Here is a 280064-nt window from a genome sequence, read left to right as displayed (position 1 = left end):
GCATAGACTACATTCAAAGTTCACTTGGCGCATCCTTGTGCGGGCGGCAAGGGGCAGCGGTAGGCGGTGCTGGGTGTTTGACTTGTGACAACTTTTCATAGCTTAAGAGCGCCGTGTCGAGGTCGCAGAGTCCTGACCAGGCAGGAGCAGGAGGCAGGAGGTAGGAAGCAGGGCAATGGCGGCAGCAAAAGAAGCAGAACAAGTGCAAAAACTGAAGGCATGCCACGATATACGACAGGCCATATAAAAACTATATGCATCAGCGTGCATGTGTGTGAGTGTGTGTGTGTGTGTGTGTGTGTGTTTGTGTGTATTTGATATTTCCTTTTATTGAAAATGCACTTTGGTGCCATGTAAACTTTGCAATCAAAGTCAACGGCAAACTGGCGACGCCGGTGCCAGAAGAACGAGACCGTAACCGAGACGGAGTCGGAGTCGGAGACGGAGACGGGAGACGGGGATGGGAATGGGAACGGAGACGGGTTCGGCTAAAAGGTTGGATCTGCTATTTGTATTGGGCCTGGGTTTGGGCTGAGTGCCACCTCTAACGATATAATGGCAACGAGCATGGCCAGACATTAGAAGCGGCTGCAACTGCAATTGTTGTTGTTGTTGTTGCTCGACAGCCTTTGGCAGTGGGCATGGGCAGGGGCAGGGGCAGAGGCATGGGCCGGGGCATGGACTATGCGAACTGAGTACAGGCACGGGCATAAATAGAGCTGGCTGACGCTGGCGGGGCATGTTCCTGGCCATCGGGCTGGTTTCGGTTTTTGGCCTGGCTTTTTCCTATTTTTAGTTTTTGCATTCCAAAACGGCGTCGCCAGTTGCCTCTACCTGTTCGTTCTCTCATGGATGTTCTCTGGCGGAATTCAGCAGTTTTGTAACTCGTTTTCGTTTTATGATTTCTGCCAGTAAACTGTACTGTGGCTGCTGCCTCTGCTGCTGCTCTGGCCACAGGCATTGGCTCTGTCCTTCCCCCTTACCCACTGTGTAGAGGAGGGGGGTCTGTAGTTGTCCTAGGCCCAACTAGATGCTTAACTGATGTGCTCCTCGTCCCGGCCCGGCCCGGCTCGACGCGGCCACTGTCAACCTTTGCTGCTTATTGCGATTGCCTCGATCAATGCCGGGATTTGTTATTGGTGGCCCCATGACTGCCAGAGAGTGCCTCCGGTGTCTCCGACCTGACTGTTAACCTGTCACTTGCGTGCAACTGTAAATGCAACTGGCACCACCCAATGTCCAGCACCACCAGCTCAGCAGCAGCAGCAGCACCACCACCACAATCCTCCTAAAACTCAAAACTCAATGAGTTGGCTTTTGTTCGGCGGGTGTTGGTTACCGATTTCCCGTTACTCCAATCCCTGCTCCCAGCTCCATGCTACCAGCTCCCTGCTCACAGCTCCTGTTGCTGGTGAGAAAATTGTGTTGTGTTGTGGCATTTTGGTTGCGAAGGGTCGCACACACACACACACACACACTTGTACAACTGTTGCTGCCACCCTTTTGGCCCCCGCAAGACCCTACACACAGCTGGCTGTTGGGTGCGTGGCGCATTAGCCTGTAACCAAAGCCAGACTCAGCTCCGGCCCAGCCATATTGCTGCTGTTGTTGTTGTTTGCATTTTACCTGCAACGTCGCTTCGCATAAAATGCAATGAACTCGCAATCGGGACTGTCAAGGATGTGTGTGTATGTATTTTGTGCTGCCCCTGCCCCTGCCCCGCAGTTCTGTCGCTGTCGTTGTGCATTTTTCCCTATTTTCCGTCTATTTGGTTTTATTTTAGCCCACACGACTCCCGCACGTCCAAACATCCTGCTGAATGCTGCTCCATGTTTGTCGTTGCTTCGCCTGCCACCAAATGCATTTCCATTTAACATGCCAGCATTCGGGTGCAATGCGTGGCAGGCTGGCATGGCCATGTAGCTGGGGCCTGGACAGGGTTTTCGTTTGGGGGGGAGGGGCTTTGTCTATTGCCCAGTCCGCCTTGTTTAGCCATTCGCCATTCCGTTTGCACAATCCGCATCCACTTGCTATTGAATTGTTTTTAACTGTGCAACAGTTTAGCTGACTAAAAATGCATGTAAATTTAAATAAATCAACTTATTTAAATAAACGTGTTTTGCTCAAATAAATTTAAATTGTTTTCATCTTTTATTTCTTCGTTGGTTTAAATATTAAGCGTGTGCACAATTTTGCTTGGCCAGTGTTGAGCAATTAGAAACGCAACATTGCCAGTGTTGGCAAATAAGATCGGAAATGCATAGTGTGGGTTAAACACTGAAACGCACATTTCTGTTGGGAAGTGTTGAAAAAGCACAACTATATTTAAAGGTGTTAATGAACTCATTGTGTTGGTGGTGGGCGATGTGATAGATAGGAAGCATTAAGTAGCGCAGTGTTGGTAAAGTAGTCAGTGTTGATTAAGTGCCAGTGTTGGTTAATACAATTGAAGTGGAATTTGATTCATGAAATAACAATATGATAGGCAGATACACTAATAAATTTATGAATATCTTTCAATTCTTTGGTATTTGTCGCTGACATCAAATTTGTCACACAACCCGACATTTACATGCAACTGTTACTTTTGTGGCTGTTGTAGCCGCCTTTTGGTTAAAAACTAAGCGAAACAATAATAAAATAATGTACAATTGTGGTTGTGTGTGTGTGTGTGTGTCTGTTGTGTGTAGACATTGGAAAGTTGCTGCTGTACGTACGAGCCGAGTTCGCATTGCCCGCTGAGCTTCTCCAGCGGCTGTCACCTCTATGCGGCTTTTACCCTGCCCCAACGTCCCCCCCCCCCCCCCCCCCTCCCAACAACTATACCCCTTCTCGTTTTGAGCAGCGCGGGCGGCTTTGGCGGCTGCCTTTGAGTGATGCTTTGGTTTCATAACTAACCGTTTTTTGTTTCTCAGCTCCCTCTGCCCCCTCCCCAACACCATCAGCCTGCCTCAGCCCAACCAGACCGTGTTGCAAGTGTAGGTAAAGGTAATGTTTACCATTTCCGCTTGTCGCTTTGCAGACGTCGGCGTGGGTACAATGAAATTTTGGACGTGGACGTGTACGTGGACGTGAACGTGAACCGAAAGACGTCGCTGGGTTTGACTCGTTTTTTCGTTGAATGTTTTTCTGCTTCTTCTTCTTTTTCTTCAGTTTTTGTTGGCTACGCGTTATATGAGATGCATGTCAACTTTTTGGTAGCTGCCAACGAAATTCATTTACCTAACGGTTTTTATTATATTTTTGCTGCTGCTGTTTTTTACTTTTTACCCAAATGCGTGCCAAGGAAATAGAAAGTACCTGGAGCATGAGGGCGATAATAAGAAAACAAGCTGCGAGAAATAAGACAACTGGAAATTGGATTCATATACATATTACCCAACTTTAATAATAAGAAAGAAGACAACTAAAAATTGGTTTGATATACATACATATTACCAACAACATATGCCCAACTTAGCCCAGGTCAAGTTTTACTCTTCCCATTTGAAACATTCCTCTCAAACATTTACCGCCGCTGAGATATTTTATATAGTTTACACAGTTATATATACTTTTTTTGTATATAAAAACATTAGTATAAGTTTGCAATCAATCAGATGTAAGGCAAAAAACTAGCACGAATCCGCTTTCCACGCATTTCCCACAGTTGCGGGTGGAAAAAGTAACTAACTTTTACGGCTGAAGCTGTGTATTGATCAGCAATCGATCAGTCTGGACATATACTCTTAAGTATAGAGAGGTCGGACTGGTTTTAGATAACTTGACTAAATTTAAATGTTTTTGTGTGTGTTTTAAGTATTATAGAAAGGTGCCTTGTGGCTCGAGGAGTGCCCGGAACTGGACATTCTACAATATTCTTTAAATGTTTGTAGACTTGTAATTTGACTGCAATATCTGAACCCATTTATGGCTTTAACTAAAGTGAGTTGCTTAAAGCAGATATAGAGCTGCAACAAATATGCCGACAATTTATTGCAGGCTGGTAACAACAACAACAGCAACAACACCAACAGCAACAGCAACAACAGCAACAACAATAACAATCACAAGACTTTTTGTGCTTTTGCTAATTGTATCAAATTTTCATTTTGATTTAGATACAGATTACGTACTAAGGCTTTGCTTGTTGCTGTTGTTATTAGAGCGAATGTTGCTGATGCCAGCGGCAGCAGCAGCAGCAGCAACCTGCAATCATTGCAGTCAGAGTTGGAGTCAGTTCGTCAGTGGACAGCAACAACAACAAAAACAACAACAACAGCAGCTCTGTTGGCCTCATTATGTTCAAACATATTTCATATGCCAAAGCAATAAGAACAATAGCAACAGCAACAACAACAAATAAGCAAAGCAACTTTGCTACGTTTTTTGTTGCTTGCAGTTGTTGTTGTTATAGTTGTTGTTGTTATAGTTGTTGTTGTTATAGTTGTTGCTTCCTCAGCAATCGCTTGGCTATTGCCGTTGTTGTTGCCCATGTTGTTGCCGTTGCCGTTGTTTTTGTTGTTGTTGTTGTTGTTGTCATAACTGTGTTTTGTTGTGCTCAGACTTTGGTTGCTGTTGCTGTCCGGTGAAAGTAATCATCAACAACATTAAGCGAGGTAAACAAACTACAAACTATACAAAAAAAAAAATAAAAGAAGAAATAAATAAATAGAAAAAGAGTTACACTCGCCAAAAGTCTATTTGAGCTGAGCGAGACTTTGACCGGGGCCCAGAATGGGCACCGGGCACCGGCCACCGTTCCGGAGTCGATAGACAAAACGGCAGCTCTGTGGCAGCTCGGCTGTGTGGCAGCTCTCTCCTCCCTTACATGCCCCGTTCCCTTGAGCAGTGGCAGCAGGAAGGTTGAAGAACCACAAAGAGATACGATTATGATGATTTCTAATTGAAAAACTCAGCGGCGCGCTCAAATGTGTCCAGACGAGGGAGAGAAAACGAAGACGTTGGGAGTACAAAGAAACAACGAGAAACAAAAAAAAAAAAAAAAAAAAATTAATAAAAATAAAAAGCAGAAAAAAATGAAACGAAATTTCATTAAAACGTTTGCACAAATAAAATAAGTGCTGCAAAAAGCAGAAAAAAGAGTAGCAGCAGCAGCAGCAACACCAACAGCAGCGGCAGCAGCAGCAGCAGCAGCAGCGGCAACAGCAACAGAAAAAGAAACTGAAACGAGGTCAACTGAGGTCAACACATTTTATGTACCGAACCCGAACTACTTCATACTCTACTAAATATTTGTATGACGCTGGCGACGACTGCGACGACGACGGCGACAGCAGCGACGCTGGCAGAGATTCAGATTCAGTTATGCAGTGTGTGTGTGTGTGTGTGTGTGTGTGTGTGTGTGTGTGAGTATTGGTGAATGGGCAGGGGGAACTGCAGTCAGCTTTGGGCTTGGAACTTCAAGTCGGCGACAGCGAAGCTCGTATGCATAAGCCAGCGGCGTGGCGGGCAGGGTTGCAGGTTGCGGGTTGCGAGCTGCATCAACTAAATCAAACAAAAGGCAAACAGCAAAAAAAAAAAAAAAAGAAAGAGAAAAAATGTGGAGCGACGGGGAGACGGGCTTGGGGCAACGCTCGCTGCGCTTCAATTGAGTTTTACATACATAGATTTCAGTTTTAGACTTGTACTTGTTGTTGTAGCTGTAGCTGTAGTTGTAGTTGTAGTTGATGTTGTTGTTGATTTGATTTCCAACTATTTGAGGGCAGCGACGGCGACAAAATGGACACCAACAACAGCAAAGCACAAAAAAACTCGTTCGCTGTGACGCGCATTGACTAACTGAATTGTGTTGTTGTTGCTGTTGCTGTTGCCAGTGTTGCTGCTGTTGCTGTTGCCAGTGTTGCTGCGGTGTCAGGGCAGGAGCAACAACAATATATTCGCCTCATGACTTGGCAAATGCGCTCGCCAACATTATCGTCTTGACCATCTCGTGAACTTCATTTGCAAACGTTGGAGCCACATTTGTGCGGCTTAAGCAGCAGGCGGTGTGGAGAGTAGGGTGGTGGTGGGTTGCTCAGCTGAGCTGAGCTGAGGTGAGGTAAGGTGAATGGAGCGGCTGCTGGGCAGCCAACATAATTCATTTGTATTGCTGCTGCTGCTGCTGCTGCTGCTGTTGGCACAGCAAGTGTTGCCAACTTTATGGCATTTACAAATACAATTACATTAGCAGCACAGTCGAGTTGTTGTTGTTGTTGTTCGCTTCTTTGGCATTAGGTTTGCCGTTACTTTTGCAATTGCTGTGAGTTGTGTGCGACGAGAGAGACAGAGAGAGAGAGAGAGAGAGAGAGATGAGTGCGCTCACAGTTAACTGTTGGCCAAGTGCGCAACTAATTTGCATTTTGTTGGGCTAAACGCAATTCAATGGCCAGCAGAAATAACAATTGGGATGCTTGAGCTGTTACGCTACAAGAGTTTCAGATACTATGCGGATGCTAAATACCTGGCCAAGAAGTGTAGCTTATTTGTAGAATGCTTACATAACAGTCGGAAACAATTGAACATGCTTCAAAACATGAAACAAGACAGCTTGAAGACGGATTCCATATGCCAAGGCTGAAGGTTGAATGTTAAACGAAAATCAGCTCGAGATAGGCTCAGATACTGGATAAAAATATTGATTCACAATAGATGCGGGGACTTGTTATGATCTCAACTAGTTCAAAGTTCAGATTTCATCCGCCAATCTGATACTGGATAGGCATATGTACATTATTAATGAGCAATATATACCCAACTGAAAAGTAAAGTAAGCTTAAGGAACATTAAATGTCAAGTATATGTAAATAAAATAAATTGAAATACTCGATTCCACGAGGAACCGAATCCAATTCTGTTTATGAACCAGATTCACAAACGGAACACAAAAGCGAGTCATTAGTTCCAGTCGTGAACCGAATCAGGTAATATATTTGTTACAGAGATTTCCCTCTTGTCCAGGACTTTATCGTAATATAGTATTACATTCACTTGAACCAATAAATTCTGTATTCTCTAATTTATGCACTCATTAAAGAGCAACTAAAGTTTAACTCCCAATTATCATTATTCAGTTATGGTAAATAGCTGTCCAATTTTCTATGGGCTTGCACCTAAAACCCACACAAATATCAGTTGTATGCCCATTCTGAATGGCACTTATGTCTCTCAGAAAGGGGTCCGAAACGACAGCTGATTCTCGAGCTCCACAACTGAACAATTATTGACACGTGCGCGCCTCCACAGAACGCAGAAGGCAGGACGAATGTCCTGAGCAGGAGCAGCAGCAGCGGGGACCTGGCCACAGATGCATTTCCGGCAACTTCAGCTGTTGATTCAGCCGTGTTTTTGTACCTTTTTGTTGCTTTGATCCTTAAGTCGGGACTGGCTTTCAGTGGAACTGAATTGCCTGCTGTTTGTTGTCGATATTATCTGCAATTAAATACTCAATGCACAGAGCCTGGCGCGCAGGACAAAACAAGTAAAAATTTCAATAACTAAAAACGCACATGTCCTGTCGGGACAGCACAGGACTGCGGCCATATTCATCATCATGATGATGATGATGTTCATGATGATGATGACGATGATGATGAGGCACAAGCAGATGTTACAGTGACTGGCACAAAAAACTGTTGGAGCGCGTCCTTTTCAACGTCCTGCGTACTTTGGCAGCCTACACGCTGTGTCGTCTGCCTCTGCGCCTGCGCAGTTTGTCCTTTCCACTTTTTTGTTTTGTTTTGGGGGGGGGCAAACGCAACACATGCCCCGAAAATTATCCCTTAAATGCCGCTTGTCAATTGGATGAAGCTTCCTGCGCAGTTTGCGGCTCATCAGCGTCAGCCACACGGCAACTCACAGCGATCTGAATACACTGCCACAAATGTTGCATGGCATTGCAAGCACAACTGTCAGAAGTTCTAGAGACATATCTCTAAGCTAAACGTGTACACTGGTTCGGTTCACGGTTCAAACCCATGCCATACATTAGGGTGCTGGTTCAAAAGCCTGGCTTCTCTATATGTTCGATTCAAGTGAGTCTCTCGTGCTGAGAAGAAGCAACCAGAACCATCCATTAAGTGCATTTCTCTAGGCTATAGATATGTTAAGGATTGAAGATTTCGTTGAGTGTATGTGCTTGTTGTGCAGCTATTAGCAACCCCTATGTCGTCAACACAAAAGACTGCACAGATACCGCAGAGGCTCTCTGCTAATTGGTTGCCCCTGACACGCGTCATGCTCTCAAAGGCGGGCAGCAACTGCAACTGCGAAAGGTGAAAATGTATATCACTCTTTCTCTTTTTCTCTCTTCCTCTCTCTCTTGCTCGCTTACTCTCTCTTTTGAGTAACTTGTGTGTTTTCTTTTGTTTGGCCCAGTTGGTGAAGCTACCTACGCAAGAACCGCTTCCTAGGCCCGCTTTATCTGTGTCTGGGCACAGCCTTTCCCAGTTGGCACCCAGTTTTCAGTTCCCAGTTTTCATTTGTTGTGTGTGTGTGTGTGTGTGTGTGTTGATTTTCCTAAGCGCTTCCAATCAACAGACACAGCAGACTGAAAGAAAGGTGCCACAAAGAGAAGAAAGCAATAGAATGGCATTTTTATGAATGGTTCGACTCATTCGCCGTTGTTCCATGAGTGGCAGGGAAAACTTTTCCGATTGCCGCGCACAAGCGCGGCATAACATGCGGCCAAACACTCGAGGTCACATGATTAGTGTCACATTAATGAGTCCATGCCGGCCGGTCATATAGTCCTTGACATCAGCTGCGGTTCCGTTTGTGGCGGCAACACGCACAGTTCAAAGCAAAAAGCGGCAAATATATATTGCATATTTTCATAATGAAATAATACGCAGGACTTGAAAGGAATACCGAAGGCGAAACGCAAGCAAAATTTGTACAGAATTCCGCACAACGAAGTTTAAATGCTCTTGGGCATATTTAAATTGAGTTCAAATTTGAATTGTCACATAATTCATGTGATGTGGTTTTTTAGAATATCAATAAATATGTTTATATATCGATAAAGATGTTTGTAGATGGTTTGTTAAACATAGTTCGTGGATTCTAAGAGATACATTCCCCAAACTGGGTAGGTTGGCTTCACATTTTGGATACCTCTTAAGATTCCACCCAAAATTGAACAAGGTTTCTTGCTTCGATCCAGGCTTATGTTCGTCTGTTCTTTTAGGTTCGGTTTTGGCCTGTTACCAGGCATAGCAAAAATGATTGACCCACTTGAGGCACCCTGTATTTATCCATAGCTTATTGAACCGTTGCAAACTGTATCGCAATGCGTTTATGCCCAATGCAAGCTCCTTTAAATACCAATAAGCTGCTTGAAATGTGGTTGCTGTGTGGTGCAGTGTCCAGGAAGCAGCCGTGACAGATGTTACCGCATCGAAGCGCATTGGCAGCTTGTCGAGTGGTTTCTCGGTCTGTCGATCGTCTGCCCACTCTCCCTCTCTCTCTCTCTCTCTCTCTCTCTCTCTCTCTCTCTGTCTCTCTTCATCTCTCCCATTCTCTTGGCGAGCTACCCCTTTTCTGTAGATGCACACGCCTTGGGGTGGGTTCTGCGGCAGTTGTCGTTGCTGCAACGGACTGACTATCGGCTTTCCCCAGAGCTAATCAATCGATGGCTATGAAAACCCAACCACAGCACGAGATAAAGTGGAAAGCAAAGAGCGTGGCCACCAAACAAGTTGGAAATCTCTTTTTCATTTTTCCGAATTGCATTGACGACGCATCATTAAAATATTTTCCATTGCCGTTGTTGTTGCTGCTGCTGCTGTTGTTGCTGCTGCTGCTGTTGTTTGGTGTTAAATCAAAAACCACTTGAACGAAATAAAATCTTTCTCACAGTCGGCGACGATGGCGCGAGAAAGAAAAGAATTGGGAATGGGCTTCGGAGCTGGGAAAAGGGGGCAGCGACGGGGCCAAACGAGGCAAACAAATTATGAGAACGAACAACGACCGAGTCTCGAAGAATGTCTGGTTTTGTTCTTCACATTGTTGTTGCTGTTAAATTGATGACAACAACATCAAAACGGACAAGCATGCGCTTCAAATGTATCTGCATAGGCTGAGATACTTCGGGCACCCAGAGTATCTTTTGCTGACCGTGACGATTTCTCGTGTACCTGGCGACGATTTCGAGCAAAAAAAAACCAACTCAAAGAAATAAAAGATATACACACAAAATAAATGCCACAATAAGTCAATAATCAAAAAGAGAACGACAGCCAGATGGATGAATGCGAGTTTAAATAAATACGTTTGTATTCAGATATATTTGTGCTCGTTCGGTTTGGCTCAGACTGGATGGTTGACTGGTTGGATAGATGGCTCGCTGGATCGCTGGACGGATGGTTGGAGCTCTGCTTATCATCATTATTCAAAGCTAGCCACCAACGCCGCCGACGTCGCCGCCATTGAAATAGAAAACTAATAATAATAACAAGAATGGCAAACAGAAACGAGAAAACCAAAACAAGTTATTTTTTTTTTTGTGGGCGACTCCGGCGAGTGCATGTGGAAAAAAGAAATATGTGCGTCTGTTTGTCTATCTGTGTGTGTGTGTGTGTGTGTGTGTGTGTGTGCGTTATGCTGTGAAAAAGAATTTCTAAAACTCATAAAACAACTGCGACGAGTTTTGATTTCGATTTTTAGCCCGCTCAGCCAGTTAGTTATTGCCAGTTGCCAGTTGCCAGTTGTAGATACCCAATCGGAACACACAGAACACATGTAAAAACGGGCAAAGAGAACAACAACAAGAACAACAACAAAAAAACATTTTAATTCACACTGTGGACCAACCTTTTGATGGCAACATCGGCCACCACCGGCTGACCCAGGCAAGAGACGGCGGCATGGGGCACTCAGAGCTCACAGCTCACAGCTCACAGCTCATGGCTCGTAACTCGTGGTTCGTCATCGTCAATATCAGGTTCGGTTTTGGGTCCAGGAAAGTGCTCAGTGGCAGTCAGTTGAGCCCACGCCCGCGTTATGATTTTGTGGCCATTTTATAACTAACAACATTCCATCGACGGCGCCGTCGTCGTCGTCGTCGTCGCTGTCGTTGTCAGGCCTACCACTTGCTCCGCTCTCGGCCCAAGTCCCACCAGTCGTCCCTGTACCCGCTCCCGTTCCCGTGCCCCGGGCCACACACGTCGATTGGACACTGATGATGAGGCACGGAGACACAACGACAGACACAACGACAGCCAGTCAGAGCCACTTTCAGAACCAGAACCAGAGACGCAGTCGGTGTCGGAGCCGGTGCCCTGCCCTGCCCAGAGGCATTCGATGCGATGGTGACAGAAGCGATGCGATGGATGCATCTGTATGTGGGCAGCATCGATAAGGCCCAGTTGCCCCAACTGTTAACCCATTAAAGTTCTGCTTAGCTCTCAAGAGAACTCAAAAACACTTTTAGAGTTGAAGAATGATTTTCAAATAACTTTGATACAACAGCTTGAACTGAACTGCTTTTACACATTTTTTTAGTTATAAACAAATTTATATATATATGTATATGTATATCTGTACTCACCCCAAACTTTACACAAGCATGCACAATTATAATTGACATCAATGAGATGAAGAGGAAAGTCCTGTAAGAAGAAAGAATGCAAAATAGTTCATATAAATTCATGAGAATCGCATAGAAAGGCAATCCTTAAAAATGCTATTAAAATCTATTAAGTGCGTATGCTTTGTTTTATAATGTTCAGTTTTGAATACTTTCCACATATAATCTTTGTTCACTCAGGGAAGGGTTCAATAAATTCCCTGTCTTATCTCTGTCTTATCAAAAATGACTTCAAAATTAAAGCAGATGCAAAGCAACAGTTTGACATGAACTTTCCGAGCTTAGCATTCGATTAAAGCACGTATTTAGGGCAGAACATTGATCATCAATCAGTCAATCAGTCAAAACAACTGTTCTCAATATCAGTCGAGTATTAATCAGAATCTTAAGTCAACCTCAAGGGGTTAATAAAAGAGTTTTGGCTTTTGCATTAGTTAAGCATGCGCTTCCACACTCAAGCCGAGCATTCTCAGCCCAGCGTCTATTTATTCTTTAGGGTTTGTGCATTGTTTTTTATGGCACGCCATTAAATGAAAGCAAATATGCGTGATCATAAAATGAATTATAATTAGGCAAATGATTGCCAACATTTATATTTGTTTGCCAGGCTTTCGCAAGCGCGTCGAGACAGAGATAAACGCTGGAAATTGATAAGCCTTTGGGCCTGACAGGAATATAAACATAAAGATCGTTCACATTATTATTTAAAAGGTTATCAATTTTGGTTTTTATCTGCATTTAATCTGATAAGAATTTAAATTAAATGGCAAACGCAGCGTATTTCTCTCGAACCCTATAAAACTCTTGAATTTTATCTGAACTTCCAGAAACTGCGAGCAGTTGTTAATTTCATTGAAATGTATCTAAAACTTTTGCTTGGAAATTAAATATGTACACACGCACGCACGTGTGTGTGTGTGTGTGTGTGTGTGTGTGTGATGCTTCCTCTTGCCAGCAATCACTAGCTAGTCGTATATTCGTGTATCTATTCTAAATGCTTATCAATTGTATTCGTAGGTAACTTTGGGGTTTCGCTCCCAAGTCTTGTGGCCAGGCACACAATACAACACAAAAACGAGCCACATGTTTTGTATAATTATCGTGGTTAGTGTCGAGACAGTGTTTTTATACCCTTGAAAAAATGTAAAAGGGTATAATGACGAAGGAGACATCTTTGACACCACAAAGTACATTTACATCTTTGCTCCGCATCAATAGTCGAGTTGATCTAGGGCTCTACCTATTGCCCATTCAGATCAAATTTGCTATTAATCATCGATAATTTGTTCCGTTTCCCTGAAATAGTATTGCAGAGTATATACAAATCTAGAATACTGTTTCTTCTGTTTCCTCCCAAGAGAGACGGCAACTTGGTGCTGGGTACAGGGTATCAGCTAGTCGTGCACTGCCGATTAGAGCGCTCTCAGTTGCTTTATTTTGTATATTTCTGTTTTTTTTTGTATTTTTATTTTTGTTCGTTCTGCTGATAAAAGCATTTTTATCAGTTCTTGTGTGTGAGGTTGCGTTTTTGTTTGCCTTTTAATTAAGTTGAACACAAAGTGAACAAAAATTCGTGGAATGCCAGACGAGTGGGACGACTGCGACGGCAATTTACAATTTACTATTGTTTGCCCTGCCAAATGACCTTGAAGTGCCCAACAACAACAATGGCAACAACTGCAAGTTTTGGCCATTTTGTTGGCCCAAAAAAATCAACTTTCTTTTGCCGCAGTTGAAAGTTGCGGCTAATTTCGAGATGCGGCCATTAAATGCAGCCGAGCCTAGGTAACAATTATAAGCCATGGTCCGCAAAAACAAAAGCAGCAGAAAAACAAAACAAAAAAAATAAAAAAACAAACAAAAAATGAAAGTAGACACAAATTTAGTTGCAAAAATTTCGTAATGGTCACCCTGGCGCCCCCGCCTGCCACACACAGCAGCCGCAGCAACTGCAACTGCAACTGCGGCAACGGCGACTGCAGACACAGCTAAGATCTGCCTGCTTTGGGCCATAAGCTGCTGCCCCAAAACCCACATGGGTAGGCCGAGTGGACAAATTGCATAGTGCTCTCTGCGCTCAGGAGCTGGCCAATCTTGGCCAAGATGCCGCATAATTAGGCATAATTTATGACTAGAGCAAATATGGCTGCCTGCATGAAGCATCAGTTGCAGTTGCAGTGGCAAGTAGCTGGCCAAGTGAAAGTGCCACAGCCTCTAAATCGGTATTCGGTGCATGCAAATTGCCCAATCAAGTGGCATATGTCAAAGGACAGCTAAGCTGCAATACACTGAGAGAATTTGATGGCCATGGAATTAGCTCAAATTGCAATTAAGCTAATATTTTTGCAACGTGTTTACTAAGATTATATGATGCATAATTCCAAGCCTAACTGTGGAAAATAGGTGAAAAGCGCTTGTATGCACAAGATTATTTCTTTCCACGCAATCGTTTACAAAATGCTACAATTCTACCTGGAACACTGAAGATCAAAAGTCGACTTGAAAGTTCTTTTTTGCCCTTAACCGATCGAATTTTAAATTATTTGCAAATAGCTTTCTATTAAATAGGAAAAGCCTGGCCTATGCAAATATATACACAAATAATAATAAAACTATACAACTAAATAAAAATATAATAATGTAATAAATAGACAAACTTAATTCAATTAATATCAACGGGTATTTTGCTGAGTGTATCAACTGGGCAACCGACGGCAGCATTGACCTGCATTAAGGGGCAACAACAACAACTACCACAACAACAATATCATCCATATCATCATCATCTTCATCATCATCATCATCATTGAGATCGTAATGATGGAGCTCATGATGAGATTGAACGACTGATGAGTGGAAAAGAATGCATTTACATTTGAGCTGTATCCACGCATTTGTATTTGTTGGCCGTCTGCGTGCATCTATTGGGCTCGTGTGTGGCAGTTGCATTAACTGCTAGATATATATGAAAAGCATTTCAAAGCTGCCGTCTATAACGCATTTGGGGTTTTATGGCCGTGGCCATAAAGCTAACGGTAAACGCATTTTTCCACGCCCCAATAATAGAAACTCTTCACCGATAGCAGCAGAATGTGTCGCCCAGTTGTGGAAGAGCTGCAGTCTCTCTGCCACAGGTAAGTACAACAATAAATCGCCGCTTAAAGAGCACAAACTGACAACTGGAGCTAAGTCTGAGACGCCCACGCAACGCGATTGCAACTTCATAACTCACTCAAATCAAACAGAGCAGAGAACTGAAGTCCAACTTAACCTCAGGCGTCGCTTTGAGTGTAAGTGTGTGCGTGTGTGTGAGAGCTTTAATATAGTAGTTGTATTTGTGCTCGTGCAATACTTTTGTGTGCATCTAGAAATTGTGCTCAATTTTCACGCAAAAGTCACAGATATGCACACACACACACACATACACACACACGCGCGCACACACAGACACACGCACACGCACATACGAGACAGAGACCGAGTTGCGGCGGGGCCTGGGTCTTATCAACACAGAAGCATCATCTAGCACAAGATGCTTTTATCTCTCTCTCAGTTTGAGTCGTTTCAGAACAGGCGCACAGCAAACGGCAGAGAGCACTCCACTCAGCAGCAGCGGCAGCGGCAGCTGCTCGGACTGCGGACTCGGACTCGGCCAGGGCGCAGGGTACACAGCAGCGAGTCGGACTCGTTGACGGGGGCTGAGTGCGCACAACTTGCCAAATATACACAATGGGCGAAATGTGCGAAAACCAACAGAGAACAGAGACAGGCAGCGGCAGCGGCAGAGGCAGAGGCAGAGGCAGCAGCAGCGACAGCGGCACAGAACTGGAAATGGAGGAGCTAAAGAAGACATGGAAAGCACACATACACACACACACACAGGAACACACACACTTATAAAACTACAGAGAACAAAAGCGACAGGAGCGAGGCAGCACAGCGGCGAGACGGCGAGGCAGCGCTTAGAACACAACCTGCGAGAATGTGAGCTCGGAGAGCGCAAATGAATCGAAATGAGGCGAAATGCAGTCGCAGTCGCAGCCAACAGTCAACAGCCAAGAGCCAGAGCCAGAGCCAGAGCCAGAGCCACAGCCAGAGCCACAGCCATATTCATAGTCGTAGTCATAACTATAGCCATGCCCATAGCTGGCACTTGGCAGCTTGAAAGCGATGCGCCGCCTGCCACTTGCTGCGCCCTTACGCGCCCCCTTCTCCCGGCTCGCCAGCTCTAACATGCTCAAAGCTCGCCTCTAATGGGTTCTGCTGGCGCACGTGTGGGCAAGGCGGGGACGGGGGAGAGGTGAAAAATAAGCGCAGTTTCTGTTTGCTTTTTGCATATAAAAAGAATATAAAGAATAATATGACAAAATATGAAAAACAAGAGAGTCAAAGACTGAACAGGGACAGATGAGGAAATGAGAGGAGGCGGAGACGGAGACGGAGTCAGAGAGGAGAGAAGAGGAGAGTGCTCTGTCCAGAGCAGAGGGTAGGGGCAGGCGGAAGAACCAGAAGCCGGGTAGTGTGTGCAGTGTTGATTGCACTTTGTGCGAGAATAAAACGCAAAATGCGCTTGTTTATACCCTACAATGTTTTTACGATACTATCGAATTTGCATCAGCTTGAGCAGCAAAATAGCATGAAAGCAAAGACATGATGTACAGGATTATTTAAGGGATCGGAATTCCAATATCCTTTCTTTACTTAGAATCCAATCTTGAACTTTATCAATATGTCTGTCAATTGTCAAATTAACATTGAAACACACATGAAATGAAAAATGTTCGCGTTTAACTTGCACTTATATTGAAAATTAGGTTCAATCCGAGAACTGTCAACTGTTGCCCTCGGTTTAGAAAATACTAGTATTTTAGCCCGAATCCCCGTTAATCGAATATTACAGTTAAGTTAGCAATCAAAACAAAAACTTACTGTGACTTAAACTCTTTAAAAGTCATCAGAGAAAAAGTGAAGAGTAATCGTGTTTCGTTGTGACCATATTTGTCACGCGTTGAGTGGGTGGACAATTGTGTTGAAGGTGGGGGGTATGCGGGTAGTTGGCGGGTGTCGTCGGGTGGCGTCAGGCCGGAGCACTGACAATGAAGCCATCATTGTTGGCTGCCTGTGCATCACATCAATTGCAACCCCCAATGGAGCTGAGTCGTTGCCCAGTCCACACACACAGCATGCACTTAACACAGTTTTACATGGCAACAGACACACGCACACATGTACATCTCTCTCTCTCCCTCTCTCTCTCTCTCTCTCTCTCTCTCTCTCTCTCTTTGCTTGGGTGTCTCTCTCACACAATCTTTGTCATTCACTGTTGCGCTCTCGCCACTTAGCTCTTGCCATCTGTCGCTCTCAGCGGCTTTGTGTCGCATGTTTTTGGGGCACTGAGAATATCGCTCATTTTCAATAAAAATAGCTTAAAATTCGAACAGGCGTTCAGAAACGGAAGCCCAGCGTATTCTCATATGCATGCATGTGTGTGTATGTGCATGTATGCCGAATGCTCGATGTTTGCTGGAAATGTTCTGAGCTCTGCGACTGCGACTGTGATGCGAGGCTGGGCTGCGTTTATTTTTGGGGCCAGGCAAATTTGTAGTGCGACCAGCGACAACTTATTGAAAATGCTGCTGAGCAAGACCTGAGCTCTGCTTATATTTAGACACAGCGTGATAGAGAACGGGACGTAGGGGGGTGCGGGGAAATGAGGTTTGTAAACGCCATTTTGATTGCAACAATGACGACAAGCAACATCTGTCGGCAGCCAAGAACCTGCCACCTACCGAGCAGGCAGGCAAGCAGCCCAGTCGAGAATGCAGAGAGACTGAGACGCAGCAGCAGCAGCAGCAGCAGCAGCAGCAGCAGATTGCAAATCGACCTGCAGTTTCTGCTGCTGCCCTGCTGCTTCGAGCGCCGCAGATGCAGATGCAGCAACGGCAACGGCGGCAGCAGCAGCAACAGCAGCAGCCAAGCAACCTTCGCATTTGCGTTTTACTTCCGGTTCGTGGCAACAGCCGGGCTGGCCTGGTGGGGCGCGGGTGGCGGTTGGTGGCATGTGGCATATACCCAGTCGAGTGGTTTGTTTGGCTGCTGCATTTTTGGAGCGCCCTGCTGCTGCCGCTGCTGCAAGTTTGCGGTCGTTGGCTTTAGCTTCGTCGCAGTTTTCGTTTCATTTTTGCAGTTTGTTCTGCGCTTACCACCCGCTGCCCACCCGCCCCTCAGCTGGGCTATCTGGTGTACTCACGGATGCTGTGGTCCGTGGGTGGCTCGGCTGGAGTGGCTGCAACTGTCTGAGCCGCGCATCCAACACCCCCTCCGGTCCGTCTACTTGTGCCGCCTCGTTTCATAACTGCGAAAGTGCTGATTGAGTTCCTGCTAGAACTTATCCCAACATTTCGCACCCAAGCCAGAGATGTGTGCGGGGAAAACATCATGAAATTGAGCTGAAAAGATTGCCAATGGGGCAACTTTAAGCTGCCTACTTGGACTTAGATTGCAGCCCAGCCAGCGCTTCTTTTGTGTGCAGCAGGAGCAGGATTGGTTGCTTCTTATGAAATTGATAATACTTTCTTCACTCTATTTCTCTGCCACTTCTATTCTCTGTAAGCAGCTCAGTGGACGAGTTGACAAGAAGGATGCTGATTCAAATGCTAGGCTAGTAAGTTGATTTACTATTCATGTGGAAACTTGTGTCTCTTTTAAGCTCTGGCTATTAGCTTGTGTCTATATTAATACCTATAAAATATGTTATCAGATATATAGCTGATCTGTCACACCTCTTGATGCCCACTAAAAGCTGCATCGATTTCCAACAGAGTTTTGCATAAATTTCAAAACGATATCGAACGACAGAGATCTGTTGAGATAATTAACAATTTGCTTAGTCAGCGCGGCAAAGTGCTTTGCATTGATATGCTGACAGTATCTGGACAGATCACTTGCCTCAATTTGTGGCCGACTGCAACTGCAACTGCAACTGCAGCGGTGATCTCTGATCTCTTATATTGAGCGCTTAACTTGGCTTTTACTAGTCATAATCGCAGCTGCTTGCAACTAACTTTTGGCTGTTGACAGTCGTAATTAGTTTTACTCTCGCTTCGGCTGCGCACATGTCGTATACGTGATATTTGGAAATGTCTTGCTTGGAAGTCAATTAAGTGAAATTGTGTACACACACTTTAGCTGTTGCTTTGGCCACAGATTGATTCTCACAACACTTGGACAACGTGGCGTATGCGCAATGTGTTGTTGTTGTTGTTGTTGTGCTTAGCCAGTTCTTTGGATAACCAAAAGCGGCGCGGCCAAACAACATAATTAAGTATTTATTTATTTACAATTTTGGGCAATGACAACGACAGCGACAACAACAGCAACAACAACAACAACCAGCAGCAGCGGCAGCAATTTGAATGCAACAGCAACAGCAACAACAACAACAACAACTTCAACTATTGACGTTACAGCAGCTTTGGCGTTTTTGTTGTTGTTGCCACAATTGCTCATTTTGCTGGCTGTTGCAACCTTGTGCTAAATTTTCCAAAACGTTGAACGCCGCTGCCGTCTCTGACACCAGCAGCAGGCGGCGGCGACTCTGTTGCAACAGCGGCCCAAGCCAGCGATAAATGTCAGTCAAGTGGCGTTGCCGGCCACACCCTCCCTCCACCCGCCACCCTCCGCCCTCCCTGACTGACGCATAACAAAAAAGAAATAAAGATGAAAAACGTTGACAAAGTCAACAATTTCCATTAGAGCGCATTATTGATGCTTATGAGTAAATGTATCTGTGAGATACTTGCGCCCCAGTCGCTGGCCGCCTTGTCGACTCGTCGTGAGACTCTGACACCCATTGCTCCGACGAGCAGCTGCAGCTCCAGAGTATAGCCAAAGATGACGCCAGCAAAGATCTATCCAAAGCTGTCGCATTTTGCGTGTCACATGAATTCGCGTCGAGGCTAATTAAAACAATTGCTCAAAAAAACAAAAAGAAGCTAAAAAACAATCAAAAAAAACTGACGAGCGGTAAAACGCTACATTCACAGCTGTTGTCTTTGGCCATTTGGAATTGGATTCAGATTCAGCTTCAGATTCAGCTTCAGATTCAGCTTCAGATTTGGGTTGATAGTTTGCACAATGCACTTGGCATATGAAAAGTCGCAATTAACGCGAGGAAAAACAAACTAAAAGGAAAATAAAATGAAACGTTACTCGCAGCGTTTGAAGAAATGCTAAGCAAAAAATTACACAAAACAAAAAAAAATATAAAATGAAGTTTGAAAACGTTGCGGTAGGAAATTACTTTAATTTGTTGCTCCCATTGTTGTTGTTGTTGCTGTTGCTGAAACTTGGCTAAATGAATGCCTGACTGACTAGCTGACTAGCTGACTAGCTGACTAGTTGACTGCCTGGCTGACTGACTGGCTGACTGGCGGCCACATGTTTTCACATGATTTCCACACGATGGACAGGTGAAAAGCAGGCCCAAGTCCAAGTCGAAGCTGCCAGAGCCAAGGCAGCAGAAAAATTCACTGGAGCAAGAAAAGAAAACGGTCCCAGGAGTGTGACGGTGTAAAGGCAGGGGCAGAAGGGGGGTGTCACAGGCTAGCCTCTTAGCCAGGTTAACAACTGACAGCCTGAAAGTCAAGCACAAGATTTGACGTTGTCTGGGTAAATTTTAAGCGACTGAACACAAACTGGCAGCGACAACAGCTGCGGGGAACTCCCCTCAACCTGCCACTCTCTCTCACCTCTCTCCCTCCCTCTCGCACGCCCTCGCTCTCTCACAGAGGTTTCTCACCTCGCCCAGCTCTCAATGCACTCAATTGAACTATTTTACCCAGTGCTCAGCCGCCTTAACAATTTCTATGCCAGCAGCTTTTCTTAATAGCATTTTGCACGTTTTAATTGTTTTATTAACTTTTTTTTTTTTGTTTTGAAATGCAAACAAGCGTAATTACAGGGTAGCATAATTATGACTGCAACGAACAGCAAATACTCTAGACACAAGCCTAAAACAGATTTAAAGATGTCTAAAGATTTTTTCCATTTGATTATTTGTTGTATTTTTTAGATTAGATGAATATAATCAAATTCATATTCGTGACATTCAACAATATGTGCACATTATGCGATGTGCCACGCCCACTGTCTGAGTTCTAGCCCAATTTGCCTGACCCCAATTGAGTTAATTGGTTTTGGGCCATGAGCAAAGGATGGACCCATGACTGGACCGACAAATACAAACAAAAAAAAGGGTAAGTAAGAACTTTGCCATCGCCTGTAACCGACTGCATTATACTCGCTCACAGTCCAAATAAACTGCCAGTTAAATTTAATGAAGCGGTATTCTGTTAAGCAACTAATATACTCGTCTTTGCTTGGTGGACGGGTAGAGAAAGGAAAAGGAAGAGTAGCTGAAAATCATACAAAAGGCGCATAAATTAGCAATGGTCTGTAATTTCGAAAGGGTCGTCAACAGCTCTATAAATGTATCTTGGAGGGCGCGAAGTCGCACCGCATAGCAAGTGTTTCAAGACGAGGGCGGGCCCAGGGCGAGGGGGCGTGGCGGGGGCTCAGTCACAGTCGGCGTGGCCGCGACGCATTCATTAGTTTAATATTAAAATAGTCATAATAAAAATTGTAGATAAAAGTCTGTTACTTGTGCGCCAAGTGAAACAATGTAAAACAGAAGCAGCAACACCAACAACAACAACGAGAACAAGAAGAAGAAGCAGAAGAAGAAGAACAACAACAACAACGAGAACGAGAACGAGAACAACTTAAACAGCAACAACAACAACAACTCAAACAAACTCGAAGCCGAGCAGCCAAGTACAAAGGGCCAAGATTTATGAACTGCACTCATCGAGGCGCGTGTGTGAATGTGAGTGTGCGACTGTGAGTGTGTGAATGTGAATGCGTCTCGTAGTCGTCTCGTATTCTTCCCTCCCTGCCCCCTACTTCCCTCTCAGCAACCACCTCCCGAACTCCACCCCGCACCAAAGTCACGCTCTAAGCGGAGCAATGAACTATTTACGAATATGTCTTGTACTACTCGCACTCGCACTCACACTCACTCTCGCCCTCACGCTTATTCACTTCAACTAGCACTCATTCTCGTAGGCGTGAATGTGAATGCGAGTGCCGGGGCGGGTATTTCTTGAGATAAGCATACGTGTAATAATACTTACTTATAAGCATGCATATTTATGCAGTCGACCACCCGATAAATGACCTTGAGGCGGAACCCGAGGGATTTACAAATTTACAAAAAAAAAGCGAAAAGTTATAAAGTTCTCAGGCGTATAGAGAAAATTGGCAGCGGAAAATGTAACGAATATGCTAATGAATATTAAGAATGGCATTTTTTGTAAAAGCTGCAGATAAACATTTATAATGACAACAATATCTGTTGTTAATATTTTTAGATCTTAAAAATAATATTTGTAATAATAGATAAATAAAATTTGGCACAACCGTATTAAATACTTTTTCAGAAAGATCTTTCAAAATAAGTTTGAAGCCCATCGGATGGTAAACAAATTTGTTTCACATAACCGATATTCCCACAAATGCGTGTGGAATTTCCCAAAACCCTGTCTAAGCGTGCACCTTCATCACATAAGTTAACTACAGCTAAAATTGTTGGTAGATCAATCTGTCAATTAGTTAATCAATCAGTCAGTCAGCCGGTCAGTTAATCAGTCAATCGGGACAAGCAGTTTTATATAGAAAGATTAGGATAAACAGATATTTCTTCGATAATTCAGATTTTTCTAGATTAATATAAAGATAGATATACAAAAGAAATATAGAGATTCAGATCTATAGCAAAGATCAGAGAATACTTCGCTGGTTCGATACAACAATAAATATCTAACTATATTAATTGATTCCTTTGCTTTCCTTTAAAGTCGAAGCTAGAACCAAGAAAGCGACCCTTTCACTCAGGTCTTAATTCATAAATATTTATTAATAGCAAAAATAATTAACCTTAAATGATACCTAAAATTATAATATTATATTATTTAACAACCTTTACGACATAAATTCTCTGCAGCTTAAGGTTTGTGTTTTATTTGTGATTCCTGGATATTTCATAATGCTTAATGCCCATCCATTTATCATAGAGTCGGAGCAGACCCAAGTTCACATTTAGCTGCGGACTCTTAAATAGTTTCTGTGGGTGCATATTATTAAATTTGATTCTCGCTCGCGCTCTATTTGTGTACAGTGCACCCTCGCTTGATGCGCACCCTCTGCTTGCCCCACAATGCTGGGCAAATGGACTCGTGCGACTTGTGGCAAGCATTGGCCTTAACGATAACAGCAGCAACAACAACATTAGCAATAACAATATCAAGAGGAACAGCCACAGCCTCCGTCTATGTCTGCGTCTCACTTCTGCCTCCTCCCTTCATCCTGCTCTTGGCTCATTGAGGGCTGTTAAATTTAGTGCCTCCACTTCAATTTTAATTACGGGCATTGTTGAATGCGCGACCGGCCCCGACCGGAGCAACTGCATCACCCCCAACAGCAACGGCAGCAGCAGCAGACTGACTCGCCTCCGCCCCCATTCTATCCCCGCCCTCTCCCTTCTTTCAAAAACAGATTTCAGTGTCGGGCCGCTTCCATTTCCATGGGCGTATCTGTTGCACACATGTTGGGGCCGTCGCCTCGGCTTGCCCCCGCTTCGTGCTACACGTTGCGATTCGTTTCTTTGTTTGGTAGACAATTTAACATATTTGGGAATTCATTGCACTTTCTTTTATTAATACGCACTCGAGAAGTGAGGAGAAGTGCACACAAGTTGAGCAGTCGAGCAGTTTCCCCCAACATTGTCTCACCCTCGGGCGGCCCTCTCTCTCTCTCTCTCTCTGTCTCTCGTGGTCTCTCGCTCTCGCTGGCATCTCCCATTTGTCTGGAACATGTGTAAGTGCGTGTTTCTCTGCCTCTCCCTGCCCGCGCGCACTCTCTTTCTCCCCTCCCGATATTGCCAAGTTTCGATACGTTGTAAACTTGAAGAGTTCTTTGGTGCTTTGGTTTTTCTCTCGCCTAAATTTAGTCGCATTCTTGACTATTTCGGGGGCCCCTTTCGCCGGGGCAACTGCGGGCTGCCGCTTTGCTTTTATTGCTCCAATTTTGGTATGCCATACAGCCAGCCATTGATAAATATAGACCCGAACTCGACTAGTCGACTATCCCCCAACCCATCACAAGATGTCAATGGAAATGGATCTGGAACTGAATCTGGAGCTGCGCGAATTGAAACTTATCTGTTAATCGGCACATCTGCTTGTCACATGAGCACTGCTCGAGGGCACCCAGCTCGGGGTGGGTATAGGAGATAGGGGCCGCTGTTTCGGCGGGTGGGGGGTGGCCTGAGTCACAGGCAGCTGCCACGTGTGCCGAGGCCGATGCCAGTTGCGAGGCCGTGTTTCGCCTTAAGTAGCTGCATTTAGCATTGACAGCCAGCGAGCAGGCAACAATATTTAATAGACGTGCAATTTTGCAATGCATACGCCCCCTCCCTCCCCACCTTCCCCTACCCCCTTCACAACCTTACAAATGTCATAAATTGCAAGCGAAATGAGCAGCGCGCGCCAAATCAAAGCGATGACAATAACAAATAGATGCATGCATGCGAGGGCTGACTGAACAGTTCGAATGGAACTGAGAGCTAAAAGATTCGAGCTAAATTTAAAATATTAACTTGAACCGAATCAGTTGTCCAACGCAACGACAAGACCTGAACGGAATCATATTCGTTTTGCTTAATATTTTTCTAACTTATTCTAGGCCAATCCCGTTTTAAGTCGAAAGACAAAACTCATAAAAATCAATTGAGTTTTTAAGTAATTAAACATTTCAATTTTATAGAAAAGAATATAAATTATAACAATTGGAGTTCATTCCATTAAATTATATAAAAATAGAACAAACAAAAATCTGGTTTCCTAGAATGAATCCTACATTTGAATCCTCAAGAATTATAGTTGAGCTTGGAGGCTTGGCTTCTGCTATTAAAGTGCCTCAAATTCAATGCTTAACAACACTTTTCTCTAACTCTTTAAATGCTCAAGCAGCCCGCGTCTATTGTTGTTAAATATTTCGCACAGTTTTGTTGACTGCCGCCGCCGCCGCCTCCACCAGCAGCAGCCGCAGTCAGAGCCTGTGGCACCGCAAAGCAGTTGCACAAATTGCGCAAATTGGTTTGCAGCAAATGTAAATATTTATTAAAATTGCGCAGATGCTAGGCGCAGTGCCCAAAACACCACCCAGCCCACCAACCACCCACCGACCACACATCTTGGAAGAATTGCACTCAAATAATCTAGCGATGAGGATGATGAAATAAGCCTCGGGCTCGTGATCAGACACACGTTCCAATGCGGATCACATCATGTGACCGTCAGCCGGGCAAGCCGGGCAATCGTGCAGCTCATAACTTGCCGTTGCAGCAGCCGCAGCCACTGCCCTTGTCCCGCCCCCTCGGCGGACCGACTGATCGACTATCGCGCGATGCAAAAATATTTATGCGTATGAGTAATCGAAACACGAAACTGACACAAAACATTGCCATCTTCGCGTTTGGCATTCGCTTTATTGTTATTTGAATACCCTTCTTCTAGCGGGTATTTTAACTATCTGAAGAAATTCGTTAAGAGCACAAGAAGATGAAATATATATATCTTCACTCAAACTAATATCAAGAGTCGAGTTGATCTCAGTTGATCAGGAAGCAGGCAGGATCTGAGCACAATATCGAAAGAGTTCACTCGAGATTTCGATCAAACTCGGCACTTGATTTACTATATCTATCTATAGGAAGAATCGATCGATTTAGAAGATATCTGAAATAGCTCAGCAGTTACGAGCTTTATGTCTACCCTAACTTATTAGCAGGAGCATAAGCCTTATGCTTAACAGTGTATTAAATCTTCGGCGTGCCGCATATATCATTTTGTTTTGTTTTATATTATTTTGGTTAATTTTTTTATTGTGTTTTTTTTTTCGCGAGACATTTGCTGGCCAGTTTTGGTATGCATGATTGTGATTTATGTGCAAGTTCGAAATTGGAATCGGAATGCTCATGATCCGGAAAGTTCCACACTTGTGTGTGACTGACGACAAATGGGCATTATTTATATATGCATTTATATTTATATATTTATATGTATATACTTTCCCAATTTTGTGCTCACACGACTGCTTGAAGTCAGAACAGAAATTTTTAAGTATTGGAAATTACCGGATTATTACTATTTACAAGTCCTGAATCTTTGCAGGCGAGTGCCAAGGACTTGAGAATACTCTGTTTATAGTGCACTGGGGAGAGTTCCCTTAAAACTGTAACTGCCACAGACAAAGACCTCCAAAATGTGGTTATAGGACTTATGATTTGTGGTAGGGAGGTTGTGGATAACTTTGCGAGATATTAGACTCAGACAAGACTCGGGAATCTTCTTCTAGTTTCCAAAGGGAGACGAACGTAAATTGCAGCAAGCCAATGTACCCAAGTTCACTTTCAGACAAAGTGTGTAAATCATTTTTTATTCGCCCTAAACAATCATTTTGTGATGGGTTTACGAGCTAAAACGTGTGAGTGGCTCGATCAGCCAGTGTCATCCATTGCAATGCGCACAATGGAGAGTAGCTTGGAATTTTCCCATTTGCTCTCCGCAGACCGCCGCCCGACCCCAACGCAGTCGCTTAAAGTCAATTTTCGATTCCCAAAAGTCTGACAGCAAGTCGAAATGTTGTCGTCGTCGTCGTCGTCGTCATTATCAGCGGCTGCTTGGCGTGAATTAAAACAAAGTCAATGTTGAAGACGCTTCAGCGATTTTCACATTAGATTAAATATTTTTTCAACTCTTTTAGTTTTGAGGTCAAACTGAAGAAAACGCCCCAGCCAGGCCAGCAGCAACATTTTTGTTGCTAATACAATAATTGCCGTTGCTGCTGCTGTTGTTGTTGCTGTTGTTGCTGCTGAGAAGCAGAAGAAGCTCTGCGGAAGCGGATGCAAAAAACAGAAAAAACAAGCGACATGCTGAAAGCTGAACATGAAGTGCCAGGGCGAGTGACGATCGCAAATAGATACGCCTGTCCAGCAGCAACAACAACAACAGCAACAACAACTTAAACAGCAACAACAACAGCAACAACGATAAAAATAATAACTGAAGCAGCTAATTTCTCAGCATAAGAGAAACGAAACAACGCAACAACCTTGCCAGAAGCCACAACAACAAATGAATTTCCATTGTCTTAAGTTTCAGGCTGCTCGAGTTGTTGTTGTTGTTGCTGCTGTCGTTTATATACCCTGTAAATGTGGAAAAAGGGTCTAGTGTTTTTAGGCAAACGTACGCTACAGGCAGGAGGAGGCACACCATTTATGTAGACCTTATCAAGACAACTAGCTGAGTTTGTTTCTCTATTCCTTTTCATATGTGTGTTATGTGTGTTCATATATAGTATACACAGATGCAGATTATTTCACGTTCTGCTCCTAATTCCCCGAAAATTGATGAAGAGGAAAAACCATGCACGAGAAGTCGCGTGCATGTGCGTGCGTTTGCATGTATAGGGGTACAGGGTATCTCCCAGCCGTGCACTCCCGACTAGAGCACACTTGTTATTGATGTTGTGGCTGCCGCTTGCTGCTGGCACCCCAAAGGCCAAGATCGTCGTCATATTAGCGTCCAAAAGTCAACGTCGCCTGTCGGCGGCTTTTCAAAAGCCAAACAACTGAAGAAATATGTAGAAATGTGTGCGTATACGGCGTATAATGTAAATTCCGCAAAGTGCGATGGACAAGCGAGTCTTGAAATTAAAATAGGGTCATTAAGCGGACGAGCGGTCGATCCGGCGAGCGGGGGGCAACAACTGAGTCAGAGGCGGGGCACAGGGCCACCGACAGAGGTGAGAGCCATCAGCTGCTGCCGCTGCTCGTCCCGGCTACACTCAAAAAAAAAAATGTTTGCTTTACAAATTTTGAAAAAAACGAGCTTAATATGACAAACGTAAGGCTTCTGAACTTCTTCCCATTCGAGAATATTTACTGAGAATAACTTTCTGATATTGGAAATATTTCCAATTTATGGCGATTTATTGAAACAGTTTCTTTCAGTGTATGCCCGGTAATTGCTCTCTGTGCGCCTCACTCTAGCCCTGCTTTACAGCACAATGCATTCGATCAACTCTGCTGGCCAGACGAATTTCTCAACAATTATTTTGAAATGTTTTTCAATCTACAACAACATCAACAACAACAACAACAACAACCACGTTGATACTGTTGCGACTTGGATTAGTTTTTCCATAAACAAAAGTGTGAAAAGCGATCAAACAACCGCTTGAAACCGACCCGAGGCAAATTTTATAATTATGATTGCTGCATTCAAGATTATTGTTGTTGTTGTTGCAGTTGTTGTTGTTGCAGTTGTTGTTGTTCTGCCTGTGTAGGTACGCTTCATTGGCCCGACATTGGGTTTATTGTATAACAATTATTGAGACAACACTTAAAAGTCAATAAGATTCAAAAAGGCGTTGATCAACAGACGTCTCAATGTTTTTTTTTCTGTGCACTGTTAAACAGCAACAACTTGGACGTATACGATCTATTGTTAGTATTATATAGCCTGGTTTATACTTGGCAACTATAAACAAATTGTGGCCTTTGCTGCGTACAACACTGAAGAGAAACAAATGGCAGCACCGGAACTTAAATACCCTGCTTAATATGAGGTTTAGAAATGGTCAAGATAGAACTTAATATAAGGTATCTGCAACAAAAAGGCGCACAGACAGACATACCTATAGGGATTCACCTATTGATACTGGTCATGAATATTAATATATATATATACAACTTGTTGGACTCATCTCTCTCCATGCATTATCCATTTATAATACCCTCTAGAAGAGCGTGAAAAGCCTAAGCCATTTGTGGCATTAAATATTTGAATTGTTAGTCTTAAATCTATAATTGATCTGTGTGCATTATTTATGCATAATTCAATGTGCAGCTTATCCCAAATAACTTTGGCATTATTCAAGCCATTACTCACGCGAAATACTGAGTAGTTTTTGGCTTTTTTTTTTTTAATCTTATTCGAATATTGCTGAAATTGTCCCCAATTTGACAATGGGCCGCGCGCTGTCGACTCGCGAAGGTGCGAAGCTGCCAAATGAGCAACACGAGGGCAACAAATTTGCAGATGTTGTTGTTGTTGCCGGTCGCATAAAAACCAGTAAGTGATTTCACAGCCACCGCCGCAAGAGAGTCGCAACCGGAGTCGCACGCCAAGACCGAGTTCGAGTCCGAGTCCGAGTCCGAGCCTGAGCTCAAGTTTGAGTCCGAGTCGAAGCTCGAATCGCCATGGAGCAAAAACTAACAAACGCTGTGCAAAATTTGTAACATATTCGGCAGCAAAATATTTAAGTTGTTCATGTTGTTGTTCGTGTGGTTGTTGCTGTTGTTCGATGCGTTGTTTTGGTTATTGTACATAAAGGCAAAGCGACGCGGCGTCGGTTCATTGAACCGTTCGGCGCTGACTCTGACTGACTTATTGAATGACTGAGTCTGAGCAACTGCAGCCCCAACAACAACAACAACAGCAACAGCAACAATAAGAGCTCCACTGTTGCTGCTGCTGCTGCTGCTGCTGCTGTTGCCATCGAAGGCTGCACAGATTATGTCACACATTTTGAGTATTTTGGGGGAGTGTAGAGAAGCAGGAGGTTGCACAGCTGCCGCTAGTGGCAGAGAGGAGGGTGGCAGAGGTGGACGGGGGCAATGTTGCACTCGTGGTAGCCATGTTACAACATCAATTGCGCGCGCCAAACAACAACAACAACAACAACAACAGCAACAACAGCAGCAGCAACTGCGACCCGCAACCAAAACCGAAACCTAAAAGAAATCGTATCTGAAAGATTGTGTTTGTATCTGTAGCCGGTTGCGCCGCAACTGCCGCAACTGTTTAGGCTAAATATCTGCGGCAAACAAAAAAACAGCGCTGAATCATTCGCAGGGGCGCTGAGCAGAGCTGCTTATTGAATTAGGTACTAGATTTAATTGGTTGCTGGCAAAAGAAAACAAAAAAACAAACTCTGCAACTCTTGACATTTGCAAATCTGCATACGAAAACCACATCAAAATGGGAAGTTGGCGTGGTTGAAACCCAGAAACTCCCAGAAAGAATTTGCAAGAGTTAAGGTATCACAAAACTATATATATATATACGTTTTGCTTATCATTTGAAATAGAAAGTGCGATAGATTCTCAAGCAACAATGTTGACAGAAACAAGTTGTTTACCTTGAAGTTCTTTCGAATACCTTTAACTTGGCAGACCTGAACTGTTAGTTGTTTATCTATATTAACTTCTTGAGGAAACAAATTTAGAAATATACGAAAATAAATCACTCTAATAAGAATATTTTAAATCGAAAATATAACTCATTCTTCACCCAACAAACCTTCTAAATTCCGATATAACTATCAATCTATCAATCAAATATCAAGTCAAAGATACATTTAGCTCCATATGAGGGATCTGTCGAAAAATGAGTTTTCGTTTGAAAAACTTATCTGTACTTCAAGATAATTCAAGCTTCGCCCAATATATCTTATGATATGATATTATGATGCATCTATATACATATCGATTGTACTATTAAGTTTTGGTTCTGCCTAGTCTTAAAGATACATTTCAAAGACAATTTCGGTGCTTGGAAAGTGCGCAACTGCATTTGCAATTGAAGCTGTCTGATTTGTAAACATTTGCACACTCAATTGCATAATGAGCTGGCAAGTTGACGACTCTTGTATGCGAACTCCGGCTCCGTCTTAAGCTGATAGTCCTCCGACTTCAACTCTGTTAGAGTGTGGAGGGTGGCGAGTGGGGAGCGGGTAGCGGGTAGCGGGGTTAGCTGCAATGGGTCGCATAAAATAAGTGAAAGTCAAATTGTATTGACGCATTGAGCGCATGAACAAATTAACTGCGCAATGAGCCGCAGACAGAGTGATAGACGGACAGACGAACGGACGGACGGACGGACGGACGGACAGACAGACTGGCACGCACATGTATCTATGTATCTGTATCTGTGCTGCTGTATCTGTATCTGCGCCTTTGTATCTTTGTTTTGGCATCTGAAAACCAAAGCAACAGCAGCAGCAGCAGCAGCCGCCGCAACGGCAACAGCTACACTTTTCGTGGGCCTTTTGCTATTTGGTTTTTGTTAAGCGAATTAATTTTGGGGAAAAAAAAAATTATTAAATGAGGCACAACAAATGGGCAACAAAAAGTGAAACAAGTTTTGTTTGTTTGTTTGTTTGTGGCACAGGCTTATGCAACGCTACAACAACAGCAACCACAAGCTTGCCCCAAAAATAATATAATGTGTGAATTGCGCAGAATATTCAGCGAGATGTTGAGTCACGGCAATTGAACCTTATCAGCGGAGGGTGCGATAAGCCCGATATGCTTTACGATAGAAATTCGGATGAGTAATTGCTCAAATGTTGCACAATGCAGCGCGCTATGATTGACAGACTTGTGGGGCAGCTAGTAGAAGGGGAGTGTGGGGCAGTTGCCAGCGCCAGACAAAAATGCAAATTGACAGGCAAACACCTCGAGCCGCTGCTCAGCGATAATAAAAGCGTGAGATGGAGCCAATTAGCTTATCAGCGTGACAAAATCGTATTCGAATACGAATTCGGCAGCTCGCAACTCGCAGCTCGCGGCTTGCGGCTCGCAGCTCGTTTTAAAATTCAAATGTGGCAGGTTGCAAGCTGAACGGGGCAACTTTGCTGCTGCGGCAGCTAAGTAAACAAAACGATTTGACTTTGAACACGAAGTCGGCGAACGCAGAGCAAAGTGCGCAGACCGCGGTCACAGCAGGTGTCGGTGTCGGTCTCAGCGATGTTGTTGTTGTTGCTGTTGTACGCCTGTGAGCGTGGCTGAACTTTCACAAATTAATAACACTTGAAATGGTAGCCAAGTGCAGAACATACTGGCAAGGCAAGTAGAGTCCGCGGCAGAGTTCAACAGCAGCCGGATTGAAGTCCAATCGGAGCGGCATTATAATTGAATTCGCAAGGCGAACGCAGCAACAGAGGAACGTTTCCAACAGCTGTGGAGGAAAGGCAGAGAACGCAATTTCCAAGAACTCGCCACAGTTGCAAACACACACAAACACATAGATACATAAATACATATGTTATATATACATTTGTAATACATATAAATAAAGCACTAAGCAAATGTAAATAAAGACTCGAACAGCAAGTGACGTGGCCTGGGGCAGGGTCCAGGGCTTGAAGTTGGGATATTTTTTTTCAAATGTGTCCGAAATTCCAACGGAATTGCGGATAACATGCAGCAGAGGCAGCTGCAACAGCAGCTTATCCAGAAAATTAGCGATCTGCCAGTTGAGCGAGAGATAAGACTGGTAAAACGGTGCGTATGATTGATATTTGACAGCGATTGAGATGGCATATGCTTATCTAGATTCTATATACTTTACAATCAAGTTTCTCTATACTTATGCTTGTTACATGCACTTGCGTAAAACTAATGTACCCCTTCGTATGAAATTCGAGCTTTTCAATTAATATGAACTTCGTTAAGAATTATAGCTTTGCGTAACCTATCTAATAAAGGGTTGCTTAATAGTCGATAAAATGGCTTTAGGCCTTTTCTATCTTAAACCGAGCGATCGAAACCCATTGAGCCAAGCATATGACGCACGACCGCAGTAAAACGAGAGTAATAAAAAAATAAACGTAGTCTCGATAAACGCGGCAAGTGCAAATGGATCCGGCAACGGGTTCGAGGTTCGTTATTTGGTCAATGGCCCGCCTAGAAAGGGGCGTAGTCAAAAAAAAAAAAAAAAAAAAAAAGCGCGGCTCAGCTGCGCATCGGGTCGCTACACCCAGACTCCAAGCGAGAAGCTCTGAGGGAGCGAGGGACGGAAGAAGGGAGGTAGGGACGAGCCCGACAGACTAAGTGGCTTCTCTTTTGGTTCTCTTTTCGGTTCTGGTTCTCGGGGGCAGTCCGCGTGCGCTGGTAATTTGTAAATTGGTTCATAATTCGGTTTCATCAGCGCAGCTCACCAAACACCCGCACCCGCATCCGCCCCCGGGCACGCATCGCTCTACAGTTACAGCTGAAGATCCAAGAATTTTAGCTAAAGTCATTTTGTGTATACACAACTTTTTGTGTTGTTTTCTTGCTGTGCTTATGTTTTTTTTTTGTTTTTTTTTTTTTGTTTTTGGAGACAGCGGCAATGCGTTCGTTGGCTTCTTTTGTTCGTCTGCGCTGTGTTCGTGGGGGAAAACAATCCAAAAGCTCACAAATGAAATGGGTACAATCAACTAACTGTAAATAGTTTTTATTTCAGCTTCTTCTTCTTCCTCCACTTCCATCAGTTTCTGTTGCTTTTTGTGTGCCAGTTTTGCTTATGAACGGACAGACAGAGAGGCCAGAGAGTGAGACCAATCGACAGACAGCAACAACGCGTTATAATTTTCTATTTTCTACAAGTTGCGATTGCCTCTGCTGCGGCTTGTTGTTCGCCTGCCGCCCCCTCGCCCACCGACGCCTCTGGACGCCCCTTGAGAATTGGTCTAAACATATTCAAAGTTGTTTCGATCGAACACCAAATCGCATTTGGCATATGCGAAATTTGCATATTTGCTCACTTGTTAATTAATAAACTTCGCTAAACGTAAACAAGTAGTTTGACGAGAGTGCACGACTAGCCGATGCCCTGTACTGAACAGGAGACATGGCAAAAGTATTTAAACAATTGAGAATATTTCTCTGCAGCTGCCCTTTTCATATTTCTATATATATATAACTACAATCCATGACAAAACACTCTTACAAAATGAGTCGTATACCCGCTTAACTTATGTTTATGTTTACAGGGTGTACGAATATTTCTCTTAAATGTATCGAATAAATCTCAAAGTGTTGACATTATCACATCTGTTAATTTAAGCGCATGTTTTGACAGTTTATTGCCACTAAAATTCTTGAATGCCAAAAGTTAAAGTTATTTTATTCTCTTAACAAAAAGGTGATAGCACAAATTATGGACAAATCAACATTTAAAATTTGATTTTGCACATTTATCTGGCTGATATAATGCTATTCACACAAGAGCATACTCGTAATTTACCTGAACTGACTTTGACATTTTGCGTGACAGCTGAGAGAACTAAATGATATCTATATATAGTCGTAGGTACCCTGCATACATACATATATGGGCACAAGACACACATTGCCAGGCGCACTCACAGAAACTCCAGTTAGAGCTATTATTATATATGTGCATAGGCAGCCTATGGTGATGGGGTGGAGTGGGGTGAGGTGGGGTTGTGGGGAGGGATACAGGTCGAGTGTTGGCTCGGCTAAACAAGGAGGTCAATGCATGAAGGTTAGCGGCAATTTGTGTCGACAACATCGTCAGATGCTGCAGCCGAAACAAAAGCAAAGCAACACCAAAAGCCAGCTTGAACCGTTGTTGTTCGTCAGATCGATGAAATGGCAACAACAACAACAACACCAAGAGGGAGAAGAGAGAGAAGAAGAAGAGCAACAACGACGACGACTACAGCAACAACAACAACAATAAGTCAATTGCATTGGCAATAATAAATAGAAGAGAAACTGCAGCAGAAAAAAACAGTTGTTTGTTGCTAACAAAAGCAAAGGAGAGACCAACCCTCTTCCCCGCCCCCCTCCCCCATCCAACGCCTATCCACACAAAACCCCGCCAGTCATAGCAGGCGTCCCCACACGTCCAGAGATCGGCAACAAGCTAAACAAAATGCTTCCTCATCGCCGCCGTTTGGCCTAGCGGATTTTCAATGGATGCGCATTGCCTGCTTGTGCAGGCAGAGAGCGTGAGAGAGAGAGAGGAGAGAGGAGAGGGGCAGGAAGGGAGCGGAGGCTAACCAGTTAGGCGTACGAATTGGGCGTGCGAGGAAGAGAGAGCTAGCACTGGCGCAAGCGAGACAGAGACGGAGACGCCGGTATCAGTTGACGGTCGATGCGTGGTGGAATGCTTCGCTGCGCGGATCCAGAAATTGGCAAACAATAAAAGCCGTCAAAAAGTGCAGCCAACATGGCAACAATAACAAATAGAAGCGAGCGTAAGCGAGAGCGAGAGCGAGAGAGCAGGCAGCAGAGCAACAAAAACAAAGCGCAGCAACATGAAGCGAATAGAAGAAAAGCGAATAGAAAAAAAACAACAGTTTGAAAAGTTGATTGTTTAGTTGAGGCATAACAAAAAAAAAAGAAAGAAAAAAACAAACTGTTGTTGGCTGACTCTAAAAAGTGGAGCGTCGATTGGAGCAGCCAGAGAAAATGCCTTGCCAGGGGGAGTGCTCGCGGGGAGGGGCGCGAGAGAGGCGTGCACAGAGCTGCAATTGCAGTTGCAAATGAACTGTGGGGCTAAGCGCCGACTGCGCATTCTGAGACTTATCTGAGTTCACATGAGCGAGCGAGCGAGCGAAAGAGAGAGAGAGAGAACGCGCAAGATCTTACCTGGTGAAAGATACATTTCAACTCTTGTCAAAAATGAAAATCCACTTCAAACTTGTGTGTGTGGCAAACAGACAAATGTGTTGGAAGAAAGCGCACAGGGAAAAATCAAATCTGTGGAAAGGGGTGCGCACGGAGCACAACTGCGCAGTCGCCGTTGACTGACTGACATTTTATGGCAGTTTTCTTCGTCTTCTTCTTATTTTTCGTTTTTTGTTTTTTTTTTTTTTTTTTTTTGACTGAAACGCAAAAGGCGCCTGAAGTGTAGCCTGACAAATGCATAAGACTTGACGCTGTCGCTGCAGCTGGAAGTTGGATGTTGGATGTTGGAAGTTGGAAGTTGGCAATTGCCAGTGGAAGCCGCAGGCTCTATCACAGCAAATATGCAGCGACGTCTCGCGGCCTGACGACAACAACAACAACAACAACAACAGCAACAACTACGAATGATGATGACGACAGCAACGACGACGTCGACGTTGACTTGTAGCAATTGAATTTTTGCACGTCGCCCATGAAGTTGTTTGTTTGCTTGGCATCATACCCCATTAACCCCCCCCAAACACCGCTCCACCCCTCCGCCCGCTGATCATTGTTGCTGTTGCACTTGGATGAAAAATAGTGGAAACAGTTAACGAAAAGGAGGAAAATGTTTGTGTGCCTGATTGTTTGTTGTTGTTGCTGCTGTTGTTGTTGTTGTTGTTGTTGCTGCGCGCATATTTATGTTTGCTTTGACTTACCGTTAGACGGTTATATGGCGGATTACATTTGGCACTGCTGGCAAATTATCTGTGCCGAGTATCTTTTTCCAGCTCGAAGTGAAGCAAAGTGCTTGATGCCTGTTGTTGTTGCTGGCCAGTTACAAGCTACAAGTTGATGCCTCATGGATAAGCCTTTGTGTGCAGCGAGTAGATTCTCAGGCCTAGCTACACAGAGAGAAAAATGTGAGCGCCTTTAGAATATTTACTCGAAAAAAAGTTCTTAGCTCTTTAATATGATCTTAATTGTTCTAAATGTCTAAGCCTTTTATGAAGCCAAGTTTGTCAAGCTGACTGAACGATCCAATCAGACTTTACGCATGCAAACTGCAATTGTATAAATCTAATTGGTTTTTAATTACAAAATTCTCTTTTAAGTTTCCAAGCTTTACTCTTAATTCCTTATATAACTTTTTAGAATATAATATAATGCTCTTCCTTCTTATTTTCACTATAATTCTGAATGAATTCTAATCAGATTTAGAGTGCATTATAATTATCTCAAATTTACTCCATTTAGCAGCTTCAATCTTTCATTATGGCATATTCTATTCTTTCGAATTGCATTTTCTTGCTAATTCAATCTGTTCAGAATTTATGACAAATTAATTGATTCGAGCTCAGCTACATTTCTCAACTTTATACATAATTCTCTATTAGATACATATTTTCTCCTGTTCTACAGCAGATATATATTACCTTTTTTCCCAGCCATTCACTTCGGGCCAGCTAATTGTTGATGTCTTTGGAGACCTCCTAGGGATTTGAGCATTGCTAATGATGATGTGCCATTGCCCTTGGGGCATTTTCTGTGTGAAATACTGCGACCCGTTGTTCAATTTACTGTTCAACTTTCAACTTGCCGGACTTTCGCAGCAAGTGACACACACACGCACACATACAGATAGACTCAATGGTAAGAAATAAAATCAAAACAAGAAAATTAAAAAAAAGGAAAGGAAAGGCCCCTCCGCATAGCTGCAGCTGCCCACCTGTCCTCCTGCCCAGCTGTCCCCCAACCCCCCAGCCGCCCAGCAGCCGCCATTTGACGCTCGTTTCGCACAACTTTCAAATGGCTGCGCGATCGTTGGGCTACGAAATTCGAGTATCGAGTATCGAGCATCGAGTATATTTGAGTATTAGTTGAGCATTTGAGTCGCTTTGTTTTGGCCAACTCGAACAGAGTCTTAAAGCTATTGGCGTTTGGCATAATTATTGTTGTATTTGTTGTTGCTGGTAATTGTTGGCGCTTTTTGCTTGACGGGGCGGCATCAGAAAAGAAGGTCGCACAAGGTGGTCCGAGCTGAGCCGAGTTAGTTTCGCGCTACCCTCACTGCGGGTACTTTGGCTTTTTGGTAGCTCTCAACAAAATTTGTGCCAATTGTCAAACAGATTCTGAATAAATGTATCTGTGAACTGGTTTCATATCTAGCTAGCAGTTCTCTTAGTATAGTCCTATACAAATTGTAGACGTGCCTTTAAATTTATATTTTGTAGTTCGTTTCTCTCTATTTAGCTGTCCGAAAATGTTTGATTGGCTGTTTTCGTCGGCGATCTTTGGTCTATTTTTCGCTTTGCTGCCATTGGTGTATATTTTCCGTAAGGCAATCCGGCTGCAGAAACAAAAGCAGAGTCTCAAACTAAGCGCATCTCTGCGAGATGCGCTGCGCACACGGCTCCAAGTGGAACCAGTCGAGGAATCGCCTGAAAAGCCACCGTCGCCAATACAGACTGGCTGTTTTATCGATGCCGAGCAGCTGCAGCTGATGAGGGGCACAGTGGATCTGATAACCTATCGGTTGTCCCTGATCGAGTCCAGCATCTACAAGGATCTCAATCCCAAGCCGCATCTGACCAACGAGGAGTACATCGCGGCAGCCCAGCAGATGAGGGACGTAGTGCGTCGTTTGAAGCGAATGCCTAAAATACCGATGCCAATGCCAGTATCGATACCAATGGAACTTATAGACAGAAGTATATCTGAGGGTTCTCTGCACACGGAAGGATAGATGATAGCACATGAAGTGGGCATACGCAATGGCTATGCCAATACCAAAAACAAAAACTTAATACGAACCTGTGTATAGACATGGAACACTGTTCCAACAACTAGCTTAATATACAATTAGGTGCAATTTTTAGTCTGTATATGGGCGGGCTATATATATATACATATAAACATACATATATGGATAATTATTAATATACCGCAAGGGGGTAAACAGGGCAGAGTAGGGCTAAGCTTTGGCGCCGTTTCGTTGCTTATAATTCTCAACGGGTTATGGGTTCGGAATAAGGGTCTAGCTGGGTTGTATATACTCTAGCTAACATGTTGAGGCCAAAATTGCTGCCCAATTGAATAAAAAGGAAATGAATAAAATAAATAAGCAGAGTCTGTTCAATCGGGAGGTTCTAGAGGTTCATTTTTGAAGAACCCTTATCATAAGATACCGCGCCCAACCTTATAGTTTTCGAGTTTAACCACATTAGATTGTATTTTCACATAAAACTACTACCCATATAGCTTTATGGAGAAATATTTTCATGAGTTTTAGTTTAAACAAATTTCTATTTTGCAAGACATCTTGACTATCCTAACATAAATGCAGAAACCGTATCGAAACGAACTACCATACTATAAAGCTCTTTAAGGAACAATCGATCCTTCTTAAGAGCATTCAATCTTCGGCGTGCCAATGACAGCTCTTTTTTGCCTATTGTATTTTCGTTTGATTTGTCTTTGAAATTAATGTGCCAGATTTGAAAACCTGTAACGTCAGCTGGCTACAGAGCTGGAGTCGCAGCCAGAGTCGTAGTCGGAGCGTATTGCCCGAAGAAACAGCTGAGGAATTGCAATCAAAGCGCTCTCTTTTCTTGACTGTGTCACGCCTCCCTGCCTCCACTCCTCCCCCCCTTGACTGCTTTACCTTGCTGCTGCTATTGATTTTCACCTGGAATCAATCCACCGTTTTGGCCATCTACAGTTCGCACAGCTATTCAGCTAGATCTGCTAACCATATGTATATAAAAGTTTGTGTATACATAAAAGCCATGCCCCGTTTTGTTGCCTGCTTTGCTCACATGCCCCATTGTTGTTGTTGCTGCTGCTGCTGCTGCTGCTGCACGTCGCTCACTTTGCCAATTTTTGTTGCCGTTTTTCGCTTTGGCATTGACGTATTGCTGGGAAGGGGGCGTCACACTCTGATATTTGTCGCTGTTTATTGCTAAGCAATTTTTTTGGCAATAGTTTTGCAGTCGCTTGGCTTCGCGTAGGCGCTCAGCGTTTTCTCTAGCTCTCTGGCCGTTTCTCTCGTATAATTGAATTTGTTGTAGTCGAGGCTGGCACAACAAAGCAGCGGCATTTGCATGCTGCGAGCACCTAATAAACTGAACTTTAAAGTTGCGCCATGGGGCACAGAAGTTGGTCAGAGAGCTGATCGGCGCAGTTGTCAATCAAAAAGTCAAATTCCAACTGTCCAAAATGCGCAATTTGTCTGCACAATTGAGACGGAAAGCGAATGTGACATCGAGCTGAGAATGCGACGAGAGGCCGCCAGCTAAAACACAAACACACAGACAACTCACATATTGCGCATACGCCGCGTGCGCCGACACATTTAATAACTACGCGACTTACGAGCTCTGGGCACGCGAATCAAATCGCATCGTAACGTATCGAAACGCCAATCGACTATCGACAATCGACTCAGGAATGCAGCCAGCGCGAACATGCGACAATTCACAATCACAATAACAACTAAAACAGCCGCTCTCATGGCTAAACGCTTGAATATTAACCCACTGCAATTAAAGAATGTTCCATAAATGAGTTGGAGAAACTTGAAATGTTGGGTTCACATTAGCAGTCGAGCTGCTTTCATTATTATATATATCTTGATCAAGGCAGTAAGCCGATTTGAAGTAACTTATTGAATACGAAAGTGAGAGAAGGAATCAGAAAGGGGAAAGAAAGAGTGAGGGGCAGAAAGAGTATGAGCAGCGTGTAAGACTGAGAACCTTGCTTAAATTCGTGAGAATCACAAAGAAGGGCGATATTTAAAAATACGATTATATTCAATTTGTCGAACTATATTTACATATATATCTTTCCCGTTATACTCCCCGGGTAAATTGAACCCCAAACTAATTATTATTATTTTCCATAGCCATGCTAGCTGAAGGTCTCTTTGCCTTTAAGCTTTTACTTCTATGTCAGCAAATAAATCTTGTCTTTAATCAGAGTTTGCTCTATTCAATTGGATCTTACAAGCCTAATGCTCACCAGAAAAATGACTGTCAAGAATATGCAATGACTATTTGTGCAAAGCAAATCTCAATGGGTTAATCGCATTGTGTGTTGACAATTGACAAAGCCAAACAAATGTTAAACAATAAGCAAATAATTTTTCACATGACATGCAAATTTAGGATCGGGCAGGCAATTGGACAGCCGGTTTAACCATTTGTGCAACATTTTGCCATTGGCCGAACGCATTTTGGCGATCAACTCTCAGCTGCCACGCCAGACGCTCAAACAACCACATCTACATGTAACACACAGCAGCAACAATCTCAGCAACAACAACCGCAGCAACAACAACAGCAGCAACAACAGCAATCAGCTATAGGTCTATATAAAGTTATACGATTTCTATGCTAATCGAATTGCAACGCAGACAACCGCGTAATGAGTTTGCCGTTTGCCGCTTGACTTACATGTGTTAACAGTTTCTGCTGCTTGAATACCCTGTAATTTCGAACTAATCAGCTCTTGCAGGGTGTCCGAGACTATGGCATATAAGCCTTCATCTTTTCACATTCACTTGCTGATGGTCAAAATACAGCACAGACCATAAGATCTAGAAGGTTGATATTTTGGACTGACGAATATGGTTTAAAGTTTCTTTGGACAAAAAGTCTTAAAGAGTTGAAGGCAATCGAGAGCTTCTTACAGAGCATCATTTAGTGCCATCATTGACACATTCACTTTTATTTATTGTTGCTAATGTTAGGTGTTAATAGGTCAACAGCATTGTGTGCTGTCTTTAAATGCCAACTGTTCCAAGTTTGAACCCTATATAAACTATAGCTTAGATCGTACTCATGACATAAGTACAAGTTTTCTGAGCTGTGCATATTTAGGGCCAAGCTATCGCAGCAAGTGAATCGTCGGCGGCAAATTGTTGCAACAGCTACGTGTCACGATCCCAGCGCCCAGAAATCACAGAGAGCACAAACTGGCAGACAGACAGACGGACTGAGAGACGGATAGACAGACAAATGAAACGTTTTGAAAAGCTGCCTCACATGTGAGCCAAAGGTGCAGAGTTATGGTTATGACTATATGCGCATATAGGTGCCAAAAAAAACAACCGGCAAGCTCGACTAAAACATGCCCTAGACTTAAATATTATACAACACGGAAGTCCAAAAGGGAAAAGTTGTTTGAATGGCATCAAATAATACGCTGGGTATTTACGCAACAGGGTCGTGTCTTAACTACAGGGTATGGCAACAACAATGGGCAGCAGCAATTGGTTAGAAATCGCCACAAATGAGCAGCGCGAAAAGCGACGACTGTCGAAATTGTTTGGCTATAAAACTAACCACAAAGTAGGAGCCCAGCTTGAGAATGGACAGACAACAGACTCGCGGCTCTGTCATATCGCAGACTTCATTCATATGGGAAACTGGGAGCCGTTCGGCTGGCACAGTTTGGTTGCCGCAGGTTGATGCCGATTGCCGCCGCCGAGCCCAGCAACATTTTGCGGCAATTGCAACTTTATTTTGCTCGTTGTTCGAGGCACAACAGCACAAAATATTTGAACGTCGTCAAAATGTCAGCGTGGCAAAATTTAATAAACAGCAACAGCAACAGACAGCGGCAACTTTTTAGCGACGCGTGTTGCCAACATGTTGCATAAAGTACAAAAAAAAAAAAATAAATAAAATAAAAAATTAATATATAAATGCAAAAAGCAAAAAAAAAACAAGGCGAACTGACAACGTAAATATGTTGCACGCGTCGCTGCTCCGATTTTTGTTGCATTTTTGCAGCACATTCCCAATTTGTGAGCCGCCCCAAAAAAGGATGCAGGGTGTGTGTGGCACACATACACACACAGACACACACACACATATTTGTCATGCCGGCGCACAAATTCCCACGTTTAGTTTTATTTTTCGCGTTTTTATAGTATTTCAGTTATTGTGCGTGTCTTGCGAAATATTGTTTAATTAAATTTATTCGCTTGAATGAAAATGCAAAAAGCCAAAACGATTTATCATTTGTATTTTAATTTTGTTGTTGCCATATTTAGTCAAATGTATTGGCAAAACAAATTGATTAATTGATTCCGTCCCCATCTGATCTCATTGAGAACTTTCCCAGCTCTAAAGGGGCCCGCATGATCGATGATGCGCTTCCGCGGTTGCACGCTGCGTATGCGCAATGTGCAAGGACGCGATATGGGTTCAAACCCAGCCCCAAAACCCCAACCGAATGCTGCGTAACTCGCGCGTTGGCTGCAATATTGATGTCAGGGCCAGTCGAAAGTGACGACGTTTGAACGCGAGCCCCGCTCAGGTCTGCCGCCGCCCCCCCCCCCCCCCCCCCCCCCCCCCCCCCCCCCCCCCTCTGACGAGCTTAGTTGAGCAAACACTCATTAATCATCTGCCCAACCGAACTGAACGAGTTCCTCAATGATCGCCGCAACTGCAGCTGAAACGGAGTCTGCGCCGGAGTCAGCTTCATTCAAGTGCTGTCCATGCGCCAAAAGTGATTGTTTTCGTATTACATAATCGCAAAAAAAAAAGCAACCTACAAGAAAGTAAAGCAACTGCGCAAGTCATAACGAATGCGTTGATACACTCTCCCAAAGTGGAACACGGAAACTAAATCCTCACAAGGTTCAAGATTTTACGAGTTTGTAAGAGCTTCGGAATTGCGATATGATTTGGCACCAGCAAGAATAATCGATAAGTTATAGCAAAGAGTATCGAATGTTCGAACCCTGCCCTCAACCAATCACAATTTTATTGTACGACTGGCAGTCCAGCCTATATGTTGGTGTTCCTTTAAAGCAGCTTGATCTTATTCCCTCTTTAAACATAGCCCAGCTACTCACATTAGCTGACCTCTCCGAGCTGCAATACGCATCTCGTCATGATTTTGGACCAATTGAATGACATAATCAAGCAAACCCAAACTTGAGCCCCAAACCCACTATCAAAACCGAACAAAAATCGTAACAATTCGTGCAAATGGAGCCACAACAATTGACTCTTTATGGATGTGACTACATAATCATCAAGAGCATCTCTCCGAGGGCGACGCTTTCGCTTTGCCAATGCCTGGTGGCCACTTGAGCGCCCAGTTGACAAACACTATGAGTTAGTTACAGACTCCGTTGACGTTGACGATGACGATGACGCCGCCGGCGCTTGTTGTTGTTGTTGTTGTTGTTGTTGGTGGTGGCTGCACTTGGCGCGTTTGTTTCCGGCGGCAGCTGGCGTTTAGGGGGCGGCTGGAGGTGTTGCGCCAAGGCCAGAGGAACGCATAATCACACGCTCTATAAAAGCTGTCGATTCACCTGGCAATGGCATCAGTTCAGCTCTTTAGCTCATTTCAAACAGATCCACGCTCAAAATGAAAGTCTTCCTCTGTTTGTTGGCGCTGGGCGCAGTTGCCAATGCGGGTTACATTGGCGGTGGCGGTGGCGGCGGCGGCGGTGGACACGGACATGGGCATGGCGACTCAGGACCTGCACCCGAGGTCAAAGTTATCAAAGTGATTCATGAATCGGCACCTTCCCAGGGCGGCTGGCAAGCTGGCGGCGGTGGTGGCGGAGCCGGTTGGCAAGCAGGCGGAGCTGGAGGCGGCGGTTGGTCAGCGGGAGGCGGCGGCGGATATGGTGGCGCCTCAGGCGGCGGCTATGGCGGCTCTCAAGGGCAAGAGGTCAAGATTATCAAGATTATCTCGCAGCAGTCTTCAGATGGTGGCTATGGAGCTGGCGCAGGTGGTGGCTGGTCAGCAGGTGGTGGCGGAGGCGGCGGCTCTGGCTGGTCCGCTGGCGGTTCAGGCTCTTCGGGCTGGTCATCTGGTGGTAACGATGCCACCACAGCTGTCAAAATCATCAAAATCATCTCGGAAAGCAGCTCAGATGCTGGCTCTGGTGATGCCTCTGGCTGGTCAGCAGGTGGTGCGGGCGGCGGCGGTTATTCCGCTGGTGGTGCAGGCGGCGGCGGTTGGTCTACTGGCGGTGCAGCTGGCGGCGGCTGGTCAGCGGGCGTTTCTTCAGGCGGCGGATGGTCATCGGGGGCTCCTGCCAGCGATGGCTGGTCCTCTCAAGGTGGCAACGGCGGCGGCTGGTCCTCGCAGGGCGGCGGCAGCTGGTAAAAAAGTTTCCACAATTCGTGATAAGCTCAAGTCTCATTCTGCCTCATCTCATGCTCATTTCATTAACTTGTTGTTTTTTGCTCGCCTTATTTGTTGAATAAAAGTCTTTATAATTTCCACAATCAATATTTTGCTTCAGCTGGTTGAGTGTCAGGATTGGGTGGAGACGCGAAAAATCGTCTCAAACTTTTCCATTTAGGGCACCACAAAAAGAAAAATGCATTTGAGAGTCGAAAACAAAAGAGAAAGAAAACTCCAAGTTCCCTCCCTTTCTCTGTATCTCTCTTACCCCATCTACAGCTCTGCTAGAAAAACCCACTTAAACGTAAAGTAATAAAATTCAAGCAACCAAAAAATTTCGAAAAAAGGCAAAATCCAAAAAAAAAGTGGGCGAAATAAAGCGAAGCAGGCAGAAAATAATAAAAGACTGCTCGGGCAGCAAAAAAAAAAAAAGCGTAGAAAAATAGAAATAAAATAAAAATAGAAATATGTAAAATATCACTTTGAGGCGGCGACGCGTCGCCAACCCACCGAGAACTGAGCCAGGCAGCCAAGGATATCAAGGATACCAAGGATACTCAGGCTTGCCACCGAAAAGGCCAAAAGTGCAAGAAAAAGCTTTTCCACTGCCGCACAGCGGGCCTCGGTGGGGGGGCGCAAGCGCGCGCGTTTTTCTTGTATAAAAATATTTTCCATATAAATCTAACAAAGAACGTGTTCGGGTTACTTGATTAGGCGCCCAAAGTGTGCAAATTGCCGGGTGCCGGGACAGAGGGGCGGGCGGGCAGGGTGTTGGCGACGTCAGACCGACAATGCGACGACGCCAACAAGAGTTACAACAGTAGCTACAATAAGTAGAGTGTCGAGTACTCCCGACTAAAGGATACCCTGTACCCAGCTGCGATAAATTGCAGTCTCAAGCATTCAAACTTGCTTCACACACGATTGTCATACTTTTTGCAGGTCTTAAATATGGCATTATAATGTACATAACAAATATCCTGTTAAATACACAATACTTAACGTTTTTACGGAAATTGGCGGATAATTACCTATCCATAAACACATTAGACAGAAAAAAGTGAAAGATGTAGAGACAGACAGACAGCTGGGCGGACGGGCAGCTGGACTTAGAGAGTTGGCTTTCTTCTACCTGTTACGAACAGCTGCTCAAAACAGGTGTAGCCCTTTCTGACAGGGTATAGCAGGCACGGAAAGTGGGCATATATACATATGCCCGACGACTTTTCGGTTTCCTTAACGCTTTCCAAATAAATACTTACATAGAAATAAAAAAGAGCTAAAAAGGAAGGCGCAGCAAATCCAATTTGTTGTTGTCGCGTCAGGCGTTGGCTCCACAAAATGTTGCTGCACGGGAGATGGAGGGGTCGGGCTAGAGGGGTAGCGGGGTAGCGGCTCATCAAGTTGGTTTCCATATTGATTTATTTGTTGATGGCCAGCAGGAAGTGCGCTGTGAGTGAATATTATTTTGGGACTATTGCGCAAATTTGATTTTGGATATTCTCGAGAAAATTGCTCCAATAAAAAAAAGCAATAATTAAATGGGCGATCGATGCCCGCCACAGATTCCATCCAGACATCAACTTGTTGCGCCGGATAAACAAACAGGGCGAACCGTAAATACCCCCACACACAGATTACTTAATATTCGCATTTCTATATATAAACATATAGTCGTACGATCCAAGAATCTGTTAAACAGCCACAGAAAAAAAAACACACACACACAATGGAAATGCCGAATTCGAAATTATTTTTGATGAGTTTATGGAAAATTTTCACCAAAAACTGAATTATTTCTGCGGTGCTTCTTTCAAATTTGTTATTATTTTAATTTTAATTTTGTTGATTGATGCTTTTGTTGTTGTTGCTGATGTTGTTTTTTTTTTTTTTTTTTGTTATTGCCCGTTGCACGTGCAGCGCCAGAAATGTGGAAAATTGCGTGTTTGCCAAACAACAACAAATACAAGAACGCCGTTAAGCCGAAGTTAAGTTGTTCGCGAGACTCCTTTCTGGGGCGCCTTATTGACACAGTATATCTCTCTGTGTATGTGTGTGTGTGTGCTCGAGTATGTGTGTGTGTATGTGTGCTGAGTGTGTTGACTGTGGGCGCGTGTGGAGCGGCAGCATCGACAACACACTCAATGAGGCAAATGCAAACAGTTTACGCGACCCTCGTTCCTGCTATACCCCGCGTGTCCTCCTGGCAACCAACCCCCGCGGCATGCGGCATGCGGCAACTCGAGGCACTTATTATTATGCAATTTAGATTTATCTGAGTTGACAGACAGATGAAAGAATTAATTTCGAGTGGTTTCACAGTCTAAAATTTATCTAAATTCAATTAATTGTTTGTCTTAAGGGACTGATCGATTGATGGGAAAACTGATTTAATTTCTGATTGATTGACCGACGGACAAACTTATAGACTGTCCAATTGACTGACCAACTGACTGACTGATTGAATGACTGAATTGATGAATTTACTATCTGCCTGACTGAAAGAAAAACATTAAATTGCTGAATAACTTACTTACTGACTGACTGACTGAGAGATTGACCAATTGACTGATTGGTAGATTGACAAACTAATTGACTGTCAGACTGGGTCACTTAGTGATTGATTGATTGACTGACAATTTACAGACTGACGGACATACTTATTGACTGACTGATTGATTAACTAACATACTTAATGATTGATACGCTTATTGAATGTCTTATTTATTTATTACTGGAAAACAGCTGCATGTACCTTTATTTTCCTTTTTAGAAACTTCACCAGCATTGTGGAAAAATACACAGCAACCGGTTGTTGCCAGCACAAACTCACCTTTGTAAAGTAAAATATACGTAAATTAATATTTCAGGGTGGATAAAGACATGCTTGAAACTCAATTAATAACTTGGCCCCTTTTATATATAATTTCAATAAAAATCAATTATAATTTTCTTAAAATTTTTTTTTATATTTCTGATTTACAAATTTAATTTGGCATCTTCACCGAGTTAAACTCCAATTTATTTATCTGTCCCAAAAACAAAATCTCCTCAATGGCCTTTTTGGCCAGCAGCTTGTTCCTGCCATCCAGCTTGCGATAGGTTATGGCCCAGCCCTCCGCAAAGATGTCAGCCTCATCACGTGAGCTGTGATTGAGATTGGGCGCAACCTGCGGCTGGAACTGTGTTGCAACGTTGATTGACGGCTCCACGGGCGGCGGCAAGTGATCCACGGGAGACTGGTTTACAGGTGACCCATTCGATACTGGTAACGCAGGCTCAAACTGAGCAAAAGTGAATGAATTTCAAATTAACATTTTAAATACAAATCTTTCAGAGATGATCTCACAGAAAACACTCACAACTTTGACTTCGGGTTCAGATATGTTTTCCATTTCTTCATCATCCTTTAGATCATTGTTGGAAAATTCATCGTCTGCCTGTGGATCTGGATCTGTTTCATTCCAGAATTTATCCGACACATCGGAAAGATGTGAGACACGGGTTATCCTGCTATCATCAGCACGCAAAAAGGACAATTCATTAAAGTACCACAAATGTGGCACGTAGACGTCATCCGTTTGGTGGGCAATTTGTTCGCTCTGCTCCACTTTGCGGAGCTCGCGTCTGAAACAAGTCCGAATGCCGTTGATCCTGCGCCGCATGACCTCCACAGTGGCCTTTGGGTCGATTTTCCGATAGCATTCCAATAATCTGTCATAGGCAGCCTTCTTCATGCGGTGGTTCTTATATACCTCGTCCGTGACCCGCCACAGCGCAGGTAGCTGACGGTAGGCATCGAAGAACTCAAGCCACAGGTCCGTTTGCGGTATGGCACTCATTTTAGTTTCACGGCTTGAAGCACACTAAAACTGCCATAGACCGCGAGAGCGCTATAAATGCGCTCATGTCCATGTTTGATGCTCTCTGCACCTTCAAACACACACTTCACACACACTAACAGCGCACGTGTTGCTGTTTGAGAGAGATGTTTGACGTGCAACATGACTGACCGAGCCGTTTTCACTGTGCAAGTTGTCAAACAGGCTCTAACCGGTTGCTGACGAACTTAAACAGGCATACAACCGTTTGACAACCAACATGTAGTTGGCAACAGTTGCCGCTGCTGTTGTTTGCTGCTGTTGTTGTTATTGGCGTCATATCGTCGTCGTCTGTAGCCGTACAGCCATTACGTCTGGTCGACGACACTGGCAGCGCCAGACGTGCGTCGCAGTCGACGCCATTAACGACGCGACGTACCCTCATCGATTTGGCGTCGTCGTCTTCGACTCTGCATGTTTGTCGCCAAGTACTCACAACACCAAGGCACACACACACACACACACACACACACTGACAAGTAAGGCAAAGAAAAAGTTGGCAAAATATGCACGAGACTAAAATGAGCGCAAAAGCACAAACAAAATATTATTACTAATTCATTTTGTTATTTTGTTCATTGCACCCTTTGCTTCTGTCGCGCTGTCGCCCACTAGCGACCCGTCGCCGCGACGCCGTCTTTCTCTTCTCTCTCTCTCTCTCTCTCGCTCACACTCTCGCCTTGCACTTTTGCATTGCATCAGCCCACACGCCATGCCTTGCGTCTCACTCTCCCTCAATCGCTTATTGCTTATTGCAATTCATTTGCGTGCGAGCTTTTTGTTGCATTTGTTTTGTTTTCGTTTATCGTTAAATGCTTTCAGGTACCCGCTTCGCGATTCTTGCGCTGCTGCGCTGCTGCTGCTGCGACTGTGGCTGCGGCTCATGTGCACATCAAGTCATAAGTAATTTATCATTATACTAATTTGAAGTGCGTCGACGCTGACGTTGACGGCGACAGCGACAGCGACAGCGACAGCGACAGCGGCGTCTGTCAATGCCAATCAGTTGTAAATGATATGGCTGACCGATTCTTGGGACTTTCCTTGCTGTTGTTGTGGTTGCTGTTGTTGTCAGGTGGTCGTTGGCGGTGCCAACTGCCAGACACCAAATTAACTACACTGCGATAAATTTGAGGGTGAAAGCCGGAAAGGAAATCGATTGCTTAAGCAAATGGTTCGTAAACAAATCAACTGACCAAAAAGTGTTGGCTAAAGGGGCACTTTTTATAACTGGCCTTAAATTGGATTCCTAATTGATTTACAAATCAATTTGTCAAGATGCTTGATATCATGTTTAATTTGGTGTGCAAGCTGTGACAACGCCTCTTATAATGTATGCATGTATGATGTATGCCTGTATGATGCATGTCTGTATGTATGTCTGTATGATGTATCAAGGAGCGAACCAGTTCAAGCCGGGAATCCCATTTTTTTATTTACCAGGATATTTTTCGGATAGTTCTTTATACGATTTGAAAGAATTTCTTTCAAATTGGGTTAATTTTAAGATTGTTTGTCAAAGAATTGTGTTTAAAGCTTTTCCCTCAATAACCTTCCTAGCATCCTCTTTTAACTGAAATCCTTCAGTTTTCAGATCCTGCCTAACCTATTCAGCGTATTTGGCAGACCCAACTTCAGTCTTATTACCATGCTCTAGCAGAAGTACGTAAAAATTTGGAGCTTGAGTAAAAATTTGTAAATTCGTCAACTGTCAGTGTGTTTACCAACACTGAAAATCTCTGCTGGCCTGGACGGCATGTATTTGTATAATTCCTTTAATTGCACTGTTCAAATTTGTTGAAAGATTCATAAAGTGCACACACACGCACACACTTAATCAGAGTCGCAAACACACACGCGCGCGCACACACACACGCACACACACACACTCAATTACTGTGCAAAACTGCCAACAGCTCAACAATAAAATGCGATTTCCTACCAACAATGTGCACACACACAAACACGCATACGCACATTGTAATCATTTTTTGGGTCTGGCTTGTGCTTTGTTTTGTATGTGGGTCATGTCCTTATGAAATATTCAAATGTCCCGAATTAAGCATTTATGCCATTTCCACTCTTTTATTGTTTGTCCGATTTTCCAGGCTATCCAAAGTTTTCCACCGCATCCCGCCAAGCCCCACACCCGCTCCACAACTATACTGAAAAACAAATTGTGAATGCGTCCAACTCCTGATTATGTGTGCGTGCGTGCGTGCGTCTGTGTATGTGTGTGTGTGTGTGTGTGTGTTTCAATTTCTTTATTGAAAATTTGACCAATTCGTTGGGAAGGTGCACACAAAATAGGTTTGCAAAAGTGGGCGTAACGTGGGCGTTACAACAAAAGCAACAACAGAGACAATAAAACAGAAACGCATAAAAGCAAATAAATTGGTTACATTTGGTTAACACACTCACACGCACACACAAACACACGTGGCATACAGAACACACACACACACACACACACACACACACACACTCGCAGTCACACATTTCGTAAATCCGCAACGGAAGTTGTGCTTTTAAATCGATTTTGATTGATTTTTCTCACTGACAGGAAAAATGCCTTTTGGGCAACACTCACAAAAGCCCGCATGTTGTGCGTGTGCCTGTGTGTGTGCGTGTGTGTGCCTGTGTGTGTGTGTGTATAAATAAAATCAAATTGTAAATAATCGAGTCGGAATCGTCGCCTGTTTGTATTTTGGCAGCCCTTTGGCGCTTTTCACTTGAAATCCGTTGGCAAAAAGAAATAAAGAAAAGAATAAACAAATATAACAACAGACCAAAAATAAAAAATAAATTATTTTCACTAAAATTATATTCAATATTTTAACTGTTGTTGTTGTCGTTGTTGCTGTTGTTGTTGTTGTTGTTGCTGGGCGTGTTTAACTTTGCTTCGCTCGCAGCTCGTTATTTATTTATATTTATCGAATGTGTGTGCATCGCTTTATTTCAATATCATAAAAAAGTGGACATTGGCCCAAAGAAAATAAACTAAAAGCCAGCACTTACATTTTTAATACAAAATCAATAAATATAAAAATATATATGTAGGTATGTGTATCTGTGTGTATCTGTGTATGTGTGTGTATATTAAAATATGTTGTCGCACACCCACTTGGAGCTATGTGTGTGTAATTTTTTATTTTTTTATTTTGTAAGGCACTTTTTATGGCTGCGGGCTCATAAAAAGCGCATAAAGTGGCTTTAACATGGCATAAAAAATGCACCCAAGAGTGCCAATAGTTGAGCCAGGGACAGGGGAACAGGGCATCGGGAGGGCTAGGGTCAGTTATCTCTCATTCTCCTACTCTGGATGCTTCGGGTGGTCAGAGGCGTGGCCTAAAGCGAGTAAGAACCCAAAAAACCATATGTGACAAAAGAGCACGTGTCAGTGTGTGAGGTGTGAGGGAAAGCGAAGGAGTTAGATAGACAGACAAGGGGAGAGATCGAGAGAGCGAGGCAAAGTGAAAAGAGCAGCTTTCTGCTAGATATTACATGTTACTGAAAATACATAATCTATATTTGCAATAAGCATATGGATATTCTTGCCACGCCAAAGATAAAATACCCTTCTTAACATTTCCCTTATGCTGTTATGTGAGAATATCTTCATAAGCAGAACATTTTCGCACACAATTCGTTCACTTGGTAGCTATATGATATAGTGGTCCGATCGGCCAGGTTCCTACATACACATGTTCTGTCTGTTGCAGAAAGACGGACCTATGCAGAGTTGCAAGAAGATATACTTAACGTCTCCTTCTATGCCTTACACATTTCATGACAAAATGCTGATGACTCCTATAAGAGTGTGCAAAATTAATAAACTCTTATTTAAACTATTCGTAGCAATCCTTTTGCATACATGTAAATCCACCCTTGGGCATTTTCGTGCGTACATCAGAGGCCAGAAGGTCTCATCAATTTTAAGCTTTTCCTGCTTCGACAACACCTTTTTCCTTTACAATTTCCTCTGCTTTTGGCGTAAGTCAAGCATCAGGGCATACAACAAAACACACATACATAATTTTCATGGCTGCATTAGGTCGTAATTAAAATATCACACCCATGCAAACAAATGCCAGACAAAGCTACCCCCCACACTTCACACACACACACACACTTCGTAATCTCTCTACGGTCTGGTTTGGCACCCTGTTTTGGCATCTTGTGCTCGACAAATAATCTTTAAACCCGCTTTTTGTTTTTAATAAAAAGGTCTTTACAAATATTTTAAGCCGCTCATCATTGCCTTATGCGCTATTCCTTCCATTTGCCGGCAACCTTTCGCCAAGACAAACCCAGTCCATGCCCAACCCAGGTCTCAATTGTCCCCATCCCTTGGGTCCAGGCCAGTTGCACGGTCCATAGTTGAATTCCACCCAGAACGGCCACGTCTGCAAATCAAAGAAGCGTATCGCGCACGTGTCTGAAATATGCATTAACACACCGCCGCCACCACCGACAGCACCACCCACACCATCACCCACTCAAACCAGCCACCCACAAGGAAGGGGCGCCCACTCGTGCTAGTCGCTGCCAGCGGCAGACAGTGGCCCGGTTCTGATCACACCCCGGGCCGGAGAGCATCCACCGAAAAATGATTTTATTTTTAATATTAATTGCAGCAATCGAGTGACCATGACAACAACAACCCTCGGGATCAGGCGAGACGACCCTGTCGACATCCCAAGCACCCCTCTTTCCCCAGGCGACGTTTCCGCCCAGCCGGATGTGGCAATTGAATTCCGAAAGCTCTACATAAAATGTACACAATATTTATTCCCCACAAGGCGAAAGAAAAAAACGATTTCAATTGTAAACCTATTTGAATTCTGAAAATGTCATCTGACACAATCCAGCTACTTGCAATCCTTCATGATTTCTCCTATGGCAAAGGGCAGTGTATTGGTCTTGATATAGTCCAGATGCCGCACCGCTTCAGTGAACTCGCCCATAGACAGAGGCGGCACCGGTTCGATGTCCTTGTATATTTTCGACTCGATCAGTATCAATTGAAAGTTAATCAGATCGACGGCTGACCTCATCTCGTCGACGTCAACATCGATTTTCTTGCTGCAATCATCAATCAGTTTCTTGGGAGGTGTGTCCGGGGCCTGTACAGCTGCCTCAATTTTCATTTTGTGCTCCTTGAGCAGCTTCTGCTTGCGTACCTTGAAAAGCTTCCGCAAGATATAAAATAATGGCAATATGATTAGCAACAGCCCGTATATCGTTGACTGGCCGAACCATTCAAGCATGTTGGCTTACTTTTACAAAATAAATACAGCTGGCTGGTTAAAACCTACAAAAACAGGCAGCCAACTATTCTTGACTGGAAGATCGACTGTTGATGCGTTGAGAAATAATTACACTAGCCTACTCTATAGAGTCGCATTTTTCGACTGAATCTTCCTTTAAAGCCTCGTAATTGCCAAGTTTGTTCAAGATTTCTTGAGAAACAAAACCGTTCCCTAAAAGAAATTTCTATTTGATCGATCATTCCTACAGACTATATATATATATATTAAATATAATCAATAAGCACATATCAAAGACTTCAAGGAATATATTCTGGGTTGGGAATATATTTTGGGCTAAGTAATGAGAATTCAATATGATATAAACGAATAACCCGCCGGCTACACTTGTTTCCTTTTGACACAATTCTGACTCCTCACATAACCCGTCGCCTGCTGACTGCCGCTTGCCGCTTGCCTTGGCTCCTGGTTTGCAGCCACTTGCCCCAGTCACTCGCTTCACAGTCAACCCCTTGCGCGACACGAAACCAAATCCCCGACCCGTGTCCGCAACGCAAATAAACGATAAAAGCGCAGTCGTTGCGAAGAACACTAACAATAAGTAGCGAGAGGCGATGGGCGAGAGACGACAGACGAGAGGCAAGATACGACAGACGAGAGCCGAAAGCCGACAGACGATAGACGAAAGGTGAGAGATGAGAGACGAAAGGCGACAGACGAGAGCCGAACGAACTGTCGCACTCGCTGACTTACTCACTTACTCGCTGTTGGGCCGGCTCGTCCGTCGTCTGCTCGTTGTTTGGTTCGACAAACGCGGGAGTTGCCTGGGCGCCCAGCAATGCCAGCAGCCGGAAATACAAAAATGCACAATGTGCGCAAAATGTGAGCGGCAAGCGAGGGGGCGGAGAGCGGCCGAGAGAGAGAGAGAGAGAGCGAGCGTGAAAATGAGAGCAAACATTTGAGTATGAGCGAGTGGGCGAGAGAGCTAAAGTTGAAAGTTAAATTGATTTGAGCTGGGCCGAAGGGTTGGCCCTGTGGGTGTGTGGGTGTTTGTGGGTGGTTGACGCTGGCTTTGGCTGACTTTCAGCATGTGGCAGCGGCTGCTTAGCATGTTTCCTGCCATTAGATGTTGCCACGTGCGCAGTGAGAGAGCGAGCGTAGCGCACACACACACACACACACACACTCACTCGCTGCTCTCTCTCTTCACTCGCTCGCCCGCGCCCTCTCTAGCGCTGTGTTAGCTGAAAATGAGGCGCAAATTTTGTGGCATGCAACAAAAAAAAAAAAAGGTTCAACAAATGGTTTGGCTCGCTACCAAAAACCGAAGCCGTAACCGAAACTCCGGCTAAGGCCGAAATCCCACCGCCCAAACACCACCCACTATTTAGTAATGACACAAAGTTGTAATGGGCTAGCTGTGCGTTGGCGGGGTGAGGATTGTGTGCATAAAAACGTGTGGCATCATTTTTCAGGCTCGACTTTACTGTGTGCGCTATGCAGGGGGCGGGTCGGGCAGGGTCGGTTCTGGGTGTTTTCTGGTTTTGGGCGCGCAGCAATTCGGCACACAGGACACAGGACGATGCTGCCTGCCCACTCTCTGCTGGCTCTAGTGCTGTCTCTGTCGCACGCACGTAAACAATCGCTTCAAAAATTATGTCAACGAGCTCTGTTGATTTTCCATTTTGCCAGCCTTTTAGCCTCCTTCCTGCTGCCACTTCTTATTGTTGTTGTTGTTGTTGTTGTTGTTGTTGTTTTTGTTGTTAATGCTGATGTTATTTGCCATTTGCTTTTGTTGTTGTTGTTGTTGTTAGCGCCGCCTGACGCTGGTTAATTACATTTTACAAAATTTGCTGTCAAGTAGTTAAGTTGGGTTAAGTCGAGCGCGCCTCGCTGTCGACGCCGCTGTCGACGTCGCAGCGGCTGCGAAGCGACTGTGTTGTTGGTAATTTAATATTCGATTTTATAATTTTTATACGCTGACCTTTTTGCATTTGTGGCATTTTCTTTTTAATTATTTATGTGCGGTTCTGCGAGAGGGCTAGCAGGAGAGGAGGGCGGGGGGCCTTGTTTTTGTTTTTATTCTTTACGCAGATTAAACGAAAATCGACATATTTAATTATGCAGACAGGTGCCTGTAATGCGGCATTGTACTGCCATGTTGGACTAGCCCCGGCGGATGGCAGGACTTAAGAGTGGGCGCCAAAGGATTAAATGGCTGATCCTGCAAATTAAAGGAACTAAAAGGAAACCAAGAAGCAGCTAAGGCTTAAGTACTCAGCGCTGCAAAAGTTGCATACATATCCCATATACCAGACTATATGTAATTCCGGAATAAATGAAAACTTTCATATACTTTTTAACTGCATGCCTGCCTGAGTGTGTGCTTGTGTGTGTGTGTGTGTGTGTGTGTGTGTGTGTGTGTGTGTGTGTGTGTGAGTGTGTGTTTGTGTCGGGGAGTAGGAAAATTCAACAAAAATATTTTTAAAAGCTCAAGTCAGCAACACAGACATTAAGCTAAAAATTGCACTCGAGCACAAATGCGCGAAAGAGATGCAATAATAACGTGAGAATGAGACGAAAAATCAGACCAAAAAGGACAAAGAAAAACTTGAAAAGGAAAAATAAAGAATATTATACAAAAAAATCATAGAGCACTGACAACAATAGCAAAGAGACGACTTCCTAATGCTCTATGTTCAGATTATAATAATTTCTATTCTAATTTTATGAAACATCTAATATTATAATACTCTATACTCAATGGTAAACACTATAAACTTCATTTTACAAGATTAATATCTTGTAGTTGATCAAAATAAAAAAGAAAATTAAATATATTTGAATATTTTTTAAGAGTTTACTAAGTTTATGGTTAAGCTGTATGGATATTCGGCTATGCCCGATGATCCTGTTGTGTAAGAGTATAGAAACTTTGAGAGCAAAAGACAAGCAACGAGACAAGCAGAAATAAAAATGAAAAGAAGGCAAAGAAATAATAAAAAAAAAAAGGAACGAAGAAAACTCTAGCGCAAAATGTTACGCTTGCATTTGAGCACAGGCAAAGGTGTAGGGGCTGATGGAGGGGCTAGGGGGAGGGCGGGGGTGGCGTGGTTCAGCTGAGGTGAGGTACGATGCGGTGGGCGCTGTTGTGGGTATTTGGGGAATTGGTTTGGTGTTGGTATCTGCCAGTTTGAGAGCATGTGGCTCCAACAATGACAGCAGTGAGGCGAGTTGTTGTTGCTGTCGCTGTTGTTGTTGTTGCTGTTGTTGTAGTAGGTGATGCTGCTGCAGCAACAGCCGGCGAAGGACGACAAAGATGAGAAGCAGGTGGGGCAGCAACGTTGAAGGATGTGGAGCAGCAGTACGATGAAGGCATTAAGCTGCTACAGACACACACACACACACAGGCACACCCACACACACACGCACACTTACACCCACGCAGATGGCAGACATTATGGGCAGCAGACGCGAAGGATGCGTTTGCCATGAAATACGCACACACAAACATACGCACACACACACACACTAGCACAGGCGGCACACTTTCACACGCACACACACACACACACACACACACATAAAGAACTTGGCAAGAAACTTGCGCGGCTTTTCACAACGGGCGGCAACTGGAGGGGGCGCCGGGACGCTTGGCATATCCATGCCAAAGCGATAGAAGAAAAAGCCAGTCAGACAGACGGACAGACAGGCACACACACACACATACACGCACACACACACATGCCAGGACAAAATGGCAACATAACTGTAGTGAAAATGTCAAGAGAGAGAAAAGATATTAAAACGTATTTGACTTCTGCGAGTTTGCGGATGAAGCAGAGACGGAGACGGGGCTGGATACGAGGACGGAGATGGAGGACATGAGCAGGATGTGCGCCAGTGTGGCACAATGAAAAATATATAAAGAAGCCGCATACACATACAGACACACACACACACACACAACATATACAACACACCCGCACACACACACACACACACATGCACACACAGTTTATGACAAAAATAATAAAAATGGCTCAAGAAACGAAGCAGCTGAAAAGCAAAACGAAAACAGCGCAAAAATATAAAGCAAAGTAAAATAAAAGTGTAGCAAAAAAGTAAGCAAAAAAAAAACGTACGAAATACAAGTATAAAAATGAATTTTAGATGACAGTCAAAGTGCTTGGGAGGGGGTGCAGTTGGTGGGCGGCGCTGTCTGCAGCGGGGGCGGTGCGGCGGTGCGGTCCGTAGGTTTGTCTTTGCAGTTAAGCAGACGAGTAAATGTTGTCCTTATTGTTGTTGCTGCCGCTGCCTTTGCCGCTCCTGACGAGGCTGTCGTGTCTGCTATTTTATGCCAAAGACGTCGCAAAAACTGTGCAACTGGGCGTTGGGCGGTGGGCGGGGCTGGGACTGGGGCTGGGACAGCAGCATTGCACAGCAGCAGCAGCAGCAGCAAAGGCAGCAGCAGAAAAAAGTGTAGAGAAGCGACAAAAAGTGGAAAGTTTTATGGGCAACAGCAGCAAAAATTGCAATATACCATAGCGAGGACTACGACGAGGACCCTCCTGACGTGGATTGGCCATGGGCGTTGGGTGCTCTTGTCTGGTGGGCAGCGGGCGTGCGGCGGGATTGGGCCGGGCTGTGCCGGGTGAGGTGATGAGGTTGCTGATGTTGATGGCGTTGGCACTGCCGAGCCACTGACAAACAGACCAACAGAAGGAGCAGCAGCAGGAGCAGCAGAACGAATGACAAAAAGACAGCGGCGTGCATAAGTTAGGTAAAGGGGGACTTAACTATAACAAACTCTACTCAAATGACTAATTCTTGGCTGATAATAATATATATAATATCTATATACTAGCTGGAATTACCCGGCATTGCCCGTGGCAGGTTTCTATCCCTATTAACTTAAGCCTATCTTTTCTCAGAACAGAAAACCCATGTTAATTCAATAAAGAATTTTCTAATGAAGGACACTACATTTTAGTATAAGTTTAAAGATTTAATATTTATGCTAATCATTAGATAAATAAAGCTTACAAAAGAGAGGATTCAATTAGAATAAGATCTATCAAGGAATTTTGGAGGAACACATCTAGAAGAAACTATTCTAAATAAAACCTGGGATAGTAACATAAATAATTACAATAATAGTAATAATATCAATAAAAATATCAAGAGCAAGCGAAAGTTCCAAAATACAAATATTGGAATCACATGAATGATAGATAATGCCAAGGCCTTTTACAGGTCCTTTGATTCCTCCTATGCAGTAAGCCAGCCAATAAAAACAGCTTTCTGCAACCCAAGCCGAAATAAATGAGGCTTATTTAACACATGCAGCTAAGTGGAGCGCTGAATGACATCCCTCTTCATAAGTCGATTAGCCTGCGCCCATGGCTTATGCTCTATATATACTCATACATATACTTATATATTGATACCAACAGCCAAGCCCCGCAGCCGCACATAAGCTCAGAGGCATGCACTGTGGCAAACACTTTCCCGTTTTCGCCTCGACCGACGCCACCCACAAATTGCTCTGGCCAAAAAGAAGCAGAAAGAAAAAAGACAAAATGATTTCGTTTCTTGGCACGAGTTGGGTAAACTTCGACAATGCTGATGGGAAACGTTAGCAGAACAACTTACAAATTAAGGCCTAAATAAGATGCCGTCATCCCAACACCAAGCTGCCAGTTCTCTGGGGAGCTGGCAACATATGTTTGTCAAAATCCCTCAATAAGTATATTTCCCAGCTCGAACAACAACAAAAAAAGAATAAATAAGAATACAGAAAAAGAATACAGCATAAAAATAAATCATACGCCTCATCAGAACGGGCCAATACCGTAGCCATTACTCAGCCGCAGTCCCCTCGCACATTGCCCCACCCGTCGCACAAGACCACCCAACCGCCCAACCACCATGCGCCTGGCGCTAATAAATGCTTATCGAAGACGCATAAAGCGAGTAAATTCGCAGCCATTAAACGAGCATAAAACTCAATGCCCGCTCGGGCCCCAGCAACAACACGGAGGGGCCGACAAATCAAAGTACAAGCAAAACAGCCCCACGACCCACCCCACCCCCGTTGCCCGCCTGGCAGACTGCCCCGCAGCTACCGCTTTGACACTCCCTAAGGCCGCAAGAGCTGTGAAATAAAACCAGGCAAGAGCCGACAACGGCTACAATGAAACCCAAAGCGGCTCCCAGGCGATTTTAATGCGGGTTTGGCGTTTCGAACCGAACGCAGAGCACCCAAAACCATCCAAAGCCACCCGAAAACCACCCAAACCACCCAACGTTGACAGCATACAAAGTAACTTAAATCGAAACAATAAAGCGGCAACTTTGTGCGAGCAAAAATGCAAAAGGAGGAAAGCATAAAAAAGGGGAGACAGGCGGGCTGAGGACTGAGCAGCGCATAAAACTTGCCAAAGATGGCGAGAAAAAAGACAAAAAAAAAAAAAAACAACAGAAAAAAAAAACGAAGGAAAACATGGAAAATGCGCAAATAAATGAATGAATAAAAGCGCACCAGCGCAGAGATGGGGGACAAAGAGCAAAGAGCTCCACTCAGAAGCTGCCACAAAGAAATTACAAAATTTGAAAGAGGAGCAAGCCAAAGCGAATGGAACTTCAGAGGAGCAGCCAAGGAGCTGCAGGATAACAGCTCGTTGGGGGAAAATATATATATATATATACATACATATATATATTAATAAATCTTGGCTACTGAACGCCAAACCAGATACTAGACACACGGCAGAGTGCTCGGGGGCGCCGCAAAGTGGCCGTGCAACATGGCGTATGCATAATATGCAAAAGCGCATGAAACAAAACGGCCAAAGTAGCTAAAGTTTCAATTTTGAAAAAGCAGTTTTCGAATTGAGAAAGGAAGTGTACGAAGTTTAGCGAAACTATGTGACCCTCTCTGCTCAGCCTTATATATTGGCAACAAGGCATTGCAGTAGATAGCGAGGTAGACTTTGCAGAATCCAACCCATCGATCTGCCATACTTGGTTCTTTATCAGATATATGTAAGTTAAAATGAATAATTAAAACAAAGCACACGACCAAAACGTTAATGCTTATTGTGTTAATATTAAGATGTTGTATTATAAGATGCTAAAAGAAATTAGCTTATATTAGAAAATGCAAAATAAGAGAAAAAGCGAAGCAATTGGTTCGCTTAAGCAAAAAAATGTTTTTATTCTTTGAAAATATTATGGCAATATCTGTTAGCTTCTGATATTGCGAAGAACATATTTTCAGTATTTTAATAACAACAATTAGTCAATATCAAAGAATTTCTGTATAACTAAAAACAATACACAACGATTTGAAAATCCAAAATGAACTTCATCAATTAGAAACATAAAATAGAACACTTGTACTTACAATAAATATAATATTAAGTAAACAATTTAGAATTCTGTTTTGCTGGGAAGTTAATCTATTAAATTAATCAAATAAAGCATAATTAAATGGATTATTATTGTTTCGCGAGAAAAGCTGCCCAAGTAACCCAGCTTCCTTATAACTAGGACACGGGTTTGTGTCACAGGTTGGTGTATAACTCGGCTTGGGCGCAGTCTAATAAGGCCAGTGCTGGTTGAGAGAGAAACATTCATAACTTATACCAATATAATACAACATAATAATTGGATAAACCGCGCGACTAACCTAAACTCACATTAGCTACCAGTTAAAAAGTTTACAGCATTTCTTTAGACCCAATCGCCTTTTCATTCTAGCATTCTTTTTGATTTCATTAGAGGCAATTGACTGAAACACACAACATTTCAATCAGCTTATCAAAGGCAATCGAATAAACCAATATAAATTTCGTCCATCTGTGACATTTTGCGGTAAGTGCAAGAATTCTCGCTATTTCGAGTGCTACAAATAATTGGTCGAAATTCGAATCTAATTGAAGCTGAATGGAAGCACTTGAGTTTGAATTGAATTGGTGGGCGATGCATTGGCTCAATACCCAAGCGCAATGACCACTAATCATAAGGATAACACCTAATCAACCGCAGAGCGGTTCAGCCGCATCATGTCCAGAAGGCCGCCCACAAAATCGAAACCGAGAGGTTTTCGGGCCAAATTAAATGAAACGTTGATAAGGCGCAAAAGGGCGCACTAAACGATTAAATCGAATGAGCGATCAAATGAGTAAGTGAGTGCGCGCCGAATGAATCGCCCTTTATTCATACTATATTCATTCCGGCCCGCACACACACTCGCACACACCCGCACACACCCGTCGACAGTCGCACCCTCTCTGACCCCGCGCCGTGGACGTGCCCGACTGACTTTCGGCACAAGTGCGCAGCGATGGCGAAAAGTGAATTTTCCGCCGTGCGGTTGTCAGGCACGCAGCGAGAATGACACTGGTGGGCGGTTGGGTTGGGAGGGAGGGCGGTGGCGTTGGTGGTGGTGCAGGAGGTGCAGCAGTGGGAAGGCAAACAAGTAAGAAATTGCTAGCTGAATAATTTCAACAGTGCGACGCAAACGGCAGCAGCAACGTTGACGTCAACGTCGACGCCGGCCGCAGAGCTATGAAGCAAAGCAAGGCAGCTTGGCAGAGCGACTGCACGAGTGTAAGTATGGGCAAAGTCAGCTTAAAGCGCGACAGAGAAGGAGAACGCGCAATCGAACCTAACGAGCGCAAGGCAAGGGCGCGAGCGAAGGTGAGGGCGAGGGCGAGGGCGAGCAGTCTGTGTTGGATTGAATGAATGTCGTGCATTTGCTCGTTGGTTCGGCACTCGTGTTCGGTTTGAGTGCGAGGTTCGGTCAGGCAGACAATGTTTTTCACGTGCCATTGCATGTGCGCACATACACACACACAGGCACATCAATTGGTGTGTGTGTGTGTGTGTGTTTGTGTACGCGCGTGAGAGAAACACGCGTGCTACTGCTGCTGAGCGCCTGATCTCCAGGCAGCGTGTTGCGTTCGTGTGTGACGTTCTGTGCGGCCAACTGATTGACGTTGACTGCGATGCCGGCGCCTCTGCTCTCGCCTATTTGTTGCCACTCGATGCCAAAGTGAGCGATGAGCGCCGAGCGAGAGAGTAGCGAGTAATTGTTGTTGCTGTCCTGTTTGGCTCTCTGTTTGCTTAACTGGACTTGATTAGGTTTTCGAGGTTAGATACATTACGAATTTTTCAGCGCACACACCGTGGGAGGCCGCGACACCCAACCACCCCCCAACCCCTTCGTCAAGCCAGTGGCTAGCACTTGTGCCTTTGGTGCGGCTCCTGCGAGGGCTGCTTATCGAATTGCTGACCAGAAATTCTTTGATTGTGTTGTAATTGTGTTATCCTTGTTGGAACGCCGGCTGTGGCAGACACTGCCACTGCCACTGCCATGGCTGGCACGGCTGCCGCTGTGGCACGTAGCACATAATTGTTACTATTAATATTTCATTGGGTGGTTGCTTCGGGACATTTATGGACTGTTTTTCCTTGCCTTTTTGGCTCGTCGCCGGGGCCGGGGGTGTGTGTTTAATTAATCGACTTGCTGGCTCTGAGTGCCAAATGTTCTTATTGTTTTTGCTCGCTAGTCAAAATATTTGACTTGTAGATGTGCCTCTAATTGAGTCCAGCCCCCGTCGACTCCACCAGTAGCCGCAGCAGCAGCAGCTCTGTCAATGAGTGTAAAAGTTTTTCCCGGCCAACTGTTGTTGTTCTTGTTGTTTTTCCCGCTCATGTTGTTGCCCTGTCTGGCGCTGCTTTCGCCCATCTGGCGTTAACTTCACGAAAATGATGTAAACCTAATTAAATTTCCAATAGCAAATGACGCTCGACCCGCCCACCAATCCAAGATTAGCTAAAGAAACTTTGACGACGGCACAGATAATTGCGGGATTGCGTCATGCAATTTTTCATTTACCGAGAATATTCTCAAATCTATCGAGTTTCTGGTATATTGTTGAATTATATACTTGGCAACAGGCAAGTGGAGGGCACTGTGGTATATAAAACGCGTCACCGAACTTGAAAAAATGTACTTAATTGGCTGGGATGTGATTCTAGGAATAATTATAATCATTATGTTTCGACCTTTCCTTTTAAGAAGGGACACTTATTGGCACGTGGGGGTTAATTAACTTATTTATAATTGCAAAGAAACATCCTTTATATTCCTTCTTGAGAGCACTGATTAAATACTTTAATATCTGTTTTTGAATTCCTGACTGACCGATGGCAGCTGTATTTGCCTCGGGCTAGGCTACAGTTAAGAGGGTATTAAAAGAGTTATACACTTATGTAGTTTGCTTCTACACATAATCCCATAATTATAATAATATAATATTTTTGATATTTATAGATAGCCGAACTATCAAAGAAGGCAAGATTCAGGCTTAAGTCCATGCTTATAATTAAAATAGTTACACAGAAAGTGTGATCTACTCTGCTCGCTTTAATTTTTTCATTCACGCTTGTAATTCTTAACAAGTTAAAGCTGATTGTATCGCTGACAGAACGGGAAGGTTCTTGACATTGCTAGAGAGCCTGCTTATATTGTGTTCATCACAACTTGTTGCTTTTGAATATATTAAACAATAACCAACATTGACCAGCTAAATGTAACTAAATTCTTAGTATATAAAAACTAAGACTAGTGATCAAGGTGGCACAGCTGCTGTCAACAAGGATTCACGGGAATGAAAATCAGTAACCAACAGAGCGGACGATAATTATCGAAATGACAAGCGAAGGGGACAATTGCCACTCCTGTCGACACACACACACACACCAATACACACCCACACATACGCAGAAGACAAAGATGCTGGGTCATCGTCGACTGTCGACTGTCGTCTGTCGACGGTCGTTATCCTCATTGTCAATATCGAGAAATTTTTACACCCACACACACTCACACACGCACGTAAGCGCAAATTGAATTATCCCCAACAAATAGAGCCTTGTAGCGTGGGTGTGTGTGTCCGCCCCAGTTAATGTTGTTGTTGCTGATGTTGTTGGTGTCAATTGGGTGTCTGTGCGTTGGCATGTTGTGCTTTCTGTTGTCTTAGATTGTCTTGTGCTGTGCTGTACTGTGTGTATCTGCGAAACGTCAAAGTATCTTAATTAAATTTCATCCCTTAGCCAAAACGTAAAAATGTACAGCAATTTCACGTTGCTCGACTGACTAATAGACAATTTACGCCCACACAGCGGCAACAACTGCAACAACAGCAACAACAACAACGGCAACAACGACAACAACGACAACAACGGCAACAAACTAGAAGTCAAGACACGACACAATACGAAACGTTGAATGAACTGTGCGACAAGGACACTCCCCACAAATGTCGGGATCCGTAGCCCCCTAACCATAACCCTAACCCATTGCCCAGAGACATGAGTGCACGAAATACAATTTCACAAACAGCTACAACAAATCCAAACACAAACACACGCACATGCCGTTTAGCAACACTGCCACTGCCGCTGACGCTGCCACTGCTGCTGGGCAGTGTGGGGCAATGCCAGCCAACACTGGCAGTCAACTGTTATACCATTAAATAAAGTTGGCAACACTTAATGCACAGCGACAACAAAACCAACAAATGCAAGGGCAACAGCAAAGGCAAGGGCAAAGGGTGTGTGGTGTGTGGACTGTGGACTGTGGAGTGTTGCTTCAGTTGTTTGGGGTCGGGTCTAAAGCGTTTACCGATTTGTTGCTAATATAAAGCAGGCAGCCAAACGGAGCCTTCACTTTGAGCTCTGACATGAAACTCTAGCAGAAACTAGAAAATATGTAATGCAACAACAACAAGAACTGTGGCACAAAAGTTTGGATTAAATGCGTTTATACGGTTGCCTTTATTGCAATAACAAACTAAAAAAAATATTGAAACAAACTTTTTTGTAAGTTTTCTGGCGATAAGCTGGCAGATTTTAAATAAATATAAAAGAATATTTCACTTGTTTTGTGGCAAAATTTAATACATATTATAATCGATATAAATTAATATATTTTAGAATTATTATGTTTACAGCAATACGTAGCAGCTTAAAAAAAGTGTCAACTCTAGTAGATATGTGGCAACTCTATAAAATAGCTTTCGTCTATTTACAGCACTTGTTTTGAGTATATTTTATCTTTATAGAGAGTTCCATAGCATGCAAGCAATAGCATATAAATATCAGGCAGGAAGGATCGATCAAATATTTAGCAAATGTGTGAAACCTTTCTATTTTTCAAATCTTAAGAGTTTTACTATTCTCCTAAAAAGTCGGAAACCCTTTGTCAGCTTAATAGATATATAATGGCGGGAATAAAGCCTTTGAATAAAGTCTTAATAAGCTATATTTTAAATAAGGAGCTGCCACCTAGCAAAAAGATCAGCAAAATTGCAAAAAGTGGCGTATAAACGAAATAATATTGCTGTAAATGTATGATATGTGTGTAAGCTGTGTGAGTGTGTGTTTGCTGTTGTGTGTGTGTGTAAGCTGTTTGTTTGCGTGTGTGTGTTTGTTAGCCATTTGTTTTTGTCGCTTGCCTCTGGCGTTCGTATAAACATGCCACGTTAGGCGACGTGCCAAGTTTCATGTGCAACTTCGTCTCCTAAACAACAAGTCACCCACTCCACCCACTCCATCCAGCCTACCCAACAACCAATCCACCCAAACCACCAATCCTCCGGTTCTATCCAACAATTTACTACATATGCAGCGACAACAAAGCGCATGAATTTGTTGCCAGTTTGTGCCACCCGCAGCTGCGATAGCCACTGCACCACCTCATAATACCCACCCATACACACACACACCCCCCCTCCCACTCTCCGTCACACACACACACACACACAAGAGTGCATGTCGCCGACTGTCCATGCACCGCAATTTGCGCGCAACAGCAACAGCAACAAAAGCAGCAGCAAACAGCAACTGTTGGGCGACGCGTGATATCCTTTACACAGACACACGACACGCCCACCACCCCAACGCCCCACCGCCCACATTTATCCCACCCGCGTGCAGTTTTGCTTATCCATAGGAAGCCGGCACTCACAGCTACCGTTCCGAATTGAATTAAACTCAAACTTTTACCAATTTACAAAAGCAACAGCAGGCAAAAGCAAAGAAAGTCTAACATCAACAGCAGGGGGCAGCGGGGGAAGGGGATGGCACGCGGATGTTGCAGGGTGGGGCGCAGGGGTGGCAAGTAGTGTGCGCCAAGCCAAGGAGCATAAATGACGGTAAGGAATGCTGGCAAAGTTTTTACCCAAAGCCAAGTCGAAGCTTATTTTCTGGTACGCCTTTTGCCTTTTTGTTCTTTTGCCCATTTTCATTTTGCGTCGAGACTTTTCTTGAGCCACTCCCCCCCTCCACCAACTTCACAAGCACCCATCAACCGCACCATCGCATAGATGTGCTGCACGCTCCACTATTTTTTATATTTTTCTTTTTTTTTTGCATTTTTCTTTTATTTCTGTACCCTAAGCACATATAAGTAAGTGGGTAAAAGCGGCAGTGATGGTTCTGTGTAATGCTTAGACAAAAGCCTTAAGGTATGTATATATTCTCGATCGGAACGACTCGCCGAGTGGTCTATATGTCTATATGTCAAAAGCTGGGAATTTGACATTTCAATGTAGATTCTTGTGCGGAAAACGCAGAACAAAGTCAGCTCTTGTTTTGATTGGTCTCAAATTTATAATACCCATAAATATCGATTTTGAGGCCTGGATTTTTTTTAGCATATCTCAAGGATGATAAGATGCTGCAAATTGGGTTGTATCCTCAAGCATAGTATAGTGTACGAGTACAGCATATAGTATGTATATATAGTATAGCATATATAAAATGATAAAAAGAACGAAAAGAGCATCAGAGTTTAAGCTAGAGCATTGCGCATTAATGTACACATATGTTAACATGCCATAAGCAAGCCCTGAAAATTGCATAAGGATCGAACTATAAGCACAGAAGTTCATCAAGAATTCATTTGTCATACAGAAATTGTGCCTGAGGGAAAAAAGAAGCAAAGCTCCAAACACATCTATATGCTGAGCTTGAGGTATCTGCTAGTCGAGCACTCCCGACTAGTGCACTCTTACTTGTTTTTATTTGTGTTTTTTCTTTTCTTTTTTTTTCGTTGTATTTTTGTATTTTTTCTCCTGCTGAAACACAATCTGCCCCGTAAAAGAGCTTAAACCCTGTCAAGCCACCCATTAAGAGCCAGGCGCACATTTTGCGTGTTGGCATACCAACACACAAGGACACACACACAGACAGAGACAGAGAGAGAGAGAGAGAGAGACACACAGCTATGCATAGCTGTAGCTGGATCCTTGCAAAGGACAACTATGACCGAGCTTTGGCCGCCTGGGACGCACAGACATGGCTAAGTTGTTTGTAGTTGCTGTTGCTGTTGCTGTTGGGGATTGTTGCTTTTTTCGGTTACTTTTGTTGGTTTTGTGCTGCTGCTGTTGTTGTTGCTGCTGCTGCTGCTGGAAATTATAGCATGTCCTTTCGACTAGCATTGCTATGGCTTTTGGCCACAGAACTGGGTGGGTTAGATGGCCACAGGCGAAGGCGCCATGCGGCAGTAGGTGGAGCAAATTGTTGTTGGCTCGCTTGCGCTTTGACTCGGCCTGGCTGCGGCTCTGTCTGTGGCCCTGTCCTGGACCCTGGCCGAAACGAGTAGCCTTGATGCCGACTGTGGCACAATGTTTGTCATCTGCTGAAATCTAATCGAATCGAGCAGCCAAAAAGCGTACAATTTGCGCAAATTTAGTAGCAAACAGAGAGAGGGAGAGGTAGGTATTGAAATTAAATGAAATGGCGATGGAAACCACGAAAATGTTGACGAATCTTGTTGGAATGAGTTGGGCTGACACCAGATGAGATGAGATGAGATGAGATGAGATTTGATAAACATAAGAAGATGACAGATGATGGAATGTGCGTTGCCTAATGCTAAGCCGAAGCAAAATTCTTGATTAAACGGTTTGTTATTCGGTAAGAATATTACTTATGTTCAGAGCGATTGTGAGGAGCATAATCAAAAATGAGGGAAAATAATGGAAAGTAATTTATTACAATAATTACAAAATAATCTAAGCTCATTTCATATTGCAAAATTATATTCAACAAAGGCTGCGAATAGGGTTTGAACTAGTAAACCGGTTCAAACTCGCAATTCCAAGTTATCTTTAGCTTAGAAATATAGAATATTTATCTTTTGAGGGAGTTCCAGAATAGATAACAAGTTTTAGATAACATTTCTACGCAGAGCTCACGTACATACATTTATTCTTAGGGAGCACAAACGTATTTAATTGCTATACACTGATGAATAAACATAATTAATAAGTTAATGATGTACTAAAATAAATATAAAAACAATAAATGGATACGATTAAGCACGAGTTTAACGCTTAAACGACTTCTCTGTGCACTCATCGACTATTTTTTAGCTCTAGTAGATCTAGATAGAGGAGTGTGGATTGAAGCATAATGCGCTGTCGTAATCAGCATTCTATCGACTGGCCAAAAATTAAATATACAAACAAGTGGCGATGAGTGGCACTCGGCTATCATCCACAAATGTTTTCCCCCAAAAGCATTTCCACTCACACTCACACACAGACACACACACACACACACCCAAAAAACGATGTATATATATATATATAATTTTCCAGGCATTTTGCTCACACTGCGCAACACCGCAAATGCCCAACTGGGTGGTCATCATTCTCGGCGACCAGGTCAGAGTCGGACCGTCAGTGGGGACAGCCAGACGGGCAGACAGACAGACAGAAGAGACGGACAGAAGGACAAAGAAAAAGTAGCTAAAACGAAAAGTTAATAGAGAAAGCAGAAGCGACAGCAACAGAATGTGGGGCCAAGGCAATGCCAACTATGGATGGAAATGTGCCAGAGTAGGGGGCCTGTTGGCAGCAGCCAAATGGACAGACGAGCAGACAGTCAAGGCGAAAACACACAAAAAGGTCGTACACACAAATACACTGATATAAAGCAGGACAACGGACATGGGACGTTGGATGTTGGACGACGGTCAGCCCCAAAGTTGAAAATGTACAAACAAATCGAGCAGACATGCGAGCAGTAACTGGGGTGGGCCGCTGCGGAGGGGAGTGTTGGGTAGGGGGGCGTCGCGTGTTGGGCAGTCGACGAGGACTTTGACGACGACAGACATCGAGAGCAACAAACAAACAAATAGACAAACAGACGTTGACCCAAAAGTTGAAGTGCAGATCTAAAAGCACCAACAGACAAACCAACCACCAGCCATGCCCCGAACCCATAACCCCAGATACCACCCAACCACCCCCCCCCCCTTCCTCCCCCTTCACACTCCTGCCCCTCTGCCATTCAGGCCACAATTTGCCTGGCAAGTCCAAAAAGTTTGATTTAAGCTGTGGAACTTTTGGGTGCGCTACTCGAGTATATCACGCATACGCACTGTGGCCATGATAGCTGCGAGTGCCTGTGTGTGTGTGTGAGTGAGTCTGTGTGTGGCTGCGTATTTGTTGAATTTAAACATTTTCCCAACTTTGGGCTGCTGCTAGCAAAAGCCAAAAGTTTTACCCAACAGCAACAACAACAACAACAACAACAACAACAAAACTTGGCCTCAAAAAAATAAAAAGAGTTTATTGCTGTCGGACCCGAAGCACGGCAGGAGTTGGTTAGGGTGGGGAGAGGGGATGCGAGGTGGGGCTGTGCTTGTGCAGCCATTGCCGCTGGCAGCATAATATTTTCTGCTAACGCAGTCACTTTTCATAAACTTTCACAAGCACAACAACAACCACAACAACAATGAAAACTCAAACAACAGCAACAACTTGTAGAAATGTTTGAAAAAGGCAGCCAGCAAAAAGGATTATAGAAAATTGCCAGCAATATGAGCAGAAAGTGTGGGCAGTGAGTTGGGGGGAGTTGTTAGATGTGGCGGGACAAGAGCTGGGCGTGTTGTGGGTTGTACGGGTGGGCGGCAGCTTTAAGGGACGCTCGTCTGCTCTGCGCATATTGTCAACGAGCAGCAGAACGAAAACGACAACGCATCAACGTCCTCGTCATTGTTATTACAGCCCTATGGCACACCCAAGCAGCTCACTCACACACCTACACACACCCACACACACACACACACACACGAAGAGACACACGCACACATATAGACATATACAGGATACCGACACCCACACCAAGGCACATGCCTAAAAGCCGTCAACACAATGTTTTCCTTGTAGCTGAGAAGCGCTCCCAACAATGCTGCACAGTGGGCAAAAAACTATTGTATGACAATTGTTTCAATTGAACAAAAACCTAGAAGCAGCCACTTGAATTTTAAGTATTCAAATGTGTTAACATTTTTATCCATTATATATTATATTTATAAAGAAAATTGTCATATTTGCAATAAAAATTAAATCAATTTAAAAGAAAATCTGACAAAATATTTATAAATTTTGAGCAGAAGTTAAAGCATAAGTTATTAATTTTCTACACTCATTTATTAGTGCTAAAATTGCTATACTCAAAAATAATCATTTGTGTTCCATGCATATGCATTTTCATGCATTTCGACCACTGTGCGCTGACAGCGAAGGTCGTTTAGCGTTGATGACTTGACGGCATCTGACAGAGACGCAAAGAGCAAGAGATTCAATGAGGGGGTTAGAGGGGGCGGCTGAAGCAGATTATGCCCTACGGACGCGGGCTGGGTGAGTGATAAAAGTGGGTGGCTTGGGCGGGTGGTTGGATGGTCTGTGGGTCGACTGCGCGTCGACTGGCGTCGGAAATTTTCAGGTTTTGATTGTGTAGTCATGTCAAAATAATAGTCAACTTACATGCCACAACCGAGTTGGCCAACCCCCAAAATGAAAAGCTCGTATTACGCGAGCGCAAAGGATGACGAAGCTGCCGTTGCTGCTGCTAAGTGGCTGGAACTCGTGAGTTCCTGTAAGTTCCTGTGAGTTCCTGTGGTTTCCTGCTCATTGCTTGTTTTTTTTATTTTGCCTTCTTCTTTTTGTTATAAGCACTTCCACCCAACGCATCCGCGCGCCTCATTTGCATGGCGTGTGGTACAAAATGAATTTGCGCATATTTGGCATATTATTTTACAGTTGGGGCAATATGCAGCCAAAGGACAAGCTCTTGACAAGCTGCTGCGATTTTGACGGGTAGCTTAAAACAGTATTGTATATATATATATATATATATGTATATATGTGTGTGTGCTGCACAGATCTCGAGAGCGCAAACCCAGCCCTGCCATTGTCATCCGCATTGCAACCCCTGGCTGGGCTGCCTCCTGCCCCTCACACTTTGCAACTCATGGCACATCCCTCAGTCGGCCCAATCGCTTTCATTGTATTTTCTTTTGTCATTGTGCCTTTTTTTTTTATATTTGTACGATTTTTCCTTTTGTATTTGTATAATTTTTTCTGTCGCCGTCTCGTACCCCTGCATAATATGCCGCCACCTTACAGTGGGCAACACAGAGCGAAAAGCGAATGCCCATTGTTTGCGCGACTCTGTTTTATTCTCCTGCAGCTCGGTGTCGCGTCATTTATGTTTCATTGGTGTTTTCTACTCTCGTTTGGGGTATTTTCATTTTGTGACTAAACGGGTAACAACTTTCACTCCATATAAACATATCTTCTCTCGATCGCAAACAACAGCCGAGTCCATATAGATATGTCCTTTCCGTTTGCCAGCTATTTTGACTAAAGTAGGCTTTCTTGCATTTGACTAATCCCTTAGAATATATCAGCAAGTCGAGCTACTATATTATCTGCAATCTATAGGTAGGTTAAAAAGTTTATCTAAGCCTAGTCTAGCAGGGTATTTGCACTTCGGTGTGCCGTAGATAGCCGCACTTTGTTGTTTCTTTATGCGCTGCTGTAACTTTTGGCCAGACTCAACCTCTTCGTGCTACCCAACTGCACACTTTGCCTCCTCTTACTCCTACTCCTGCGCCCTTGCCTCCTCTTTGCCACCCCCCCACCTTCACGTCATCATCTTCATCTTCAGCGTCGACTTCGGCGTCTGGGGCGTCTGCAATCCGTGCGTCCTCTGCCTGCCATTTTTATTGTTCTTTGCACAGAACTTCATTTTAGCCCACTTTTTGGGTGGTTTATTTTTATGGCTCCATATCATGCCCGCACCGCCCTCCACTCGGCCTTTTGGTGTCTCTCACGAGTCGTTGAGTTTTTGTGCTATTTGCTGGGCTCACACCCACCACAAAAGGATCGCCTGGCCGCATCCTTGGTGCTTTTTGGACTACCGTTTTTGTTCTTTCTCCTTCTCTTTGGCGTTGACTTTGATGAGATTTTTTGAGGTTAATCCCTTGTAGTGCCAGGACCAAACGCGTCAAGTCCAAGTTCTTGCCGTGGCTTTGTCTGCACGTACCATGTGCGTGTCTGCGTCTCTGTGTGTGTCTCTGTGTGATTGTGTGTGTGTGTGTGCTGGGGCGATTATTCTTGGCGTGGAGTGGAAAATTAGTAAATGTTGGAAACGCAGCGATTGTTCTTCTCCGCTCCTGTCAAGGACCCTGCAGCCGCGCTTGACTGGACAATGGTGCGGGCTGAAGGGCTATACGGTCAATGGGCGTGGCACGTACACCTTTTTTACCGTTTAACGTTCGCGTTTGCTTTGCTTTGTTGTTGGATTATACGAAAATTAATTTTGTTAGCTACCAACTGCTGCCGAGGTCAAGACCTGGCGCCGTGGCAGGGTCCTTGTTAATGGACGCTGCATTCGAGTCGTTTCACGGGGCTTTACTGTGGCAGCCAAAGCTACCGGAATTGACACCTTAAGCGACAAAGCAGCAACAGAAATCAAAAATTGCTGAATGCTCTGCTCAATAGTTTGGGGCAGGGTGTATTATCATACCCTGCAACCAATGAGCAGTCATAAAATGGGTATATGGGACTTTCACAAATGTATGTAACAGGCAGAAAAATATATATCCGAGCCGAATACAGTGCCTGTACTATGAATAGATTCGGAATATTTCACCTTTTTCGCCTGGCACATGTGTAGATAGCAGACTGTCTGTAACTGAAGCTAATTGAAGGGCATCTTCTAGTCTATCTTCTCATTTGAGTTTTTTCTCCATCAAAAGTTCAGTGAGTGTGTCGTTGTAAGTGCCGCATTACATCATACAAAAGTAATCAGCAATAAAAAAAAGTTGCGACCCACATTCAAAGGGAGTTTTCAAGCGTTCTCAGGAGCTGCATTTCGCGGGGAAAACTTTAACAGATTATAAAAAAAAAACGACGAGGGGTAGACAAGGGTTCACTGCGTTCAGCTCCTCCATCTAGTTGCACCGAAGCAGAAGAGCAGCGGAACTAATGCAGTTTTTCATTCTAAAGTCCTTAGCGGGCCAGACCCTTGAGTTAGCTCGTGTTACGCTGCGTATGCTTAATATGCGACTACCCACACACAGTCAGCTTTATATTTATGACACAGACTCGCAGCTCACACCCACACAGACATTAAATGCCAGATATCCTTTTAACACTTAAAGCGGTGAAAATATTAAAAACAAAAACCACAAAGCCAACAACAACAACAACGCACAACATTTTTATTGATAAACGCGCAGACATGCCAGCACGCGCACACACACTACACAAGCGGGGGCGTGGCATGTGTGTGTCCGTGTGTGTGTGTGTGTGTGTGTGCGTGTGTGTGTTTGTTTGTTGGTCGTGTCCATGTCGAACCACAGCGCAGCTCAGCACAAGTGTATAAAATTATGAAACAGCTCGCACCGTTCGCGTGGCGTCCCTTCTCGCCAAAACTTTCCACATCCACACCTAAGCCCCATCCCCACCCCCGCCCGACGCAGCACATATCATTGTGGGGCTAACTGCTGCACAGTGGTACGCAATCAAATGTTCGTTATAGTATATATTTAAATATAAATATATTTGAATATTGATTATTAAGACAATAACTAAATTTCTTCCCAACTCAGGGGTAATCATTAAGTTTTTATTTAAATTTATCGTACACCCTTTCGTATATATTGCCCCACTGTGCTCACTCATGTTCGTCCTTGCTCTAGCCCCCACACTACACATAGAGTACAAACACACACACTCACAACCAATTGCGCTTGTGCTGGGTGTGCGGTGCCTTCTGACATGGTTCCGGCTTGTTTGTTTGGTTTATTTTATGACCATAACCGAACACCCGCAGACCCTACCAACCACCCAACCACCCAACCACCCAACCACCCAACCACCCAACCGCCCAACCAAGCGCCCAATCGTCGGGCAACCAAACGGCCGACCAAAGCTGTCTGAGAGTCCAAACTATAATACACAGCCGTGCCTACTATGCAACATGGAGGACCAAGAGTTGCTGCAGGCGCTTTGAGTATTCAAGTGTATGTAAGTGTGTGTGTTTGTTTGTGTGTGTGAGTATCTGTTTGCTCGTGTGTTTCGCTGTGTGTCTGCGTTAGTTTAGTAGCTTTTGCCGCCTGTTTGACTCGGCTGAAATTTCAGCGCTCCACTGTGCGAGGTTGTTGCTGTTCTCTGTGCATTTGCCACGCATATAAATTGCGTTGCTGTTACAGTGTCCAAGCGTGTGTGTGTGTGTGCGTGTGTCTGTGTGCATGTCTGTGTATAGCATGTGTGTGCGTGTAGCTGCGCTTAGCCCGTTGCTGTGCCGTTTTGTAAGCCAAAACCGGCTTAAATGCCATTTGTATGCATTGAATGTTGCATGTGGCAGGGAGTTACCAACTAGGACGAGACGACACACCGAGTTGCCGCAGTCCGTGTGGCACAGTGGCCATGGTGGGCTAAACTATGGCATCTAGTCGCAGCATTCATCTTTCTCCTCTCTCTCTTTAGCTCTCTCTGTCCCTTTCTCACCCTCTCTCTCTCTCTCTCTATCTCTTTTTCTGTTTGTCTGTTATATTTGATTTTTTGGTTGTAAACTCTGCGCCACAATCCGATTTTTGATGGCAACTAAAATATGTTGCATATTATTTTCCATTTTGCATTTGCATATCCCTTTTATTTCAATTCATTTCAAATTTATTTTTTATACCCAACTCCACAACATGCCAAAAGTTGCGCTGTGTGTGCATATATTTTCTTTTATTTTTTGTGTACTCGTTCATGTTTTCTGTTTTTCCATTTTCCACGCTTTTTTTTTCCGTGTGGCAGTGTGTGTAAATGCAGGACATGTGGCATGGGTCATGGGCTGCAGCGACTGCAATGACCCAACAGTTGACCTCTCCTTGCATTCAACCCTGCTGCATTATTCTCGCAGTTTAGTTTATATTTTTACCAACTCGACATGTAAATACATCATATACTCACAAACACTCACACATGGTTGAATACAATTGAATATATTTACTCAACTACACAATGAATAAAATTGGAAAATTTTTACATGTTTTTAAAACCAAAAAAAAATCCACATTTAGTCAATAGATTGAGCAGCTAATTTATCCCTTGGGACATGGTGGCTCGGTGCACATCTCGTCGGCAACGAATGCAAGGCAGATGAGAAGAAAGAAAGCTTTTAACTGCATCTTGTTTGTAGATTGGTCTACTACTGATCTTTTCTCAGTCTCCGAGCTTATTTTATATGCAAAAAAAATGGTCGTGGCGTTACAAAAGTTCTAATTTGCTTTATTAATCGAATTATTCCCATTATAGCATAAAACGATTACGTGTTCTTATAGAGAAGAATCAAATTCCACAAGCCCGAACTGAAAATTCCAATATTTTTTATAGCCTTGAGCCGAACAACTGCTCTTGAACTAAGCCTAATAGTTAAGCTCATTGATTCGAATCGAAAACCGAAGGAAGTTATTTCTAGGTTCGAAACCCTTTTCTCTGCTTCCTAGTGTTAGGTAACATTCGTTGAGTGTGACCAATAATGGTCTTTAATTAACGTAAATAATTAAATCTGGTTCCACATCAATTTTTTAAACTTCCTATTCAGATATCAAGCGTTAACTCGAAAAGCTTAAGATTATAAGAAGTATGTTTTTAAACTATAAAAATACCAGCAAATCATCCGAGTTCTAGACTTATTGGCTAGTATATATATATGCATTATTATTTAAAGATAAATATATATAAAAAATCACTTACCCCAAAATTTCAAGATTCAAGATCATTTAATTATCATATAGGTGTCGTTGGAAGGCAGTCTTTTATATAGGTAGTTCTAAAAAAAAAATGTTATAAGATGAGAGTTGCGGGAGAGAGAGAGAGACAGGGAGAGGGATATACGAATTATAATGAGAGTAATATAATAATATGAACCTTGCGAAAATTAATTCTGACATGAATTCTTGAGAATCGCATAGTAAGGTCTCGCCCTTTTAAAATACGTGTTCTGCAAGTTACATGGCAGTTTTTTAGTTTAGTTTTCAGCTCTTAACTTTGAACCTTGCATAGATTATCAATCAGTCAGGCAGTCGAAATACTGCCGCATTCAACAAAATAATCTTTCCATGTCGAGAATTGAATAGTCCCAGGCTATGTTAAATTCAAGTAGTTAGCTAGGAAATGGACAGTTTTGCAAACTGGGTTGTGTTGAGGGGAAACGGTAACAGCCCCAATCGACAGCCCAAATTTAGTTGGTACGGCAAGAATATCCCCTGGAAAGGGTGAATTATTGTTATGATTAAACTATGAGTACGGGTGTATGGAGCGCGCAGCAACCCCCAGAAGGCCCGAAAACAATCCAATCCAATCTGTAGCTAACCCGTACCCGCAGCCGTGACCATCTTTAACCCAACACCAAGTCAAGCAAACCAATCTCATACGTCCCATCGACCATTGAACAAGAGCGGAGGAGGTTGGGGGTGAGCACACGTTTCCCGTTTGCCCGTTCCCCAATGCTACCCCACTTATTCTATATTTTACTTAATGCATTCCCTGCTTATCCTTATTTTTATTAGTGTTTCAATATTCTTTTTCACTTTGCTTGGTTGCGTTTTTCTCAGCCATCCTTTGGCCTGTCTGTCGATTCTCTCTGTGCGCTCTGCTGTTTGCCTTCGAGTCCTGGATTCAGTTCCTGCTCCTGTCCGGGGTTGGCTCGTTTCAGCCATTAAATGGACAAATGAGGGATATAAAACAATTCGCTTTGGCTTCCTTTTTTCGGTCTCGGTGCCGTCTCCGAGTCCTTTGCTGGCTACTCTTCTGCTATATATATATATATATATATATATATATATTTTTTTTTTGTTTTTTTTTTTCTTCTACCAAAGTATTTTATTATTATATGTATTTCCTTTTTCTTGTAGACCTTCTGGGTTGGTCACTTTATTTGTACCTATCCATTGACACGGGCATGGGCATGGGCAGGGGCATGCAAAGTGCTTGGTGTATCCTTTTGGGGCCATGTCCTGGCATGGGTTTGGCCGGGATTTATGCTCAGTTGTTGGGTGTTTCTATTTGCCTTTTGGGTGTGTTTGCTTACACGGCAAATGTCCGTTCGTCCCACTGTCGGTACGTCCTTTCGTGTGTCCTGTTTATGTAATCGCCCACATTAGTTCTCCAACGCCAACACAGCTCCGTTTGCCATGTGTTAGTCCTCGGTGTTGGTCTTACAACATTTGCACTCACTTTGGCGACGCCAATGGAGCACGGTGGCCAAAGATTTGAGCTGGCACCCAGCTCATTTATACTCGCAACTGGCAGCTTATTCGTATCCTTTTCATTTTTATTCAACTGCCAAGTAGAACAACCCGAAAAGTTACCTCAATGAACCGCAAGTAAATGGGCATCAAGGCTATGTACCTTAAGGCATCTAAATATTCCACAATAGCTAAGGAGATTTTAGATACATATATGTTCTCATTGTGAATACCAGAACACGCTTACATTTTGATCAGTATCCTTACCCATTCCCAAATCTCGAGGATTTAAAAAGGTAGATATACCAAATTAGATATTTTGCTCCCTTGTTGCAAAATATATATAAAGAACTTTTCATATTTTGCATATTTCCCACCCATTCGCCCCAAAACACATCAAACTCGTTCTACAGGGTATCTGCAGTTTGTGCACTATCGACACATCTTTCTATTTTACCCAATTCTTGGTAATATGCCTGCTCGCCCCTTTCTCTCTTCCTGTGTTTCCAGGGCCCACTCGATGGGTCACTTTCCGTTTACTATATTTTTCTTACTTTCGTATTTTTCGGTGTCCTTCGCATGGCGCATGGAAAATGAAATGAAAATAGAATGATACTCATTAATTTGATAAATCGCGGGCACAACTGAGTGCATATACCATATAATAGTATATGTTTGTGTGTATAGTCCCAGTCCTGTTTTATTATTGTACAGTCAACGCTTTTCCCGGTTGCTTTCGCTTTTCTTTCGCTTTTGTTGTTAATAATGCTCGCAGATTTTATAAATGACCACGTTGCAAATGGAAAAAAAAAGTTGACCTTTAGCGCGTGAAGAGGAAGTCGCCACCATTCACTGTTCTCTGTTATCCTGCCTTCCGCCTCCTACCTCCGCTCCCCCTCAACTTTGTCCTGCATCCTTCAGTCTTCGGAGATTGCTTTGTGTGCGTTGATTTTCTTTTCATCATCATCATCATCTTCATCAGCATCATGACTATTATGATTATCAGCAACAGCAGAAATTGTCTTGAATTTTTAAGTAATTTTTCTTGGTTTTCAACGCCCACTTCACAACATTTTGCAAGGCGTGTCCACTCCAGCCAACCCCTCACGACCCTCGTTGAGCTGAGCGCCTAAAACGTGAATTTGGCTTCGAATATTTTGGAGCAGAAGGCATTCAGTGTCGTCATGGCCATTTATTTGGAGACCCGAGCTTTTATTAGCACACATTTAATAGGGTCACGCGTGTATTTGTTACCCTCCCACTGACCACCCAACCAGCCATCCACTTTCGCCCCGTTTCCCGCCCACCTATACAACACCCAGCAGCGTAGGTGTTTTCGTTCGTTTACTTCTTGCTGCTTTTTTATTATTATTAATTTTCCAGCAAGTTACATGCACACAAAACAAAATAAAGGCAGGACAACAAGCAACAACAACGGAAGCAAGTTAGGCAGGGGTGGACAGGAGGGGCAGCAGCATGGGCAGGTAGGACAGCACGACAGCACGACAGCAACGCAATGCGAACGGACACTTAAATATGGAAAACTGAAACAGACGAAGAACCGAGAGCTTCTCCAAAATGAGGTCACTTTTTCTCAGGAGCTAAGCTGGGGTGAAAACGCGATAAATGGAAATATTTGCGGAATGACCTCTGGCCAGTAAATCAACTGAAAGCTAACAGAATACATTTATATATATGCGCGAAATAGGAATGTTGCTAGATTTAGATGCCAAATTGATCTAGACGGCGAACCTCCTTTCCCTTCCCTCTCCCCTCACTCACCCTTCTTCTTTCGATTAGTATACGCCATCTCAAAGACTTTCAAATCGATCGCAATAGTAATCGCATAATGTATTCAAAAGCACTCGAAGCTAGTGCTGATTATAGGGTATCTGTCAGTCGTTTACCCTCCCACTCGCTTATCTGCTGCTTTGTCGATTAAGTGGATCCGAGTTGAATGCATGGCACAGTTTTAAGTCAAAGTCGAAATGCCCTTGAAAACAGTTGTGGCCATCCGTAATGTCGGCTCCAGGCGCAAGAGCTCTAAAAACAAGCTAGACTTGAGACTCGCCCAACTGTGCATTAGCTACGTTGGCGAAGGCCGACGAAACTGGCAAGTGTTCCATTATGGATTATGGCAGTGTTGGAAAACTGTAAAAACAATGTCTGCACGAGCTTATTTGCATAGGGATCGCATTGCAGTACAAAGAATTTGGCGTACATTACGAAGAAATGTAATCGGAGAGGCGGCACAATATGACGTATACGCAATGTGCCGCCAGCCGGGTGCAGAGTATTGTTTATCATTTGATGCCAAGGCTTGAACAAGAGTTGGAAGCGCTTGAAAATATGTCCGCAGCGGCTGCTCTTGATGACGTAGTTGGTGGCCAACTGTAATAACTGCTACCTGGCACCAAAGCGATAGCCATATATAAATTATAAAATAATCACAAGCCATGGCCAACAGAGCTAGACAAAGAAGTCGCCCGATTAAGCCGTTTATGGCCAGTTGCCCATTTTCCAGCTAGCAGTTGTTAACGCGAACTCATCGCGTTAAGAGCTACTGCAAATCGCTGGCTCCTCAACAAACAACAGCAGCAGTAGCGGCAGCGGCAGCAGCAGACAACGTGGCGTATGCGTAACGCGTTCAAGTGCAAGTGCAGATTATGATGAATAGGCCCACAGCTGAGACACCAGCAGCAGCAGCAGCCACAGCATCGAAAAGCTCCAGCTCCAGCTCGAGCTCGAGCTCGAGCTCCAGTTCATCGAACGAGCCCTGTCTGTTCACCTTCGATGCACATCCATACTTCAGCTTCCCCATGGAACCCTACGCATCCTCCAAGTACGGCTCCCAAGTGCGCGAGCGCAAGATTGATCGTTGCCTCAAACAGCTGCAGGAAGCGCTCAAAGTTGGCAAGTAAGTGCACAAGTTTCTCGCCCTCTCTCTATAAATGCTTGCCGCTTGGCAAAGATGACACAATTCTGAATCATTCAAAAATCTATTCATTCATTTACTAATTTATACAGCCTTGTAGAGGGTATTATAATTTGGTCACGAAATGCTTTAAGTAATTTAGCCTCGTGATTGACAGTGGAGTCTGTCTGTTTCTAGTCTCTTAGAGTTTAGGCTCTCGATCGAATCGGAGATCTTTATCAAACAGCTGTCATAATTACAATCGGTCGAGAATTAGATTCTCTTTGTTTTTTAAAGTCTTTTTCTTAGTCAAGCTTGTCAAGCTTCTTACAAGTTAACAGAAGCTCTTCAGCATCGAATCATAATATCATATAGCTATATAGGAATGATGGGGCACAGATTAAGTTTTTCAAGATGACTTGGCCACATCTGGAGCAAACATTTATGAATGTCGGACAAGTTAAGAGTAAAGCTCGTCTACTTTTCAAGTTATGTTGCGAGTACGAGCCTAGCTAATATATCTGCTAAGTAACTAATTGATATTCCTGCCGAGCAAAGCCGCTCGTCCTTAAGTTTAAGTTTAGTTTTAAAGCGCCAATGAAACATCCTGTTTACATCCCTGGAGAGCTCTTAAAGGGTATCCATGGCGAATAAGCTAAACATAAGCCTAATGATATTGTCTTAGTTGATACGGTTTTTGTTGAATAATTAATTAATTGTTGCCATGTCAATTGCAAAATGCAGCAAAACAAGTGGCAAACAAATGAGCCAATAAATTATTTAAACAAAAACTTAATTTTTGGTTACGGCCAGCCAGGAAGTGCCAGATAACGAGCAGAGCTGGCAAAGAGCGAACGGATTAGGCCAGCTCAACGATGAAAATTTTGGCAATTGCCAAGTGAACACGCACACATACACACACACACACATGCAGACACACAGATACACAGATACCACAAGCAAAACCAAGTGAGCTGCTGTCTTGTGGCTGTTTCTGCTGCTGCTGCTGCCTTTGGCATTAGCATTTCGAGACTGTAACTAATCACAAATGATAACATTTGCATGTGTAGTCAACACACACACACATACATACTAGCAGGCACTGTACGTGTGTGTGTAGGTGTTTACTATGCATTTATGATTTTCGGCTATTTGCATACTTAAGTGTGCAGTTATTACCTTGTTATTCCGATATAAATAACAATGACGTTGGCATTTCACAAGCTGTTGCACAGACTGTAAATGAGTGTGCGTGTGTGCGAGTGTGTGCGTATTTCCTTTGGCTGCCCTCAACTGTCTGCCATTGGCAATTGCATAAAGCTGCTTCAATGGTCCGCACACTGAAAACATCTTGTGCATAATTAATTTCTGTTTATTTAATACGTTTTAATTCATTATTGATTTTAAGACATAATAATAAAACAACTCCAAATAAACAAAATTTCCAAATTTATGCATATCCACCCCCCCACACACACACACAGGTGCCCCTTAGCTTAACAACTTTATGCGGCTTGCCGTAGATATATTTGATTTTCAAAATTCCATTCAATTTGGCATATTTAAATAATCAAGTATACGTCATGTGGGCCGTGCATCAAAGCCTTAAGAGCACAGCATTTGTGCATGCCACGCATGCAACAACTGTCACACACATGTTTGTTGCACATACAAAAAGAATGCCATAAAAACAACAACGACAAAATCAAAACAAATAAAACAAATAGTCACATTGTGGCGTTAATCAGTGGCATTTAAAATGAAAACATTTAATCGCATTTGCATTAATTTGCCATATGCAAAATATGCGAAATGGGGCCACAAATACCAAAAACAAAGCAGCAAAAAAACAAAAAAGAAAATCGCTAAATAAATAAATTCAACAAGCGACAAATTAAATAATAAAGATTACACACACACACACACACACACACACACACACACACACACAGACACGCATACCTTTATATCTCATATTTTGATTGAATTATCACATTCTATGCAAATACATTAAATTATGTTTCTGTTTTTTGTTTTACAAACATGTACATGTATGTGTGTACATATTTCATTTTTCGCTTTAATTATTGTATTATAAATTTGTTGCACTTTTTGCCGCGCGCTGTTCACTTCAATTTGCAGCCGCAGAAGGGCTATAAAATGGCAGGCATGCCTGGGAGATACCCTGTAAACTGTTTTTGGCTGTTCAAATCAATGCAAGTCGAATATCTAAGAATAATCTTGCGATACTCTAATTCAGCTGCCAGATAAAACTGGCTCGCTTTTAAACTTTCCACATCCTTATTTCGTTCTAACCTGGTTTTCTATATCCTTTTTTGGGTTCAACCCTAGTTTTCTACATCCCTAGTTGGTTCAAATCTCATTTTCCACATCCTTATTGAGTTCAAATCTGGGTTTGTCATATGTTTTCTTTACACAAAATTGTCATCTCTCGTTCAGTAAGCCTTGAATCCATATGCCGGCCGCCTTTAATACTCTTAGGGTATTCAAAAAATGGCAGGCAAGTATATTTAATTAAGTCCTGGTTATGTTATATTTTATACAAAACACCAAACAAATTTGCACAACGGATAATGGTATCAAATTTACGCAGAGAGAAGTCAACGCTAATGCTTTTAGCATTTGAATATTTTTACATGATTCGGTTGATGGGTTTTTTTTACCACACTCGAAATAAGTTTTTAATGCAGTTTTTGTGGCTTGGCAGCGGCAACAGCATTAAAAATAGTTATTATTAACTATAAAATATATTTACGAGAGCAATTTGAATTTATTTAATGTGCAAGTAGTCGAGGATATGAATTAGTCAAAGCAATTGCACAAATCTTTACTCGAGCTGCTTAAACCTAAGATTCCATAGAGTGCTGCGCATAAAATTAATCGACTAATTGATGAGGCCCTGATCTCAATACGCAAAATAGCTCGACGAATTATCGTCGACAATGCAAACAAGTTGAAATTCAATTACGAAGACGCCAGACGAGAGGCGAAAGACACTGAGAGAAATAAACGTAGAGCAGAGCTGAAAACAAAAGCTAAATGCAAAGGGAATTGTGTCGTGAAGCGTGGGGCGCGGCGGCCGGGGCGGGGCGGGGCGGGCAGCAATAGCAAATATAAGTAAATAAATAAACCGAATAAACCGAATAAACTGAAAATTTATTGAAGAAATACGCGCGCAAAAAGCCAACGCCAGAGATGATGAAGCACTCGCTGAGCAGAAGAGCTGCTTGCCTGCCAGGGATTGGTGATTGCAAAGTGGGGGGCCGGGGGTATTCGTTGTTGGGTATTGGGTATTGGGTAGGGTATAGGAGGCAGCAGCTACGGCGACATCGCGATACGCGACCAAAATCGGCGCGATGTCGATAAAGTGACTTAAATCTCACACCCGCAAGCGGCGACGACGACAATGACGACAATACGCGATGGCAGCAATTAGAATAGAGTACAAATACGTGAGTGTGAGTGTGAGTACGAGTGTGAGTGTGAGTGTGAGTGCGAGTGTGAGTGTACTCATTGTGGAAACGGGCAAAGGCCCGTGCACAGACGCTCAAGGTTGGCCCAGTCCCAATCGCAGTCGCAGTGCCCGGCCTATGCCAACGTATCTGTATCTCTAGCTATGTATCTGTATCTGTAGCCGTAGCCGTATCTGTATCTGTATCTCTTTCTGTGTATCTGTAGCTGTGCGCATATACACAAACGAGACTTGTGACCATGTGCAGTGAGCGATTTCACAATATTTAATAAATAATTTCATAATTGTTTTGCTTTTGCGTAAAATTCAAATGAAAAGAGGCGCTGAATTTTTGTACAGACTGTACAGTGAAGCTGCTGGGGCATGGCCACAGACTGGGGGCAGTGCGGTGTGGCAAGGCACGCACTTTGCTATTGTTGTTGTCGCTGTTGTTGTTGCTGCTGTTGTTGTTGTTGTTGTTGGACGGTCGCTTCTTTTGGCTGCCCTCGTCTGCTTCTTTGTATAAGCACATAATTTAAATTTAGGTTTTTTTTTTCGTTGTGTGTACTCAATTAAAAGGCAAAATAACAACAACAGCAACAAAATGGAAAATTATTCCGAGAATCTTTTGGATTGCCCACCCGACAACAAACGCCACAATTAAAAGATTTCATTATTTTTTTTTTCTATTTTGTTTTCGTTTTTCTTTTGTTTCTTGCGCTGGTCAAAGACAAAACGGATAAGCGTCAATTGGGTGCTGCTTGAGGGGAGGAGGGGTAAAAAAAAAAGGGGGGGGGAGTTCTGTCAAAGCTAAGCGACCCCAAAGCACACGAAAAGCCACTAAACAGTCCTCGGGGCAAGCACAAATTCTAGACTTTTCATCATTAATGTCCATAATCTTGAACAGCTTTCGTTGACTTTAATTTTGTGCTAATCATTTAAACTAATCAGGGATATAAACAGGTGTATTTTTTAGGGTTTGTCAATATGGGATACTGAGTCTTCAAATGACTGACTGCTCAGTGAAATTTATGCTAATTGGAATCAAACATAGACCGATTGATTGACTAACTGACCGATTAGTAATATTTATAAATGACTGAAGAACTGCCTGACCAATTGATAGAGGTTATAGCTCGGAGAGTTCAGCCCATTATCGAGTGCCCCGCGCAAGGCCGGGTAATACGCGCTATGCGCTTAAACTGTAAGTGAATAATTCTGTAAGCAATTGCACATTAAGGAACTGTTGCTGGAACCCACAACCACTTTCCCAGCAATGTTTCTACGCACTTCTATTGCGTACTTATATATTATGAGAAATTTATGTTAATCTTAAGTATTTTTACTACACACTCACACACACACACACACACACACATATATATATGCAAGCTATATATATTCATTGGCCAATGCCACTTGTTGTTGTTTTATGTGTGCTTGATTGTTGTTGTTCAACACATTGTTGTTGCAATATGTACACTATATTATGGCCATTTTTATTTACAATTTTCGTTTACTTAACGCATTTAATTTGTTTCGCCCGCCCATCTCGTCCACATTTTTCTATCTCGGAACGAGCATTCTTTTGGGTTTCAGAAATATTTGTTGCCTGTGATGCGGCCCCCACAAACAAAAAAAAAAAAAAAACAAAAAAAAAACCAACAAGTAATTTGTTTATGAACATTTACTTGCACACGCTTCGTTTTATAATTTTTGTTCTCTTTCATTTTTGTTGTGTGTGTGTGTGTGTGTGTGTGCGTGTTTCTTTTTCTTAACTTAATTTAACTAGTTTGCATATGGCAAAACAGATATATATTTTTCTTGCTTTGATATGGAAAATATTTTACAAATAAATTAAAGCCATCTGGCATCAACGCATCGTTAGCCTGGCCAAGACAATAAATACAACACATAGGCTATACGAACTGAATATCGATGTGGGCACAATTGAATAAGTTTCAGTTGGGGAATGTCGTTTAGAGTACAGGATATGGAAAAGTCGTGATTAACGAGCAAGTCCCATGAAACATCGAAATCTGAAAACCCCTAAGTAAAGGCTGCTTCCGGCTTGACGGAGCTCTCGTTGTTGTTACTGTTGTTGTTGCTGTTTAATTTCAATTAAATTCCAGGCGCGTAATTTAGTTAATTAAGTCATTTCAATCAGCAAGACGTTGAGCTGGCCCAAGTGAGTGACAAGCCGGGAACAACAACAACAAGAGCAGCAGCAACAAATCAGACTTGTGAATTGACAAGCAAAAGAACAATAATAAAAACGCTTGCATACCATAAATTATAGAACAAATTATGCAAATCACAAGGCAAATAAACAAAAACCTCAAGACGCGACGGTGCAGGAGGTGGCCAAAGGCACCCGAGCCAAGAAAACCCAGTCGACGACTCGTCGCCAATTGGAATTAACTGCACTTGCCGGCAAACTCACGAAAAGGGGGAATGCAGAGGGCTTCAGCTGTGGGTGGGGCAGTGGCGGGGGTCGGAGAGGCCAGTGGCCGCAGAAAATCATAAACAAAACAGTTGAGGACAGACCGAGAACGAGAGAAGGAGAAAGAGAAAGACCGAGAGGGCGAAAGCGAGAGCGAGAGCGAGAGCGCGCATTAAAAGTAACTTGAATATTGGCTGTATGACACACGGCACGAGTGTGAGTGCATTGTGAATGCATTGTGAGTGCATTGTGAACATTGCATTGGCAACAGCTCAGGGTCAGTTCTTATATGCATGGCGTCACCCGCCATGAGGCCTACCAGCGCACAGTCGGAGGTCTCCACTTGCCCATGGTGCAAATTATGTGTTTATTATGTTAATTAATCGCTTTAATTAAAGATCAATACAGTTGACAGCAGACGGCGCGGGAGGAGGTAATCAGCTAATTGCATTAAAATGTGCAACAATCTGATAAGCAAAACTGATAGATTTGACAACATTAGGTCGAGCTTACGGTGCTATAATCAATAAATACTAGAATAGGTACAAGGAGAACCACTCGAAAGTCTAAAGCATGAACATCTGTAGCCTTAGTTGAAAAAGTGAAAATCGCATAGAGAGGCGAGTTTTGAAAGGGAAAGGGACAGAGAAAAAGCGGGTAAGAGGGCAAATGAAAGTGACAAATAGTTTAAGTGATGAATAAAATATAATCCAAGATCAAGTTAGAGAGACGACGTGACTTAATCTCTCTTCTATACGATTTACATGGATTAAAGCATCGGTTCAATATTCAGGGAAAACGAGGTAGAGAGAAACCAAATGAGAGAGACTGAGAGGCAGGGAAAAGGCGTGAAAACGGACGCCTCTAAGCAATCAAAAACTATGAGAATCGCAAAGAAGGGCGGGTTTTCCATGAATGTGTCATAAAAGTGTTAATGATCATGAAACTAATTCAAGTATGTAAACAGCCCTGATCCCTTGTGTACATGGGGTTGCTAAAAAATAGAAAGACTAATAGAATATGCCACTTACAAGCTGAAAAGTGTCATAAACGATGATATATAGAAGATCAGCACCGGATTGATATTAACTTATCGATAGGCTCAACCATATAATTGGCATATCAAATTCAGTTGGCCTGTTGCTGGATGAGAATCTATGGCATTTATTTAATGCCAAGCAGTTCATAAAGCGCAGCCAGTTCACAAAAATCCATAAATAATGGTGGAGGCTAACGGGAATCATATGCGTAACCCAGACACAGAGCCCGAAACGAACCGCATAAATGGCAATAAATGTGCACTTAAGGGTTAGAATTTACCCAACTCATGAGTGTATTTATTGTGCATGGACGGAGTGTGTTCCGAGTGATTCCGGGCTGCGTACTCGCGAGCAGATTGCGGGGCCCAGCGGGTGGTCAGCGAGAATACAACAGCCACAAAAATAAAAAAAAAAAAACAAAAATGAGAGAGAAAAAAAAAAGCGAAACACATTAGAAATACATAAATTCAAATGGCTGCTGACGGCTATTGTTGTTCCTGTCGTTAACGTTTGTTGTTGTTTATGTAAAACATGCAATTTCGATTTGGCATATAATTTTTTAATACTCGCACACGACCAGGCTGACCCCGCCCCTACGATCCGCCACCGTTTTGAGCCCACCCGCTGCCATTTCGGGTGACAAAAATGTCAAATGCGTAAATGTTAAGACAGCAGGAGCCACTGCCAGCCTGGGCCGTGGGTAGACACTAGGCGAGTGGGTAGACGTGGGCGGGGGTCAGGCTAATGCTGACGCAAGTCAAGCTCCGACTCATAGACACTCTATGCAGCTTCATATCCGTCTGCGTTGCCACCTCATGCGCCATACACAGACTGAGGCACAGACAACGACTCGGACGGGGACTCGGCCGTGTAGGTGAGGAAGGCGACGGCGGCGACGGGGGCGTCGAAGGCGTCATCTCTCAGACAGTGGCAGCTATTTTCTTGCCAAGCATTTTCATATTCATGAGGCAAAGCTTGACGCCTCCCTCTCCCCGCCCAACCAATGCTCGTTGCGTTCTCATTATCTCAGCTTGATTCTCAACATTTTTATGCGTCGAAAATGATGCGTTGTCTCTTCAAGATGGCTGCGGTAGAACGCGAGGGCTGTGGTGCGGGACACAGGCAGATACTAGATAGGTGGAGGCATATTTCACTGCACGTGTCAATTGAAATGAATGTCGCCAGGCGTCCCGCAGTCCGGCCCCTGCCCCTCGACAACAGCCACCCACCGCTTGGCAACAATACTTTGTATGACTAATCTTTGGCGTCGTCGCCGTCATGACAAGAAAAATGCCAGCAACATCAATAAAAATCTGAACCAAAAGCGACTCGACTCTCAAATACCCTATAAGGCCAAAGGACAGCTAGTTAGGTATTTGATCGCCTAATGCCCTGTATGCATGTCGTATGTCAGTTTAGGATATTAATTACTTGAAATTGACAGCTTGAAGGCATTACTGATTATTCGAGTGCACCGTTTTTGGAGTAGTACGTCGACAAATACCCTGTAAGTGCAGCTATGACCCAAAGATCTAGTCTAGTAACGTGTACTTAAACAAGTTGGAAATTTTAAGCGCAGTATGTAAAAGTTGTATACATAATATCATTTTATTAGCTACCTAATAGAATACTCAACCCTTTAGACTTTTCGTTTTGAATTGCATAGTCCATCATGCCGTTCGGGGCTGCTTTTCGCAGGGCAGCCCAATCAGAAACTCAAATAGACTTAAGCCATATGCGAATGGTTCGCCTTCAATAATGTCGATTGATTTTGCATGGATGCCACCGGTCAAACTGCAAGCCTGATGTGCTGAGGGGAGGCTACGGCTGGCTGAAGATGGGGCAGGTTCGGTCTGTGCAACTGCAACGGCAGCTACGACCACCACACCTTGGCACCACCGACACCACCAACACCATCATAACCACCACCACCGCCACCAAAACGAAATTGCGTCGCAATATGAGGGCAAATAAAGCCCTAAAGACACCCTTAAGCGCCCTCAAGTATTTACATTTGAATTTCACACAAATAAACTCGTCGCTCGATAGTCCTCATTCTAGTCCTGTGTGTGTGTGTCTGTATGCATAGTCCTGTTTGTAGTCCCGGCTCGGTTGCTGTTGCATCCCTTTTTGGCAAAATTAATAATAACAATAAATTGAAAATGGCAGCCGCAGTGGCAGTCGGCACTCGGCAATAGACTTGCAACCAGCAGTTCGTATCGAGCACTCTGCCCCTTACACAATTGTATTTGTATCTATCCTGCTGACTGCTGACTGTCGATTGTAATACTCCTTGAGCATGGCTAAGGGCGGGTATAAAGGTTGGTTGTAAGGCCAGAAGGCATCTCCAATACCAGCATGTGTATATAATCGATCAGTTTGACTCGATTTGGACGTGTCTCTATGATCTCTGAGGCTATGCACACTGGAGGCTCATATTGTCCGCGCAGTTATCGATATTTTCACACTGTTTGCACTAGATCGATAATTATCGCTTTCTAGTTTAGATTTTGAAGAGAGACCCCAATAATTGCCATTTATATTCCTATATATATAGACCCAACTTAGACTGTCTTTATTTAGCCCTTTAAATATCATAGAGATCGGACTGTAGGCACCGAAGTTATAAGAGAATGCATTTCCCAATAGTGCAAAAGAAGAAGAAGCATCGCTACATAAGTGTGTGTATGTTAATAAGTGTATGTATGTGTAAATAGTTGTAAGTGTAAGCATAGCGAGAAACAGCTGTTCCATCGCAGCTGGTTACAGGGTATTACATGCTCGCTCATTGTTGTTGTTGTTGTTGCTCGTGTTGCACGTTTGCTGCTGCTGCTGCTGCTGCTGCAGACCGAGTGTGTCAACATTTTTAGTGGCTGGTGGTTGACGGCTTTGCAATTGCAGTTACATTCAAATTGAGGGGCGGCAAAGCCCTGGCACCGTTTCCGTTGCCTCTGCTTGCCTCACCCCCCCCCCCCCCCCCCTTCACCACCTCATCTCCTCCCCCGTGCCACTTTGGCGTACATTCTGACGTTTGTCTATTTGACACTTTGTGCTTCAGTTATGCTTTTCATATTGATTTTCGTGCCTGCGTCTCTTGGTGCTCGCCTCGTGTTTGTGTATTGAATTTCAAATGAATCGATTAGCTCGTTGGTTGTGCGTGTGTGTGTTTGTGTGTGTGTTTCTGTGTGTGTGTGTGTGTGTTTTGTTTTTGTTGTGCCATGTCGTGTCGTTCTCTTTTCCGCTTCCATTTCCATGTTCGGTGTGTTCCATTCAGTTATTTTTGTTTGCTTTGCATTGCATTTAATTAACTTTTATGCGCTTTTTGTTTTCTGTTCACTTTTCAAGTATTTTAACTTACAGATACAATATCTTTCAGACTCGCGCGTGCCCCAAACGCTGCTTTATCTATGTGTGTGTGTGTGTTTTTTTTTTAATGTTATGCGATAGCTGGCCCTAGCTTCGATTTCAATCAGTGTGACATCATTTCGATTCGAATTACCCGTCGAGACATTCCACAGCCGCCGCGTAACTGAGCTGCCTAATTGCCAGCCTGCCACGCCCCCTAACTAGCACACAAACACACACAGACGAAAAACAATTAATTGCATTTGCAAACCCTTTTCGTGCAATTTCCTGACTGCTAAAACTCTATAAATCTGGGAATTCCCCGAGCTGACTTTCGACGCGCTTTTAATTTGTTTAGTCGCAAAATCGCTTCAAAATCGCGCCCAAATCACGCGCCGCAGGCTAAAAACATTCGTCAACACTTTATGTTGGCAGGATTTTCGGCAATTTTATTAGCATGTCCTGAAGGCAACAACACAAACACAAGACAGCCAGAGCTGGCAGTCATGTCGGGGTCTCAAGGATACACAGCCAGAGACAGGCGCACAGCAGCCGTGACGAGCTACGCAGCTCGGGTCAAAAGGACAGGAGCAGGAAACAGGGTACAGGGAACGGGGAGCGGGGAGCGGGGAACGGGAACTGAGCACAGGAACTGAGTGGTTTGACATTTGTGCTGACGCGCGAACGTGTGCACAGGATGAGAGCGCTGGATGCAGGATGAGGAGGAGCGACGGGGTGGTAGAGTACGAGCTGCAGAGGCTGCTTGTTGTTATCCTTGTTGTGTATTTGCTGTGCGGCAGGGTTGAACTTGCGCCGATAATCTCGATAATGAAGTGACTTTGCCTGCATGGTCATGCATCCTTCATATCCACACACACACACACTCGCACACACACACACACACACACTCGCACACACACACGTGGCTATATCCTTGCTTACTTCAACTTTGTATTTGTCTACGCTTTGATATCCGGTTCAGAGCCCGTCGCAGCGCCTTTTTTATACCCGACTTAAGTGGTGGGTTTTATTTTCCTTTTTCTTCTTTCATTTTTTTTTTTTTTTTTTGTATTTGTTCTGTATTTTTGCTTTTGTCGTCGAGACTTTTGACCATTTGCACGGAAATTGAATTTAAATTGGAAGTTTTTAACCCCAGCGTGCGATAATCTCGGCCCCAGCCTACCCGGCAAATTGTCGATAAATATACATAAGACCCAAGTACAAAACCCAAAAATGAAATATAAAGTAAAAAAAAAATAAAACGAAAAACGTAAAAAGAACCCCCCCTAGAAACAACAAAAGCCGTTGCGTATTTTTCAACAACAAAAGCGACGAAAATGTTCTTTTCAGATTCTATTAGCAAACAAATTCGTAGCACTCAACGCACCAAAATAGCTGCGGTTGAGACAGCCGGGGAAATCTGGCGGCTTGAGCCGAACTGATAAACATTACCAACACTGCGGTTACGCTGCCTGACAAAGGCGAAACAGAAAAAAAGGGCCCTTTACCAGCACTGATCGCCAGTGCTGATAATTGAGCGATCCTCCAAACAGTGTTTACGAGAACTAGTTTCAAATAGGGAAAGGGCTCTTGGCATAGGGTTCACTTGAAAACTGCGTAGCACAAATGACTTTTTACCGAGCGTATGTTTTTTTTCTTTAGAAATCATTTATAAACACAACACAATGAATACCCTGCAATTCGGAGATCTTATAAAGCCAGGAACTCTCACGATCACTGCTTAGAATCTAATCAAATTTTGGGTTACGATCAAGCAAAAGTTCAAAATTAAATTATTTTATTAAGAGATTCAGAACCAAGTTTGAAAATAAAGGCGATTCGAATCATAAATCGTAAATCTGATCAAAAAAGTTAAACAAAGTTAAGTTCTTTTAATTTCAAACTGGATTTAGGAATATCCTTAACAAATGTCACATGACGCGTCAAGTTTTGTAGTCAAACACTTGTGATATTATTTTTTGATTGTAGAGGGCACTTTGCAAGTCGTTGTGGCTTAAGCCATGGCTGCATATGTTCTCAGTCCGTTCGTGCGTTTCAGTTATTGCTTTTCATATTTTTGGCTTCGGTTTTTATTTTTATTTCAATTTTTTCCACTTTTTTGTTCGTTTTTTTTTTTGGTTTTTTTTGTTGTGTCGGCTTTTGCGTTTTGCGTGTTTAACCCTTTGAGGTTACATTTGGCGTGTGTTTTGGGATTTGCAACCCATCGCCTCCCCCTTCCCCCTTTCCCCTTCCCCTGCTACCCAACACTCGCACTCCTGCCTTTGGCTGACAGCAATGCCTTTGCCAGTTCTACGTGTTGTCTGCGAAAAGTGAGCAAAAATCTAAAAAAAAAAAAAATATACAAAAATAAAATAAAGAAAAAGGTTCGCATTTTGCGTTTACGCAGAGAAACAGCCCCGGCAAATAAAAAGGATTTCATAACAACAACAGGCGAAGCTGATGAAAAGTAAGAGCTCAAATAAAAATGCTCGCCCCATGAGCAAGTAAATACGAAACGATATGTATACATATGTACACATATATATATATATAGGTAGGTATATGGGCATGTGGGCACGATATAGTCATCGTATGGTTGGCATATTTAATCACAAACGATGACGCAGAAAAGTTCAAAGCAGCCCAGAGAATGGAAGGAATTATACCCCAAGTGGCAGCCCCAGCCCCAGCTAACAGGCAGCTACCTACCCTGATGCCCGATGCCCGATGCCCGATGCCCGATGTACACAGACTATACTCTAATATTGTCCTGGCGGGGTTACTTGGGCTTGGGCCGGGCCTGTGTGGGTGCCCAAGCTGGCAAAAGGTTCAATGTTTAACCCTTACACACAAGACACGATTTGTGAGTCATATGTATTTGTATTTGTATCTGTGTGTGTCTCGTCTTATTATTATTATGATTATGATTATTGTTTAGAGCTGAACTTTGAACTGGCATTAAAGGGTTGTGCTGAGTGCGGAGATCTTAGCTGCTGCAGTTGCTACCTAAAAACAGATGCAAAGTCTTTTAGCCGGAAGTCCTTCAGGTAGCGTACATCTCGTAAGGGAAGCAGCAAGCGCAACAGGATCAGCTCTGTCAATTCAGCTATTTTCTAGCTAGCATTTGGCTATTGACAGAGTGTGACAGACAGAAACAGTTGAAATTTGCAAGCGAACGCTATTCTATTCTATTCTATTTTTTAGTCGTTTCAAACACTGGCAATCTATTGTGAAGACACAGTTGGCAACACTGAAGCGGATGTGGACTCGAACCACAAAATGCCCACTATTATTTGAGCTATCTTAGCAGTTTTTAACACTGGTTTCAGCATGTGAACTAGAAAAACTGAATGCCCACTAAGCGTTGCAGCTACTTTCAGCTGTTGTTAACACTAGATTCAGGCATTTATGCTCAAGCGGCGTTTGACAACACTGAACCGGATGAGAAAAAGAACCACCAAATGCCCACTAAACAATGCCTGCGATAGATCTGCGTACAGCCAGCAACCAACGGGGTGGTGGTAGGAAGGCGGACCGAAACAAAACCCAAGGCGGAGGCTCGAGGAGCCACAATGGGAAGAACAACATTATCGGAGCATTATCAACGCACAATTATCGCATGTAAAGTGATATGGTGACTATGCGACTTGTTTCAGGCTTTTTGCTTTTGCAGTATTTTTGGCTTTCAATTGAAATCCTTGGCATTGTCCTTTGAGAACTGTTTGCCTCGATTCTATTGAAATTGGGAGCAAATTCTTTGGTTCGCTTCGCTGGTTGTCAACGACGTTGTTGTTGTTGTTGTTGTTGTTGTTGTTGTTGTCGGTGTTTTTGTTGTCTCTCTTTGTAGCTAGAGCATCTGGGCATCGTGGTCCTCGGGGCGTTGTGTTTGTGCACGCACTTTAGGCTGCGGTTTATTGGTTTGTAATAAGCTCTTTGAAGTGTTTAATTGAAGCTTTTGTTGTGCAATTAGGCGCTAAAGTGAAGAGCCTCTGCGAACAACTCAAGGTGTTGTCTATTGGTAATTGCTAGCGCTAAGTGGACGATGATGCGCTCTCACTCCCGATGACTCAAGGATGACTCTGTGTGTGAATGGCGCTAAATGAAATGAGCATGAATCCGAGGATGACTGACGAGGATGTAGCCAGCCAGTCAGTCACAAGTGTCTTGCTTTGATGTTGTTCACTTTGTTTGTTTTCATGAGCAAAATGGGCGTGGCTTAGGGCAGGGCAGAGAGTACTTAGTCATTATTATAGTTATTTAAAAGTCAAAATAATGTGGAGCGGTTTATAAAGTCAACAAAGAGCTAAATAAACGCGAGTACACTGCGTCAGCTAAGTTAATGACCCTTTGCAATTTGAATTGAATGTCAGTCTGGGGTTAAAACGTGAAATATAAGTGAAAATAAGGCTTCAGCTTAAATCTGGGTTAAAGGCGGATGGAAAACAGATTCACAAACAAAGCCTCAAGGGGATGAACCCAACGATCATGTTTTGAATATGCTTCTGCTTTGGTTCAGAATTTTTTGCGCTTCAGGTTAATTGGCTTAACCGAAACAACACCTAAGAATTTTACGAAAAATGTTAGATACTTATCAAATGAATTTAAACAAGAATCTTTGAAATGCGTTGATTGCCAATCAGTAAGTTAGTCAGTCAGTCAATCATTCAGTCAGTCGATAGAGATTCAGCTTAGAGATTAGATTTGGTTATATTTTCGTGTTATACAACACTTAAATAGATGGATGTGAACTGTGCTAAACCCATCGCTTATCGATAACTAGAAGTTAGTCAATCCATTATTGATTACTGATCGATAACACAAAGTAGAATGTTCAATGAAAACTTCGCTCCCAAGGAAATAATTCCGTATTTTTCCTTTACATTGAGTTACATTCACAGGCAGCAAATAGATTTTCCAGCATTTCTTGCAGAGCATCTCTCGACAGATCGCAAATGGAATTTCGGTTTGGTAAAATTGCTTGCATCAAAGTGTTGAATGTATCTGCATCCCTATCGGTGTATGTCTGTTTGTTTGTGAGTAGTACATGATTTCCTCTGTTCTTTGTTCTGGAAGATCATATTCCGTTCTCCTTGTTGTTGCTGTTGTTGTTTTTGATTTGCCTACTTGGCAGCATTGTCCTATTTCTGTCTGCGGCAACTGCAGCCGCAGCAAAATCAGATTTTGTGTTATTTTCCTCTGCTTGATGCACTGAGATACAAATGTATCTCAACATTTTATACACTGCAAGCGGCGTGTGCTGATGTGCAAGCGTCTCAACTAAATGTCTGACTGTCTGCCTGGCTGTGGTCTATGCGTGTGTGTGTGTTGTGTGTGTGTGTCTTATTATTTATCATAGCCGCATTTTTATTTTTGTGTATCTATGGAATGCAGCAGGCAGCCAGCCAGGCAGGCAGGCAAAAGCAAGGCAAAGGCAGAGGCAGAGGCAGGCAGCACTCGCAATCGGACTGCAACTGCGGACTGCTGGTATTCGAGTATCTTCTGGTGCTACTGCTGCTGCTTGACGGTCGTGTTTTGGTTAAAGATACACACACACATAGAGAGAGAGAGAGAGAGAGACTTGCTGCTGCGCTCAATGCAAGTCCATTGGCCGTGTATCTCACAACATGCAAACGCAAAAACGCCATTATCATTGACCGATAATGATCATAATGATAAGCATTGGCTCATGCTCATTATGTACGTTTTGTTGTTCATCTTGAGCATCATGATGATCATCGTGATGATCATCATGTGGCATCTGCGCTGAGCTGTTGTGTACTTGTGTATCTCGCTCTGTTTGTTGTTGTCTTCTACTTGATTGTGGCATAATTTCTCGCTCTGCTCCCCGCATACCCGCACACACCCTCTCTTCCGATCTACCCCGCCTCGCGCTCTCTCTCTCTTCCTCTGTCGCTGCTCTCCACTCCATGGCCCCAACATCGGGCAGCGCATAAATTTTTTATTTGTTTGGTATTCATCTTATTTCGTTTAATGTATTTTTATTTTCAGCTTTTGTACATATTTTTTTTCTGCCTCTGCTTCTTCTTTAGCTGTTGTTTTTATTTTATTATTTTTTTTTTTTCAATTTTTTTTTTTGTTCAGCTTGTTTGGTGTTTTTAAGGTAATTTTTTTGTCGAATCTCATCGTTGTTGTTGTTGTTGTTGTGCGTATAAGTATTTTGTGTGTGTTAATTTTGTTGTGCTCTTTTTGTTGTTGTTGTTGTTGTTGTTGTTGTAGTTGACGGGTTTGTTCAGTTCAGTTCAGTCATTCAACTATATAAAAAGCATTGTCGCTCGTTTGTTGTTGTTGTTGTTGTTGTTGTTCGTTTTTCGTTTATTATGCGTTTCGTTTCGATTTCATTTAAATACATATGTACATCAGATTGTTGTTGTTGTCGTTGTTGTAGTTGTTGTTGCTCTTTTGGAGAGTGTGTGGGCATGTGGCATCCACTTTGTTGTAAATGCTTTGCCTTCGTCATCCACAGGGCGGCTGCATGAATAATTATTGAGAGTGCGTGGAGCGAGGGCATGAGCTTGGAGGAAAGGAGGAAGTGATCCGAAGACAGTGCAACAATTCAACAAACACAATTGTCGTTTGTTAAACATGTTCATGTTTATTTGTTCCACACTCGTTTGCGTCTCTTTTATTCTTAGCATTTTTATGAATTAAAATAAATTATTTTTAGATGGTATTGACAAGGATCGCTCTGAGCAATGTTTGAAGAGTTTTAAAAGTCTATTTTGGGACGGAACCAACGAGAATTTTGAGCAAGATCTCAAATGGAAACCTAGAAATAAACGCTGTATTTATCTATGTACACTGACTAGTAGCTACAAATTGTTTACTTCCATTCCATTCCATAAAGATACAAATGTATCTATCAATAGCGAAGTTCAAGTGTGCTAGAGATCTTGCAGCTTCTCCCTATCTCGTTCTAGTGTACATCTAGGTACATCAAACCTTTGCCATATGCAAATATCTTCACACTCAACTAGCTTAAATAATTGAACTTGTAGCCAAACACGCTCATTAATAATTATACTTATCAATAGAGCACACCTTCAGTATTCAATTTACAAACCAAATTCCGATTCATTGCCATATCAATTTACCAGCACACAAAAATCCGTTTAAAAAGGAAACAACTACAACAAAACAAATGCAACAACAGCAGAGGAAATCTTCCACACACACACACACACACACACATTCATACAACAATTCATTCATCCCAAAAAGCCAGAACGTTGCCAGCTAGAGAGAAAGAGAGAAAGAGCGAGAGAGAGAGAGCCAGAGAATTCCTGCTGCTTCGCATTGAAACTCACTTCTTCAGCTGCAGTTGCCTCGCTTTTGGCCTCACTCGCCGTGTTTTTGTTGTGTTGTGATATTTATGTTTTCATCAAAAGGCAGCCAACAATCAAAATGCGCTGCACTTCGCTTCACCAGGCACACACACACACACGCACACACACACAGATACAGACACAAGCTACAGATACAGATACAGATACAGATACAAGCTACAGATACAGATACAGATACAACTACAAGGCGCACAGGTACATAAGACAGCCACATACTTGCATATGTACATACATATCTGTAGGTATGTACAAAAGCAACAACAACATCAACCGACAACAGAAGGCAACGCTTTAACCTCATATTTATCCAACAGATACTTATAGCGCAAAAAACGTTGACGACGACCGACGACGACGTCGACGACGACGACGACGACGGCGACGACGACAAAAACAAAGAAAACAAAACAAAAAAAAAACATAAGCAACAGCAAGAAATGAAGGCAGTCGTCGTATTGGCCAGCAACCACCTCCCCCCCTCCCCTCCCCTCCTCTCTCTCTCTTATCCGCCCACCAACCCGCTGTCCCCTAGCCCACCGTCCGCTCTCCCACTCAGTGGCTTTTGTATGGCAGCCGAAAAAGAAAAATTGTACAAAATGTTGTTGAGCATTTCTTCAGAGGCAAAAGAAAAGAAAACAAATTTCAATAAAATATTATTACGCTTACGTTTATCGAACAGGCCAGGCAGTCGGACTGGCAGGCAGGCAGAGAGGCAGCGAGGCAGAGAGGCGGCAGCGTGTATCTTACAGATACTCATAGCCAGAGACTCGCACAGGCCAAGTGTTCATTCGATAGTCGCCAAGCGTTATAAATAAACCATATCCATCAATTGCTTAACTCAAAACAGCGCTAAAAGATACAAAGATACGAGTCTCAATATGTGTGCGTGCGTGTGTGTGTGTGTGAGATACAGATACAGATACAACGAAACAGCAACAAGAACAACAGCTAAACGCCAAACGGCACCCAAATAAATACAACAACAACAACGCCAAGAAAATCGTCAGGCAGCTACGTTGACGTCGACGCCGCCGTCGACGCTGCCTCGAACTGATAAAATGTATGAAAGCAACAACAACAACAGAACGTACAAAAAGTACAAAATAAAGCGTACAAAAGAAAAAAATCTCAAAGTATCTGCCGACGCAAAGTCGACATCGCTGCCCCTGTAACTGAAACTGAGCGAACATCGAACATCGAACCACCGAACGCTGGCAGCGTCGCCGCGTCGCGTCGCGTCGCGTCGCCTTCTGCTGCTGCTGCTGCTGCTGCTGCTCGTTGATTTTCTTCTTTCGCAGCCTTTTTTTTCTGTTATGCTGCACAGACACACACACACACAGACATGCACACGCATGTACACAGAGTGTGAGTGAGTCGTGGCTGCTGCTTCTTTCACTTTGTATGGGCAGGCAGCCAAAGCACTCAGCATAATTTTTTGCACGCTCTTTTCTCCAACATCGCTCGCTGATTATTTTGCCAAACATCTGCGTGGCAGCAGCGACACTGACGTCGACAGCAGCAGCAGCAGCAACAGCAACAGAGATGCTCTCGGCTTGCACGTGGAAAGGTGTTTGCCTCGAACCCACCAACAACGGACGGCAACAAGAACAACAACAAGCATCGTCGCATCGTCAAGCAAAGTTCATCGTTTACTGCTGCTGCTGCTGCTGCCGCCGCTGCCACCTCTCTCCGCGCTTCTCACGAATTTTACTAGCAAACCCACCAGCCCACCCCACAGCAATAAAAACAACAGTTACACAGCAGCTCGCACTCTCTCTCTCTCTCTCGCCCATTCTCTCTCTTTGCCGAGGCAAAAATGCGCAACATATTTGTGACTGACCGACGCGACGTAGAGAGCGTCAGGCTGGCTGGCCGACTGTCCGACTCTCTGACTGGCATTGCCACCCACCACCCTGCGCCTGCTGCTGTTACCTCGGCCAGCGTCTGCGTCAGCGTCAGCGTCAGCGCTAGCGTTGTCTGCTTTTTCATTTTACTTTGCCATTTTTTTCACTACTATTTTCACGCTGCTGCTACCAACTGCAATTGTTGTTGTTGTTGTTGTTGTTGCCGCTCTTGCTACATAATTGATTTTAGTGCTGCGCTCTCTCAGTGCCGCTGCTGCTGCTGCAGTTGCTTGTTGTTGCTGCTGCTGGCAGTTACTTTTAGTGTAATCTCAACAGTTGCTGCTGCTGCAGTTGTTGTTGTTGTTGTTGTTGTTGTTGTTGCTGTCATTGCTTGGCCTGTGAGTGTTCTTCCAGCAGCAACTTCTTCCTCTCCTACACCTCCATGCCGCCTCCGCCCCTTCCTCTTCTTCCGCTTCGTCCTCCTTTGCCACCCATTGCCTCCTTCTTTAGCGCTTTCGTCGCTTGTTGGTGGCTCTGGGTTTGGTTTTGTGAAAACCAGATTTTTGTCGTTTTATGCATTAAATTGTTTTTACAGCCGCGTTTTATATACAGGGTGATGCAAACTAACACAAAATCTAACAGTGCAACCCGTTTAAAGTATAAACATTCAATTGTCTTCGAAGATAATTAAATTGTTATTATTAAAATTCATTATAGCTGATTCAAGTCACGTATAGATAAGCAATGGCATGTATATGGGCACCCTGTAATGCAGCCTGTATATTCTCATTTGTGTGCTATTTGAAAACCCAAATAAAAACTTGATGAAAGACATTTCGTTTGTTTTAAACCTGCCGAAAGCACCCTGTACATTTCCATTTAAGCCCTGTTTGACAAACTTTATAAGCACTAACACGCTGGGAGGCACCCTGTATGCCCGCTAAGACACCCCGTATACTGCAATCTGTGCCCTGTTTGACGAACCTAATCCAACTAAGCAATGTTTTAGCTGTGGTATGTGGCCGCCCTAAGCACCCTGTACGCGCCTCGGCTCGACTCGGCTCGCACAGTCATACAGTGACAGGAAGGCACAACAGGAACACACAGAGCACAACGCATAAGCAGCCCATGACACATACACAATGACAGAGGGGCGAACGAACAGGCCAACAACCAGCAGCAGCAGCAACAACAACAACAAAGCATTTACACAGATACGGATACAGATACTCGAACCTCCCTCGCCCGCACACGTGCATAAAGCCGACGACGGCCTACAACGCAATACACTTCCTTTTACACACACACACACACACACACACACAGACCCATACACACACACACACACACACACACAGCGAGAACCATAAGCATAACCCAATGAAGCTGCCATCATCGCACAACTGTCGACGTTTATTGTTGTTGCTGCTGCTGCTGCTGTAGTTGTTGTTGTTGTTGTTGTTGTTGTTGCTGCTGCTGTTCCTGCTGCCTGACACTCACGAAGACTTCCTGCGCCAGGACGGCTGCGTTTCCTTCTCGCATTGAAATTATGACAAGGACTGCCAAAAATCGACGGCAGCAGAGAGCAACAAAATTAAAAAGAAAAAAAAAAATACATACACCATGTTAAATAAAATAAAACATAATTTTATGCCAAAGCAACAAACACATTAACACTGCCAGCGGCAGCGACGCCGTCGTCGACGTCATCAATAAATCGCACGGCCAACCAAGCGAACGACCCAGCAATCCACCCAATCCACCCACCCAGCACACACAAAAGCTTACAGCCGCTCTCTCTCTCTCTCTCTCTCTCTCTCTCTCTCACTCACTCACTCTCTTCTCTGCCTCGCTGCCTCTCTTTCTCGCACACACTCTTTCTCTCTCTCGTTCTTACTCTGTGTGTTTGCCACCTCCAACAGCGGCGCTGCGCTCGTTTGTGTTTTGAAAATTTAATCTCGATATGGCAACAAATATGCTACAATTTCATTGAGATGAACACCCGATACGGCTACGCTGAAGCCGAAGGCGAGAGCTGAGCCGACAGCCGACAGCCGACAGCAGCCAGCCGACGGCAGTAACCGAAGCCGAGCAGTAGCCGAACCGAAGCTCGGCTGCTTGGGTATGCATTTAATTCGCAGTGAATTTCTCACGCTGTGCAGCTGCTGTTGCTCTCCCTTTGCTTTAGTGTATGTGTGTGTGTGTGTGTGTGTGTGTGCGAGAAGTGTAGTAAATACACTACTACATTTTTCTGTGCTAATTGAGTGATAAATTGGGAGTGGATTTTGGGCATGATTCGACTTTGCGGAGAGCGCGACGTGAGCGTGAGCGCGTGAAATGAGAGTAAATGTGAGAGAGCGTGCACATACTTTTGTGTACGTGCGTGTGTGTGTGGAGTGTTGTGTGCGGCAATTGATATGCTCAGATTAAATTGTTAAATGTTTTTTATTCGGGTAATTAAAGTATTTCAATTTTGCGGCCACTCGACGAAACGATTGGGCGAGCATGTGTGTTAGTGTGAGTGTGTGTGTGTGTGTGTGTGTGTTTGTATTTGTGTTTGTATTGTGTGTTTGTCTATTTGAGCATATGGCATGTTTATACATTTATGTATTTAATTTATTAACTAAGATCGCTAACAAATAGAAGCCATTTAAGCTCTGCAATTGTTAAATATAGTGTTAACGTTTAAGAAACAATTAATTTGCATTTAAGTAATGGACAGGCAACACTTAATTTGCATATGTAAGCCGCATATCGAGACTCGCAAAATTGCGCCCCTGGCTGCCGTAAATCATTCAAATATCAACCACAAATCACAACAATTAAGACAAATGTGCTGAAAAATCTACTTAACGCTACCCACATACACAGATATAAGCACACACACTCACGCACACACACACACAAATACAAGCGCACGCTCGCACTCCCAAACGCTTTCAAAACAAACCCAATAAATGTCAAGCAAAAAAGGTAGTAGATTCTACTACGCTTTGCGCTTATACGCTAAACGTAGCAATAAACGCACGCAAAGAAGTCAAACAAATTGACATACGTATAATTATTATTTTACTTAAGTGCTCGCGCGTCGTCGCCCCTTAACACTCAAATGAATACCAAACACAGCGACCTGAAATAAATCAAGCGCGCCAGCGAGCGAGCGAGCGAGCGAGAGAGAGAGAGAGAGAGAGAGAGCGAGCAACCGGAGAGCCGACAACTGTACCACGCGCAAATGCTCACAAACATGTTCGCAGCTCTCTCTCTCTCTCGTGTGTGCATGTGCATGTGTGTGTGTGTGTGGGTGCGAAGGTAGCGCCGCCATCGCAGCAGCGACAGCAACAGCAACAGCAGCAGCAGCAGCGGCCATCGCAGTCGACAGTTTCCCGTTCAGTCAGTTTCGAGTCGTGCCACGGTCAGCGTTGCCAGCCAGCTTCAGTTCCTTTCTGGCTGCCGTCGAATGTTGTCGTCGTTCGGTTAAAACACGCGCAAGCATCAAACGCGGCAAACGCAAACGTTACAAGAGAGATCACGTCTAAAATCGTTGGAATTTTTGCAAAACCCTCGATACGCTTTTTTTCAACAACAATTTTAACTGTGTAGTATTTGAACGTGTATTAAAACAACAAAACAAAACAAATTGCAGTTAAAGTGACATAAACACCTCTAGAACAAAAATTGTTGCTCAAGTGGAGCAAACAACAAATAAACAAACAAACAAACAACAACAAAAAGAGCACATTTTTTGGATTAAGTGCTCAAACAACAAAAAAGTTCCTGTTGCAAGCCCGCAAACAACAAGAAAAAAACAAAACAACAACAACAACAAACTACAGCAGCAGCAACAACAACAACAACAACAACTTGGATTACTACAACAACAGTATTATTTAACAAACAACTAGCACAAATATAATTGCAACAAGTGCAACAATAACAAAATTTTGAAAAAATTTGCTAAATAAAAATCAACAAGTTCTTACAAAAAAAAAAAAAAAAAAAGTGAATTAAACAGAAATTTTTGCTAGCAACCAAAAAGAAAACAAACTTGTGCAAAATCATAAACAACAACAACAACAACAAAAGAAACAGACAACAGAAATGTGAAAGCGTAACAACAACAACAAAACAAACAAAAAAGTTAAAAGAAAAAAACCAAAAACCAGATTAACAAAAAATCAAAAGTGAAAGAAAAAGTGCACGACACAAAGTTAAAAATATATCAAAATAAACTTTGCCAAAATGTCGCTGAACCTTTGAGCAAAAAATAATCATAATAATCAAAGAAAACACTTGAAAATTAAATAAACAACTTAACAACAACAACAACAACAAGAACAACCGCAACACACACCTTGGACCGTGTGTCTAGATGCCCATGTATTTGTTGATGCCATGCAATTGATTCTTGACAAAATTCCCATGTATTCCAAACAAACAACGAAGCGCAATTCCAAAAAGTAAGTTCACCAAAAAAAAATAAAAATAAAAAATAAATACCCGACTCCCAACACAAACCGAAGGAAAAAATAAAAACAATACAAGTTAACAGTTGAAACTAAATTCGATAGAGTTTTCCGCCGAAACAAGTGAAAAGTGAAATACAAGTGAAACAAGGAACTGCAACAACAAAACACAAAAGCGCTGATAAGGCGTGCAGCAACAACAACAACAACAACAGCAAGAAGAGGAAGAGCAAAGCAACTGCTTCTTCTTACGCTTCCAACGCGCAACTGTTCCCAAAAAGAGCAACAAGAACAACAACAACAAGAACAACAACAACAACAAGTGCAGCAGCCGCAACAACAATTCGCACAATAAAGCAAAACTTAGGTAAAATATCTAAAAATAAATTCCATTTGAAACAACAAAAATAAAAATACCAAAAAAAAAAAAAAAAAAAAACTTGAGCAAAAACAAAAATAACTTGAAACAAAAAAAAAATACCAAACGATTTTTTTCTCAATTTAGCTGAAAATAAATTTAAACAAAAAAAAATACAAACGTAGTGCATTTAAATAATTGCTCAATAAAATACATATATTTCATTATATAGAAACAAAAAAAAAAACATTTAATTGTTGTGCTTTGAAAGGAATGTGCTTTTGTTTTTAGATATTTTATGTAAATTTTGTAACACCTTTTGCTTTGTTTGTTGTAGAAATCATAAACAAAATTAGTTTTAAGCGCAAAACCAAAAACATATATTATTATTATCATAAATAACTTGACAATATTTGCCAAACAATTTATCAAAAATGTTTAAAAAAAAACGTTTGCAACGTTCAACGAAATTCGTAATTTAACTGTGTTTCTTCTCGCTGTTTCCTTTGCCTGAAAGCAAAACAAAAACCGTAAACACACGCACACACACACACACACACACATGCACATGCACACACATGCACGCACTCAACGTTTACATCAGCTGTGACAGCCGTTATGCGTGTATTTTCTATTGCTCTGCCCCTCTCTCGCTCTCTCTCTCTCTCTCCCACTCCCACTCTCGCAGCCTCTTTGCCGCGTCGCGCCTGCTGCTGCTGCTGCTATCGCTCTCAGGCTCACGCACAGCTGACCCATAATTGACTCACACACACACACACACACGCTCACCTCGGCTCGCACGTAGACCAAAGAGCAGCAGGCAGAGCAGCGCGTCTGCTTTCTCTCTCGCTCACTCGTGTGCGCTCGCTCGCTCTCCCTCTCTCTCTTGCACAGCCTTAGCAAACATTTGCCGTTAAGTGCACAATTTGTTGCGACCTACTGCTGCTGCTGTTGTTCTTCTTCTAGCTCTTCTTATTTCTTGGCGAGCATTTTCTTGGAGTTTTTCATTGAACTATTTTCGTAGAAAGAAGGCGCACACAACTTAGAAATTTTCCCAAGATGCGGCGATCCGCTTGCCTGCCTGCCAGCCCTTGCAACAATAGCAACAACAACAACAACAACAACGGAGCGACAATGTTTTTGCCCAAATTCAGTTTGTTGTATCTTTTGTAAAGAGCGGGGGGAGCCCGTGAAAAAGGTCACTCGACGAAGCATTACAAACTCGTCGCATCTGGGTTTGGGTCTGTCCCTCTTTCAGTATTGCCTCTACCTACGCCTTTCTCTGCGTCTGCCGTTTGCCGTTTTTCTCTCTCCTCTTCTTCTCACATGCCACGCATATTTTGCGGCACAACAATGGAATACACACACGCACACACACACGCTCATTTGTGTGCGGTTCGTTTGTAATTCATCATCGGAAAGAAAGGGTCTTACATAGATCTTAAAGTGCAAGCCGTATGCCGGCACAGGTAAAAACCTTAACCCATTTGTGGACACAGGTAGCGAAGAGAGGAAAATGGTAAAGGAAAAACTAGCCTGAAAACTGAAAAGTAGCACAAAAATAAATCACTTGACTAATTCGCCGGAATGCACTGGAACATTCTTGAGATACGCGAGAATTAGTTCGAAAATGTTGAGAAACCTTGCGGTTAAGCTTTATTACGATTAACACTCGAAGAATTCAGATTCAGATTTTGAGCTTCAAACTTTTGTCACGCACTTGATTTAAGCTTGTAAAATCTAGCACAAAATCTTACAAAACAATTAACACCCTGTTAATGGCGCACACACAGACACACACACACACACACCCTAATACACACCCGCCAGCAACAACAAACAAATATCGAAAGTAAAAAGAGACCAAGCAACATAACACTATGCGACACATCAATCAACCCTAAAGGCGACCAAAAATCAAAACCCATCAAAATCAAAAAAATTCAGAAGCAACCACCAGACGAGACGAACCCCAAAAATAAAAGGACGGACGGACGGGCAAAGTAGCCGTTTTTACCTCCGACTTCCTGTTCTCTAGGGCCTTTGGCAATTTTCACACGGGAAATAAAAATGCGATACAATAAGTAAATAGCAGAAAAACAAAACCTAAACGCGGAAAACCATTTGCAAATCGCAAAAAGTATACTTGTGTGTGTGCGTGTGTGTGTGCGAGTGTGTGTAAACAACCCCCCTGGGATAATGTTAGGTGCAACCGCACACAAACACACACACACACACACACACACAAACACAAGAGCGAAAGATCAAAGAGAGGCGTTTTGCGCGCTCACTCTCCCATTGCCACGCTCTCCCGCTCTCTCTCTCTCTCTGATTCTCATTAACCCCAAAAAAACAAACATTTGTTGGGTTTATTGCTTTATCGAGTCCACATGCACTTAGAAAAGTGCCTTTAATAAGTGAGACTCAATATTAATAAACCCATCAGCGTACGGGGGCTGAAGCCCGATCAACCCCTTGAGCACACACACACACATACAGTCGTGGCCATAACAATAGTTACACGTGTTAGGTAAACCACCCTTTGTCGGGGCCATGGCATTAAATACCCTCAACTGTCTGAAGGTCAACGCGCTTGTCTCGCATATCTAATTGCAATTCGGTTTTGATTGGGCGGGCATTAATGGGTTAAGAGTCTGACTTTTGACTCTGAGTCGATATCGTTGGCGAGAGATGTGCATTTGGTTTCATTTTGAATTTTGGGCCGCGTTATCGTGTTTACCTATACATAGATTCTTGTCCTCAAAACACCTTGAAGAAGTCACATGATAAAACCGCCCAAAAACAACCAACAACCACAACCAGCAACAACAAATCACATTTAACGACCCAATTAAAAGCACCACCGAGCATTGATATCAGCCCAAGCGAACCGAACCGAACAACCGAACACACACACTTCTAGTTAAATATATGCTTAAAACGGAAAAAACAATAACAACAACAACAACAACAACAACAAAAAGAAACCGAAACCAAACTTTTAACTTGTCAGCCATAGATAGCACTCCCAGTTCCAGTTTCAGTCCCAGTCCAAGTCCCTAGTTCCAGTCCCAGTTCCATTTTAAGTTCCATATCGTCGCCGAATACGCTACGCACAGAACAGAAATCAAAGGTAACCAACTCTTATCAGCGACAAGAACAACTACAACAAGCTACAGCAACAAATTATAGAGCAAAGTGTATGTTTTTTTCGTATACCTCGTAATCGTTTAAAACGGGGTGTGCCTGAACAAAACACTTACTATGACATTTCTTGGGGCCGAGGAATATAGAAGAAAGAATATATATGAATAGGAACTGTCTACCATTTCTCTGGGTTTACAACTGGATTTCTGGATCTTTATAAGGAATAAACCTGATTCGATATATCATAGTTTGATATTTCAAAAGCTCTGTATTCTGTTTCTCAGCGTTTATATCTGGATTTTTGATATGAGTCTACTTTAGACGCACATCTTTATCGCAGATTCAAACTGGAGTACAGGGTATTTGCAATCGGCATTAGCTGTGGCTATCGCTTCTAGTTGTTTGCGTTTTCTGTTGACAGACAGTGGAAATTTTCATTGCACTCCACGCCGAGCCCCGTCTTCAGCTGTGCTGAATGGAAACCCATTTTCAACTTGTAGCCATACTCGTCGGCCGACATATTTAGTATTTATTTATATTTTTTTGTGTTTTCGCCCAGGTATGCAGAAATTTTGGTTATCGCAGCTCTTATCATGGGCTTTCAGCACCGCCCACCCATACCAATAGCTGACGAATTGCTGGCCCAGTCTTCAATATGGCGAATGGCTGGGCTGTGGCAGAGATTGTCAACGTTTTTGTGAATGGAACTCGGCCGTGGCATGGGTATTTCTTTTTTTTGTTTCTTGTACAGCCAAGTATTTATTGCTGGCGATTACATTACGGCATCGAGTGCGAGAATCGGAATTCTGATTTACGGTCAGAAATGAATGAAAATTGCACAAAGAACTGTAAACCATGTGCGACAAGTCGATTAAGTTGCCATACAATAAAGATTGGAATTAAGCTAAAGACTTTACAGTCGAATTGACGTCAAATTGAATGAACATAATGAAACATATTCATTTTGATTTGTTTTTCATCTCTATACCCGCACAGTTGCTTTGTCAATTCGTTTAACTTCCGCATTGCGCCTCTCTTTGCGCTTCTCACAGCCACATAACTGTCTATGCGCCGCTCTTTGCGCTTCTCACAGTTGACTGCTGTCTAACTGTGCGCCGCTCTCGGCGCTTCTCAACATTTCTATTTAAATGTGCTTATCAGCTTGGTTTCCTCATGCCACAGTCTATCGCTGCTGCTTTAACTATTTTGTGGTTATGCTCAACAATTTGAGGTTATGGCACAATTTCGAGTTGTCATTTTTTTTTTTGTTTTGTTAAAAACAATTTTGGGCTTGTTTTGTTTGTTTTGTTGCACTATCAGATTGTTGCCGCTGCTTAGCTGTACGTCGGCAGACATTTTTGTTGCCTGAAACTGGTTTTCAAGTACGACGCGGGCGTCGGCGTCGGCAGCGGCCGCGGCAGCGACGTCGCCGTCATCGACGTCGATTTATGCGTTGAGTTTTTCGTCGTTTTATTTTGCGCTGTTGCAATTCTCGCTTTGTTTTATTTTAAAATGTGATTTATGTATATTGTTTATGTGTTTGCTGTTGTTGTTGTTTGTGCAAAATACTTGAGCAAAATTATTGCAGCTTCTTTTTAGTTGTTGTTGTTGATGTTGTTGCTGCTGCTGCCATTTGGCTTGTCGCTGACAGCCAGCCTTCGATTTATTTTTAATGTTTATGTGTGTCTAATTGTTTATGATTTTTTTTTTTTTTTTGTATTCTCATTTTGCGCTGGCTTTTGTTAAATACGAAAACTTGCCCCGTTTCGACATTTGCGCGGTTTTTTTCGGCCATTTCGATGGGACGATTGCATTTAATTGGCGATTAGATAAAAAGCAAAAACTACAAAATAACAAAATCTTGCTGTTGATGACGTTGACGTATTATCCAATTCGTTTAGAATTTTTCGTAAGCCACAAGGTTGCACACACACACACACACACACACACCTGCCCTGCAACTACAACAACTGCGAGCTGGCATAAATTTTGTTTCAGCAAAACTGACAGATAAGATAGGCAGCGTATAACTAGAAAAACAAAAAAAAAAAATAAAAACTAAACAAAAAGAGGAAAAACAGTCAAGTAAGGTGCGCAAAACTGTCGCTGATTGATAGGTGCAGGGGAGGGGCACGCCGCGGTCTGCACAGGCCGATGGTGTGTGAGGGGGTGAATGCGGGCGGGGGAGGTGCTGTGCTTGGGTCCAACCTGGAAATGAAACTAGACGGCACAGCCATGGCGGCTGTTGATTAGCGCGTGTTACAAGTCGCTTTTTATCGCGGCACGAGCAGACAGCAAACCATTTGGGGTTACATCACAAGGACAGCAGCAACAACAGCAACAACAACAACAACAACAATAACAAAAGCAACAACAACAACAATAACAACAACTAGCAGTAGCAACAAGAGCCAAGTGCAATTACAAAATTGCGAAATGCAGTTTTGTTTTATTTATGCGTTTGAACTCTATAATGCGATTCGCCTATACATATAAATATATAACTCTATATATATACATTCACATATATCACATATGGCATATGGCACAGTAAACATTGCCTAAAGCGAACAGGATTTGGCAGAGCTACAAATTAGAGTGAAAGGTCCTTGTTCTGAATCAACAAAATAAAAAGAATATCTAGTGAAATATGCAAACCCTTCACTTCAAATTTCTTATATAAATAATATTTAAATACACACTATAATATACAAATCTTTGATTTTAGTTTTGATATATTAATTAATAACTATATTCAACACAATTCAAGCACTTGACTTTGCTTTAATCTAAACGCATTAAAACTTCGTTTAGCTCCCGGAAGTATGCAGCATATTTTTAAAAATTTTTATAATATAAGCAAATGTTTATGTAATATTAACATAATTATAGCATATGTATACTTTGTCTGCTGGCGAATCAGAAATATATATATATATATTTATATGGAACACAATAGCAAACCCAATTAGAATATCGAATTCTTAGTCCAAGCGGACATAGTCCAAATTTCTCGCTGTGCATGTTTATGTATATGTATATATATGTACATCAAGTGAACGCTTAAATATGCTAATTAGTGCACACACACACACACACACTCACACACACACACTCGTGGACAGGCTATCATAGAAAGCAGCGCACATTGCGTATACGCAGCGTGCAACGGCAACATGAGCTGTGTATCTGCCAGCGCTTATTGTTGTTGATGTTGGCATAGTCTTTGTTTAAGCTGAAGTTGTTGTTGTTGTTGTTGCTGTTGTTGCTGTGGAGCCGTCTGCAGTTACAGGTGCCAAAACCGCGGGGGAATGGGGGCCACCAGCTGGACAAACCATTCAAATATTACTCATACCACATGTGATGCATGCGGCTAAATTTTGAACAAAGCCAACAGGCAAACAGAAACTTTTGCACACACACACACACACACACACACACACACACACACACACACACACACACACACACACACACACACACACACACACACACACACCAGAAACCGACAAAACATTTATAAAAATGAATTTAAAATCGACAGGAAAATGCAACAACGAGCAAAATTTAGAAGCAATATTTCACATAACATGTCCAGGACTGAGGCGGGGCTGCTGTGTCTGTGTGTGTGTGTGTGTGTGTGTGGAGTGTGTTTGGTTTGCTGCATGCCACAATATGAATATGTTTTGCCCTGCCTGACGTGGCAGCATATCAGTCAACGTGCCTCTGTGCCTCAGCAGCTTGTTTGGGCTGTTGCATTATTTGCATTCGATTTTTAATCAAAGTTGTGCGCCTTTTTTTTCACAATTCCAGCTTTTTTCGTTTTAATTTTTTTTTTTGTTTTTTGTTTCTGCCTTTGCAGTTCAATTTTTATTCGGTTGTCGAGTGGGTCGCGAAATTTACCCCAGTCAACCAAAAAAAAAACCCACACGGGCTGGTTGTTGGCTTGCGAGGGTTGCTGCTGTGTGCCCGGCCTGCGGTGGTTGCTGCGAGTCTATTATGCTGATTTATTTTGATTTTTATTGCAATTTATGATGAGCCGCTGTGGTGTGTGTGTGTGTGTGTGTGTCGAATCCATTGGCAAATAAATCATGAGACGATATTTATGCTTTGGACAAGAAACTTTATACGAAATATTCAACGCAGCGGGCGATTGGGCGCCAAAAGTAATTCACTCAAAATGAAACCATAAAAGGGAGCAGTTGTGCGAGTGTGTGCGAGTGTTGGGGGCGGCGTAGCAAAGGGGCATGGTTCTGTGTAACTTGAGGCGCCGTCAAGTTTTATGGCGTCTCCGCTCGGTGTCATGCTGTGTGTGTGTGTGTGTGTGTGTGTGTGCCCCAAAACTTTGCAGTCGATTTCAACTTAAAGTCCACATAAAAACTGCTGCATACCTGCAGGCGCCGCTGGCAAATTTCGAGAACAAAAAAAAAAAAAACAGGAAAGGAGCCACAAAGCAACAGCCAAGGCAACCGAAAGCAATCCTCAACAATGCGGCGCCGCAGTGACATGCGAATATTGCAAAATTTGCTGCCGCGCCACAAAAGGAAAAAAGCGAACTTCAACACGACAAAGTAGGCAAGCCGAATACTAAATGCTCTGCCAAAAATTTGGCAAATATGTGTGCATGCATGTCCATGTTGAAGCTTGTTTTGTCTGAGTTTGTTCAAGATATCTTGAGAGGCATTTTTATGATATAGCGCTCCGATCCGCTTGATCTTCTACCTGCAACAGAAAGTCGAAAGTATGCAAAATCTGCTTGAATACTGAGAGCCTAGTTTGCATGGCTATATCGATTCTACTGCTGATACTGCTCGTGCCCAATTTATAGCAACCCCAGGAAAGGGTATCTGGCGCACAAATTTCAGCAAAATGCAATTGCATAGACAGAGAAAGAGAGAGAGAGAGCACGGAGAGCCCGGCTTTGGGCTCCGCGACAGACATGGGCATTGGGCATGGCATACAATGCGATTCAGTTCAGTTCAGTTCAGTTTGGTTTTCGTGGCGGCTCAGCATTAAACACCCTTGAAAACAACTGTCAAACGCATTTCGAGAGGGTATCGAATGCAGCAGCAGCAGCAGCAGCAGCAGCAGCCGCAGCGAGGGGTAGGAGGCGGGGGTTGGGCATGGTTTATGAAATGTGGAACCAGTACGACGAGGTATTGTATGTAAGACTGATGGCACAGGAAACTCACTCACACCCTCTCTCTCTCTCTCTTTCATACTCCCCCTCTCTTACTCCCTCTCGCTTTGTTTCTGCTGACTGTCGTTCAACATTTTGCATTTACACCAAAAATACAGAGCATATCTCCAAATATATGTATGTTTGTGTGTGTGTGTGTGGGTGTGCCTCTCTGTGTTGGCTTTTTTAATTGCCTTACAGTTGTCCAGTGGCCGCCTCTGATGGCATTTCCTCTGTCGCACTTCTGTCATGTTTCATCCCGAAATTTATTGAATATTGCCCGAATGCAACCTGATGCCTGATCTCTCTCCAGTCTATTCATATCAAAACTTATGCATATTGCTGCAACATCCCCTCCCCCTCCCTCCCTCTGCCCATTCGTTGTTTCACGCACGTGTCTGACAATTTTGTACGGCTCTCTCTTCTGTTTTTTTCTATACATTCTGCTTTTTTACACGCGCCGCCAAATGTCGTCTATAAAAAGCACACGACATCCCAACCATAAGATAAAAAATAACGAAAATAATAAATAAAACTTTTGCACTTATTTTTCTTGGTTTTTGTTTCTCCCGCAAATCGTTTTTGCCGCAGATATTTGCCAATCATGAACTCGAGCCAGACACAATATACGACTACATATTGTGCAATATTGTGTGACCCCCCCCCCCCTCTCCCGTTCTCGCTGCCGCCCCTGCTCGCTGCCCCATCGACCACTAATTCATCTGAGCCCCAAACCCGTGAAGAACATATAAAAAACACATATTTCATTTGACTGCTGACATAATCAACCCTCCGCTCAGACAAGCCCCCAACCCCGCCATAAAACAAAAGAAAAAAAATATAACAAATTCGGATTTAATACTGAAAATTCGCTGAGCGTAAAAAAAAGTCAAAATTCCAAAAAAGGCGAAAAAAAACAAATATTTTTTTTAAACTGCGTCTCGGAAAACACGCAATGTTTTAGCTTTTTATATGAAATAAAAACAAAACAACAACACGGAAATCATTAAAAAAAAAAAAACAAATACTTTTTTATGACCGCCGCAAATTGAAGTGCGCGCAACTTACAATTAGCTAACGGTAAGAGAGCGAGCGAAAGAGAGGGCGAGAGCGGGGTCAGATCATGTACTGATTTCCATCTGTTTGTGGCCTCCTTTGTCTACCTTGCCTTCCCTTTTTTTTTTTGTTATATTTGGTTTTGTTTTTTTCGCGTTCATTTTATCTAATCAATAAAGAAATTTATATCTAATCAAAGTACAACAAACAAAAACTCAAATGCAGCAACAACAAGTGCCTAACGGCGTCATCAGACACACACACACACACGTACACAGCTTACCACTTGCTCTCTCTCCCACTCGCTCTCTCGCTTTCAGTCGCTCATCGCTCATGTAATGCAAATTGTTATTCACATAATGAGGCAAAACAGAACTTAACGAGAAACAAACTTGACGATTATATGACAAAACAATGTAGTTCCCCTGCCCCCCTACCGCAACCTTAGAACAACTAATGTGTATGTATGCCTCTCTGCATGTCTCTCAGCAGCTCAGCCAGCATGCAGCTAACGGGCCGCTCTCTTCTGCTGATTTGCCTTACACCTTGCACTTTTTGCGACCTCTCCCCACTCTCTCTCTCTCTCTTTCTGTCTCTTCCTCTTTCGCATGTAAAGTCTGTATGAAGGTTATGCTGTCTATAAGGCAGCAGCCAACACATTAACAGGAAATTGATCATAACTGTAACTCGATAGATAGATATGTAATTAGATAAAAACAACAACGAAGAGCACAAATTTAAACAGAATATTTTGAAATGCCCGAACTAAGCAAACAAATGCAACAAAAGCGAGTGTTTCGCGCGAACTCAATAAGCATAATTTAATGCACTTACCAAACAACAAGATAAATCTCAAGCAAGCACTTCATTGGAATTTCTCCGGTAGCAAACACGTTGCCATCTTATCTTCGTACACTTTTTATCTGTAAAGCAAGAAAGAATATTTAGTTTTTTATAAAGCAGCGTAGAAAGCGAACCATGTCTAATGCTTGACTAAGTAAAAATGCTCACCTCAAAAGAACCGGTTCACCAGATGAACCAATCTGGCAAATAATGCGCTTAGCGCAGTTTCTAATCAACATGCCCACCCTCCCTCGCACTCCACGCCTATTAGTCTGTCAATTTTGCAACTGTAATTTGGTCAGCCTTGAATTGTGTCACACAAAATCCTGTCCGACTGCGGCGACTTTTGCATGACCTGCTGACCCGCATTCGGAGCGCCTTGGGAGCACTTGCGTTTAGCTCTTGTTGTTGTAGTTGTTGTTTCGTGCCCCGCCACGCGCCCGACCGATTAGTTGAACTCAATGCAAATTTATCGTCACAGCCACAATCACAGATCCACTCGAATGCCGAACCGCACACCTCTCGGCAAGTACCCCCCGCGCGCGTAACTAGCGGCTCGCCGGCAAAGCGCTCGTCATGCGATTATCAGCCAATCGCTTAGTGTGCTATTTATTTACATTTGCCATTTTTGTTGTTGCGCGTGTATGTGCGTGTGTGTTCTGCTTTTCTTTTTTTTTTCTGCTCTTACTGTATTTTTTTTTTTTTTTTTTCGTATTTGCTTTTGTTGCGCGGCGGCCGCTGCTTTTTGTAGATGCGCAATTATTGTGAGCGTGTTACTTTATATTTCTGTATTGTTTTCTCTTTATTTATTTATTTTGCATTCTATTTTTTTTGTATTCTGTACTTTTCCGATTCGCATTGCGTTTTGTGTTTGTGTTCTCGATGCTTCATATGCTCAGTGCTGTTGTTGTTGCCTGGCAAATATGCTTAATTATTTTTACCTTAAAAGTCGCTCCATCAAAACGCGAATGCGAAAACAATTTCAACGAAACAAAACGCGACGAGACGCGACGCAACGCGAGAGACGCTGCGCAGCGCGGTTTAGGCAAAGCGGGCAATGAGGGCGGCGTGCAGGCCCTGAGCCCATTTGACATTTTAGGCTTTAAATGTCAAAGAGACGCGCAGAAGAAGAAAGACAGACAGAGAGAGAGAGAGAGAGCGCGAGAGCGAGGTAGTAGAAGAAGAAGCGCAACTGTGCGACAAGTGAAGCAAACAAAATGCAATTCGTATAAAACAACAACAGCTGCGAGTTAAATGAATGACAGTGTTTGACAATGATGAAATGTGCATGCTGATGACGAAGGAGACAGACGATCATGATCATGATAATGACGATCATTTTGATGTTGTTGTCGTTGTTGTTGTTGTTGTTGTTAACGTGAGCATAAAGCTGACCTCATCGATGAGGCAGAAAACTGCGCCCATTACAAACGACTTGACAATTGCAAACGTACCGCGTCTCAAGGCACGCTTCAACAAAAATTGACCAAAGAAACAACAAGTATTTACAGTGTATTAACTGACTCATAGCATACGATAAATACGCAGGCATATTTATAAACTTAAGCAGAATGCAATCATGCACACAGTGTTGAGAAGTGCAAGAAGTAATCAATGAGAACGAGTATTAATATTAATTTGCTTATCATTTGTAGCTAGATTGTAAATAATAATTGTGAATAGAACTTATTATCTGTTAACGGATCTTCAGTTTGTTCCTGTTTCCTGCTTCACTTCCCCTTGCCTGTCTGCCTGCCTGTCATTTTTTATTTGGTTTTACTATCAAAATTTTGTCAAATTTCTCGAAACTAATTGTAGTGAAATTGGCTTTCGCGTTGAGAGCTCGCCTTAATTGGAAAACTGAGCTTGTTTTTATTTTGATCTATTTTTTGCGAATATGTGGCGCCGGGAGGCTGCAACTGCGGCTGACACGCCCACTGCACTGTATCTGCCCCTGAATGGAATGATGAAAACTAATTCGTATTATTATGTTCGCTATGATTATTACAGAAAAAATGATGAAATGAACCAGCAGGCAGGCTCCTCAAGGGCGCCAGCCACAGGGGGCCAAATCTCACCGCCAGGTGGCAGCACCAACAGCAGCACAAGCATCGTGGATGCACAGCAACAGCAGCAGCAACATCAACAACAGCAGCAGCAGCAGCAACAACAACAACAACAACAACAGTACTACACGCAGCAGCAACAGCAGCAATATCAGCAGCAACAGCGCGAAAGTTTCTTGGCCTATCAGCAACAACACCAACAACAACAGCAACATCATCAGCAGCAGCAACATCATCATCAGCAGCAGCAACATCCACGCTCTGTGGGCGGCGGCGGCAACTTTATGCTAGGCAATGAGCTCGTCGGCGGCGACAGCCTGCGTAGCCTGAACAATACCTTCGGTCCCAACTCGGAGTTCACCTCGCTCGGCAGCAACAGCTCGGCCAGTTCACTGAGCGGCCTGAGCAACTCGAGCAGCCAAAGCGGACAGGCCCAGACGGGCGTCGGCGCTGCTTATCCTAATATGGTGGCAGCAGCAGCAGCAGCAGCAGCAGCAGCAGCCAGCCAGCAGCAACAGCAACAACAGCAGCAGCAACAACAGCAGCAACACATGTCCAATATGGACGCCATGAGCGGCTACAGTCAGGTAGCATACATATGCCTGGAGTTGCTTGAGACTCGCGTTAACACTTCGTTTCGAATCTTGCAGATGGGCGGCGGCATGCATCCGGTTGCCAATGGCGGCATGATGGGCAACGGCAATGGCCAATATATGAATGGAGGCGGCGGCCAGGCCGGCTACGCTGGCGGCCAGGGCGGCATGGGCATGGCCGGCATGGGCTATGGCAATGCGGCCGCACAAAGGCATCATCAGGTGAGTAGAATCGAATCCAATTGATGACTTCATCCAATGACTGCAGCTGCAGCACCAACTGTAGATCCCCCCACTCGCCCACTCCCCAACTCAGAGCCGGCTTATGGCCAGCTGTTGGCATTTCAAATTCATTTCGGACCATAAACAGATTGTTTTTAATGAACGCCTCCCCCATTTACGTACAAACGCGACACAAAAAAAAAAAGAAAGAAAAAAAGAGCAGAGGGAAAGGAACAGAACAGAACATCGCATCGAAATCTAAATTGAATTTCTGATGAATTTCTCAAAGACAATTTGGCGGTAAAGGGCGAAAGTCAGCTTGGTTAAAGCGTGAGGTTTTAGCTTTAAAAAAGCTGAAGGGGCTTTGTTGGCTTGGGAAATTTAGCTCTTAGCTTGGGATATTTTTTTTTGTAGTGTTGGCAAACGGGATATTTTGGGTTTTTCTTGCAAATAGAATAATCTCTTTTTGGGGTTACTTTTCAACACCTTTAAAAACTATTATAAAAGTATTTGAAAATAAAAAAAAGAGTTACAAAGGGAAATATTTACTAGCATTGCCCATAATGAGATTTGCTATTTAACAGATTGATTATAGAGCTATATCTAAACATTTTATATGCTCAGATCAGTTGGTCTGCTGGCAGCGGGCGCAGTTTAACGAGCGTTCGTAACATTGCCATAAAACCCTCCATGTAGGCAAGGTCATGCGAGAATATGGCAAACATGTGACAAAGGGTGGAACCAGGGGCAGGGAAGGGGGGGGGGGGTGGGCAGCACAATTACGCAAGCTGTGACGACTTAACGAACGGCAGGTAAATCTCGGATTGGATTTTATGGTCTCGGTACAGTTCGCAGTTCGGCTTGAAACGACGCGATTCGGCTCGGACTGGGGCTCGGGCTCGGGCTCGGTTGGATTCGGATTTGGCTCCATTTGGCTACTGAGCCGTTTGCGGCGCAGTTGGCGGCTTTGAATGCGCTTTCAATAACAAATTTAATTGTTTGCATGATGTGGGCAAAGTGCAGCAACTGGGCAAACGTTGCGGTAGGGAACTCTCCGGCTGCGGTTGGTTCCGGGGTAGCGGGCAGAGGGCTTTGGCTAATTACGGCCAAGCAGCTGTGTGACATATGAAAAACAACAACAACAACAACAACAACAACAGCGCGTTGGAGCAATTAGCAGCCACAATTGGCGTGCAAAGGCGACTCGCACGTGCCGCGAGCTTATCTATTTGGATTGGAGCTTAGCATGGAAATACTATAACAAAAACATGTCTCGTTTCAGATGACGCCCATGAACCAAATGCAGAACATGTCGATGGGACCCGGCGGCGGCATGGGCCAGCAAATGGCCGGCATGAATCCCATGGCCAAGATGCAGGGCATGGCCAATGGCGGCTATCCGCAACAGCAGCAGCAGCAGCAGCAGCAACTGTCGCAGCAGCAGCTGTCGCAGCAGCAGCAGCGCCGCATGGCGCCGTATCCACATCCGCAGATGCACATGGCACAGAAGCGCGCCGGCGCTGGCGTTGGCGGCGCCATGTATCCGAATCCTGCACAGCAACAGCAGCAGCCGCCGCAAATGTACGGCGGCCAGCAGATGCATCCGGGCGCCGCCGGCGGCGGTGTGCCAGGCGTGCCCCTGCCCATGCAAGCGGGCGCCGGCAATGGCTATGGACGTGCCGTTCCCATGGCCGGCGGCGGCGGCGGCGGCGGTGGCGCTGGCGCCTACGGACGCATATCAGCCGGCAATGGCATGGGTCCGAATGGCGGGCCGGTAATGGGCCCGGGCGGCGGACCCATGATGCCCATGGGCGTCGCTGGCATGGGACCCGGTCCCGGCTGCATGGGTCAGCAGCGTTTTGTGCCGCAAGCGGGCGGCGCTGGCGTTGGCTATGGCGCCGCTGCCGGCGCACATCAGGCCCAATTCTATCCCGGCGGCAGTGCTGGCGGCATGGGCGTGGGCGCTGGCCAAGGCGGCATGTGCCCGGCTGGACCGGGTTCCGTTGCCAGCACCGGCAATCCCTACCAGAATCAAGGGTAAGTCCACAACACGCTAACTCCCCCATTGAGGCAGTTGCTCATCATCGTTTTTAATTTGCAGTTTCCAGCAAAACTATCAGCACAGTCCAGTTCCTGGCAATCCGACGCCGCCGCTGACGCCCGCCTGCAGCGTGCCCTATGTCAGCCCCAATCCGGACATCAAGCCTCCCATGGACAGCAGTAAGTGTATTGGTTATAGACGTTAGTGGAGCAGATTCATTAACCAAATGCTTTTTTTGTGCAGGCGAAGAGATGAGACTGACATTCCCGGTGCGCGATGGCATCATTCTGCCACCGTTCCGCCTGCTCCACAATCTCTCGGTGAGCAATCATGTGTTCCATCTGAAGCAGAATGTCTACAACACGCTGATGTGCCGGTAAGTCCCCCCCAGCTGCGCTCTAATCCTGGCTAGAAATTAATGTCCATTTCTCGTACAGCACCGATCTGGAGTTGCAGCTGAAATGCTTCCATCAGGACGATCGCCAGATGAACACCAACTGGCCGCACACCGTTACCGTCTCCGCGAATGCCACCCCGCTCAATATCGAGCGCTCCGAGAAGAACAGCACAGCGCTGCGTCCGCTCTATCTGAAGGCTGTCTGCCAGCCGGGACGCAATACGCTGCAGCTGACCGCCAGTTCCTGTTGTTGTGTAAGTCTCCAGCTGGATACAGACCCATTCCGTGTGACCCGCTATAATCTTGTCTCTATTTCGCCTTCTTTTCGGCAGTCGCATCTGTTTGTGCTGCAACTAGTCCATCGGCCATCGGTGCGCCAGGTGCTGCAGACGCTGCATAAGCGGAATCTGTTGCCGCTGGAGCACAGCGTACAGAAGATCAAGCGCAACCTGAGCCTGCCCAGCGTCGGTGCGGACGGTGTGGTCACCAATGGCGGCAGTCCGGATGTTGCGCAACAGTGCGCCAAGATCTCATTGAAGTGTCCCATTACGAAGAGTCGAATACGCCTGCCGGCGCGCGGGCACGAGTGCAAGCATGTCCAATGCTTCGATCTGGAGGCTTATCTGATGATCAACAGCGAGCGCGGCTCCTGGCGCTGTCCGGAGTGCAGCAAGTCGGCCATAACCGATACCCTGGAAATCGATCAGTACATCTGGGCCATACTCAACACGCTGAGCACCTCCGACGTGGATGAGGTGATCATTGATTCGTCGGCCAATTGGCGCGCCTTGCAGCACAATGGCGGCATGCCCAATCCGCCGCAAGCGGGTGCACCGACAGGCGCTAATGTGGCGCCACCAAATGGCAGCTCTGCTGCCGCCGCCGCCGCCGCCGCCGCCGCCGCCAACAACGGAAACAACAACAACAACAACAACAACGGCAGCGGCAGCAGCAGCAGCAGCAGCAGCAACACCAGCGTCGGCAGCGTGGGCAGTGTGGGCAACGGGCTGCCCGCCATCAAGCAGGAGCTGTGCGATGACATTGCCAAAGTCATGTCACCCGGCTCCACACAGCTGCCCACATGGGACAACTCTCAGGCCATGAGTCCATACAATATGCACGACATGAATTCCATTGCCAACGGCAACATGATGGGCAACAACAATGCACCCAACGGCGCCCAGCTGTAAGTCATCTCAGAATACCATCTTTCTCTTATCGAACCAAAGCTAATCCTCATCCTTCTGCTCAGTGGCACTCGCAGCAGCTATGACAGCTTCAGTGGCAGCCACAGCGACGCCAACAGCCTGGCCAATAGCGACGGCGTCAACTCGCTGGATCAGCTCAATGCCATGGAGAAATCGCTGAGCGATCAGGTAAGCTTTCAAGCTCAACTCGATTGTATCTCAACATCAGCTAATCCTTGCCTGCTTCTGTTAGATGCCACACACGCCGCATACGCCTGGCGCCGCCAGCCATCCGATGACGCCCGGTGGCCCGCCCAGCGTTAGCTCGTCCCACAATGAGCCCATTAGCGGCGGCACGCCCAACGCCTCCAATGGTGGCAACAACAACAACAACAACAACAACAACAGCACCGGACACAATTCACCACAGACACCGGGCACGCCCAGCCGCAGTCTGGGCAGCAGCACCAGCATGTCCAACGCGGACAGCCAGCAGCAACAGTCGCAGCAGGAGCAGCTGCTCAACTCGCTCATGAGCAGCCAGACGCAGCTCAAGTTTGAGAGCGATTTGAGCGCTGAACTGCAGAACTTTGATCCCTCCGCGGCCGGGCTCGATAACAATGGGCACGATTTGAATGTAAGTAACGAGTTTTGAAAGTAACGAGTGCAATGTAACGAGTCAACGCGGCACGCTTCTTACAAAGCAACGAGTAGCTTATAAATAGGACTTAATCTAAATTTTCTTGTACTTACAGCTGTTGCAAGATATGGATCCAATGGAAATCCTGTCGTACCTGGATCCGCAGCCGGATTTGAATACGCCACCGTCCAGTGGCAGTAGCAATAACAATGCTAGCGACGATTTGCTGGCCACGTTATTCGACTAAGCAGTGTTGCGAAGTGGTTGTTAACGGCGCCGGTCCAGTGTTGCACAACGCCTGTGGTTGTAGTTTGAGATACGAAGCGAATGATTTGAGAAATTCCTTAACAAAAAAAAGAATGCAAACGAAAAACAAAAATTAAAAATGGCCTAAACCATATTTGTATATAGTATTATTAATTTTAATGAATATCGCAACAAAGCGAGTTGCGTAATTCAAAGAAAAAAAAAAACAAAAACATTTTCGTTTCCTCACACACATACACACACACACACAACAACAACAACAACAAACAACACAAAATCGTAGCAGAAAATGCAAAAATTTGAATATGCAGTGTTGAAAAACAATGAAATGTGATTTAAAAATTAATTAATTAAATTAATTGGCATTTAATTTAAAGCAAAAAGAAGAGAAAAAAAAAACAACAAAAATATATATAAAACAACAACAACAACAAACAGTCATTATACCATATAAATATTTCAGTTTTGAGAGCATAAAAAAAGAATTCCTTCAATGAAATTAACGAATTTAAATGTTTCATTTTCGCGTTTGGCCCAAACAAAATACAGAAAGTTTTCTATCATTTTTCTCATTTATCGAAAAATAATAATTATTTTCATGGAGCCGAAAGCGTTCTTCAAACATTTGATTTACATTTTCGTATGTGAAATGTTTCTTGTTTATTGTACAAAGTATTAAAAGAAAGTAAAACAAAAAACAAAAAACAACTATTAAAACACAGTAAATGATTACAAGAATGATAAAAATACAAGTAAAAAGGGAAACATGAGCAAACAAAAACAAAATCCCAACAATTTTATTACATTTATAAAATGAAAACATTTACATTTTAATTGTTGCATAATTTTAATTATTTTTTAAAGCCTATAAAATTAATTGATTTAGCGCCGTAAACAAAACAAAGCAAAAACAAAAACAAAAAAATACGCAGCAACAGAAAAAAGCATAAAGTTAAAATATTAAATATTAATTGTAAAATAAAAAAAAAACAAAAACAAAATAAACAGAATATACTTGTATCTTAAGGCAGGTTAGAGAGCGCAAACAAACTATTAAAAATTTAAATCAAATTTAACGCTAGAACTTAAATATAAAATATAATTAAATAAACATAAACTTGTATATATCGAAATGTATGTTACATGCGGCAACAACAAAACACAAACAAAAAAAAAAAAAAAAAAATTAATTAATATATATATATAAATAAAAAATACATATATAAAAGAGTATTGTTTAAAAACAATTTGAGTTTCGTATGCCTTATTTTCTTTGGTTCCTCTTATTTTATTTCCCTCATTTCAGTTTATGCTTTTGTGTTTTTTTTTTCTTTGTACGATGTGGTTAACATGGACCAATTTTTATACATAAATAATATATATCCACACTCACACACACACACCGAAAAGAAAAACAACTATATGATATAATTATAATTATAATTATGCATATAAAATGGAAACAAAATTGAAACGAAAACGAAAACGATTAAAAGAATTAACACAACATAGCAAAATTTTTAAGCGAATTAATTGCTTCTCGAGCTATTCAAAAGTCAAAGAAAAAAAAAAAAAAACGAAAAACAAAAAGCTTAAAACAATTATGCAAAATCTCGTCAATGTGGTAGTTAAATGAATCTCAACTTTTCTCAATGTTATATCAAACCATATGCTAAATTATTATATAATGCTTATCGTCGTACTCTTATTGAACAAAAAAAAAAAAAAAAAACAACAACATAAAACGAAAAAACACAAGGAGAAAAACAAAAACATAAAAAAAAAATCGTAGTGGTTTCATTGTAAAACAATATTTCATAAATTTACGAATAGCTTCGACATTTTTCTCGCTTCTACAAAAAAAAAAACAAAACGAAAAAAACCCCAAAAAAAAAAAACGCTAAAGAAAAACAAAATCTTAAAAAATACTATAAAAACAAAAATATATATAACTCGGCCACATTGTTTTTGCAGTGCACAGTTTTAACGGTAGTTTTTTAGCGAGCTGCCAGATCGGTTCGATTCGATTGGAGAGCATCGAAACCGTTATTGAACAATGCACTGCGAGAAATTGCGGTTAAGTAAAATTACGACAAACAAAATTGGAACCGGTTCGGGGTCAGTTAAGGCCATGGAATATGCGCAAATGTGATTTTATTCAAAATAAAATACACATAAAAACAAAAACGAAAACAAAAACAAAAAAACAAAAATAAATGATACAGAATTACAATTAATGACATTTTTATTGAATCGGCATTGGCTGAGTGTGAATGGAGCGTGTATATACGAGTATTTCCCTAACATAATATATATAATGGATATATATATATATATATATATATATATATATATATATATATATATATATATATATATATATATATATATATATATAAATATATATTATATATATATATATATATTTAATGGTAGCCTTTAAGTTGTAATTTTAAACGAAACAAAAGCAAATACACATTAAACAATATGAAATTAAAGGAGGATTGCTTTCGATTCAGGTTTTCAGTTCCAACGACTCTTCTTGGCACGCTTCGCATCCTGATTGCTGTTGCTGTTGCTGCCGCAGTTGGAGTTGGAGGAGCCACCGCCGCTTGGTGGTGGCGGCGGCGGCGCTGCAAAGACACCCGTCTCCGGCACCGTTTGCTCCCAGGTGCGATCGCTGGAAGCGCGAAATTGTGAGTTATATTGCGAACGGAAGGCCTGCCGCATGGCCGAATAGCGATCCGTTGCGGGTCCGGCGCCGGACTTGTTCAAATCGGCAACTGGACCTTTGCCAAGGCCAGCGGAGGAGCCGCCGCCACCTCCTCCGCCGCTTCCCTCATTGCCAGAGCGTTCGCGATAACCCAGGCCCATGAAATTGTTGGCGGGCTTTCGGCCTTTGCCCTGCTTGAAGCGCGAGCTGCGAAACCAGGAGCTCTTCATGGCCAGCTCCATGAGATCGTCGGGCACTGTTTGATCGGCGCCCTCCAGATTGCGCACAAGATGGCCAGCAAACTCCTTGTCCTTATCGGTGACCAGGGTATAGGCATTGCCCTTCTCGCCCGCACGGCCCGTGCGTCCAATGCGATGCGTGTGCGTGTCAATGTCCCGGGCAATGTCATAGTTGACCACGTTGCGTATGTGGGGTATGTCCAGGCCACGGGCGGCCACATCGGTGGCCACCAGAATGTCGCACTCCTTGCGCTTGAACTGGGTGATGACCTTGTTGCGGTCCGCCTGGTCCATGTCTCCGTGCAGCAGCAGACAGTTGTGCTCCTTGACAATCAAATTGTTGGCCACCGTCTCCGCGTCCGCCTTCTTGGTGACAAAGACCAGGACGGCGCCCTCGGAGAGGAATTTCACCAGATGGCACAACAGCCAGTTCCACTTCTGCAGCGGATTCGGAAAAACGTAAACATGCTGAGTGATGTCCTGATTGGCCTCGTTTAGATCGCCCTGAACAATGCGCACCGGATCGGTGAGAATGTCGCGGGCGAGGCGTTCGATGCGCTTCTTGAACGTGGCCGAGAAGAGCAGCGTCTGGCGATCTGGACGCACATGGTTGCATATGGAGCGCACCTGCGGCTCGAAGCCCATGTGGAACATGCGATCGGCTTCGTCGAGCACCAGAAATGTGACGCGCCTCAGGTTGGTGGCCTTCATTTTGACCATGTCAATCATGCGCCCGGGCGTGGCCACCACAATCTCACAGCCCTGCTCCAGCGCCTTGCTCTGCTCCCATTTGGAGCCGCCGCCATAGCAGCAGACCACATTTATGTTGTACACCTTGCCAAATTTCTTGGCCTCGTTGTAGATCTGTAGAGAGAGCTCACGCGTCGGCGCGAGGATCAGGCCAATGGGTCCATCACCCGGGCGCAGCTCGCGCTGATCCATCAGATGGGTGAGCAGCGGCCAGATAAACGCAGCCGTCTTGCCGGAGCCCGTCTTGGCAATGCCAATGATGTCACGCCCGGACAGAGCTGCGGGCACTGCCTGCGCCTGTATGGGCGTGGGCTGTGTGTACTCCGCCTTGCGCACGGACTTCAGCAGCTGTTCGTCGAAGCCAAAATGGCCGAAGGAGCTGACCGGTTTGGGTGGCAGGGCGCCGCTCACCTTGACGCCCAGCGTGCGACGCAGTTCGCGCACCTGCTCCTCGTCCAGCTGTGCGATGTCCTCGTGGGGCGTGTAAAAGTTACGCTCGAAGGGCTCGTAGTCAATCTCCGAGTGATAGATGGGCGGCAGTGGATCAATATCCTTCTTTTTGGGCGGTGCTATGGGATTGCCGTCCTCGTCGTATTCGATTTCCTGATCGGAGCCCTCGTCGCGCAGACCCGCATTGGGATTCTCCTCCATGTAGCGGTAGTAGCTCTCCTCATCGTCCTCGTCATCAATGTCGTGGCGCACGCCCTTCTTCTCCAGCGGCGCGACGCTTGCCTTTTGCTGCGGATCTGTCGCGCGCACCTTTTCCTTCTCCACCTGCTGTTTGATGCCAGCCATGAACTGCTCCAACGGATCCTCATCGGAGTCGGTGTCATCCTTGGCGTTCGGTATCGCGCCCGGCGATCCAGGCGCCGGTATATAAGCCTGCTCCGGCTGGGCCTTCTGCTGCTGCGGCTCATCATCGTCGTCAAAATAATCGTCGTCCATGTGCTGCTTGCGCTTGCCCACAAAATTTGTGGAGTTCGTGTACTGGCTAATCGACTCGAGCGTCGAGTAGCCGTGCTTCGATGTGCTCCCACTCGCTGTAGCACCAGATGCCAGACCGCCTCTGGCCTGGTTGAAGCTGAATCGAAATCCCCCGCCTCCACGGCTGTTGGTTAAAGCCGGCGGCGGGGGCACTGCACTCATGTTATTGCCGCCGCTGGGCTGCTTCTTGTAGGGGAAGCCGCCGCCTCCGATGCCGCGGTAGTTGCTCATGGCTGCGTTGGGCTCGAAATTCCTCTTGCTTTTTAAAACGAAGCACAAATCAATACAACATACGCGAGAATAGAATTTGCAAGATGCGCATTGTTGCCAACCTAATCAGAGTTGTCGTTGCCCAGCACTGAAACTAAGCGGTGTCCGGAAGGTAACGATATATCTACGATAGTTACGCTGCGATAGTTAAACGACGAACAAATCGAAATTTTCAACTGATCAGCAAGTTAACTTAGTGCTTCAGCATGTATTAAGCGTAATTTTTAAAATTAATTTGTGATCACGTTTTAGCGCAATGCCATACATTTTCAACATTCTATTTGACGCCAAGCAGTGCTGTCAAATACTGTTTGCTATCGATTATTGTTTCATCGGTTATCGATTGCGTCTTGTTGATATTTTGTCTGTTGGCAGCAACAGATGACAAAACGAAATGGTTGAACAGACTGCAAAGGATTATGCTAAAATTATACAAAGCGCGGATCTGGAAAAGGAGGTGCCTATAGTTCAATAACAATGCTTTCAATTGCTAACTAAAATGTCCATCAATGACAGATTAATCCGCTCTGCACCAACATAGACGACATGCTGGCCCGTCTAGACGAGTTTGAAACGGTTCTGGCCTCCGTAAGTCGCGGAAACATACACTAACACAACAAATGAATTGAATTAATTAATGTGTATTAGGTGCGCGCGGAGTCTAACAGTATCATGGCCAATCATGTGTGCAGCATTCTCAGCTTTGGCGAAAACTTTGGGGAGCTGCGCCAGCGAATCGACAACTTGGAACAGTTTGTGGCCACGGTGAACGAGAACCTGAACGAGGTAGAGCGATCCGTGGATGTGGCTGAGCAGGAGCTCAATATAGCCGACTACAGCATAAAGGGCTTGCTACTAAAACCATTAAGGGCCAGGCTAGCCGCCACAGATGCGTCTGCCACGCCGCCCAAAACTAATCTGGTCGAAGGCGAGTTCCAACCGGTGCCCATATTCAAATCGGACGAGTACTTTGGCAGCCGAGCTGATGAGACGATTGTCGGCGCATAACGCCTAACTAGATGTTTAGTCAATAATTAGCAGATGAGTTTTGTGAGCGTGTTAATATAATTGTACATTTTTAATTATTTGTTACGACTTCGATCTGTTTTCTTTTTCGTAACATGCTGAAGCAATTAACAGGAAAGTCGAGCTCGTGACTTAGGTCTTGATTTTCTCGCTCTCTTCAGAGCTGCTGCTGCTGCTGCTGCTGCTGCTGGGCTCGGCGGTGGTCTTGGGCTTGTTCAAAACCTCAGAAATGGGCACTGGATGATGAAGCAGTGGTCTAAGACTGGTGTTGCTGTCTTCCTCTGGCACGTGCGCATTCACGTCCTCCTGCTGAGGTTTTTCCTGTTCCTCATTTGGTGCAGCTGTGGTCGTCTTAGCCTGCGTGGGCACTGGAATGTCGCGCTGATGTCGCGCTGACTTGTTGTCAGCCGGCTCAATGAGTGGAATAAGGAATTCGGGTACGGCTGGCTCATCATGAGCTGGTTTTGCTGGTGACTCGCGCTTTGGTTTTGTGGATTCAGCCGGAACGAGCTCGGTTCCAATTGATTTCGCCGCCGGTTCGAGCAGCTCCTTCAAAATGGGCGGAATAGCGCGGACAGTAGCATTTCCAGTTTCCGTAATGTCAGCCGGTGCTGGAGCCGCCGTGCACACGGCGCACAGGGCCACAAATATCAGCTGCATGTACATTGGATAATGATATTAGGAAACGTTAGCGAAGAAAATCCAGCGGCTCTTACGAATTTTCTCATTCTCTGGCGGAAACTTGACTGTACTGAAAGGAAAGTTTTAGCGAACTGTTCGATTTGCTGCATTGTCGGCGCATTATATGGAAAGTCCGCGATGAGGCGGCGTAAACGGCACTCTAGTCGGGAAACTGGAGGGCTCCAGGTGTGGGCGTGGCCGTTAACCAGTTTGTAAATCAATTCACTAGTGATAATTGCCGCACTAGCTTTAGGCTGTGTTGCGGGCGAGTTTCTGTATCAACATTATTGTATGTATATTTAATTTGCCTCTTGATGTTTCAAATGACAGAGCGGGCTAATTGTAAGCTCTAAAGATCAGCGCAGCATCTTTTGACATATACAACATGTTACTCGGAATCTATACTAAATGCATGAATATTGAATGCGAATTAATCTTGGCTCAAGGTGGAGCCGGTCAGGTGAGTTGATTACATATTTTTATATGTCCGAATGCATATATTGACATGGCGCCATGCGGGGGCGGCTGAGGCGAGGGTCTGTGCGTAAGCTTTAACTAGATATTTAGTTAATAATTAGCAAATAGCTTTTTTGAGTGTGTTCATATTGTAAATTTTTATTTTATTTTTGACTTCGATTTGTTTTCTTCCTCATAACATGCTGAAGCAATTAACAGGAAAGTTGAGGTCGTGACTTAGGCCTTGGCTTCCTTGCTCTCCTTGCCCTCTTTAGAGCTAGACGCTGGTCTTGGGCTTGTTGAAAAGCTCCGAAACGGGCACCGGATGATGACGCAGTGGACTGTGAGGGGTGCTACTGATAGCAGCCGGCACTTGGGCATTCAAATCCTCCACTTGGGGCTTGTCCTTGTGCTCGATTGGGGCAGCTGTGGTCTTGATTTCTGTGGGCACAGGAATGTCGCGCTGATGACGCGAATGGCCATCATGCGGTCCAGCGGATATAGGAAGAATCAGGGGTTTAGCTGGGCCACCATGAGTGGGGGCATGCGCATCGTGCTGCTCAGCCCCATGTCCAGCCGGCTTTGGTGGTGAATCGCGTTTCGGTTTTCCAGATTCATGCTGTACGCGATCGTGTCCCAAAACGGCGGCTGGTGCGGCATCATGATGAGCATCGTGCTCATGTCCCGCTGGCTTCGATGGTGACTCGCGCTTGGGTTTTGTGGATTCGTGCTGTACGCGATCGTGTCCCAAAACGGCGGCTGGAGCGGCATCATGAGTGTGGGCATGCGCATCGTGCTGCTCAGCCTCATGTTCAGCTGGCTTCGATGGTGACTCGCGCTTCGACTTCTTGGGATCGTGTTGTGTAGCAGCGTGTGTCAAATCGCTTATTGGAGAATCATGATGGTGGGCAGGAGCATCATGCTGCTCAGCCTCATGTCCAGCTGGCTTTGGTGGGGACTCGCGCTTCGGTTTTGTGGATTCGTGCTGAATGGCCTCGTGTCCAGTTGGCTTATCTGTCTGGTCGCTGTGATGATTATGCTCCAGGAGCTCATGCGCCTGGATAGAATGCGGCTTGGCAGGAGCAGCTTCATCGCGCTTCTGACGATGCTTGACCTCGGGCTCACCCAGCAGCACAACCCTGTCGGCAGGCTTTGGATCAATTAGAACAGCCGGATTAATAGGGCTGGGACGAGCTAGTTCAGCTTCTTTAATATCAGCCGGAGCTGGAGCCGCCGTGCACACGGCGCACATGGCCACAAACATCAGCTGCATGTACAATGAATAATGTTATCAAAATATGTTAGCGAAGAGAATCCGGCGGGTCTTACGAATTGTCTCATTGTCCGGCGGAAGCTGATGACTGTACTGAAATGAAATTTTCAGCGAACTGTTGGAGTTGCTCGATTGCCGGCGCATTATATGTGGAAAGTTTGCGATGGGGCAGCGGATCTCTGGCCGGGAATAGTATGTAGCGATATGTTTGACATTGTTGTTAACCATTTCGTAAATTGATGATAATTATCGGACTAGCTTAACGCTGTTTACCCCGCGAGTTTCTATATCAATATTATTGTCTGTATATATTTGTTTTTCTTATTGATCTTTAAAATGATAATGCGAGCTAATTATATGCTGTAAAAATCACCGCAACATCTTTTGACATATGCCATTTATATTTCCTTCCACTCGCCATCTATACATATATGAATACGGAATATGGATTTGAATGTGCATTAAATGTGGCTCAAGGCGGAGCTGTGTGCGTCTGGTCAGGTGGGTCAGAATAAGCTAGCTTGGGAACCCGGTAAGTTAAGTTAGTCATCTATATTTAGCACCTTGTTGCGAAAAAGCTATCTGCGCACGTCTATGTGTCTGAAAATGGGTGCAAATACTGGGAAGGCTAATTAAAATGCACATAAATATAATTGTGAAACGTCTCTAATTGCGGGCTTTACGTAAGATGACACTTTTGCTTATATTAGCGCGAATTAATACGCTTTTGCTGGAAACTGTACTAGCTGCGCTTAATTGTAAATTCCTGATTGATTAATTGTGGCATTCAAATATAATTGCGGAAATTAAATTGAACAATTCAAATTGAGAAACGTTCCAGATGTGCCAGTGTGTGCACACAGTTTGCGGTTAAATGTTCGCTGGCAAAATGAGTTTATTTCGTGCACGTGTAGCGTGTACACACTGGCCGCCAATATCAAGCGTAGTAAAAAAATCTGCAGTTAAATAGCCTGTTAAATAAACAGGCAGAACAGCAAAGATGCCCACAGAAATCGAGAATTTAAATCCGAGCGTCTATAGCAAGATCAAGGAGCGTGCGATAACAGCCAACGAAGAGGATGAGAACATTGCCGATCCCTTTGACAAGCGAGAAATCTTTGGTAAGCAAATTAACACGCACAATACAATTATATTTTACTTATGATATGTGTGTATATGTATGCGTGCACCCAGCGCAGATCTTATACGAAACATCAATGATCCCGAGCATCCGTTAACGCTGGAGGAGCTGCACGTCGTCCAGGAGGAACTCATAACCATAAGCGACAAACAGAATTCGGTGCACATCAATTTTACTCCAACGATACCCCATTGCTCCATGGCCACGCTGATTGGTCTCTCCATACGGGTGAAGCTGCTGCGATCGCTGCCGCCCCGGTTTAAGGTCACCGTGGAGATAACGCCGGGCACGCACGCCTCCGAGATGGCCGTGAACAAACAGCTGGCGGATAAGGAACGCGTTGCCGCAGCGCTGGAGAACAAACACCTGGCCGAGGTCATCAACCAGTGTATTTCGGCAAAGGGTTAACCGACCCGTCGCATTATTATAATATCTGCTCAATGTGTCGTGTGTTGTTTTTGTTAATAGAAAATATATTCAATTTTAGCATACATAAACATATGCCGCAACTTATGGGATCGAGAAACTAAAGGGTACGGTTCTAACATTAACAACAAACGCTCATCGGCCAAGACGGACAGCACACGATGACTACTGCTCCTTGGAGGGTGGCTTTAGGCTTCCTGTAGGCGATGCCGCTCCTTGGACTGGAGGCTTGGTGGGATCGTATTTGTACGTCTTCACCAAGGGTCCTTTGCCGGCCTTGGCAAAGCGAATTTCATCCAATTGCTGTCGCTCCTCGATCTCCTTTGTGATCTTCATGTTGTCCCAAGCTGTAAGGAGCAAACGGATTTAGATTGTTTCCGTTTGTTCAACTGGCGGTTCAACTTACATTCCTTCATGCCGCCCACAAAGCCCTTCTTCTTGGCTGGCAGTGCACTGGGCGGATGGGTGACCATTTTTTCAATTTTAAAGTAATCCCGCACAGCGGGAATCCGCAACACTGCCACCTGGCCCAGCGAGATAAAGTTACTGCAAGCCCAGTACGTCAGAATGGCAGCGGGAAAGTTCATGGTGAAGGGAAAGATGACAATCGGCAGGGCGCGCAGAACATACTTCATGGTGTTCATGTTGGCAGCCGACAGGCGTGCGCTGTCCGTGCCCAGCTCAATGGTCAGATACAACGTGGCGCTGGTAATTACGGGTAACAGGTAGAATGGATCCGCCAGTGTCAGATCCGTGAACCAGAAGAGGCCACCGTCACGCATGGACTCCACGGGAGTGTTGGCCATCTGACGTAGGCCCATGAAGAAGGATAGGAAGAGCGGTGCTTGTGCCAACGGGACAATCATATTCTTTAGAGGATTAACGCCCTTTTCTTTCATAAACAGCATCATTTCCTGAGCATACCGCGCCGATTCAATGGCATTGCCCGATTGACGCGCCTCCGTCATCTTCAGCTGCAGCACCTGCATCTGTGGCATGTTGTTGCTCATCTTGGCGGAGTTGCGTTGCGCGAGAATGACCAGTGGAAAGATTAGGGTACGTACGACAATCGTACCGATTGCAATGGTGCCCCACCAAGGAATATCCCACGTGCAGTGCAGAAACTCCATACAGTTTTGTACCATGCCAACTGGCGACCAGCCGCCCAGGCCAATGGAGGCAAATGTTGGTTCGCCAGCCATGTCAATAGTTTCCATAAGACTTTCCGGGTCCGTGGAAATATTTTGAATGGCTGGTGGTATAGGCGCATCTGGGATAGCAGGCAGATCCACCAGCTCCTTGGCGGATTCCATATTGGGCGGCACGTCTGTCTTGGAGCTGGCATATCGCAGTCCGCCGGCTGCCGCCGACGAATAGAGTGGGATCAATGGTGACGGAGGCGCTAGCATGACACGGGTGGTCAGCTGATTGCTCCAGCTGCTGCTCAAGTGCATGTCTCGACTGCTGCCGCCTGTTGGAAACATCTGCAAAGGTGCCTCTATTCAATATGGGCTGCCATTTCATTCATAATAAACCGCGCTTTGCAGGTTATGTCATAAGGGGCTCCCCTGGTGACAGTCGCCGGCGGTCTCAACGGCGCCTTACCTGTGTGGCACCCTTGTTGGCTGTGGAGTTCATCGTCAGCGCCGCTTGAGTCGCTTTCCATAGTTGCATTCGCTTGGCCAACATCTTGCACTTTGCTTTAATTTATAAATGTAATAATTTGACGCATTCGCGTTCGTCGAGTAAAAAGAGATGGCAACTTCGTTCTCTCACAGATGGTCACTTCAAAACATCTGTTTTTTTTTTCTTTTTCTTTTTTGCCAGGGCTGGGTTATAATTGGCGTTTGGTCAATTTTAGGTGCACTTCTGCTGAGAATTCAATTTTGAAACTTTACAATTTGTCTAGTTTTTAAAATTTGTATGTATATTGAGTGTTAAGCCAGTAATCAAATGATTTTCATTTTAGCCGATTTCATACATTTTTTTTGTTGCTCCTTAAGTCCAGTGACACGATTGCTGCTTCGTAAATACTTAAATACCGTATATCGTATACCGTAAATACCGTATTTCGTATAACGTAAATACCGCAATTGGCGTCGGTTACTTTTCGTATTTCAAACTCACTTTCACAATTACGATTCAAAATAATAATTGTCTTCCGATATAGACAAAATGATATTTTCATGCTTTTAGCAGTTATTCATAAACAAAAAAAAGGTGCGTGAAATGAAAAAGAAAATTAACTTAAATACCCAAATCCAAAGTAAATGCCCGTTCTCTCTCATAACTCTAATAGCTTTTAGCCAAAACTTTAGCAATTTTCTGTACTCTATTAAATGTAGTATCTTCACTTTATGATAAATTCCCAACTTTTCAGTATTGAATTCATTATTCAGCTGACATTTGAACAATTTGAGTAAGGGGCAGGTGCAGAAATATACATTCATATATCTAAATGCATATACAGATCATCTATTTATTTATTGATCATAGTTAATCATACGCACGCTGCGAGAGCGCTGGTGGTGGTGCTGCTGCTGCTCGCTCTCTTTATGAACGTAAGCGAGGAACAGCGATCTCTCTTAACTTCAGTCGCTTTCAGATATTCGAGGCGAGCAGTCGTGGTGCGCACGCGTAGCACTTGCACACACACAAACACATACACACACGAATCGGGGGAAAAACAGCAAGAAGAAGCATACGAACTGAGCGAACAACGGGTAAATTTGAATTTCTATCTGAATTCAGTTAGTCGCGAGCGCTCCAACGAAACGGTAACGGTTACTGCGCTGTGGGCAAATCGAAATTGACAATTTGTTGGGTATTTTTCTCTTGACTGCGCTTACATTTTTTTGTTGTTGTTATTCGTTAGCCGCTGGAAACGCTGGCGGCGCAGCCAACAAAGTTCTTTGCGCGGCTGCTGGCGTCGTCGCCTGTCGCAGTTGCATTTTCAATAAACGCGTTTTCTTTTGGCACGTTGCGTGGGCGCCCCCTGCCATGCGTCTGTCTGCCGCACGTTGTTTGTGTGTGTGTGTTAGTGTTGGTTAATGTGTTTGTGTTGCTAATTAAAACAACAACAACTGCAACAACTGCAACTGCAATAACAACTAGAAACGAGAAACGATAACTTTGACGCAAGCCAAACAAAGTGCTATCGATAAATGCAATTAAGCTCATTCACAAATTGGAGCAGCAGCAACAACAACAACAAGTGCAACAGGTGTTGGGCGGCCAGTGTTATACAATTATTGTTTTTGGTAAGTTTCATTTTGAAAATCGTATAATAGATGTATTTATCAAAGTGCTATCAGCTCGCTGGGCCATAATAAATAAATAAATTCTTGTTTGCCTTCTTATTAGCGATCAGCATCTTGCATGCTTGCATAAGTCGCCAGTTGAATTAATATTTATTAGACCAGCGACGCGTTAAAACTAGATCAATTACGCGGAACAATAATTCTGATAAGAAAACTAGACACCCCCCCTGCACCCCCACCAACTCAACATTTACCACAGCCCGCAGTTCATTAAATGCTTAAGCTATGACAATCGAGTTTATGAGTAAGGCTATAGATTATGTGGGGCATACGGAAAACTTAATGTTCTTTCTTATCAATAAATATTGGAAAATTTTTAATTGTATTTCAATTTTTACAATTTTTGTGGCACACTTGCAACCAGCCTAAAATCTTTAATTAACGATAAAAGTGTGAAAAGATTTTGATAAGGTTTTCCTATTAGCCCATTTCCATTCACATGCCATAAATTCTCTCCACAAATCTGTCAGCAATAATTAGTAGCGATTCGTATTATATAGTAATTGTTATTGCGCAAATCGGCTGTAATCGCAAGACAAACAATTAATTAACGCGACAGCCGCGAGCTGTTTGGCAAACAAAATGCGAAACTCACGCCTCGCCCCGCAAGGTTTCGTTTCTCAAGATCGTATAAATTCGTTTATGGTTTGTTCCTGATACGCAACGCCCCGCAGCGCCATTAGAGGGCTGGGATCTATGCGCTTAGATCTTTGCCGATACAAATCAGATTTGCCAGCAACAACAACAACAACAACAAGTGGGACAGCTACCTGGCCGGGCGATTCCGCGAAGTGCTTGAGGCTTATGATATATTCCAGAGTTCCAGAGACATCGAAGCACCCGGAGGCAGCAAATCTCAACGCGCTGTGCTTCAAAGTGGCCCGGCTTAATTCCAATTGATTTCATGCTTTATGCGAGATTTTTATTCGCAGATTTTCTCTATTTTTTTTTTCCTTTTTTTTTTTGGCAAACCATTTAAAGTGTCAATTTGTGTTTATAAAACTAAAATTATTTATCAAGCCGCCGGCCATCGCAAGTGGGCAGCGTAAACAGTTAAAAAACACACGCACATGCGCAAACACATACATATATATATATATATATATATATATATAGTGTGTGTGTGTTGGGCAAATACTGAGTCCAAACGCGAGCACACACAAATAGATATTTCTGACTTGGCTGCAAAGTCAATTGCCAAATATGGCGAGCTTGTTTGTGTGCGGTTTAATGTCACACACACACAACACACACACACACACACACACTCTCTCAGTTGCACAAGTTTAACTCTCTGTCTGTCAATAGCTAAGTTTTTTTGAAAAAGGAAATTCAACTACTTGTTTCGCCAAAAGACAGCAGAAATAGTCACCAGAGCTTTGCCAGCTCCGATAAATACTCGTAGCTAGATCGCTTATAAATATCCAAAGCTCCATTCTCCTTCATTGTTGCTTGCATAAATATTGAGATTCGCTTGCGTTAGTTTTGGGCGCATAAATTTATTTGTTAATTGCTTTTTTTTGTATTCTTTCTTTCTGAAAACTCGCGCTCTATAAGGCCCGCAGAATGAGTGTGCATCTCGTCTTAACTGGGCTAAGAACTATTCAAACTATTTGGCATCAGAGCTAATTGTTCATTTTTTTATTTTTGTAATTGTAATGTTCGCTGACTAATTCGTGGAATTGTTGACTAATTCGTAGCCCAGAACGCATCTGAATACGCTTCTCAGTTAATGTATTTTACAAGCTACATTAGACGGAAAAGCCCAGTTTTCTAAGCAAATTATTAGAGTTCTTCGATTATATCTGACAAATCTTTAATCTTTAGAGCAAAAGCGAATCTCAGATAGTTCAATATTTCGATATAATAAGTATTTACCCCAGAATTCAATCTCGAATAAACTCAAACTGTTAAATAGCCAAATCCGAAATAAATCCCTTTCTCTCACATAACTCTCACGACTTAAGCTATTTTGTAGCCTGGCTTTTTATTTAACATCGTTTTTGTAGAGCTTTGTGTTGATTTTCTTTAAGCTTAATAAAGTTAGCAACTAAATGTGTTGCTCATTCATAAAGTTAATGATGGATGAATACAGTAATGAAATTTGTTTTCCAGCTTTTTTGTGGATGGCACTTCATTATGGCTGAGTATTATCAATTAAAATGGGTGTCAAAAACAGCACCCGCAAATGAATCACAAGACATCAATTGTCAATGCCTGACAGGTTTCACTGTACAGTGTACACATTATAGATAGTATTTAGCCTTGTTGAGGCTATTATAATGGGGACATCTTCGAAGAAAAAACGCATACATATATCTTGTCTAGGCAGCACATTTGTGTGTCAGAATAACCAATTCTATTCGAGCACAAGTTGATGTAGCTGCCATAAGAAATGTCTATATACAAATATGAGCGCAAATATCAACTACATATCGTATAGATATCTGTAACAAACCTTGTTAATCTGCAAGAGCGTGAGAGAAGTGTATTTAATATTCGGCGTGCCGCCTATTCTCGTTATAACTCCATTCGATATATGAATTTTTGCACTTGCTATTCCGAGCTGGCTGTAATATGCCTCATGGGTTGCCCACTGCTGCAGTCGGTTGGCGCGTTTGCTTTGTTTTACGTCAACAAACCAAATCGAGTATACGACTTAAAAAGAAAAGAAAAAATGGCAACAACAACAACAACAACAACATGGCAAATAAAAAAGCTGCCCCGCGTTTTACGCTGTCCAACCTACAACGAAGACGACGACGACGACGACGACGACGACGATGGCGACGTTCTTTGCATTGGCGGCAGCTGCTGCCGCTTAGAAACTAACCACATAGCAGCAGCAACAGCAACAACAACAACAACTTACAGCTAACAACTAACAACCAACAAGCTACAACAACAACCAACACAATTGCAGCGTCTCAGCCTCAGCCTCAGCCTCTGCCAGAAGCCAGCCGCTTATTTAATATGCAAATGAGCGCATAAAAGCAATTCATTGCAGGGGCAGGGCGCGCACTAGAAGAGAGAGAGAGAGAGAGAGAGAGAGGTAGCGGGGGAAGGGGGGGGCATAGTTATTTGTTAAACAATAAATAAAAAAATAGCAAATGCAAAAAAATAAACACACACACGTACAGAAGCTTAAGTATATAATTGTTATTCAGCTGCTGATGAGGAGGATGCGCTGTTGGCAACTGAATTGTTAGCTGATGTTCACTTTGTTGTTGCAGTTGTTGTTGTTGTTGTTGCATTTGTTTTTTTGCCAACTGCCCACGCAGCAATGTTTCGATGTGGCAATAAGCGATAATTATGCGAGCGCATACGCGGCGTATGAGTAATTTGTGTGTATGCAATTAGAAGTAAGCGCCGACGTCGACGCCGATTGCGGCGTGTGTTGCAGCGTGCAAATTGCAAGAATTAATCGTAAAACAACAACAACAACAACCACCAGCAAACCACAAAAAGTAATAACAAATGCGGCCAGCGAAAAAAAAACGCGCTGAAAAGAACATTTAAGAAATAAAAATCCAAGCAACTTGACAAAACGCTGTGGGTGTTGTGTGTAGTGCCCGTTCCTGTTGTTGTTGCTGTTGTTGTTGTTGCTGTTGTTGTTGTGGTGCCCACGTTTAAAATTAATAATAAAGTACGCAGCGCAAGCAACAACAACAACAACAATGCAAGAGTTGGCACTGAAACAGCAGCTGCGATGTCGCCTCGTTGTAAGAATTTTCGTTGTCAAGCTGATTGTTGTTGTTGCTCTTGTTGTTGTTGTTGTTGCTCTTGTTGTTGTTGCTCTTGTTGTTGTTGTTGTGCGCAGCATACAAAACATATTAAGGTTATTTTTTGGAGCAGTAGCTGCCACAAGTCGGGGGTGCGCTCTGGTTAATGCGCCCATCAAATTCCCATAAATCAGTTCATTTAAATATTTATCTGTGTGTGTGTGTGTGTGTCTCGTGCAACCAGTTGCAAGTGTCGCCTCGGTGAAAGGTGCAAATGCCCGTAAATAACAATTGAGCAGCAGCCACAAACTTAATTCATTTAGTTGTGCCACGGAAATGAAGAACAACTCGAAGCTAACTACGATTAACTAACCAACATGACTAAGCGCTAAAGTAAGGAGCTCTGCAGGGTTGCAAGCTAATAAGAAAGGGTATTCAAAAAAAGCATTAGCTGATTTGAACCAGCTACCTGCTATTGGGTTCCGTTCGTGAACCTGAAACGCGGAACATGAATATTCAATATTTATAAAATTCAAATATCATTTAGAACGCTCTACAACAAATATTCCAAGCTTTATATAAAAATCTACGAAAGAGCGTTATTTGAAAGATATATAATTCTTTCATAAACATTTCTTAATCTCAATCAAATCATTCTAGGCAAAATATATAGTTCGATTTTGGCTTCGTCTCTTTTCCACTTCGGTTATAGTTTCTCTGAATGATCAAAAATGATTCAGAATTTTAGCTGTGAACCGGTTTACTTCAAATCCGTTTTGCAGCCCTGGAAGTGCGCTTGATTTACGCAAATGAAATCATAATAGATCGTCAGCTGGGCCTGCCTTCTATGGCAAACGAGGTTCAACAGATTCTAATCGTACAACGCGTCGTATGCGTAATTCAAAAGCTGACCCATTGACGCCCACACAGAGCACGAAAACAGAGGCGGGCAATAGGAAATAGCCAAAAAGCCAAGACGTCAGCAGCTCACAAAGTTGTTTCAATTGTTGTCATGTCCATTTAAGCCTTGCCAATTTTGGCAACTTGTCGTGCTGGCCACTTGACGCAGCTGCTGCCGCCGGTGATGATGATTTGACGCCTTTCGGTGAAGCTTGAGAGGAGCATTCCGCCCATACAGCAAATTGTTTCCCATATTAATTTATCATTTAGAAACGATTATATGTTATATAAATGAAATTGCGCACCCAAAACAAATTAAACTAATAATAGGAAGCGCTTTTCACGCTTTGGTCATTGGCTAATTATTGACTTAGTCTTGTTGGGCTTTGTCCGATGCCGACATATGGCAAACATATATATATATATATAAGCATATATGTATATATATAAGCAGGTCGGGCAGCCTTGCAAATACTTTGCCTAACTAAATACACATTTAGTTTTGCACTTCCGCCATGCGGTTCGCTTTGGTTTTTGTTTTGTTTTCCAACTGCCAACTTTCTAGGCAGCTTTTGCCAATTTGTTTTCCATCAATTTCTAGGGCAGCTCTGGCCAGATTTGGCCATGGTGCCGTCTAGCGTTGATTGCCTTGGCCCGCCTTGTCAACAGGTGAAATTTTTATGCGCCCGCCTAATTTGTCTGACTTGCCATTTTGCATAATTTTTCAATATTCCACACACAGATTTGCATTCTCCACAAAGCACAACAAAAAAGAAAAAAGAACTCAAAACATATACAAGAAAAATAAATAATGCCTCAATCTTATGTCAAATCAGCGACGAAGGTTGCCCAGACAATTGAGCACAAATCGGTAAAAAAAAAGATTATTATTTAATGTTATTACCCTGTCGCATAGGCAAACAAATCAAAATATTAAAATAAAGTATTTGCAGTTGTCCATAAATAACTTCATTTAAGCATGCGGAGAGAACTATTCAAATAACTAAAAGATCCATAGTTAACCCTAATGATCAAAAGATTGTGATCTACTCGGATTTCGCTGGCATAAAATGGAAATGGTAAATTAACAGAAAGAGAGCTAACGAGTCACTGCTATAATAATATATGTATTTAAGAAATGTTGAAATAGAGAATTATGGAGAATAATAATTAAAATACTCGCTTACAAAGTGAGATGTAAATAAAAGCACATACATTTCAAAATAGAGTTCACATAAATAAAAGCACATATATAAAAGTACATTTCAAAATAGAGTTCATTCGTTTGTCAACACACAACTTAGAAATATACAACACTAAGTCAATGCATGGAAACCTGTTAACTCACTTGAATACATGAGAATCGCATAGTAGGGTGATATGTTGGACAGAACTATGCACAGAGATAAAGACTAATGATATTCATGTTTATCTTTAGCTTTGAAGAGATCACCTCATAATACAATGACGTTTTTTTAAATTCATTCTTTAAAATAGCTTAATAAATTAGATAGTTTTTTCTTGTATAAACTAGTTTGTGTTATTCACTTTGAAATATTTGAAATTCATCGAGTTCTCTTTCATACACATATTAATGAACTACTTTTTGATAATTTACCTAATCAATTTAAGCAGCTCACGTGAACGTTAAGTAGCTCATTATATTACATAAATATGTTTATGTCATCATAATAATGATATTATCTGCACTCTAATCAATACGAAAAAGATTTGAGATTTGAGAGTTTAGATCACAAGTGAAGAATTTTAATTGTCTGCTTCCCTGCTGTGGGCAATTTAAACCATTCACGTAGAAGTTGGCTCATTAAATTACATAATTATGTGCATGGCTACAGTTTATCTGCGAAATGATCAATACGAGAGAGCTCCAAAAAAAAAAAAAAAAAACAAAAATGATCGCTGTGCCATGCATAGCTAATTCAGCTGGTTCTTTATTGCCCAATTGCGAGGCTTTATGGCGTATAAATATTTATATGATTCGCTAGAGAGACAGAGGCACAATACGAGAGAGGAGAGGGGCGAGGGTTAGCTGCTGCAGCTGAGACACATGTCTCAAATTTGTGCTCAAGGTCGCGATCAGTCAAAAACTCAGTTCTTGGAAGATCAGCAGCAGGCGAAGCAGCAGCAACAACAAATGTTGTCTTTGCCTGCATTTGACGCATTATTAAATTTGTGGAGAATTTATGAGCTAGAGAAACGGAAATTCTCAGCTAATCGCCAGCCGGCGCTAGTTAAAGCGACTTGTGTTTACAATGCAAACCGATCACCAATTCTCGACAAACTCTCGAGTGCGCTCTTCGAGCGTTTGCGGCGGCGCCTTTGGGCCTGGGCCCGTTTGTCGTTGTCTGATTTGCGGTTAAGCTTGCGGCTTGGCTCTGGCTGCCTCGACTGTGTTCTGCTAAACCCCAAAAAAAAACGTATGAAAAAAATCGATCGTCTATTGATTTGCATCTATATATGTAGAGCCAGGCAAGGCACTTAAGCGGCGAACTTGTTTCACCTACATTATTTTCGTTTCCGCAGCTGCGTGTGCGGCTCCAAGTGCCATACGTATCTGTATCTGTGTATCTGTATCTTAGTTTTGTGCTCGCATACACTGCTCGAAAATGCGCACTCAAAGCATGCCAAAAGCGTACGGGCCACAGGTCCAAGGTTCGGGCTGCCAACTGAACTTTGATACCAGGGCCCAAAGTCTCTTTAATGTTCTGACGGATTAATGTTACAAAGCTGATCAAAAAACTTGCGCCTCATTAGAATTGTCATCGATCAATTAGCGATCGCCCCACACCGAATGCGGCGGCCCAGCTGTAGGGAACGAGGACAGTTCCAATGTCGCTGGCCGCTGCAACGGTACACAACAGAAAATAATAATAATAATTTATGCGAATTACAATAATTCAAAGTGCTGTTTAAATAATTCACAACAACAATTGTGTGCAAACAAAGCTCTTGTGGCTTTAAAAGTGCGTAAATTTGTTGCCGTTGTTGTTGATGTTATTACTTATTTGTTGTTTCCCCATAAATCGAGTGAGTGAGAAACAAAGCAGAAATTGGCAAAGCCAATGCCGTTTCGAGAGGTGTTCGTGCGTGCCTGGGATAAGTCTGGTCACAAGACGAACAACGACACCGACAACGACAACGACAACGACAACGACAACGACGACAACATTAACAACAACAACAACAACAACAACAACAACAACAACAACAACAGCAACTCATAAATTCATTTGTTCATTCATTAAGTCAAGCATTTGAACAAAGGGGCTGCTGCGGGTGTTGTGCGCAAGGCAAAAGGGTCTTCAAAGCCATAAAAACAGAACCGAAGGCTACATTTGCTGTGTCTTTAAACTTAGCAATAATTTTGTAGCTCCATTTAATTGTTTGTTAACACGAAAAGTTGCCAACTATGAATAAAACCAAACCATAAGAGACACACATCTGAAAATGGAAACACAGCTACTAGATGGATAAATATACGCTTCGCTTGCAATATGTAGGCAAAGGCACATTTAAAACAAACTTAGTCGCATTTATTTTTTATGTGCATCTTTAATTTATCGTTATCGTAAGTATCAGTAATTCGTATTTGTTTGAATATTCAAATAATTAGTCATTTAATTCCAATAGAACAACTTTTATGACTTGCAGAACAAGTTTTTCTTTCAATAAATTCTCACATTTTCACAATATCGATAAATATCGATTTTCAGAAATGGGCAGCCCTTTAAAATGATGGGAGATATATGAGAAGAAGAGAGAAGAGGTATTAACTTATTACAAAGAATTTACTTCTTATATACCTCACCTTTGGTATACATGCACTTTCTTATGCCAGAAGCAAGTCTCGAAAATATCAAAAAGATCGAAGTAGAAAAACCGGAGTTACGTAAGACTACATTAGCTAAACCTAGGGCGAGGCACGGAGAGTTTTGGTGAGCTCTATTATTGCATTATTTTTGAAAAGCAGCTCTCGTTTATCATGAAAATATAAAAAGATTGCATATCCATAAGCGTTAAGTCTATCTCCGCTGTGTTAATGGCTCCAAGTAATCCATTGACTGAGTCCAAAAGCATCTACAACTCCGCTAGAGCTATTGGTTGGGCATTTATGGGTCACGCTATCCAAAAACGGGCAGTTAAGCGACAGCTGCAGCTGACGTTAAGTGTTGAGTGTTCAGTTTGTTGTCTATGCGCAACACGTACGCGGATATCCGTGCTCAATCCGAATCCCAAATCCCCCCAATTGTAATTAAACACGCTAAGCGGGCGAGATGCCGTGTGTGGGGGGGTGGAGAGCGGGTATAGAGCGGTTGTGGGAGTCGTCACTAGCCGCAGGGCAAGTCGAGTTAACGGCGCCTATCAAGAGGCCCATCTATCGACTCGTATGTGCTTCATCAAATTGAAATTATGCACAGCTGATCGACAGACCGACAGCTAGACAGTTCGACAGTTGGTGCGGGAGATCACTCGCTTATGCAATGGGTCTGGGAATGGGAATGGAATTGGGAATCAACGGCGACGCTGCTGACAATTGTAGACGGCTAATAACTTTGACGAACAGTGAGCAAAGCCCAACCCTACAGATCACTGATCACTGATCACCGATCACTGATCACACTCTCTTGCTGGCTCTCAGCGAGATGCAAACACTTCCTCGAGCAAACAAGCAGCCAAGTTGTCTGTTTGGCCATGTAACAGCTACAAAAATAATTTACACAAATAAATCAAAGTCATAAAATCGCATGGAGCTGGAGCTCAAGCTGAAGCTGAAGCTGAAGCTGAAGCTGGAGCAGACGGACGAGATCGTCGACTGTTGATTGAAGATTTGAAGATCAGCAATTTGTTGAGAGTTGTTTTTGTTGCTGTTGTTGTAGCTCATTTTGCCATTTGCTATCGCATAAAAGAATTTAATGAAATTTAATGAAAAGTTACACGATCACAGACACGATCCGATCGTTTGTCTACACTTTGTTGCAATCGCTGCTGCCGCTGTTGCCGCTGCTGCGATATGAATATGAATTTGTCTCTAGGACATTTTCGCAATTAATTGAATTATCGTCGTGAATGGCAAAGGCAGCGTTGCGACCAAACGACGATTTGCTGGACGATGTGCAATCAAATGTTGATTAGCCACCGACGATCGCTGGAATCTTTGTGCAGTTTTTCTGCACAAGCGAACAATTGGCAGGTCGGACCCGGGCCCGAGCCCGGGCCCCCTTCGGCTGACTTATGCGCGGCACGTTTTATGGCATTTGGGCTGCAAGAATTCTCTTATGGTTTAGCATTTCATATGGCCAGCCAATCGATCGATCGATTGATCGTTGCTTGGGTGTGGCAGAGACACACACAAACAGAGATCGACAGACAATTGCGATTCACTTGCCACAGAGTGGCGGCAAGAGCTCGTGTTAAGGTTAAAGCAAAACTCGTCAAAGCTATTAAATTCAGCCACGCTCCATTAGATGCGGCGGCTGCGCAGTCAGCGTCATTTACGCCTAATTAAACAAATTATTGCATGTTTATGCAGCAAGTGCCAGTGCCAATTGTAAGCGTTTCGCCAGCGCGCATTGCGCATACGCCATGTGGCCCAGGAAATCTCACAATGAAATCTTAATTGTAAGACAATCGTCATATGCTAAGAAAACACATTGTTCATAAATAGCGCAAAACACCAACCAAAAGCCAAGCAACAAACAATGCAAACAACAAACAGCAACAAATTACAACAACAAAATGCAAAAAAAAAAATACAAATAAAAAGACTACAAAAATATTAAGTTACAAGTTGGCTTACAAGTTCACGAGCCAACAACAAACATGAATGGAAGATAAAATGCAATGCCTCGCCGAAACTTGAATGCCCTACGAAAAATAGCAGACAATTTCACAATTTATTAAATTGTTTAACAAATTAAAATAAAAATGTAATAGACATATGCAGGTTTTGTGCAGAGCTGTGAATCTAGGAACCATTACTGACTTTAAAAAATATAATTTATAATTTTTTTTTATCATCCCACTAACTCATTAATAAAGTTAGTTTTTGTCTAATGTTGCTTAGTATTCAGAAAAGTATTAAAATTAATATTTTCTGATATCACAGCTAACTCTTCAATAGTCTTCTTTCTTAATTTGATTGAAGTTCAGTTAGGATTAAAAATGTCTGAAATCAAACACAAATCTTAGGAAATTCTTTAAAGCTGCCAATGCTAACAATATTCCGCATTCCCATTAAGAGCTTATAATTAACAATAAAAATTGTAATTTCCAATAATTACAAGAGAAAATCTATTAAAGCTAGCCCGTTCGAAGTTTACATCATATTCAGTTCTTAACTGCGAGCAGAGCTTGCTAGGCACAAGAATTAGACATTTCTATAACTAATTTTGTTAATAAGGCAATTAAAGCTCTATAAACAAATAAAAGGGCTGTGCATTCTTTTCGTTAACATATTTTGCAAGCAGCATGAACGACTTGAGATGCCCTCGTCAAAGTTGAAGATACTTTGTAAAGACAACAAAAGCAAGGCGAGTGGCGCTGTGGGCGATTCGGCTGCCTGGAGATTGCCGCTCAGCTGTCCTCGTCTTTGTCTCCCATTTCGTGTGTGTGTGTGTGTGTGTGTCGTGTGGTGTGTGCCCCAAAAAGCCAACAACAATGCAATGTTGGCCAACTAATTCGCCTGTCACGTGGCGCTGCCTGCGCCCCTCTGAAAATGGGAGCAATCTGCGCAGCTAATTTTCAATGTGCAGCTCATGTAGTTCAAGTTCGAGTTGGCACTGTGCGCGCATTGCGCAAGCTGTTAGCCAGGCCAAAAGGTAAAAGTAACACACACAAGCATACACACACACACACTCACACACACACACACACACAATCCCTGCTTATTCAACAGACAGCTCCAGACCTTTGGCAGCGCCTGCTCTGGCTGGCCTTTAATCTCTGACTCGCTGCCATTTGGCTTGCAATTTTCACGCTTGTCATTTGATATCTCATTTTTTGTTCAGATTTAATTTATGCGTTTGTTTGTGCTTTGTCTAAAACAACAGCAAGTGCACCTCTTATTTACTTATTATAATAACTGGGCTGTGTTAGAGATCTGCAAAATGTTGAACTTACATAAATGGTAGCTTGTTTCCCCGTGCCTCGACTGGTTCTAGCATGTGCATTTCAATGCCAGCAAAAGTTCGACATTGGGCACTCGGTATTATTCGTGTGTGACCCAAAGACACAGCCAAACTCAGTCCAAGCCCCAAGTTCTAGGCATGACTCAACGATTGTGTAGGCGTTAAACACGCCTAATCTAGCAGCTAAATATAGTCAACAGATGTTCGGAGTAGATAAACTTTTAACACATGCTGAATGCCGCATGCGGAAGTACAAGTTTGGATGCGCCGCATTCAAAGATACAAGATACAAATGTATCTGAAGGACAAATAGCTGAGCGTGAGTGCCACGCAAAAACACAAAAAGCTAGAAACTGTGGCAAGAATCGCACCCAAATCCAAATATATACATATATAAATATCTATAAATATATAGAAAAAACTAAGCTGACTAATCAGAAACAGAGACCTGATCTCTGTGCTGAATGAAGTGAGGAAAATAATTTGCCGAGGAGCCCACACACAGTACAGAAAATGAAAAATGAAAAAAATGAAAAAAAAAAAAAAAAGCAACGGCAACTGAAACCACAAGTCAATGTCAGGCGCAGTGGCGGCATCTATGGGCCTGTAGCGGCGATTCGGATAACTAATAATAATAGACAAATATTATATGAATCACATTCAAAAGTAAATGTGGGCACATCTAAGTCTCAAGGAGAGGGGGGGGGGGGTGTAGCGGGGGGCTTTTGCTGAACTTTAGTGTTTTGACAATTCAAAGTTAAGGTCAACAAGGGATTTGAAATGCTGCAGTGCGTGGGACTGTGTGTGCTTTTGCCGGTGCATTGAACCTTAGATTTTTGTTTGAATTTGTTGGCCCGAGCATAATTAGCGTTCATTGTGCGCGTTTGGCCCTGAAAACCGTTTGATATTTGTATTTTGGCATACCGCAAGAGTTTTGTGGCACACGATATTTCATTAGCCAGGTGTGTGTGTGTGTGTGTCCGCAATTTGTTGGCTTGTTAGCTGTCATAAGAGCCAAACATATTTATGCACTTTACAAGAATTTCGAACAAGTCGCCAGACGCTGTACCGCTGCAGCTGTATCGCTGCACCTTGGCTCTATGGCTAGATCTTTATAAACCCGATTTGGTTGTGTCCAATATAACTTTCGCTTTTCCGTTATGCAAACGTGCATGAAAATTGGACATTAGCGCCTCATCTCTTATAGGCTTACTGACTGACACACAACAGTCCGAAGCTGTTCCACTTTTCGTTTCACACTTTGGCGACGATTGCGCAAATATTCCCATAGTTCCCCAGACACAAGAAAACCCCAAAGACAATGCACAAAAACAAAAGAAACAAAAAATAAATAAGAAATGATTCAATGAAGTTGCTTTTCACACATTTCACGGGTTTTTCAACGATTCCACGTTCCAAGTGCCAAGTCTATTTAAACCAACTGTGAGCTCATCTATGTGACCATTCATAAATTCTCATCAAGGGAGTTGCAACCCTCAGCCCCCAGCCACCGACCCCACTCTGCTTTTCGCTGTCAAATGTCAACAAGCGCCACGCGGCGCGCTGAATGAGCCCTAATGAAGAAGTCGTGCATAAAGGCACAACCTTTAAAGCGTGTCCAATGCAAGCGAGTGGTTCCATGTCAGAGAGATGACAATGTGACGAAAGCATATTCTTTCTCTTTACTATGCAGGGCTGCAATATAAAACTGTGCTTAAATCAACAAATTGATTAATTATAGCTGCGCAGGCATAGTTATTTATGTTCTCTGCAATTGAATAAATTATCATGACTACAAACCCAAAAATAAAATAATTATTGTTAGCTTATTTCCCGGTTCGCAACAATGCCGCGCCTTTATTTCCGGTTCGCGAACCTGCTTTATCAGATCCATGAACCCAGATTCGACAAGAACTTTTGTTTTATAAACATTTTTCTCACTTTTCCCTTAAGCTAGAAGTTTAAGTTGAATGTCTGAACGTCGACTAAAGTCAAAGATACTTTTCACTTCTCCTCGGCTAAGTTAGGAGCTGCCCTTTGACAGCTTCCACTCACGATCCCCAGCAGAAACCCATATCTAAATGCATATTACTATATTTGTTTGTAGATAAAGGCACGTAGACTTTGCATGTGGAGCTGGTGGTTTCAGGCCTTTGTTAGGTTTTTGTGGTCAGTCGGAGTCGGAGCAGACGACAAAGGTAGCCTCATCAAGAGGCAAAACCCACGCCTTTTAATTTATTTATACTTATTTTTTCTCTCTTACTAGTTAAGGTCCGTGGGTTGCGTTTTATATGTTTATATTTTATTTCTGTATAATTTGTGCAGTCAAATGTTCTTTGTTGAACAACAATAAAACATTTAACTTAAGGTATTTGTCTTGTTGTTGTTGCCGATTATTATTTTTTTTCTTTCGGCAGTTTGGCAGCTGTCGAAGACGCCTACGATGCAACCACATACGAGTTGAGACTCTGCTTGACCAGCTGTGAGCTGTTAATTAAGGCATTAATCGTCGTAATGCCACAAAGGGGCGTACATTGCCACGCCCCAAATTGCTCAATTTGCCAGGCAACTTGACCTTCAATCGGTGCAACCTCAATCTCACTGTGCCATGGAATTATCCTCAAAAACAAAACAACAAAAAAAATGGTCAACAAGTCAAGTGCAAGTGAGTGGCAACGAGTGGGTTAGCGAGTGGTGCAAGCCGGGAGGGGAGGGAGTGGGTCAGTGTTGTCTTTTCTGCTCGTTCCATGAATGAGTCGCATCGGAGTTGCATTGAATTGCATTGCGTATGGCAATCGCATAAAATAAAAATATATAAAGGCAATAAAATGTATCCCAATCTCAAGTACGCGACATCTCGACTCGGCTTTTGTGTTTTTAGCGCATATTGAAAACATATCAAAACGAACAACGTACAGCAACAACAACAACAACAACAACAACAACAGCTATCGACAACTGCCACATGGAGCTGTAAAGATGTTTTTACCGATTTTAGAAGTCATAAGGTCAATGCTGAGTGCGCCAAGCGCCAAGATCGTGTTTTGATTGGGATTCGTTTTCGTTGTCATCGTTGTTGTTGCCGCTAGCTGTTGCTGTTGTAGAAGTTGCTGTTGTTGTTGCTATTGTTGTTGTTGCTGGCGTCGTCTGTTGTCAAGTGTTATGACTCGTCCACTGCGCCTGTCCATCTGTCTGCGTTAGTTTAAAGCTGCAGCAAACAAAGCGGCTTCTCTGTGCTTGTGGGTTCCCAGACAAATCCCAGCACTTTATTAATGTTGCTGTCGTCGCTGCTGTTGTTGTTGTTGTTGTTGTTGTCGCTGTCGTTGTTGTTGATAAGCCAGCAACAACAAGCACAATGCAGCAGTGAAATGAAAATGTACATCAACATGAAGTTGCCCATAGATTAGACATGCATTCATAAATGGCATGTCTAAATGGATTATGCGTAATTTAAATGTGCTTCTCACAGCATAAAAAATGACAGAAAAAACTAAGACAAGCTGCAGTTAAACGAAGTATTCATTAGTTGGTATTTAATTAGAATATATTTTTGACATGGAATATGGCTATTAAGGCTTAGATAGTTAGTCTGGCAAGTTTTAAATATAATTCGAAATCAGGACTTTACCAGTTTACTTAAAAGCCGGTTAGGCGCTTTGCCTTAAGGTCTAACTAACAAACATATTATTTAGATTTTCTCAAGCCAATCTAAATGTTTGTCTGCGATTTTCTGAGCTCCTGTTTCTATATGATGTAATTTAGAATATATTTAAATAACTACTTAGAGCTTGGAGAGAGTTGTTGTGTGCCTAGACCCAACCGCTCCTTAGACCTTCTAGTTAATTGTGAGGATGCGAGTTTTTTCCATTCAGTCGCTCAATGTTGCGTTTAACAGTTTTTTGTGTTGTTCAATCAACAAACTTGGATTTATCAGTTAACAGCCAGTTATAGGCTGTATTGTTAAGTACAAACACTTTGCTCAATGAGCATTTATTTAATGTTTTATACACATATTTGTTGTGGGCACAAATCAAAATGCAAATTCGTTGCGGCTGCCGGCAGCAGGTCGTAAAAATTCAATAAAAGATTATGAAAATTGTGCAGGCAACGGCAGCAGCGGCAACAATAACCATATAAAACAACAAATGCGGCAACACCAACACCTGAGTTTTTCGAATTTAGAAAAACAAAAAAAAAAAAAAACACTTGGGACACACCCGTAGAAAATTAATAGAAAATGGGCGACGGCCACTTTGAAGAGGCTGCAGCTTCCATTTGCTGCAATTTGTTACAGGTGGCAACTACAACAAAAGCAACAAAAACAACAACAATACCAGCAGCAAACGACCTTGCGCTTATTGCGACAGTTCTGCCAGCGTCGCAGCTGACGCTGGCGCCGCTGCTGGCGTTTGCTGTTGATAGTTTTGTAAATCTGATCAGCATTTTGATACCCTTTCTAGAGGGTATTTAACTATTGTCACGAAGTATGTAACGCTTATATAACTTCTTAATCAGTATAAACAGTCAAAACTATATAATATATACATATATATGACTATATATGAGCAAAATGATATCAACGACAGAAAAAGAAACTTGTGCATAATAAACTTACCTGTGCTCCCAGATATATCAATCAATATCCGCAAAACTTTAATTTACATTTTTCCTGATTTATCTGCAAGAAAATGAATACAATATAATATATAATAAAAGTATCTCTAAGCTATTTGTCCACAAGTGTATTAAATCTTTGACTCTTTCTTGATCACGTTTTACCCAGATCTTGTGAGCTTTGTTGTCTAGTGTCCCACGTGGCGTATGCTTGATTTGTGAACAAGCCCAAAACAGCCGAAATTCATAATGAAATTTAGTTAAATGATATGCGACATTCCCGAGTGCACTTTGCACAACATTTAATCACATTAGCAGCCCGTGAATTTGTTAAAGAGCCCGAGCATAATTTATACATAACATTCATTATTAAAATGTCGCTAGACATTGAAAGCGACAACAGCCACACGAGCAGCGAGATAGATGGACAGACAGGGGGGGGGGGGGGGGCAGGGCAATAGACAGACTGTGAGACATACAACAAATGTTCGTTGAACATTGAAAAGTTTTGAAATTCGTGAATTATTACTTGCACTTTAACTTGGCTGCGAGCGAGGCGATGACGATGAAAATATTTTACAATCTCAGCGCCTGCCAATTTGTATGTGTGTGTGTCTGCGAGTGTGTGTGTGTGTGTGTGTGTGTGGTTGACATTTTATAGACGGGCGACGGCGACACCGAGTCGCCACCTGTCGCCCGCTTGTTGGCCAGGGGCGGAATTGCAGGAGACAACTCCAATATGACAAAGCCATTTGCGCCTGTCAACGCCCCGCAATTGTCGCCAGTCGTGCCTTAAGCCAAGATAAATGAGCCGAGGCTAAAACTCCAAAAAAAAAAAACAAACTTCGCAACAAACCAAATACAGAACCGACAAAAGAAAAGAACTTTGCACCTTTGACAAAATTCTAATTAGCCTCTCGCGAGAGTTCATTAACATTTTAGTTGACATTTTGTGACTGTGCGTGTGTTTGTGTATGTGTGTGTTTGTTTGTGTGTGTGTGTGTGTGTGGGTACTCTTCCCAAGCCGTTTCCGTTTGGGTTCGTGCTGCCAACTCTGTTTACAATTCAATTAAACTCGCATATTTCGTTGCTCTGCTTTGCATAAAACAAATTGACAATAAATATTCCTGCAATATTGCCACATTTGACTAGTGAACTACGTCTCCGGGCCTAATGGAACCGGTTTGACCGATAAGCATTTTATTTATCGGTCTATAAAACGCGCATATATAGCTCTATATATATAGAGAGAGAGGAAGAGAGTGGGGGAGGGGGAGATAGAGAGAGCGAGAGCGAGCATCGGCTGCTGTGCGGGTGTTGTGCTAAATTGACGTGCCTATTAGTTGATACCAAATTTAAGTAGCTTAACTACACTGTGCAACATAATTCTGAATAGTGTTGGCAACTGTTTTATTACCTAATTTATAAGCGTCTTCATTGTAAATAGCCTAACATTAAAAGCATATCCCTATAAGCTACACAACATAACTAGACTAGACTCTTTTTTCATAGTCTTACGCTTGGCAGGGATAAATAGATATTACTCGATTCCATTGCCTAATAAATCCAATTCTATTTGATAGTTTACTTTGAACCAAACCTTAAATCAAGGTACTAGTTAAAAAGGCGAGCCGAAACTCTAAACAAAGCATATTTCTTTACAAAAAGGTTTTGGCTAGAAATAAAAAACTTTTAGAGGGAAACTAGCTTTAAAGAATAAATAACTAATGTATGAAAAGTTGTAGGTCTTTCAATATTTGCTATAGAAGGGGCAAATGTTAATATAAAAAAACGAAACTGTTCCCTAAAAACATTGGGAACCAAATGACAAAGTAAGTCTAAAGACTAAGCCAGGAAGTGTAGAGAAACAAGCTTTTGCTAAGAGCCCAAAGGCAGATAGTTGGCAAGGAAACTTAGTTTTGGTTTACAGCCCCGTTCCAAATGAGCATTTAAATGGCACATTAGTTTATATCTATAAAACCCTATTAAATTTCAAATTGTATTTGTTGCTTTCAAACACTTCTGTTGAATCCAGTTGTGTAGCAGAGTGTAAGCTTTTAAATATTCATTAGAATTTCAATTAGAAAGACTGCCAAAGAATATGTCAGAAAAATCGCAAAATTGCGTTTTGATTGAGAACTTGTTTTTTTTTTCTTCAGAATGTTGTATCTGATTTTCAAAGGTATATTGTCAGGTATGGGATTATCGGATACGTTCGCAGCCGAGCACTTGCGATATCAAATTGGCATATCTAAAGGATGTCATGTTATAAAACCTGTCCATTTATATCTTTATGACATTTTATTCGATTACATTAGCGACGCAGTTTCAAACGTCAAGCGCGGAAAAAAAAAAACAAAACAATATTGTTATAATAATAAATTAAAACATGAGCATTTAGCGCATATACAAATTATAATTTCAAATAGCGCAAAGTGCCACTTGAGACTTTTAACAAAAATGTCAAACATTTTATCGGGCTTTTTTGTTTGTTGTCGCTTTTGTTGTTGTTGCTTTTGTTGTTTGAAATTGTTGTTGTTTAATATGCGAGAACTTAAATGGCGGGCTTTGTCGGCGATTTGTGCACTTTTCGACGGTTTCATTTGGCAACTAATCGAAGGCGTCGCATGCTTTAAGTGTAAACAAATTAACAAGATCATTTACCATAATTGAGATGCCGATCTCGAAGGCGGAACCTCGACTTGGATTGGAGAACGGCCCATTCCAGCGGCTGCCAGCTTTGATCTTGGCTTACATTTCGGTTTCTTTTTTGTCTTTTTGACCGTCAAAATTGCAGTTGAGCAATCAAAACAATTCTCTCCACTCGGCAGCGCCCTCTGGCGGCGCATTAACCAAACTGAATTTATAGAATTTACAGCCCAGCAGAAGTCAAGATCATAAATTAATTAAGAGCGCTGCACGGACGGCATTTCAAATAGACAAAATATGGGACACTGGCTGACAGGGCCGGGGGCCGGGGCCAGGCTTTCGACCCACAATTGATTGGCCCAATACCAAAGGGTGCACCCCAAGTATCTAATGCAATCAGAGTATGATTTTTCATGGGCAACGCTTTTCATCTACTTTACAGATTCAGCGCACGACGAGAGAGGCGTTCGGCATGACGGAAACTGCTTAGGTATTCACTGCGGCGATCGGCACCCAAGTCTCAGTCGCAATCGCAGTCCCAGCCCCAGTCCCAGTCCAAGTCCAAGAACTGAGAACCTTTGTAACTGGCCGCTACAAATCAATTCATCGAACTGCGTGACAAACTGCGAGCAATCGTACCCTATCAACAAGCCTCACACCCCGCCCCTCCCACACCCACCCCACCGAATATAGGAGCAATATGGACTCACGCATCGGCCTGGATTACATAGTCGAAAATCGTGACTACATTGCCAAGTTGGGCTCTGCCCTAGACACGCAGAATGCGACGGTCAAGAAGCAGGTCTTCGAGCTGCTGTCCGCGCTCTGCGCCTACAGCCCCGACGGCTATGCCCGTGCCATCGAAACTCTCGAGTTTTACAAGGTATAAACCAGCTATATGCACAACCTTCATATTATTTATAATTATATGCTTGTCTAGAATCTCAAAAAGGAACGTTATCGCTTCAAAATTGTCATCAACGAGCTGGAACTGTCCAGTGCTGCTCCAGCCCCACCGCTGGACTACCAAGCAACTCTGCTGGCCTTCATCAACTGCGTCATCATCTCGGAGCCAAAGCTGCAGGAGCGCATACGCATACGCAACGAGTTTATAGGTAAGCAGTTACCCTATTTCGCTCTATAGATATTATTCCTATAGATACTACACTATTTCCAACCACTTTAACAGACAAATTAGTTATCGATGATAAGGTGTGAGGCCCAAGTTCTTAAAGTTTCATATAGAGTCAAATAGGTATAGCTTTGGCCAACTATACGTAACTCAGGAACTGTAAGCTATAAGCTAGAATTCAAAAACTAGCTCTAGTGCTTAATAGATTTCTTCATTATTCTAAGTTGAAATGCTTATGATATATGGGTAACATGTCCGACATCTACCCTCCCAGACTTTACCATTTTATTGTTTACATTTTGTTTGGGTTCTGTTTTGTTTTCTGCCAATGCTGATAACCAAAAGCCATAACGATAAACACATTAGGCCAACCACAAAAAGTCATCAGCCGACCTCCTGTTGCCCCAGGTCCCCCCCCCACCTTTATGGAGTCAACTGTTTTGCCCCTTTTGCTTTGGCTGCTGTCTTCGATTTCACTGATTTGATTGATGTGCCCGCTGATCCGCTGACGGCGCCGCTGATCGACGCTGCCCTTGACCATATACCAAACACCCAATGCCCGGACGCAGTTGGTTAGCTGCATGTCACAGCCACGCCAGCGACCCTCGGGCCTCACAGAGCTATCGCGACGCTTTTGGCTCTGTGGGTCGTGGATAATGATAGTTTTGGCATCGGGTTTGCCATACAACAAATCACCAAATCGCCTTTGTCTCTTGACGCAATCCAATTGAGTAACCTTAGCACGTGCCAACGATTAGAGGTGCGTCTTTAATGTTTTCGACTGAAAAATGTCGCCTTAGCAACAGAAAATTGACTCGTGAATTGCCCATACTTAGAATAAAATTCACTATAAAACGTGACTAGGGCTATTCCAAAAGAGTTTATGGAATAAGCAATTGCTCGGCTAAAGCTGAACGCTATCAGACATTTCGTTTACTCTTAGAATTCCCAAGCAGTTAAGGTGCTAACCACATTTAAAGGCGAAGATCACCAAAAGAAATATTTTAATAAAAGAGTTATTTATGCATTTTGCTCAGCACATGTCAGTTGTGCCTCACCCCAACAATTTGGTAATAAAGTTATCCGCTCGCTTAAAATTTAAAATAATTAAAAATAATTTGAATATTCCCTGTCATGCTCATAAATATGATATTTTCAACATTTTTATATGCGCATGCTGCTTATTTTAGGGGTTATGCCTTGGTCTAACCCCAAGATACAAGAGTTCCCACTGCATTACGACAACAAATTGTTATTTAATTCTGACTGGTCGAGTTGTACTTAAGAGCTCTGCTATATCAACAACATAGACACATAGTTAAAATGTAATAAGTCGCCTTTTTCCAGTTGTTGACAAACAAGGGGCGCATTCACATCCTGTGCCCGACTGCCTCAGTGCCCTGCCCCAGCCCCTGGCCCTGCTCCCATTCGTAGGCCTGTGCAAAGTTCATGAACTGTGCCCGTGCCCGCCCCAACCCAACGACTACAGTCGCAGCCCCATTTCTGCTGAGCTGGAGGCAGTCGTCAACCCGCTTCTTATGACTTTGATTGAGCGCAGTTGTGCGTGCGCAGGCGCAGCGACAGCAGCACCAAATGTGGGGAGCACTCGCTGATGCATTGAATGATGGCTGCACTTGCCACGGGCTGCGGCAGAGGGGATCGCCTTTTTATTGTTCTTAATTAAAATAAATTGAGCTGCGCTTTTTCAGCATTACAAGAAAATAATAAAGCAGCAGTTTTGTCGCAGCGGCGACAAAAACGACAAAATCTCTACAGCAAAATGTAAGTCACGCACTGCACCTACCCAGCCCGTCTGTTCCCCATGTCATGGCTTGCTCTTAATAAAGGGGAGCTCGGGTTGACGGAACATTTCACACATGCAGTTGTTGGCATATCGACTTGAACACATTCCTCAGCGACACATTTGACAAGAAACGGCCGCGTTTTGTTTGGCAATGAGATGATGTATTCAGTTTCAAGGCTGTTGGCCCCCGTAGCACGCCGTGGCCCCGCCCCTGCCCCCCCTGCCACGGCCAGCATGTACCAATCTTTGAGTTTCCAGGAACGCCCCAACAACATGATAAATATTTGCATATATTCGATTCAAAGATTCATTCCGTGAAATTTGCTAATGCCACTTAAGTGTCCAATTATTGGATCAGTCTCTCTCGCTCTTTCGCTCTCTTCAGAACTAGAGATCTTGAGATCTTTGATACGGAATCCGTGCTCGATCCGGTCGAGAGTATTGCCATCATATCTGTTGTATGTCATCTGTCAAGTCCATCGCTGCCGGCTGTGCGGCGTTCATTGATTTATGCCCCATGATTTTCCACAATGGCACGCAAAGTTTTTCATAGTTTTGTTGTTGTTCTTGTTGTTGTTGTTGCTGTTGTGACCGCGCCATAAATTTATTTATTTAACAATTTTCTCATTTAGTTGGCTGGCAAATTTCAATTTCAATTGATTTATAAAGCGTCAACAGCTTAACAATCTACATATAGCCGAACAGACACAAAAAAAAAAAAAAAAAACCAAAAACAAATATTCAAATCGAATTGATTTTGATTTCAATTTTTGCTTTGTTTCTTATTCTACTATTTATTATTTTATTTTATTATTTATCTCTTTGTTGTGTGGCGTGCTATTAAACAATTAACTTTGGATTCTTGGGCGTGTTTGCAAATTCCTTGGCTGTAGGGCACAAAAAACAATCTGAAGCTGTTTTTTTGGAATCGGTTCTCCCGTTTCTCTAGTCGAGACCTCGACTTCCGAAAAACTGAAACAATGCTCCGGACAAAGAAACTTTAACACACACACACACACATTTTAATTGTGCGCCTTTTATGGTTTTCAATTTCAAATAAATAAAACGACAACGAAACAAAGTCGTAAAATAAAATTATGAACGTCAAGGCGCCAAATAAGGCGAACACAGGGTGGGCAGACTAACGGGTGTAATCGTGAATGGGGGCCAGGGGGAGGGGCAACACAGAAGCTACAACAACTTTCACAAGCATTTTTGTAATTAATTTTTTATTATATTCATTCATACACACACAACAAGTTAATATAAAACATATAAGTTTGTGCGCAAATAAATGCAGCAGGCGAAAATCAACAAAAACAAGCTTGACCGGAAGCGTGTCTTGAGGCGCATTGGGCGGGCAGACCGAGTCCCCAATACCCAGTGCCCAGTACCCAGTGACCAGTGACCAGTACCCAGTCAGCGGTGGGAGTTGGGCCAGTGGCGCAAGTTAAGACCAGATACGAAAATCTTGATAACTTGATGACAAACAAACTGGGCAGAGTTTACACGAGAAAACAAGCTGCTTAATACATGTTTTAACATGCAAACTTTGAGAAAATTAATGGATTCTGCCTAAATCCTACATAAAACAAGCTTGATAATGGATCAACAATTTATAGTATTTTACAACTTATCACTTGGGTCAAGACATCAAGGAATTAAGAATATTTGAGTGAATTTTAAACAAAAGTTGTTTATCTAAAAACGAAAATTCACACTACTTTCCTGGCATCCTTTCAACTAAGTATCTAAATGTTTGGCCAGTTCCAAGTCAGCTTTCTATAGCAAAGTTCAAAGAACAATAGGGTTTAATTAAAATAATAAATACACTAGTCTCAAAAAAAAAAAAAATAGCTAAAGGTTCAGATTAAAATGGAACTCCCCACACATACATAACAAAATCGAGGCGAAAAAGTAGACAGTCGGAGGGTTATACATCCGGCAGACATTGCTGTTCATGATTTCATCGATCCACTTCATGTGATACCAGACATCCGTATAGACGGAAGGCAACAGACTGTGGCCGCAGCCGACGTGATAGCTAGTCACGCCATAAACAGTTAGGTTAACCATAAGCGGATCACCGGCATCGCCCGGGCAGGGTTCTTCGTCTAGAGTGGAATTCAAGTTGCCGGCACACATCATTTCCGGCATGAAGGGATGTAGCAATCGCTGGCATATGACACGCTCCTGCAACATGACATCGATAAAGACAATTCTGGAAGCGAGAGGCCCGCCCTGCAAACAAGGATTGACATGATTGAAGATCAGCCCAATTTCGCAAAGACAAGTCTAGTGTGAACCTCATAGAGGCGCCCCCAGCCCATGACCTTGTAGAAAATACCAGTTGTGGGTGGCCCGCGCGGCAAATTCAAAATCCCAATGTGGCGATTGTCCGAGGGCAGCTTATGTTTCAACTTAATGAGCGCAATATTGTTCGTATTATACACTGTATAGTTTTCGGGCACAAATATCTTCTTGGCCGGCACATGCAGAGTCTGACGACGGACGATCTTTAAACGATTGGGGGTTCCAGCCACAATCAGTATCAATCGACTTCGGTGAACGATCTTGCGCTTGCTTTATGTAAAGAATTCCTGCTGGATGAGCGATTACTTTTCATATATCAAAATTCGATGTACCCACTCCATCACACACTTCGCGGAGGTTAGCACATATGTAAGCGATACTATGGAGCCGCCGCAGAAATGATTATCGCCAAAGAATGTGCGCGGCGTACGCGATCTGATGGACACCACATACTTGGCCAGCCCTTCATAGACATCGATGCTAAAGCTTGGTGTGGCCAGACGCCTCACACGCTTCTCACCTACCACAAATTGCTTGCCAAGCGCAGCTAATGACAATATTAGTAAAAGCTGTAAATCGAACAAATTTCTATACAACATGACAACAATACATTACACATACTTGACGTTGACTAAATGAGGGGGTGTGTGAACGATATAGCTTGTGTACCCTAGGGTATTACGAGGGTATTCAATTTGATTATATTCCTATGTCCTATGACCTAAGTCTACATAGGATATTTGAGGGTACCATTTTATTTACTATTGTTTTCTCTCACTCTCTCTCTTCCTTCCCCGCTCTCCCTCTACTTGTGTATCAACCTTTTCTAGTTCCTTCCTCTTTCCTTTCGTATGAAAGTAAAAGGCCTGTCTCACTCAATCACTTTTCATTTGTACATTTTATTTTATGAAAATCGCATAGAAGAGCGAATAGGCAACACTGTCTCACTTTATGTCTCTCCCTTCGTCACATTTCCAATCACTTTGATTTATTGTCAATCTACACTAATCTCACAATTTAAAGTAATACTCTTTTAGTAATATATAATATTCACTGAATCAACTTGTTATTCATATGTCGTTTTCTTTGCAGGCCTCAAAGTATTGCCGCTGCTAAACACTCTAAGGTGAGTTTAAGGTTTATAGCTCTAATAGCGCCAGAGGATGGCAAATGTGAGTCAAAGACATGGCCATGCTAGACCCACACAAGCGCAACTAACTATAAAACTTGTGCATTTTGCGCCATGTGTGTGTGTGTGTGTGTGCTGAATCGAGACAATTTATGCAATGTTTGTTAACTGAAACCCTGAAACACACCCACTACAACGACGACAACAACAACAACAGCAGCAACAGCAACAACAACGATTGGCAGTCGAGTCCAAATGAATATCGCAAACAATTTGAAACGTTTTGCCATTCCGATGTGAATACACTCGTACCCAGCATTCGATTTATGATGTCGAATATCCATTTTTGATTTGCATGCAATGCCTCAACTAGACAAGATCAAGGCCCAAGCGCAAAAAAATTCACATGGGCATGCAAAGTGGCGCCCCCTCTCCGCCACCCCCTCAACCCTTTGGCATGCCAGTGGTCGGGGCAGGTGCCATCATTAACGGCCGCTTAAGCGTGGTGGCCAAGTTTGGACGATTTGGACGCTTGTCAAACATCCATCAAAATTGGCAACGATGCGAACATTTAACGATTTTTTACTCGTTGTTTGTTTGGGACTTATGCAAATAATTTACGCCGGTTTTTTTTTTGTATTTTCTCGGAGTCTGTCAAGCAATTAATTCAATATTTAATTAGTCAACAATAAATCAATTAGTTAGCTGTAGCCCAACCGTTCCTCGCCGCCAGCCCGCCCTTCGCTCAAGCCGACAAAACTGGTTTATAAATTGGTTCGCCGAGTTGACAATAATAATTTGCCGCTTCGTATAAAACTAAAACAAATTCAATTAATTTTTCAAAAAGTTTAGCTCCAAAAATGTACAATAACAATATGCCCCCCCCCCCCCCCTGCCTTCCCCTACTGCCCTTGGTTTAGGCAGCTTCTTCAGCTCTCGTCCGAGACAAGATGCCTAATTGATTGTTCTATGCCATTTGTCTTGTGGCTGTGGCTGTGTCTGAGGCCAAGTGAAGCCCATCCATTTTGTCTTCTGGCAGTTGACAAGCCCCCTCCCCCCTGTCTTTACCCCCTACATGTGGCATTGTTATGAAAATTTGAAATGCGTAGTTTCTCGCGCTTTTTAATTTATTTCAAATATCAAATCGCTTTAAACGTTTTCATTGAGCCGAGCAGCGCTTTGATTTCAGCGCTCTACTCTCCCTGCCCCGGCTATGGTCCATGGGAGGGGTGCCATAGAGGTGCTATAAATAAACGGATATTCATTTGAGCTTTTTCGACTGCGTAGCTTGGAAGCTGTTTTATTTACTTAAGCGGCTTTTAATTGCTGTCTCTTTGAATGAGTTCTAATCAATCTTAAGTTGAGGCAATATTAAATAACATCGCTATTCTATACTGCCAAAAATCTATGCTCTGGGCATATAAAATTACGTTAAGGGGATCGAGCACAACAAGAAGCAAAATCTATGGCACGCCGAAGAGCAAATACCCTTGTGACTTAAAAGGCATAGCAAAGCAACAGCGAGTCATATATCTAACTAGTTCGATTTGCTACGCCCTTTTAAATATATTAGAAGAATAATAAAACTCGTAATTGCTGAATTTGGTGAAGATATTTTGAAAACCAGAAAGGTATTCCATATAAATTCTAATATGACAGATTCTTCCCATAGAACAACTGGTACAACTTTGTTAAAATGTTCTTATATGAAAGGAAAGATATCTATATATATCAAGATATCTATATAAAAAGTAGTTTTTCAGTCTATAAATCAATAATTGGCCGATTCTTCCTTTTATAGCCTGAAACATAAATAGGGACCTAAGCTAGCCCTATTATGATATTATTAGAACTGAGAGACTTTACAAAGTCGTAGACACAATAGAACGAAAAATAAGAGTGCGTTTCAAGATTTCCAAGTCTTTCGGCATTTTACAGATTCTGGAATAAATGTTAAATCTTTCAAGAAACTCAATAAGTAATCGGAAATGAAGATTTCTTCAACTCTTAACTTGGTTTGAATTTGATTGCCCAAATTGGGAAAATCTCTGCCTTTTTTTTCGATTCGGTTTCGTGTCTTTAATTTGCCGTGTTGGTTTGTTTAACTTCCTCAGCTGCGCGCTGTTTAGTTCTCTGTTTACCGTGGCTTTTCTTTCGCTTTCGGCACCCGCATTTCGTGGCAGCCCGGCAAAAAAAAAAAAAAAAACAAAAAACTTGCGTGATGTGCCAAAATAGAAATCGCTGGCAAAACAAAAACAAAACATTGAAACAGCCGATGATGTTGACGAAGTGTCTCGTCAAAATAAAAGAGACCCCAAGAAGAGTTGGCTAAGTTTTTGGACGCGACGGCTCTCCAGTTGCCAAGTCAGCTTTTCCATTTTTGGCTATGGAGAAATCAATGCGCGCGCAGCACGTGGCAAGGACAATGGCAACAAGAAGAACAACAACAACAGCAGCAGCAGCAGTAGTGAGCCGCTCTCTCTCGAGTCTTTTTGGCTCCGTTTGGTCTCTGCTCTGTCAGGCCGTGTCCTGCCGCGTCCTCGTTATTGCCATTTGCCTTGCTGCTGGCGGTTGACTCGTCGCGTTTCGCTTGCAACACGAGCGTCACGAGAATAACACAATTGAAAAGCAATTAAAAAAGCTGCCAGTCGATTTATGGATATCAATTGACACACACACACAACACCATAAAAGGAGCAAATCTGAACAGACAGACGAGACACACACGGCGCAAGGACACAACGGCCCGACAACAACTATCGAATATGGTTGCCACTGGCGGCTGCCTATAAACGGCGCCTCGCCTCGACTCGCTTTGTGATTGCCAAGGCTGCAACGTGGAGTCATCATCCGAGTCCGAGTCCGTGTCCGAGCTTGAGTGCGACATCGAGTCCGAGACCGCGACGACATTGCCGCTGCCCTCGCAGCTGCAGCGCCGAGTCACGTATTGTTGCGCGCTGTCCCGTTACAGCGGCGCCGCCTTGCAACTGGTGCAGAATCTCAAGTGAGTCTGTGTGCCACAGATGCCAAATCTGTGTAATATTTTGGCAACCTGCTGCGGTCACCCACTTGAACTGTTGCTGTGTGCCACCTATTGCCACTTGCCGCCCGGCTGTGCCATAAATCGAGCATGAACATCGCATAAATCACAAATCAATTAATCCGCACGGGCAAAACAAATTGCAAATCTCTAATTGACGCTTGAATAATGAGCCGGACGGAATTGCAATTAGCATTTTAGCCATTTAACCCATTATTGACCCATTTACCCATTCGCCATTGCAGGAAAGTCGCACAGAGTGTCTCCGATATCATCGTACAATTGGACGTATTCGTGGAGCAACAGGAATGCGACGAGGCCCAGAGCCTGCAGGCGCCCGATGGCATCAATCTCAACTCGCATCTTGATGTCTTCTACGCGATACTGCGACAGGTGAGTTAATTCTGATTAGCGCATTAACACCTATACACCGTCTGTCAGATGCGGCGTATACGTATTGCGTATTATTTATATGACACTTTTATGCATTTGCATATATGCATTTAATTGTGCATTAAGTATACAAGCCATATGCCCTCATGACTGTAGGTTTATGTGTGTGTGGGTCGAATCAGAGGGGGTGGTTAGGGGCTGGGCAGGGGCCTGCTAAGCCAAGGCTAGGCAATGCCAAATGCCAACCCGGACATTGCACGCGAACTGGAATAAATGTCAACCTGTCATACCAAGGAAATAAGTATCAGGCCCATAGATCGAGAGCTTATTAAATAATGTAAACTTTTGAAATGTTACCAAAAACACAGTGGTGCCAGCTAACGGCAAGATAACAAATGCAATTAAATAAGGAATTAAATGCATTTCGAAGGTATTTTTTAAGGTAAATGCCTTCACAGAGACAGGGTTCTTGGAACTGTTCGCCTTCCCATTATAGGGCCACTAAGCTTTAAACTCTATGACTTACCCCTTTCGCATCCAGATGTGGTAAGAACTGAGACTCTCAATTGTTTCCATAAGTCGTGGTATTTATATTCCTGCAATGATTGACATATATGAAAATACAAGTTTTGATTAATTTAATTAAATGTTGACTTACAAAATTCGCTCTCTAATACGCTTCTTCTCGCCGCCAGGTGGCCGACAAGCCGCAGGAGGGGCCCTTTCTTAGCATATTGCAGCATCTGCTGCGCATCGATTCGAAGGATCCGCTGAGCGACGTTATTTGGGACACCACCGAGCGGTTGGTGCATCGCGCCACACTGCTCGAGTCTCCGGATGATGCGGTGCGTCTGCAGCGCCATCAGAGCACACAAAAGTTCACCTGCCCCAATTGCCGGTCGGGTGATGCCAGCAGTCCAACAAGGAAGCCCTCACAGCCGCATGTGGTGGCGTCAAAGCCACCGCCTGCACCAGCTCCGCCGCCGCCGCCGCCACCCGCAACGATTACAGTTAATGGCGCTGCACCACCGCCGCCGCCTCCGCCCGTGCCGAATGGGAAGGCACTGCCGCTGCCGCCGCCACCGCCATCTTTGCGTCCGATCACGCCGCTGCCCGAAACGGCAGCGGCTGTGCTGTTGCCACAGCAGGATACGCCGGCGCCCAAGGCCAAAATGAAGACCATCAACTGGGGCAAGATTCCGGATAACAAGGTGCTGGGCAGGGAGAATATCTGGAGCAAGATGGCCAATGTGCACCGCGACAGCAACCAAACGGACATTGACTTCAACGAGATGGAGGGCCTCTTTTGCCAGCAGCCCACCAGCGGCGAGGGCTCACCCAAGCCCAGTCCGAAGATCGGCAAGCCGTCGTCGGGTAACGGTAAGGACACACTGGACCGCAAGGGCAAGAAGGAGAGCACAGAGATCACGCTGCTGGACGGCAAGCGCAGCCTGAACGTGAACATCTTCCTGCGTCAGTTCCGCAGCAGCAGCACGGACATCATCGAGCTGATACGACTTGGCGCGCACGAGGAGATTGGCGCCGAGCGACTGCTGGGATTGCTCAAAATACTGCCTGAGGTCGATGAGCTAGACATGCTGAAGAGCTTCAATGGTGACCGGTCGCGTCTGGGGAGTGCCGAGAAGTTTCTGCTGCAGCTGCTCGAGGTGCCCAAGTGAGTTGCCCAACCGAAATGTAATCCAAGCTTCTGCCTCATCAGCTTTTCCCTCTCTCCTACATAGCTACAAGCTGCGCATTGAGAGCATGCTGCTCAAGGAGGAGTTTGCCGCCAATATGGCCTATCTGGAGCCCTGCATCAATGCCATGCTCTATGCGGGCGATAATCTGCTCAACAACAAGGCGCTCCAGGAGGTGCTCTACATGGTCGTTGTGGCTGGCAATTTCCTCAATTCCGGCGGCTATGCAGGCAATGCGGCCGGCGTTAAGCTCTCTTCCCTGCAGAAGCTAACAGATATCCGGGCCAACAAGCCGGGCATGAATCTCATACACTTTGTGGCCCTTCAGGTGGAGCGCTGCAATCCGGAGCTACTGCAGTTCACCACGCAGCTGAATACCCTCGAAAATGCCAGCAAGTAAGTGGGGGGGAGGAATACCATCTCTTCGAGAGGCACACTCACAAGAGCACCTCCTTACTCCACAGAACCACCTCAGAGCAAATCAAGAGCGAGATTGGCACTCTGGAGACTCGGATCAGGAAGATTACAAGGCAAATTGAGCTGCCCGCCACGGATGCGGATATAAAGGAGCAGATGTCCGAGTTTCTGCTTGCCGCCGACTCGGAGATGGCGGTGCTTCAGGCGGGCATGAAGCAGGTGGATGTGTTGCGGCTCAAGTTGGCTGAATTCTTTTGCGAAGATGCGGCCACCTTCAAGCTGGAGGAGTGCTTCAAGATCTTTCAGAGCTTCTGTGATAAATTTAGGCAGGCCATCAAGGAGAACGAGCGACGCGTGCAGCAGGAGAAACTGGCGGAGGAGCGTAACAGAATCCGGATGGAGCAAATGGCCAAACGAACCAGGCAAGGTACGTATCTGTAGTCTATTATAATGGAATATTGTTTTTATTCCTTGATCCTTATCCTTTGCAGTGGGCCAAGCGGGCACGCCCGTCTCCGATTCCGACTCATTTCTGGGCGACAGCCTGTTCGATCCGCGCGCCAGCCCCGCGCTCAGCAGACGCCAGCTGGGCTCGGGTGAGATTAGCAACGGCTTCATACGGCTCGAGCAGGAGTACAGCGCCTCGCCAGACATCACACCCAATGGCAGTTTACGCCGGCGCCCCAGTCGCGTGCTAGCCGGCGAGGACGACCTCATGGAGTATCTGCGCAGCTCCACCGGACCACACGATGGCCCCGGCCACATCAGTCGCGAGCGCAAGGCCGCCTACGGCAGTCTGGGTAAGTGTTCCCGGTTTCTGTAGCTATTACTGCCGCTTTTCATAGCTGAATTTATCCATCTAACAGACCGCTCCTGGGCACGACGCGCACGCTCTGGTAGCTCGAGTCGCAAGCGTCCGGATCTACTTAATATTGACTTTGGTCTTGATCGGGAGCGCGCCAGCTCTCCGGCTCCGCTGCTCCAACAGCAGCAGCAGCAGCTGTCGCATGATCGCCTGCAATCGCCGCTGGCCAGCAGCGGCACGGCCACGCCCACAACGGCAGCGAATACGCCCATCAGCAATGGTCCAACGAGTCTCCAGCAGCAACAGCAACAAACGCACGCAGCGCACGAGGATGCGAAACCGAGGTGGGTATTTGCTATATTTATTCAAAAATTAATTAATTAATATTAAAAAAATACCATAAAAAATGGAAATATTTCTGAAAAAAAAAAAATTTTTAAACCTTGTAAAGATTTGATTTTGGAAAAGAAAACTTTGCTTTACAAATTTTAATTATGATTGCAAAAATTTGTTTTTAGACGAGAAAGTAAAGAGATATTCCTTACGCCGAAGATTTAATACCCTTTTCGACTGATATATTCTAATATTTATATATTGATAAGATTTGGCTAAGATGCTGAAATCATAGCTTAACCAATAAATGCCGAGAAATCCTTATAAGCAGAAAGGTTTTCCATGCAAGAACCTACTCTTCGACAAATTTTTCCTTTGTTCCGATCGGACCACTTCCGACAAATGTGATGCCTGCGACAGAAAGATGGGCCCATATAATGTTTCAAGACAATAGTTTCAAACCTAATGGACTACTTTGCGTGGAAACAGACAAACGGACGGACGGACCGACAGACGGAAGGACAGACAGACGGGACGGACTGACAGACGGACAAGAGGAGCAGCTTTGTTTTTTGTATGGCGCATTTCAGAACAATATTTCAATACACTTTAAAAGAGTACAGAAATATAGTGTAAATAAAATAAAATAATTAATCATTATCTTAGTTAAGTTTAAGAAATTTAGGTAAAAAATACTAAAATCGTTATCGACCCGCAGAATATCCCGTGAATTCCGCCAGAAAATCGAAACCTGGCTGCAGTCCAACGAAAACGATGAGAAACAGAACGAGGAATACAAGCGGAAACGTCGCCTGGTTAATGCGAATCGGCGATCGCTCGAAAACGAAACTGGTAAGCAGCAGTCAGCTGGATGTAATCCTGGTTTAGCTAATCCCCATCACAATTCTTATAGAAAACGAACGAAAACTGGATCCATTGCCAGAGGAGAAGATAATGCCAGCAACAACAACGCCGTTGACGACTCCAACGATCACTAACCCAACTAACAGTCAGAGCAAGGATCTGGAGCAGGAGAAGCAGCAAACGCATTCCACCAGCAGATATCAGCGCGTCTATGCCGACTGGAAGCCATCGCAGACGCTGGAGCACACAGACGTGGTGGGCAATATACAGGCCATAGCGGATGCGGCACAGTCGGCACAACCGCATCTGACCACCGCCGAGGAACTGCGCCAATATCGTCGGCAACGCTCCCAGGAGCAGACACAACAAAGTGCCAGTCCGCTGCAATCCATTGCCGAGGAGGATCGCCGCAAGTCCATACAAAAGCTGGGCGGCAGCGATGGCAATACGGACCGCTTGAAGATCTATGTGCGGCGTCCATCCAGCATGGACCTGCAGCCAGAAGCGGTCGTGAGAGTGGAGCCCAAGCCGGTAGAGAAGTCGCCCTCGCAGGATGACACCTTTGCCAGTTTGCTGGATCATCACAAAAGTCACAACGAGTCACAGTACACGTCCGCCAACTCCAAGGAGATTGATGCGGACAACATTGAGACGCCGCCGGTGACGCGACGTGTCATAGCCACACCCAACACCACGGTGGTGACGGTCAGCCTGACGGATAAGCCAAAGCACGCGCCGGAGGAGAAGAGCAGTGTCAGCACAGCAGCCACCGAGCAGGATGTGCCGGGTCACTTCGATAGATACGCGCTGGCGCGTCGTACGCGTCGCTATAAGCGACCCACGGACTACAGCAGCGGCAATGAGGAGCTAATAACACCCACGCAGGACATCAAACAATCCGCCAGCGCCAGTGAGATACGTCGTCTGCAAAAGGAGGAACCGCAGCCGGAGAAGGCACGCAACATTACCAAGCTGGAGAAGGTGGGGCGACACATTAGTTCCATCAACCAGGAGGATGTGCGCGAGGCCATACGAAATCTAAAATCGCCCACAGGCACACCAGAGCGCCCCTGGAGTCCGCCGCGTGATCTGACTCCGAGCAAACTGAAGCTAAGCGCCAGCGGTCATCACGAGCTCAACGACGAGGGTTTCGAGGAGACGCAAAGCCTGGTATCGGACACGCCTTCGCACGGCAAAGGTGAAAGCACGAACTCCTCCTGCAACGAGGCCAATGATGCACCCACGCAGCGTTCGCGGCCGCTCTCCAAGCAAAAGACCAGCACCACCAGCATCAGCGCAATGGGCAGCCGCCTGGCGGATCGACTGCAGCAGTCGCGACTGCGCGGCAGCTCAACGAATCCAGTCCAAGCCAGCCAGAGGTCACAAAACCAAATGCCAGCGACGACGACGGCGACGTCAACTGCTGCGCTGCCGAAGCGCAGCCTCTCCGCCAGCCGGCCGCTGCGCATGCCCAATGGCAGCCCCTTGCTGAGTGCCACGCCTACTAGTACACGATCATCCTCGTCGACGGGCGTACGCAGATCGCCACACGAGCCGCCACAATTTGCGCCCAATTATGCTTTGGGCGCGCCACCCAAGCAACGCGACGTAGAGCGCAGCAGCTCGCGCAACAGTTTACGTTCCTCGAGGTCCTCCATCAACAGCGGCGCATCCACACAGACCGTGGTTAGGCGTCTGCCCGCAGTGCAGCGCACCGCCACCGTATCCGTGGACTCATCGCCCAGCAAACGGCCGTTGGCCGCACAGAATACGCGTCCAACAGCCGGAAGGGGCGTGCCGGCCAGTCGCAGCAGCAGCAGCGGCTCCAGTGTGGGTCCCAGCGTGATACTCGTGCGCAGCAAACTGTCGTCCGGTCAGCGCAGCGCCCAGGCACAGCCGTTGGGCAGCAGCACAAGCTTTAAAGAGAATCAAACGGCGGCGCCCACAGCCTCAGCTGTCGCTTCCCGACTGACAGCGGCGCGCAGTGCGATGCTGGTGAAGAATGTGCTGAATCAACAGTCCAAGAGCAGCAATAACAATAATCCGCCGCAGCAGCAGCAACAGCAGCGTAATCGTTCCGTCAGCAGTTTTATGCGTCCCACGGCGAGCAGCGCCACGAAGCGGCAGAAGTGAAGTCGCGGATGAATAGGAATAGGAGGCATCGTCCAAGTTAACGTCCCAAGTTTACAAACTCATTGAACAAAGACAACAAGTTACAAACGCATCTAATCTAAGCCGTCCAAGCAAACGACATCAAACAACAAATTAATACAAAACATTTCGAATTTCTAGGCAGGATGATTTTGCACAAACTACTCCATATTATTGTTAAAGTAGCACAAGCCCGATCCATGGCTCCCAGAGTTATTTATGAGCAGTTATACACCAAGTAGCAACTAGTTTAGAGTGGGTCCAACGATGGGTCCGATGATTTCCAGCACATTCCAAAGTACACACGTAAAATATTCCAGATTGAGAAACCGCTGAAACAGGTGCGTCGTGGATTCGTCACAAATGTGTTTCAATCCAAAAGGTTTTTCACATATTTTGCACACTTTTCATCGTTTCCAAGGACCTCTTACATTCTAATCGTTAAGGCATGACAAATATTGTTGAAATTCTTAAATATATATATGTATTTGAGCACAAAAATAAAACAAAAAAAAAAAAAAATACTAGTTAGTAAAACTACTCAACTCTAACTTAGTATTAAAAGAAAGGAAACGTTAAAAATTGTCTTTTTCATATTAACATTAACATCTAGTTTTAGACATTATTCGATTATACATGTGTAGGAGAGTTCTTTTTATAGACGCGCGTTATTTACAAATTGTGTAGTTAAAAACCAAAATCATAATTGATATATGTATTGATATTGGTACTGATAAAAAAAAATGACAAACTACAATTCTTAAATAAAAAATCAAGCTTTAAAATGCATAATAAATAAATTAAAACAAAATAAAACAAGTGAGAGACTCTAGCCGGCAGTTCCCGACTAAGGAATACCCTGAACCATTGGCTCGCGCTACGAGCTCGTTTGCTTTAAACTTTTTAAAAGTAAATTTAAAAAGGAAAACTCTATACATATACTTGATCTGTATACACTATTCTAGAATCTACGTATCAAATTCTGTTAGCTCAACAAAATTAGGATTTCGATATCAATTTCTTGGGCAACGCGACAACTAATCAAAAAATGATACAGCGCGGATTTTGAGACCGACGCGTTAATACATACGGACAAAGACGCGGGCTAGCGGATAGACGGATGGGCAGGCGTACAGACGGACGAGCAGGCGTAAAGACGGACGAGCAGGCGTATAGACGGACGGGCAGGCGTATAGACGGACGAGCAGGCGTATAGACGGACGGGCAGGCGTATAGACGGACGGACATAGCTAAATCGACTCGACTATTGAAGCTGATTGAGAATGTATATTCTTTATGGGGTTGGATATGCTGCCTTCTGCCTCTTATTGCTGTCTAAAATTTAAATTATACGAAATTAAGTTTGAATCAGCATTGAAGATATACCTGGTGGTGCAACTATTTTCTACAGCTTAGCGGAGATCTAAGTTCCTTAAAATTCTTAAACAGATAATTCTCTCCCTGGTCTATCAAAGGATCCACATAGTTCTGTTTGTCAAACCATTCCTTATGGTTCTCCAGGTAGCTAAAAAAAAATAAGGAAATTTAGTAACCATGGCAACAGCATTTGATTGTACAATTACTTAATGAACGAGTCGAGATGTGGCAGCAGATCCACCAGTTTCTCATTTGATATGGGCGAGGCATTGAGACATTCGGGTAATAATACTGCAGGACGGGAGGTCAGTTAAATAATTATCGTCAAAAATGCAAGTGTGTGGGCAACAATTCACCTAACATGCGCGCCAAGTGCGGTGCTCCAAATATTATAGATTTCTCCGGCGGCGATTCCTCGGACAGCAGACTCCAGCTGAAGGTCTCGCGGAGAAAGCCGCGCATTTCCATGGGCAGCTTGTAGGCGGCGGTATAGGCTAGTGCAATATTATTCTTTGCGCTATTTTTCTCAATGTATCGAAGGCACTTTTGCAGCTGATTCTCGTACTCGATGTCGCCAAGTAGAGGGCCGTCGACTCCATTTGTGCCATTTACATTACCAGCCATGGATATGAGCTCATTATCACCGCTGGGATTAATGAATTCGTAGGATTTGTTTAATAGCAGGCTGCAGTTCTTCATGTTGTTGTCGGTGAGGAAGCCCAAGGCATAATCCTTTTCCTCTCTGTATAGCAGATGGTCCTCGAGGTGGAACTCAAAGTAGATGCGTAACCCATCCACGACTTCCTTCAGCATGCACACGCTGTAGAGCAAAGGTAAATGATTAAATTTGCGAAGATCAAATAATTGATCAAATAAAATAGCTCACAAATGGAATCATAATACAAGTGAGGATTTTTTCATGTAACACCGAATACTCACATGGACATCACACGATCGTACTCACGCTCCATACGCGCATTACGGCTCAGAGTGTTGCGGGCTCGAGAACTGTCCTGCTTGATGCCAATGGCCAGCTCGACGGCGCGCTGCTTCACAAAGTTCTCCAATATGGTCACAATGGGCGTGCGAGCGGGCAATGCGTGCTGCTTTTCAAGCTTGCAGACCATGTTGTAGTCGTATTCCATGTATTCGCGCAGCCGCTCGCTGATGCGCAGCATCACACGGTCCTCCTGATGGATCCGTTTTTCTGCATCAGTTGTGTGCGTATCTTTAGGTGAGACATGCAGGCTAAACTGAGATCTAGCAGATCTTCGCTCACCATCATCGTTTTTATCACCGCCTTTCGACTTGTCGCGCTGCTTTTTGCGGCCGCTACTGTTGTCCCGCGACCGGTTGCCACTGCCATCCCGCGACCGATTGCCACTACCATCCCGCGACCGATTGCCACTGCCATCCCGCGAGCGGGCGCCTCTCTTCTGTTGTGCCGGCAGTTCGGGTTTTGGTGTCGCCGGCAAATGTGCCAGCGATATGTCTAGGGGATCGGCTGTGGGATCTTCTACGTGTCCACCTCTGGCCAAGCGCTTCTTCTTGCTGGATGGCAACGTCGGAGTCTTAGAGTCTTTGTACGAGTAGCCGCCAGTTCTGAAAATTGTAAACAAACGGTCACACACATGCACACACACGAGCACACACACACGCGTATTTTACTCACTTTTGTAGCTGTGCGGCTTCTGCCAGCTCACGCTGCAATTTGCGATTTTCTTCGTTGTCTTTTAACAGACTGGCGGCACGAACATTTCGATCCCAGGATGAGTTCCAGCCTTGAAAATGGATTTTGTAATCAAAGTAGCGTAGATTTGCAGCGTCCTTTCGCTCGTACACGGCCAAAACCTATAGAAAAGAGCAGTTTTTCGTGATGAAAAATCGAAACAGCCACCTCGTGTTCGGCATTTTTCTTTGACGTTTCGGCACGCTGTCGCTGTGTGCGTGTATGCATGTCTGTCTGTGTGTGTGCGTGGGTTACCTTGCTGTCGTACAAGACCCTAGCCTTCGATTCGTCGGGCTCGTAGCACAGGACTTTCTCACCCCGGTTGAAAAGCTGGACCTCGTTTTCATGTGCCGTCATCACTTTGCATATATGGCACCAACTATCAACTTATCACTAAATTATTGTTATTTATAATTTACATTCGTCGCGTTGCTCGCGTTTTTGCTTCTTTTAACCATTCACACAAAATGCGCTCGTACCAGGGCTGCAAGCTCTATGTGAATGAGCAAACTAGTTCCAGTTCCATAGTTATATTTTTTATTTATTTATTTTTTGCTCATTTGTGTTCACTTTAGATGTTATGCGGCCATAAGAAAACCCAATGTTCATTTGATTTGATATCATAAAACAATTGTAATACTCGAATAAATTATTAACTTTGATATGAATCGAATATATCGGAGCCACGATGATATGCACCGATATTATGGTGAAATCGATAACAATTGTTGGCGCAATTTAAAAAGAGCTCGTTGCTAAGCAGGAAAAACCAAAACAAATCTGACAATAAATAATCTTTAAATTTTCTCACTGCCTGTGCAAGTGGTTATCTTAAGACTGCTCTAGAAATATAAAAATTGAATACAATGGCTACTGCATCGGTATCCAATTGGCTGCACGTCGACATTGGGGATGAAGCGCCCCAGCTCCTGTCAACTTTGTCCAGTTGCATGACGCTCAGCGACGTACAATGCGATGGTTACGTGCGGCTGCTGGCTGCTGACATTTCACTGGAGGACAACGAGGCGCCCAGTGCCAAGCTCAAAGTATTCCGCGGCCTGCAACTAAAACAAGAGCAGCCGTTGCCCGGCATTCCCACGGCTATTGAGAGCCTCTACATTGACGAATCGGAGCCCAAGACGCCGGGTGTGCATGTGGACACCAGTCATTGCCCGATTACAATGCAACTTTTTTGTTTTGTTTTCTCATTCTGCAGTGATAGCCGTAGCCATTGCAGAATCAGTGCTGTTCTATCGCCATTTGAAGCCCTACTTCAAGTATACCATACCCGCCTCGGATGCCGATGAGCTGGAATTGGAGGTGTGGCGTAAGCTGCCCGTCATGAAAGCCGAAGCACACGACGGACTGCTGCAGTTGCTCAAGGATGTTGACCACGCCAAACTGTCGCGTAAAACGCAACGGCTACTGCAGCTTCCCGAAGATGAGCGAGCCGTAAGCCGTTCCATATAAATTGTATCATATATATCCATCTCTATACCATTTCAGGCATTTGTCAGCACACACAAGGATTCGCCCGTGGGCCGCACGGGCAATATTGTGGCCATGTGTTGCCTGAAACGTGTCTCTAGCAACGTGAATCCGCCATCGCACTTGGTTCTGGCTACAGACTCTGGTCGCATATTTGTGCTGGAACCGCAAGGCTTCAATTTGATTTACCAGGCCAAAACTTGTAGCTATGAGACAGCCGTGCCGAGTCTGATTTCTGTGCACGGCACTTACGAGACGGACTTTTGCATTGTGGTGGGCACCCGCAATGGCGGCGTCTATCTGCTGCGCAAGTCCAGCAGCGAGGGGCAGGAGATCTTTAAGTTGTCCACTCCGTTGACAGGTCTGCAATTGCTGCCAATCGATCAGACAATCGTTATAACCACCATGGAGCATCGCTACCTGTGCTGTTCGAAGCGCGGTAAGCTGCTCTACCAGATGCAACTGGATGCGGCGCCCGTTTGCATCTTGCCCCTGATGCTCACACACCTGGGCATTACACTGGTGGCCGTCGCCCTGCAAGGCGGCAAAGTGATTTTCTTTCTTAATCGCTATCAGGTGGATGAATTTGTAGTGCCGCAGACCGTGGCTGGCATGATATATGGTCGCATGGGCATGGAGGATCATGTGCTCACCCTGATCACACAGACGGGCGAAATGATTATAAAGATTTTACGACGCATCACACGTTTTGAACCCGACTACAAAGCATTGGCATTGGCCAATAAGGACTCGGGGGTGCCGCACAAGATTGTGGATGCCGCCATTCTCGACAAGTCCAAGAAGAGCTCCATATTTGTAGAGCAGGCGGCGCGGGAGAAACAACAGGCCAAATGTATGTTGATGTGTGTGTGCTCTGTAATCTGAGCACATTTAATGCTTCCTTTCTTGCAGCCAGCTATGCTAGCTTTCAGGTGGAATTGTGGCGACTGCGCCACACAGCGGCACGTGCCACTATAGATGCAATTAACTCCTCGGAGAGCACCATTTCGGGTGATCTGACACACGCGCCCGTCAAGCTCTCAGCAGAGGTCTGCGGCAGCGGACCTGCTTTTCGGCTCTACCTCACTGTGCAGAATCTATCCACGTTCAAGATGGCCTCCAATTTGTCTGTGCTGCTGCACGCAGATCGTCGCCACTACACAATGCAACAGTCCGTGGCCAGACTGCCTAGTGTGCTGCCCGGCATTCCGTTGCGTGTGGACTTTGAGGTTGTCGCTGTGCTGGATGCCATGGACAAACTGCCACCGGCTAGCCTCACGCCGGATAATTCTCAGATACGCGTGATGCTGCTGAAAACGGGCCAGGCCAAGCCGCTAATTGCTGCCGTTGTGGCCATGCCACAGTCGTAGGCGGCTTTCTAAAAGCTTTTTGACGTAGAGTTTATGTTGATTGTTTTGGGTAAGATTCAATATTTATTGTGCATGTAAAATGATTTTTAATCTTGCTGCTGTTCATCGTTTAGGCGTATTTGGGCGCATACTTCTCGTAGACCTTGATGTATGCTTCCTTGGCAGCATCCTTGGACAGGCCCTTGTGCGAGTTCCACGCCTCATACATGGCCTTCTTTTTCAGATCCAGCACTCCCGGCTTTTCGATGTTAACATCGCCAACGGTGGCCTGCTTGTATAGACCGTAGAACTCAAGAAACTCAGAGTCCGTGGGCTTCTTGGCGAAGTTCTTGGCGAGTTCGGCGGCTTGCTCAAAGTTGACCATGTTGCGCGTCAAGTGGGGTATGCAGAATGTTGTGCCATTTTATCCAACTAGCACATATATATAGTTATCCATTCGTAGGTCTTATGCAATTTAATTAATTTAAATTTGGGCCCAGCTGCACGCCCAGTTTCTATATAGTTGGCTTATCACAGAGCGCTGTTTCAGAGGTCTAAATTTATTAATTAATATTCTGGAAAGCTACCACAATAGATAAGGCCCGTAACTGTTTGTCAGATCCAAGATAGTTGTTGGACGTGAATCATTGAACCTTTTCGATCGAAAGGTTTTCTGTCGCGGTGACGTGGCTGTGAACTGTGGCCCCGCCGCCCCCACCACTAGCAGCACTCATTAATTAAGTCGTCCAGTTTATCTTTAGTGACTGACAGGATTGACTTGTTTCATACATCGTTTTATTTATTTTTTTTTTTTCGATAAAGTATATTCGTTGAACACTCATAAAATATTCATGCTAATCTTATCGCTCGAGTGCATAAGTTGACTATATTCATATCTCTACATACACTCAGCTCTCTGATTGCGAATATATGTATTACTAATATTATTTCTGGCAAACTGCAAGTGCAAACTCGTACGAGTTTGTTTTTTTGTTTCCTCTGCTAGTAGCCAGTAGCACCTATGCCTAATCAGCATAGGCAATCAGATAGAATGATGTATGTGTCTAGAGTGTGTTGGGTTTATCGGGAATGGGACCTGAGAATGGCAGTGGCAGTGGCAATGGAAATGGGAAATACAAAAAAAAGTGAGTCTCCTGGGCTGATAAGATTAACCAATAACAATTGGCTCTATGTTTGGGCCCATTATATATAACTATGCGGTGGTGCGAATTGGCACACATTGTTTTCGTTCGCCAAACATAACAAACCACCAAACACCAACATGTTGACCGTGAGTAGAAACAAAAAAAAAATATATATACATATATATTAAACTAGGATATCGCCGGAGACTAACTTTGCTCGTTTCTTGTACGCTGCAGTTTGAGGAAATCGTTGAGAAGGCAAAGGCATTCAGCAAGAACGTCACCAAGGAGGACTTCCTGGAGTTCTACGGCTACTATAAGCAGGCCACCGTTGGCGATTGCAACATCGAGGAGCCCGAGGAGGAGGACAAGAAGGCCCGCTACAATGCCTGGAAGAGCAAGGCTGGTCTGACCGCCGAGGATGCCAAGAACCACTACATCGAGGTGTACAAGAAATACGCCGCCAAATACGAGTAAAATGTGCATTTCAATTAGTTTGCATTAGTTGATTTTTGTGAACCCATCACAAAAACAAATATTCATGCCACAATTGCCCGTTGTTAACAAATGTATTTATTGTATTTTTATATTAACGTTAATAAACCCGTAATCATTTAAAAATAATCAACCAAATCAGCTAATTACAGCGAGAGCTTTTCAATGATTTTATGTTGACCATAAAAAAAAAACTATTTAATGGCTAGTCAAGTGCGTATTGTCATTTATCACCTTAAGAGCTTACTTCCTGCAAATTTAAGTAAAAAAAAGACTATAAATAAATTGGAATCAATATGAAAGCGAATCTTGGAGCGTTTTTCAGCTTGACAAAATGTCTGATAAGAACTTAGTCACATCCGCTGGAAGTTGACAGAGTCGAATCCCCTAAAGTATGCCACGGCTAAATTATAGAACTCTTCGAAGTATAAGAGACGATATATGCGTGGGCCATTGAGCAATAAATCTATTTATTATTGAATCGTTGAGTAATAAATAGATTATTGTGGGTATTATTTAAGCATTTAAAACTTTTACTCAAGCTTTAATTTAATACCCTATGCAGGTTAGAAAAACAGCTCTAGCTACCTATTTAAACAAATCTAAATGTTTGTATATGTACGTTATATTTTCTTATATTACAATCTAAATTTATGAACATCTTGCAATTTGACAGAAAGTTTATCAAAATGGTAGATTGTAAAACAATTTTAAAGACGATAAATTCTAACTAACAAAAAGGAAGCCAAACCAAAACTGAAAAATGGTTTGATTCAATGAAATTCAATGTAAAAAAAGTTTAAATTGTAGCGAACACATGAAAATATCTATGTCTCACAATACTTCCAGTAGAACAGGGGCAAGATTAAATTGGTTTAAGAAGAACCAAATGAGTAACAAAGATTACAAGCAAAACCTGTGGATGTGGAAAACCGAACCGAACCGAACCTAAGGATAGAGTTATTTCAAAATGGGAGCAATCATTTTAGCTAGGGTTTGTCATGGTTGAAAAGTACAGTGAAACCACTAAAAGGGGTCATTGTTTAAAGTCCATAGGAGTGCTTATTAATCCGTTAATCCGCATACATACGTGACCGTACGTAAGTGAGGCCAATTAAATTGTGTATACGCCGCGTAATCGCCAGGTGTTGGCGCCGATAAGTGAAGCTTCTGGAGAGCCATGCAGTGTGAAGTCGTGACAACGGCAATTTTTATTTATATTTTTAGCTGCAATTGCGATTAGAAGAGGAGCTGTCGCACTTCGAACCACACAGCAAATGATTGGTGCTGCTCCAAACGATTAAAACCCAAATCCCAACAACATTTGTCCAATGCTCCAGAGTGCTCAGAGCGACGAATGAGCAGATGGTACTCGACGAACTTGGGAAAGCTTGCGACATGGACGCTCCCAGTTTCGAGAATCGCGAGAGCTTTGCCGCGGTGTCGCTCGCGATCGCGAGCGGCGAAAAGACTTAAATTGAAAGTCCAATCGAGACTCGGATTCAGACAGTGCCGAGTTCTACGACCGCCCAGACAACAAATCCAGCGTAAGTGCGTCCGAGCCGAACGAGCTCGAAATTCGACCAGTGTTTGCCGCATTATCAATAAACTTACAAACGACATATTATACAATGTTATGTGACAAAAAAAAAAAACAAAGAAGAATAACATTAAACAAAAGCTCAGGCAGATAACGACAAAGTGTTTGAGGCGAGCAACTAATCCGTAAAAGGCGTATGATATGTATGATTGGCACGTAGACAGCCCACGCCCAATGCCATTTCTGGCGGTATTTGCTGACTGGCCAAAATCTATGAGCCACGCGATGCGTTAGATACATTTGTATCTTTTGCTACTCGCATACGCTGTCCCATAATTTTCATTAATTAATTTCTATTTTTATGCCACAACGGCTGCTGCTGCTGCTGTTGCCTGGTGAAAGTTGTGCTCAGCGGCGTCTCCTAAGCGCTTCGACCTCAAAAGTTATCAAAGTTCGCATCGTGCGATGCGTGCCAAAGTTCAACTGGCCAGACAATTTGGCGGCAGTCCATTTGTCATGCCCGCCAATTAATGTAGCTTTGGGAAACTGGACGCGTCATGGTAGCATCGCGAGCAGCAGTTCCCATCAAGTTCATTGTCATTTGTTAGTCCATTTATAATTAATGTTGCATCATAAACTATTAAGTTTTCAAATCTTATTTGCAGATTAAAATCCAAATCTAAAATGTCCCTCACCGAGGTAAGTGGCAGGAAAAATACCTGTTGATTTATGATAGTGTATTCCCTATCAATACGTTTTATTGATAACCCAAAAGCTTATCAGCAGTTTGTCGTTGGCTGTAAATCGGCTAATCAGCTTATTAATAAATCGTTTCATCTTGCAGCAATTCAATGCCGCCGCCGAGAAGGTGAAGTCTCTGACCAAGCGCCCCAGCGATGAAGAGTTCCTCGAGCTCTATGCCCTCTTCAAGCAGGCCACCGTCGGCGACAATGAGACCAGCAAGCCGGGTCTGCTGGATCTGAAGGGCAAGGCCAAGTGGGAGGCCTGGGGCAAGCAGAAGGGCAAGTCCACGGAGGCTGCACAGAAGGAGTACATTGCCTTTGTCGCGGGTCTGGTGGCCAAATATGCCTAAGTCGTAGCTGAACTCATATTCCAGCCAAACTGAATTGATTTTAAACAACAACTAGAGAGACTAAAGCTATTTATATATGGTAGACAATACGGAAGCAGATCTTTATAATGCCTAATAAAATTTGATTATCTTTTACACACAAACGCCTCGCCCCGCAAGCTCACAGTGTATTACCCTAGGCTCCCGTCGAGCTGTCTATCCGGTAGTACTGGTCGCACTTGGTCACCTTTAGTCATACATAGGCCCGGGCTGAGCTTTGAGTACGCGGCGCTTGCTATTTGCAACGCAAATATACTTAAAATCTGGGCTGGGTACCGGACTCAGGTTATCCAACGAATACGAATACGCATACGAATACGAATAATTCGAATGAGATTGCAGCTCGTGTGCTGCGTTCTTTGGACGCTCACCTGTCCATTAGCGTACAACTGTTAATAGACTCATCGAAACAGTTTCAATGTCGAGGGCCATAAGAATTAACCAAAACTGTTAGCTTTGCGAACGACCTTGAGTTTCCAGTTGCGGTTAAGTGCAGCTGTTCAAAGTCGAAAAGTGCAGCACCTAATGGAATTGGCTTATTTCCCGTTTCCTAAATACTAAATTGTTGACAGAGCAGGGAAAAGCGGAAGTGGATTTTGGAAGTTAAAATACATATTTAACTGCCCATTTCCTGGTTTCAAAAATCTGTTGTCAAAATACAAGCAGATAAATTGAAGGAAACATAAAATAGTAAATTATAGCTAACTCCTTTTTTTTTGATTATTTTTGATTATTTTCGATTAAATAAACTTATTTTTCTACAATAATTATTTGCTTCATTTAAATTGCATTTCGACGTTTTATGCAACATTGGCAACTCTACAAAAAGTTCGTTAAATTCAAAAATTTGCGTTAGCAACATTTCAATTGCGGCTGGCAACACGCGTCGCTGTTGCGCCGGCTGCTCAACAGGTGAGCACAGGTGAGAGGCAGACGGCAAAACGAGAAGCAGAACAACAACAACAATGCGCGCTGCGCTTTTTGTTTATGAATGAAAAGCGCAAAAGTAAACCATGATAAATGTGTGTGCACGAGCAAAATCGAGCAACAACAAGTTGCCAGATCGGGATCGCCAGCCAAAAAGAGCGAGAGCGTGGTAGACTCCGAGAGAGAGAGTGCAAGAGAGAGAGAGAGAGAGAGAGCCGACTGGCTCGTTCGGCAGCAGGCAGCAAACGGCCTTAGCTCTGGGCAACTGGCAACTGGTGCTGGCAGTTCAGTCTACGTTTTGGCCTAAACGCGTTTGCTTGGACTTGGCCAGCGCGCATGAGCCGTCGGTTAGTCTGCGCTGTTTACCCTCTCTCTCTCCAACTGTGTGTGTGTTGTGTGTGTGCGTGTGTGCGCGTGCGTGTGTGTGTGTGTTAACAAAATGTGATTAGCAAAAATACAAAAGAAGAAAAGAAGGCAACGCAATATAAAAAAAGCATTGTGGCAAAAAGTGTGTTAAAAATAACAAAAAAAAAAAAAAAACGCAACGAAAACAAAACAATTTTCGCTTCATTTAATATTTTTGTTATTTGCATAAATACATACAAAATATACATATAAAAGCCATACAAATATATTGTTAACAGCAATGCTGAATTTTTTGCTTTATCGGCAACGGCAACAGCAGCAACAATAAAATTCATATTGAACTACACCCAAAAGCCAACGGCAACAACAACAACAACAGCAACAACAATAACGGCGCAACGGCGGCTGTGCGGCTGACTTGGCCGACAGCTCACCAACAGCAGCAGCAGCAGCAGCAGCAGCAGCAGCAGCAACAACAACAACAATAACCAAAGTCGTCGTCTACCTTTTTCGTGCCTTTTCAAGTGTTTTTCATAGCTGCGCTGCGCCCCCCGCCCCCCGTTCAGCAGAGCATAGAGCCAGCAAGCGAGCGAGAGAGAGAGAGAGAGAGAGAGAGAGAGAGCTAGTGTGTGCGAGCGAGAGCGCGTATCTGGTTTGGCGCTGTATTCAGTCTCGGCTTCGACCAGTTTCAGCTCCCTGATATGAACCAGCTGTGTCTGCCTGGGCCCGCAATACATGCACAGACACACACATATATATGTATATGTATATGGTCGACAGAGTATGCAATTTTGGTAAGTCCAACGTTTACCGTTAAAGCGATCTCCGCTTAGAGACGCCACAAAGCCGCAGCTTATCTACCTGTTCGATGGCCGCAGGAGGCGAGACGCAGCTAATTAAAAACGCGCATTATAAATATGTGCCAAAGTGTTTTAGGATTTCTGTTGTGCGACTCTTTTCTACACCTCGTTTTCTTTTCAATCCTTTTTTTTTTCTTTCATTTTTATGTGCTGTGATTTTTGCTGCTGCTGTTGTTGCTGCTGCTGTTGTTGTTGTTGCGCTAATTCGCAGCATTTTATTTGCGGCTCTTTTCATTAATAAGTTTCACGCGCCGCTCATTTTTCAACACGTCGTCCCCACGCCCCTAAAAGCCCATAAGACCCCGCCGTGTACCTATCCCCTTCCACCCCCCCTGCTTAGCTTGTGTCTGGCTCGGATTACCGTGTTGATGTTGTATTTACTTATGTATAACCGTGTCCACACACACACATGCACAAGGGTATATCTGTGATGAGTGGATAACATAAATTCGGTGATTTTTTTTTTTTTCAATGCTAATTTCTTTTTACTTGGGTTCTCACGCTGCGGCTTAATAAATTTGCCAAACAATTTGTATGGACAGCTGTGTCATAGATTAAACTAAGTAAACGACCATAGAGATGTGACAACAGGTAAAGGGGGTAAATAAACTGGGCTTAAAATGTACATTTCAAATGTAAATGCAGTCTTAGTAGAGGAGGAACTCAGACTTTTTCATAAATAACTTCAAACAATTCTCAAAAAAAAGATCACTGAAAAATGGGCTCGACATATTCTGATTGGATTTAGCCAAAAAGCGTAATGCAAGCATTTTCCTTAGTTGTGCCACATTCGCCAATGGAATTTTCCAAGATCTAGCTCAAGACAAAGAGCTGTATATGTATGAAGACATTCAACTAAACCCATTCAAGTTGCCACATTTTATGCATATTAATCCAAAAAGTAGAGATGCCTGATCAAGAGAGTAGAGTATGCTTGACAAAGCTGCTGAATTTAGCGTAGGCAACCTACATATCTTCGATTCTCTGGAAGAATCTATTACCTAGCTGCGACAATGACAGCCTCTGCGCCTGCGTAGGGTGGCCATAAGCCAAAGCCAGACCGCAAAACGAGTTTCTGCCAGACAAAACAACAACAACGCGTCTAACTAAAGCTAAGACATGAAGAAAACTTAAGCTATGACTGTGACTCGAGTCGAGCAGCTCAATGGCAGCGCGGAGACGGCGTCTTGCAACTTGCAACTTGCATCTTGGCCAGTTGCACGACACTTGACGCTCCCTAAGGCCAGGTATTTGCAACAACAACAGCAACAATTGCAAATAACTGTGACCAGGAATGCGCAAACAAGAACAAAACACTTGCCTTGCCTTGCCTTGGCTTGGCTTGCACGCAATGCGAGTACAAATCGAAATATTGGCATTGCAATTGCAATACGTATACGCACCGTGTGTCGAATGGTTTATTATGTTCGTCATCTGAGACTGCGAGGCGTGGGGATAGGGGGGAGGGGGGGTGGCAGCTGGGCTAACGATCGTATAACCAAAGCCTTGTCACTTGGCTGCCCATTGCCCTCTCTCTCTCTCTCTCTCTCACTCTCTTTATCTCTCTCTGTCTCTCTCTTTCCCACTTTGAATATCTATCTACAGCTCGGATCGCATCATCTATGCAAATTGAGTCATTTGCACATGGTCCAAAAATGTCAACTGGTTCTCATGCTGTTCACGCTGCTGAACTCTGTCATTTCGGTTCAGGCAAGCCGAAACTCAGAATTTGTGTCCAGCGATCTATGTGATTTGTTCGTCAGCTTCTCTCTCCGAGACAACACTACAAAATCCGTTTCTCCGCCTGCTCCATGTTGCCCTGTCGTTTCAGAGGGTATTCGAAATTTGTCTCTCAATTTGTAACGCTTACAAGTTGTATCTGGGCGCGTCATTTATATATGTGGCTGATCAGTATCGAAAATATTCTTCTGTTTGTTTGCAAACTAATCTCGCAGCCTGTTTTGATCCTATGCTCCTTGCATGTGAAGACGATATCATAGAGCTCTTTACGAGGAGGAGGAGAAGCAATATTTTGTTGTATTTTCCGAAGATCTTCAACAAGCCCAGCATATTAATATTCATCTTGCTCCTAACATAAACAGTATCAAATCGGACTATTATATAATATGGTTTTCTGTTGATTGTAGCTTTTATATAAAAGCATTTGTCTCCAAGAGTATGCCATCTTCGGTGTGCAAAAGTTAGCCGTTCTTCCTGCTGTATTTGTATTTATACGGGCTGACTCGCTGGCTAACTGGCTGGCTGGCTGGCTGGTTGGCTGGCTGGCTGGCTGGCTGGGCTGGCTGCTTGTGTATTAACCTGCCGCACCGGTTTCGGTTTATGTTTTAGCCAACGCCATCATCATCATCATCATCCATTACTTATACTTATATATACGTGTATTTCTATTTCTCTTTTAATTTTCTCTCGAGCGCGCGCAAAGTTGTTGTTGTTGTTGTTGCTGCGACTTGTTGCTGCCTCTTTATTTATTTTTTAACCAGTTTCTTTGCTGCAACCTGAGCGCGAATGAGCCATAAATAACAACAAACACACACAATAATATAACAACAACAACAAACTGCTGCGACTGTCCCGGTTTCCAGGAAGCGAATGTCCGTCCCGCTTGTCGCCGTCTGCGTCTGCAATTCGCGTGCAGAGCTCTTTGGCTGTTGGCTGTTGCCTGGTCGACTGGCTGGCTGGCTGGCTGGCTGGCTGGCTGACTGGTCATGCCCAGGCCTCTATGGATTATGCAACTTTTGGTTTTTATTTGAAAATTTAATAATCCGCAACGCGTTGGCGTCGCTTCCTTGATGGCCGCAGCCATAGCTCACAAGCAGAGTGAGCAGAAAGAGACGGAGCGTGAGACAGCGTCAATCATGACGTGAAACTTTTCAGCGCCCACAAAGCAAATTCCACTGTGTGAGCCGTCTTAGGGCTTAAGTCTTAATCCCAACAGCCCAAGCAAAAACCCACCTCGCTGTGGAATTCTGCGCATCTAATCAAAATCTAATTCGCAGTCAAGCAAAGTGCATTCCACACTTGGCCGAGAATCATTTGGCTTCAACTTTTTGTCGTTCACCTTAAACGAGTGTCGGCCGTCGAGAGGTCTGTCATATCAGAGCAAACAATTGCCATGTGTTTATTTGCACCGAACACTTTGCAAAGAGTTCTCAGTTCTCGGCTCTCAGTTCCCAGTTGAGCAGCCAGCCAGGGAATCCCCGCACGAAACAGAACACAAATATTCAAAACGCAAACGCGATTTTCATTACCTTCTGCGCAATTAATGCATATGCAAAATCTGCCGAATCAGTTGAATATACAAGCCAATACATGTGCATATATCAGTGTGTATATATATATATATATATATATGGAGTATATATGCATGGTCAGTACAGTTAGCCTTGACCAACAGCGGGAGTATAAACTTCTTGAAAGATTTCGAAGTGCTGGGAAATATATATGTACATATGTATGTATCCCATAAGTATGACGGCAAGTGCAATGTTTGTGTTTATTTGAAGCCCACTAAAAGGTCAGTTACAATGCCCATAAAACCCGAGCTGATAAGCACTATTTGTGATAAGAAATTGTGGGCTTAATATCATTTATAGTTATGGAGTCTTTTTTTTGCGGCAATAAATGGTTTATACTCCAATTTGTCGAGAAACCCGGCCACAACATAGAAAATCCAATCAATTAGCAAAAAAAAAACAAGAAGACGCAGAAAGGGCGTAACCGACTTTGTAATACCCATTCCCATTTGAATGTAAGTTAGAATATGAAGTATGAAGAAAACCCAGTGCGGCTTGAATTTTGTTGACGAGTGTAAATGGAATTTTTGGCGAGACAAGCGCTGGTCGAGTGTCTCGCATGGAGACAATGCAACAAGTATTTGGTGGCCACAGAGTATATCTATTTATATAAGACCGTATAGTCAGCAGAGGTGACTGCATCTAGCCAGACGCTTGGCTGGAAGTGGCAGCGGGACAGAAGAGAGCGAGTGAGCGAGACAGGGAGAAGTGGAGAGGGCAAGTAAATGCAAAAAGTTATTGCAGCAAATATTTAGTCAAGTGGAGAAATGTTGGGTTGCATTTGACTTGGCTGTGTTTAGGCGAGTTCGCTTTGCTCACCCTTTACCCGACCCATTCCCATTCCCATTCCCATTCCCAGTGCCAGGCGATAAGATAAAAAATCGCTGCGAGCGGCGCCTGAACTCTGGCACAGGGCCAAAACGCGAAGCTGGCAATGAAAATGCGCTGCCATAGAAATGCGTAAGCAAATACAGAGTGGCAAGCTAATTTCCAAAAGTGCCATCCAATTGCAGGCTGCCCAAGGCAATGATTGACTAGACCCGTGGAAGACGAGGCCACGACGCTTTCGAGATGCACGAACTGTTCACAAAAGTGCTCGCCAAGCGCGATCTGTCCCGAGCCGGGGACTTGTTCTCGGTGCCCGATGCGGACATTGTCAATGACATAACGGAGGTGGTGAGTTCCGCATGAGCCGGGCAATCTTATCCAATCTCTTATTGCCACATTTCTTTATAGCTGTCCGAAATCAATCCCATCATCTCGCATGCGGACTATGTGAAGAACAACAATGATCAGAGCGTGGTGGAGATCTGTGTCACACGGGTTCTCTCCTGCATACGGGAGACACGCAGCGCGGAGCGTTATTGCGCAGCTCTGGTGGATCTGTTGAAGACGTGTCTGCTGTGGAATCTACAGCCGGTGGCTGCCACCAAGGAGGAGCCGCCGCATGCCAAGATCGCCGCCGACATTGTATCTAGCATATTTTTAGTGAGTCCGCAACGTGATCAAACAAATTGGAAACCTTCTCTAACTCTTTTCCTGTCCTTCGTAGAACTATGATAAGAAAGAACTGATGAAAATTGCGCTGCCCATTGCCGTGCAGTTCCTGCCCAAGGGCAATAAGGAGCTGTCACGAAATCTAGCCAGCTACTTGTCCCTGGCCGCCATCGACTATGCCTATTTGCTGATAGACTTCATGGATCCCATCATGGATTCCATACTCTCCGGCAACTATGGCCTGCTGCGCGTGCTTTCCCAGGTGTACGAGGTGTCCCCAGAGACGGTGACGCCGCACGCGCCGCTGCTCATTCCACTGCTGCCCCAATGCGATGCCCAGGAGCGCATGGCAGTCTTTCAGCTCTATTTGCTGATTGTGCAGAAGTCACCGGCGGTGCTGGAGTCGTGTGTGCCGCAGCTATGTGACTTCCTCCAAGACAGCGACACCTCCAGCATCACCATGCAAATCCTACTCAAGCTGTCGCAGCATGCTCCTCACCTGCTGGTCGAGCACTTCGAGCAGCTGCGTCTGGCCGCAAAGACTAATCCCAGCACCGTAACGCTGTGCGCCCAGATATTGACCACGTCCGGCATTGGCAGCAAGGAGACGGCACAGCAGGCGCTGGACTTTGTGCTCGAGCATCTGCCCGCCCAGGCGCTGCTGCAGCAGGAGGCGACGCGACTCTGCTCCGCCTATCCCGTGCTCTTCACGGACAAGGTGCTCGCCTGTGTGCGCCAAAAGAATGCGGCGCTCAGCTCCCAGCATGACGTGGGCAATGCCGCGGGCAACAAGATCTCTGGCGGTATCACCATTGTTAGCCTCAACAGCAGCACCAGTCCCAGCTCCAGCCCCAGCGCCAGCACCAGCACACAGATTAAGCCAGGTACGTGCATCGAGCGCGCCCTCCAGTTAAATCTCCATTGATTGCCTTGCATGTTACAGCTCCAACTGCTACGCCCGCCAGCAGCAGCTCCAACATTGTGCCGCAGCCGAGCGCGGTTAACGCCACGCTCGCCACGCCCAGTGCGGCGCCCGCGCCAGTGGCCACCTCAACGCCAGCGGCTGTGCCCGTTGCCACGGCCACGCCCACACCTCCACATACGGGCTACACGCGACGCGTTAAGCTGGGCGACTCCCGCAGCACTGGACGCCTGCATCCCGCGAGCAATACACACAGGAGCGTCACGCGGCTCAATGTGGCCAGCGGTTCGGTTGGGGGGCTGCACAAGAGCATGACGCGTCTGAGCAACTCACAAATCAATCAACAGCCGGGCGGCAGCTCCAACAGCAATGTTGTGGTTCAGACGGGCGCCATGCCCAAGACGCCGACGTCGCCAAGTAATCCGCCCGTGACGCCGGTGCCGCCGCTGAGCAACGATGTGATCATCACCGGGCACAATAAGCACGGTATACCGGTGACCTCGGGCGGTGTCACCGTCACCACGTCGCCGTCCAAGGTGCGTCCGCACTCGCAGGGACCCTCGACGCTGCTCAACTCCAGCACGGTGCTGATGAAGTACAGCACAGATGCACTGAATCAATCCGTCGGCTCCATATCCATACCGCAATCCGTGGCAGCCTCGACAGCAGCAGCAGCAGCGGCGGCGGCGGCAGCGGCGGCGAGTGCTGCGAACGCAGTCTCCGTGCATCATGCATCGCCAGCTGTGCCGCAATCCTTCAGCAATGGCAATGCCAAGTCCGTCATGAAGCTACCCGTTAATGGCAATGTACCTAATACCCAAACCAGCTCCACTCCACATCTGTTGTTAAACTCTTCCTTTACCATGCAGAGCGAGGTGATCGTTTCGGGCCCCACAACCACCACCAATGTGGCGCCGCGACGCAGCGACAACACCAGCCGCACCCTGCTGAATGCCAACAGCGTGATGGATCAGCGCATGAGCACCTTCGAGCCATATCAGATAATGCGTGATCCCGTGCAGCAGTTCTGCGAGAAGAACTTCATCTCGATCAAGTCATATATGGACGAGGTCTCGCAACACCTGCCGCCACCGACGCGCTGCAGCATTGAGGGTAAGTCTTTCCATTAAATTATGCACCCTTCGACTACTTATTCTCTCTGCCGTTCTCCATTGTGCTCTCCTGTTCAACTACTCACACACACACTCACACACACACACACATCACACAGTTTCCAATGAATTTGCAGAGCGCCGGAAGAAGGTGGCCAAGCTGCATTTCGCCTGCCAGATACGTGGACCTCATTGCCTATACTCCAAGACGTGCTTTACGATGCGCACACGCAATCCCAAGACCTGGATACACATGATATTCCTTGACTTTCAAGTGCGACACTTTGTAAGTGACAGCCCGATGTTCCAATCGATCTTTCCACTAATGGACATTCCTGTGATTCCTTTAGGTCAAGGAGAAATGTGTGCTCAGCACTCGAGAGCCGGGCATCAGCAACCTAAAGAATATCTGGCAGATACTCAAGTGCGAGAATCGCAGCTTCACCGAGCTGGTCACCAGTCAGTTTCCCCAGGTCAAGGTAGGTTGAGAATATTTAAATATAAATATTTGGCTCAACTCATTTGATCCCTTCCATAGGACCGCGAGATACTTGTGAATGAGCTGCGTCATTCGGGCTTTCTGGATGTGTTCGAGGTGTCCAAGACGGACAAGTCCAATCCCAATTGCAATGAGCTGGAGTATCAGTGGGGCTGCTTTCTGTGCAATCATCCGGACAAGGCGGTGGGCTTTCTCAATGGCAGCAATCAGCCCATGATTGAGGGTCAGCTGAAGGAGAAGAAGGGCAAGTGGCGACTATTTAGGCGCTGGCGCACACGCTACTTTACGCTATCGGGCGCACATCTGTCCTGCAAGGGATCCGTAAGTGTCCAATACAAATCCCTGTAAATGACAGCCTACTAAAAGCCAAGCCATTTTCAGAGCGGCGGCGAGAGCATCGATGTGAATCAAATACGTTCCGTTAAGGTTTCACGCGGCGCACGCAACATACCGAAAGCCTTTGAGATCTTCACGGCCGATCAGACCCTAATACTCAAGCCCAAGGATGGCAAAAACGCCGAGGAATGGGTGCAGTGCCTCAGCATTGTCGTCGCCCACTCGCAGGCGCGCGACAATCCCACAAACAGCCTGCCCGCACGCAGCATTGGTAGCAGCAAGCCCTCCTTTTAGCTAGCAAGGAATCCCCAGCCCTAACCCTATTCCTATGCCTATGCCGAACCCTCATCCAACCTGAACCTACATTGTGAGATTATTTGTAATTGTAAAGACGACAAGCACACGCATAAAAGACAAACGCGGCGGCCGCAACTTATAGCTGTCTATATATATATATACCTACATACATACATACATACATACATATATACACATATATACCATATACGAGTACATGTTATATATATATATATATATATGCCCATACTTATAGACTTATATCTAGCATATAGTACCATATAATACCATTTCAAGGGATTTTACAAAAATTGTGCGAAATTGTTTTTTTCAAAATTAGTTAACTTTTTTTTACATTTAGTTTATGCTTATTTATTGTACGTGTATTATACAAACAACTTTCTATCGAAACAAAATCAAAAACAAGTCGTCTTTTAATCATCAAGCCATGCCCCAAATGCTGCCTTCAAACAATTTTAATAATACTTTTCAAATGCATGGCACTAAATGCAGCCTGTTGCCCAAATGTATGCAACACAAATCTGACAGCGCGCTCGAAAGTATGCAGCGAAAATTTGGACGCAAACTAAATTAAACTCTTTTGATACCCTTGTAGAGAAGGGTTTGCTACTTTTGCCACAGAATGTGCAATTTCTTAAGCGAAATTATATATCTCGATCGGTTCTAAGCGTCGGACTACTTTATCATATAAATGACATAGGATCGATTGATCAGCAATTTAAGTTCAAGATATCTTGAGCTCGACAATGTTTTTACTGCTTTTACTAAACGAGCAAATTCTTAGAAAGACAAAATATCATACTGGTAAGGAAAAATTGGCTAAAATATGTCTGCCAAGGTGTCCCAGTTAGGCCCAGCAACTACGAGTTTGACTATGCTTCTCACATACTCTCACATCTGACTTCTCTAGGCTGACCTCGCTTGAATATAAATCCTATCTACAAAGGTATTTACTGTTCGACTTGCCCAAAATATCTATTCTTCCCAATTAGCTATCGCATAATTATAGCAAAAAACATGAAGATATTTTTGAAAAAAAAAATTGAAATTTGAAATAGTTCTAATTAGGTTATCCTATTTGATTAATGGCTTTCCAATAGCAAAATAAACTGCGGCTTTAGTTGCCTGGAGCTGGACGCTAACGTTTCTAACTACGTGGAATTGAACAACTTTTAAGTACTAATAGTAGATAATTAACAACAATTTGACACAATTCAAGACCTGGACGTGGGCACATCCGCTTCATTCGCATTGTGATCCCGCTCCTCGTTCAGCTCCAACAGCTGCGTCCAGTTGGCATTGAGACGCACGATTTCCATGTCCCGACGCAGCTGCTGTAGTGTCGTATGATCTTCTAGGCACTGACAGTCGTCCAGGACGCGAGTCACATGCTCCAATTGGTTGGCATAGATGCGCAGACGTTCCACATAGTTGTTGTCCTGATGCGGCACAGTGTTGACCTGATCGGTGAATGAATGATGATGATTATATGTTGGATATCAATAAGAAGAGAAAGTCCCAATCACCGTCAGCTGATTGCCGCAAACGCTGCGCAAATAGCTGCTGACACGCGCATCATGCAGCTGTCCGTCCGTATGCCACATCTTCAACAGATTCAGAATGCCCAAGACGTCGCCCTGCTCGGGCGCCTGGTTGGGCGACAGCAGCTGCATGGGCGGAAACTCTGTGGTGGGCGACAGTTTCTTGTAGCTGCTGCAGAGTGTGCTCAGCGTGCAGATATCCTCATTGAGGCGCTGTCAGAAACAGCAGCGGGCAAAAGCAGGAAGGCAAGCAGGAACAGGTGAAGTACCAGCAACAGCAACAGCAGCAGGATCAGGGGCGTTATGGCAATTAGTTAAACGGATTTCAATTGAAACGAAAGAGTGCGTTTTTGAACTTGATTTGTGACTGTCCGTTGATGAATACGAATGAGGTGTACAAATGGTTGGCATGAGAAACAAAGTACAAGAAATTATACAGATAGATGACGAATTCTGATCAGACCGATACGATGCATCAACTCAAATATAATATAATTTAGGCCAAGAGTTCTGTTTATTCTAAATCAAATAATAGATGTGACTAAAATTACGATTAAAATAAGATAAGATCGGCTGCATCGACTGTGCGTGCTTAACATATGATTATATATCTGGCGACTAAACGATAAACGATATATAGAAATGTCTTCGAAGGGTGCGCAACACAACAAAAAAAAAATTAATGTCCAAAAATAATTCGTTTACTAGAGAACGTGGCTAAAACCTTACGTCGATTTCGTTGCGATGTCGCTGCATTTCAGCCTTGGCGCCGCTCAAATCGCTGCCCTTGATCATCAGCTCTTGGGTGGCGTCCATGAGTTCGTCCTGCAGCTTCAGATTGACATCCTCCAAGTCTTTTAGCTTCTCCAGCATATCCTCTTTATGCTGTTGCAGCTTGTTTCTGTAAGATCATTAAATTCCAGCGTGAATCAAATTTCCCGGTTCCGTTTGTATTCCACTCACTTGTCCAGGATCAGCTGCTGTATGCAATTGTCGTTGTCCAGCTGCACAAGTCGCAGCACCTTCAGCAGTTTGGTTACCAGCGTGTCCACCTCAATGACCTGATCGACCACCGCCTGCGCCGTGCTGTACTCCATCAACGAGGGCAACTCGGCCAACGAGTCATGACAGCTGAGCTCCTCCGTGTTGCACTGATCGCGATTGCTGCTTGGGCCATACGGAAAAAATCGTTAATCATTCCAAAACTATTGACGTATTTCCAAATTATCCAAACTATCCAAATTCCCTTTAAAAGTATCGTAACATCTCAACTGCAACATATATCCGGCTCTATTATTTCACTTTCCAAACATGGGGGATGAACCCTAGTGTTTGATGGTTTAAGGAATATAATCCAGAACGTTTATTACTCCATACTGATTCCAAAATGATTCCTATTCCCTATCCTTTTCTCTTCCCTCGATATGGTTTCACTCTCGAGTATTGATGTGTGTTGAAAATGTTTAGTTGTGCCTTACATATAGGAATATGGGGTCATGGGGTCACCTTTTACAAGACGACATTAATGATGTATGGAGTTGGACGATCCGTTCACGAGAAAGATCCTTTTTAAATCCGAATTGAATCTGTACCGAAATTCTTGTTGGTTACGCTTGGATCCTTGTGTGCGGTTACCGTCATACTCCAGTAGACTTTTGATGATAAATCTTCCATTTTTATTTAAACTGGATGTACTGGCCAATTAAAAGTTCACTTTCCCTACTACATATTGCTTAAATTTTGTTTAACTATGCCTCCCATGAACCTCTGCGATAATGACAGCAAACATTACAGAGATTGCTACGCAGAGCCTTCTCTTACTCGTCTAAAGTCAAATATTCAAAACTATTAAGCAAGAGATAGTCTAAGCCCCTATAGTCTTAGTTTGCATTTGACATTGCCCTCGCTCTGTAGAGCGGCAGGTGGGATGCAGTACATTGCATCGGGACCAGTTGCAGAAGTGAAAGGTTTTAAATGGTAAACTGTGCAGCTTACCTGTTGGGCAGCACGCTGAGCTTGTGTACGTGTAGTTCCATCTGCTGTCGGTTGGTGATGGCCTGTGACAGCTGCTGCAGTGAATCATCGCCTTGAGCTGCAGCTGCAGCTGCAGCCGGCTGTTGCTGGCTGCACTGGCTGACCAGCTCCGTGGGCAGCTCGATTTGAGAGATCATGCCCGTGCAGGAGGAGACCATGTTGTGTGAGTGCGAGTCCGGCTGCACAACATCCTCGAGCACATTGTCCATCATGAGCAGGCAAGGCTGCAAGCAACAAGAAATATATGTGAGCAAGTAAGTTTACAGATCGATTGCAGCTGGACTTACCTCCGTTTCAGAGTCTAGCATCTCCGTGGAATCGGAATCGTCTATGAAGCAGGATATAGGCTGGTTATTATATAGATTACATATGGTCAACAGGTACTCACCTCCATTGCCATTAAGATTGGCCTGTTCGTTGCTGTTGAGCATTGTCGTGGCATGTGCTGCGCCGGCGACTGCTCCCGAGCCTGCCGCTTGGCCATGCCGTTTGCCCGCCTGCCGCAGCGAGAGGCGCTTGCCCGAGTGGGTGGTGGCCTGGCGTATGGCACCAATGACGGCGGCTATGAAGGACTGATTGCGTTGCGGCGACAGCGAACCGTCGCTGGCCAGCACCAAGGTGTGCAACGCATCGCCTGGCAACGCTGGACTGAGAGGCAAATCCAAGCCGTTGGGCTTGTGGCCGTTCTGGGCGTGCTCCGTTTCCACGGCCAGCGACTCTGCCTGGAAACGCGTGTCCTGCGCGCGAAAACTTTAGTTGAAGTCCTGCACAAAATGGTGATCACAACTCACCTCCAAATCCTGCTCGGAAATGCTATAGGAGCACACCAGCTGCTCGACCAGACTGTCCAGCCGTGCATGCAGACCCGACAAGGCCGTCGAGGCGCCCGCCACAGCCGCATTCTGCTGATGTATCAGCTCTCGGGACTTGTTCTCCAGGGCCGCGTACTTGGTTTGCAGCAGGCGGTTCTCCTGGCGACGCTGTTCGTTGAGGCGCACCAGATGCCGACACTCGTCGCGCAACACCTTGGCCTCCTCCTCGCGATTGGCCAGCTGCGCCTTGGCTGCCAGATACTCTGTCTCCAGCTCACGCAGCGCATCGCACTGGGCGGCCTTTTCGTGTTGGAGAAAATCCTGCAGCTCGCTTGACTCCTGCTCAATGGCGGCCTTCTCCTGCAACAGCAGCTGCTGCGTGGCCAGCGAGCGACGCATTTCCTGCTGCAGTGCGCGGCACAGCTCGCGCAGCTGTCCAATCTCTTGCTGGCGCTCGATCAGCTCGTGGCCGCTCATCTGGATCTGTGACTCCAGCATGAGCAGGCTGTCATGGCCGCTGCCATCGCCGCTATCCTCGGAGGTGGGCGTGCCCGCACTGGCGCTGACCACGCGCGCCAGCTCCAGCATGCCCATGACACGCTCGGTGTTCAGATGCAGCTCCTGCTGCATGGCCAGCTTCTCCTCGCGCTCGCGCTGCAGCTTGCCGCTGAGCTGACGCACTTCCTGGCGTAGCTGTTCCAGCTCATGATCGCGCTGATCCGGCTCCGCCTGTGTGCTCTGATCCAGCTGTTCAACGGCGTCCAAGGCACGCGTCTGCAGCAGGCCACCGCCCAGCACCTGCTCCAGATCCTCGCTGGTCAGCGCCGTTTGCACCGCCGTCTCGTGGTAGATGCGTGTCCTGGGCGTGGCCAGCTGCTGCTGCTGCTGCTGTGGACGACGCAGCGAATTGACCTTGGCGGTAACCGTGGGCGGCGCCAGACTGCGACGACTCGTCGGCATCAGCATCACCGACGACGTCATTCTGGCATCCGCAATGGCTGCACGGCTGATGGAATTGCTGCGCGACAGTCGGCCCGCGCTTAGATCCTCCACGGACTGCTGCCTGCGACGGCGAGGCAGTGTGCCGCCTGGTGAAGCATAGGGAAATACTTTTAGTGCCCATTTTATTAAGGTGCAACAAGAAGCTTACCTGGTGCCGGGCTGCCTCGCATGCGGTTGGCCAGCACATCCGGCGTCACGGACATGCCGCGACGTTGTCCAGCTGCGCCACGATTCGCCGGCCAGCGTGCATCGTCTGAGGAGGGCGTGCCCGGAGTGCGGGCGCGACTCAGTGAGGGTGTGCGTTGCACCTGCGTCAGTCGCTGCACGGATTGGGCGCGGTTCAGCGCGCTGGGCAGGGTGTCTGGCTTCTGCGGGCGTGGTGTGCGCACGGGCGTGGCCGTGTTAGTCGGCACACGAAACGAGCCGGAATTGATCGGGCGTGGCTTCTCTCTGGCCGCCGGCGTTGCGGGCGCTCCGTTTCTGGGCAGGCTGGCGGCGCGCTTCAAATTGGCCACACGTCCGCGCAGCTGCTCCTGTGTTTTGCCGGTTGCCTGTTGCGATGACGATTGCTGCTGCTCCGCATCCGGTTCAAACATGGCCACCTTCTTCTTGACGCTGCCATTGAAGCGCTGTCGCGGCGGCGTTCTCTGCGAGCACTCGCTGCTCTGCTCGCTGGGCGACACATTGTTGATCAGCTGCAGCTCGCAGCTGTCATAGATCTCCTCCAGGCCATTGCTGCTGGTGTAGCCGCCGCTGGTGCTGCTCAGGCCACGCTGCAAGGTGACCCGGGACAGGCAACAGCTGCTGCTGGGCACATCCAGGCCGCTGTCGCTGCCATTGCTGCAGTTGCTCTGTGTGGTCATGGTGCTGCTGGTGCTGGCCACCACAGTCACAGGTTCGCCCTCGCCCAGATCCAGGCTGGCCAGGCACAACGCCATCTGCTGCTCGACATCGCTTGCCAGTTGCTGCTGTAGCTGTAGCTGTGGATCCTCCATCTCGAACAGCGTGCCGGACATGGCAGCTCACTAGCGGGAGAAAGAGAGAGAGAGAGAGAGAGAGGGGCGAAAGAGAGGAAGAGCGCATTTAGTGCGAGTGATTCACGTCGAGGCGACCCAAATTTTGTATGCTGCATGCGCGTATTTTTGGGATGCTGGCATTTCAGTTGAATATTCCCCCTTTGGCCAGCCCCCGCTCCACCTGCTAGTTGCCCCACAACAAGTTGCGCACGCCAACGACCTTTTGGCAAATGAGGAATGTGCCACATGCCACATGCGTCGCACCGGCCCGACCAGGCAATCAGAACTCGTTGCTGCCCCTCGGGCAGCCTTTTGCGGTCAAGTTGGACGCACACGCAACATGCAACTTTTGTGTCCACTTCTGTCAGCTGCTCTAACGGCTCTGGACAGCTGCTGACGACTGCGCCAGGCTCTTGTGATTGACTTAAACTAGTTCACACCTGACACCACAACTGGGACACTGCATAAGTTATGAGCTAGCCCTCATCAAACCGAATCTGGTTCGACTCTGACCCAAACTACACATATACGCGCAGCACTTGTCTCTGGCCTCAAATTCATGCCACATTTTGGGGCACCTTTTTGATTTAACGATTCGCATTCGCATTCACATTCACATTCGCATTCGCATTGTTGTCGCAGCGTTGTCGTTTCTCAGCCCATCATCATGCATCATCATCTGTTGTAGAATATTTATAAATCTGATATGAGGCATTTTCTACTTGGCCACATTCCTTATGAGGCCAGAGTTTGAACTAGCTGCAGTTGACTCTACTCCAAAGTTTGGCCAGCTTTTAGCTGAAAATTTCCTTCACTTTGATAGAATTATGAGAAAAATAAATATATTTCTATAGACAAGCCGCTAAGGTCTTTCTTATGTTCAGGTTTTTTGACAGATTTACGAGAAATAATTATTTCTCTTACACTCACTTTCAGCTCTAAGTAAGGGCATTTAATCGTCGTCTTACTGTAGTTAACTCGAGCTACATGTTATTGTTTTGCCAATTTTGTACGCGCATCATTAGTGTCTTGTTTGTTATGCGATCTGTTGGAGATTTTGGCCAAATTTGAAGATTTCATCATCATTCATCAGCAAATGCGAAGACATAATGAAGTTGCTCCAATTTGAAATTAATTGGAATTTCATTTGTAGCTAATTGCAAACGAACAAACATTTCTTTGGGCGTGGTTGCAGAAAATGAATGCGACGAAAGACTAAGTTGCCAAGCCAGTTTTTCATAGACGGATCCTGTTGAACGACCTTGGCTAGAACATGTTAAAGGCTGGTTCATGCTTAAAGGAGGCCTTAAAGCTCGTTTATGCCATGTGGCTGACGAAGTGGTGCTGGGCAGCCAGGCAGCCAGGCAGCTGGAGTGGTTAGCGGTCTAATGAAGGGCACTTCAAGCGCGCTGAGCGGAGGCGACAACCCAGGCGGACGGGGCAGAGAATTTGAGTGTCGCACAAGGCGGCGACTTTGTGCCCCCAGCAAAAGTATTGCGGAGGAAGCGAAGCAAGAAAAGCCAAGCAATTTCCATACCCATAAAGCAGACAAACACACACACAACCAAGGCTGCAGCGCAATTGTTTGAGCATGAAAAAGTATCTTGTAGATACAAAGCTGGGCACAGACAGAGCGGCAACATTTTGCCATCGAACCCTTCAGTTGTCTGGGCTGCCACGACTGAAGCTAATGAAGTTGTCGCTGCGAATCGATCCCCATGGCCCTGACAATGAAAGATTGAGACGTGTGAGTCGTGTTTTTTTTCTTTTCTTGTTGTCTGAAACTCGTTTCGAGTCTCGGTTCTATGCCAAGGCAGCAGATTGTTTTGCATAAACCGGAACTCCAACTGCATTTGCTGGCCGGGTTCAAGGCGAAAGTGCCACCCACAGAGGCAGGTGGCCGCTCCAGAGATAGAGCTGGGCAACATTGACGTTGTCGACGTCGTCGTTTTGGCTCATTAACTCCAATCCGTCTGGGGTCAACTCGCGGCTCCTACGCCGCAATGCGCCTAATTCGATTAAGGCGCTTTGCAGCGCAAAAATAAAGCCAGCGACATTGCCAACTTAATTAAAGCAGCAAACGGCAGCAATCGACTGCACAATACACTGTTCGAAGCGCAGCTCAAAAAGAGTTTGCGCTGGTTGCACTTTTATGAGGCGGGAATGGGCATGGCAGCAATACATTCGATTAGCTCCTAAAAAATCATGACCTAACCGCCTCCCAATAGGCGGAGCCATACAGTTTAGCACATTTTCTGATACATGCCAGGCCAATATACTCTTTTCACTTTCAAAACAGAGTATTACAACTTAACATGGTTGAAAAGGCGCGTAGATGCGAGTGCGAATAAGAGTTGCAAATGCTGCGCTGCGTGTGTTTTGCCCATTAATTCGCATGTCGAGCAACCTCAAGGGGGGATGCTTACAATGGGGGGCGGGGAAGGCTTAAATTGCAATGACACTGCGACAGTTGACAGTCAGACGCATTGCGGCAATGCGAATCGGCTTCCCAGTTCGACCAGTTCAGCGCCCAGTTAATGCAATGCAGCATAATTCATGATTCGCGTAGATTGATGTGAAAACTTATTTTAAAATGAAAGAAAGCTAACTTTAAGCTGCAGACAACTTTGATAATTATTTATAGAAAAAAAATAATTTAAAAAGAAAACTTGTAATATTTATTAATACTATTAGATTAATATTATTAATATTTATTAATAATAGTGATAAATTTCAAAAAATATAAACCAACATTTTTTATCACAAATAAGCTTTGCATTTTACTCAAAATTGCCTTGGCTCAAGAAGATTTAAAAACATTCTAAATTCAGATTAATTTCCGGTTGGGCTTAAAAGTGGGCAGGAATAATGTGTAAAACAATCTATTGACATTGGGTTTTAGGTCTCAAAACAGAGGACAGTCGAATTTGATCAATAAATATGTAACGCATTGAAGAAATCATCAGAAAGTATGTGTCTTGACATTATCGACATCAGGAACGATACCTATTGTCGTCGAATCCTAATAAACAGGAATACTGTTGCCAGCTTTAGATGCCAAATTGATCATTGAGTTTAAGCCATGAACAAAGAGCCAAGCCTCGTGCAAATCTGATTCGATTTGACCAAGTTATGGTGCTGGGATTTACATATCAAATAGAATGGAATATTTGCTCAAAAATTGATTTACTATCTAAAAGTGGATCCGTGAAAAGCAGTTCTCTTCCTTTTTCTGAAAGTCTGTTGTAATTTGGTAGACGTGATTAAACTTAATCACATGGTGTAACTAAAACAGAATTTTAATTGGGAAGCGTAATTCGTTTTGTAATCATTGGCAGTGCAAGGCAACAGGAAAACAGTTGCTAACGCTTTGCCACAAACAGTACTTTAATGGCAGATACTCGATGGCCAAAGAGCTGAATCATGTTTTTAGTACTAAACGCCCTATTATGCTTAAAAAGCTTTCGATGCACAGTTAGAGCAATGTATAATGTTAACTAATTGATATACAAAGAAGATTTATATATATATATGTATGTTAAAGCATTTAGATCTTAGAGAATGGTTTTAGCTTTCTAATATCAGGATCTTAAAAAATGAAAATGATAATGAAAGTCCACATTTTCTTCGCTTTGAAGCGTGCCCAATAAGAATCTTATCAGACAGAGCAAATATATATCTATCAGCCACAAAAAAACTAAACAGCCAAAGGCATATTTTACGATATCTCACGATATTGTCGAGCCTCAGCTGAAATATTTCCACTAAAGCATTTTGTGCATATTAAAAGAGAGGGATAAATATATTTATGCACTCGCAATTTCATGGGTTCTCAGATCCATTGTGTGGCACAACAAATTCTGTGCCATATGTTGGGGCAACTTATGTATATGAAAGAGGGAAATACACGTTCACTTGCATAAATTTCACTCGACTCAGTCTTGTTGTTGTTGCGGCAGTTGCATTGAAAACAATTTATTTCCATGCCTCGCATTTATGGCAATTTATTTTGTGCCGTCTAGCGAGGGGCCAGTTTATAGCGCCCCCTTTGCCAGCGCCCCTGCACGCCCACCCCCCTCTGCCCAGCCAAGCGCACAGACCATCAGAAGCAAGCAATTTGTTTGGATTTCGTTCTCTTGTTCTTCTTGTTGTTGTTTTTTTTTCGGGCTTGTTGAACGCAAATGTCGCGACTATTTTAATTGATACCGAAATACGAATCCGCTGGCGATTCTCACGCTGCGCGAAACAGGTGGACAGCTGTGCTATTGTGTGTGTGTGTGTGTGTGTGGGCAGCTGCCACGCCCCCGGTTCGGGTTTATTAAACACGCCCGCTCGTCTGCAGTCCACTTCCTGTGGACGTTGGACAAGGGACGACGAGCAACGAAACTCAAATGAAGTGAAACATTTGTGCCGAGAATTACAATCGGTGCCCAGACCCGCATTTGATGCGGCGCTGCCAACCCCTGCCCCTGCCACTGCCCCAGCCACTGCCACTGCCACTGCCTCGTTGCACAGTTATAATGAGTTGCAGTTGCAAGTTGCGCGCCCAGTTTTGTGCCTTGCGTCTGTGTCTGTAGCTGGGGACAGCTATTGAAAACTGCGCAAAGAGTTTCGGTTCGGTTCGGTTTGGGACCAGGCCGAGGCAAACGAGGCGCACTCTTCCGGGTTCTGTTGCCCCCCACTCTCTCTCTGTCGCTCTCTCTCTCTTTAGCTCCCCCCTCCTCCCTCACAATCTCTTTTGGAGTTCTCATTTCGTTGCACCTGCAGGCCAGCCATGATTTCTAATTTTTCTTTATTTTATAGTTTTTTTTTTGACTCTAGACGCGCCTCCTCCGCCCCTTTCTGGTTGTCTTAGTTATGCTGTGCGCAGCGCCTGGAGCTGGTGGGGGGGCAGGGCGTAGTAGGCGGAGCGGGACGCAACGCGGCCGCGTGTTTAATGAATCAAAGAGAACGCAGACGACGCTAACGGGAGAGAGGCGTGTGGCAAGGGGGCGGGCGGGCGGTTGTCTGGTATGGCCAGCTGGGCTGTCACGAACGCGGGTTTGGCTCTGGGTATTGGGCAATACAACAACAACAACAACAACAACAATAACTGAGCTAAACAACAACAAAGCAAGCAGGAAGAAGCGACCAACTGAATCGCTGCGCTTTTTGAAGTTAAAGTTTTTGTTGTTGTTGCTGTTGTTGTTGTTGTTGTTATTGCCCAGTGCCATAAACTATAAACAATTTTTCGGCGGCTTCTCAGTCAACGGCAGCGGCACGCAAAAGTTTCGTTTTGCATCTGTTGAAAGTCGAAGATTGAGCAACCGAACCACGCGAAACACGAGGCAAGAAGGCAAAAAGGCAAAAAAAGAGCCGCATTGAAGTCGTGTCCCGAGTCATAGAATCATGAACTGTGCCACAGATTACACCATGCAACATGCAACACACCCAAAAAAGCAAATCAACTAAGTCACAGCCAAAAGCATATTCTCTATATAATTAATATTAATATTATAGCTTTAGGAAATAATAGATCACGCTTTACTATAGTTTTACTAAGTGCAAGCACACATGTTTTTCCAGTTTGTGAAATATATTACGCGACATGTAAATAATATGCACAAACAAAATTGTAAACGCTTTGTAAATTCTATACTAATTAAGTTTTTGACATCTTGTTGTAAGCCTAATATAAACAAATGGAGACTTGCAAGCTTATATGAAATTTAATTCAATTTAAGCGAAAGAAGCGGAATATATTTCATTAGAAACAAAGTCCACTGAGCTCTGAATATTGAAGAATCTAAAAATTATAACCCTTAATAACCCTGGTTCGCAATTCTTTTTGTGCAACAATTTATCTAATATCTAATCTTATATCAAGTTAAATAGAATCCTATATCCAAATAACCTCCTTTTTTTTATGTCTAGATATTAGATCAAATGTTTTGTTATTCTGTACAATTTTATTTTGTACAATTTCTGGTACCCAAGAACTGGTTGCACAGTGTTTACTGTTTGTTTAGCTGTTGTTGTTTTTAGACCAAAATAGGCAGAGAGAAATGAAAAGAAGTCCGCAAAAATAAGTATAAAGTTCTGCGCTTGCCTCAGTTTTCTTAAGCTGCTGAGGCCGGATCGTTCATTGGCCTGGCCCACGGATCATATTGGCACGATGACTAGTGCTTCCCTCCATCTTTCTAACACTGTCCATTCGACTGTCTGGCTGTCTATTTGGTTTCATTAACAGCTCATTGCTGGCGCAATTACGGCAACAGCCGAAATTGTTTGTCATATGGCAGAGAAAGTCTTTGGTCCGCTTCATTTTTCATTTAATGCGAGCCAAGAAATATAAAACTCTTTATGACACAAACTGCGATATATAACGATGCTTGCACTCGGTTACTTTTCAAACCCATGCTCACATATAACTAACTATATAATCACAGCAACTACAACAAAAACAACGACTATGGGAAGCCCACTTCACGCTTGGAGGGGTTCCTCGTTTATTTTTTAGCGGCATGCGCCACATGACACTCCACCAAAGGGGTACAGAGGGCGGGGTGGGTTGGGGTGGTGGGGCCGTGTGTAATAGCCACGTGTACAGCTGACCATTGACCAGACTTGGAAGTCTTTATAAAACAGCAGTAAAGCGAAAATAGAAAAGCATTTTTAGAGGCCACCAGCACAGTAAAAACTTGCCATCCCCCCTGAAGGGAGAACGCCGACTTGTCTCGCCCGAGAGCCTCCTGAAATGCAATGCCACAAATCCTTTTGTGCAACGTAAACTGAGCCTCAACAAAAGATAAGCTAAATGATATATGATATATTAATCTTATGTTCAGTTCTCAGGGTCTGGTTCTGCCCTCCGCATCTGCATCTGCTCCAGTTAAGCGGGTTGTTAGGTTGCGCTGTTGACCTTCAAATTGGCAATCGACGCAATCCAAAGCCAAAGCCAAAAATACAGCGTTAATTTATGTAAATATCATAAATATTCGGCATAAACAAAACAAAAAGTTGACAAGTTTTTTATTCGCTTTTGTTAATGTGTCTGATTTGATTGCAAGCCTGTTCGTCCGGGGAGGGTATGAGGGGGGCAGGGTAAGGGTGCGAAAAAATCAAAAAAAAAAATCGCACACTCTACAAAAAACAAGTTTTATCAAAATCAATTTGCTTGTCAAGCGTTGCTAAAGGGGGGGCGGGTGAATACGGGAACACAATTCAACTAAGCATGTGTACATACACAAGAATCGAGGGTAATCGTTCATGCATATATATACATACATATACATATATATATTTATACGGGTATTTATAAGACCTGTTATCGGCTCCGATAAGGCGACAGGCCACACATTAGAATGCAACCCGATATTCGCCAAATATAAAAAAAAAAAAAACAAGTCAAATTTTCGCAGCGCTCTGATAAGATTTAATTATTTCGAAAATGAAAATGTGTCAGACCAAAAGTACAGTGAAGTCTATTCGCACTGTCAAAAGTTTCTGTTCGTTTTTGGGTAAATTGATATTTCGCACAGTTTTACAGCAAGTCAATAAAAGTTGGCAAAAAGATTGGATTAGATTAGATCGAGCTAAAAGTATTTCGCCATAAACCAGACGCATCGACTAATCCCACGCAGGTGACATCATGGCATTATTATCATGCATATCAAATTTTGAACTCTTTTAAATCGTTTCCCAATCTTCAAGCTGCTGCACGATCTTACGATCTCACAGTGTATATATTTAAAAGAGTTCAGAAATCCCAAACAACTATTATATTGAAAATCATATTTTGTTAATACATTTTTATGAATCTGAAAAATATCCCTTGATTTGTAAAATGAATTGTATTCATCTCTTCGGCATGCCCAAGTCTCAAAACCCTAGCAGACAGTTGACTTACGCTTTTCAAAATGTGTGAGATATGATGGGCTCGTTAATGCTGAGTTTGATGAAATTATCTTGGATAACCAAATATTTTGCCATACCAAAACCTACTCTCGAATGATTATTCTTACATGATATAGTGGTTCGATGTTGATAAGATGCTGCCCTTAAAACTGAGAGATTAGTTTGCAGAGAAACAGACAGACAGAGGGACATGGCTATAATCAACTCGGCTCATGCTGCTAATCTAGGAACAGATGTGTCCTTCTATGCGTTAGACATTTAATAAGCAAACTATAATACCCTCTACAAGGGTATTCAAATGTTGTGTTTGTTTCACAATTCCAAGCTAAATCAACTGCTGGGTACACTTGAAATTTATGATTATTATTTGTGTGTACATTCCCAAGTCGTTGCTGTAAATGCGGTCACAAGCAACTCTCTAATCTTTAATTTCTTTTCATTTTCATTTTGAACACTTAATAAATTGTCTAACAGCCACTTCAGATTTTCTCTATCAATTCAAAACGACAAACGGATTAATGAAGCTTAATTAGTATTTTCCTGAAGTTTCTGCAACTCTCTCAGCCACACACCCCGGCCGGCAGCTGCAACCGCCGCCCGCTGCCCGCCTCCCGCCACAAGTTGTCGCGGATGCGTAATTAAAACGGTTCGAGCATCCGTTCCTCATCATTAGCCCGATCATTAGCTTATGAATATAGTATAAAAAAAATAAAAAAAACAAATGTGTCCAATAACCGGAGCGCACGTTTGACTGACTGACTGACTGATTGATTGACGGTTTGACTGATTGATTGAACTGAAATTGCACTCTTCCTGATTGCTGCCGTTTTGCTTTTCGCTTGCGAATCGATTATCGCTGAAGTCATGCAACACACGAAATGAGTTTTGACGCCGCATAAATGAATTGCCAGCTGGAGCTGGAGCTGCACGGAGCGACCTTTCAGCCAAGCCAAGCCAAGCCCAACGAAAGCCATTAGGAACCGTCTGTCAGCAGAAGCAAACAACTGTACGCCCACCCACTGGTTCCAGAGCCAGTTCCCGTTCCATGCCCGATCCCAGTTCAAGTTCCAGTTCCATGCCCAATCCCAGTCGCTAGTTTTTAGCCTCGCATCATCATATTCGATAACTACTTTCTACCCGTAAAGCTAAAAACAACAAAAACATTGTTACTCACCCACAGAGAGCAGCAGGAAAAACTGTGCCAGCGACACTCAATCAATGTTGTTGTTGTTGCTGTTGTTGTTGTCGTGTTGGTGGTTCCTGCAGTTGTTGGCGCTGATGAAAATGTCAGCGGCTCCCCCAAGGCATAATTCGCTGTCTCTGTCGCACGCGCTTGTTGACTTTGTTTGTGTCTGGAGTTGAGCAGCAAATGGACGTCTGTTATGTTCTATTATTGCGCTTCCCTTTGCGGTCGTCGCGTTTCAAAATTGGATGGCAAATTGCGTTGTTTGTGGACGGGCTGAACTCGGGATTTGCGAAAATCTATTAGCGCTTAGATTTTGTGTAAATTGAATGCACAAATCTAACGCACACACACACACACACACACGCACGCACGTTCAAAAGGCCAGGTGAATGGGTATTGTTGCTGCTATTGTTGTAGTTGTTGTTGTTGTTGCTGTTTTAGCCTGGCAGCTGCACAGGCAGCAGCTGGGCAGAACTTTTCAATGGCGCGCTGCTGCGTCAGGACCTTTGTCAGCCTGTGTCTTGCCTGAGTTTTATAATTATGTATGTATGTAATTCGAAAGGTCCTCGCAATACACTAATACACTTACGCACACACACACACACTCACACGCAGGGAGACGCGTTTAAACAGCGCGAAAAATCGATGGCTTGAGCAAAAAATTCGTTGTCTTAGCCACAGGCGATTTGCAGGCAGGCAGGCAGCAGCAGCAACGAATACAATTTAAATTGGACGGCACATCGATTAATTTGAAAACGTTGCACTTTTATTTCGGGCCACATTCAAAGGCTTCAAAGCGAAAACCCGTTCAGTCAAAATGCCGCGACGCACAGGACAATACCGAAACGCGCCCACACGGGCCAACAACAACGACGAAACTGTTTACAGTATTGCTGCTGGCTGTTGCGGCTAACATAATGTTAAGTGTCTAAATAACAGCATGTTAAACTACACAGACGCCGGCTAGCCGGCGAACAGTGTGACCTTTGTATCGCTTGCAACAAATTGCCGCAAATTTTGAATTTAACAAGAGTGTTGCCCTTACGCGCTCGAATATTAATTATTTCGCGCCAGTTTGTCGTTTTTGAATATAAGTTTCAATTATTTATGGAATTCTTTGCAAATTGAACGTTAATAAGTTGTTAACTAATAATGTAACTAAATTTGTTTATTTTCTTAGCTGATTCAGTGTAACTGTTGGACAAGATTTTAGTTTTAAAACGAGCTGTGTACCTCCTTCATCCCTTGCTGAGGTTTTTAATAGGAAAAAGATTGGAAAATGCCCACGCAAAATTCATAAGCCTGCTTAAAACTAAAAATCTTAGAAAAATGTAAACGCGTTGTGAAAGTCAATACATTAAACAGATATGTTTTAGAATTTAACGGCTTATATACAAGAAGAATTAGCTATTCTGACCCGTTACTATTTGTCAAGAACACAATTGTGCCGAATATTGTTGTATTAATGCTATTGAAAATAATTGATAGCCATTTATTAAAGTTCGTACGATTTAGTTTCAATCTAGAAGCTACATAAAAACCCGGGAGAATATCACTCGGAACTCATAACTTATGAGATGCTTGGGGCCACAATGAAAAATTCAAATAATTGCCGCAAGGTATACAAGGGATACAAAGGGGAGTCGCATAGGGGCGACACTTAAAAACAATTATATATATATATATATTAATAGTACATAGATAATATGCTCGTAATGGATTAGCTGGCTTGTATGTAGACGCACGGTGTTCATGATCGATAATCTGTCCTGCTTCCTATTGCAGGTAAAGCCTATGGTAATCGTTGGCGCCAAAGGCGCAGTTGCATTTGGGACACTTCCGTTGCCGCGTCTCGTAACGCGTCCGCAGACAGTCGTAACAGAAGACATGGAAGCATTTGGAGAGAACGGCGTCCTTGCGCTTCACCTTGCACGAGGGACACGTGAGTGTCTCCTTGTATTCGCGTATTTCCTCGATCATCACCTCGTCGATGGTTGTGCCCGACATTTCCATCTTCTTCATGCGTTCCGCCTTCCGTTTGAACTGTGCCAGCTCCTCCTGCAACCGCTTCGTTTTGTACGCCTCCGCCTCCAGCGAGCTAGTCTTTTCAGCGACCACCTGTTGTGCCTCCTTCATTTGGGCATGATACTTTTCCAGATGCAGCTTGAGGTCCGCTGCCGATTGCGCCGATTCGATGGCCTTCCGCTTGTGCATCTCCATGGCCTGTTGGCGCAGCATCAGCTCCTTTTCAATAGACGCGACGGTGGCCTGCAGGCTGCGCTCCTTCTCTTCCAGTTTGCGCAACACAATGTGCATGGCTTCGATCTGTGTCGTCGCTGTCGTCATTTGATCTTCCAGCACCGTCTTCTCCTCGCGCAGCAGCTTGTGCAGCTGGTTTGCCTTGATCCGCTCGGACATCAGCTTGAAATTCGCATCGTCTTTTTCGCGCAGCTGCTGGATAAGCCTTGAGTTTTGTTCTTGCATGTCCTCGAACGCCTGCCCAGTCACTTCCATCTCGTTTAGCAACGCCTCCTCCTCGTGTGAGCCGACAAACGGACGAGTGTAGTTCGGGCCACCGGGTCCACCTCCCGGCGCAGCGCCCCAGGTATTCTCGGTGGGTTTGTGATTGGCCACCTGCTTTTGCAGCTCGTATTTTTGCTCCTCCAGCTGCTTGATTTTCCGCAGTGCCTCCTCATCGGCCAGTTTCTTGCGTTCTTCACGCTTGCTCTCCTGCAGCTTTTTCAGCTGCTGTCGCAGTTCTTCGATCTCAGAGCGCAGCTTCTTCTCGGTGGCCATCAGCTGCACCTTGTCGCGCTGATCCTTCGAGACCCCTTTGTACATGTCCAGTAGTAGCTTCATTTCCTTCTGATCGTTTAGCGCTTTTCTGTAAATAATAGATGGTAATAAAGGTCCTTCTCCAACTTAAAGTTGGCACCTACTTGAGTTGCGCTTTCAGATCTCGCACTGTTTCACTCTCCACGGCCTTCAGTTCTTTTGCCTTTATGCCGTCCTTGGTATCCTTTTCAGCTTTAACGGCATTTGCTGTACCAGCTGCTGCTGCTGTTGTATTCGCCGGTCCAGGTGAATCCTTTTTTTCAGCAGCTGCGGCTTCGCTGGCTGACAGCTTTTCTTGCTTAATGTTTGTGTCCTTGACATCTTTGCCGCTGGCTTCGTCGTCCAGGTCATCCTCGGCAGAGGCCGAGTTCTCCTCTTTGATGACCATATTGACATCGCCACTTGCATTGGAGGCTGTGTTCATGGACGTCGCGCCGCCGGCTGAAGCGTTGTTAGCATTCTCCTCTTTGACGTTGGCTGCTGATTCCTGTTTAACTTCCTCACCTGCCGCCGCGGCCGCCGATTGCTGCTGCTGCTTGTTGCCCTCGAGTTTGGCTTGCGCCTCGTCTAGTTCCTTGCGCAGCTTCACATTGTCCGTGGAGATGTCCTTATACTTGCGCTTGTAGCGCTGCACCTCCCCCTTCAGCTGACCGTTGTGGTTCTGCAGCGACGTGATCAGATGCCGCATCTCGCGATTGATGGGCGCCGTTTGCTCGTTGGCGGCCATGTTCTGCTCGAACTCAATGCGCAACGCCTCGTACTCTTTTCGTATGAGCGCCAGCACGTCCTCCATCTGGATCATCTCGCTACGCACCTTCTTCTGAGCAATCAGCTCCTCGCTCTCCATCACCTCGATCTGGCGCAGATGTTGATTCTTGCTGGTCTGTAGCTGATTACGAGTCTCGTCCAGCATGGTCTTGATCTGCATGGACTCGTTGTACAGCACGGAGAACTGCGACTGCAAGCATTTGTATTCGGTTGTCTCCACTATGACCGATTCTGGCAGCTGGCGGATCTACAATAAAAGCAAGCATTAGAGGATTAGCTGTTGGCTGGGTGCATCAGGTGGAGAATTCTTACATCCATTTTAAGTTTCTCCACTTCCTTGAGTGTTTCGCGATGTGTGGCATGCAGCTTGTCCAGCTCTTGTAACCGATTGTTGGCCAGCTCGCGATGCTCCTCCAATTCCTTCTGTAGCTCTTCCAGGTGTTGACTATTCACATTGGTCGTTGCACTACCTGCGCCTCCGGAGCCCACACCGCTGCTGGGCGTCTTGGCACTGTTGCTGCTTTTGTTGGGATCCCCGTAGATCTGATGATATGCCTTAAGTTTCTCAATGGCCTCAGCCAGATGGTTCTCCAGCTTATCGTTCCGACAATGTATTTTCTCCAGGTCATATTGCAGCTCATCGATTTGGTTTTTGAGTTCAGCGTTTTCCGTCTCTTTGGCGGTGAGCGCATCCTGATACTCTTTCATCTTCAGCGACATTGTGTGGAATTTTTCGTGCAGCGACGTGTTCAGGTTTTGCAGGTTGTGATTCTCCGTCATAATCTCAATATGAGTCTTCTTTAACGTCTCTTCCAGCGCGTGCACACCCACGCCCGTTGATGCCGCATCTGACTCCGCTCCGGAGGTAGACTGCTGCTCCTCGTCACCGCCAGCTGTCGTTCCCTGCGCCCCTGCACCGGCCAGACCATCACCTTTCAATACATGCGTTATCTTCTCGTTACGTTGCATTAACCTATCAATAACCTGGACGATCTTCGCCACCGCGCGCTTAGAGACCTGAACACGATTGGCCAGCTTTTCGTCCAACTCCTCCTTGTCCCAGGTGGACAGTTGTGTAAGAAACGAGGTGGTCACCTCGTTCTCGTTCTTGTTCTCCAGCTCATCGGCCGTTTCGGCGTCAAATCTCTGCAACAGCACCCGTATGTCCTCGTTCAGCTGATTCCAATACCTATTCACTACGTTAAGAACCGCATCATCCTGCGTCTGACGTTTCTCCAGCTGCTCAATGCGATGCCTCAGCTCTGCCTCACAGCGCATTCGCTGCTCTATTCTCTGGGCGAGTTTCTTGTTCTGAAACTCCAAAACCTTGATATCCATCTCCTCCAACGTCGACACCGGCCCAATTAAATGTGGCTCGAAGTGCACCTTCTTGATGGGCGGCTGACCAGCGGCCGCCGCAGCCACCAAACAGCTGCTTCCGCTGCCGGTGCCACTGGCATCGTCAGCACTGCGTTTTGACATAATTTCTAAACTGCAACAACAATTAAAGCAAGAAAAAAGCGCAACAAACTATTAATTTCGTTTTTCTCTATTATTGATTTTCGAGTTTCGTGGCTGTGGCTGTACTCCATTTTGCTGTGTGCTGCTCGGCGAACGCTGCCAGCTGCAAGAAGGCACACAGATGTAAGAGGGGACGACCCAAATGGACAGACGGACAATGTTATTTACCTTAATTTCTGGTTTGTACACTTTTTAGCTTAACATTAATTAATAACTCAACAAAGCGGCAGAAATCTAAAGGAGTTTTCTACTAATTGCTAGCTGTGTAAAGAGTTGCATTTTATACGATAGACTGTGGCGGCTTTCCGATAACTCTGGCTTGATTCTTATCGTCCAACAGGTTCGATAGTTGCACAAACTAGTTCATTTTACATGACAGCATCCAGCAAGTACATCGATGTATCGATACCACACATTTTTTATAAGCATGTAATCCGTCGGCCACAAAGAGTTTTATCCTCTTAAATTGTAAATAAAAATGGAACAAGTTTGTCGAATTTGCATGAGCAGCTGCGTCACGCTTGTGGAAATATTTGCTGAGCGACAGCAGCCGGAGGAGGAGCCCAGCCTGGCCGAGATGTTGAATGAATGCGTCGACTGTGAGGTAAATCCAGATGATCCATTGCCAAAACAGATTTGCTTGTCCTGCGTTCTTGATGCCCAAAACGCATTCAAATTTAAACGCACATGCGAACAAAGCCATCAGCAATTTTGTCGGCTGCTTCACAGAGAGGGCAGTCAAGCTGACGATTGGCACCTGGATGCATGTGAAAGCATGGAACTGCCGTGCGTGAAGGAGGAGGAGGAGCTGGAGACACCTATGCCGGATAGCTGGGTAGATAACTTCGAAGAAAACAACATGCTGCCTCAAGGCACTAGTCTTAAGGAGGAAGTACTTTCGCCAGGGATTTCGGACATTGCTAAAGCTGATGCCACCGAAAGCAATCATCGCTGTACAATTTGTGGCCAGGCATTCGCTGAGATGATCCTATTGACTGAGCATGCAGCGTACCATCGAGCAGAAGATCGTCGATTTATGTGCACGCACTGCCCGAAATCATATAAAAGGCGTGCGAGTCTGCAAGCGCACATGGACAGTCACATACGCGAACGTGCTTACAAGTGTCAAGATTGTCCTAAAGTGTTTGTGCTAGGCTATCAACTGAAGAAGCACATGATTTGTCACGCGGGGAAACGTCCATACGCGTGTCCACACTGTCCGAAAGCCTTCAAAAATAATACGAACTTACAGTCGCATATACGCATTCACTCAGGCGAACGTCCATTCATTTGTTCCTATTGCTCGAAGACGTTCAATAATCCGTCAAACCTGCAAAGGCATGTTCGCCTTCATGCAGAAGAATGTTCGCGTCCATACCGATGTCCCTATTGTCCGAAGAGCTTCACCCGAATGCTGCATATTAAATATCACCTGCTCGTTCACACCGAAGAAAGCCCCTGAGGACAACTCAAAACAATCAACAACCGTTGATAATATTGGTTGAAATGCATATGTACTTGTTAATATTTTATAAGCACTCTTTAACCGATTAACTATTTATAATTGTGTGTGTTAATATATAAGCAACTTTAAGAGGTGGAAACATTTTCAAAATAAACATTTGTAAACAATTAGAAGCTTCTTGGCTTCCGTTAAATGAGACATTTAAAAAATGCAAGTTACAGCTGAGTGTGACCAGCAAAAGTAATTTTCCCTTTGTATCGATACTTGCAAGACATAAATCGATTTTATCAAGCTTATGCGAGAGCAGTAAATTTGGTCAGCTTGTACTCATTTTAATTGTAAATAAACATGGAAGAACTCTGCAGAGTTTGCCTGAGTAGCAGTGAACCGCTTGAGGAGATATTTTCCAAATGCCAGCTGCCAAGGGAGGAACCCAGCCTGGCCGAAATGCTAACCGAGTGCGTCAACTGTGAGATCAGCCCAAATGATCCATTACCTAAAATGATTTGCCATTCCTGTATTTCCGACACTGTGAATGCATTTAGATTCAAGCGCAAATGTGAGAGGAGCCATCAGCTGCTTTGGGAACGGTTCAACAAAGATACTTGTGTTAAAATAGAAACTAACGTATTTTTTGGGTGTGACACAGAATTGAAGGGCCCAAAGATGGAGCAGCAGCTATGCCGAACAAATATAGTGCAAGAAGGCACAGATGCTAGTCAAGGCAACTATCCTGTGCGCAACCTGACCGAAGAACCTCCCGTCCCACACAGTTGCTTGGTTGCCCCAGCCGAATTAAGGGATCAAGTCACGGACCACATGCAAAACACGGATAAAAGTACGTACGAGTGCACGCAATGCTGGAAGATCTTTGATGAAAAAGGCAGCCTTAATAGGCATATGCGTACTCATAGGAACGAGTGCCCTCACTGCCTGCAAGTCTTTAGCACTCGTTCAAATCTACGCAGGCATATTCGCATTCATACAGGCGAACGTCCTTACAAGTGTTCCTATTGCCCGATGGCCTTCACAGATCATTCAGACGCTCAGAAGCATATCCGCAGTCATACGGGCGAACGTCCCTTCAAGTGTCCGCACTGCCCGATGGACTTTATGCAGAAGCCCCATCTCAATAACCACATCAAGCGTCACGCTTCCAAAGACTATCATAGCTGTCAACACTGCTCAATGATTTTCAAAACTGTTCTCAAAAATCACGTATGCAAAGAGACGCTTATTGGCTAAGATAAATCTATGTAGAGCATAGTATCATTATCTCATTATATGTATATAGACTTAACCGATATATATATAACCCAATTTATAGATTAAATCTACTGACTGGGCGTTAGTTTGATTCAAGTTGTATAAATCACGCAGATGGTCGGAAAAGGGGTGGATGATTGTTAGGAAGTCTTAAATTTATGTTTATAAGTAAAAAGAAAACGTGCAAAATATTTTTAATGATATACTACTCGAATGTTAGTTCAATAATCAATTATAGAGTTAATATTTATAACTTATTCAAGAATTGAATGAAATATATATCATAGAAGAATTAAAAGGCCTTTAAGAAAATGGTATAAAAAAACAATCTACCCCAAATTTGAGAATATTTCTGTGGCGTGTCAAAGGCGAATTAAATCCATGGGAAATGCTTGCATATGTGGAACTTGGAGTGAACTTCAATTTATTGACCATGCACATGTTGATAATTTTGTAATGCACATGCAATTTAAATTTGAATTTGATTAAGTTATGGTGTGTGTGTAGAAGTGGGCGAAGTGGACTAGTAGAAGGACTAGAACGATGTGTATTTGAGCGCCTGGCGCAGGGTCATGCAGTCGACCTCGTCTATTTTGCAGCTGTTTGCCTTGATGTTGATCTCCTCCTCCTGCATGACCTGGACGTGCATGAGATAGCGCATGGATGCCTTGTTCTCGTTCAGCTTCTGATTCAGCTTGCAGACGGAGGCCTTGAGGGCCTGCAGCTCATTGTAGAGCGCATCCTGGACCATGTCACAGGTCAGCTCCAGGCCTGGCCGATGGGCGCGATTGCTGAGGCGCGTCTGACATAGTGTAATGGCGCGCTGCTTGTCGGACATCTCGCGCTCCAGTTCGTTCATGTTGCGCTGCACCTGATGGATGTGGTCCATGGTATCCTTATGCTTGTTCTCCAGGCACTGCTTCACGTGCTTCGTCTCAGCGATGCGACGCTCGAAGGCCTCATTGGTGCGATCCGTCTGGTTCTGCATGTCCTCACAGACCTGCTTCAGCAGCAGATCAATGTAGGCGCGCAGCTGCCCGGCGGATACCAAAGCCTTGGCATTTGCCTCCAGATTCTCATAGGTCTGAGCCTGCCACTCGGTCAGCGAGAATTGGCTTCGGTGAATGGGAGTTGGAATAGTTAAAGGCTCTGCTGGTTATTAATACAGTTGCTGACCTACCAGTGCTGCTTGGACAAGTCCTGACCTTTGCCAAGGTCCTGCTGAAACTCCTTTAGCTTCAGATTCTTCTCGTCAATTGCCAGTGACTTGTCCTTGGCTGCCAGATCCTGGTCGAGCAGATACATGGCCGCACGCAGCTTGCGTATCTGCTCCTCGGCCTCCTTGAGTGCAGCATCGGCCAGGCCCTGGCAGCCCTTGATGACCTTCAGTTCGCGGCGCAGCGAGCGATCCACCTCATCGTCGCAGAGATCGACGCCAATGCGACCCTCGCGCAGGATCAGACACTGCTTGCATATGGCCAGCGACTTCTCCTTGAGAAACTCGATGGCATTCAGCACACGATTGCGATACGTGTTCAGCGTCTCATCCTCCAGAGCGGCCGTCTTCTTCTGGCGATTCAGCTCGTCGACCAGGAAGCGTATCTCGCTAGTGCGCTCGCGCATATGATGCTCCACCTCGCGCTGCCAGTTCTTGGTGGTGTCCTTCGTCTCATCAACCACGCGACGCGACTCCCTGAAAGGCACATAGAGAGAGCCATGCTGTTGGTCTGGTGCTGCAGCTGCAATACTCACTCGACAATGCGCTCGGCGAGCTTCTCCTGGTCGCAGGTGATCCGGAACTTGATCTTGTTGTTGTAGTCCCAATCCTCCTCCGAGTATCTGGGCGGGCACTTGGCCACCGGACCCAAATGCTTGCTGGCCAGCTGCAGGCCCGTTATGCGACGCGGCTTCAAATTCGGCAACATGGTCGATAATGATGCACTGCCTCTTACACTGAATCTCTCACAGTATTTCGCTTGGTTAAATATTAAATATATATATATTGCGTTAGATTTAATCGAGTGCGCAATTAACTGTTACGTATGCAATTCCTTATACACAGCCTGTGTAAGGTGTGTGTGTGGGAGACTTTTTCTTTCTCCTTCTGACAGCAAGTCTTTCGACTGGCACACTTTGCTTTCGGTTGAGCTAGAGAATGGAGTACCTGACGACCCGGCTGTCTCTGTCCGAATCTGTAACGACTTCAACTGCTACTGAGCTGCAGCTGCCGCTCCTGCTGCTGGCTGCTCCTCGAGGCGTGGTGTGGGTTAGTTAAATCGATTCATGCTAAGGAATTTACGGTTGCCTAGCGGTATTTATTATTATTATGCTGCCATGTCAATGTCCATGTGGGCTTCTATGTATGTGTGGTAGCCAGGGCAGTTGCGCCTCTATGTGGGTGTGGGTGTGTGTGTGTGTGTGTGTATGTCACCTGGCAATCCAATTGGGCACAGGCCCTGGGTGGAGCGCACGGGCAGCTCCGCTTTTAATACAGCATTCGGTGGCAGGCGCGACTCGTCCTTGCGGTTTCGGCTTACGGCTTAAAAATAGCTGTGCCTGACTTTCAAGCAGCTACCTCGATCGATTTATGTTAACATACTTTCGCTTCTTTGCCTGCTTTATTTTCCATTTCCTTGCCTTATTGGCAACTGTGCAAAACTTTTTTGGCATTTGCTTATGCTAATCAACGCCAGCTGCGTGTCTGAATGAGCCGCTTAGGTTCAACGGGGTGTGACTCCATGTAAGACGCGGTAGTTATGCAGGATTACAGCTTGGGAGCGATTGATTGATTGCCGGCTGAATTGTTGTCCAAGCTTGAGCTAATGACAAAGAAGCATGCTGGCTCGAATCCTTGTGATGCCTTAGCTGAAGGCCTAAGTAGCTAGATGGTACTTGAAATTGGGTTCGGAGCTTAGAAACAATAATCTTCCATAATAATGCCATTAATATTTGGCTGTAGCTCAATCTAAGCTTGAATAAAGCTTAGGTAATTGAGGAAAGGTGACTTAAATATGCATGCTGCAATTGTTAAACAACTTAAGAAAAAGTTGCATAAGAAACAAAGAACTTTTTTCAGCTCAATGTCTAAATATATATATACATATATATAATATTCCCGGAACACGTTCATATATAGAGGAAAGCAAAATCAGGGCTAAACAAAATATTAAAACAAGCTTAATAAATGTATGCAACTAAAAATTTGCACCCAAGAGAAGGAAGCTGAGCTCTCAATTAACTAAAGATTTGTTTTTAGTTTCTTTTGTTTTTGTAAAATTTAGTTTGAATTTATTACGATATACATTTGTTGTTCTTGTTGTTGTTGTTGTTGTCCATCATATATATGCGTGTATATATGTGTTAAGTTTGATGTATATTTATATTATGCACTGCACTTAAACCTTAATGATAATAAAAATGTACAATTTAATTAACTAGGATCTGTTGCTGTTTGCATTATTAGTTGTCAGTTTTCTTCTGTTTTTTTTGTCTTCCGTTTTGGCTGCGGCACATCCATTAGTTTGTACCCCAACTTCTTCCTCTTTCTAGCTATGGCCACAAGTTGCAAGAACTGTCTCTGTTTTTTTTATTTTTTGCTAATGTCGTTCGTTCTAGTAATTAAACGCGCTTAATTAGTTACTAACAAAATACCTGTTATTAGGGCAGATTTTGGCAATTGCCGATGTGATCGCGTGTTTGGCGCAATTTTTGAAATAATTTTTATTAACAGTGAACTTGCAATTGTTTTCAACTGTTTTTTTGTTTTCATATAATTATTTTTGAGCCAGTCACCCAAACGTTTAATTAGTTGCGTAATTAATTAGCCCTGTGAACTGTACAAATAGCTTAACTTTCGGTATATTTAGTATGCAGATCGCAGCTACAGAAGTTTCTATTTGTTGTTAATTATATATATATATATATATATGTATTTTGTTAAGACTTTGTGTGTCTCTTGCTCTTGTTTGTTTGCTCGGCTTGTGTCTCAATTGTTTAACTTGGCTATCTACGAATACAAACTGTAACTGTTTGACTTTAATTTATTTTGTTTTTGTTTCTGTCTAACATATTTGTTTTAAATTCATTTATTTGCTCTTTGTTTTATTGTTTGTAATTTGTTGCTAGTTTCTTGTTGTTTTTTTTTGTTGTTGTTGTTGTTGTTTCCATTTTATGTAGGCAGTGTTTCATCATTCTTGGATGTTGCTTGGGTCTCATTTTAGTTACTTCATCAGCTGCTTAACATCGAGTTTCATTTTATTTATACATATCATATATTACTTAAGTTTTAGCACAATTCAAATGTTCGTTCTCTTTTTTGGTTTTTTTTTTTTGTTTTTCTTTTGCCGGGCAACACTAACAAAGAAAATAAGACATTTCTTATTCAATTTGCTGGCGCCACAATGAAAATTGTTTTGCCATTTGTTGTTATTTATTTTTGTTATTGTTGAATAACAAAATTGAAAATAATGCAAATTACAAAAGAAATTCGAAAACCATATAAAACATAAACAGAAAAGGTTTTACAATTCAAAAAATATATGTATATTTATATTATAATATTAATATATACTCTTTTTTTTTTTTGTGTTTTTCTTGTTTTTTGTTGTTTTTTGTTTTTCTCTTAAATCGCATACAAATATTTGTGGCAAAATATTTGTTTTTTTTTTTTTAGTTTATTTCTTATTCATTTAGCTCGTATTATAATTTAGTTGGTTTTGCTGTTTCTTTTCTTTTAACAAAAATAATTGCTTCTGAGGTATTTTCTTCTTTTGTTTATATAAATATGTTTTTATACACATATAACCATTTTATAAGTATTTAGTTTTTAGTCGTTCTCGTTTTCCATAGTTTGTTTTTGTTTCCTTTTTTTTTTTTTTTTGTTTTATGTTTTCTTTTTGTATTGTAGTTGTCTTGTCTTTTTAAACAATTCAAAGCACCTTTTGATTATATTTGACATTGTGTTTTCAATTATGTTTTACCATTTTTTTTTCTTGCGATTTTTTTCATTTACTTTTGTTAATGTTTGCAAATATCAATATTTAGATAAAATTAGACAGAAAAAAAAAATTATAAGAACAATTGAAACAAAATATAATCAAAGTACAAACACGACTCTAATTGTACATAACTATTATAATTAATTTTTTATTAAAGTTTACTTTTGTTTTCTTTTAGTTTTTGTTTCTTTTTATTGTTGTTGTGGCAGCGTTTAGCTTCTCAGTACGCGGTAAATGGATTTTTACAAATTATTATAGCATCAAGGGTTTCGTTTTTTGTTTTTGTTTAGACTTTCTTTTTGTGTTTTTTGCATATTTTGTCGCTGCCGCCTTGTTTTAAGAAATGCCTTATTTTTTTTTTATATTGTAAACGTTCGAACCGCTCTTAAGTGAAATAACATAGAAAGTTGCAGCAACCGTAAGCGAGTTTTCTTCATTAGGACAAACTATCAAATAAACACAAACAAACAAACGACAAATGAACAAAATAATGTATTGGCTTATGCAACATGCGATTTACGACTTTCACGCTGGGAAACCTTTGCATTTAATATAGCTTCATATATTCCTTTTTATTATTATTATCAATTAATCGTTTTGTATCATTAACATTAATTATATTATTATTATTATTATTTTATTGTTTTAATTGTTGTATGGTGTTTTCTTGGTTTTGTTTCGTTCCTTTCCTTTCTTTTCTTTTTCGTCCTATATACTAGGTGGTCACTGTACACAAAGGTTCATCAAAATTACTAAATGGCTAGACAAGAATTTAAAGCTCGAATCTAAACAGAAATTGTTTTCATATTTGTTTCATAATCATAATTGTTGTGGCTCTCTGTGTGCATTTAAGACAAATAATAGAACTCAAGCAATCAACATAATTAATAATAATAATGATAGTTGTTATTGTTGTTGTTGTTGCTGTTGTTGGTTAAGTATGTGTTTGTATCTAACATATATTATTATATTGTTTCTTTGCGTGTATAGCATGTATATATGTGTATATATATATAAAAAAATCAAAAAACTTTAAAGTGTACATTTGAACTAAATTGTGTAAACCTTTTACCTATATAAGTATAAAACATAATCAGTAATTGATAAATATTTATACACGATCCGGAACTCGCTCCAGCTAGCTACTCTCAGTGTCTCACGATCTACAGACATATACATATACATACATATATGTTGTTATGCACAAATATATATATATATATATGTTATATATGTATATAGTTATTCTATATAGTTGGCTATAGCAATAGCATATGTTATATTATAGTATAGTATCTGCGTATGTCTCTAACTTTAGTATTTATGTATATCCAAACAAAACGTTCGTCGTAGCACGCGATCTCTCCTTTCTCTCCCTTCTCTCTTTCTCTCTCTCTCTCTGTCGCCTCTCCCTCTCTGTCACTCTTCTATAACAAAAACAATTTTCACTTGATTCGCTTCGCCTTCGTTGACTCCTTCGCACCTCATCCAATAGTAACCTTAGACCATGGGCAGTCCCTGCTGCACATCCATCATCTCGTCCTGCGCTGGCGATGGGCGCGGCGCAAATGTTTGCATATGATGCGGATGCGGATGCTGGTGCTGTTGATGTGGGGGCGTGGCACGGGCAAACAACGTTGACCGCTGCATGGCCATGGGCACATTGGCGCCCACATTCGCATTCGCGGACGGGAACTGTAGCCGAAAGCTGTTATCCGGCAGCTGATGCTGTCGCAGTGTGCGTCGTGGCGAGCGCGCCGGCATCCGATTGGCGCGATGCATATCCTCCAGTATCGATGGCGCTACGTAGGTGAAACCCTGTAAATATTTCCATTAGTAAAATTCTCCGTAATGTGTCGGCTTTTCCAGCTGCCATTTCCATTTCCGTTTCCAATGCGAGCCACTTGCCAAATCGCGTGCGCCATTGAATTTGGAGCAGCCCCGTTGCCCTGGTTCAGTACCCCGCCAACCGGCAGTACCAGGAATTACCCTGACGCATACTAATCATGCCCAGCCATATGGACAGCACGGATTATGCAAGCCAGCCAATGGACTGACCCAACTGCCGCCTATGTAACACATTTTGCATAATTTTGGTTAGCAGCCAGCGTGAGAGACACTAATTAAAATTTGACGAAATCTCAAAACCATAATATAATAAACAACAAGAAAGAAAAAACTTGATACTGCAAATGCAATAAAATAATTAAACACGCCGTCGGCTGGCGTGTAAATTCATCCGGCACGCCACAGTGCTTGGGGCAGAGGCTGCACAAACGCGTGACGCGTTGAATTGGGAATGGAATAAAGCCGTACGTGAGCGCAATTATAATTGTAGCCTCGATTTGGGAGCTGATCATATCACAATGCATTACACCCCAGTCGCCTGCCTGCGTGACCCACTAAAGTCGCGGGCGTGCTCTGAGAAAGCTCTTAATAATTACCCATAAAGAGGTTCTAATTGTAACAAGAATTTTCCAATTAGCACGCGGCAGGTGCCAACAACAGTTGGCGAGGCATTGCCTGAGGTTTTGCTTATAAGAAAGAGAACTGTTAACTGTTAACAGCGCTTATCAGGACATAAGTATTTTCAATAAACATCAAACTGTACAGTGATACACATAACATTCCAAAACATACAGTTTGAGAGTTATTGCAATGCGATTTAAGCTTTGCTTACAAGAGAGCGCAACTGTTTAATCGGCGTTGCAGTGCATGTGCAACTGTTAACAATTGCTTATGAGGATGTCTATACACTTAACATCAAACTGTGCACCGCCCCCTAAGCTGTCGAATGACTTTCAATAGCAAATATAAATTAATGCTGTTCAAAATTACAGCACTCTGAGCACAACCCTAAGCAATTGGCCAAAACAAACCGCACTCTTAATACAAAAACAAACACAAGAAACCGAAAAGGTTCGCCGAAAGCCAAGCGCAACGCATTTTATAAACAAATAAGCCGAGCAAAAACAACAATACAGTTTTGGCTGCTCATGAGCTGCAATTAGCTGCTCGCTGGCCAGAGCCAGCAGCGGCAGCGACAGCAGCAGCAGCAACAACAACAGTTAGCGCAACTCTCTGCGTCTTTAACCAGGGCCATTTCTCAGTCACGTTCGTTGGCCAGTCGCAAAGAAACGCTCAAACTGTGCGCACGATAGCCGGGCTGAAGAAGTAGAAGCCAAAAGAAAAATTCAACTTTCGTGTCGTGTACAAAAAATTTCAAGCGCATTGCTTTACACAGACCCCCTCGCCTACCTCCCTCTGCCCGATATCTGCGATTGTATACGGTTTTATAAGGCGCAGTCGTGACGTTTGGAGAAAGGCTTAGCTGGGATTTGCAAAAAGCTTAAACATTAATTTCACTATGCAAACGCATTGACATTCATTCTTGGACTTGGATGAGGTTGAGATTGGACCTTGCGACGCATCGCATCAATTGGCTTTCAGGGCTATCGGGTTCGGTGAGACAAAAGGGCCGGAGTCCAAATATCAAACCAGTTCAAGTGCTTGCAGTCACAACAACAACAACAACAACTACAACAACAGCAGCTGAGAGAAAGAGAGATAGAGAACGAGCGCGAGGCGCAGACGCACGTGCAGAAAGCGAGAGCGCAGCAACGTTGGCGTCGGCGTCGCGTGCTTGTAATTGGGACAAGAACCGTTTGGCAGCAGCGCAGTCGCAGCCGCAGCCGCAGCAGACGTCAACGTTGCCACAGCGCTTGTCAAACTTTTTTGGGCTAGCAAACAGTGCGTGCGGAAATGCTTTAAAACTGTGCGCGACTGTGTGAAATTGCATAATTTTAAATAATAAAACAAGACACACATAACAAACTGCTAACAACAATAAAAAAAAACATGTGCAAGAAATCTATAATAAAAATTGGCAAACAATCGAATTGTGTGAAAACAGCAGCAGCAACAACAATTTGCTGGTAGCCGCCGCCAAAATAAAAGCCACGCTTTGTTCAACCATTGTATTTAGGCAAAAACAACAACAACAACAACAACCACAGACAGTTACAAGCTAAGACTATTTTTTTAAGTAAAATGTCCAAGCTGTTGAAAATAAATTCACTCTCGTTGCTGCTGCTGATGGCGACAGCGCTGCCCCAACAACAGCAACAGCAACAGCAGCTGCTGCCGGCGACTGTTGCTGCAACAAGCACTGCAAAAACGACAACAAGACTTTTAAATGCAACCGACGGTACTGGCACTTTCATCGATAGCAACAACAACAACAACAACGAGGCATCCACCGTCGCCTATGAACAACAACAACAACAACAACAACAAACATTGCAATATGCTCAAATAACGGCATTAGATAAAGAAGTAGGTATGCATACGGTATCTATTAGCAGAGTAACAACAGCAACAACAACGAAATCAACAACAACAGCTACGGACGCAGCTAATCAGCTGTTAGGCGTATTTCATATACCCTAACTGTTTGGGTATTGCCAATTTAGCTTGCTTTATTATTGAAGAATAGCTGTTAGCTGATGGTAATCGTAAATGGGGACCGCTCTATGCGATTCTCATGTCCTCAAATAACAACAAGACGATAATGATTTAAGAAAACATAAACAATTGTTCCTTTACTTTCTTTCGCAATTACTCACTCTCTTTGTATACCTTTCTCTCACCTTATCTCTTACTCTAATTAACTTTTCCACTTTTACTTTGCCCTCATCCTAAATAAACGTCAAATTTTATCAGATTTACTTATCATTTTGAAAATCACATAAAAAGGCGACACTTAATACAGTTAACAAAAGTAAGAGTAATTTATATTTATATAATAAACTCACTCCATTTTTCCAACTCTCCAACATCGCCTTTCTATGCGGTTTTCATGAAGTAAGACATAAAAAATGTTAAGGTTTACCAAGTACAAGAGCAAATGGGAGTGAGAAACCAAGGGAAAAACTAGCAGAGAGAGCAAGTGAAAGAAAAGAGGAAGAACACCGTGAAATAGAGGAAGTGAAAGAAATTTCAAGGTCTACACTTTTTCTAGAGCAACTAAAAGTCGCTTTATCTAGTTTTTTCACTTGATATTGAAGTGAAATTTTCGACATGATTTACTTAGATGACCGATGTCGGTGGGGCCTACACGCTAGCGGGGCTCCCAGTCGTGCGCGTATTTATATGGAACTGTTGTAGTCAAAGCCCAAAACAACGATAACAAACAGAGGCTTTGGCAAGTGTTTAAATTGCAAATTAGCCGCTGCACAACAACTGGGTGCGAGGTGGCCAATGGCTCGGCTGGGTGGGGTGGGGGAAAGTGCGACAAATTGTCGGTACGGTAACTTTTTGGGTGGCCGCTTCAAGTGTGTGAAAGTGAAATTTATTACACCTGAATTTGAAAAACGAACAAATTTAGAGCTAGACGTAGAGCAGCTCCCGTATGTCTGTGTGTGCGTGTGTTGCGAGTGTGTGCTTACAGCTGGGTTAAGTAATTGCCAGAGCATCCGAGAGCTGATTAAAATTTAGTTTATGGCGCTAATCTGGTTTTTCCACTCTCTTACGTCTAGTTGAACGCCTGATCAAGCAATGGGCACCGATTGTGTGGCTGGCGCCGGAGGAAAAATTCATGCCATTGGGAGTCGAGGAGTTCCTGCAGCATGTGCATCCCATGGATAAGGATCGCAGTTTTACGCCGGGCGTGCCTTTCAGCGAATACTCCACCAAATCGCACCTGGTGACCAATGGTGAGATGGAGGATCTGCTCAAGAACGAGCAATCGTTCATCCACGGCCGTAATCCCAATGAGGCGCCAGTGCCCATCTATGGCGTGGTCACACTGTGTCCCGGTCCGGCCAAACGCGAGCCCGAAGCCGTGCCTCCGTCACCGTTGGCCAGCACACGAGGTCCCTACATACCGGTGTCCATTGATCCGCTGGAGGAACGCAATGAGACGGTCCGACGTTCGTCGCGACTCTTTCCACTGTTTCAGCGCGTAAGGCGCGAGGCAGGCAGCATGCCAGAGTACGGGCCGATCAGTGATTACGATCTGGTCATGGGTGAGACACAGTTAGCCGGCGCAGCGCTTCCTGAACCCGCGACGTTGGAGCAGCAGCAGCAGCTGGAGTCCGAGTTGGAGAATGGGATTCCAGTGAACAATTTTATAGCCAATCTGGCGGACAATGTCAAGTTCAGTGGAGGCGTCGATCTGGACGACAATCTGGAGGATAACAATATAAGCGATGCGCCAGCTCAAGAGACGCAGCGGGTCAAGGGAAAACTGCCTGGCTTCCATGTCACATATTGGATGTTCTATCCCTACAGCCAGGGCAAGACGATGTGCACGCTGAGCCTGGGGCCCCTGGGCCGCATACCCTTTCCGGCTGTCTACGGCTACTGCCTGGGCCACCGCCGGGACATTGGCAGCCATGTGGGCGACTGGGAGCATATGAGTTTGTACTTCAACGGCGATGCCGAGCCGCAGGCCATGTATGTATCCGCTCACGATGCGGGCGCCTACTACAGCTATAATCGCCTGACTGGCTCTTTTGAGTTTCGGCGCCAGGAGACGCGCAAGGGCATCCTGCAGCGTCCCAATTTTCCCAAAACGGTCACCACGTTCAAGAATCATCCGGTGCTCTTTGCCGCTAAGGGCTCGCACGGGCTGTGGACGGCGCCAGGCAAGCATCGTTTCGTTAAGGTGGCCCGTCTGTACGATATAAATGGCTTTGGTACGCCTTGGAACACTTGGAAGGCTGTCGACATAAGCTATAAGAATTTGCGTTCCTATGGTGTGTATACGATTAGCCAAGTTGTTCGCTTTAATTAATCGTATTTCTTTTTTGGAGCAGGTCGCTCTTTGGTGCCCGATTGGCTGACCTATCGCGGCAAATGGGGCAACCCCAAGAGCAAGTGTCATCCCTTCCGTCGCATTGGCCTCAACTTCTGCGAGTTCACAGACGGACCCACGGGCATACCACTAAAGGAGCCGCACTTTGAATGCGGCGCCGACTATCGCTGATTCTAGGATTGGCCCGACTAGCATTAAGCCTAACTTAAGAAATGTATTTATTGTGAAATTCCCTACCTGCTGGTTGCTCCCTAAAAAGCATTAAAACTGACCTAAGAAACGTGCTTAACAATTTACATATACTTATGGTTGGAAAATTGGAAATGGGGATCAAATCTTAGAAAATTGTGTTAGTAAACCTAGCCTGCCTCTGCATAGCAAGGTCATAGCGCATAAATCTATCCTTATCCTGCATGAGGATTGACTTAACTCCCATTTGAAGGGCATTATATAAGCTTACACCTAGCACTTACTTGAAAAATTGAATTGGCACTTTCGCTGAGCGTTGTATCATCCGGTGAATCAACGGGAATTTGTCTTGTAAATCTCGTGTCAAACTGGGAGACATCATCCTCACTTCGCTGTTTAAATCGTATAAAATCTGATGAGTCAATTGCACGGCATTAATATCGAATTGTTGGCTTACCAGCAGCGGCTTAATGGGCGGCTCGAGGCGTCGGGCTACCACATCGTTCCAGTTGACATGTTTGAAGAATGGATGTGACTGTACCGCCGCCGCATCCTCGGGTCCGCTGCCCAGACGCTGTGGCTCCTGTCGCTTCATCAGGCGTCGCACCAGATCTCTGGCTTCGGGTGTGAGGTAGGCTGGCAGATTAAGCTTGGCTTTAAGTATGGTCTCAATGGTTTTCTTGCGATTCTCGGCGGTGAAGGGCGGCTGCAACATGAAGCGCATGACGCATTAGACGGGGACACAGATGAGTCATATTGTTATGGCACTTACCACGCCCGTGAGCATATCAAACATGAGTGCGCCCAGGGACCACCAGTCGACGGCTTTGCCATGGCCACTTCTAGTTAAGATTTCTGGAGCCCTATAAAATACAAGAGTTTGCATTCAGTATTTTTGGTAAATCAACAGTTTAAGCAATTAATGAAAGGCTTGGCGGGCGCGCACGCACATGTACTCAATTGTGCCGCAGAAGGTGTGGGTGACAATACCCTCTTGTATGTGCTCCTTGCACAGACCAAAATCCGTCAGTTTCACATGTCCCTGTGCGTCCAGCAGTATGTTCTCTGGCTTCAGATCGCGATAAATGATGCCCAGTTTGTGTAAATGACCCAAAGCCAATATGATTTCACTCAAATAGAAGCTGCAAGCAATATATGTTTGATTAGATTTCCGTTTCACGGAGCTGAACAGGCTAGCCTACCATGTGGTATCCTCCAGAAAGATGCCCTCTCGCTCCAAATGCATAAACAGCTCACCGCCACTTAAATACTCGAGTATCAGATACAATTTACCGTCTGTTTGAAAGGCATACACCAATTCCACAATAAACGGATGCTGTAAGGGTAAGAAAAAAGAAAATTTAATTATTATGTAAATAACATTTTTTTAAATAGTTAAATAGTTTGTTTAGTTTTTTGAAACAATGCAAAAATATGTGAAGAGAAAGATTTAAATGGCATTCTAAATGATTTCTTTTGGATATTTTTAGCCACAAGAACACGGGAAACGAATAACCTTGTTGTTTTCCAGCTAATAATCTGCCACGCCAGAGGCTTGGTCGTTATCTTACCTTGACTGCTTCGAGTATATTTCGCTCGGCGCGCGTGTGCGCCGTGTCCTTTTGATTGGTCACTATGGACGCCTTTTTGAGCACCTTCATCGCAAAATATTTGTTGGCATCACGTCCAGCGGTTTTGCGCACCTGTTATGGGAGAAAGGTTAAGCATTATTGACAAGTTTAAATTGGCTTTCGGGTAGCAACTTACCTGAAATACTTTGCCGTAGCCACCTTTGCCAAGCACTTTCTTAAGCTCAAAATCCGTTGGCCCCAACTTGATTTTGCCTGGATTGACATTCTCCTCGGAGAGCTGTATGGTTTCCTGGCCCTCATTGCTGCTCCGGGCAGGATGAAAAGAGAGGACGAGAGGGGGCACGATTAGTTTAGCAAATGTGTTTTAGATTTTGTGTGCATAGCTGCTGGCGTGGGAAATGGACAACCCACGCGTTCTATAAATAAGTTCGCTGGCAAACACGCGCCAATTGGCGCCCCTCAGACCCCGTAACATTGCCCAACCCCTCTAGCCTAGCCAACTAACAGCCCACTCCATCAGCATATCGAGTGTTTGCACATCGGCTGGCTGGCATATTGCCCACTAGACGGGGCAACAACAGCTTGTTGGTAGTCAATTGCCAGTTGTAAACACTTCTGACGCCGCCATATGACAAAGCCAGTCGCGTTATCAGTCCCGGTAGCTGCCGCCAACGACAGGTGTGCCCCTCCTTCTGGCGGCGATCATAATGCTCGTGAGTATGTGTGTGGCAATTGATACGTTATTGCCCCAGCCTTAGGCCGATTATCATCCGCCCGACACTTATGGGAATTCCCCCCTCAACATTTGTTCAGTTGCTGTTCTCAGAAGAGAATCGCGTCGTCTGTGCGTCGCCTGCGAAAGCCTCGGAATCGCAGTCTCATCATTTGCCAGCGACATAACTTGGGCATTACTCACTCTTGGTGTAGGTTTATGCTCAATTCCGGTTCCAGATCGACCTGCAAGAGAGACAAAGACAGAGAGACACATATAAGAACAGAATATACAATATGCAAATGAGTCAGAAAAAAAACTTGTACAATTAGTAGCTGCTATTGAAAGCCCACAAGTTACATTGTAAACATTTTTAAGATACTCAATCTCAAATAATATTCAATAACTAATCGAAACTCAATACTTCAAATACTTTCGCTATATCTTAGACGTTCAACAGGTAATCAAGGGTTCAAATTAATAGAAAAGAAATTCCAAGTCAACATTCCAAATATTTGAGATTTTTATAGCCTTGCGCTGTGACTCTATCAAAACTTCACAACAGCTGTGTTTCTGATTCCATGCGAACAAGATGAGCCTTTTTTTATCGTATCGTCCAGATCGGATGACTATATCATGTAGCTGTTCCTTTGCAAGATATTTCAAAGAACTTCATCAATAGCATCAATGCAGTAAAATACATTACAAGGAAAATCTTATTAAAATTGGACTCCCATTTCATATAGCTTCTGTTGTAACATGGAGGAGCGTGGCATCTCTTTTTGGTAGCCAATTTTTGAGCTCTATTGCAAACATTGTATAGGATTTGCCAAACGATCTCTGACGAAAGTTGCGTCTACCTGGAACTGGGCAAAGTATCTTTATGACAGAGACAAATTGTGATGCGCTCTTTGGCAGAGAGAAAGTGCTTTGGGGCCGAGAGAAATCGTTAAAAGCGGCAACGCCGACGCAGAACGAGGCGCACAAAAATTCCGTTTTGCCTCGGGTTCGCTGTAGATCGGCTATACATATAGATGACTAAATATATATGCTTGTATAATTATATAGAGCCAGACACTTCTCCACACACACGCACACACGCACACACCTTCTCTTTAATGACAAACTAAAATTAGAACTCGGAACAATGCCAAATACTCTGCCGGCAATTCTGCTGCGGATGCTGCCGAGACGTTTGCCTCTTCATTTTGGTGGGGCGGCGGGGTGCGACTTGGAGACTTCTCATCTCGGTTTGGACTCGCAGGGGAACCGAAAGGCGTACAAAAATTTGTTGCTTCATTTCGAATACACACATGTGTGTATACACACATATGCGGGTGTCAGCAGTCAGTTTTGGTTGAACGGCAACTGTTTCAACCTTCTCAAATGCTGGCGCCGAATTCCAATTAACAAATCCATCATAATTTCTAATGTCCACATTTCGAGGGCGTGCGCCCTGCAGCTCCACAAGTATTTTTATGACAATTGCAAAATCAAAAAAAAAAAAAAAAATTCCCTCGATTGCATTAATTCAATTGCTGGAAAATAAAGCAAATAATGCTGCACACGCGGCCGATCGACACGATTACCAAGTTTCCATTTGGACGTTTTCTTTGACCATTTTTGTTGCTTCTTATCAGCAGAGCACTTTGCCGTTCATTTTTTCCGTTTTCTAATTTTGTTTTATACACTGATAAGAGTTTTCGTTCCTTTTAAGTGGGAGTTTAGCTTACTGCGAAGAGCGACTGAGCATGTGTGCGTGTGTGTGTGTGTGTGTGTGTGACCCAGCGTTACTTTTTGACGTGAAATATGCACTGCAAACCACATTCTATCTCAGCACAAATGGGAGCAACACGTAACAAACAGGTGAAACGATAAATACTTCAAGTTTTATATGATTTATTATTATTATCTTAAGTTTTCAGTCCGAAATTTTAGTTTTTCAAGATACTTTGATCAAATTCAACAATTACAAACTGATTTATGCTCTTACAGCCCTTTAAAAGTGCTATTACAATCTCATTAATAAATCATATACATATATATTTATCAAATGTATATATAATTTGGTTGTACGTGATTAAGAAGCGAATTATCTCATAGTACGTCTGGTATATGTACGTGAAAGTATCTAATCTTCGGCAAACATAAGATAAATGCTATTTCCTGTTTTTTGACATTATGAATCTATATATTTTCCAGGAATTAAGATGTTAGTTTATCAATATAGAGGCTTTTCTAAGGGCTTTTCAAAACTGGGTGCGACTGGGTGCTCAAAATGTAGTTGTTGTAATTCCCAAGTTGATACTGACGGGCCTGTGTGTGTGTGTTTGTGTGTGTGTGTCTGTGTGTAGGTACGGGTGTGAGTAATTGATACTGATTATTTTGAAGGACATTTGTATGGTTCAATTGCCTAATGTTGAAATCAAATTTAGCGATAATTATAGAAGAAAAAAAAGTGTTTCATGTAGCGCCGAGCTGTGCTTGCGGCTTGAGCTGAGGCTGCAATGACTGAAGATGTTGAATAACCTGATGACGCCACACTCCGAAATTGTGGTGGACTTTTGCGCAGCAGATAAGCGCAGAGAGTTGAGCGCCCAAACAGAGAAAATGCGTTTTTTTTTTCATTTTTTGGGAGGCGGGGGCCAGACAAAGCAAAGGTAAACAAAGAGGAAAAACTTGCGTACCGCACATGTGTAAGTGGATGCAAGGAGAGGGTGCGGGGGTGGTCGTTGTGCTGCTGCGCAGTTTGTTATATACTCACATCATCCAGCTCGATCCTGTCGTCATCCGAGTCTCGCGCTTTGTCATCTTCGTGCAGCTCGAGATCGAAGAGTTCACTTGTATCGTTTACGTCCGCCATTTGTCGTTGTGTTTGTCGTCACACACACACACGCACGCACGCACGACGCACACGCACACGCACACTAGCGCAAACGCAGGCAAACACTTTGGCTTTGCCTTTTTTCTTTTCCTTTATTTTTTTTTGTTGTTTTTACGTTTGCAATTGAATTTGTTGCTGCTTCTGCTGCTGCCTAAGCAATACGGAAACAGCCCACGGAAACGGCGACGGCGACGGAAAGGAGACGCACTTCCTTGTCAATGCTGCAATTTGGTTTTTAGTTTTGGCTTACTCGCACTGGCGCGGGACGGCCCCGAAGGTTATTTGTTTATTAGTTAATAGAATATGAATGGAAACTGAGGCGCAGCAGCAGCAGCAGCGGAGCGCCAATGCCACAGCCACACAATGCCAATACACACACGCACGCACACAGACGTTTACGCGACCATGAGACGCATATAGAGGTGCACGTAACTTGCTGCACGACGCGAGTCCACACGCGCGCTCACTTATTAATGTTAAAATCAAATTAAATGTAATTTAATAATAGTTAAAATGCACTTTTTCTTTGTTTGCAACCAGAACACGAGGTAAGTTAGGACAGCGATTGCACTATTCGCGTTTATCGATACCAGACTGTCGTGCAAGCAGCACTATCGATGCTATCAATGATATTTTGCGATTAGAATCGCTGCAGTGAACCGATATATCGATACATTTTGCTGGCACGCTAGCAAAACAAAGCTGGCAAGAAGAAAAAATTAACCAATTAAAATTACATTTTAAATACGAAGTAATTATGTGCACCGGTGGCTCGCCCAGCAGCAACGGCTCTCAAGCCGAAGAGAACAACGAGCACGAACAAGAACAGGCTGCTACGGAGCAAGGGGAACAGGCGCTGAGAACAGCTATTGGATCGTCCACTCCAGAAGAGATTCTTGCTGAATATGGTAAAAATTTAAAATTGCTTACTTTAAATTCTCAAGTGGCCGAGCTCTTGACCATCATTCGCGACAAGTAAGTGCCTGTCACATGTTTAAACTCCCACTAATCTTTGTCTTCCACACAGAAACACCTCGCGGAGCGATTTTAAATTTTATGCTGACCGGCTAATACGGCTCGTTATCGAGGAATCTCTAAATCAGTTGCCATACTCCGATTGCGACGTGGAAACTCCAACTGGTGCCATTTATCAGGGCCTAAAATATCGCTCTGGCAACTGCGGCGTCTCCATCATACGATCCGGAGAGGCCATGGAGCAGGGCTTGCGGGATTGCTGTCGCTCTATACGCATTGGAAAGATTTTGGTCGAATCAGATGCCAATACACACGAGGCTCGCGTGGTCTATGCACGTTTTCCCGATGACATTGGTAGCCGCCAGGTGCTGCTCATGTATCCCATCATGTCCACTGGGAATACTGTGTTAAAGGCAGTAAATGTTTTGCGAGAGCATGGAGTGCCCGAGGAGTGCATCATATTGTCGAATCTGTTCTGTACGCCTGTCGCCGCTCGTACCGTAGTCACTGCGTTTCCCAGAATGCAGATTCTCACCTCCGAGCTGCATCCGGTGGCGCCCAATCATTTTGGCCAGAAATACTTTGGTACTGACTAGATAGGTAGTCAAAAAAATGAATAAGCAGCAGCAGCAGCATAACAACAGCTCCTCAAAGACTTGACAACTAAGCTCGGCTTAGGATAGGTAGTGTGTTAGATTACCCTGCCAAGCATCCAAACCAAATCCTACTTAAACCAACTGACCTATGTTTTGTTGAATACGTTGTATAGTTTCTTATTTAAATCTTCTCCGTTCTCTCTCCTGCTCTAGATGACTATTAAATCGGAGGTGGAGGTCAACTACTATGCAATTATTTGGCTTTTTATGTAATATGCAAAAATACGCGACTCGTTTATCTTATGTAAATAGAAACAGAATAAATATTATATATATCACTTAAGAGCTCATTTTATAATTGACCACCGTGTCCACCTTGTGCAAGCCAGTGGAGAAGGAGCGCAACTGCACCGCTTGAGCGTTCTGTATGAAGACTGCGCCGGTTTCGTCCCACTGTGCTGGTATCTCGGTGTTCTGAAGGGTATGTATCATCACATCAAAGGTACAAATGCAGTCGAGCAGCGGCAAATAGCTAACGGTGGCCGATATCTGGCGCATAACATCTCGTATCTCGTTTTGTATGCGGCTCAGCTGCTTCGAGGATGTTTGCTTGGTTGGATCGTTCGATTCGCCATCGCCAGCTTCTGCTTGCATTTTGAAGTCCCAACACTCCAGAACTTCCTTGGTGTGAGCATTTGTGATGACCATGGAGATTTTGTTAATCATGTTCTTGGAAAGCCATTCTGAAAGGCACAACATAGCATGTGCGCGGGGGGAGAGGGGTGTTGGTCATAAAACGCAACAGATGCAACGCGTGCGCAATTAACTAACCTTCGGTTTGCTTCAAGACATTTTGCAAAAAAGTTGTGATCTTAGGATCCTTGGACATGAGTATGGTCAGTCCATATTGTTGTGTGTTATCAAAGTTCTCCGCTGGATAGATACCACGTTGGAACAATATCGAATTGATGCCGTATTCTAATTTCGCACGTAAACAAAGGCGGGACGCCATAATTAGAGCGCGAGATTTATAAGCGTCGCCATTCTTCTTGTATTTACTTACTCAAGTACTCGACAATGATTTGTGCTGAGCCCTTTAGCGTGATGCAGTTTTTAGTTGCTTGGGCCGTGGACATATTAAGCTGCGTTTTTAATAAAATGGCAAGAGAAAACTTTTCTATAAATTTAAGCCGCTAGTTTTTGAAGCTGTCTTTTCAGTTCCGTTCCTTTTCGAACTAGTAGGGTTGAATGAACAAACACTCGCGAAGAAACACGTTCAACTAGTTCATTTGGGCAAAACGCGTGAATAAACTTAATCGATAAAATGAAATGGTTTCAAAAAATACCAAAAAACTACAAACGGCAAAAATACTCATATACCAAACTTACCAAAAGCTTTGGCGCCAACAGCAAACAGCATTCGAAAATAATAATTTCCTGTCTGGCATTGTTGTTGAGGGGGTATTCGACATTTTTGTTATATTCCCAGGCGTTTAAATGTTATTTGTTGCGTATTATTAACTTATGATTGCAATATATTTTGGACTATTTAGTATATTTATTTATTAACATGGAAACAAAGCACAGTTCTCGCAACAAATACTTTTATTAGCAATCTTTAAACTTTTTATAATCATGAGATCCATTAATAGTTCCTAGTACGTGTTTGCATTCTATAGACGTTTATTTTGCACTGCTTCTCATCCAGCGATTGCTATTGTTGCTATAGGCCATTTTGTAGGTTGAACCTGTTGAAGAACCAAACAAAACATTCTTTTAGCAAGGCTTCAAATGATTTCATTTTCAGAGAAGCCTCGTAACCTAAGACTCATGATTACACGAAGCTGCCAATAGAAGATTTCTCGCTTCGATTAAAGAAACTAAACTGCAAATTAGGAAAATCAACTAAAAATGTTTCTGTTAACTCTTCTTTTCTCAAAATTGTTGCAATTGTTTCGCTATAAATAATTATAAAGAGCATGAAAACAATGTTAACTAATAATTAAAGGAAAAAAAATTTGTAAAATGTGAAGTATTTGCAAATTTTTAATGAAAATTTTTTCTTACGCATCGTTTTTGTTTTTCAATTAAAATTAAGCTTTACATAGTATTTTTGGTATAAATCTTTCAATAATTAAATTAAAAATTTTGACTTAACTTAACTAAGAATAATCTCTTCGCCTACGATAAGTACAAACTGTTGTCAACATATACATAAAAAATAAAGTTTGCATTTCTCATACACTTTAGTTACAAATACTTAATTAAGAAAAAAAAAACCATAAATGGAAAATAAAATAGTATTTCGAAATTAAGTAGCTGTATATATGTGTGTGTGTGTGTGTGTGTGTGTTGAACTTAGCATAAAGTTTAAATTAATCAATCATAAAATACAAAATAAATTATGGTTAAGCTCTTTTATAACTTAGTTGAAATGTACACAAAACTTATCGTGAATCATAATGTTTATATATTTAAGTATATGTATATATATATATATATGTATACACATATATATATATGTATATATACATGGTTTATTACAAGCTCTCGTTCTTCATATTCTCTATATGTATGTATGTATGTCTATGGTACAACAACAAAAGCGCAACAGTGTCAGTGTCAGGGTCAATCGGTATCATATCTTATCTTTCTCTTATTTTTTTGGGGGAAGGGGTTTTTTATTTCGCAATTTCTTATTTTCTCTCGCAAAACGAAGTACAATAGAAAGTTCAGATTTTGATTCAATTTTCATAGATAAAATTCTGTCACCGTGCACAAACGCCAAAACAACGGGAATTGTGAGTCTGCAGCTGGTTAATGTATTTGCTTTCATTTTTATCATTTTTAAATAATAATATATTTTTTTTTTTTGTAGTTGCAAAAAAAATTGTGGAACAACGCCCACAATTGGCTTGGCGTGAGCGTTGCGAAAATTTGGTTTCTGCTTTTTTTTGTTTTTGTTTTTGTTTTTTTTTTTAGTTTTTTGTTTTTCGTGTGGTGCAACAAATTGTAGAATTTTTTAAACATAATACTAAAAAATTACATTTGTCGGCGTTGGAGTGCAGGGAGTACTTTTGATTGCGTTTTATTTATTATTTGTTTCTTTTTTTTTTGTTTTTGTTTTTGTTTAAATAAAAATTCTATGCATTAAGATAATCATTATTTAAGGTATGTATTTGGCCGTAGATTGCAACAAAATATCTGTGAAGAGATTAAATCATAAATAAAAATTAAAATTAATTGGTTTTTTTTTTCTCTTATTTTAGTTTATTTATTTATTTTTTTTTCCCGATAACTAGCTGCCCTAATACCATTTCCAAAAAGGGAATTACAAGCAAAAAGTTAAAAAAAATGAACTAGTTATTGGGGAGCGCTCAAAACAGATTCCGTTGGGAACCAGCAGTTGTTCATGCATGATTTTGAAACTGAACTTCCGTTTTGGAAACTGTACGCCAGCTCAGCTTTATGATCTTTTGCGTTAGGAAAACAAAATGAAAAATAATAAAAAAAAAGTAGGAGTAAAATAGTGGAACAGAGTTAACCAAATTGAGAGAAAACAGATTGGGAGGGGGAAACGCAAAAGATTAGTCAAACTATTTGATAAACAACCACCAGATAAATAATAAGGAGCGTATGCAATTGTATTTATATTTTGTTTGTTTCGATTTGTTTGGCTTGGTGTTTTGGTTTGTCAAAATCTACAGCCAAAGTGTTAATATTGTTTCATAGTATAACAAGAAACTATAATAAAATGTATGTATACGATTGCTAAATAACTAAATTAATTGCAAGAAATAATTATAGTTATTGAATGAAGTATTATTATTCATGTTGTTGTTACATTCGCTTGTATTTGTTTTTGTTGTTGTTTCTTTTTGATTATTGCAAACTACAAAAAAAAAAAAATTTGTGTTCGAAAACAAAACAAAATTTCGGTTTGTGGTCAGTGCTTTTTTGTGGTGACTGTACTTTGGCTACAGCTATTTTGCTGATGGGGTTGCCATTTGTTGCAAAGAATATCTAACTTATGAGAGCCTCTGTTTACTGTTATTGTTACTGTTATTGTTATCGTAATCGTTATCGTAATCGTTATGGTTATAGGTAGAGCGTAATCCATATGAGTGAGGGCTTCGCCAATTGAATGGTTCGACAAGCTATTCAGTATTTGGTAGGTATTCTGTTCTGTTCTGTTCCGTTGTGTACGTGTGCGTTAGTCGCAATTTCTGAGTGTCTCGAGTCGGTGAGTTGCATTCATAATTTTGTTTTGTTTTTCGTGAAAATGGAAAATTAAAATTTGTTTTTTTTTTTTTTTTTAACATTTACTTTATAGAGAATTTGTTGTTTTAATTAATATACTTTTTTTCCTATGTAGTAACTATTTAAAATAAACCTTCTATAGCACCATTTGTTTTTATTCGCATTATCATAATTGATTTTTGATAATTTTTATGCATTTTAGTTTATTAATTTTTGTTTTTATATATACGTATGTAGCGTAATAGAATAGAATAATCTTCTTGTTGTTAGTTAGATTTAAGACTTTGCTTTGTTGCTTTTTGGAATGTGTTTTCTAATAAAATTCAAGTAATCATGAAGGCGGCTGTGAAGGAGAGCGAGTGGGGAACTTCTGAATCTTAGGCTTTTGGTCATATATCGTTTATTACGTGCGATTTCCATGCTTCAGTTGCTACTGAGTAGCCGGTATACTGTATTTGTACTATGCGTGTGTGTGTGTGTGTGTGGTTGTGTGTGTGTTTGTGTGTGTATTGTTATCGACTATATTTGGTTTATTTGATGTTCTAATATTTATGTTGATTTATTGTCAGATATACTATGTTCATTCTGTTTATTGAAAGTTTGAGATTTTGGTTAACTGATTTGTATTTGATTTATATTTTTGTGTGCAGATCGTTTCTGATTTTTGTTTTGGATATTTATATCGATTTCGTGTATCGGTATCGGTATCGGTAACGGTAACGGTATCGCGTAACTCGATCTAAAACAATCGATGCTATAGAAGTGCCTATTTTAGCAGTAATACCCTCCATAAAACTTGTTGCCACATTCGGGATTATTGCTGTACGTACTGTCTGGGCCGGAGAACTCGCAGCGCTGGCCAGTGAATCCTTCCGGGCAACTGAAATTTTGAAAATATAAAGATTAAGATAAGTAAATATGGTATTTGAATGTATCCAAATGCGATGCAAACACTTCAGATTGAGTATACAGCACATTTAGCTGGCCATGAACTGTGTTCCAGCATTTCCCTCGCACGCGAAAACCCGAATGCTTAAGTGTAAACAGCAAGAAGAGGAAAAAAACGAAACCAACATTTAATTAACAAATTTTTTTTTTCTTATTTTTTTCATTTGTCTCTCTGTATGGTGTTTTTTTTTTTTGTTGTTTTTTTGCAAATCACATCAGCCAAGAACTCAAATCGAAAATGAAAATGGTTTTTCACAGACAAAATAGGAATAAGAAGAAAAACAAAACGCGCAAAGATAAAAACAAGTACAAAGCGCTTTTTGGGGGCTGCCAGTGGATGGAAATTGGTTTGGTTTACATATACGTGTCGATATATGCGTCTTGCACTCACACATGCACAGCTCGTGGATAATGTATAAAACGAGGCGCCGAAAGACATTATTCACATTGCTGTGAGTGTATATGTTTGAGTGTGAGTGCGAGTGTGAGTGCGAGTTCGTTGGAGTTCTGAAATTCTACAATTGGGATTTTCACTCGATCGTGTAATGCGATGCCAAAATTGAACAGTTTCTCGACAGTTTCTCAAGTGCTCGGCTCACTAGTTGGTTATTTTGTTTGGGAGGAGGAGGGTTGTCTTTCGGGACTTTCCGACTTTATCAGCTGTCACAGGTTTTATCGCAGCGCAGCCACTTGACATTGGGTTGCGTGTTGAAGTGGCAGCAGGCGCAGCTGTATCATGTCCAAAATACATTTCAATGCCACACAATCCTACACAATCCTGACTAAATCACATTTTCGTCTAGCGCAATCCTTTCCACTGCATTCGAAATCAACTTACTTGCAATAATATATATTCAGAAACGGTAACAACATGCAGGTGCCGCCGTGAAAGCAATGGTTGTTCTCGCATGGATAGCCCGCGCTGCCCGGATCCGGCGTCAGCGGAACTGTAAGTTATCAAAATGAAAGCAAAAGGAAAAAACACGAAATTAATTCATAATTTTAATTTACAATCAATATGTATGCTCTATAGTTATAGATACATATGCATCTGGGTTAGATTGTCGCCTTCAAATGTGGCCATTAATTAGAAATGAATTGGAGCGAGCCGCTTGGCAGGCGCACATCAAAGTGAGATACAGATATAGACAGATAGTGAAAGAGAGGGAGTGGCGGTGCGGCTGTATAGTCTTGAAGGTCTTACCTGGATAGGCATTGATCATGATGCCGCGCTTGTCGATGTCTTTTCTGACTTTATTCTTGGCACGACACTCGTATTTGCCCGCATCTGAGGAACTGTTAAAGGAGCGCACGATCAGCTCGGCGCGTCTTCTGCAGAGAGAGTGCGAGAGAGAGAGAGAGAGAGAGCGAGAGAGAGGGAGAGAGAATTGTTAGATCTATGCAATTATTGAACTCTTTTGGTTCGCTCACTTGTGATGCTTGAATTGGTAAACATTGCGTTTGCGATTTATCGACTTGTCGTCCTTGAACCAGGTCACCTTTGGAGGCGGCCTGCCCTCCACGTTGCAGATGATGCGTAGCTCCTTGCCGTTGATCATCGTCGCGTTGCTCGGCATGGATCTAAGCGATGTAATCGTTGCGTTCTGTGCTGTAAAAACAACAACAACAACAATAGAAAGCAACAAACTTAAGCATTAGTCTCCGAATGTTCCAATAATATAGTATACGTTAATATATCTACATAATGTGCCTTCAATTCTAATTAATTTGGGCATGTTTCATTGTTTATGCGAAATGTGAAAATCGTTTTGTGCCTCGGCGCCATATAAAAACAACAACAAGATTGTACTAGAAATTATTGAAATTTTAAGTTTTTTTTTTTTGTGTTTTTATTTGAATTTTATAGGCGTCTGCTCAAAATTGTTAAACTTAATCGTAAGTTGTTTATGGACTCTGCTTTTGCAGCGATCGTAAAGCTGGCATATGACATGACCTGATTTTCAAGGACCCAACGCATAGATGGCGACTATTTCTAGAAAAGTGTTTGATTTGTAAAAGAATTTTTGTACAAATTCTGTTGAAATATTTATAGGTTCTTTCCATTGCAGCTGACGAAAGATTCTAACACTTAAAGTAATTACTTTAAAGTGTGGGCTTTTCAAGCAATTTTCAGAAATTTCAAATCAAAGCATAAAAAAAACAAAATTATTAAAGTTTCAATTTTGGACGTTTCCACGCCAAGAAGTGAGTTGCCGAGATATATCAGCAAAGTATAAATTCAAACAAAATTGTTACTCATATTTTTTCATTAACTTTTCATCAAGATGAAAATGGAAAAGTATTTAAAGTAAATCTGAATAGCCTGAATAAAAAGCGAACTGGTTTTTTGTCAGAAATTTTGTCAAAATTTTGAATTTGTTCATTTTTAATTGCCAATCAATAGATAGTCGATAGATAGATAGGCCCTTAAGATATCAGAAACTAGTGTATATATTTTTTTAGATAATAATTGAAAAATGAATTCGTTTCACGTGCGGAGCTTAAGGCAAACATTTGTCAATTTTGTTAAGTTTAGCATTCGAATTATATTTAAGTTGCCTAATTAACGCATTTTGCAGACGGCCAATTACACATTGGCCAATCATTTGCGGGCTGTTGCCAAAAAGTCTCCTTCGCCGTGGCTTTCTCTGAGTCATGAGTGAGTCGCGAGTGTTTGGCAATGAAATGGATGCGAGTGCGCCTCGGCCACGCCCACAATTTAGGCAGCCGTTCGATTTACTTAAATTAGCCGGCATATCACGTGTCTCGCTGTGGGCGTGTCGATAGGCGGCAGGGGCGGTGGGAGGAGCGCTTGTTGTTCATCACATGATAATTGCGAATTGCGTGAATGAATGAATCATCTGCGACAATTCGAGAGACAAATTGGTCGATTCTAAAGTATTTGCTATTTGCGATTTTCGAACTACAACATTTTCTATTTTCGATAACGAGTGGGCGGGCTAGTGGGCGGGCGAGTGGGAAATGCAGTTAAGAATTGCATGTGAATTTTCGCCTGATTATGCAATGGCATTACGCACGCGATTTTTCCAGCGAATTGAAAGCCCAATGAATAACAATAATAATGAGATAATTATAAAATCGTCTGTATATAGCACATAGATGTGTTTAAATCCCCGAGACGCTATTTATATATACGAATTTTTGATTTAATGCTAACCGAATGTTAATTTATGCGTCTCTCGCGTGGCCCGGCCGAAAAGGAAAATGTATGTGGCGATATTTATACTATTAAAAAAACTCACAAAAAAATTCAAAAAAAAAAATATTGTTACATATTTAAAGATAATTTATTGTTTATTATTTATGTTCTCTTTGGCCAATGCGACGGCCCATAAAACAGCATTTTAATTGTGCGCGTCACTTTCTCACGCTCCCAATTGTTGGCGATGCCCGCTTCTGTTCCAGCTGCCTTCCTCCTTCACTTCGTGCCGTGAAGGAGCTCCATGCCAAATAAAATATAATATAATGAAAAAAAAAAAAAACGAGAGAGAAGAAATAATAAAACGGCAACTCACAAGTGGCTATGGACAGAAGGCGATTAAGAATTGAAGGCAGCACGCAAACAAGTTGACAATTGTCATGCCCCAAAGCCCCAAAGCGAACGGGCTGGAGGGAGGGCTGCTGCCCCGCCCCCTTTATGCCCATTCACTTCGTGAGCTGCGAGAGCCCCAAATTCAGCACGCAGTTGTGCGCCGGTCGAAGGCTTTTCAAGTTTTTGCTTTGATTCACAATGAAATTCGAGGCATAATAATAAGATGAACATTTTATTCGTTCCTCTTCATTATTATTTATTAATATTTTTTGTCATTTGTTGTTGATTTGTTGTTGCTTTTGGCATATCATTTCAGTTCGCCTCAATTCTTACATATTATGACTTAATTATGCGCTTAACAGATGATTATCAGAGCGCTTGGAGCTTTGTGTGGTATGATTAATGGGGGAAATCCAATGTATATGGCAATATCTATTGCAAAGATGTGCTTGAAGAACTCTTTTTTTTATCAGCCAACAAATATATTTATCAAGCTGTTGCCTAAACTCTTTGAGAATTACAAGCGAAAATACAAATGTATTGATCATGCATTATGATCAAGCTGATGCCTTAACTTGTTGAGAATTACAAACGAACATCATTTGCTTGCGTTTCTTGTTGCTTTACTTCTTCGTTTTCAGGTCCCACCTTAGGTTAAAATCTAACAAGAGAATTGCAGAGAGAGGCCCTGAAATTTGATATACACTCAGTTATTTTTTAGAAACGTTTTGCTGCCAGAGCTCATTGGCCCCTTATGAAGATGTTGTTGTCGTGGTTGTTGGTGTTTCTGTGCGTCAACACTACGTCAAAGCCGCAGCTGCTGTCGCGCCGCGCTTCCGGAAAAGTCTGGCATAACAACTGCGACAACTAGAAAATAAACGGAGAGAGGAAACGCTGCCAAAAGCAATGGCAGGAAAACTGTCGACGTCTTCGTCGGTTTTGGCTGCTGCCTGTCGCCGATTTTAGCACAGGAGATGGAGGCGATGTGCTCGCATTAAAATAACTTTTCATACTATATGAAAAATATAATAAATTTTGCTCGTTTTTTGCAACTCATTTCTGGGCGCTTTTCCTTCGAGCGTGACGCCTCAATGATTCATGCAAATCCATCAAAAACGCCCGAGAACGGAAGAGAGGAGCGAGAGAGATGGAGAGAGAGAGAGAGAGAGAGAGAGAGAGAGGGAGAGCGGCGACAACATGTGGTTTTGGCAATGGTCCGTTGCCAGCTGAGAGGGGTTACGTTAGACGGGTTTGGCTGGGAACGTTACGTTTATTAAGATTTTATTGAATTAATAAGCAAATTGCATGCGACACGCTGCCTGGCGCCATCTGTCGTCCAAATTGCATGCAATTTGCATACACTTACCGACAGCAAAGCATCACGGATTTATCATTGTTCTCGGCACTTGGGGTTATTCCCAATGATTTCACTTAAGCCAAAATTAATGAAATGTGCAATGTGACGTGTTTTCTTTTTTATTATTCGCTGTCTTTTTTAGCTCTTAAAATTATGAATTTGGAACGTTGTCATCGTGCGCTGAAAGACATTTTATTTTGGCAGTGTCGCACTCTCTCTCGCTCTCTCACTCTCTCACTCTTTCTCTCTCTCGCTGCTTGACCCACATTCGCCAGCGACTGCGACAGCGAACGGAAGTTTTTCATGTTGTTCTCCAATATTTAACGCTGTGTTTTTCCAAAAAGAAAAACGAACAACTTTGCCAGCTCTTCTGCATTTTCCTTAATATTTTCTGTCAGCTTGTTTTCTATTTTTTTTTTTTTTTTTTTTTGTTATTTATGAATTTGACTGCGAGCGCTCGTTATTTATTTGATAATTTTTGATTCATTTTTATTGGCGCTCTGGCGACATTGTGTCATTTCTCGATTCTTTTAAATAGAATTCAGCCAGTGATTTATTGAAGAAACGTATGTATCATGCGAACATTATCTTGTTTGAACGGATATCTTTTACAATTGCTGGCAGCGAGTCTAGCACGCGCCCCATTAGCCAGCTAAGCTGCCCGAGAGGGGCGCTAGGGAAACTAGGGGGCAGCTCTGGCCTCCCCATAGAATATCATACTATTTGCATATTTGTGTGTGTGTGTTTTTTTATGATTGTGCAATTGCTCAAGATAAGATTTATACGATAGCTGCTCAGTAGAGCTGTTTGTTGTTTGGGAGCATTGAACATTACGTATACGCCCGCTGGGACCGCCGCACTGTAAACAAATGACACCTCATTGTTGTCATACGCTTCGCTCTTGTTTTTCTTACCGGCAATTGAGCTGTGTAAACAACAATTAGAATAATTCGACAGCCGCATTAAATCGTTGTTCAGTTCGATGCCCCTTCGCTGGCCAACCATTCGGGCAGGTGTATAAAACGCAGCAACTGTTTGGCAGAGATTAGATAACGTTGTCTGCACGCTACCTCAGTTTTTGGCTGAAGGGTTCAATGGGACCCATGCAATTTGTTAAAGTTCAGAAAACAGGCACCTGCAGCCTGTCGGACTTCTGTGCTCCAATCAAAGCATAAGCAATAGAAACAGCAGCAACAGCAAACACAACGACAACGACAACAACAGCAACAACATCAACAAGCAAATTATGTTGTTCTAATGCCCAAAGCAAAAGCAAAAGAAAACCGGAAAAACGAAAAGATGGACAGACAGACAGGCAGTCAGTGAAGCTGGCAGGCAAATTGAACAAGTTCTCTAGTTGACTGTCGGATGGCCCGGCTGGGCCTGCGACCGGGACTGGCAAATGAATGGCCGGCACGTGTGGCCAAAATGTGCGCAATGAAAATGTCTTCAACGCGACGCTGGCAGAACTAATAAAATAGAAAAACAGCAACAGAAGGGAAACAACAGCAACAACAACTTAATGTATGCACGTTGATTGTCGCCCCGTTGAGATCTGTCGATTTTTCCATGTTTGTTTGCCGCATTTGCTTGTTTATTTGCACGTTGCGTATACGCAATGTGATTTCCTTTGAAGCAACGGCCGCACGCGCGCTACTTTCACATTGAGCTTGTCGCCGATTCCCCTCCGATTGCCGACAAGGCTCAAATAGAGACAAATTGTGGCCAAATGGCTGGGCTGTCCGAGGGCGGCGCATTATGCAAATTGCCAACGGCAATGCAAATCGTGGCTACAATTAGCCAAGTTTGCAGTCTAATCAGTGAAGATGCGCGCTGAGCGTCAGATAAGCGATAAGTAGCAAATGCCTCGCTCTCCCTGCCCCACTCTCTCTCTCTCTCTCTCTCTCTCTCTCTCTCTCTCTCTCTCTCTCTCTCTCTCTCTCTCTCTCTCTCTCTCTTCTCCCTTTCTCTCTGTTGCTGCTGGCACTTGGCGCTGATTTTCTCGCTTTGAACTTCGTCTCGTTTTTTACGCCTTGCCTTCTATAGACGGCCCCATATTTACGCCTTTATATACACATACAAATATATATATTTATACCACTGGCTGCCCCGTTTAATTAAGTCAAGTGAGTGAGGATCGGTGGGCCATGCGCGAGAGCAGTTGCCTTCTAAATGCCAAGAAATTCAGCGCAGCTGCCACACCTACCGCCCTCGTCTGTGGCTGCCCCTTGAACGTGCGGCTGCTGCGGCCGCAAGTCTTGCATTTGTTTTGTTTATTTGACTTCGATTTGCTTTCTTTTTGTTATTGCCGCCCGTTTCGTGCTCCGCTCTATTTTTGCCGTGAGTTGGCGAATCTGTGCGCCCAGCTGTTGGACCCACCCAGAGCCTAATCTATCTAACCATATGCAGCCCCAACTGGCTGCTCGATGATGATGCTGATCATCATCGTCATCATCGTCATCGTGCACGTTTAGTGCTTGGCTTTTCTAGCGGCATTTTCTTATCTTGCCGCATAGTTTCTCACGTTCATCTGACTAATGCCCAGCGCTGCAGGTGGCTTATCAATATCGCAGCTGTTTTGCGGTCGACTCGCAGCTGATAAGCGCCCAGCTCTGCTGCTCATGCTGCCCGTGAATCATGAATTGCAGCTTTTGAGCTATGCAACATATCATTCACACACTTCTGCTATCTCGAGTGTTGACAAATATATTCTGCATAGATATGTACATTTAAGATACATTTAAGTGATACGAAATATAGCAGAGAAGCAAGTGAAATTCAATACACCTTTGAAAAACTTTTCAAATATTTCGAAAGTGAAATCGTTTGAAGGCAATGCGTGAAAATAGTTGCCAAGAAATCTTGACAAAATGTATATGAATATATAATTGTTTTTCTCTTTGAAATTTGCACGTGCTTCGGCTTTAGGCAAACAGTTTGTGGCTTTAAGCTGCGTGCACACAGCTCACAAATTTTTAATATATTTCAAATTGATGTGAAATTTGACTGGAATGTGTTTTACATATGTTTGTCATATTTGGCCTGACACGTGCGAACTCAGCTTAATTCTTGCAATTTGTTGCATGTTGTTATCAAAAGGCAACGAGCCTCTGACGCTGCCGCTGCAGCAAACAAACAGACAAACTGACAAACAGACAAACTGACAAACAAACTGACAAACTGACAAACCCAACAATTGATTTATTCCAGCTGTTTGCTGTAAACGCATTTTGATAAAAGAACAAAACAGCAAAAGAAGAGAAAAAAAAACGCAGAATTTATCACAAATTTTCCGTGACGTGTTTTGAGAGACGCCAAGTGCCGAGTCGATGACGTAGCTGCAGCAGTAGCATTTACCGCTACTGCTACTGCTGCTGCCTCTACTGCTACTGCTACTGCTACTGCTACTGCTGCTGTTGTTGTTTGGGCCCACCTCTTGGCATGTTTTTCCACAAAACTGTCAAAATGTTAGGCAAATATTTGTTGTTATTTTATGTAAATCCTGTAGATACTTCTGCTTGTACACTTCTCATTTAGCGTTAATATCTTTTTTAACTATTCAGTTGTTGTGTGTGCGTGTGTGTGTGTGTAGGGGGCGTGTGAATGAAAACAATGCGGCACTGATAATGCTGATAAGAGCACACAACAACAACAACAAAAACTCTGCTCGTTCGATTTGAGCCAAGGGCTGCAGAAAAGATTATAATAAATTGTGTTAATTTTATAACTTTGGCATTTGGTTGCCAGCTAACGACCTAATTAATAAGCTAGTTACCTGATGAAATTCAGCTTTAGATCTTTATATTATTGCTAAACTATATTTGAACTCTTTTGGGTTTTGGCATTGTGTGTAATATTATGTGCTCAAATACATAATGTAAACTAGTTTTGCAATTCGTTAAAACATAAGCTGAAATAATTTTCGAGTTAATTTTGAAAGAGAAAGTTTTATGCTTATAACAATTGGAAAATGGTTTTGTTTGGCATTTAAATTTTAAAAGTCGCTGAAAAGTTTTAAATGTAATTTGTTTAATTTATCTTTGTATTTGCCAAAGGTATGTGCCAGCCCTGAAAGTGAACGGCTTCTAACTACGTCATCAGAAGACAATTACATACGGCTTTGGAGCACATGAATACACACACATACGCACACACACACAAAGCCACACACACACATACATAGTCTCACACACAATGCACACAACACACACACACGCATATCACACAACAGCCTCACACATTCCCAATCACACTTAGTTTCACACACAACAAGCACATCACACAACACACACGCACACACAACACACACGCACACACATACATTCACACTCAGCCTCGCACACATACGCACTTGTTGCCCTGGCGACAGCGTGTGAAAATCTACACAAATGCATTTGACAAATATTTTTATTTATATTTTTTATTTTTTATATTTAAGTTTTTTGTTCTTTTATTTATTATTTTGTTAAGAGATTCGCCCAAGGCCAGGCAGCTGTCCAGATATTATTTTCATCAAGCTCAAGCTGTAGGCGCGTTGCGCTTATCTCGCATTGTTGTTGTTGTTGCTGTTGTTGTTGCTGCTGCTGTTGTCATGAGTTTTTGTTTGATTGCATTGGCAATGCCAAAATGCAACTGGGCAAAAGTCGTTTTGTGCCAATCGCTTGCCACAATTTAAATGTCTGCGGCGTCTGCTGCTCATCAGCTTTGACTGGCTTCGTTGTTGTGGTTGTTGTTGTGGCTGGCGCACAAAGCGCCTGATTGCTGATAGCCATCAGCAGCAGCAGCAGCAGCAGGAGGAGCAGCAGCAGGAGCAACATGGACAACAACAGCGCCGACGACGACGACGACGACGACGATTGCAATTGTTTGGCAATGACAGAGCGCACCTCCCAGACGGCCGTAAAGCAAACAAGCCATAATTAAGTTGCACTCGAGCCGCAGAGGCAGAGAGCTGCAGCTACTACTGCTCCCTGCGGATGTGGAGATCTTTGGCTGTGGCTGTTGACTGGGGCCTGTGTTGGTGGCTTAGTCGTTCACTAAGTCAGTGAGTCAGGCCGAGAGAGACTGGGCTGTTGCTGTTGCATTTGCCGATGATCTTAATTCCATTTAAATCGATCAATTTCCACTGACGACATTATTTTTGCATGCCCAGCCCCAGCCCCAGCCCCAGCCGCAGTCCACAGTCCACAGTTGCACAGACGACAATCGCTGTCTTGGCCAGCTTGAGTCAGCGCTTGGGTTACGTGGGTGAGCTGCCAACAAGTGGAATGACTAAGCGCTCTCTCAGTCTCAGTCTTGGAGTCGCAGTCGCAGTCGCAGTCAAGCCTGGCAGCTTATCGCCCGGTTGTAGATCGGGACGCGCCCTTTTTGTTAGTGCGGCTCTAAAAATAGCCACAAGGCTGTTAACTTTGCCATAAGACCATGATCATCATGATCATCACGATCATCATCATTGTCATCGTCACCAACATCATCAGCTGAGCAACATTATGATCGTCATAATGAAGAGTTTTCAATCTAGAGCAAGTCCATTGCCAATGTTAGAGACAAAAGCAAAGCCAAAGCCAAAGCCAAAAGCCAAACTCAAACTCAAAGTCAAACTTAACCCAATTTCCCAGCCAGAGCCGCATAAGGAAAATGAGCACATTACAAGAAACGAGCTGCGCACACAGTTGGTGAAAAGTCTTCGGCAATGTCTCACACGCTGCTCTAACTGATCATCTTGGACACGTTGTGGGATTTCAGCTTCTACAGCCTGACGACTAGCTGACTGTCTGACTGACATTTGTCAGCCAGCTTATGCGTGGCGCATCCTTTTGGCCAAAAGCCGCGCACACAGCAAATTCTGTCGCTTTTGTTCGTAATCAGCGTGGGAAAATCAAGAGACGCGCCCACGTCAAAGTGCTGCACGTTCCGCGCACCAATCTCCGGAGCTGCGGCAGTTGGCGAGAGTGAGAGGACGTGATGTGACCTTCAACTGGTGCGGTTCACACCCACCGCAAAAGCACCGCTAGGTGGCGCTGCGACTGCAGCTGCAGCACCTGGCAAGCTATAAAATTTGGTGCATGTTCGCTGATTGAACACAAATGATACGGAAGTCGGTCGGTCGGTCGCCAAGTCAAGCCAAAGCCAAAGCCAGGCCAAAGCCGAGCCGAGCCGAGCCGAAACTGAAACCAAACTAAACTGAGCCGCGGCGAGTTAAGCCAATGAGTAAAATTCTCACGCTTGGCCACTTGGATTACCCGCCAGATTACATGAAACGCGCCTACACAACAGCAGCAGCAACAACAACAGCAATAACAACAACAACAGCAACAACAACAAAACAGCAACACCGACGACGGCGACGGCGACGTCGACGAAGGCGCATAAATCAGCTGCTGGCCTGAGACGGAGACGGAGTCGGAGACAGAGCTAAAGCTGGAGCTGAAGCTGGAGCTGAAGCTGGATAGCAGGAAAAAGCCGCCAGTTGTACGCATGCCAAAAGCGGCTTAAATGTCCAAAGTGGGTAACAACAACAACAACAACAACAACGGCAACAACTGCAACAGCGAGTGGAAAATGTGAAAATGTGCAGTGAAAAGTCAGCTGGCCAAGTTCTGCGCTATGGGAAACTATTCCGGCCACTGTACAGTGCGGCATGCAACACTATGGCAAAAATTAATCATACGCCCCATTAAACGGATGACGCAATCAAAGTGTTGGCCTTTTTAGCCATGATTCGTGCGCTTTTTATTTTTCCAACAAAATTCAAAAGCACTCATCGAGACTTGTCCGAGTGTTGTCTAGGCGTAACACACACACACACAACACACACAACACACACACACACACAACACATACACAGATTGCTGAATGCGTTGACTTCTTGGAAATTGCGGCAATGTGCGCAAAAATAAATTTCTTTGACACGCCACATAAAATGCTCGCGCCACTCAGCTGAGGATTCCAGATGAAAAACCGGCAACTGGCATTTGGTAGCCGGGAGTTGAGCTGACGCAGTGCCCAGGCACTCAACATGGCTGGCACTTGGCTCACACACAGTGCATTGCCAAAAAAAATAATCGCAATTTTCGCTTTTGAATTTTAATTCACTTGTGCTTATTTATTATTATTTATTTGGCTCCCTTAATGCATCCGTTTTGTCTACGGCTGCGGCTGCGGCTGCGGCTGCTGCTGCTGCTTCTTCTTTAAGCCCATTACTGTTTACTGTTCGTTTCGGTACGGTTCTGGCCTGGTCTGTTTTGGCTGCTGAACTGTTTATCGCACATATATAGTATATACATATGTATGTATATATGGTAGGCGCCTGTCAGCCATTTGTTGTTTCTGGGTATTCCCTTTAAATTGTTGTTGTTCTTATTTATTATCTTGTAAAACGTATATGTATATATATACTATTTTTTTTTTTTCGGTAGAGAATGGCGCATGCAACTGCTGTAATAATAAATATTAGCAGCTCTTATCTCGACTATTTTTAGCTGATTTTCTATCCACAGTGTAAAATAGATGATAATAGTTTAGGCAATGTAACTTAATTTCTTTTAAGGCATATATAGAAATAGTGAATTTCGCAATATCTACCATTATTTGAGACTCTTATCGCATTTGCCAAAATTGGCTGTTTCGTTGAATAGTTTGTATAAATTGTTGAAAACAATTTGATCTCTTATCATTTTGTACTTGTTTAACATGAACTGAACCTTTTCCACCGTGCTTTTCTTGGAAAGCATCAAAAGTGCTTTCATCAGGGGTCTTTCCACTACATATGTTCTTAATATTCTTTGATTTTTGTCGCTTTGTCATGCGATCGATATGTTATTCACCATTCTTCCATTAGCTATTGTGTGTGTGTGTGCCTAATTCATTAACGATGTGTTGAAAATGTGATTCCCCAAATAAATCGAATAAAATTCAAATTGGTTCACATTTACAGTTATGTGCGCGATTGTAACGCCTGAACGAACCTCGGATTTTGATTCCGATTGCCCGCTTCTGAGATTTTCGATTCGGATGTGCTTGGCCGTGCCCCGTTGCCACACCCACAAAAACAATGTTGCCGGCGTTGCCAGCTGGCTGCGACCAAATTGCACAACAACAACAAGAACAATAACAACAACTGCCACAACATTTGTTTAGACAACTTGTGGGGAACAGTTCGTCAATCAACTGACGCCGAAATCCGAAAATTTATTGCGAAAAATCGCTGCGATCAATAAGATATTCGAAATTCGAAATCAGAATGTTTGCTGCGAAGAGCCGCAACCATATGCAAAATAAATAAATAAGCTGCCAAACTACAGATTACAACATTTGTGATGTTTATTAATACGAAATTAAGTAGCCACCGTTAACAATAACAACAACAAATACCGCAACAACCACAATAACAATAACAAGCCACAAAACACACTTACAAAAAAAAAAAAAATAAAAGAAAAAACAAAAAATAAAAAACCCGCCAAGGTGTTTTTTTTTGGTGGGTGGGCCATTGCGGTGTCGAGGGCGGGGGGTGCGGGTAGGGGGCACAAGTAGCGCTTTCATCTTTTTGTAATTAGGTGCGCGCAGAGACTGATAGATGGCGCGATGGATAGATACAGATTGGATTTTGAATACGCACAATACAAATGCACTCGTATATGGGCCAAAGTGTAAGAAAGATGAAAATTAAAACAGCAGCCGCGATATGTTTACATATTGTAATGCCTGAAGCAAGTAGGCAACAGGCCAGCCGGTACGAGCATGCCAATGCGGCCAGGCAGTTTGTGACCCAATAACTGTAAGTTATCGATCGACAGCTTCACAATTGAGACTTATCGATTAATAGCAACATTTTAGAGTGGCTTTGCAATATGTAGGAACTAAAATTTAGCTACGACACGAATGCCAGATAACCCAATAGTACTTTCGACAGGGTATTAAAACGTCGCTCTGATTGGTTTGTTGCGAGTTTTACAACGTGAGACGCAGACAACGACCAACAGCTGTCAATACACACACGCACACACACGCACACACACACACACATTTGAGACAGGCTGCGGCTTTTGTGGTTCAGTTCGGTTGTTGGATTTCATTGCAGCCGCGCCGGCGGGGGCGTTTATAATTAATTGTAATTGTCGTTGAAAGATTAATTTGGTTGCGCTTCAATGGCGCTTCATTGTCGGCCATTGTGCGGTTGGGGAAATCAATTTTATATCGTTTTTTCTTCTTCTATTATATGCTTCTTTTTTTGGTTATTTCCACAACTTTGGGCTTTATTTTTGTTGTTGTTGTTGTTCGGTAGCCACAGACATAAATCTATATTTTATGCTGCGAAAAGTGCAATCAAGTGGTTAGCTGTGTGCCAGCAGCAGCGACGGGGGTTAGGCCTGGGGGCAATCTTCAAAGGGGCAAACGGCGATGACGACGACGACGAAGACGAAGACGATGGCGGCGGCGGCGGCAGTGGCGCGCGCCGTCTACGTTGGCCCATTGAAATGGAGCATAAAAACTATGGCTATAAATAAGACCCTGTAGGAACAGTTCTTGTTGCGCGTGTTGTAGCGATGTGTGTGTGTGTATTATTTTCATTCGACTGGGGTAGACTGCTCGTATTTTCAAATCAAATTCAAAGTTGTTGCTGCCGAAACATTTCCGCAGATCAAAGTCACAGCTTGACAAATTCAATGGAAAGCGAGTGAGAGAGAAATAAGGATAGAGAGAGAGAGAGAGAGAGAGAGAGAGAGGGGGCGAGTCGGGCACAGCTGGCAGCCAGGTCGCTGCTGCTAATTGCTTTCATATCAATATCAATTCACGATCCTGATAACGGCTCTCACAATTTGTATTTTCAACACCTATAATGGCCCGGGGGCATCTTTCGCACAATCTCCATCTGATAATTATCAACAGAAGCAGCGGCAGCAGCCGCAGCAGCAGCGGCAGCAACTGTTGCAGCTTCCACTGATTGATATGCAAAAAGCAACAGCAGCAGCCCCTTGCGGGCCTTAGCAAATAAATAGGTGGAAAATTTTCTGTTCATTTTTTTTGTTGGTTTTTTTATTTATTTATTTGTTTTTTTTTTTTTTTTTTTTGTGGGTGGCGGCCCCTAGCGTTCGCTTTTTGCGCAATCGGCGCCGACGAGCTGCAGGCCCTTTGATCTCTTGGCTGCTTTTTTGGCCAACAAACATGGCGCCATATGAAGGTGTTTGTTGTTATTGTTGTTGTGGCTGTTGTTGCTGTTGTTGTTGCAGCTCTAATTAGGCACACTTTATACAGGGGCAGGGCCTGGTGTAGGGTGCTGCTCCCCCTTCGGCCTTAACGCGACCGTCTGTCAGCGTTGTCGTCGCGACGTTGTTGTTGGTTTAAAAATAAATTGCACATAATTTTATGAAACATGAAAGATTTCAAATAAATATTTCGTCATTTTGTCAAGCCAAACCAAAACCATTCCTCACCCCTCACGCTCCTCTGCCGCCTTTCGATTTAATTAGTTTTTGAATTGGATTTCTACTGTCTGCCGTCTGCCGTCTGCTAATCATGGCAAGCATCATCGGATTGGAACGTGCTATATAAATACACCGAGTACAATCCATAAATATGTATATATATACATATAGATTCTGTGTAAAACTGTAGCTGCAGCCAAATATTTCACAGCACAATATTTAGATAGTCCCGCAGTAGTTTTCCTGTTGCCATAAACAAAAACACACCCACACACACACACACACGCACAAAGATAGTCAACTACTTGTATTTATAACAACAACTAATTGCCAATGACATATAAACAATCGCTGGCAACAAGTTGCTCGCACAGCCGTTTTGGCCAAGTGCAACAGCAGCAGCAGCGGCAACAAAGTTGGCTCGCATGTCTGGCTGGCAGTCTGTGAGTCTGCCACTCTGCCGGTGCCTGGCAATCATCATCATTAGCCACGGCCATTTTTGGGTAAATAGTGCAACCCTCTTTGCATAATAATGTGGACAAGGTGCGCATTTGGTGAAAAGCGCGCAACATGCAACATTTTTGTGCCTAAATAAAGATGCGATGCCGTCGAACAAAAACAACAACAACAGCCACAACAACAACCAGTAACCATAACAACAATAACAATAACAACTTTTTTTGGTTGCAGTTGCAGCCTGTTTGGCGGGCTGGCAACCCGGTAGTGAGTACTCGATACCGAGTAGTGAGTAGTAAGTACCGATACTAGCAAGTCGATGATATGTATATCGATTAAAGCAGTTAGCAATCGATTTTCAATTGGCCTTCACAAAGCTAGCCCAATTTATATGCGAATAGCACGTTCGTATATTATCTAACGGGCATAAAATCTATATTTAGTTATTGAGTTAGGTTAGGAATCGTTATCTGAATGTGTCAGCGAACGTAATCGTTGAGTGGAAATTGCAATTAGTCTTGCCGTAAAGACGGCGCCTCAAGATAGCAACAAATAAACTATATAGTTAGTCAATTAAATCATTCTTATTGATTGTTTCTATTAGTTACTAATTTGATTGATTATTAATAAGTGCTCTACGGTCTTTCTGTTTGCATGGACTACGTGACAAACGTAAGCTGCTTCTGCACACAAACACATTACGCATACGCCGCATGGGATCGGCGTAAGACACGTAAATACGTCATCGGCGTAAAGTTCGGCAGTGGAATTCTGAGAAACTGAGCTTATCTAAGCAATGCACACCGATAAGGCCAACGAAGTCTATCATAAGATCTTTGAGCACCCACTTTCAACAGCTTTCGCTCTCTCTCTCTCTCTCTCTCTCTCTCTCGGTTTGCGTTCATCTCTTTCGTTTTGGCTGTCACGTTGCTCATTTGCAGTCACGTCAGAGGCGACAGGCGTCAGACGCCGAGCAATGGCCCCCAGAAATCAGAAAGGCAAACGCAAACGCAATCTTTGGCGTCACATTTTGGGCCAGAAACTGTCATAGACTGGCGCAGATTTATAATGGGGCGCCTAACAACCCAAAAGCAGCAGCAGCAGCAGCAGCAGCTACAACAACAGCAACAACAACAGCAGCAACAGCAGCAGCAACAACTTCGGCAAGAAAATTACTTGGTCGGCCATGCGGCGGCTTCAAAGTTGTTTCTGTTTTTGGTATTTTTGGTTTTCTTCCTCTTCTTTCTATTCATTTTTTTTTTATTTTTTAGGTGGCATCATTAAAATGTACAGAGGAGCGCACAATTTTTGAAATTTATTTCATACGCAGCGTGGGAATCGCGCCGTCAATTGTTTAAAAGGCGCCAACAATCAGAGAATATCGTCTTCTTGTCGCTTTTGTTGTTACTTTTCGCATTATAAACGCATTAACTAATGTTGGAATTATAAGACGCCGCGACGCATAAATAAACAATTAAAATTGTTGTTAAGACGAACCGTCGATAAATGTCGCACGAAGCAAACGAGCAACAACATGAGACAGAAAACATTGATAAGTGGAACCCATGAGTTTCAATTTGTGGCCAGTGACAGTTGACAAAATGCCAAGCAAAAATATATCTATTTTATTTATTTTAGTTTGCCATTTTGCCAAATAAACACAAGAAAAATCAAAGTTAAGCGAAATACAAAACTAGCAAATGCTTTGTTCGCAATAATATTTCAAATAATATTAAACAAATTGGAAAGCGGAAGCAAGGCTCGCTTACTTAAATGTTGAAAGAGCATAAGAAGAAGAGTATAGTATAGAGTATATATATACACTATATGAATAATTAGGACCAGAGTTCGAAGCCCAAGCTCAAGTATGCATTATTGTCTTAGCTGAAGAATTTCTTTATCATATTAACTATGGCAATAAAAGAAATGACAATAATAACAATAGTTCAGAGACAATTCAGTGCGTTCTTGGCGTACTTGTGCGCTGTTTGGGGCATGTTTTATATTTAAAGACATTGCTCATACGCACCGTTTGCTTTTTGGCTGGCTCGTCATTTGTGGGCTAGTGAGAGCGTGGCGAGCAGCGCTTTATGGTCTATGAAACGATCAAAATTTCTACGCTCTGGGCTTAATTGCCAACGGCAGAAACCGTAAAACAGTTGGCAAGCGCCGTTAACTCACCTGAGCCAGACACATTTCCCATTTCTTTTTATACCGACGACGGCACGTGCAGGCGCTGAAGTGCAACCAGGTGAGTTTGTGGTTGCTCACATAGATTAAATGGCAAAAGAACACAGAATATGACCCATTATCAGAAAGTTATCAAAATATACTGCGACAACAGCAGCAGCAACAGCAACAGCGCAAGTTGCAATTTAACAAGAACAACAACAACAGAAAGAGGAGCTGCAGGCGAATGCAATGCAAATTGAATTGATGTTGCTGCCGTAGCTGTTGCTGTTGTTGTTGTTGCTGCTGCTGCTGCTGCCGTTGCCCTTGCCACAGAGCTGAAGATCTGAGCTGCATGCCTGAAATTATAGCATAAATAGCTGAAGCCGAAGACCAACAGGTGCCCAAGTGCCAGTTGGTAGTTAAGAGTTGCCAGTTGCCAGTCGCCAGTCAGTTGGCAACACGTGCCCAGGGCGATGCTGCCGTGGCTAAATAATTACGTAATAAGTGGTTGGCAGCCAGGCAGGCAGCAAGGAGCCAAGCGTATTCAGAGCCCAGGCAAGAGGCAACAGGCAACAGGCATCAGGCAGGCAGCCAGTCAGCCAGGCAGGCAACAGAAGTTGGCCTGTCAGCCAAACTATGCCAAGAATTTCATATGAAAGCGCGCGCTGAGTGTTGGCCAAAGAAGAAGTGAAAAGTCTGTTAGTTTGCCAGACAGACAGACTGGCCAGTTAGCCAGTCAGGCAGTCAGTCAGTCAGACAGTGAGCCACATTGTGGTCAACATACAAACTTGTTGCCCGCTTAATTTTCAGCTTTGACACGTGTGACTAATAAACAGTTCCAGTTAGTTCCAGTTTAGTAACTAGTTCCTTTTGCAAGCGCTCATGTTAAATTGCATATTTATTTTGTATAACATTAAAATGGCTGCTGCTTGGAAAATTAATTTATTTTAATATTTCTAATGTAATTTGAAAAGTGTGCTAACAAGCATGCAAATACAATGTTAACGAAGTTTCTCTACATAAATATATGTCATCAATTGTCAGCCTGACGTGAACAAGGAACTAGTTAAAAGTTGTTGAGGGCAAAAATCGATAACACACAATAAATTGATACTTTCGCATATTTTCTATTTAATTGAAATCTTTTTATCTGCCTCTCTCTCGCTCTTTAAATTATATTTCATGTGCGCCAATCGCTTAATTGAATTACTTCAAATTCGGAACTAGTTCCATTAGCAACAATTGCTGTAAGCTGTGCAGCATTCCTTGGCAACATGTTGCTGTTGTCATTGTTGCCACTGGCTGCGCTCCAGCAACAACACAGCACACAATCAATAATCGCAACGATAAAGATCGTTAACCGAAATGTTTTTATTTTCGACCGATGACGACGACGACGACGACGCATGTTTCGCGGCCAGCTGCAGCAGCAGTGGCAGCAGCAGCAGCAGCAGTCGCAGTCGCAGTAGTTGGACAATTGCAACGGCTAGCGCATGAGTTATGACGACGTGCTCGTCCAGCTGCGCGTTCGCACGCCACACATGCGCAATGGCAATGGCTCATCTGACTGGCCTGGCCGCCTGCTTGCCACTGCCACGGCACCACCTTGCCCCTGTGCAACCAGCCCCAGCCGCCGTCTCTACACTCCGTTGTGCGTCTGGCGCGCTGTGCGGTAAATTCGCTTTATGGGCTCCCGACGACGACGACTGCGAACTGCTCTATGCTAATTACGTCATGGGGACGACGCTTCGTACCTAATTTTGCATTGTGGGAACCGAAAACTGGAAATCCAAGACACCCAAGACACCGCAGCGACTATATAATTTTTTTGCTCTTTCTGCAGCAGCCGGCCACTGGCACTCCCACCCTCCTCTCCCCTGCTCTGCTCTGCTCCGGCCTGGCTGCTTGCATTTTCCAACTGCGGCAATAAAAAAAAAAAAAAAAAAATGTGTGCTGCTGCGGCGGCGGCGGCGGCGGCGGCCAAACGAGCAACAAACGGGCAACAACTACAGCAACTGTTGCTGTTGTTGTTATTTAAGCAAATGTGTCGCAGCCAAAGCCAAAGTCTCTGTCGCTGTCTACGTCGACGTCGCTGCTGCTGTCGACGTCGTCGTCGCATATAATGACTTTTTCGACTTGGACTGTGTTGGCTTGCGCTTTTTATGCTTATGCTTTATGCGCTCGCCCAGACGGCTGGTCAAGCATGTGGCTAGTTGCTGCTTGCTTTGCTATTTGCCCCATCTGTGTTGCAGGAGGAGGCAGCAGCAGCAGCAGTCGCTGCAGCAGCAAAAACAGTTGCCGTTGCTGTGGGTTTGTTTGCAGTTGCTGCATGCCACACACAGCAGCAGCAGCAACAGCAACAGCAGCCTGGCAACTTGTTATTGCTGCTGCTGGTGGTGGCAAGTTGAAATAATTGTGTGTGTGAAAATATTTTGAAATGGGCGCGAGGCGAGCGCTACAGCAACATGTTGCCGAGTAAGCTGTTATCTATGTTTTGGCAACATGCTGCCGCGTCCTTGAATATGGCAAATAGTCACAATTATGTCAAGCATTTGCTGTTTGTTTTCATATATAAATGTAGTTAAGTGCTTTCATATACAGAACATAACAAAAAGGCAAATTAAAAGCACAAAAATTACATTAAGACACATTTAAATACCATTTAAATAGCTTTCGGTGCACAAGGTGAAGCTGTTGCCGGTGGCCAGTGGCAGCAACAGCAACAGCAGCAGCGGCAGCAAATTTGCTGTCAGCGGCGACGAATAAAATGCCGCACAAAAATGCTGCTAAAAATGCAACTTCAACTTGAAACTGTGTGTGCGTGAGTGTGTCTGTGTGTGTGTGTGTGTGTGTGTGTGTGTGTGCATGGGAACCGAAAAGACAAACACGCGCTCAGCTTGCCCCAGTGGCCAGTTGGAGCCCGCGCGCGCGCTCGCATGTTTGTGCAGCAGCCAGCGGCAATTTTGGCTGTTTTTTTTTTTTTTTGATTTTTGTTTAGCACACGGTCAGCTTGCCGGCCGGCAGAGAACTGCGGATGATTGGACGCAATTTGGCATTTAATAATACACATTTTATAATAATTTTTGTAAGCGCGTTTGGTTGCACTTTCTGCCTGTGGCCAGTGGCGACATTGTGGAATTTCCGCCAGTGGCCCGGAAAAACCCGCCAAGTGATAGGAAAAATTTCAACATAAAAAGGCAGGCGGTAAGGCGTGCACGGGGAATTTCCGGCACAAACATGTGGCACAGCCACATTTGCCGGTTGCAACGTTGCCCTACCGCCTGTTACCTGTGCCCGCCAACCAAAACAGCTTAGCCCGAGAGCGCAATGGACATTTTCCCACGCAGGTAGGGTGTGTGTGCAGCCCTTGACTGACCGAAACAGCCGGCCAGGCACTGAGCTTCTATCAATTCCATTAACAAGTTAAGAACTCAATTGAATTGCGCAGATTAAGCGATTTAAGTGACAACAACATCATCAGCTGCAGCAGCAATGCGATTATGATCGTGAAATCGGCTAAATCGTCAGCTAAAAAGAAAATATTGCCTGCCACAAGCAGCAGCAACAGCAAAGGGGCAACATATGTGGCATGGGCAGAACTTGAATCCGTGCAACATTCAGGCGATATCAAAGGCAAATTTTTCAACTTGGCAGGCCGCAGACGATGTCGACAATGTTGATGTTGTTCCAGGGGCAGCTTTAATAAACAGGGGGCAGTAGGCAGCAGGCAACAGGCAGCAGCAGCAGCAGCCCAAGCGATAGCCAAGAAGGTGTTGCTGCGCCTGAAGTAGATAGATGAGCCAGCCATGGGCCTGGGCCTGGGCCTGGAGCTCGGCCTGCTCCTGAGCAAGTCGTATTATTAATGTTTGATGTAATTAATGCGTAATTAAGATGGTCAGCAACAGAGACTTGTTGCAGCTGCTACACGGCTCTCGGTTGGCCTCAGTTACATGCCAGAGACACACACATACATGTACACACATGTATATTGAAGCATTTCCGCTAAATGGTGGCCAAATAGTTAAAAATAGTTAGCCACGCCCACCAGCAGACAAGTTCAAAGTGCCAAAGCCGCCAATGCAAATTGCAGTCTCTCAGTCCAAATTGTTGGCCAAGAAGAAACGGTTAGTTTTGACCATTAAACAATAAGCCATGGGAAACGAATAATAATGAAAACGATTTCTCAAATATGTTATATATAACGCTCAGCTCAAATATCGAACAATTTGAATATTCATTAATCTTTGGCCGCGTGCGCAACTGTTGAAGCGTTTTCCTTGCCAGCCGGGTTAGGGGCAGAGGCAGGGCAGGGGCAGGGGCAGTTGCGGGCTGCTTTAGTGGAGCAGCAGTTGGCCCAGGGCAATGCGTTTATGCGGGCAGAAATTAACAGCAAGGCAAAACAATTAGTGGACACCACAAGCAGCAACAACAACAACAACAACAACAACAACGATGACAACAACAACAGCAGCAACACGCATCTTATCATTTATCTTAGCTGCTCTGGCTATTTATTTGGAATGTGCCGCAAGTGCCGCGAAAATTAACGCAAAAACTTTTTTGACTGGCTAATTGAGCGCGGCTCTTGGCCAAAAGCTCAGTTTCAGGCCAAGACCGAGCATGCTGCATAGTTGGAGAGCCTTGTAGCCAGTACAAATAAATTTAAAAGGGATTTACTGGGACACAAAAAATAGAACCCATTAGATTAAAGAAATCATCTGTGTATAATTATATGTCAAATGTGTGTTGTTTTGTTGAATGTCTAGCTTGTTAGTTTCTTTAATAGTTTTTCTTTGATTTTATAGGGCATTCAGAGTGCGACTCATATTGCCAAAGCTTCGGTGGGGGAAGGCGCCACCTGTGGGGCGCTCGTTTGGCTTTGATATCGCCGACACAGATCTGAATCTCGACAAGATCTTATGAATGGCAGGCGTTTTATGCATTTTGGATGCATTGGATAGCCGCTGGCGGATTATGTCACATCCGCTTGCCGCAGCCCAAGACGGATGCTTCACTATGCTTGTTGCTGTTGTTGTTGTTGTTGTTGTTGTTGTTTGAGTGCCTGGCCATTAAGATCGAGTGGGCTGCGCTCTTGAGACCAGAACACAGTGGCTGCCATTGATGCGGACTGCAAGTGCAATGCGGCTCCATTAGCGCCACTCGAGGCGAACTTAGGTGTTGTTGTGCGGATGTGCCGCAAGATGTTGCTGATCTCTGATTTCCAAATGTGAATTACAGACAGGCCCAAGTCAAGGGGGCACAGTAGGAGATGGACAGAGTTGGGCGGGGTTGGGCTAACAAGCATAATTTTTTTGGCAAGGCGGCGGGTTGATGACGAAGGCGACGACATCGACGTCTTCCTATTCTCGAAATGCTTTTCAGCTGCTGCTGTTGTTGTTGCTGTTGCTGTTGCTGTTGCCGACAGCAGGGGCCAGAAATAGCGTAAAACTCATAAACGGCTGGCGGCTGCTGGCTGGGTTTGTCGAGGGGCAGGTGGCGTGTGGCAGCAGCGGCAGCAACAGCAGCAACATGCGATGCCATTTGAAAATTTCATTTCATTTCGTTATAATTTTCTATTTCCCGCATGCCAAACGGCCCCTAGGTAACACTACCAATGTGGCCCCTTGAGCGACCTCTCCTCCCCTTAGCTGGTACCCCCGTCCATTCCCCTTGCCATCCAATGTTGACTAGTTGTTCATTTGGTTTGCTGCGTCTAGCGCCGGCATTCATACTTAATTACCAAAAACGAAGAGTCGTCGCAGTTGTCGTCCGTTGTTGCTGTTGTTCTTGTTGTTGTTGCTGCTGTTGGATCTTCTCTGGCGTGACGCTAAATGAGCAGCGCCAAAAAATCTTCTGACCAGGTAGCCAGACACCAGGCCACAAATGATGAATTGTGGGTGCCGTTGAGTAAGTTTGTCTCTCCGCAACGTAGGCGTTGACCTAAATAAATAGCTGCTGCTGTTGCTGTTGCTGCTGTTAAATCGTTTTCCGCTTGTGCAATCGCTTGCTAAACATTCTGCGGCGACAAGTGCAACCGGAGCAGCTATCGGAGCAGAGTGAAAATGAAGCAGCCAAGTTTTCCACTTGGCTGGTGTAAGTGGAAACTCACAGTCAAGGTTTGAGCGCTTGCATTCGATATAACTACAAATATTGTCAACTAACGTATACTAACGAAATTTATATTCTAGCTAGCTGCTTGGCGCGGTGACAAAACATAAAACCGCAAATTGATTTTCAATGTTGCACTGGGCACATTCGCATTATATAATATTGTAAATAGATAGAAGACGGGGCCATTGTGGGCTGCACTGATTGAAGGTGTTGCTGCCGTGACAGCTGTTGTTGTTGCTGTTGCTGCTGTTTCGATTGCTTCTGGTCTACGCTTGGCGGCATTTCGAGCACTGCCAGTTTGTCTCCGCTTTTAACCAAAACAAACAACCAGCAGCAGCAGCAACAACAACAACAATCGATGCTGTTGCTGTTGCTGCTGCTGCTGCTGCTGCTGCTGCTGCTGGTAACGACGAGCACACAAAAGCAAATGATATTTTATGAGCAGCTAATTTACTTAACACCTCAGCAACAACAGCAGCAACAGCAACAACAACAGCAACCGCATAAATAAAGATAAAGAAAGAAAAAATTCAACTATAATAGCCCATGCCAAAAAACAATAGAAGCCAGCGAGCAACAGAATAAAACATTTATTTATTTTTTGTTGTTGGTTGTTTCTATTTATTTTTCACATGGCCTTTTTTATTATAATTTTATATTTGAAGTCACATTTCTGGCTGCGGTTGTGTGAGAAATGAAGCTGTTGCGTGGGTGCAAATTGGACAATAATATTGGACCAGTTAATTCATGAAAATACCGATTCATTCAAGTTCAAGAAAAATCAATTTAATTAGTTTTAAGCAGAGCGGAGAGGGCACAGTTCCGGCTGTTGTCGCCGTCGTCATACGGTGCGTATGCTTAACTTGGCTTGAACCGGTTCGCAACTGCGTATTTGCGGCAACAGTTGGTCGGGCTTCTTGTAAACTGTTTATGGCTCTTCATATTGGGCTTTTTCTCTTTTAACTTTATAATTTCTTGTGTGGAGATGAATCGCGACTGACATTGATTGGCTCGATTTTATGGCTATTTGGCTGACGATCTTCGGCCAGCGATTGATTTATGCCATTGATATGCAAATTTCGTTGGCGAAAAGTGAATGCTGTGGCGGGGCGTGGGTGGTTGTTTCTATGTGGATTAGTATGCATCTGGTGCATGGACAGCATTTAAGCATCATTTAATGCTAGACATTTGCCAATCAGCAGTCAAAAAAAAAAACAAATATATATATATTTATATATATGTATATGCATATGGAAGCAGATGCAAATTTTGCGCTGCGTTTGCAAACAAAGAGCTCAACAAAAGCCGCAGCCCAAAGCAAAATAAATCAATCTCAAACTGAAAAAGTAAATATCCTGTGTGCCCCTGCCGCCCTGCCACAAAACGCTGCACAGCCCAGTTTCAGTTCCATTCATTGATGAAGCTGAAAGGAACAGAAGCGGGGGCAGCAAAAAGTAAATAAACACAAGCTGAGAATGGAGCGCAGGCCAGAGAAAGAGAGCGTGAGAGAGAGGGGCCGCTAGGGAGCTATGCAGAGAGAACAGCTGATTGCAGCTGATTTCTGAAACAAAAAGGGCTGCCACTGCCTAGCCCTCGCCCTCGCCCCCGGCCGCTGCGGGCCGCGGACTGGCTGTGTGCGACAGCCATGACGGAAGCCAAAGAAGACGCAGCAGCAACAGAGGCAACAGCAGCAGCAGCAGCAAAAAATGAATTAAAAATCTAATTGCGACCGCGCTGAAACAAAGCAAAGACGAGCAAAAGACAATAAAAAAATGAAAACCGACAAGCGAGGGCGGTGTCGGGGTATCCATACACACACACGCACACACATATACATGTACATATATATCTTTAAACTCGCATATTGTTGAAGTCGGGATCTTGTTGGGCGCACTTAGTCGCGTTACAGACGCAAACGCAAACGTCATGAACCGCAACGCAACAATAATTACAACAACAACAACAACAACAGCAGCAACACCAACTTAGGGCTGGGTACGCCAACCGCAAAGGTCGACTGCAGATGCCAAGACGACAAGACGAAGGCCAGAAGAAGAAATGAGTTTTCAAAGTTTTTCCAACTTGGGGAACAGCACAAAATTAATGCGAATTTAATTAAAATGTGCAACTAGCAACAGCAGCAACAGCAGCAGCAACAACAATCAATTCTAGAGCTGAGCTTTTCTTGTTGCTGCCCAGCCGCCAAATTGTAGAGGAAACAGAAGAAGAAGAAGCAGCAGCAGCAACATGCTGCCTGGATGCGAACCTGGCTGGAAAATTGCAATCGTCGGCGCATGTGCGACGGCTCCAACTATGTGTGTGTGTGTGTCTGTGTGTGTCTGTGTGTGTGTGTTGCATAAAATTATTTCGGTCTGGTGGATATTAGCAGAGCGTGAAGTTGGCAAATAAGAAATTCAGCATAAAAAAAGGTAAATTTTCATTAAAGAGCAAAGAAAACAAAAAAAAAAAATGCGCAAAAAAATGGGTAGAAAGAGGTGGCTGCCACTCAGATAGAGCGAGATGAAAGACGTCGATAAGACTCAGTTAGAGGAAGATAGAACATATCGATAAGACATTGGAAAATGACTACAAAAATCTATTTGAGTCAGATCGCAGCAAAGACTTTGAGGTCTAGAAAACTATATCTTAAATTTAGACTGAAGTTATTTCATGGAGTTTTATAGACAGTTTTGAACAAAATGTTCAGCTCTTATATTATGATATATTATGGGTTTGATTGGACTCACCATAAGTTTCGTTCACAGCCATTTTAACTGCTTCGAGGACGGCGGGCGTAACGCGTGTGGGCTGTCCCAGGATGGAGAAGTTGCCGGAATTGGTTTGCTGCACAAACATCATGTAGGTAATGTCAGAGGCCTGCTCCAGATCGTTGCCACGTACCAGACCCCGCGGCAACAGACGCTCCCTGTAGATGTCGCACTCGCCGCTGTTCTTGCGCAGCGCGAACTGCAGCCGGACCAGCTGTGGCAGCTGCAGATTCTTCTGCTGTTTGTACACCTGCAGCACCTTCATGGTTGCCGAGAAGTTCGTCCGCCGATCGGCCGACATTGACTTAAAGACACCCATAAAGACGGTGGGCGCCACATACGCCAGCTGAGCGGGATCCCGCGCTGAACAGTAACGACCCGCCCGCTGCCTGTTCCGATGCTTTTGTGGATGTTTTCGATGCTGCTGGTGTTGATGCTGCTGATGCTGCTTCTGTTGCTGCTGGTGTTGCTGCTGCTGTTGGCGCTGTTGCTGCCGCTGGCGGCGATGCTCGCGCTTTGCCTCCTGCTGCTGCTGCCGGTGGCCGCCACCGGCGCGATGTTGCCGCTGGCCATTCCTGTTGCCGGAGCTGCCAAAGTCGCGGCGATTCCGCGCCGTCTGTTCCTGGCTGCTCTCTGGCACTTCATAGGACTCAATAAAATAGCGTTGTGTTGCCGTTGCAGTTGCTCCTGCCTTGCTGCTAAAGTTGTAGGCAGCAATAAGTTGCTGCAGCTGCTGCGGCTGCCGCGCAAAGTTGCTGAGATGCTGCTGTTGCTGCAGCAGCTGTTGTTGCTGTTGCAGTGCATGACGTCGCGTTTTACTGCTGCTTGCCGCCACGCTGGGCATGCCATTATTGTATAATAATTTATATATTTGACTATTTATTAGCGTATTTGGAACTTGTTGCTGTGACTGCTGCGTTGTCACCGCAGCAATATGTTGCTGCCGCTGCTGTTGCTGTTGCTGTCGCAGTACAGCCGCATCGCTATCGCTGCCTGCGTCGAATACTGTTGCTGACCTAAACTTAATGTTTTTAAAGCTACTAAGACTGCTGGGCCGGCTGGGCAGCCTACTTAATTGAATATTATTGTTGCTGTTGCTGTTGCTGTTGCTATTGTCGATGTTGCTGTCGACGCTTTCACTCCTCCCGCTGCCATTGTCCGCCAGCAGCTGCTGCTGCTGCTGCTGTTGCTGCTGCTGTGGCAATGCAATATAGTAGCTGCTTTCTTCTGATTCCCATGATCTTTGCAGCTGATGTGTGATTGTTTCTGCTGCCGCTGACGCTGCAGCTGCTGTTGTCGCCGGCGCACATGTGATCAATAGCAACATGGAGATTGCTAGCGATATCAATGGCATTAGTTGCAGTTGCGTTTTTAGACTCCATTTGCGCACATGTTGCGCATACATGGCGTCCTCCAAAATTGTTGTTGCTGTTGCCCTAGCTTTATTTACAAATCAACTATCGATTGCTGTCTATCGCTTATCGTTAGCTAGTTGCTGTTGCTGTCGCTGTTTGCTAGTCGCTGCTGCTGCTGCTGTTGCGATTTGTTGTTGCTGCTGTTTGTCTGTTTATTGCTGGCAAATGTTGCCGCCGCTGCGTCGTCGCTGTGCCTTGTCGTATTTTCGTTTATCCTGCAAATACTTTCGATAGTTTCGTAGCATTTTGAGAGACAGCAACAGAGAGACGCGACGCGAGAGAGACACAGAGAAAGAGAGACACGTTAAGTGAGAGTGTTAGAGATAGTGAATGTTTAACAATTTCTAGCATAATATTTATGAGCACTTTGAGAACTTTTTTGGCTGTTGCTGCTGCTGCTGTTGCTGTTGTTCTTGTTGCTGTTGCTGCTGTTGTTGCTGTTGCTGCTGGTGACTCATTTTGGCCCGATCGTCTGCTTTGGCAATGCAAAATATGTATATGTATATCTTTAAATAAATAAATTGCTGCTTGTGTTTGTTATTGTTGCTGCTGCTGCTTTGCTTGTTCGTTCGTTCGTTCGTTTATTGTTGTTATTGTTGCTGCTGTTGCTGCTGCTGCTGCTGTTGTTGCATTTATTTTGCTTAGAATTATATGATTTGATTTTATTCGCGTTTCACTTGAGCGCCTTGGAGTCGACGCACTGAGCTATGATCACGCCCCCCTCTTTGAATGGACTTAAGGTCGTCGCGTGGCGTTTGGTTTTAAGTTTTTGTGATGTTTTTGCTGCGATTTTTTATTCCATTTGTTGTTGCTTTGCGCGTTTTTCACGACGTTTTTCACGCGCGCGCGTTTCGTGCGCGTCTCGTTAGCTCTTCGGCTGCCGTCGGCTGCAGCCGATTGGCTGTTTCGTGTGTTCGTGCGTGCGATGCGACGCGTCGTTCGTGTCGGTGTTGTTGTTGTTGTTGTTGTTGTTATTGTTTTTGTTGCTGTTGCTGCTGCTGTTGTAATTGTAATCCTCGCTGCGCGCGCGTATCTGTGAGATACACTTTTTTGTATTTTCGATAATGTTAATGTTTGTCTCGCCGTATACGCGATCTGTCTATATAGACGTAGCCGTAGTCGTAGTCGTAGCCGTAGCCGTAGCCGTAGTCGCTGCCTGATTCACTGTCGAGTGTTTTCTGGCACACACACACATACACTAATACACGCACGCTGTCTCTGTTGTCGCTGATGATGACGATGATGATGATGTTGTTGATATAGCAGACACACAGACACAGAGTCAAACAGACACACACGCACGTACAACACACCCGACGAAGACAACACACACGTTTTCTAATTTTAGACAAAAGTAATTATAAAAGAAAAAAGCAGAGCAGAGTGCGCCGCGTTCAGCTCATACGCATATATCTTCTACTCTGCCTAGATATATATAATATAAATATATATATATCTATGTATATATATGCATATATATGCTCATATATATGCTCTATGCGTGAAGTCGATTATATAGCAGGATCGTCGCAGCATGCATATGTATGTATGTATATTTCACACGCACACACTCAAAATCGATTCCGATCGTTTTTTATATATGCACACACACACACATGCATATAAGTATATTATAAGTATATATATATATTTGTGTATCAGGCGTAGACAGACGATGTCAGTTGTTTGCTGGACGGAGAAGATGATGTTGCCTATGGCAATTGCAATTGTTGTTGTTGTTGTTGTTGCTGTTGTTGTTGATATTATTGTGGTTAGTGCAAAGTTTGTTTTTTTTTTCTCTTTTTTTTGCCGAATCTGTGTGCGGCCGCCTAGCTTATCAATCAATTAAAATCAGTTCGAAATCGAAAGTCCTTTCACGATAATCGCTTTTTACGCCAAGTGACGAAATTCCCGAATTTATTCACTTGCACTGACAAATCGATGTTGATCGCAAATTTGCGAAAGAAATTGTATCATTCATAAAGCCGCTCGACTTAATATTGCGGTCGTAGAATTTTTGAAAAAATATTTTCGTAAATCAATTTTTATTAATTTTGTTATACTCCGCACTGAATAAAATTCAATTTGAAATCCACATACACACGCAGCCTAAGAGTTTCGGTCTGCAGTTGAATCGATTCAATATTTTTATCAATGCTTCTCGGTGTTCGGTCTCTGAAATGTTTTTGTATCTTTCGCCGATTTATTTTTTTTTTTGGTTTGCGGTTTGCCGACACGCGCGTATCTGACCCGTTGCCTTTGACTGTTTGCCGCGGACTAACACTAACACGTAACTCGACACGTAAACGCTTACGTTGCGCTGCACAAGTCGAACCGCCAACGCATCGTAACCAGTCAGCGAACCGAACATACAAGATCGTTAGCAGGTACCGCTGTTATTGTAAATTGATAGATTTTCGCCTACTAGGCTAAACAATTGATTTCTCAAATTTTCCCAAGCGAAATTAATAGCAATTAAAGTTAACTAAACAATGCAAATTGTTGATATGTTACCTCTGACAAATTGAGTAATTTAAACTAAAGCCAACATAAACTGTTAATATTGTATGTTGTACTCAAAATGGCTATGTTAAGCTCCGAATGGCACTGTTACATGCATTCGGCTTGAGTTCGATGTCTGAGTTTGATGTTGCATGCTTATACGTTGCGCTCTCTGCATATAAGACTAAAAAACGATGCCAATACTTCGAGTGCATTCAAATAATTGATTTAAAATGTGCGAATAAATTAAAATGGGTTTTAATAATTGTTATGCAAAATAATTTGCAGACTTTAACTTTATACTACCACATTCCCAGATATTACTATATGTGGTGTTTGTATGTTATCCCTAAATCTTATTTCTTATTTGAATTATTAAATATCTATTATGAATTTATATTAAAATTAAAATTATAAGGCCATAATAAAAACAATTTATTTAATACAGATTGCCAATTGGAACATTAGAAAATGTAGATCAATTGCTTTAAAATCGAAACGTTTACGTAGCGGATTTGACGTTCAGCGTTACGTTATACGCGACAGTATTCATATTCCTTACGTGAGGACTTTATCCTTACCTTTATTATTTATGTTTATTGGCAGCCAGCAAAATTTAGAAATCAATCTATTTGATGTGCATTACAAACAGCTCGTCAAAGTTTTCACACTTTGAACAGATAATTTCTTATTGTTCTCTCAATATAAGATATAAATTGAATATATAAAGTAAAGCTAAAGGATTTTTTACGAAGTAAATAGTATAAAGTACCTTGAAACAATCGAAATGTCGCTTACTCTCAGCAAATTGAGTAATTAGTAATCAGTTTAAGCAAACTTTTTAAAAAGGGTAATAACACTTTTCAACTTTAAGTAAACAATTTCACTTATTTAGAATCAGAACTCTTTGAATTGGCTTCGCTCTCGCAATTGAATTGTTCGCGCGAGTGTCAGCTTTTTTATGGGAGCCAAGTCTGGTTGGCATATCGCGAAAACGATAAGAAAACAAATTTGATTGGTTGTTGCCAATTATTTAATTTAGATCCATACGACATGTCAAACCGGAAAATTATATAAGCAGGCGATAAGAGGGTTGGTTTGCCGATGAAGCAAAATGTTCTTTGATTAGCAACACATTTTTTTGGATTGTTGTTAATTTTGGATTTCCACAAATTATCTACATGAAGACAAATCGTTCTGAATCCATATGTTTTTCTTCGTTGGCATAATTCTTTTCAAGTTTATTATTTTTCATTGGCTTGATAATATTCTTATAACTATCATTTGGCTCACATCTCACACAAACACAACATAATTAACATCGTAATTATATATTCTATAGTATTACGATAATCGAAGTACGCCAAAGTTGCAAAGATTACCAAGCTGCACGACTGATATTGACCAGAGAGATTAGATTAAAGGCAACTGGCTAACGTAGCACGTTAAGGAATAGCTGGTTGTGATTGTTGTACTTTGTTTGTTAAACGGGTCGTCATCGAAAACGACAACACATTTGGCTAAGACAAACACAAACACAAACCCAAACACAGGCAGACAAAGGCACATGAAAACAAGTGTTTAAAGCGAGTTGGGAGCTCAGCTTTTTCCCATGATTATTTGCTTTATTGTCAAATGTCAAGCCCACAACAGAAGAAGGAGACCAAGTCGTCAGGTGAAGCTGTCGGCGGTTGGAAGTCGTGTAAACTTAACGTTTTTACCAGTTGCTGCTAATGTTGTTATTGTTGTTGATATGATTGTTGTAGCTGTAGTTGCTTTCGTTATTGTTCCTACTGTTGTTGTTGTTGTTGTTGTTGTTGTCAAACAAAGCTTCCACTTGTTCTACGCAGCGCGCATAACAATAAAAGCAGCGGAGGCAAGCGGCAAATAAAAAGCGTAGCACAATAAGATTGCCTCGCTCCAGTCTCAGCTGGTGACAAGTACGGCAATTGTAAGAAAAACCTGAACCTAAACGCTGGCGCTTCATTAGACATAAGCCAGGGTTTTGGATGTAACAAAAAACATAAAATAATGCTCAAAAATTGGTAACTGACCTCTACGCTGGGCTGGCTTCCAGCAAACCCGATCTAATCTGAATATAATCTCCAAGATATGTTATCGATTATTATGAATGAATGAAAGTCTATCGTAAAAGGCAACCGATCCTTATCTTAAGTCAATGCTGATTCTCAGTTTTTTGTCATTTAACGAATTGAAAGACCTACGACAATTAGTCATAATCCGTCTAATTGCCAAGCTGTTTATATGCAAGTTTTTCTTATCAATTTTAACGCCAACAGCAAAAAAAAACTTTGCATGGAATCGAAGGTAGTATTTAATTATTGGAACATTATGTCGTATAGCTGCCGTAGGAATGATTGGCCAAATTTTAAGCTTTCTGGGCAATCACTGTTTTTTTTTTGTTTTCAAAATGTTCGGATTGAACAATTCTTAAATTAACTAAGTGACACGAACATTGTGTATCTTATCGGGCATTTAATGTGACAATATGGCGGCGGAAGTAGAAGTGGAAGTAGAATCATGACTTGATAACAGAGCGGGAGCATCAGGAACAGCAAGGGCAGCAGCACCTGTCGCTGCTAGGCGGAATTTAAACAGGTAGACAGCGCACGAATGAATGAATGTTTGAAAAGCTGCAAACTGTCGGCAGAAACAATCAGACAGCATTGTTTTCCACTGGGGCTGGGAATCAACTGCTTTGCATCCAAGAGTTGCGGAAGTGCAGGAAATACTCGAACTCATGGACCTCAACCTCAAAGTGCGCGCATAAACAAACTGCTGAATCCGGACAGAGGCAGAGACAGGGGCCGAGTCAGGGGCGGGGGCAGGGGCAGGGGCGGGGGCAGGGCCAGAGGCCGGAATGGAACGGGAACCAATACTGAGACCGAGACGAAGACCGAGTCGGAACCTGGCACACAGCAGACGGCAGTAGACAACAGCTGCCAAGCGCAGCGTCATTGCATCATCAACAAACGCACACACACACACACTCGCACACCAAGTAGAATAACAATAACAACAGTTAAAACGCACCACTGAAAACCCACAACAATAACAAACATGCCGAAAACAAATTTTCCAGAAGCAATTTTAAAATGCGCGCAGGCGCAACGTCAACGTCAATGCCAACTGCGCTGCTAGCGTCAACGTAAAGAAAATAATAATGAAAATTAAATGGCTAAAAGCACAAACACAGCCCCCACTTCTACCCTCTCTGCGCGCCCACATCGCCGCAACAACAAGTTCAGTTCTCTGCCATATTTTTGTTAAGTACTTGAAAGCAAAACAAAAATAAATACAAAATCTACATAAATGATTGTGTAATTTTCCTAAATGACTTTTCACACAGACACACAGAAACACACACGCATACAAAGAGAAAATTGGATCAAAGGTGCGCAATTTGGGGCGGTTAAATTAAGACTTAGGTATAAATGAAAGTTGATATTTTAGCAAGGAATTCTCTACTATGAGAGAGAAAAATAAAACTAAAAAAAAGGGTAAGACTGCAAAAAATGTACTGTGTTTCGGTTCACGGAGTGAATCAATGCCACGCCTTTAAGTTCAGTTAGTGAACCAGATTTTTACATTAATAGCCCAGTTTTGAATTTGAACCAGTTTTTCAATTGCATAAATGGCAGCTAAGAAGAATATTGAACTTGGTTTTCAAACAAACAAGTTGAGAATTATTTAGTGCGAGCCAGAACCTCGGCTCAGTTCGTGAACCTGATTTTTAACATAAAAAACCCAGATTTTGGTTTGAACCAGTTTTAAAATCAGTTCATGGCTCGCAGCAGTGTCTCAGTTCAGATCGTGAACCTGATTTTCTATATATTAAAGCCCAGGAATCGTTAGGATATTAGTTGTTATTGCAACAAGAATGTTTAGCTTCTTACTATGTTGATTCACATTTGATTGATTTTTTCGATTTTTATAGTAGTTTATCTAAGTCGATTTTTCGTGCTTTGATTAAATTGAATAATTTGTTAATCGGCACTCAACATTAGTATACAGTGATAAGGTTGCCCCAATGATGATAACATTCGTGATGTTAGTCATGGGACCGACTGGCGCATGGATCATCGAAATCGAATGACACGCGCCTTGAGCAAACATTTATTTAGGCATTTATGGTTTTCATGTGTATTGTCAAACAATTAAGTTGGATTTGATAAAGAAAGCAAAGTTTATTCTGGGACACTTGCTGGCTGCGTGATTGGTTAGATAAGAAACAGGAGCTCAATAGTTTTCCCTATTTGTCTCTGGATATCGCGCCATCTCTGTTGTGTGTAATTGCAATGAAAGTAATTGAGATTCAAATTTGTTTCTCTGCTGCACTTGTTGTTCTTGTTGCATGCACCGGGCGAACTGAAGCTCAGGTAACCCAAGACAGTGCCCGTTATAGTTATAGCTACTAGTTGCTGGCCGCTGCTGCCGTTCCCCGTGCCCGCCCCCTTTGCCCCGCTCTCGGCTCAGTCAGCTCAGTCACTTTTTCTTGGCTGTCTCCGGGTGCCACCCTTGCGATCATCAGCCGCCACAGCCACTAAATTGTGTTAAAAACTTGCCAGCCAAACTACAGAACGCAGAAACCTCAAGATCTGAGTGCACAGATAAGCGACGCCCGGCGACGCTCTGCGGCAGGGGCGCGAGAATGGAACGGATCGGAACGAAGCCGAACTGGGCCCAACGTGGTCGGTGCAATCTTCCGCATTATGAGTAGCAGGCAGTGGCAGCAACTCGAGCAACTCTCTCACTCGCTCGCCGAGGAAATGGAAATGAAAATGCACTTGGCTTACACCAGAAGCAGCAGCAGCGGTGCAAAGAGGCGGGGCAGGCCATTCAGGTTGTTAGCGGCGACATGTGGCTCGGCCTGGCTCTGTCTCTGGCTTTGGCACTGGGCCTGAGACTTACACTGGGTCTGTTACTGAGCTCGGGCTCTAATTTCAATTGGGTTTCGTGGTCGTGGAAATTATTCAACAGTGCTAAGTACGCTCTGAGCTCGACTCTGAGACTGGCACGGCCATTGGGAGTGGGACCTGGCTGGGTCTGGGACTGCGACTGGAACTGCAAGGCACCCACGCGTGACGTGACTCTTTGGTTTGACTTTGTGTACCTGTACCTGAGCCGCTTCCGTAAAAAGTTGCCGCCGTTTGGCTCTAACCCCTTGGCCCTTACCTCTTAGCGGCTAACCCCGACTTACCCCAACCATCCCGTCTCTCGTCACTTCTTTCTCTCTCGTCTGCCCGGCTGACGTCCACTTGCGGTTGGCCTCTCTTCAAGTGCATTGAAGCAAACTGAAGGCTATTTTTCAACTTCAAATGTTTGCTAAATGACTTTTGATGATTTGTGGCGAGCTCAGCTCGGGGGTTGAGCGGTTGAGCACAAAATAAATTAATGAATGTATTTACCTAATTTCACATGTCTTTAAGTGTTGACTTGGCGTCTAATTAGCCCATCGATGAGGCCTACCACCGTACAGACTACAAATGCACGGGCCGAGTGATAGTTAAACATTCTACGAAAACTCAATGGAATGTAGGCTTATCTCCGCGAGAGGCTCGGCAGATGATAGAATAATCATTCCTTTGAATGCCAACTATTGGACTAATAAATAAGTGGAACTGCTTGTTCTTCCAAAAGAAAATTTGTATATCCCTTAGGGTTCGAAGCGGCTCTGTGTTGCCTGCTACAACTAGTACAGGGTATACTAGGCTTGTACTTGTCTAATTAACCCATCGATATCTCCAAAAGAGGATTAGTAAGTATACGAAAGAAAACTTATTCCTTTGAATTGAAAATGTCGCACTGCAGCAAGCCTGAATCAACAGACGAGTCGGTCTGTCTGCTTTTTCTTCCGAGCAAGAGTTTATAAACAGCCTGCTACAGGGTATACGAAGCATCTACAGCGTTTACAAGCCAGTCCTTAAAATAGATGCCAGAAAGCCTCCACTTGAAATACAACAGCCAAAGGTCTTTGAAATAATCACTCCAACTCATTTTGATATTATATTCAGCTTTCGGAAATACTTAATTATCAAGTGATATCTTAAGCGAAATGCCGCACAACTTCTTGATAAGTTAATCTTGTTTCCTTTTGGCAAAGCGATGTGTACTGCAAATTTGTAAACAAAATATTTTCGTCGCTTGTCGACTATATTCGAATGCCGCCTTCAATCTTATCACAAGAACGTCAGCAGTTGACGCCAGTGGCTTCCGGCACTGACCCACAGCAAGAGTCCAGGTGCGTGGTGCACTCGTGACTAATGGCTGCGAGTGTTTAATAAATCAGTTGCTGAATTTGGACGAGCCCGTTGCTAATATAAATTCAGTCTGATAATGAAATGTCTGACGAGTCAAATTTTTGACATTTTTGGCAAACTTTTTGTGGTTGGCAAACTGAAGTCAAGACGGCGACACGTGCATTGCAGATAATCAGCGTTGTGTCTAGGGCCTTAAAATAAACTCCATGTAATTAGCCCCGTCGAGTGTCGGCGTTGTTGGCTCACTACCCTATACTTTTGCCTAAGGGCATAACGACTAAGTGAAGCAAATTGCAAAAGTGGACAAAAAAAAAAAAACAGAAGTTGCAGAGATCTGTGGAAGATGTGTTGGGTTTGTAAAGAGTGGATTGTGAATCTCAATAGTATTTGACAGATTAAAGCTGTCTTAGAATTGATTACGATTCCAACTGAATATACCACCCGATCGATCTGAACTATGCTCAGTTATCTTTTTACGAAATTACGCTTCACTAGCAATACCCAGGTTGGAAGCTGTTCTTGGAAGATAAAGTTTCCTCCAACTTTCTCAACGAAATGCACGAAAAGAAATCCAATTGACAGAACATGTGAACCATAAAGCTCGACTGTACAGCTATTTATATAATAGATTTTTCAGATTGAACTTTATATTCGAACCAGCGGAGGATTATTATAAGGAAATTTTCAGCCTGCCCTCTGACTATCCGTTTCTTAGAGCATATATTATTTGTTGTACTAGAGATAAAATATTCGTTTCCAGTTGCTGTACACCGTCTGGAGCAAAAATAGCCAAAAACGACGCGAGTCGCGACAGGCGATGGATGGGCTATAAATAAGCAGCCCGCAGACTGAACTGCACAGAAATGGGAAGCAACATTGCAGCCAGACTTCGCGAGTCCAAACTCATAGCGTATAGCATAGATTGCGGCCGGCAGACTGACTCACCAACTGTGGAATTGCACCGACTAATATTTCAATTAGGCAACCGCTCAGGGCGAGAGAATATCAGAAGAATAAAAAAAAAAAAAAAGAAGAAAAATCAAAATATCTAAAAGCAATAGCCAAGCTGATGACATGGCCCAACGTTAATAAAAAGCGGCAGAAATGTGCCGGACCGGGGCGAAATAAATTCCATGGGACCCTAGGTGGTCGAATATCTTAACACTACCGGGCACAGGCCGGCCCCGGGCCAGCTTCCAGCGGTAGACTCCAATGCTCGAGTAGACAGTGGCAATCTCTGGCGCTGGCGTCTGCCTTTTAATGTAGAAAACTAGTCGAGGCGCATAATTTACGACAGCGTCTGCCAAGGATCACGGCCAGCCCGGACTGCGGGGGCGATGGGGTGTGCAGCGTACCGACATATAGCGGCTGAGCAACGGCGTTGACTTGACTTATCAATTTCACGGGAATCCAATCGATTTTTATATGAGAGCGCGCAGATAAACCGCAAAAATCAAGCAATAAAATCGCTGCCCAAGCAGCAAAAAAAAAAAAAAATACAAAAATAAAACCAAAACAACAAACCACTAAAGCGAGGCGGGACACAGTGCAAAATGAAGAGCAGAGCCGCAGAGGCTGACACTGAAGCTGAGGCTCGGGGCTGGGGCTGAAACTTGGGCTGCGACTGCGACTGTGGCTGAGACAGAGAGGCAAAAGGAAAATACCAAAACGGCAATAAATGGTGTTGATATCCCGCGAAGCGTGTGAAGACGCTAACGATGCCGCCAAAACTTGTTAACCACAAAAATTATTGCATGAGATGAAATAAATTAAGGTGGCGGCGTCGACTGCAGCAGCAACAGCAGCGGCAGCGACAGCAGCAGCAGCAGCAGCAGCAGCTAAAGTCCAGCCAAACTATTCACATTGCTTCCTATTGCTCGCATCCTTGCGCCGACGGCGACGACGACGGCGACGGCCTCTCCAGCCAGGCGTTCAGGCCGCCAGTGGCGACGTCCTCTTCCCCAACGTGGCCAACGTCGTCATCGTCTGCTGCTGCTCCGCAGCTGTTGTTGCTGCTGTTGTTGTTGTTGCTGCTGCCTGTTGTGGTGTGTGTACTTTTGGTGAAATGAAATGACAGACACAGCCCAAGATGCAAATTTACCTATGGAATGCTGATCAGACTATAAAGTATCTAAAGCACCCTGCAGATTCAGTTTAAGGCATCTGTGTCGCTCTGAGCTCTGGTTTGGATGCCTACGCAATTTCTACCAATAATGTACCCATCTACATCAGTTTTATCTAAACAAAGTTTTGGAAACTTTTTTGAACTTGTTTATTCCAGAACTTCGAGAATTATACAATTCTCGTGGCAACTTTTTGTCTACTGGAACTCTGTTTGGCTCAAAAGAAACTTTGACAAATTACTATGTGATAAATAAACACAAAAATAATATAAAAATTGTATTAAGAAAAGTACTAGTTTAGCTTGTTATTAGAAAGATTTGCTAAAGTAAAAAGTTAAGGAGACATCGCTAGAAAATAATGTATTCTCGAGATGAGCTCTAGACGAAATTAGTTTGAGAATCTTTCGATAGCCATCTTTTATGCCAAAGAGTCCAACTATCTAAACTGTACTTCATTTCCCAAAACTCTATATGCAACTGAAGTATTTTATATTATAATATTTCCATATCGTATTCCCATCGGGTTCCACATTAACATGTGTAGCGCACACCTTCAGTCGATGCAACCGAATTGCTTAATATACAAAAAGAAACACATTTACACTGACCAAACGTAAAGCTCTTTCAGCACACTCGGTTCTGGGTCTGCCCTGTTCCCGCAGACAGCCACCCCCTCCCTCTTGAGTGTTGTTGTTGTTGTTGTTGTTATTGTTGCACTCTCACAGCAGTCGTCTGTCCCTCTGTCCGCTCGTCGCCCTCCCTGCCTCGGCGGCGCTGCCGTTTTAGCAACATTGCAATCATCTGAAAATTCCATTCCAATCAAATTAAAAACTGGCGTCTACCTTTTTATCATTTTCTTATCAGATCTCAAGATCTGCCGCAGCGATGCCTTCTGCTGTGCGCCTTTTATACGTGTGTGTCGACCATGTGTGTTTGTGTGTGAGTGTGTGTGTGGATGGGGTCTGCAGCTCTGGCACTGGCACTGGCACCAACTCTGGCACTGGCTCAGTGGATCTGGGCACTCGGGCGGCGGCCGCGGGCTCTGGTGCGACTCTTTTTGTTGCTGCTTTCGTTTTTTATATAATAAGCAGATCTTTGTCCCAAAGAAACCGTGGCCATAATATATCAATATAAACGCACACACACACGAACACACTTGTACACACATGAGATTGGCCCATGAGCGCCTGGGAAGCAAAGCACATTCATGGCTCGGACTGGAGCTGGGAGCTGGAGCCGAAGCTGGACATTGACTTCAACTTCAACTTCAACTCTTCAGCGTGAGCGGCTGCAGGGGCGGGTGCGGGGGCGACGACGCTGGCGGCTGGCAACCAGGCAAATGCGGCAGCGGCGACGACGACGGCGGCGACGATGCGAACGACGATGAAATCCATTAGTTTTGCACCTTTGCAACATGTTGCAGCGTCGCTGCTGTCGCCAATTCGGTCGGGCGATTCGGCCAAAATGTTGTACGGCCATTGCTGGACCGCAAATTGGTAAAAATTAACACGCCGCTTTGCTCTTGACCAAAAACGGTCACCATCGAAGCCCATTTTGCTTTTAGGCGTCTGTCGCCAAAATTCCTTTCATGACAAGATCTCCCCATCAGTCCAAAATATCCAACCCGCCTGCCCCCAAGCCCCTGCCCACCCCAGCTACCACGTCCTACTTTGTGTTTTTTTTTTTCCATCTTTTTAACCATTGGCCATCTCATACTTCAATTTAATAAATTAATTGGCTTTGTGTCGGCTTTGGCTTCGGCTCGTTTTCCATTTTTGGGGCAGAGGGGTGCTGGCAGGCAGGGCGGGCGCCGCTTTGCCAAGTCGCG

At 43.7% G+C, this 280064-nt stretch overlaps 27 protein-coding genes across 40 annotated transcripts; 13 read left to right on the top strand and 14 right to left on the bottom strand.

Moving 5' to 3' along the window:
* Window positions 1-43506: 43506 nt before the first annotated feature.
* LOC6622487 (uncharacterized) lies at window positions 43507-44410 on the top strand. Its single transcript, XM_002047193.3, has one exon. The coding sequence runs from the start codon at window positions 43539-43541 to the stop codon at window positions 44286-44288; it is 750 nt and encodes a 249-aa protein (XP_002047229.1). The 5' UTR covers window positions 43507-43538; the 3' UTR covers window positions 44289-44410.
* A 2859-nt stretch (window positions 44411-47269) lies between these two features.
* LOC6622388 (uncharacterized) lies at window positions 47270-48695 on the bottom strand. The gene is made up of 2 exons (XM_002047192.4): window positions 47672-48695; window positions 47270-47593 (listed from the first exon to the last, which is right to left on the bottom strand). Exons 1-2 carry the CDS (start codon window positions 48149-48151, stop codon window positions 47297-47299), a joined length of 777 nt encoding a protein of 258 aa, XP_002047228.1. The 5' UTR covers window positions 48152-48695; the 3' UTR covers window positions 47270-47296.
* Window positions 48696-103891: 55196 nt separating this feature from the next.
* Window positions 103892-124001, top strand: tna (tonalli). Of its 3 annotated transcripts, none has more exons than XM_002047190.4 (11): window positions 103892-104961; window positions 117561-118203; window positions 118267-118431; window positions 119714-120468; window positions 120533-120651; window positions 120716-120848; window positions 120910-121123; window positions 121202-122055; window positions 122122-122245; window positions 122310-122693; window positions 122812-124001. In XM_002047190.4, exons 1-11 carry the CDS (start codon window positions 104897-104899, stop codon window positions 122941-122943), a joined length of 3588 nt encoding a protein of 1195 aa, XP_002047226.1. In that variant the 5' UTR covers window positions 103892-104896; the 3' UTR covers window positions 122944-124001. The 3 variants fall into 3 exon arrangements, with proteins under 3 accessions (XP_002047226.1, XP_015030726.1, XP_015030725.1); XM_015175240.3 differs by lacking the exon at window positions 103892-104961 and adding an exon at window positions 104986-105334; XM_015175239.3 differs by lacking the exon at window positions 103892-104961 and adding an exon at window positions 116970-117157.
* Window positions 124002-125376: 1375 nt separating this feature from the next.
* On the bottom strand, window positions 125377-128026 carry LOC6622497 (ATP-dependent RNA helicase DDX42). Its single transcript, XM_002047189.4, has one exon. The coding sequence runs from the start codon at window positions 127878-127880 to the stop codon at window positions 125487-125489; it is 2394 nt and encodes a 797-aa protein (XP_002047225.2). The 5' UTR covers window positions 127881-128026; the 3' UTR covers window positions 125377-125486.
* Window positions 128027-128229: 203 nt separating this feature from the next.
* Blos4 (biogenesis of lysosome-related organelles complex 1 subunit 4) lies at window positions 128230-129004 on the top strand. The gene is made up of 3 exons (XM_002047188.4): window positions 128230-128376; window positions 128436-128507; window positions 128568-129004. The coding sequence occupies exons 1-3, from the start codon at window positions 128314-128316 to the stop codon at window positions 128925-128927; spliced, it is 495 nt and encodes a 164-aa protein (XP_002047224.1). The 5' UTR covers window positions 128230-128313; the 3' UTR covers window positions 128928-129004.
* Window positions 128966-129795, bottom strand: LOC6622947 (uncharacterized). Its single transcript, XM_002047187.4, has 2 exons — window positions 129662-129795; window positions 128966-129599 (listed from the first exon to the last, which is right to left on the bottom strand). Exons 1-2 carry the CDS (start codon window positions 129734-129736, stop codon window positions 129078-129080), a joined length of 597 nt encoding a protein of 198 aa, XP_002047223.2. The 5' UTR covers window positions 129737-129795; the 3' UTR covers window positions 128966-129077.
* A 430-nt stretch (window positions 129796-130225) lies between these two features.
* On the bottom strand, window positions 130226-131546 carry LOC6622857 (submandibular gland secretory Glx-rich protein CA). The gene is made up of 2 exons (XM_002047186.4): window positions 131412-131546; window positions 130226-131349 (listed from the first exon to the last, which is right to left on the bottom strand). The coding sequence occupies exons 1-2, from the start codon at window positions 131421-131423 to the stop codon at window positions 130360-130362; spliced, it is 1002 nt and encodes a 333-aa protein (XP_002047222.3). The 5' UTR covers window positions 131424-131546; the 3' UTR covers window positions 130226-130359.
* A 722-nt stretch (window positions 131547-132268) lies between these two features.
* galla-2 (MIP18 family protein galla-2) lies at window positions 132269-132993 on the top strand. The gene is made up of 2 exons (XM_002047185.4): window positions 132269-132476; window positions 132555-132993. The coding sequence occupies exons 1-2, from the start codon at window positions 132356-132358 to the stop codon at window positions 132902-132904; spliced, it is 471 nt and encodes a 156-aa protein (XP_002047221.1). The 5' UTR covers window positions 132269-132355; the 3' UTR covers window positions 132905-132993.
* On the bottom strand, window positions 132945-134856 carry OXA1L (OXA1L mitochondrial inner membrane protein). Its single transcript, XM_002047184.4, has 3 exons — window positions 134528-134856; window positions 133329-134406; window positions 132945-133269 (listed from the first exon to the last, which is right to left on the bottom strand). The coding sequence occupies exons 1-3, from the start codon at window positions 134609-134611 to the stop codon at window positions 133088-133090; spliced, it is 1344 nt and encodes a 447-aa protein (XP_002047220.1). The 5' UTR covers window positions 134612-134856; the 3' UTR covers window positions 132945-133087.
* Window positions 134857-135528: 672 nt separating this feature from the next.
* On the top strand, window positions 135529-172153 carry form3 (formin 3). 2 transcript variants are annotated; one of them, XM_015175243.3, is made up of 12 exons: window positions 135529-136182; window positions 155718-156158; window positions 156216-156390; window positions 161617-161650; window positions 164939-165086; window positions 165782-166761; window positions 166829-167179; window positions 167248-167627; window positions 167692-168000; window positions 168067-168349; window positions 169057-169190; window positions 169252-172153. In XM_015175243.3, the coding sequence occupies exons 2-12, from the start codon at window positions 155976-155978 to the stop codon at window positions 171333-171335; spliced, it is 5061 nt and encodes a 1686-aa protein (XP_015030729.1). In that variant the 5' UTR covers window positions 135529-136182; window positions 155718-155975; the 3' UTR covers window positions 171336-172153. The 2 variants fall into 2 exon arrangements, with proteins under 2 accessions (XP_015030729.1, XP_002047217.2); XM_002047181.4 differs by lacking the exon at window positions 135529-136182 and adding an exon at window positions 155140-155658.
* On the bottom strand, window positions 159750-161148 carry LOC6623033 (thrombin-like enzyme AhV_TL-I). Its single transcript, XM_002047182.4, has 3 exons — window positions 160861-161148; window positions 160518-160794; window positions 159750-160452 (listed from the first exon to the last, which is right to left on the bottom strand). Exons 1-3 carry the CDS (start codon window positions 161121-161123, stop codon window positions 160069-160071), a joined length of 924 nt encoding a protein of 307 aa, XP_002047218.1. The 5' UTR covers window positions 161124-161148; the 3' UTR covers window positions 159750-160068.
* msl-3 (male-specific lethal 3) lies at window positions 171411-174933 on the bottom strand. Of its 4 annotated transcripts, none has more exons than XM_032435488.2 (7): window positions 174715-174933; window positions 174403-174581; window positions 173670-174332; window positions 173087-173550; window positions 172937-173021; window positions 172740-172878; window positions 171411-171822 (listed from the first exon to the last, which is right to left on the bottom strand). In XM_032435488.2, exons 1-6 carry the CDS (start codon window positions 174814-174816, stop codon window positions 172752-172754), a joined length of 1620 nt encoding a protein of 539 aa, XP_032291379.1. In that variant the 5' UTR covers window positions 174817-174933; the 3' UTR covers window positions 171411-171822; window positions 172740-172751. The 4 variants fall into 4 exon arrangements, with proteins under 4 accessions (XP_032291379.1, XP_070064307.1, XP_032291380.1 ...); XM_070208206.1 differs by having other exon boundaries at window positions 171411-171787; XM_032435489.2 differs by having other exon boundaries at window positions 171411-172878; window positions 173670-173937; window positions 174010-174332; window positions 174715-174932.
* Window positions 174934-175048: 115 nt separating this feature from the next.
* BBS1 (Bardet-Biedl syndrome 1) lies at window positions 175049-177317 on the top strand. The gene is made up of 4 exons (XM_002047179.4): window positions 175049-175605; window positions 175676-175911; window positions 175966-176800; window positions 176860-177317. Exons 1-4 carry the CDS (start codon window positions 175326-175328, stop codon window positions 177315-177317), a joined length of 1809 nt encoding a protein of 602 aa, XP_002047215.3. The 5' UTR covers window positions 175049-175325.
* A 31-nt stretch (window positions 177318-177348) lies between these two features.
* On the bottom strand, window positions 177349-177728 carry Acbp4 (Acyl-CoA binding protein 4). The gene has a single exon (XM_002047178.4). The coding sequence runs from the start codon at window positions 177679-177681 to the stop codon at window positions 177427-177429; it is 255 nt and encodes an 84-aa protein (XP_002047214.1). The 5' UTR covers window positions 177682-177728; the 3' UTR covers window positions 177349-177426.
* A 720-nt stretch (window positions 177729-178448) lies between these two features.
* Window positions 178449-179074, top strand: Acbp6 (Acyl-CoA binding protein 6). Its single transcript, XM_002047177.4, has 2 exons — window positions 178449-178587; window positions 178679-179074. The coding sequence occupies exons 1-2, from the start codon at window positions 178579-178581 to the stop codon at window positions 178916-178918; spliced, it is 249 nt and encodes an 82-aa protein (XP_002047213.1). The 5' UTR covers window positions 178449-178578; the 3' UTR covers window positions 178919-179074.
* Window positions 179075-180373: 1299 nt separating this feature from the next.
* Window positions 180374-181712, top strand: Acbp2 (Acyl-CoA binding protein 2). The gene is made up of 3 exons (XM_002047176.4): window positions 180374-180483; window positions 181142-181175; window positions 181321-181712. The coding sequence occupies exons 2-3, from the start codon at window positions 181161-181163 to the stop codon at window positions 181567-181569; spliced, it is 264 nt and encodes an 87-aa protein (XP_002047212.1). The 5' UTR covers window positions 180374-180483; window positions 181142-181160; the 3' UTR covers window positions 181570-181712.
* A 1096-nt stretch (window positions 181713-182808) lies between these two features.
* Window positions 182809-191877, top strand: melt (ventricular zone expressed PH domain-containing protein melted). 2 transcript variants are annotated; one of them, XM_002047175.4, is made up of 10 exons: window positions 182809-182882; window positions 188089-188251; window positions 188312-188563; window positions 188628-189456; window positions 189516-190300; window positions 190364-190607; window positions 190726-190892; window positions 190957-191085; window positions 191145-191426; window positions 191487-191877. In XM_002047175.4, exons 2-10 carry the CDS (start codon window positions 188147-188149, stop codon window positions 191733-191735), a joined length of 3042 nt encoding a protein of 1013 aa, XP_002047211.3. In that variant the 5' UTR covers window positions 182809-182882; window positions 188089-188146; the 3' UTR covers window positions 191736-191877. The 2 variants fall into 2 exon arrangements, with proteins under 2 accessions (XP_002047211.3, XP_015030731.2); XM_015175245.3 differs by lacking the exon at window positions 182809-182882 and adding an exon at window positions 183071-183695.
* A 217-nt stretch (window positions 191878-192094) lies between these two features.
* corn (microtubule-binding protein cornetto) lies at window positions 192095-208250 on the bottom strand. 3 transcript variants are annotated; one of them, XM_002047173.4, is made up of 10 exons: window positions 207235-208250; window positions 197297-198173; window positions 196126-197234; window positions 195723-196071; window positions 195622-195662; window positions 195296-195558; window positions 194264-194464; window positions 194030-194201; window positions 193286-193513; window positions 192095-193219 (listed from the first exon to the last, which is right to left on the bottom strand). In XM_002047173.4, exons 2-10 carry the CDS (start codon window positions 198162-198164, stop codon window positions 192974-192976), a joined length of 3477 nt encoding a protein of 1158 aa, XP_002047209.2. In that variant the 5' UTR covers window positions 198165-198173; window positions 207235-208250; the 3' UTR covers window positions 192095-192973. The 3 variants fall into 3 exon arrangements, with proteins under 3 accessions (XP_002047209.2, XP_032291041.1, XP_032291042.1); XM_032435150.2 differs by lacking the exon at window positions 193286-193513; XM_032435151.2 differs by lacking the exons at window positions 192095-193219; window positions 193286-193513 and adding an exon at window positions 193524-193667.
* A 143-nt stretch (window positions 208251-208393) lies between these two features.
* On the bottom strand, window positions 208394-212682 carry Bre1 (E3 ubiquitin-protein ligase Bre1). Of its 2 annotated transcripts, none has more exons than XM_002047172.4 (4): window positions 212539-212682; window positions 211162-212341; window positions 210186-211096; window positions 208394-210130 (listed from the first exon to the last, which is right to left on the bottom strand). In XM_002047172.4, the coding sequence occupies exons 2-4, from the start codon at window positions 212329-212331 to the stop codon at window positions 209023-209025; spliced, it is 3189 nt and encodes a 1062-aa protein (XP_002047208.1). In that variant the 5' UTR covers window positions 212332-212341; window positions 212539-212682; the 3' UTR covers window positions 208394-209022. The 2 variants fall into 2 exon arrangements, with proteins under 2 accessions (XP_002047208.1, XP_070064305.1); XM_070208204.1 differs by having other exon boundaries at window positions 211162-212473; window positions 212539-212678.
* A 92-nt stretch (window positions 212683-212774) lies between these two features.
* On the top strand, window positions 212775-214008 carry LOC6622606 (zinc finger protein Paris). Its single transcript, XM_002047171.4, has one exon. The coding sequence runs from the start codon at window positions 212849-212851 to the stop codon at window positions 213830-213832; it is 984 nt and encodes a 327-aa protein (XP_002047207.2). The 5' UTR covers window positions 212775-212848; the 3' UTR covers window positions 213833-214008.
* Window positions 214009-214112: 104 nt separating this feature from the next.
* Window positions 214113-215404, top strand: LOC6622157 (oocyte zinc finger protein XlCOF19). The gene is made up of 2 exons (XM_015175246.3): window positions 214113-214293; window positions 214381-215404. Exons 1-2 carry the CDS (start codon window positions 214184-214186, stop codon window positions 215078-215080), a joined length of 810 nt encoding a protein of 269 aa, XP_015030732.1. The 5' UTR covers window positions 214113-214183; the 3' UTR covers window positions 215081-215404.
* An 81-nt stretch (window positions 215405-215485) lies between these two features.
* Tektin-C (Tektin C) lies at window positions 215486-217283 on the bottom strand. Its single transcript, XM_002047169.4, has 3 exons — window positions 216854-217283; window positions 216282-216794; window positions 215486-216216 (listed from the first exon to the last, which is right to left on the bottom strand). The coding sequence occupies exons 1-3, from the start codon at window positions 217024-217026 to the stop codon at window positions 215637-215639; spliced, it is 1266 nt and encodes a 421-aa protein (XP_002047205.1). The 5' UTR covers window positions 217027-217283; the 3' UTR covers window positions 215486-215636.
* A 2666-nt stretch (window positions 217284-219949) lies between these two features.
* Window positions 219950-232862, bottom strand: S6k (Ribosomal protein S6 kinase). The gene is made up of 10 exons (XM_002047167.4): window positions 232173-232862; window positions 229613-229653; window positions 228872-228998; window positions 228676-228807; window positions 228307-228440; window positions 228055-228246; window positions 227877-227967; window positions 227562-227810; window positions 227389-227496; window positions 219950-221916 (listed from the first exon to the last, which is right to left on the bottom strand). The coding sequence occupies exons 1-10, from the start codon at window positions 232269-232271 to the stop codon at window positions 221599-221601; spliced, it is 1491 nt and encodes a 496-aa protein (XP_002047203.1). The 5' UTR covers window positions 232272-232862; the 3' UTR covers window positions 219950-221598.
* Window positions 223175-227199, top strand: LOC6622478 (uncharacterized). 2 transcript variants are annotated; one of them, XM_002047168.4, is made up of 3 exons: window positions 223175-224437; window positions 225636-226856; window positions 226917-227199. In XM_002047168.4, exons 1-3 carry the CDS (start codon window positions 224149-224151, stop codon window positions 227084-227086), a joined length of 1680 nt encoding a protein of 559 aa, XP_002047204.1. In that variant the 5' UTR covers window positions 223175-224148; the 3' UTR covers window positions 227087-227199. The 2 variants fall into 2 exon arrangements, with proteins under 2 accessions (XP_002047204.1, XP_015030733.1); XM_015175247.3 differs by having other exon boundaries at window positions 224336-224878.
* Window positions 232863-232954: 92 nt separating the features above from the next.
* Window positions 232955-234206, top strand: kri (uracil phosphoribosyltransferase krishah). Of its 2 annotated transcripts, XR_004303520.2 has the most exons (3): window positions 232956-233267; window positions 233320-233950; window positions 234077-234206. XR_004303520.2 is itself a non-coding variant. In XM_002047166.4 (2 exons), exons 1-2 carry the CDS (start codon window positions 233050-233052, stop codon window positions 233861-233863), a joined length of 762 nt encoding a protein of 253 aa, XP_002047202.1. In that variant the 5' UTR covers window positions 232955-233049; the 3' UTR covers window positions 233864-234206. The 2 variants fall into 2 exon arrangements, 1 of the variants encoding a protein (XP_002047202.1); XM_002047166.4 differs by having other exon boundaries at window positions 232955-233267; window positions 233320-234206.
* mad2 (mitotic arrest deficient 2) lies at window positions 234107-235108 on the bottom strand. Its single transcript, XM_002047165.4, has 3 exons — window positions 234927-235108; window positions 234695-234841; window positions 234107-234606 (listed from the first exon to the last, which is right to left on the bottom strand). Exons 1-3 carry the CDS (start codon window positions 234997-234999, stop codon window positions 234203-234205), a joined length of 624 nt encoding a protein of 207 aa, XP_002047201.1. The 5' UTR covers window positions 235000-235108; the 3' UTR covers window positions 234107-234202.
* Window positions 235109-235455: 347 nt separating this feature from the next.
* vn (membrane-bound neuregulin protein vein) lies at window positions 235456-269620 on the bottom strand. 2 transcript variants are annotated; one of them, XM_032434624.2, is made up of 6 exons: window positions 265895-269620; window positions 240503-240680; window positions 240276-240403; window positions 239910-240018; window positions 238954-239003; window positions 235456-235611 (listed from the first exon to the last, which is right to left on the bottom strand). In XM_032434624.2, exons 1-6 carry the CDS (start codon window positions 267318-267320, stop codon window positions 235547-235549), a joined length of 1956 nt encoding a protein of 651 aa, XP_032290515.1. In that variant the 5' UTR covers window positions 267321-269620; the 3' UTR covers window positions 235456-235546. The 2 variants fall into 2 exon arrangements, with proteins under 2 accessions (XP_032290515.1, XP_032290516.1); XM_032434625.2 differs by lacking the exon at window positions 235456-235611 and adding an exon at window positions 236911-237067.
* Between the last annotated feature and the right edge of the window lie 10444 nt (window positions 269621-280064).

Source organism: Drosophila virilis, chromosome 3 (genome assembly GCF_030788295.1).
Source record: "Drosophila virilis strain 15010-1051.87 chromosome 3, Dvir_AGI_RSII-ME, whole genome shotgun sequence".
Classification (NCBI taxonomy): Eukaryota; Metazoa; Arthropoda; class Insecta; order Diptera; family Drosophilidae; genus Drosophila; species Drosophila virilis.
Note: the sequence above shows the minus strand (reverse complement) of the source record. Positions and strands in the feature narration are given on the sequence as shown.

What these genes read in the sequence shown, in the direction of transcription:
- LOC6622487 (XM_002047193.3), top strand. Translation starts at nt 43,539, where the DNA reads ATGAAAGTCTTCCTCTGTTTGTTGGCGCTGGGCGCAGTTGCCAATGCG.
- LOC6622388 (XM_002047192.4), bottom strand. Translation starts at nt 48,151, where the DNA reads ATGAGTGCCATACCGCAAACGGACCTGTGGCTTGAGTTCTTCGATGCC. An exon ending in CTGAACCCGAAGTCAAAGTT is followed by an intron (nt 47,594 to 47,671) that starts GTGAGTGTTTTC and finishes ACTTTTGCTCAG; the next exon opens with TTTGAGCCTGCGTTACCAGT.
- tna (XM_002047190.4), top strand. Translation starts at nt 104,897, where the DNA reads ATGCAATTGATTCTTGACAAAATTCCCATGTATTCCAAACAAACAACG. An exon ending in AATCCCTACCAGAATCAAGG is followed by an intron (nt 120,469 to 120,532) that starts GTAAGTCCACAA and finishes TTTAATTTGCAG; the next exon opens with TTTCCAGCAAAACTATCAGC. An exon ending in ACAATGGGCACGATTTGAAT is followed by an intron (nt 122,694 to 122,811) that starts GTAAGTAACGAG and finishes TTGTACTTACAG; the next exon opens with CTGTTGCAAGATATGGATCC.
- LOC6622497 (XM_002047189.4), bottom strand. Translation starts at nt 127,880, where the DNA reads ATGAGCAACTACCGCGGCATCGGAGGCGGCGGCTTCCCCTACAAGAAG.
- Blos4 (XM_002047188.4), top strand. Translation starts at nt 128,314, where the DNA reads ATGGTTGAACAGACTGCAAAGGATTATGCTAAAATTATACAAAGCGCG. An exon ending in GCGCGGATCTGGAAAAGGAG is followed by an intron (nt 128,377 to 128,435) that starts GTGCCTATAGTT and finishes CATCAATGACAG; the next exon opens with ATTAATCCGCTCTGCACCAA. An exon ending in TTGAAACGGTTCTGGCCTCC is followed by an intron (nt 128,508 to 128,567) that starts GTAAGTCGCGGA and finishes AATGTGTATTAG; the next exon opens with GTGCGCGCGGAGTCTAACAG.
- LOC6622947 (XM_002047187.4), bottom strand. Translation starts at nt 129,736, where the DNA reads ATGCAGCAAATCGAACAGTTCGCTAAAACTTTCCTTTCAGTACAGTCA. An exon ending in GCCAGAGAATGAGAAAATTC is followed by an intron (nt 129,600 to 129,661) that starts GTAAGAGCCGCT and finishes ATGTACATGCAG; the next exon opens with CTGATATTTGTGGCCCTGTG.
- galla-2 (XM_002047185.4), top strand. Translation starts at nt 132,356, where the DNA reads ATGCCCACAGAAATCGAGAATTTAAATCCGAGCGTCTATAGCAAGATC. An exon ending in TGACAAGCGAGAAATCTTTG is followed by an intron (nt 132,477 to 132,554) that starts GTAAGCAAATTA and finishes CACCCAGCGCAG; the next exon opens with ATCTTATACGAAACATCAAT.
- OXA1L (XM_002047184.4), bottom strand. Translation starts at nt 134,611, where the DNA reads ATGTTGGCCAAGCGAATGCAACTATGGAAAGCGACTCAAGCGGCGCTG. An exon ending in CCAACAAGGGTGCCACACAG is followed by an intron (nt 134,407 to 134,527) that starts GTAAGGCGCCGT and finishes GCACCTTTGCAG; the next exon opens with ATGTTTCCAACAGGCGGCAG. An exon ending in TGTGGGCGGCATGAAGGAAT is followed by an intron (nt 133,270 to 133,328) that starts GTAAGTTGAACC and finishes TGCTCCTTACAG; the next exon opens with CTTGGGACAACATGAAGATC.
- form3 (XM_015175243.3), top strand. Translation starts at nt 155,976, where the DNA reads ATGGACTCACGCATCGGCCTGGATTACATAGTCGAAAATCGTGACTAC. An exon ending in CCGCTGCTAAACACTCTAAG is followed by an intron (nt 161,651 to 164,938) that starts GTGAGTTTAAGG and finishes TCGCCATTGCAG; the next exon opens with GAAAGTCGCACAGAGTGTCT. An exon ending in TCTACGCGATACTGCGACAG is followed by an intron (nt 165,087 to 165,781) that starts GTGAGTTAATTC and finishes TCTCGCCGCCAG; the next exon opens with GTGGCCGACAAGCCGCAGGA.
- LOC6623033 (XM_002047182.4), bottom strand. Translation starts at nt 161,123, where the DNA reads ATGTTGTATAGAAATTTGTTCGATTTACAGCTTTTACTAATATTGTCA. An exon ending in TCCGCGAAGTGTGTGATGGA is followed by an intron (nt 160,795 to 160,860) that starts GTGGGTACATCG and finishes CTTTACATAAAG; the next exon opens with CAAGCGCAAGATCGTTCACC. An exon ending in GCTGGGGGCGCCTCTATGAG is followed by an intron (nt 160,453 to 160,517) that starts GTTCACACTAGA and finishes CCTTGTTTGCAG; the next exon opens with GGCGGGCCTCTCGCTTCCAG.
- msl-3 (XM_032435487.2), bottom strand. Translation starts at nt 174,816, where the DNA reads ATGACGGCACATGAAAACGAGGTCCAGCTTTTCAACCGGGGTGAGAAA. An exon ending in GGGTCTTGTACGACAGCAAG is followed by an intron (nt 174,582 to 174,714) that starts GTAACCCACGCA and finishes TCTTTTCTATAG; the next exon opens with GTTTTGGCCGTGTACGAGCG. An exon ending in CATCTCGACTCGTTCATTAA is followed by an intron (nt 172,879 to 172,936) that starts GTAATTGTACAA and finishes ATTTTTTTTTAG; the next exon opens with CTACCTGGAGAACCATAAGG.
- BBS1 (XM_002047179.4), top strand. Translation starts at nt 175,326, where the DNA reads ATGGCTACTGCATCGGTATCCAATTGGCTGCACGTCGACATTGGGGAT. An exon ending in ATCGGAGCCCAAGACGCCGG is followed by an intron (nt 175,606 to 175,675) that starts GTGTGCATGTGG and finishes CTCATTCTGCAG; the next exon opens with TGATAGCCGTAGCCATTGCA. An exon ending in GGAGAAACAACAGGCCAAAT is followed by an intron (nt 176,801 to 176,859) that starts GTATGTTGATGT and finishes CCTTTCTTGCAG; the next exon opens with CCAGCTATGCTAGCTTTCAG.
- Acbp4 (XM_002047178.4), bottom strand. Translation starts at nt 177,681, where the DNA reads ATGGTCAACTTTGAGCAAGCCGCCGAACTCGCCAAGAACTTCGCCAAG.
- melt (XM_002047175.4), top strand. Translation starts at nt 188,147, where the DNA reads ATGCACGAACTGTTCACAAAAGTGCTCGCCAAGCGCGATCTGTCCCGA. An exon ending in CAGCACACAGATTAAGCCAG is followed by an intron (nt 189,457 to 189,515) that starts GTACGTGCATCG and finishes TGCATGTTACAG; the next exon opens with CTCCAACTGCTACGCCCGCC. An exon ending in GACGCGCTGCAGCATTGAGG is followed by an intron (nt 190,608 to 190,725) that starts GTAAGTCTTTCC and finishes CACATCACACAG; the next exon opens with TTTCCAATGAATTTGCAGAG.
- corn (XM_002047173.4), bottom strand. Translation starts at nt 198,164, where the DNA reads ATGTCCGGCACGCTGTTCGAGATGGAGGATCCACAGCTACAGCTACAG. An exon ending in CAATCTTAATGGCAATGGAG is followed by an intron (nt 195,663 to 195,722) that starts GTGAGTACCTGT and finishes CCTGCTTCATAG; the next exon opens with ACGATTCCGATTCCACGGAG. An exon ending in TGCTAGACTCTGAAACGGAG is followed by an intron (nt 195,559 to 195,621) that starts GTAAGTCCAGCT and finishes TGTTGCTTGCAG; the next exon opens with CCTTGCCTGCTCATGATGGA.
- Bre1 (XM_002047172.4), bottom strand. Translation starts at nt 212,331, where the DNA reads ATGTCAAAACGCAGTGCTGACGATGCCAGTGGCACCGGCAGCGGAAGC. An exon ending in TGGAGAAACTTAAAATGGAT is followed by an intron (nt 211,097 to 211,161) that starts GTAAGAATTCTC and finishes CTTTTATTGTAG; the next exon opens with ATCCGCCAGCTGCCAGAATC. An exon ending in GATCTGAAAGCGCAACTCAA is followed by an intron (nt 210,131 to 210,185) that starts GTAGGTGCCAAC and finishes TATTATTTACAG; the next exon opens with AAAAGCGCTAAACGATCAGA.
- LOC6622606 (XM_002047171.4), top strand. Translation starts at nt 212,849, where the DNA reads ATGGAACAAGTTTGTCGAATTTGCATGAGCAGCTGCGTCACGCTTGTG.
- LOC6622157 (XM_015175246.3), top strand. Translation starts at nt 214,184, where the DNA reads ATGGAAGAACTCTGCAGAGTTTGCCTGAGTAGCAGTGAACCGCTTGAG. An exon ending in CTGGCCGAAATGCTAACCGA is followed by an intron (nt 214,294 to 214,380) that starts GTGCGTCAACTG and finishes GAATGCATTTAG; the next exon opens with ATTCAAGCGCAAATGTGAGA.
- Tektin-C (XM_002047169.4), bottom strand. Translation starts at nt 217,026, where the DNA reads ATGTTGCCGAATTTGAAGCCGCGTCGCATAACGGGCCTGCAGCTGGCC. An exon ending in CTCGCCGAGCGCATTGTCGA is followed by an intron (nt 216,795 to 216,853) that starts GTGAGTATTGCA and finishes TGTGCCTTTCAG; the next exon opens with GGAGTCGCGTCGCGTGGTTG. An exon ending in GACTTGTCCAAGCAGCACTG is followed by an intron (nt 216,217 to 216,281) that starts GTAGGTCAGCAA and finishes CATTCACCGAAG; the next exon opens with CCAATTCTCGCTGACCGAGT.
- LOC6622478 (XM_002047168.4), top strand. Translation starts at nt 224,149, where the DNA reads ATGTCCAAGCTGTTGAAAATAAATTCACTCTCGTTGCTGCTGCTGATG. An exon ending in GGCATTAGATAAAGAAGTAG is followed by an intron (nt 224,438 to 225,635) that starts GTATGCATACGG and finishes TCTTACGTCTAG; the next exon opens with TTGAACGCCTGATCAAGCAA. An exon ending in TAAGAATTTGCGTTCCTATG is followed by an intron (nt 226,857 to 226,916) that starts GTGTGTATACGA and finishes TTTTTGGAGCAG; the next exon opens with GTCGCTCTTTGGTGCCCGAT.
- S6k (XM_002047167.4), bottom strand. Translation starts at nt 232,271, where the DNA reads ATGGCGGACGTAAACGATACAAGTGAACTCTTCGATCTCGAGCTGCAC. An exon ending in ATATACTCGAAGCAGTCAAG is followed by an intron (nt 228,441 to 228,675) that starts GTAAGATAACGA and finishes TTACCCTTACAG; the next exon opens with CATCCGTTTATTGTGGAATT. An exon ending in TGCGGCACAATTGAGTACAT is followed by an intron (nt 227,968 to 228,054) that starts GTGCGTGCGCGC and finishes TGTATTTTATAG; the next exon opens with GGCTCCAGAAATCTTAACTA.
- kri (XM_002047166.4), top strand. Translation starts at nt 233,050, where the DNA reads ATGTGCACCGGTGGCTCGCCCAGCAGCAACGGCTCTCAAGCCGAAGAG. An exon ending in TTGACCATCATTCGCGACAA is followed by an intron (nt 233,268 to 233,319) that starts GTAAGTGCCTGT and finishes TCTTCCACACAG; the next exon opens with AAACACCTCGCGGAGCGATT.
- mad2 (XM_002047165.4), bottom strand. Translation starts at nt 234,999, where the DNA reads ATGTCCACGGCCCAAGCAACTAAAAACTGCATCACGCTAAAGGGCTCA. An exon ending in AATCATTGTCGAGTACTTGA is followed by an intron (nt 234,842 to 234,926) that starts GTAAGTAAATAC and finishes GTGCGAAATTAG; the next exon opens with AATACGGCATCAATTCGATA. An exon ending in TGTCTTGAAGCAAACCGAAG is followed by an intron (nt 234,607 to 234,694) that starts GTTAGTTAATTG and finishes TGTGCCTTTCAG; the next exon opens with AATGGCTTTCCAAGAACATG.
- vn (XM_032434624.2), bottom strand. Translation starts at nt 267,320, where the DNA reads ATGTATGCGCAACATGTGCGCAAATGGAGTCTAAAAACGCAACTGCAA. An exon ending in TACCAATTCAAGCATCACAA is followed by an intron (nt 240,404 to 240,502) that starts GTGAGCGAACCA and finishes CTCTCTCTGCAG; the next exon opens with AAGACGCGCCGAGCTGATCG. An exon ending in CGAGTTCTCCGGCCCAGACA is followed by an intron (nt 235,612 to 238,953) that starts GTACGTACAGCA and finishes GTTCTTCAACAG; the next exon opens with GTTCAACCTACAAAATGGCC.